The following is a 243290-nucleotide window of genomic DNA, read 5'->3' as shown; positions in this document are numbered from 1 at the left end:
TACCTCTTCCTCAGAATCAACCTGCCTAGACCCCTCTCCCTTAGAAAGCTCCCTCCTCACACCATTGCCACCTTCCACTGGGAGCCCTAGTGGTGCACACTCAGCCTAGCACTTCAAGAAATCTATTTTCTTTTCTCACCCAGGAGTCCCTTGTACTAGATTTCACTGCTTCTTCACTCTCTCTTCAGTGGGATGTGGAAGTAGGTGTAGCAAACTGGAGCAAATGGAGTAGACATAATTAGCCTCCTGGCAATCCAGTCTTTGGCGATACAACATATGATCCATACAAGCCCCTATGTTAGGCTGTAGCTAATTTGATGGTGCACTGCGACATAGTGGCTTCCTTCTCCCAAGAGCAGGAAAAAGACTGATGAGGAAGGTCCACCTTGGCTGTTACATACATTTTCAGTGCTGTTTAAACACTGTTTAAAGTTATAGAACTATATCACTCTTGGCAAGATGTAGTTAAGACAAATAATTTCATACAAATCTCTTTCCAAGTTATCAAAAACGTGTTATTGAAAATGTGTAGTGGGATCTGATAACAGGCTGCACAATGGCTATATTGTTGGTGATTGTACTGAGACCATCACAAAGCTGGTGGTAAAACGACTCTTACTACAAAGCAAATAGAGGAAATATATTAAGACACACTGTATGAAAACCGGCCAATGTAGCTGACTATAAGTGTTGGCACTGCATAATGTAAACACAATTTGACTTAATCAGATTGTAATCAGTTTGTTCTTAGTTGTACACAAAGAGGCTATGGAAAAGGGTCCCAGGAGTGTCAGATGTGCAGATACCCCTTTGCCTCTGAAATGGACGTAATGACTGTGCTGTCATTAAGGAAAGTACAGGGGGTTTCTGAAGAGGTGCCTCTAGAAAAATCCTGTCCTGTCATGTGGGGACAGGTGAAGATGGTCGGCGGGTAAAGGCCTATATGGCTGTTAGCAGAAATTATATGGATGCACTACTTTCCACGTGTAATGGGGTTATCAGAAAAACTTCATTAGGCACAATTCCTTCCTAAACTTGCCTGGATCTAGCGAGTGTGCAATGATCCCTTCTCAATGGGGTAATTTATGCTTAGCGTCATGGAAAAGTTCCTGCTAGCAGTTTCCTAACTCTCTAGATGACAGCTCCATCTTTCATTTCACTTCTAACCTCACAGCTGGTGCTTCTAGTAGCAGTGAAACATCATCTGTGACCCTTCATGAGGCTTCAATTCTTAACTTGGAACAATTGTTTAGGTAGAAACTTTATTATGAAACAGTGAAAAAGATAGTTATTGTTTAATATTGCTTATCATGAAACACCTTGTTCACATCAGATTTGTATTGTAGGATTTTGTCAAAGCAATGATAAACATACAGCTAATGCATACAGTCTTTCTGTATTGCAACAGATAAACAAAGATTATTTTCCTCAACTGTCTTCAAACACCCTTACACTGTATTACAAAGGCTAGAGAGCAGAAATATGTGTCTTCAAAGGCATTTGTCTTCTTACCATTAATAAGTCTCAGTGAAACCGTCCCAGTGAATACATGCAAACACTGTATCTAGTACCGCACTGTGGTACCTTCTAACATGCTCTGCTTCAATTTTTCCAAGGCTTGACAAAGTTGTGAGTGACTTGATCTGGTATAGGTGGTTGTCTCACTTTGCATGGAGGGTTGGATCAGGTGACTTCCAGAGGACCCTTCTGAACAACTCTTAGGGTTTTCTTTTTGTTTCTGATCATATAGTCTTTGATTACCGATTGGCATAATGGCAGCATTTGAGCAGAGAATGCAGTATTCCAAATAAACATACAGACAAACAGGAAAGTTTGGTCTCTGTTTAGATAAATAAAATGTGGATACAGTTGAGGCAGTGAGGAAGCTTGTTTTTAAATAAATGAGCCAATTCTGTGTGTAGATAAAGAAGGTTGGGATCCAAGCACTATTTACCTGTGTGATATTCCTACTAAATAAGTGAAATGATAAAAAATTACGCTAACTTCTGACAGCCACGTTCTTGATTGCTACATTTGTGATTGCTACATTTCTGTCACAGCTAGTAAAGCACTGTCAGGAGCTTTCTAAAATTATTGTACTGAGTGGTGCCAGCACTATTTCAATTATTGCAGTTGGGCCACAGCTGATTGAACTTTAAGAATTGAACTGCATCCATACCTTTGTGTAACAACTCTCCTCCCTTTGCACTGCAGGCCAGGAAATTTCAGAGTAGTCTAACTTCTTATCAACAAGAGAAACCAAATTATTCGTTACTGTAACCTCACTACAGTGAACCCAGGTTAAGTTTTCTGCTGAATCTAAGGGGGTGAAGGATGGCACTTACAGAATACTTATTGCTTTTTCTATGGCATTCATCTCTTGCATGTTCCAAACCTTCTGCCCAGCTGATAAATGCATTTTCTTTACCTGTTGTGTAATACACATCGGGTGGTATGTTTACATCCTTAGAGGTATGTGATGAGATAATCATCTTGGCGTGCTGACGGGTGATCTTTGACATAACTATGACTCCTGACTTGATTAAGAAATGCTTATAAAGGTGAAAGAAAGTAAAGCTTTCTTCTGAAAGCTTCATGTGTGCACTTCAGGTTTTTGGAAGCACTCTTCTAACAGTTCTTTGCATCAAGGATAAATGTAATTGTTCTTGTCTGTCCCTGGGCACTGATGTGTACGTTGTGTGGTGTTCACCATCAAGCATGAAAAAGTAGCAGCTCTGGTGTGTGTATACATAGATTTTCCACAACAGAACAGAATTTTGGTCCCTGTTGTAGGTTACCAGGGCAGAACAAATCTCCTTTGTGTGGGGAAGTAATGATGGTTCTCCAGAGGCAGCTCTGCTGCTGCTACACCACAGCTACATGGCCGTGTAGGATGGGGCTGAGAACAGAGCCCCCTTTTTTCCTCAGGAAAGGGAAAAACAGAGTTGGCCCTTTGACACAGAGGGCTTGATCTAATTGACTCTGGTCCTAGTGCAAGGTATGCAGCAAGAACCAAGAAAACAATGTAATGAGAGTCACAGAACAGTAGGGCAGGAAGACCTGTAGATGAGCCACCAGACCCCCAGAGAATCTGTAGCCTACTTGGACAGTCTCTCGCTGGAGCTTACCAACAGTATCACTGTAAGTTTATTTCTAATATCTGACTGAAGTTTCTCACTGTAGTACAAACACATTATTTCTTGTTCTTTCCAGAGACAAGAGATTATTTCCTTTTCTTCGCAAACCCACATTTTACATATTTGAAGACTGTTATGTTTCATCTCAGTGTCCTCTTCTTTAAGCCTAATGACCTCCATTTTTGCCAGGAAGGTCATATTCTTTGGAAATGTAAACATTTCCACCTCTTTTCTGAGTCCTTTCAGTTTGATGCTTTCTTTCCTGAAGTGCTGTGTCCAAAATCAAACAAAACATATAAGAATGTCAGCAAATCCTGTCTTTATTTTTGTTTGGAAAACAGCTTAAGATTCTTTTTCTCAGAACTTGCTGCAACAATAAACAGCCTGATGCCCAAACGTCACAGTCCAGGAGTGTGATATCAGGTTCTCATTATTATAATGCGATTCCTTCAGTGTAATAATGTAACACTAGAATCTCTTCTCAGTCTTGGTTTGTTAGTGATGCAGCTGCCAGATGTAAAACTATTCTGTAACTGAATGTGGCTCCCTTGGCCCATCTAGACTGCAGAAACTGAGTCTATGAAAAAAACCCAAACCTATAACATCCAGCAAATACACTGAGATACAGTGATTATTAATGAGGTTAATTTTGTAACTAGTGAGATCTACTTGGAGTATGAAGTTCTGGAGAACTGACCATTATTTCAATAGCCCTTTCTTGTCTCCTTCCCTTTTCCTATGGGTAATGACACTTGATGCAGATGGACATCCATATTACTCATTTATCTGAGCATCAGAGAGAACATTTGTTCTAATACTGACACACTTAACTGCTGCTTGTTCATATGCCCTGGTATACACAAGCTTAAGCATGTTTGCTGTACTTAAGTGCATTTTCCTGCCTTGTGTGAAGGTCATTCCTGTTACAGTGTTAAAGGTAAGATTTTACGTGACTAGAAGTTGTGTATGCTAATGAAGATTTCTATTAGCATGCTGTATCTTTGAATGTCCTGTGTCATAAAATTTAGGCATTGTGTATAACGTCAGTTAAACCATACTGTAATGATTTTTTCTTGACAGCTAAGACATTGCCTTTTTGCAACCTCAGATTTACATTTGAGAAAGCATTCCAGGTTTCACCAATGTCAAGGGTGCCATTGCAGAGCCATAAGTGGCCTCACTATTCCAAAGAAAATATAAAATTTCTAGATATTAGACTCTGAGTACAAAATATTTCCAGGATGATGGCCCACAGAGTGAACTCATGTAGAAAAAAAGTTGAGGAAAAATGTTGCTTCTTTAGATTGACCATCTCTGAAATTTATTCAAACTTTATTGCTTTATCAGCCTTTTAGTAGAAATGCCCAACTACTACTGAATAACATGGGCAGTTCCACAGAACAGTGATTTCTCCTGGGCATGTGGTTCGGCACTTGTAAACAAGAGAAACTGAGCAGAGCTCCATGTGCATCTGAAAGTCTTTCAGGTACATCGGAAAGATCTGTGCAAAGAACAGGCAACCAGAGATGGCCAGCCCCATACAGAATTAACAGACCATTGTGGGTTCTTTTACCACTTCAATAAATAATCCTGAGAAACAAAATAAAGGAATCCACAGAGTAAAATACATTAATGTAAAACACATCTCACTTTTCAACTAAGCCACTGAAAATATTACATTTTGAACCAAAGCAAAGTATTAAATTATTGCAAGACTACTTCAACAAAATTTAAAGGATTTCTGCACACATTGGTAGATGCTGGTGGAATTTAAGCAATCTGTGTGCTTCAAACTAAGTCAGGAGTCAGCAGTCAGGAGACTGCCTATAAAAATAAAACAGGTGCTCATTAATCACCAGTACTATTTGAACTGAGTGCGCGTAGAGAAACACTTCTGTATTGTGTTGCTTGTTCCCTGAGATTATTGTATCTTCGCTTTCTCATGTTTTATTTAGCTTGTTTTCTCAACTTGAAATTACTGACAACTAAATCTCAGCATTTGAACTGTAGCTTAAAGACAGTAAACTTGTCTTGAAATTTCTCTGTAGAAAGTCTTTCTTTAATCAGTAGGATGTTCCTTGTTCCTTGTTCCCATGAGAAAGAGTAAACAAATAAAGAATAGGTACTATTTGTCATTTAGAAATGTCAAAGTATAACTGAAATGTACAAAAAAGTATTGGAGTACACATATGTACACATAAATATGTATCTATAGTTAAAAACTACAGAAAAGTTACAGGAAGAAATGTATTTCTCCTTATTTGCAAGTAAACATGAAAAATGCATAACTGTTGAAAAAATGTTATAATATAAAACAAGTTTATTGAATGACCCCATGTGGAGTCTTACATCTCTTCTCTTTATAGAAAAAAGAATAAACTATAGAATTGATCAAGTTTCCTTAACTTGTAAGGATTTAATCAAGAACTTCTTGAAACTTATCATTCTTGGTCTTTTCTCTGAAACAAACCGTAGTGTAAGAGTAAGCTTATCTGATACTTCCTGCTATATGTTTGGCACAGTTTCTTGCTCTGCCTGTTTGATGGCCACCCTAAGATGTATGACTTCTTTCAATAATGAGATTTTTTGGATACTTACTTAAACTGAGAAATATTTCTTTAACACAATGTTGTAAAGAATATCCTAGAGGAACCTTAAATGTACCAGACTGCTATTTAGCTAGAAAGAGTTTCTCAAATGGATGTTGGAAAATATATATAAAGAAACATAAGCAAAGCAGAGTCACAGCTGCATAAATGATCATGATATAAATATCCAGAAAGGCAGAAACAAAATTTCTGTGTAAATTTCTGAAGTTCAGGATATAATTTTAGTAAGTTTGATATATTCAGGCTTGAACAAGATACATCTACATGCCAATTAACAACTACAGTTTATGTATAGGTAAACAAGCAAAATATTTCACAAATATTCTTTTGAAAGTCTGTGATGTTCAGCTGTTTCCATTGATTGCTGATATTGTTCTGGTCTCAGTCAACACACAGCAAAGGAGAAAATAGGCTGCAGAGATTGTAATTACCCCATATCCAGAAGGTTAATTCTTCCAAAGAAAGGGAACACTAGTTAGGAAAGATTTACTTATACCTGCCAAGACTGATGAATTTGATGCTGTTCACCTGCTAGTACTTGAAGATATGAAATGCTCTAAGATCATCAGACCTACCCTGTTCTGCCTCTTTCTTGGAGCTGTAAAGAAAAGGCCTTTTGTTCCTCTTTGGTAACATGTTCATATGTTTCAGCTTCTATTAAAGGAGACTAAATTCAAATTCCATGTAAGAAGAAATATCCCTAACTGCTGAAGTGTGTATGCCAATTCCTTTACTATTTGTACACAGGGAATGGCAGAACTTTGGGCATAGGGATATTCCTCCTAAGAGAATTCATCGGTAAGTTAACAAACACACCAAATTGTTTTGATGATCAATAAAACAGCAAATCAGAAAAGGAATCCTCTATGGTTATACTAAATAGTTCAAATGAGAAGAAAGATTCCATTATTTTTTCTTTTCAAGCCAGCCAAAACATTTTAATTGTTTGAGTGCAATTCTGGGGACTGCAGGCATTTTGCCTACATTAAAAATAAAGTTACAGTGAATTTTTTTTGAACAGTTGTAGTGCAGTCAAGGCTTTGGAGGATGATTTGACTTTTTTTGATGAGTGGAAACTGCTCACTTTTATCAAATAAGCCTTTGAAAAACTGCAGCTTGTTTATTAGTATGATCGTTAGATACTCACATCCTGGCATTTGAATTCTTTCACTGCTTGTGGAGAACAGGCCATGCCCAATACACTGCAGCTCTGGATTGCTTCAGATCATGTATTTTACAGGACTATCAGTTACTCTTCTAGCAGATATTGTACCCACATTAAAGAAGGGCCAGGAGTGGCAGTAAAACTGATCCGGGCTACAATAGGGCCATTAGTCTGACTCAACAGTGTGCAAAGCTTTAGAACAGATTTTAAAGGAAAGAGGTAATTAAGGCAGGACAATAACATGGAACATACATTTTTCCTAAGGTAGATCAAGCTGTACTGATCTGATATCTTTGATAAAAGAAATGATCTGCTTAAGAGAAATGTTGCTGATTTAATTTGCCTGGGCTTCGGGAGAACCTGATATATAATATCAGTTTGAAAATCTTGCAGCTGAGAGCTCTGTACTTCTGCTGAACACAGTAAAGACATACAGAATAAAGATAAAGTAAAGAAGTTATTGTGCAGTGTGATCAAAATCTGAGATGGAAAGGAGATGTAGAGAGTGGATGGGGCATGGCAGACTGTGGAATTTGTGGTTAAAGCAGAGTGAGACTGCCTTTAATAAGGCCTGAGAAGAGACAGTGCTAATAACTGATGTGTGAAGGGGAACAAGCTAATTATGAGGTGTATTTTTTTTGAGCCATATTAACTGAGGGACTGTGGAGGTTTCTCTGTGTAACTTCTTTTCCTTTTTATACTGCTTTTTCATGTGCAGCAAGTGTACATTTCTTTCCCTCCTTTCCCCTGTAAGGAGAGAAAATATATCTCTTCCTAATCCAGATCAGAGCGTCAACAGTTTTGTATGGTTTGGGTTTTTTTAAAGACTTTTGAAAGTATTTGATTATTAAATAACCAAAGCAAATGTCATTGGTTATTTAAATAATCAAATTTAAACTGGCAAATGAACCATCCTGATACTTATACAGAGAATGAAGTCCAACCGCTAATCCTGCTATCTGCTTCCAAAGCTCTTGCTGGCCTTTTATTAAATAACACCGTCACTTCAACTATTTGCCTCAGCACTCAAATGTATCAGTAACATGTACGGATCTTATTGCCATTTTAGTTTTTATGTGGAAAGTCTTATCCCCAGATCAAGTGGTGAAGATCACCTGTTTGATTGTGACCAAGATTTCTCCTTGCCAAATGTTTGTTTGAGATACACTTGCACTTACAATTTATCTCCAGGAGATTTAAATACATATCACCCATTTTTGTTAGTTTACTTGGGACAAATATTACACCAGTTTCCGTGTAACTGGTATTATTATGCTTCTGAACTGCCATGTGAGTATATATGTTCATGTTTATACAGATATGGAGGTAGAGGGTGCCATATGCAGATACTCCTACATTTAAAGTTGTAGAATTTTCTTTCCATTGTAAGAATTACTTACAATTTTCCCCAAATTTAGTTGTTCAGTTTCAAAATGTGCAAGTTTGATTTTTACTTGTTACTTTTTTTGCAATTAAAAATAGAGTTTATTTAATATTTCCAAAGCAAAGTCAATGTATTTTGTTTCAGATCACTGTTTTAGAAGATAAAAGATAAAAGAGAGTAATAACTAATGCCTACTACAGCCCATCATATGACCAGAGAGCATGAAGCCAGCCCTCTAGGCTCCTGTGTTATATTTTGAGAAAATACTGCGTTTCAAATGCTGACTTAACAAAGCTGAATGTTTTCTCTGCGTTACTGATAAGTGCTCTTTCCTGGCACCAGCTCTGTTACGTCTGTTTGTACTTTACAGACAATATTGAGGGTTGGGGAGGGTCATAAGAATAATGACAATACCTGAAATGTGTTTCTGATGAGTACATACCAAAGTCACCAGCTGCTCTTGGCTTCTTTTTATTCCTGTCTTTGTCTCACTTTGCAGTTCCCAACTAGATGGAAGAAGTATTTTCAGTCTGTCTGGAGAAATGTTTAATGAGATTCTGGGGCTGGTGACAGAGTTTAGGCAAATTCAGGCTAGGAAAAAGCTGAAATTTTTCATTAGGAAAGACACAAGTGGTGGTGAGTTAAGATAGAAGGACTGAGGTCAGCCTGACCTTGGTACCAGGAATGATTATGGAGTGGTTCACCTTCAGTTCGCTCACCAGGCATGTGCAGGTCAACCAGGGGATCAGCATGGGCTCATGAAAGGCAGGTCCTTCTTAACTAACCTGATCTCCTATGACCAGATGACCTGGCTAGTGGATGAGGGAAAGGCTGTGCATGTCACTTACTTGGACTTTAGTAACACCTTTGACACTGTCTCCCACAGCATTCTCCTAAACAAGCTAATGGCTCATGCCTTAGATAGGCATACTCTTCACTGGGTAAAAAACTGACTGCGTGGTTGAGCCTAGAGAGTTGTGGTGAATGGAGCTAAATCCAACTGGCAGCCAGTCACAAGTGGTGTTCTCACCACTTTCAGCGCTACAGACTGGGGGAAGAATGGCTGGAGAGCTGCACAGAAGAAAAGGACCTGGGGGTGCTGGTTGACAGCCGACTGAACATGAGCCAGCAGTGTGCCCAGGTGGCCAAGAAGGCCAATGGCATCTTGGCTTGTATCAGAAATGGTGTGACCAGCAGGTCCAGGGAGGTTATTCTCCCTCTGTACTCAGCACTGGTGAGACCGCACCTTGAATACTGTGTTCAGTTCTGGACCCCTCACCACAAGAAGGATGTTGAGGTTCTGGAGCGTGTCCAGAGAAGAGCAACAAAGCTGGGGAAGGGGCTGGAGAACAAGTCTTATGATGAGTGGCTGAGAGAGCTGGGGTTGTTTAGCCTGGAGAAGAGGAGGCTGAGGGGAGACCTTATTACTCTCTACAACTACCTGAAAGGAGGTTGTGGAGAGGAGGGAGCTGGCCTCTTCTCCCAAGTGACAGAGGACAGGACAAGAGGGAATGGCCTGAAGCTCCGTCAGGGGAGGTTCAGGTTGGATATCAGAAAAAAATTCTTCACAGTAAGAGTCATTGGGTACTGGAACAGGCTGCCCAGGGAGGTGGTCGAGTCACCTTCCCTGGAGGTGTTTAAGGAACAGGTGGATGAAGTGCTTAGGGACATGGTTTAGGGAGTGTTAGGAATGGTTGGACTCGGTGATCCAATGGGTCCTTTCCAACCTTGTGATTCTGTGATTCTGTGATTCTCAGGGCTCAGTGTTGCGGCCAATTTTGTTTAATATTTTTATCAGTGATGTGGATGAGGGAATTGAATGCACCCTCAGTACATTTGTAGATGACACCACATTGGGTGGAAATGTTGATCTGCTTGAGAGTATAAAGGCTCTGCAGAAGGATCAGGTCAGGCTGGATTGATGGGCTGAGGTCAGTTGTATGAGGTACAATAAGGCCAAATGCCAAATCTTGAACTTGGGCCACAACAACCCCATGCAATTCTACAGAACTGGGGGAAGAGTGGTTGGAAAGCTGCCTGGCAGAAAAGGATCTGGGAGTATTGGTCAATAGCCAGATGAATATGAGCCAGCAGTGTGCCCAGGTGGCCAAAAAAGCCAAAAGCATACTGGCTTGTATCACAAATAGTGTGGCCAGCAAGACTAGAGAAGTGATTGTACTTTGTACAATCCCTTGTACTTTGCACTGGAGAAGTAGCACCTTGAATCCTGTGTTCAGTTTTGGCCCTTCACTATAAGAAAGATGTTGAGGCTCTGGAGTGTGTCCAGAGAAGGGCAATGAAGCTGGTGAAGGGGCTGGAGAACAAGTTTTATGAGGAGCGGCTGAGAGAACTGGGGTTGTTCAATCTGGCAAAGAAGAGGCTGAGGGGAGACCTTATCATTCTATACAACTGCCTGAAAGGAGGTTGTAGCAAGCTGGGTGTTTGTCTCTTCGTCCAAATGACAAGTGATAGGATGAGAGGGAATGTCCTCAAGTTGCACCAGGGGAGGTTTAGATTGGATATTAGTAAAAATTTCTATACTGAAAGTGCTGAAGAGCTGGAACAGGTTGCTCAGGGATGTGATGGAGGTCTTCCAAAAACGTGTAGATGTGGCATTTAAGGACATGGTTTAAGAGGCATGGTGGTATCTGGCTGACGGTTGGACTTGATGATCTTAGAGTTCTTTTCCAACCTTAACGATTCTTTGATTCTAGGGTGGATTTCATATAATTAAAATCATTTTAATCAAGGTTTTGTGCTTTTTTTGAAAAGTGTTTTAGCTCAAACCTATGTATTAGTTTCAAGCTTAACTAAATCAGATACGAGTTCTGCAAGACGTACACCTAAATAACCAAGGTCTCTTTCCCTCTTAGATCTAGGACTTCTTTTCTCATACTAAAGCTCTCAGTCATTTCACTAAGAAGCTCTTCTGCTTCTGTGAAATAAACCAGGAAGGTATGAATGTTGTTCCAGAAACATAAATTTGTGAAAATATATCTATATTTGGATGCTTTATATTGCTCTGAATATGTACAGTCTCTTAAGTGTGGAAAATTTCAACTAATGTCTTCAAGAATTGTATGTATGGCAAGCAAGACTTCCCAGCTTTGCAGGAGCTGAGGGATGCTGTAATACGGGGCATCAGAATTGAAAACATGGGCACTTTTTTCGTTTGCTATACCTTTTCCTTTTTTCCACCACAGGTGGAAATGGAAGTGAATAAGAAAAGCTCTACCAGAGAAAACAGTTAATTTTTTTTCAAAGACTGAGTTTGAAAATTCTCTTCAGTTTGCAGCATGTTGTTCTGTAATGATATCAGCATTTGTTGATCTCTCTTACATCTGCAAACATATGGATGTTACATGTTAGCACCCTTTTATGATCTGCTTCTGCCTTTTCTGTACCATAAATATGTTTCTTCATGCTTTGAAAAAAATCATGAGAGTAAGATAAAGAAAATTAAGATAAGATGAAGATAAAGAAAATGGTATTTCTCTCATACCAAAGCCACTTATTATGATACTTTGGAGGCCTCTGTTTAGGTTCTCTAATAATGAACACATCGCATCAGGATCAGTTTGTTTTATCCTTTGTAATTCAGGCCTCCTGGATGTGGATTGTCTTTATGTGTTATATATGCAGATAAGAACAGCCTTTTGATTCTTCTCTAGGCATTGCTGTCTGAAATACAATCATAAGTGATGATTGTTGCCTGTAGGCCATACTGTTGTCACAGTTGTTTTTGTAAGCAGTTTAAGTTTTAAAGATTTATACATAATGCTTATTTTAGCTGATAAGGTGTTGCTCTGCCTAACAGCATGCAGTACAAAGATTATCTGGAAGTTATTCAATCTTAAAAGCTTATTAATCTGTGATGGGCAAAACTAGTCAATAACCATCTTTTATCCAGGAAGAATAAGACAGAGATCATAAAAATTTTATTGGGGAACAACTTCCAGTGAACTTTTTTTTGTTTAAGTGGACAGTGGTTAACATAGTACTATTCCTGCAGAAAGCATAAAATTAGCAACTTTATTAAGAAAACCACTTGCACTTTTGCATTTTTTAATAGAAACCATACCACTCTTAGGCTTTACAGGAATTGAATACATCAGGCTCATACTGCAGACTTCATTCTTAGGGTGGTGCTTTCGCATTGGACAGGTGAGTACTGGTGATATACATCTTTAGGCTGTCAATGTGGTCTAGTGATGTGGTCTGATTTTCATCTCCCAAACTAAATGTCTAACTCTATTGCAGAGTCTCAGTTTTGAGTTATGAGGGTGTGAAATGAACTGAAAGACAACCCTGGGCAGGGCTGCTGATGCAGAGCTGCAGGGTGCGACCATATCCAGAATCAGACCTAAAGCTTTCGTGAGCTTAACTTGCTGTTAATGTCCGCAGGTAACATCAGGCTTACAAAGCCCAGCTTTCCTGATACAACCCCTTTCCTGCTCCTGACAAAAGTGCAGTCATAGTACACAGGTTCCTATGGCAGGACAGGCCCATTTTCTATTTACTTATGAAAGAAAGTTGCTTGATGAATAAAATCATCAGTGAGATGCAAGAAATTTAAGGACAGATACTGGAAAAGGATTTCTAAATGCATAGTATTAAGGTATTAAATTCCTTTTTCTGTCTACATAATTCCTCTTTCCTTCTGTAAATGTGAATCTCAGGATGAATTCAACTCACACTCTTTCATACACATTCCCTTTGAATAGTTCAAATATGTACTTCTGTCTGTCCTTAGGGCATTAAACAGCTCTTGGCACCTGCAAGCTAGAAATGGTTGCAAACCACTCCAGAATAGGTAAAAATCAATGTATTTGACATCAGTGTCTGAAAAGTCTCAGAATTCTGCAAGCTTTGCATTGGACCTTTCTTTGAAGTAGAAGTTGACAGTCTGCATGGTGCAGGAATAGAGCATGGATGAAGGAAAATGTTTAAAATCGAAGGAAAAGCTAAAAATTAAGGTAAAGGCCACTCAGCTCAAATATTTTCTTCCATTTTTTTTCCTAGGGTCTGATATTGCTGAGAAAAAAATTCAAACTCTTGCTGAAGAAAGGTCACAATGAGTTGTGCTGTATGAATGGTATTCAAGGATACACCTTCTTTTTATTTGAGCAAAGGCATTAAGTAAACAGAAAGCTAACTGGAGCCAGAGTTGGGTAGAGCTGTATCCAGACAGGAGCTCCAGAAGAAGAAAATGCTGTAGAGGTACTTTCTCTTCATTTTTTTTTTCCATTTCTCTCAGAATGTTGGTATGTTTGGTTTTTTTTTTTTCTCCTAGGTGTTTTGCTAGGAAATCCAAACATTTGCATTCTCTGTTTCTGTTTTAGGAGATACGGAATTCTGACTTCAGGGTTAGTGATGTCAAAGGCAGATGGCTTTTCAACTGATCTCTTCAGATGCAAAAATAATTTTGCAGCTGTCCATGCCTTGATGTGGTTTGCTGTGTTTTTTTTTTTTTTTTAACATTACCTTAAATACAATTAAAAGAAAATAATAAATATACAAAATTTTGGCTAGATATCCAGTGACTAATTTCTATTACCTGAGAAATATTGTATGTAATGATCAGTGTAAAGGACATGCACAAATCAGATAAAATATTAAATCTCTTGTAGACAATAGATTTAAAGTACTAGTATGAAGAAGAAATGTTGATGTTTATAGACAATTTTAGCATTCTATGCTTTCTGTGTTTTTTCTCTGTCTGCTCTGATTAAAAGCCAGGACAGAAGCTTATTTAATACCTTCAGTTCGTTTCTGATATCTAAAACTTCTAGCTGCATAACCCTAGAAAATCCTCTTAAGGCACAAGTATTTTTGCCTTTTCACCTTGGAAATGTTTTTAGCTCTCAGTGTTATGTCATAATCGTATGAATATAATAGTGCACAGAGTCTTATTCATGAAAACATACAGAGGATACAAAAGTGTACACAAGTTTCTTCTTTTACTGTCATTTCATTATCAAGATTATTTCTAGAATACTCTTTTGTTTTGCAAAACCTGAAGCTGCTTTGTTAATCTTTCCATAACAAAACTTCTGAATTTTTGAGCACTTATTCCTGGAAGATCAGTCCTACAACCCTGTTTTGATAGTAGTAAGCTACCTTCATTTTTCAGCTCTTGCAGCATCTGAATGGGGATTCCCAGGGCTTATTGAGAATGCTAATTAATTACTAGCTTCTATTTGTATTTCAAATTCTGCTTTAATCTTTTTTTTAAATCTTAGCCTTTTGAAGGATATTAATAGTTCTAAATTTGAAACAGAAAATTGAAAAAAAATGTTGAGTTTTTCCTTTCAGTCTTCACATATACTAGGAGTGTTTCACTACTTAGAAATTCTTGTCAACTTTGTTGGCAGATTTTCTAAGTATGTCAATGTAAAACAAAGGCATGCTTTATACATTTAATCATCCCTGTATTCTATGGATGAAACAAGAGATACCTCTGATAGTGTCATTTAATCGTGACTGTACAAAGTGCTCCTCCCATCTTCCTTTCTCGTTTATACAGACTTTCTTCATTCTGCTGTGGTGAGTGAGCCCTGGGCATATGCATGGCTAGTCACATTTGTACAACCTGTGTTATGGCCATACAACATGATACCATGTCTTGTTTCTTAAATAACTGTGAAAGGGACCATTAAAAGCTGTATTTTCTTTGTATGACTATATTCAGGCTGAACTAGAATCTGTAGGGGGAAAACAAATAGTGAAGAGTCAATAATTTAAAAAGTCATGATCTTTCCAGAGGCTATCATTGCAGGGTTTCATGAAGATACACTTTTCCAAGGCTACATTAGTTATCCTAAACCCAGATGTTGCTATTGCATCTTTACTTTTTGGAGAAGTAGAAGTTGTGGGAAAGCTGTGATTTATCTTGTTAGTTAGTTTTAAATAGGCTTTCTACTAATTAAAATGGTTTAAATTAACATCTCTCATGTTTGCAACCTGATAAGAATACTGATATTGTATAAAACAATTCCACAGTGTCACAAAAATCCGTCTCATATCTATCTAGTGGGAGGTGTCCCTGCCCACCACAGGGGGGTTGGAACTAGGTGATCTTTAAGTCCCTTCCAACCCAAACTATTCTATGATTACGTATAAGCCTATTCCCTGTTTTTACAAAGTTTTTAAACTATGATGAACTAAATGAATGCTTTAGTTTTTGTTCTTTGAACAGCTTTTCTCTCAGCTGTATTCGAGGTGAAATACCAAGCCCCCGCCAAAAAGTTTTCTTCAGCCAAGTCTGAAGAGTTTACCCAGAGAAAAACTGTAGGATAGTGAATTTGTGAAACAATATTTGTTGTATCACTCTTCTAGTATTCTCTATTAGGTAAGCATGAATTTAATGCTATGTTGTATATTACCCCGACTTTAAAAAGTATGCCTCACAGAAACAGATTATCTTGTGTATTTTAGACGAATGCAGCATTCAATAGAAATCCAGAAGACCAGGAAGTAGCATCAAATGGATTTTTTCTGGTTCAAATAGTTTATAAAATGCAAAAAATGAAATTTTTCTGCAAGATCAAAATTGCTTTAAGGAGTGTTTTTCTATACAAAATCACCTGAACATATCTGCATAAGTCATTTGCAGAGGCAATACAGATGATGGCCAACACTGATACTTGCTGGCAATGGAGTCAAGTCTTGGGAACTCATGTAGGGTCTTAGTACAACAAACGTCCCTCTGCGAGACTTTCTTTCACCTAGTCATACATATGATAAAGTTTTTTTGCCAAGAATGTCCATGCATTGACAAAATGGGATCTTGGGTGGAAGGCACACAAAAGGATTTCAACCCTTCCTGCCCTGTGAGGATACTTCATTAAATTCGTATGAAGTTTGATTAATACAAAGAACAATCACATGAAAAAATTCTGAGATAAAGCAGATTCTGCAGCCCTCTAACAAAGTATGTCTCAGTATTTTCTGCCCTTATCTCACTTCACTTTGTTTAGTCCTCTCCCATCTCTTATCAAAATAAACGCTCCATGAGGCAAATGAATTTCATGTCTTGGCAATGCGTTGAGTAGCTCACCAAAAGGGCAAGCTTGGGAGATAAAAATGCTTCTCTAGTGGACTCCTTTAAGAATCCCCAGAAAAGAGACTGGCACATTTCTGACATTTGGCAATCAGTACACAACCATAAAATACCAGATATAGTAGTTTCTGGAAGATAGCATTCTTTTTACTACAACTATTCACATTTCTTCCGAGAGCTAAAATGATGTAGAGTAGAAAAGAAGTGGCATCATGCCAATCTGAGCAGTGGTAAGCTCTATAGTAGCTTCACTGGTTCAGAGTCACTATATTGAAACAACAACCTGACTTTGTATAATTTAGCATGAAAACTTTGATAAATGTAGTTTCTCTAGAGAGATAAGATTGGGCTTCTAAATTGTACAACTGGATCAAAACTAGATTTATCAGAAAAAAACTCTGACAAAGACCTCAAGATCTCAACTTCTGCATTCTGAAGTTCTGAGAAAATTAACTGTATATTGGAAATGAACAAAAAAAAATTATCTTTATTGTTAATAAGATTTCTTAAGACATAATGAACTTCAATGTCATAGTTTAAACCCATCACTTCATATCCACTGCAGATAAAAAAAAAAGATCCCTCCTTACCTCTTTACAGGTAACTTATGTAGATGATAATTTTTCCTGTGTTCATTTGGCCTTCTTTTCTTTACACTGAGCAACGCTGATTCTTTCAATCTTTCTTTCTTGTTTTTTTATTTTATTTTTTTTTCTCCCAGAAAACTGACCATTTCCTCTGCTCTTCTCTGGATTCTTTCTAGTTGGTCTGCCTTCTCTCTGAACAGTTTTGCTTGAACAGGACACAGTGCCACTGGTTGCTGTGCTAGGCAGAAATATAATTGAAGGTATTCCTTAATGTACTGTACAAGCAAAACAGTTGATCTTCCTAATATGCAGTTTGCATTCTTGTACCTATATGATGTAACACTACTTATTCATGTATAGCTTGTGACTGACTGCTACCCCTCTTAGCCCTTTTTGGCCGAATGGCTCCCTAATTGGTCATTGGCATCCGACATCTTTACAAACTATTATTCCCCCTTAGAGCCTCAGACTTGTGAACACAAGTGCATTGCAATGTGTTTTCTCCTACACATAATTTCTTTTATCTGTAAAGATAATTCTGAATTTAATGTATCGTGCAGTGTGTTTGCTCTTCATTTGCACTTACTGTCTACAAGGTTGAAGGATTGCTCCTTTATTCAAGTAGTTAATAACTTGGTCAATTACCTGGCCCAGAACAGACTCAGCTAGAATCTCACTGATTATATCTCTTGAGTTTGATAGCACATGAACAAAAACTAATATTGAAGCCTGTGGTTTGAGTTTTTTCCCTAGGCAGTTTTGGATTCTCCCTGAAGTAGTTTCACTTTAAATTACTTTTGAAATATTGAGTTAATGTTAATAACATTATTAAAATTAAAATACATTCCTTGACCTACTGCTTCTCTATTTATGAGTCTTGTTACCCTGTTACAGAAATTATATTGCTTAATGTTTTTCGCATGTTAACTTTTTAAGCTGTTTCTGACCTTTTAGGAATAATTTAGTTTTTCATTTATTCCAGTATTTTTCTAGAACTGGTCTCCTCTTTATGTCTTGACTTTTTAAAGGTGAGCACCCTGTTCACCTATTCACAGACTTCTTGCACAACTTCTGAGAGTTCTCAGAGGAAGCGAGCAGTTCTGAGCTTGCTTCGCTCCATTCTCACGGTATCTTCATGTGCACTTTCTTGGGCTCAGCTGTCACTATGAATAGGACTTATTTCACCTAACTTTAGCTGCCTAGAAAATATCTACCTATATCTGTGCAGAGGTGTAAGTTCCTATCACAGTCAAGGGAGACCTAGTACAGTCAACGACCAATAGAGAGCTCTTCTGTGCAGGCATACTTGAGAATGAGGTGAATTGCAGTATTTCCAAGTTATTCTCAGATCTATTCTTTCCCTTTTTTTGCTGGATTCTTTCTTCCTGAGTTTAGTTATTAGTCATATAATTATAGATTGCTCCTTTATGAAGAATAATGGAAAATGTAGTTCAGCCTTCTGCAAGTGAGCTATCACTACGTGTTTCTTTTTCTTCTAAATTTGTCTTCTTGCTATCCCTTACGTTCATTTCTTCTTGCAGTTAAATTTGTGCCTTTTGCTTTCTGACTTTGTTTCAACATCTTGTGCTATTCTTTCATGCTTGTTCTCAGGAGTTTGACCTGGTTTCCATTTTCTGTACATTTCCTTCTTGTGTTTCAGGTCATTGAAGACTGCATTGCTTAGCCAAGCTGATCTCTGACCATACTTCCTATCCTCCTACTGTGTGGGATTGTTTGTGTTTGTGCCCTAAACATCATTTCTTTAAGGAACTGCCAGCTCTACTGAATTCCTTCTGCTTTACCCATGTTTCCCATGAGAACTTACCTTCCAGTTCCCAGGGTTTATTGGAGTTTTCTTGTACAGAGTCCATTTGATTTGAATTGATCCTTCCTTTTATTCCTCATCTAAAAATAATATACACTATCACATTGCAGTTGCTTTCAACCAAATTACCTTTACCCTTATATTCCCAAACATCCTCCTTCTTGGTTGCTTACCAGGCAGCCTCTTGGCGGGCTGCTGTGGAAGCACTTGGCAGGCTCTTACAGCTGCTGTGGATCATAAGCAAGGAGTGGTTAAATGCTTCTCATTATACCCAGAGTCAGACATAGCACATTGCTTTTTTGTGAGCAATTGGAGATGCTCACCTAAACATTTGCAGGGAACCACTTGCATCTTTTAGCTGGGCATTCAATCAAAATAAAGATAAATACTACATATACAGAGTGTTTCAGATACTCTCCTGGGAAGGTATCTGTGTGGATGCAGAAATACTTTGCCTAGCCTTGAAGTTGAGGTAAGGAGAAGACAAAACCCTCTTCCCTATTTCCTTTGCAGATCTAGGCATAAAATTGAAGTAATGTGTCTCTTTGGACTGATCTTTCTCTGTCTGAGTCTTTGTTTTCTATTTACCATCACCCAGATAAGTGGGAAATCCCCACTGATGTTGTCTGATTGGTAAGTAAAATCAGATTGTTAGTAACTTTTCACATTATTCTGATTTTCATAGTGTAGTCAAATCTCCACAAAGATAGACTTGTCACAGAGTTGTTTCGGTTTGCTTTTTTTTTTTAAAATTTTTCATTTATATATGTAGAAATTGCCATCAAACTGAGGCATTATTTATCTTTTGAGATCACACCATGAGGAAGTGTATCTACAGAGGATTTTTTTGGCAGTCCGTTTTTCATTGCTATAACTCTCCTCAGCTAAGAACAGAAGAGTTTAATATACAGCTGAGAGTTGATGCTGCAAGGACTCTGGTGCCTGAAATGAAGAGACAGAGGCTTTCATTCACTTTTTGGCTTTGCTAAAGGTAACATGCATATTGACTTTTTTCATTTCAATACAGTTTGCAGCTGCATAGGATTTGTCAAATTTCAAGTGCTAGAGCAGAAATTTTCCATGCTAGATATCTGCCTCAGGATAACTTGTAAAAGCCTTCAACGAAAAACAGTTTATAGCTTTTTATGCAGGGTGTTTTGGAAACCATACTCTTTTTTCCTACCCTTATATAGTTCTGGTGACCTTCCCTCTAAGACGTTCAGGTTCTTTACAGACTTTGGAGAAAAAAGTTGAAAAATGAGGTTAAGGGGGTTCTTCCTGTATATTTTCAGTGAAACTTCTGCTGGACTGAGGGGACACAGGGAAGTAAATCACCGATTTTAAATAACAAGGCAAGCTTGAGCAAACTTTTTTGGGGGAAAGTGCTGGGGATCACTGGCAGAATAGATTCAAAGAATGAAATCAGCAGGAAGAAACAGCACATTTGATAAGCAGCATGAAAATTGATGTGGGAGGGCAAGGAAAATGTGTCAGTGTAGTTTGGAAGATACTAAAATAGATACAGAAGCTGAAGTGCGGAGCTGAGAGCAAGAAGCAGTGGGGCTGCGTGGGAGGCTTGGAAGAATAAGGAGAGAAGATCTGATGAGCTGGGCTCGGAAGTGTGGTTGGTGTGGGGGGCTGTGAGGCTGACTGAGGAGACTGAAGGAGGAGTTTGGCAGTGGGAGTCAGCAAAGAGCTGGCTTCTGCCTGAGGAGGATTGAACAGCAGAATCTGGGTGAGATCCGATGGGCATTTAGGAAGCTGGAAAACAGGATGTGCTGGGCAAGCTGACTGGGGACAGGGGATGGCTTTTGGAGGTGAGGATTTGCTGGAGACTGGGTTAAAATTTGCCTGAGGGGTGGAAGCAGCGACTGTAGAAGAAGGGGTCACACCTGGGGCAGAGTCTGAGGGAAAAACACTGGTGCCAATGCAAATATCTGTCCAGCGGGAGGGGAACTCAGTGTTGGAGACTTGCTGGGGAGTGGGGCGCAGTGAGGTGGATTTGGGGGTAGCTGGTGTGAAAGAATCGAGGCAGGCCTTGCTGATGGTGGGAGCAGGGGAAGCAGAGAAGCTGTGCTAGGGACTATTCCCCTCCAGTGCCAGGTATAGCATCCTGCATGCCCGAGTCTTGCCATTTTGTTGCTGTCAGCAGATAAGTCTGACAAACTTGGATCTTGTCATTATTGATGCTGGGTTTATTCAGAAATGGCAAACTGCTAGCACTACCAGTTATTCCGTTAGATTGAGTATCATAAGATTGGTCAAGGGAGCTAAATGATTCACTACCGACAATGATTTTTGTGCATGTTGTTATGATGCCACATGAATACATTTTTCACTAGTCTTTTGGAAGTTGTTTTTTAAAGAAACAAGATATTCTGCATAACTTGACACATTCAGTTCACAAGATGGATGGGCTCTTGAGATGCTCTAGGGCAGTGCAGTAGGGTCCCCAGTATCTACGTCAGATGAGGGAAACTGTGCAGTGAAACAGGCAAGAGGTTTTAGGATTAGAGTTTCGCTTCTTTGTCTGCCACAATAATTGCATGTGATGTGGGGTGCTCACCTGTTCAGAGACTCTCGTTGACTGTCCATTCCCCATTTTCTGGGTACTTGAGCAAGCTCTGGAAACCAGATTTGCAGATGTTTTGGGAAATCATACCTGTAACTAAATCAGCAAGACTGTTTTGAACTTAGAAGTGTACTGTAATGTTAAATATTCTGAAATGTCAGCTCTCTAGTTCCAATGCTGTGCTGCCAAAAGCCAGCAGGTAACTTCATCTTATGCTCTCTATGATTTAGCTCATGAACCACTTTAATCCTACTATTTCCTAACTTCTTAATATTTGATACTGCATGTGCCATAGTATCACATAAAAACATGTTTAGTAAACAGACTTTAAACATGACATTCCTGCTGAACAACTTGTCCTGCAATACAGATGAAACCAGAAAGTAATTGAATAGGCCTAGATTGATGCAGGAAGAGAGAACAATGCATACACCCAGTTTGACAGTTACTACCAGCATGTTTCAGATGAAGAGATCATTTCTGCAAAAGAGCAGGCACCAAAACAACAGTGTAAGGACTTGAACATGGTTCTTGTACTGGTTTCTTTGGAGGACTATAAAAAGAAAGATCTGGGGGGAATGAGCATAGAGATCTAGTTTTGGACAAAAGGGTATTGGATTCTGTAAATGAGGGTCAAAAGCTGAACTAGAGAGATAGAAGAAGCTGGAGGAGATGAGAGCAAAAAGGAAAACAGTTTAAGCAAAGACATTTTGTATGCACTGGAGTGTAAAAAGAGAAAGAGCATCATCAGTTGTGGCAGAGGTGTACTAGCTGAGGGAGTACAAAAAGGACATGACAAAGTGAACAGCAGCCAGGAGGTTGCCTTGGCGTCTGTGTGCCAAGCAATCAGGATGGTTAGAGACAGTTCTGGCTGTCCTATTTGGTGTGCAGTGGCAGGGATGAATGAAAGCAGTCTACACAGGGAGGTGAAAATAAGGATGGGACAGAGAAGGATCTAGGGTTGAGTCAAGGTGGGTAAACCTGAATGGCAAGGACAACATTGTTATTACCAACAGTATCTGAGAAGCAAAATATGAGGTAGAACTGTAAGACAGATGAAAAAGCTGGACATCTAGTTATCAATATAATGAGAAAAGCAGAAGGATTTTGTGAGGCTCTATCTCCCATGAAGCCATCAGGGAAGGACGTAATTCATTGCCACCATGTTCTAAGCTTTTTTCCATACTTCTCTTTCTCACTTTCTTCCTCCTTCCTAAGTTTCTTAGGCTCATCTAGACTCCCTAAAAGAAAGTGGTGACTATTGCTCTCCTATGACTGGTTTTGCAGTAGCGTTTGATGTGTGCATGAGATGTAGAATTAAGCATTTAGATAAGAAGGCTCCACAGCCCATTACTCGGCCACCAAGCAGAGGGCATGGACTTTGCTCTCATATTATCTGTCAGGCCCAAAGCACAACCAGAGCACTGACTGTCCCTGCCCAGTCAGTGCCCCCGTGGGGCCTCCCCCATGCTGCCCACAGCCCAGAGCCCCATGTCAGCCCCTGGGTCCATCAATCCCTGCCTCAGCAATGCTGCAGCAGGGCTAGTCTCCAGCTCCCCACAGCCCAGCCGAGCTGGGCCCACCCACAAGCCAATGTCACTCTGGCTCTGCCTGATGATCTGATCTCTTGGCTGAACCTGGCCACCATGTCCAGGTCTTCACCCTTCAGGGGTGGTAATGGATCCAGGCTGGTGAGGCCACTGCTGCACTGGCCGTGTGTTTAGTGCACTTGGCTCCCAGCTCCCCATCCTGAATGGAAGAATTGTCCTTCACTGCTCCCTGACAATACTGATGGGAAGTGGCCGTAATTACAAAATCAAACCCCATGGCTTTTCTGGTTACATCTACAGGGAGGAGAGCAGAGGCAAGGTTGATCACACAGTAAGGTTTAGGCTCCAGTGTGTGAGGGACCGCAGTGCATTTAATCTCACTCCTCTTTAAACATCTGTCACAATTTATTGCATAGTACTGCGTATTCCCTTCTATACTAATTTCCTTGAATTTGTTCTTCTCCATCTTTACTTCACTGAATTTTATTCTGCATCTTTTCCACTCCCATTCTCAACCTCTTTTTCCCACAGCACCATCTTTCTACTTCCCATGGTCCCAGCTCCACCACTTTTGCTCAGATTGCTGCTCCTTGCCTCTCTAGGAGTTTTTCTGTCAGACTTTGTGCAGCCTTTTCCCATATACCCATTTGTTTTTCTCTTCATTTTGGTTCTTTTCATCCCCAATTTGGCTCTTCCTTTTGCTTGCTCTTTTGTGGGCAGGTTAGTAACAGTTTTAGCACACTGGCAGTGTAACTGGTGTTGGCATTGCTGAAAAGAAGGATTCTAAGGAGTGATTTTAGGTGAAAAATGTAGTAGCTCTGTAGGTGCTTCAGAAACTTTTTCCAAGAAGTGGGGGGAACAGAGGAGAGAGCAGAAGCTATTTGCTTGTTAGCAGGGGCTAATGGTAGCAGAGGCGAGCAACATGACTGATTGGAAAGTAAAGCTGAGCTTTTAATACCGCATGAGAAATGACAGGTAAAAAAAAGCCTTGGAAGGCAAGACAGGGAGATGACATTGGATGAGAGAGAAAAGCAGAAACTAAAAGGCATAAGAAGGTGCTATAATGAGAATAACAAGCAGTTTAATGATGGCAATGAGGAAAGTAGCACTCAGCATTTACTGAGACCAGAAAGCAAGCTGATGCAGTAATGCAGAGCTGAGATGATCACTGTTGTGAAGCCTGGGACACTGCTGTCAGCCTCTTTCTCAGTCGTCTCCAGTCTAGCTCACATGTTGCCCCCATTCTGAGCTTGTACCCATTCTCACATAACACCTTTTAGCCATTGCTGCTGTAAGTGAGATGATGTCAGACCCTGGCTCTTGTCGGCAAAATGACCCAGATCAGATGGCTCCTCTAGCCTTCAGCTATCTGCAGCCTGTTACAGGTTCTAGTGCACTGGTGATTTTCCACTTCATGAAGCAGGCCAACCTGCCTACTGAGACTCCAGTTTTTGGGGTCTCCCTCACTCCTGCCCATCCATAGTGAGTGGTACAGGAACCAGGGGGATGCATATTTGGGTGAGCAAGGTGCAATTAATGCTGTTAGAACAGCACACTCAGAACTGATTCCAGCAAAGCTTGTTTTTCCTGTTCGTTTTTCAGTTATGGCTGTTCCTGGGGGTTTCTACACGTCATCCCCTCCTCACTTTCTATGTACCCAAATACATATCAGTATGCATGTATTTGCTGTTGTCTTTTTGAAGGGATTAACAGGGTTTAAGTACAGAACGGGGCTTAGCAACTGAGAATGTTATCTGTTTCTAGAGATTTTCCCCACCTTCCACTGAGCTGCCCTACTGGTACATTTTTATTTCTGGCTTCAAATGTATCAGGAACACAAATATGTATTGTTGTAATTCCATTCTTTTAATCTTGAGAGTCCCACTTATCATCAATTAGGGTGCAGAGGATCGCCCCATGCGCTCAGCTGTGACCCTGTGACCAAGGTCTGCCTTTGAGAAAAATTAGGTTGAGACATGCCTTTGTAAGTTTATCACAAGGAGACTTGAAATCCTTATCAACCTACTTAGTTTACTTGGAGCAAATAATATGCCAGGATAACTGATATTAATTTGTTTCGGAGCTACACGCATGTGTGTATATATATGCACACATGCATATAGTGGAGAAATATGTACACATACACACAGAGGACTGTGGGTACATGTATTTCCACCCTTGGGTAATATGTTTCATACATGAAGACTTAACATTATTTCACATTTCCAGGTATAGGACTTATAATTGTTTATAAAATTATCAAAATATTGGGGTTTTTCAGACTGTTTTTTTTTAATATTTCTTTAAAACACAGAGATTTTTCAATTGCAATGGTTCAGCAGTTCCAGAAGAAGGATTAGGGAATGCTATGTTATGAACTGTTGTTTTAGCAATTTGAGGACAGAATGATGTGCCAGCGATACCTGTTAAAAGCAATGCGGTCTCCTCCTTCAGTGCTAGAAATGAGCCTAAATGGCAGGAGGGAGAACTTAAATTTGAGTGTGATGTGCTAGGTCATGTACTTAGGTAACTTTATTATTGAATCATCTTTGGACTGCCTAAATATTTCCTAATTGAAAGAGGACTAGAGATTCTATTTCAGACCTTGTTTTGGTCAGGGAAAAAGGAACCCATTACAGAGCCAAAGTTGGTGGTTGGAGAAGCATGAGTGGTTGTGGTGTAGCTACATATGGTATGAACAGGTAAAGTCCAGACTGCTAACAGACATATGGAATGGTTGCAGAAGGTCTATTATCACAAAATAGAAATCAAATATGAGAAAAATGAACAAAGAGAAAGCATTTTAACAGAAAAAAACTATCAAAAAATTCAGGCATATGATAGTTTTCTGAGCACCCTGGAGAAGTACAATCACATCATTGAGGAAGAGAGTTTTACTGGTCAAAGGATCAAGTCTGACACACAGGAAATGCACAAGCAGGTGGCCAGCCACTCCTCCATACCCAGTATAGCCTATAGAAAAGGGGAATGGTGGAAGTAATTAAAAGCATTGAATTGTCATAAATCTCTTCAAGGAACAGAACATTTTATGATCAGCAAACAGAGAACAAAAATATAAACAATGTGATACACCTTTTTGAGGGGTTTTTATAAAGAGCATATATATTGGGAAGAAAAGAATCTTAACAATGCATTAGTACAGGGAGATGGTAGAATTACCAGTAATGCAAAGAAGGTTGGAATTCAATAAATTTTTCTCATTTTATGAGGGCTTCAGGCCTTTTTCTCATCTCATATGCATAAGATTGGCATTGCTTTCTCCAATAATCTGTTCCCCATTTCGTACCACTCTTGGCTTGGGCAATTGATCTGGTTGCTCGCTTACAGAAATGTTGTATTGTATTATAGTAATGGATCTGACCAAACTTGCTCACTATTTTTGTTTGGGCTTTGGTTTTTTTTAAGGTAATTGCCTTGATATAGTGGATTTAAACTGCATAAATCATTTGACTTGATACTGCAACATGTTTTGGCTAAGAAGCTAGAAAGCCATGAAATCAGCCAGACACGCATTCAAGGAATTAAACACTAGTTAACTGACAAGTTTCAAAAAAATTGCTTATCACCTTACAGAAATCCTTCTGAAAGGGTTCTGCAAGAAGGTTTCTATAAGAATCATTCCTCTTACTGCTGTTACAGGAAAAATCTCACCAGAACATCCAGACCACAGTCACATTCACTCCAGCAAGACTTGAACTGCTAGAACCAAGGTCCGTATACAGCAGGAAGCTCCAGTGAACTGATGGATGCCCCTTTTGACTCTCCTATCCACTCTGTCAAGGTTCTCCTGTTGGCTTGACCCCAGGTTTCCTGAGACAGAGTCTCTGACACAAGGTACTTAAGGCTAATTTATCAGTGGCACAGGACCAGGTTTCAACTTGACCTGGATGCCTCTGGACAGAGACCCTGAACAAAGAAATCCCTCACCAATCACCCTTACAATCTCAGTTCCCACCTCTCGTAACATTTGGTCCAATCGTGTTTTAGAGGATGGGGTCTTCTTGTTCTTCACCGAGTTCTTTCCTTGTCTCTAAGCAGGCCATTTCTTTTCTTATCTTCAAGGTTTGCTGCTGGTTATAATAAGCTTCCTTATTTTTTTGCTTGAACTAGTTAAGAGGCCTGGCTTTGTGTAGAAGTTCAACATAAATCCAATGTACGCAGATGAAAATTCACAGCTTGTGGCCTAAGGCTTCATAAATTCAGCTACTGATGCTAAGCAAGTTCTTGCAGATTTGAGAGGCTTATCTACAGTTCATTCTTACAGTCTAATGCTAAGCTTAGCTCTAAAAGGTTGGGTTGATTATATTTCAGACTAAAATGATTAATATTCTTGAACACTGCCTGGTCTACTGTTTCCTAATGTCCAAGGGAGTCATGAAATGATTGCTGAGGAAATCTGCAGAATCCAGTAAGACATGGAGAGTTGAAAATATTAAGCCATAGCTGCGTGTGATTGATCTATAATGATATTATCTGAAGAACAAGCAAAACCCAAAAGTGCAGTGGAAGGTTATTACCTAGAAGATTTTATGCTTCATTAGAAATAAAGAGAAAACAAACTAAAAAATCTACCAGACCTCCACAATTATGAGTAACAAGAACAAAACATATTAATGCCCTATATTTAGTTTTTAGTATTTTCTCCTTTATTTGGTTGCATGTGGTTCCAGAGAGACATTTGGATCTCTGACTCCTCCCTGTGTTACTTTTCACTAGAAGAAATTTCTGTCTTTTTTTGAGTCCTATGGTACTGTCTTTTCACCTTCCCCGTGGGATCCTATTCTGCTAACCTTTGTTTACAGCAGAACTAGACTATTTATTATGGAGTAGTTGTGTTAATAGATTCACCACACCTTGACTGTGGAATGCCTTATAGTTACCCAGTTACCTTAAATCACATTTAATTCAAGGTAGGATGAGGTAAAACACAAAGAGAAGTGTTAATTCATTACATCTGAAATACACAACACAATTACAAATATCTGGAAAAGACATGAGGGAAGAAATAGAAGAAAAAATTCACCTGATCTACTGTCATGAAATGTATCACAGAGGTGTTTTTTGATTTGGAGCTCCCCAACCCCCTTTCTTTTTTCCAGGTGATTTGTCCCTCTCCTGGAAAAATGGCTCTCCGATTTTTCTTTTTTCCTGTTTCTCAGGTTGCTCTTAGGTGATTTTCATTGTTGGAGACTTTGCATTACATAGAACTCCATAGTGGGATCTCCCATCAGAAAACGACTACAGAAGAAACCTTCAGACATCATCTTCAGGTACTTCTCTGAATTGTCATGTCAACCTCACTAGTTGATAGAAGGTTTTAGCTCTCACAGCCAATCTACACTTTGAATTTTTACTGAGGAGTCCAGGCAGTTTCCATTTGTTACCTTGGAGCTCATTCTATCCCTCCGGAACTCTCCTGAATTAAGGAATTCTTTTGCTTCCACAAATATGCACATTTTCTAGAAGAAGAGACTTATCTGTGTTTGACTATCTCATTAGCAGCTTCTTTCCCTCAAGGAGGTAAGTCTCTTCTATTTCCCTCTCTTGACTCCTTGACATGTTACAACATGAAATATGTCTTATGGCAGACTTTATGTTCTGTACCAGTAATTTAATTAAGAAATACATGCGATACAAGTATTTAAATAGAGTAAGTTAATCTAGTTCATTTTATGATTCCTGACACAGGTGTGATAACAATAACTACCCTGAGGTGACATCATTTCAGTTAAATGAAGTCCACCTTCTTTTACGTAACGTACTCTAACAAGGAGTCCCTCTATAGAATTATTTAGAATTAAATTTATTTTAATTTCTACACAGTGTGAAACTGTGTCTTCAAACCACTTCAGCAAAAGAATAAAAAGAGATCACTCAATTTTGGACCTCATGAGATCAATGAACAATTTGACCAACTTCAGCTGGCCTTGAAACCAACCTTTGATGCATTAGATGTCAGTAACCCGCACAGTGAGGGGAGAAATGACATGCAATGAAGAAAAGGTTAGAGGCCAAATTATCACTTAGTTTCCTTGTTTAAATATTTTGTGTAAGTTTCCTTATACCTTTTGAAGGCAAAGCAAATAGCAAAACATGGAGCGTCTTGCAGTGATGTGACTGATCGCTTCTCCAGAAGATCCAGGCAGTTCTTCTCCTGAAGCTGAAATGAGCAGGAGGAAGCTTGTGCTGGTGTTGTGGTGTTATAATTTTCATAAGAAAAACTCTTATTTACAGAATAACTTCTGCCCTGCTACTTGTACACCTTTGAAAATGATTTTTACCAAGCTGAAGTTTTTTGAAACCAAAGCAGTGGCTCATTTACTGTTGTGTAAACAGAGATCAGGTCACTGGTATTTCTGAAAGTTCCGCTCAGTTTGTAATAGCTTTTTTCTCATATTTTTACTTGTAGCATTTATAATGGTCTTGTGCAGCCAAGAAAACGCAAAAATATTTGCTAAATTCCATTGTGTCTATAAATATTGCATTCACTTATGTGATTATTTGAACAGTTTAACGTAAACACAAATGAATTGTTCATATATGTGACTGCGGATTTGTTCATAATGACGTTTAGAGGTCTGAAAGAGTGAACAGTTTTCCCTCTCCATTTCTCAGGTCATGCCTACACTGACAGAAATTTAATAATTAGTAATGCTTTTAACTATATTAGTTTGAAGGTATTCTGGTAAAGACATGATATAATACTCACTCATCAGCCTTGAAAGGAAGAAGCCTTATGTTCAAGTACATTTTCAGCAATTTAATTAGAGCTGCCTTTGCTGCTGTCTCACAGGAAACAAATTTCCATTATGGCATGGGCTGGGGCTGCCACAAGTAACTTTTGGAGTGATCCTGTTCTATCTTTGTCAAAACAAAGCAAAACAAATGGTTGAAGCTATATCCTCAGGAAATCTAGGCAAGGATGTTTTTATTGCCAGGTTCAGGGTGAAAAATCAAAAAGCTAAAAAACCAGTGTTGCTTGGCTTTTCTGATGGTGCAATCTTTACAGGACAGAAATAGAATGCCATGTATGTCACTAGTCATGATTTTGCACTTAATTTTGCTGCTTCAAATAAAAAGTGACGTAAAACACTGATGTAGAGCTTCCTATTGGGGGCAACAGAGTAGGATTGCACGGAGGACTTAGCTCTGTCTCCAGGAAGCACAAGGAAACAGAACAAGGAGAGGGAACACGTTGATTGTTGGACTGTATCAGCCTTCTCTTCTTTTGTCTGTGAACACAGACCATCTCCTTGATGCTGTTTCCTCTACTGCTAGAAGCTGCTGCCTGCCACAGTGAACCATTCTGGGGCTCTCGTGCTGCAGCAGGAATGGCAGCAAATGTATATACACTGCAGTGTCTTTGGGAGAGAGGAAATTAATCTGTGGTTAATAGTTAGGATTCTCTGCTGTAATATGGAAGAGTCTATCCTGCGCTGAATATTGATTTCTTTGTACAAAACTGAAAGCTTCAGCACAAGAGATGGGAAGAATCTCATTTTGAACATGTTATAGTCTTGCGGATAGGCCTGTTACAGGTTATAGAAAATTTAGTACTCCCAGACTCCAACAACTAAGGTTATTTAAGAAAAAAATACATCTTTGTGATCCTAAATAAGCTTATTGTTATACTGTGTGAAGGGATAGATGAGTTTGCTTGGCAGGAACACCAGATTTAAATGAGGAGATGAGAGGAATATTTGCTCATGCACATTTGATTGTTCTGAGAAGGGGGAATTCTGTAATACTTTGATATGGTCGTATTATTTGTCTGTTTGATTTAACAGTATAATTATGGTGAGTCTTTTTCATGGGAGAATTCTTACTTATTAGCAAGGCCTCTTTTTATAGGGCTTGAGAGGTTTCTCTGCTATAGTAAATTCTGAAAGAGACTACCATGTTACCTTTGTTGTCTCAGTCATAAAAAATCTAACTTGTAATATCTTTCCTTCTTGACAGAAAGGCAGGTTTCCACTTTAGAGATCACGTCATCCTCTTTCCCGTGAAAATACTATGAACCAGAAGGTGTTAGTTTTCCTTCTCCCAAATTTTATTTTTGGGATATTTCTTTTCGGATTTTTCTGTAAGAGACAAAAAAACCTCAGAGGTGAGTAAAAGATTTACCAACAGAAAGACTTAATATTTTCTAGACCCAGGGACACCTTTCTCAAAAGTGTTAGAAAGTAACAAAAGAGCCTAAGTCCTAAACAATGCTATGAAAATATCTGATGCCCTGTCACTGTGGTAGCTATCTTAGCAAAGTATGAGAGGAAGAGCTCTACAAAAAACAATTGACATTAGAAGTGTTAGAACACCCATCATGCTTAGAACAATGTTGCTAATATGTTGAAAGTTTTAATTTTAACAAGCTTCACTAAGCAAGATAGTTTATTGCATGTTTGCCATAGATGAGTCCAGTGACAATAACACAAATAATTGATTTTAGCATCTTCATTAATTTTTGTATGCAGGGATACAGATTGAGTGCTATGGTTGTAAGAAAAAAAAAAGATACTTATATAAATCTATTTTGCCATAGTAGGTTAAATTTATTCATTGGTTGCAGGTGCTTTTCCTGATCCCACTGAAGACTGGCTGGCAATTCAAAATGATCGCAAAAGCACACTGGCTTCTGTCTGCCTGAAGAACAATCTTCTTGAATCAAGAAGCAAATTGGATTCTCGTGTTGCAAAACAACTCTTTGTGGAGCACAAACATAAATTTATCTACTGTGAGGTGCCCAAGGTAGGCTGCTCCAACTGGAAGAGAACTATCTTTCTTCTGCAAGCAGACTTGAATGCCGAAGCTTCTGAAATTGAGCATGACCACATCCACCAAACCTCACTAATCAAAAAGGTGGCGACTTACCCTCCTGCCAAACAAAAGGAATTTCTGAACAATTACACCAAAGTAATGTTCACCAGGCATCCCTTGGAACGGCTAGTTTCAGCTTACAGAGACAAGCTTCTGCACTCTGAGCCATTCTACAGCATCACTGTTGCAAATGAGATTAGGGAAATGTTCAGGAAAAACAAAAATTCTTCTGAAAAAGTGAGTTTCCAGGAGTTTGTCAACTTCATTATATCAAAACCACCAAATACTCTTGACATTCACTGGAAACCAATGTTTCTGCTCTGTGATCCTTGCAACGTTCACTATGATATTCTGGGCAAGTATGAAACTCTTGGGTTAGATTCTGAGCATGTTCTGAAGGTCATTGGAGCACCAGAGAGCCTGCACTACCCCAGCTTGAAGAGGTATGGCTCAGAGAAACGAACTAATGGTGATATCACCTTGGAGTATCTCAGACAATTGAACTCAGAACAAATCAAGAAGATAAAAAAGTTGTATCAAATGGATTTTTTGTTGTTCAATTATACTATGAAATATGAGGATTATTTCTCACTGAATCACTAATGTAGGTTAAACAAAGAACAGTTCCTTTGTACAGAATGGTCTGAACTTGTCCTCACACATGCTTGATAGGTGGGTTGGTGACTGCTGCTGAGATTTTACTGGTGGTTAGAGGCACGGTTTATCACCCTAAGCATTCCTATAACAGATCGCTGCCATGATCTGTTGTATTGTATAGTATTTTATCTATATGAAATTATAGTCTTCCTGTTGATCGTTAATGGCATGTCTGTTTCATGAAGACTGTTTATAAATGATAGATTTTTGTCTGTTGTTAAAAGACGGGAAGGATAAAGTTGTTTTTCACAATGAATATTTTTAGAACACATTTTTTAATATAAATGATTTTAATTTTTTATTAGGATAAGACATACGAAGCAATAAATAATTTGCTTTAGAGTCAAACCGCTCTCTGTTTGCAAAAGCCTCAATCGTGAATCCTGTAGGAAAGGAGCAAATAACTTCAGACACTTGAAGGTACATTACACAAAATTTAATGCCTGATTACATACCCACCTGTCCCATTCCTCAGGCAGTATAGTTGGCAGCAATCTAGCCAGGGTTTCCCTTACATCTCTTAAAGAAATCTTCTGACGAGCAGGTCCAGTGTTCATGCTGACTTTGAAAACTCTTTTCACCACCTTTGTGAGCATTATGGTCTGATTTAAGAGTGAGGATATGAAAAGTGTATCTTTTTGAAGAGAAGCGGTTAGAAGTACCTTCTGAACCATACAGCTCGGGTGGCACAGGATCTAAAATCTCATTGCGACGGTGACTCATCTATTGTCAAAGAGCACTTACCACTCAGACTACTGACTGGACAGTCAACGTAGCTGGGACAATGTTTGGGTTTTCCCTATTCGTGCCTGCTGGAACTTGTGAGTTCTTGGGACTTACCTGAGCATTGCACTTAGGTGGAGCTGGGTAACCTCGGATAATACATTTGCTCTACCTGTTGCTTTCTCACCTCACGGGAGACTGACTGCAAATAAATTGTAGAGTTATGGTGAAGAGAGCAATGAAGCCTGTGGGAGAAGCAACTCAAACCATTATCCACTTCATATTCCTATGTGGTTTTGGTTTTAGATCACTGAGGGTTCTATAAATGCTATTATGTTAAGTATGAAACTTGCCCCATTTTTAAAAAAATTGCCTAGTCACATAGAAAATTAATTTGTGACCATATTAATTATAGCAAGTTTTAGAAACTTACTGTGAATATTGGCACCTCCTTTAGGTGTCAATCTCTCAGGAGCTAACTTGAAAAATCTCTCAAGAGCACTTGGCTTCTATCAGCTCTGTCTATAAATGTACAAAGGCTGGCAGGCTAGACTTGTATCCAAGGTTGGTTCACAGCTTCTCATTACATAGAAAAGGACAGGGACAAAATAACTTAATCACATTGCAGTCACCAATCTTTATAGTCATTGCTGCCAGCAGCATGGCCAAGGGAGGGGGAAAAGAGTGCTGGGAAAAATGGTTGTAATGAGAATTACGTGACGAGGGTTGTGAAGAGAGCTCCCAGTACAGGAATTGGGATGCAGGGTGGTCTGCCTCAGAGGAAAGATGCAGTAATATATTGGACATCAGCTGGAGACACTGATAATACCATGGTGACAGAAGGAGGCAGAAGAAGAAGCTCTGCATCTCTTCTTGATGGCAGATGGTACACAAGTCCTGGACTACCATTCAGTACATCTGGCATCTCTTGCGTGGCTGATTATTCCATAAATGGGTCAGCTTTGGCACAGCAAGAGATCCAAAGTGAGAAGACCAAGCAAGAACAGCAAATTTTTTTTTTTAAACATTTTTTTTTTAACTTTTTTTTTTTTTTGTGATCTTATGCCGATTGATTCATGGTTCTGGATCTTACCCTCACCAACATCATATTTGGTGTCCCTACAGTCCTACTATCCCCTGACAGTGGATTGCTCCTGTTGCACTGGCAACCTTGTAGTTCATGGATATATTTTTACTTTTAAACTGTGCCGAGGCAGAGGAAGCTGAAAATTACTGCCACCAAGGTTAAGGGTATGCAGACAGATGCAGTCTCTCTCTCCTGAATCAGAGCCATCTCCAGCTGTGTGCTTCTCCTGTTTTCTTTGCCAGACCATGCGAAGGAAGAGGGGAATAAGATTTGCTTCATAACTTGCTTGTGCATGATAGATCCCTCCAGAGCTATAAGGTTCAGCAAAGTTACTTTAATTTCCTGCCACCATCAGCCAGCCAAGAAAAACTCTGAAGAAATAATACTGACAGAGTTTGATAGGTGTCTCTGTTGTCAGCACTCTAGTATCAACATTCCCCTCCAGTTTATTGCTTTAGATATGAGTGGCTTTCTATTCTTATTTCCTCTCTCAAATAGGATCACATTTTCTTCCTACAGTGGTGACAGAAAATAGAAGGCTAATTCATTCATCACAAGCACTAATCACTAACAGAAGGCCATCTACTGATGCAAAAAAAAACTCTGTAACTATTCAGGATGGACTTTCAGATTTGACATTTGCCCATAGGAATCTGTAAGTAGCATATGGCCTGGAACCACTGGCTGCTGTAGTGCTGTTTAGCTGGTGTGGATCTCAACTAAAAAACTGCAGAGGACATGTGTATGCATGTGTGCACATATAACAACAATTTTAGGACGCTGTATCATACAAGAATGATGTAAGTTGTGCATTACCAGTGCTAACAAAATGTGAATAGTAGGTTGACACCTGTTGTAAAATAGAAAAAAGTGGACATTCTCTTATAAAGGATCTTGAAACATTTTCCTGCAGGTATCTTTTAATCCTCAACCCAATTGACTACATTTCCTTTTCTGTGAGCTTGAGAATACTCTCTAACAGCCTAACAGTGTTTTGTAGTTAATGAAAACAATGGAAACTTGCTAGGATGTTGTAAAAAGTTTTCACAGCTTACAAAGACTGGCATAGAAGTTTGGGCTGAGCTCAAAATATTCACCTACAGGAGAAATGGCAAGGTATTTGGTACCTGCATTGGGCTGGCTGTATTTTTCTAGTGATAGTTGTCAGGTGGCAACGCTTGCAGAAAAGTCTGGTCTATAATGTTTCCCAACGTGAGCACCTGCCCTTTGCCTGGAGCAGAGGGGGGCCTCTACCACCTTTTTTATTCCCCAGGTGGGGACCAAGGCTCATTCCACTGGACAGCATTGAAAATTTGCTGATAAAAGATCTTACTGTTATTTCATTCTTGATATTGCAATATAATAGAAATTGATGAAACCTCTGGACTTCATAACTGCAAGACACCTGCAAACTTTATGATGAAAATGATGACTGTGACTAACAATTATGTGCCTGTGGTATGACCATTGCTATGTTTCATTTCTAATTAATATAATAAACTTTAGTGAGTTACACATTATTCTATTTGTTCATCATTCTTAATAACACCTGTTTAAAAATAAAAACAAGACTCAGAGCTATTCCATAAAGTGATGGGCCACATGCTATCAGACAACAATAAATACAAAGCCATTTGGCTCTGCTTTGGTACATTAATATGAAGCTATTTCCCAGGACCTCTAAAGAATTGAAAAAATTACTAAATACTAATGAGTATTCCAGTTTGGAGAAAAGATGGATCTAGGTGGGGAAAAGAAGAGAAACAAAAAATCTTGCAAAGTCAAACTTGCAGCTTTCCTACAAATCTGTCTATCAGCAGTGAGGAAATAAGAGAGAATTTTCCCATTCTCCTGAATATCCATACACACATCCTTTCAGGACAAGTATCCATGAACCTGACATCATACTTTCTTTGTGAAAGTATAAGAGATCTGATAATTGATCAATGTGTGTCAGCACTGGAGACCACGTCACCAGTTTTTAACTTGAAGCAAATGTTTTTTCCACTTAAAAGCGATGATTCTTCCTTTAAGCAGTCCTAACTTTTCACACAAATTTGAATGTGTCTCTCAATAGGTAAACTGTGATTCATGGTTTCTTGTTCAGTGAACTTCCCAAAGAAGGGCAAGTGTAAACAGAATAAAAGTTGTCCCCAGAAGAAAAGCATGAACAGTGGAGCTAAGTGTTTGCTGCTCCACAGAAGTATCCTCTGACCAAGGGGAAGAAGAGGAAACACCACCTGTGCAAATCATTGCACATAAAACAAACTGCAGCCCTCATGGCTCACTGTCAGAAGGTGATTCTATTTCTGCATTCAGACTACCAGTAGTTGAAGAGCCTTTAGCTCAATGACCTCCAGTTTTCTTGGCTTGTCTGTCACAGAAGTAGAACAGGAAAAGGAAAAAGGAAAAAGAAACAGGAAAAGAAGAATACACTAAAGTTCCATGATTGTGGTGTAGGCCTAGCATAATTTCCCCCTGTCAAGGCACTTCTTATTTCCCTTCCTTCCAGAATTACATGCTGGGTCATGCTTTAGTAGAAAACAAGAACTCATCAAATTATATAACTTATATAAATTAACCTAAACAAAAAAAAATAATCAAAGCAGGCAGAAAATTTACTTGATTGAAGTGTCTGAAATTTCAGGAAGTCCTCTTGGAAGTCCTCTTTGACTGCATATCAAATGCACACAGGAGTGCAGTTACAATGCTGCTTCTAGCTAGTAAGAATTATTTTTAAATAAAAAGCTCAAGTGACCATAAATCTCAGTCAGTATTCTAAGACTTAAAGTGCAATGAATCAGCAGATCACAAATGAATGATATGGCACAGAATCATGTCTGTGAAAAGGAACCAGCTCAACACTGCTTCAGGACTATCCTTGTACACCTCACCTTCGCTCACAACTACTATACAACCTTCTGTATACCTCCAGGATCCTTCTATCTCAAAAAGTCCTATCATCCTAGTCTGTAGAGACATTGTTAGAGAGATTGTACATAATTTGTGGTCTTCCACCAAAGGTACAATGGTTGAGCCATTACTGGGGCTCAGAGCAGAACTTAGCATGGGTACTCAAAGCTAGGCAGGCGTGCTCTAGTTTATATTTCTGTCATTTAGCAGAAGTATGGAGAAAGCTTTTTTTTAACTACAGATGTATGATTGATATGCTGATTCCCACTTCATTTAATTACATTGTTCCCCCTTTTTTCCCAGATCTCTTCTTCAGCGTTCACCTGAACTGCATTTATGGACTCCTGCTGAGTTCCCACAGTTGGGGGCCACCAAGCAGGTGCTGCAGATGCTGACTTACTCAGGCACAGGTTGTTGCCAGGTGCGTGTTGCTGGATGTATTGCAACTATTGTAAGAAGTTTTGCATGAGAAAGCTGTTCAAGCACTTGCTCCGTGAGTGAGTTATTACTACAAGGTGAGATGTGACAGCACTGTAAGGAAAAGATCTACTTAAAAGGGGCCCATAAGTTGGACACACTCAACACTCTGCACTAACAACTAACATCTTTAAGGAGGAAGTGCCTACATTGACTATAATGATCTTGTGGTGTCTGAAAGGTAAAAATATATAAGCAAATCCATACATCAATGAGTATTCCCTGCTCTCTTCCTCAGGATAAAGCATAGCCAGTGTGTGTCTCTATCTGAAAACAAGGAAGGGATGTAAACTTCGGTTAATAGTACTATTTTACAGGTCTGTACTGCTCTGCTTCACATTCCTGTCTAACTATGGAGGCTTCCATGGGAAATTCCGTGGGTGGGTGACACATGAAAAGCATGGCAACACTTTTTGATACAGGTACGCATTAGTAAACTGATTTGGATGCCTACACAGCATTACAGCAACTTGTCAAAGGAGTGAACATGACCTATGCTACAGCTATATATGTGGAGTGCTTTCCACATTTGAATTAAGATGAAAGAAGACTCTAGATCAAAATTTTCACTTCTAGGCCTAATGCTCTAATCTGAAAAGAAAACTATTGTTTGGTTGATGTGGCTGTTGAGTTTTGGGAAAATCAGTCTTTTATCTGTGGGACAGATGTGTCCTATGCTCACTGACCAGCAAGAATTTTTCAAGGGCTGCAAACTTAGACTTGTCCAGCCTAGAGATTTCAAGTGGTCATAGGCTGAAGAGAAAACAGATCTTGGAAAGTACCACAGCAGTAATTCAAGAACCTATGAGAATATATTCATGAAATGCTTGGCTCCAACATCAGAAATAAGAGATTAAGAAGAACTGTGCTTTTGATCTCTAGTGCCTACCTACTAAGTATAACAAAGGTATTTCCCTTTCCTTGAGAAATGAAGAGGTAGTAGAAGTCTCCACAACACCTTCCACCTGGAAGAGGAGAACTGGGAAATCCAAGTTGAATCCTCATACTGAAGTGTGCAAGAAACTTTGGGACACCACTGAGGAACAAAAATGAAGTGTTTGGAACAAGAAGCCTGGGGACTGCAGTCCAACACTGCTGTACTTTGAAGGGGGGCTGATCACAATAAGCATCAATTCATGAAAGACCCGTCTCTTAAATTCTGCTCTGTAACTAAGCTTATATTCATCTGACCTACCCCTGTTAAAAGGCCTGGGATGCCAGATACACTGTACTCCACCTTTTCTAGGAAAGTTTTTGGTGGAATTCCTGCAGGTATTGAAATTAGCACGCAGTGCTTTTCCACTGAAATGTGTAATTGATAATTCCTTTGCAAAAAAGTCGCCTACACATCTTAGAAAATGAACCTGAAGGGGTCTTCAAGAGATTGTCTGTTCCAGGTCTTGTTACCTGTCATTTGCTGGCTCATGGCACCATAGCCATAGTTCCCTGCTAAACTTCCTGTTTTTAACTCAGGACTCTGCCCACAGTGCAGCTGTTGCCTGCAATTGGCCAACAGTGCTCTTCATCAAACAGCTTAGCAAGTAATCTTTTTCAGGCTTTGCGCACTGTTTATGTTTTGCAGAACTTTTGTTCATCTTCGGTGCTCTTCTCTGAATTCTCTCCAGGTCCAGGTAATCTCCACTTAAGCATGACGCCCAAAGCTGGGTGCAATCCTGCGACTTTACAAGGGCTGCATAGATTCGAAGCATGAGCTCAAGTGTATTACCTATTAAATTCCCATTTGAATTATGAATTCAATGTCACCCTTGTACTAGTGCATCACCTCTTGTTTTCTTAAGATTGAACCACGATACTGCATCCAAACATCCCAGGACTCAAGATGTGGTCCAAGCTTTTGAACCTGGAGCTGTTCAGACTCTCCAGGATCAGACAGCCAGACTTTTGGACGTTTCTTTCTTTTTTTTTTTTTTTTTTCTCTTGGCAGCTAACACCCTTGTAAATTAGACAGATTTAATTGCCATATGTCTTTGAAGCCAATCATTCATCCAAGTTCATATGGGGCCACCTGGTGGTGAAGTGCGAGCTAAGGAAGAGAAGAGAAGACTACCCGAAGAAAGGTAGTCCTTGATAATTGCCGTGTTTCAATTCTTTGACCTGAAGTCTTGCATCTCAAGACTCTCATGACTATTCTTCTTCTCCCTCTGCTTCTCTCCTTCTCTCCCTTTGATTATTTCCTCTCTTTCCAAGAGACTCCTAGAGTGCCTCGAAGACAATTTCTTAACTAAAGTAACAGACACCCTGAACTGAGGGAAAGCAATAGTGGACCTTACAGCCACCAATGCAAGTGAGCTCATCAGTGATGTCAAGATCAGAGGCAGCCTGGGCTGCAGTGATCATGCATTGGTGGAGTTCAAGGCCCTGAGGGATATGGGACGGGTGAGGAGTATAGTCAGGACCCTAAATTTCAGGAAAGTAAAATACCAGCTCTTCAAGGAGTGAGTCAGTAGGAACCCCTGGGATATGGTCCTCAGGGACAAGGGCAGAACAGAGCTGGAAAATATTTAAGGATGCTTTAAATAAAGCACAAGAGTGCTCAGTCCCCAAAATGTAGGAAATCATGTAGGGAAGGGAAGAGACCGGTGTGGTTGAGTCGAGACTTGCTGGTCAAACTGAAGAGCAAGAGGGAACTGCACAGGCAGAGCAAACGGGGACAGGGAACCTGGTAAGAGTACAGAGACTCTGCCTGGTTGTGAAGGGATGGGGTCAGGAAGGCCAATGCACAGCTGGAGCTCAGCTTGGCAAGGGAAGCAAAGACTGACAAGAAGGGCTTCTACCATAAAAGGAAGGTTAAAGAAAGCGTACCGCCACTGGTGGATGAAAACAGTGACCTCATATCAACAAACAAGGAGAAAGCTGAGGTACTCAACAACTATTTTGCCTCAGTCTTCATTGACAGCTGTTATCGTGCCCCATCCTGGGTCAATCGACAACAAGAAGGGGACCAAAGGGGTACAGCCCCTCCTACTGTAGCGATGTAATCCTTTGCAATCTGCTTTCTTGGAAAGATAAAGAGAGATGGAAACCAAAACTAATGATTTGCAATCCCAGTTTTATTACTGAAGAAAACTCTGTGCCTTCAGCAACAGTGGAAACACCAAAGACAGGTGCCAGATGTTAGCTCAGCACATGGATATGACAGCATTAACTTTTGCAGCAGGATCCTGCATAGTTTCTTTATGTACAGATTTTAAGAAACACATCGGAACAATAGTGTAGGAAATATGAGAATTTATCCACTAGGTTGAAGAAGATGATAAAGAAATTTACTTTCTGATCTGAGGAAAAAAAAAAGTGAAAAAGACAGATCCAGGGCCCTAGGGAAAGGAGATCTTCTTATGGTCCCCATCATCAATTTACTCCCATGGAAATTGGAAGTTTATATTTCTTTAATGTAAAAGTCAGAGATTCCATTCACTCTACCGCTACTGCCCATTTTACTTTCAAAATAATATGAAAAATAAGATAATTAAAACTACATGGACATTACCACAGACAAAACTTGGAAGAACTGGACCTGAAGCATATTTTTACATATTATTTTATTTACTTTTATACTGTTTTACTCTTGCAACATTTAATGCTATAGGCTGTCCATTGAGACTGATTACACAGCATCAATGGTTATCATAGAATCATAGAATTATAGCATAGTTTGGGTTGGAAGGGACCTCAAAGATCATTTAGTTCCAACCCCCGTGCGATGGGCACGTCCCACTAGATCAGGCTGCCCAAAGCCTGATCCAACCTGGCCTTTAAATCTTATCAGGCACCGTGTAGAGGCATTACTGTGAACGATAGTTTTGAGGACTTCTTGATGACGACAGAATACAGGTTCTCTGTTTTGAAGACAGAACCACTAATGCAAGTCAGTACAAACACTAAGCTTTGTTTTGGCTTTAACCATTGTTTCGGCACCGATATCCTTACAGTGAGCTGCACTACCAAAGCGAGTTGTCCATAGCTTGGACGGAAGCACAAAAGTTGGCTCAGCCAGAGAGAGGGGGACCGCGTGGCCGTGAGCTGTCCGCGGTACTGAAACGCGGCCCCGCGCTTTGCCCCGTCAGCCTGGGGGCGAGGCCACGGGCAACTCGCGTGGAGAGATGCGACCCTAAGGCACAGTCACAGAATCACAGAATCACCAGGTTGGAAAAGACCTCTTGGATCATCGAGTCCAATCGTTCCTATCTGCCACTAAACCATGTCCCTGAGCACGTGGTCTACCTGTCTTTTAAATACCTCCAGGGATGGGGACTCAACCACCTCCCTGGGCAGCCTCTGCCAGTGCCCGATGACCCTTTCTATGAAAAATCTTTTCCTGATGTCCAGTTCTGAACTTCCCCTGGGGTATCTTGAGGCCATTCCCCCTTGTCCTATCACCTGTCACTTAGGAGAAGTGGCCAGCACTCTCCTCTCTACAACCTCCTTTCAGGTAGTTGTAGAGAGCAATAAGGTCTCCCCTCAGCCTCCTCTTCTCCAGGCTAAGCAACCCCAGCTCTCTCAGCCGCTCCTTGTAAGACTTGTTCTCCAGCCCCTTCCCCAGTTTTGTTGCTTTTCTCTGGACACGTGCCAGAGCCTCAACATCCTTCTCGTGGTGAGGGGCCCAGAACTGAACACAATATTCGAGGTGCTGTCTCACCAGCACCAAGTATAGTGCAGAATAACCTCCCTGGACTTGCTGGTCACACCATTTCTGATACAAGACAAGATGCCATTGGCTTCCTTGGCCACCTGGGCACACTGCTGGCTTATGTTCAGAACGCTGTCAACCAAGACCCCCAGGTCCTTCTCCTCTGGGCAGCTTTGTAGCCACTCTTCCCCTAGCCTGTAGCATTGCATAGGGTTGTTGTGCCCCAAGTGCAGGACACAGCATTTGGCCTTGCTTAAGGCAGCAGTGAGGCTCAAAATGTTTGTCTCATGCTATATTTTATTTTGTGATTTTCATAGGTCATTCTTCCCTGACATGTTTATGAGCCACTGGAGGAAGTTGTTACATGATATGTGCCTCTGCAACACTCTCTGCTTCAAAATAGGCCAGACACAGGTAGTGAAACCCCTTTGAATCATCAAATCATGGAACCAGAAAGAAAAGACCTTTGAGATCATCAAGCCTAACCGTACCTGTCCACTACTAAATCATATCCCTAACCACTTCATCTACTCATCTTTTAAATACCTCCTGGGATAGTGACTCACTTGCCTCCCTGAGCAGCCTATTCCAGTGCCTGATAACCCTTTTGGTGAAGAAATTTTTCCTTATGTGCAATCCGAACCTCCTTTGGTGCAACTTGAGGCTATTCCTTCTCATCCTATCACCTATCATTTGGGAGAAGAGATCAACACCCACCTCTCTACAATCTCCTTTCAGATAGTTGTAGACAGTGATAAGGTCTCCACTCAGCCTCCTCTTCTCTAGTCTAAAAGAAGACAATAAGCATGAAGACAGTGGCAATAACCATATACTTATATTAGTGCTGAATTTGTTCCTATGACTTCAAGTAAAGAAAGCTTGTGTCAGAACTCACATGCAAATAAATAAAAAGCATGCAATTTTACATTTGAATTTTACAGCAGCCACAAAAAAACTAAGAGGAAATACTTCCTGAATATTTTTGCAAATTATTTTAATTTTTATTCTACCTTCTATTTCTATTTTTATTCTATATTCCAATTGATACACAGGACAAATAATCATCTCTGTGAATAAAAATGCCTGTTAGGTTCCTCATCCTACTGTGATCTGTCCTACAGATCTGGGCAAATATTTATGCCAACAGTATGCTGGGAATATACAGGAAAAAGTGAAAATTATTATAGACAGATTGGCACTAATTTGCAATTAGGTCATGCCAAAGAGCACCTATATATGCTAAAAAATGCTAAAAAAAATAGAAAGCATGAGTAATTTAGCATAAGCACAAACAAGATCTTTATATTAAAACACAGCTGCTTGCTCATTGCTTAGCAATTACTCCTGCTTAACTTTTCCTTAAAATACACTCATACAGCATCAGTAAAATCATTAGAGTGTATTTAGGACTTTTCAGGATGTATTTGATTTTTAGTTCAGCATTGTCAAACAATTTGGCAAAGCAAATTGTATGGACAAATTGATCTTTAATGTACTAAACTTCTCCCTCCCCCAGTTAATAAATTGCTCAATAAGAAGTTTTAATAGGTTTCCAGAAATTTCCCTCTTGAAAAGGGAAATAAAAGCCTGTAACAGTTGGGATATAAACTTTTGACAATATTTGTGTAGTAATATCCTTCATTAAAAGGGGTTATTTCAATTCAGCTTCACTGTTGTAATAAATACTGCTAGTGTGATGCTTTCCGTGGAAAAAATTTGAGTCTACTTTAATCTCTGTTAAAATCTAAACTAGTGATTTCAGATTTCCACTTTTCTCCATAATCTGGAGGGGTTTTTTTATGATTTATACTTTTCAAAGTGTTAAAAGCGGAACAGCCTCTTGCTGTGATGTCCTTTGATCAATTTTGATAGGGAAGAGCCTCGATTTGTTAAGCACACCCCTGGCTTACAGGCTAAACCAGTGAAATTAAATTTCTAGCCTGTATCCATGAGACATATCCTGCTCTTTTTTATTCTGTTATAAAACAGGAGCAAATTCACAGAATTTCATGTGAGCAGTACTGTAAGCACAGTCAAATATGTCCCAATGTTCTGAGGAGGCTGTAAACGGATAGCCAAAATAAAACAACTCTTCTTACTTAAAGTGTAAAGCTAATAAGTGGTATCACTAGAGTAATTATCTTTAAGCCAAATCATACTGAAACTCTCACAGTCAGCTTACGGGCAACTATGAGAAACATGGTTGTTAGGGTGAAATGCTACCTGTAATAAACTCAAACACATGACAACAAAACTTAGTCTTACTTTGTTACGACATTTCTCTGAATTTTCTGCTAACATGACAGTTGTGGAAGATGAATCTTTTATTTAAGCTGAGAACGGGTAAAACTCTAGCAGAAACCACGAGAGTGTCTCAGATGCTCTTCTGCAAATCTGCACCTACTTTGGGGAGGGAGCACATAATTCACAGGTCAAACGAATGAGTCTGCAGTCAGCGATGCTACTACCTGGCTGCTCCTTTCAACACATGCTCCCCATCATGGAGTAGCACATCCTGGACCTCTCGTCTTCCCCCATTTTCTTCGCTTTCCTGGATATGTTGGCCCCCAGGCCAGTAGTAAGAATGCTGGGGAGAAAAGTAGAGATGACAGGCTGAGAGGGAAGTGGGAAGGAAAGGCCTTACACTTCCCCTTTCATAAGGAAGACTAGCAACTGTCTGCAGCAAGAGATAGGGCAGATATGGGAGAAAATTGTTCTTCTTTCCAGGTGTTTTCCACTCACTTGTGACTTCCTCTTCCTTCACCTCCTGTGTAGCTCTTACTTTCCATAGTACTTCCTTACCCTTCCCTACGGAGTAACTCTGTGCTCTATATTTCAGCAGACCACTGTGAGTCATTTTGCTAGCGGGGTGCTGTGTACCCTCCTTCCTCCTACCAGCCTCACCCTTATGTCTTTTCTCAGTTTCATGGCTGTCACTGTACGATCTCAAACCCTTGCAACCCCTTTCCCCAGGGAGAATTGGCATTTGACTGTGCTTGAGGTATACTGCCTCCCCTACTGGTTCTCCGTCACACACACATATGCACAGACACACGCACAGGTGTCTGGGTGTGTGAGGGAGTTAAGTAGTTCCAGGTACTTTTGTTCAGTATAACTTGGAAATGTAATTTTAATTCCAGTCATGATGGGACCTTCATAGTTTATTGCCTCTTTCCTGCAGGTTCATCTGGTCCATACGCTGAGATCTATACAACCATTCTCACTTCCACCAACACACTACATATCCCTCCAGGCTGAGGTTCTGTTCAAATCCCAGTATCTTCTGCTAAGTCACCTCTCATATCCTTGGAATCTGCACTCAACTTTATTCCACTGCTTAAAGCCAACAGAATCTTTCCTGTGCTTACCTAGCAGCTTTGGATTCGTCTTTCAGGTCATGAGCTTTCTACAAACTCTGCAGTAATACTGCTCAGGAGCAGTGCTATAAGGTACAAGCAGCCGAGCTGACAGCAGGGCAGGGCTGGGAATACTAAAGGTGATTTCTATACTTGCTGACCCACAGATTCTGGGCCAGAGATGATCAAGAGCAGGGGAATTATTTTTTTAGTCATTTCATATCTTAATAATCCAGCCTCAGTATGATTTTAAAAACTGCTGGCTGAGCTACAGCTACTCTACTTCTTAGGTCAAAGCAGATTTCTAAATGCTTTTTCATACGGCACTCGTTGAGCAGGTGTCCAGAGTTTACATCAAAAGAGTAATAGAGGAATTTGGCAAATAGCCTACAAAAATTAATTTGAAAAATAAAGAGCTCCCATTTATTGCAGCAATTGCTTTCATGTCATATAACCTGGGTTTGGAGTCTCCTTCAGCTCTTGCATGCAGTGGCTATGCACATGGAACATTTGACCTGGTTCTGTTTGCATGACAAAGAGAGGGTGTTACTGTAACGTGCACTAACCTGCTCGCTTAGCCTAGTGAGCAGCAAAGGCAGCAACTAAAACACCCAGCTGGGGTCCCCAGCCTGTCAGTCAGTGGGTGACAAGCCGACAAAGCCATTCTGCCCTCACTGCCACTGCTACCCTCCCAGCTCCACCAGGCTTGACAGCCAGCCAGCCCAGAACCTGCTCTGCTCTCACTTTCTCTGCGCAGAAGAAAGTATGCAGGATCCTACTGCAAAAGTTAATGCTGCCATATCCATGTGCTGAGCTAATATCTGGCACTTGGTGTTTCCACCATTGCTAAAGGCACAAGGAGTTTTCTTCAATAACTAAACTGGGGTTGCAAATCATTAGATTTGCTTTCCATCTTAGTTTATCTATCCAAGAAAGCAGATTGCAAAGCAAAATAGGATTAAACCCTTGCAGTAGGAGGGGGTATACCCCGCTGGCCCCCTTCTTGTTGTCCATTGACCCTGGAGGAGGGAGGAGAACACCACTCCTGATGAGAAGTCAGCTCATCCGTCGCTTTCCTCCTTCGTTTTCCAGGTGGAGCTGTAATCTTCATTTCAGACACTGGGGGGAACCTTCGTCTTAGTCATGAAAGACCTGGGGGCGAGGTGGGAACTTCTCTGAGGCCCGACCAGCTTCCTGTACCTCCCTTAAAGTTCTGACAAAGAGCCTTCCTGGATGAAAAGTTACCCCTTTTTTTTTTTTACTTCTCCTGTTACATCCTGAAAGAGATATTATAACTTCTTACAAACGTTATCTTGCTTCTATCTGTTGCATTCAAGAGAGACATGCAAATCACAACTCTAAATTAGATTTCAGGTCTTCTTAGGTCATGCTCTGGTTGGAACTGAAGGACATGGTGTTTCTCAGCTGTCATGCTCCAAGCCCTCTGAGAAGTCTCATGTAGGCAATGAAGTATTTTATATGCGCTAAGCAGGCCAAGTTAAACCCAAGACTCCCCTCCAGACTCTTGTCCACGTTATACCTTTCAGATCTGTAGAAGTGTCCGTAGCATCTTTGCCTTTCTATTGTCAAGGCTTAGACACCCTTGGGGATGCAAACTGAAAGGAAGTAAAAATAAGCAATATATTAATGACAACTGTGTCTGGAAAGGGAGTTCATAGGAGAGAAATAGCCTTGTTTTTTTGCCAGTATAAATAAAGGCAGAAAGCTTTTTCTGTAACAGGAGTGTGTGAAATGTGAAACCCAGACAGTGAGAAGCAATACCAGTATGAATCAGAATGACTGTGATAAACAAAACTTCTTACCCCTGGAGGTGGGAACGTGATCTGGCGGTTACAGTGGCAGACAGCAAATCTGAAGTGCCTGTTTCTGCCCCTGACTCACTATATGTCTGTAGTCAACGCCTTTACTGTCTGTACATCGGTTTACCCATCAGTAAAACACGGATATGCATATCTGTATCTTATCGGATCTAGCTCTTGCCAAGCGGCATTAATGGATGCTGACAGCCCTTTGCTATCAGGAATGCAGAATTTCACATTTCACAATGACTTGGAAAGTACAAGTCATTCCCACTTCACCAGGTTGCTAGCTCCATTCCTCCTGTTAAAACACATGCACGCTTACAAGAAAACATGGTGATAATCGACTGACTGAAGAATTTCTTTATTCTCCAGCTAGTGTTGAAACACTTTGAGATGTTTTAAATAAGGTTTTCTAACCATAGACCACACGTAATCCTGTAATTGCAGAGGTGGCAGACAGAGCAACAGCAAAAAACCGAACTGTCCTTCTACGTGCAGCAAGGCTCCCAAAGGGTTCCTGTTTGGCCTGTGAAAGCTTGTACTTGACCTCTCCTTTGAATAAATGCTTTTCCTGTCTTGCTTGTCTACAGATGGAAGCTGCCACAGCTACATAAAATAAATTACTTAAATCACATAAACTGGGTCCAATCTGCATGTAATCTTGGATACTCATTTAAAACTGGCCCCTGCGTTTTGTGCTATTATCTATAAACTTATCATTGTGAGTTTTCTCATAAAGTCACCAATTAAAAAATCATGCCTTTGATGTAGCTGTTATGACTTTAGGTATGTATTAGGCCTAATCAGTCTTCATACTTTGAGACTGCCTTTCTGCACTATAAAATTTGAAACTAATTACAAAGTTAATAATAAAAGCAGTGATTCTGTATCTTCTTTCAGAAAGAACTTAAACTATTCCAGACTACCATGAAGGAATACCCACATACAGCGCTGTGGCTTTCTCTCTGTTGGTGAAAAACTGCACTGCCAACCTTCTTCTTTGGAACTTTATTGCTAGTATTTTTACATAATTTGGTGGTAGCTGTCACCCCTGCCTCACCCACCTCCGCTTACACACCTTGGCAGCTCCCTGAGAGAACTCCCACAACTGCTTCTACACAGAGAACTAAACCAACCACAAGACTCAGCCATTTAAGCTGGAAATTCAGATTGTCCAAATTCCTGGTTAGACACCGCCTAATCCTAGAAAAGCATCTGAAGATATCTGAACTTTTCCTTATGAAGTTTGCTGTGCTCCTGGGCATTTGCAAATTGTGGGTTTTGTGAGCTGCACGGCACTTGCCCCAGGAAAATGCACATTGTGTAGTGCCTGTTGAAACAGAGTTTTTCAAAGACTAACTGCGAGGTCAGGCAGGTAAACAGTCAGCTGCAACTGAATAACTGAAAGGAACGGAGACAGGTAAACAAATTATTTGCAGTATCGCAGGGCCCAGGAGCCCGTGCCATGGCCTGGGCTGTGTTGCTTACGTGTTGAGGGAGCACAGTCCCTTTTGCAAGGAGCTTGCAGCCCAAGCACCAGGCAAGACAGAACAGATGGCGAGAGACAGATGGTTGAGTACAAGGAAACAATGAGATAAATGAGCAAAAACTCAGTTGAGGACATTAGCATTTGGTTCCAAAATTATTAATTTCACTAATCATCTCAGCTGATGTAGCCCTACAGCAGGATGTCTTTCCTCCTCCAAAGGTCTTAATAGCAGCCCTGCGGAGAAGGACTTGGGGGTGCTGGTTGATGAGAAGCTCGACATGAGCCAGCAATGTGCGCTCGCAGCCCAGAAGGCCAACCGTATCCTGGGCTGCATTTAAAGAAGCGTGGCCAGCAGGTAGAGGGAAGGAATTCTGTCCCTCTATTCCTCTCTTGTGAGATGTCATCTGGAGTATTGTGTCCAGTTCTAGAATCCTCAACATAAGAAGGATATGGAGCTGTTGGAATGGGTCCAGAGGAGTGCTACAAAGATGACCAGAGGGCTGGAGCACCTCCCATACAAGGACAGGCTGAGAGAGTTGGCCTAGGAGCTCAGCCTGGAGAAGAGAAGGCTCAGAGGAGATCTTTTAGTGACCTTCTGGTACCTGAAGGGGCTACAGGAAAGCTGGGGAGGGACTTTTTACAAAGACTTGTAGTGATAGGACTAGGGGCAATGGGTATAAACTGGAGAGAGGCAGATTTAGACTAGACATAAGGAGGAATTTCTTCGCTGTGAGGGTGATGAGGCACTGCCCCATCCCTGGAGGTGTTCAAGGCCAGGTTGGATGGTCCCTTGGGCAGCCTGATCTGGTGGGAGGTGTCCCTGCCCATGGCAGGGGGGTTGGAACTAAATGATCTTTGAGTTCCCTTCCAACCCAAACTATTCTACCATTCTGTGGGTCTATGATTACACCACATGCCGCAGCCCAGCAGGGGTTACATTTTAGGTAAAGTGTGGGAGTTCAGAGGGAAAAAGTGCCGAGGTGGGGGTGTGATTTTGCTGAAAGCTCATTCAGCAAACGGGGGGGGGGATGGGGGCTGGGGTATCTCAGCAACCTGGGGCTTAAGCCAGCCCGATTAAGCATGCAGCTCAGCGAGCAAAGCGCTGACCCACGGCGAATTCAGGATGTGTAGGAGGGTGTAACACGCGAGACTCGAAGCATGGTGACTCGGGGGGGGATCCCCCTGCGCCCCGAAGAACTTGATTTTCGCGACGCCCGGTGCGTCTCGGGGGGTCGCCTCGCGGAATGTGTCACTCGCACCCAGTGACAACTCATCCCCCATCCTCCCCGCCCCCGCTCCGCTTCCCGGGGGCCACCTCGGGGAAAGCGAAAGCAAAAGGGAGGAGGAGGCAGCGGGGATGGGGCGGGCAGGGTCTCCCCGCTGCTCCCTTCGCTCCTCCCCTCCGCGTCCCGGCGGCGGCGGCGGGATGCGAGGCTGGAGATGAGCCTTTCCGCGGGGCTCCCAGCAGAAAAAAAGAAAAGTTCTTTTTCTACCCATTCTTCTTGGTCATGGAGCCCCGAACGGGGTTGCACGACAGCCCGGAGCTGCGCCGGGCCACGCGGCTGAGCGTGGTGGAGCTGCGATCGCTTTTCGAAGCTCGCTGCGCCGCCGTGGCCGCCGCCGCCGCCCGGCAGCTCCCGGACCCGGCTAAAAGGGGCTGCCGGCGTCCCAACGGGGTGCTGCCCCCCGTCATCCCCCGGCTCACCGTCACCGCCGAGGAGAGCGAAGAGGGGCAGGGCAGCGGCCAGGCGCGACCGCAGCAGCACCCGGAGGGCGGCTGGCTGAGGACGGACAGCTCGTTGCACCGCAGGCTTTCCACCTCCTCGCTCTCCTCCACGGGTTCCTCGTCCCTCTTGGAGGACTCGGAGGACGATGTGCTGAGCGACACGGAGGGCAGGAGCCAGGGCATCGTGCACCTGGAGCACGGCGAGGATACCAACCAGGTAAGGGGTGCCCCGGGGTCACCGAGCGCTCCCCTTGGAGCCAGGATTCCGGGACCCAGTCCCCGCAAACTCCGGGAAACTCCTGGCTCGGGATGCTGGCTATAAACCCGGCCAGGTGTGCTTGGTGCCTTTCTGCTGTGAAATTGTACTCGATGTCCCAAGAATATGGGGGGACCTCTTTTGATCGTGAGTTGGCTTGTCCTTTTTTCCTTTCTTTTTCCACCTCCACCGCCCCCCAGTCTCCTTTATCAAATCTCCAAACCAATTTTTTTTCTCCAGCCATTTACCAGCAGGGATTTTTTTGTGTCTTCCATCCTGGAGTCTGCGGTTGTCAGTTTTTGAGCTGCTTCTTGCTGTGAGCATGACAGGAGATGGGGAGGAGCTTGGAACGGGTAGAATGCACGCTTTTGTCCATTCTGGCAGTAACACATTCTTCTCTGTAAATCCCCTCTGTAATTTGGCAGCTTTCATCCATGAAGTGCACTTTTAAAGGCATATAGTTAGTTACTTTTTCGTGATAGTTAATGTTTATTTGTCTGACTCCTTATAATATGCTTCTTGGCTTTTCTTTTTACTGAAATGTATTGCTTTAGTGAATTCTCCCTCCTACCTTTGTTGAGACCGCAACTTAAATTGCTGTTCTACTGCCAGCTCATTGGCAGTGGATTGTTTACCAGCAGAACATATGTTTTAAAAAAAAATGTATAAGTGAGAAGTAATGCAACTTGTAGGTGATAGCTCCAGCTGGACTTTTCTCATGGTAATTGTGGGTTTACTGCTTTAGAGGACACTTAATATAGGAGTTAAAATGCTGTGCGCAGTGTTGGTTTTGTTTGCATCAACTTGTTGCCTAGTTTCGAGGAAAAAAAAAGAGTTTTTATTTTGTCATATTGCATATCAAAAGACTGATAATAATACCAGTTCATTCATACTTTTGATCCTGAGGTAGAACCTGGTGTGCAGGGGAAACAATTACTGCTATATTGCCTTTTGGCTTTCTTTTCTAAAATACATGCTGTGCTACTGGGGATTTTGTGAAAGCAGCAGAATAAAAATTAAAGGTGGAAAAGTGCTATTGGATCATTGGACTCAATATCCCTGCTATTTCAGTGTGCTGTGTGCATGATTAATAGGGAACAAGAAGTTAGTGCTAACACACAGTACTGAGAACTCTGAGACAGCATCGTGACATCTGGTTAACTTGTCTGTGAATACAAGCCGAAGAAAAAGTTATTCTTTAGGCATGAGGCCATGCTGCCTTTAAGGTTTTCTTCTGCGTCTCTGAAGTCATTGGTATTGTATGCAAAATTGAGTCTTAAATCATTCATTAGAACTGCATACTTTTAGAGATGTGCATCATATATGCATGTATCTAAACTATACAGCATAGGTGGATATGAGTGGTATTACTTTAATTTAAATGAAGTTTCTAGGTGCTGCAAAATTGGAAAAGACTTTAGGCACCTTTTAGTCACAAGAGAAGAAAATTTTAAAAGTGAAGGAGAAGGTCTTTAACAATGATTTATAGGCAAACTAAAAATAGCTGTATTATGAGTATTTTAAACTCTGAGAGAATGTCCTCGTTTTGATGTGTGGGAAATTGAGAACCTAAATAGTATGAGAATTCAGGTTTTGGGAAAAAAATTTTCCCGGTTTCCCAATTTTAGTGTGACTGCAGGATTTTTTAATGTCGCATTAATAAAGTAAATATTCACTCAACTGTAGAATATGTAATGTATTTGATAGCTGAGTTACTTTTCCACACCTGCACCGTAGGGGAAGTTGGAGCAAACTGTCCACCAAGAGCCTGCATGCCGAGTGATGTTCTCTATCTCTTCTGTGGCAGTTTGGCGAACCAGAGCTGGTGCCTAGGACTTTAAAACAGCTTTAAAACTATCACCAACTTTATGACACCACTTAATAAATTAAGTGGGATGAATCTTTTATCTGCTTAATGCACACTTATATAGTTCATCCTTGCTGCGTTACCCACAGAAAGCTTGAATTCAGGGAATCTGCTGTTTTCTGCTGTGGTCAGGTACAGTGCCCTTCATCTCGGTGGGTGCACTGTGGGCTTGCTCATACCTGGAGGTGTCCAGTACAGGCTTGTTCTTGTGTTTGGTGTCTTTCACTACCGGCCAACGCTGTGATATTAGCAATCCCTACACTCAGCTGCCCAGTCTTTACAGACACCATTTCTTTAGTGAAGCAGTGAGTACAAAGCATGCCAAATTAGAGGTCTCTGTTTTGAACCTCTGTGGGTTCAACTTTACAGGATGTGTCCTTTCTACTAATTAATCTTGAGGCAGGTTGAATTGTAACGGAAGGCTTTGCATTCAAGGCAGGCACATACATGTGAAAATGTCTAGGAAGTTTTAGGATAAGCCCAGAAATGGTTTTATATTTTGAAGATTCTGTTTAGGAGTAAATTAGCACATTTTGTTCATATTTATTGGTTTTAGTGTATGCATTTTAACAGATGAAAGCTTGATATCAGAATGGAACATGAAGAACAGACTTCAGAAAGAAACTGAAATTGGAAGTGGGCCAAACTTGGTGTTCCCCAGTTCCTGGGAAATTGTGAAGCTTTTTAATTTCCCTTGCTTTGGAATTTCCTTAGACTTTTCTTTGGAAAAGTTAAAAACTAATTTGGAGCCTTGCATCTTATGAGTAAGCTCAGCCCAGACTGCTGGGCTGTCAAACCTACCAGACTCCCCAGAGCCAACAGGGACCTTGGAAACTAGCCCAGGTCTTCAACTGCGGGAGGAGAAGTTCTGATAATATTCCCATTATCAGGGCTTCAAGGCTTCCATCTGCAGACCCAGGAACCTGAGACCTAAGCTGAAAAAAGCTCTCTGAGGTCTCTCAGCTGGAGGCTTCTGTACTACTGGCCTGGAAATCAAGACCCAGTTGGGTCTTTGAAATATTGTGGGCTCTCAAGCTTGAGAGATGGGAAACTCTGCAGCCTCCCTCTGTGTACAGGGCTTGCTATCCTGGAGTTGTTGAGTCTTAAATCCTAGGATGGCAAGGCTGGAAGTACTGCTTCCAACTGTGCTTCTTGGAAGACGATTCTCCCTGGCAGCTCGCAAGGCGAACAGAGAGTTCTCCAAGAGGATGAGTGATTCGGTTAGGCGTTTCACAGAGCGTTCTGGGTTGGATGAATTGGCAGATCATGACAGTGTTAAATTTTTGTTTCTTACTGAGCGCAGTATGTGGGCATTTCCCCAGAGCCTTAAGGCCCCTGTTGGGGATGATGAATACCTTGGGACTGGTGACTGATGACTACAGTGTGGTTCCAGCCTGGCTCAGCAGGGTCAAAATGGTGTTCGCGTTTAGGCAGGTCTATCTTCGAGAGAAGCTCGGTGGGTAAGCATTCCAATTCCTCGGCATGTGTTTTGCATTTCATTTTGCAGTAATCAACAGAAGCTTTGGAAATTGGACTGCCGTGGCTTTCCTGGCGGAAGACCCCTCTGGCAATGAAGAATTGGAAGTGCAAGATAAGCCATTCTTCTGCTGTCCTGTTAGTTGGTTCTGTAGAACCTGATACCACATAGCTGTGTTAACTGCATGCAATAGCTGGAACCTCAAAATTCTTGGCAATTAACTTGATAAAAAGTTATCAGTTGTTTCTTAAATAGCCAATTGACAGAATAGGTTTTACTCCTTGACAGCAGTTTACATTCCTGCCTTCCCTTGCATTTAAATGGGAAGTGTACTTTTCTACCCTTGCTTCATGCCATCTGGAAAGTGTATATACACAGTTGAATTTTGCAGTGAAAGCACCAGCGGTCCATTTATAGTAATGGAGAGGGTGCAAGAGTTATATATTTTTGTCTTCATTCTGTGAGTGAGCAATTTTAAGAAATACATAAATCTGGTTAGCAGCATCTTTGTTGGGACAGAGACTTTAAAAAGTGATTTTCATGGAGAATAGACACTGTGTTAATGCACAGCAGCCTCTTGTTCTCTTTTTTAGGAGAATGTTATTTACTAGATAGAAACATGCCAAATAAATCTACCCGTTCTCATAACTGTGACCTGTCATTCCAAATTCCTAGATCTGTAACCATGAGAACAGCTGACAGCTTGCTAGAGATAAAGCAGTTCAGTTCTTGCTTGCAGTGATACCAGTCCAGAAACTTTGCAGGGATAGCCGTTAGTTAAGCTTGTTTGGTTTCACTGATCTTCTTGCCGTTATTTTTAATAACACTAAGCACCTTAAAATGGACAAACATATAGAGAGGTGCACACGCTTAATAAATACAGACCAAAAGTTTCAGCTGCTTCAACTCAGGGGTGCGTTACATAAGCTAGTGCAGCAGAATAAAATTGTTATTTTTAAATGAAGAATGGGAGCAAAGGGATGACATAAGTAAGACTGTTAATGGATTTTTAGCCTACTTTCTAAAGGAAAGAAAGGTTGTGTAATCACTTTATCAATTCCATTTTAACAACTTTAGTAGCTTTCAGCCAGATTTGACAGTGGGATAGACATCTCAAAGCTTCTTCAGGAGCTCTTTGAAGTTCCACGAATATCAGCCGCTGGGTGAAGGAGAGGAAACCAAAATAAATGCATACTTTTTCCTTTCAGAATGAGTTGAACGGTATCTTCTGCTTTGCTTGCTAACTAGCAAATTGGCACATTTGTAGTGACCAGTCGGTCAGTGCTTACAATGCTTGAGCCAGGCGCAGCAGGTAGTGCCTTTTGTCATGAAGGTTAATAGGAGGAGGTATGGGAGGGAGCATACAGTGCACTGGGCTGATGAGGTTATAGAATGTGGAAGGCACTAGCTGAGGAACAGGGGAAGAATGTGAGGACATTGTGGAGGGGTGTGGAAATGTGAGAGGGGTTGGAGTGTTTTTGCTACAAGCTTTATGGAGGACAGTGACAAGCTGTAGTTACTCTGATAAGAATGCAGACCAGTAGACATCAGCTAAGGAGAAACTAGGCTTCATTAGTGTGCTGCTCGTGGAGCAACTACTTTTAATGGAATACATTTCATAGTTCTAAAAAAAAAATATGCTGATTTATAATGAACAGTCGTGTATACCGAAATCTTTCTATTGTATACTGAACAAATATGAGGTGAACAGCAGTATAGTGTGTTCCACATTTCCACATTGTGCAGTTATCGGGCCAAAACTCTGAATTGGGTGCCTTCTGTCTTCAGTTTGAGGATTGTTTCTTCTCCACTGTACACTCAATTGCTGGAGTGTTTCAAAATATCAGCATTGTGATGTGACTGTTCGTTAGTACTATGGGACTTTGTCTAGTAGAAATTGAGTTAGCTCTTACCAAATCAGTTGAGGGAGAGGCAATGGAATGTCTTACCGGGTAGGAGTTTCTGATCCTGAATATATCTGAAATGCTAACTTACAGGTTACAAGGTTCTTCTCTTTTGAACCAATTTCCTTCTGATAGTTTTCACTTTTCATATGATAAAGGATGTCTTGTTGCTTGTGTGTGCAGTTTAAAATTGAAAGAATTCTGTTATAATTTTTTTCTTATGGACCTATTGGATTAGGTATGTTATAGAATTTCCTCTGTATGTGCACTTGATAGTTCAAAGCTCCCTGTAATGCTTATTACATCTGAAATGGAGAAAGAAACAGTGTGTACTTCTTATCGGGTGTGCATTCATGTTTAAAGAGGGCATACCCTCTTTAAAAAAAATCTGCTTAGATTTTTCTGAGGCTGTCGTTGACTCAGCAGTGTTGAAGGTTTATTTGTGAAAACCAATGCCAGTCTGAAAAAGGATAAGGGTAGTGGCTGGGCTGGAGCAATAATTGGGAAATTTTGCATATCTGTGTATATTTTTGGGTTCTGACACTCTTGCCCTACTAGACTAGTTTGATGAGGGCGAACATCTTTTTAATTGAACATGTGGTAGTTAACATAGACAAAAATAACCTCTCAACTCACATCCGAGATTTATTATAAATGGAATGTGTTGAAGTGAATCAGTTTGATAAAATGCTCACAATGTGATGCAGTTTAATCCCACGAATATTTCTGCAAGCTGAGAATACACATTGTTATTTATGTGGTAGATAGCTGTTCTGGTTAGCAGTAACTGAGAGGAGAGCTAAGGATCACCATACAGCATTTTGTGGTGATTGTTTATAAAATGTGGTGACGAAAAAGGTAATATTATTCTTGCACATCTTGGAAGGAAGAAGTGATCGTCTCGTACAGTGCCAGTGCTATCTGTCTCTTATCTTCTCTGTCAGTGTAGTTTTTGCAGAGAAAGGGGGCTGAGGCAGAAAGAACTGGCTTGCCAGTCTGTGTTACTTCGGACCTTGAATAGAGTAGGTTTAGATTGCATTTTTAAGTTGTCTTCTCAACCTGCTTTACCAACACAGCTTCCTCTAAATAGCTCACAAGTTGGGCAAGATGGCATTGTCTGTCCATTGCATAGCTCACCTGGGGAAAAAGATCATTAAAAAAAGCAGGTTTTGGTCTCCATCAGCTCAGTCTGAGCAAAAGCAAAGGGAAGTGGGGAATGCTATCTGTTCATCCAGTGTCACACTAGCAAACATATTGGTATATTCTTTCCAGTACTTGACTGATCCATTCCTGTCACTAGTGGAGCATGCTTTCAGGAATAACATATCTAGCAGCATTTGGATGGGGTTTTGTATCAATAAACACTGAGCTTCCCACAAGGGATGAAATATTCCTTTCTATTCCAAAACATGGCAGAGTGAAACCAATGCTATAGCAACCTACCCGGAACTCACCAGGCCTAACTCCTGTTGCATGCTACCAAACCTTCTACTCCTTGGCAAACTCGAGGAGAAATTAGCCAAAGACCAGTTGGCAGCTCATTTGAAGCAATATCATAGACCTGGCACAATTCAGATTTAGAGCTTGGGACAGACTCTACGAGTCAGTTGGTGACTATAGCAAGTATGACACAGACGCTGCTTTGTGGGAGCTTGGCATTAACCCGGAATCCAGGAACACTCCTTGTCTGTAGGCTGAACTATCCAAGTAAGGTGGCACAGTGTATGCAAGCTCTTTGAACTGTTTACCCCAGCCCACTGACATAGCCTTTGTTTTCCTTACATTCAACTTTAATCAGCCATTCTTCATCAGCCTTCTGATCTCATTCATACTTGAGCTAAATTGATAACAGGTGTGGTTAACAGGTGATCGTTAATAGGTATTGATACATGTTACGTCTGCATGTAATTGGCACTGAAATGTGTATGATTCATCAGTCCACCAACTGACTACTTGTTTAACAGGAAGCTGGAATGTCATAGAACCGTGTGAGTAAGAAAGCTAGTGGCAATGGCACAGTTCACGTGATGTATCAGCGGAGAAAGCAAACTTCTGTAGCCTTCATACAACTTTCATATTATAAGAGTAATATCTCTTGGTCGATTACGTTGAACATGGCATGGTAAGAGATTGCATTTGTTTTCCAGTGATGATAAGAAATCATTGTTCACTGTCAATTTAACTCTTCCTCTACCCTGGTCTCTACCATGTCCTGACATAAAATGACCCAGTCTTAGCTGTAGCTGCCTTCACTACTCTGAGCTGCTACAGAGGACACAGATTTCTTTGTGTAAGATTTTTTCAAGCAGCTCTATATAGATGAGAACACTGCAGTGGTTATTCTCAGTGATGTTCACTGTGGACAGGACGCTATTTCTGTACCCTGCTTTCTTTGCTTCCTGTGGTGGAGCGCTGAGTCAAGTGTAGGTTTCTGCTTCTCACCTTTGAGGTGCTGGTAGTCCTCAAAGTCTATATGTAGTGCACACAGGGGATTGATGGAGCTCAGCTGTGAAGGGTGCGGTTGGCCATCCCACTCCTCAGACACAGGTGAGCTTGGGGAGGCTCAGCTGCGTGTGACACAGCTGTCACCCAGATTTTCCAAAATACAAGAGGACCATCTCCCACAGGGCCTGAAGAGCTTCTCCAAGCGCAGCACTCTTTCAGGTACGCTCTTTAGCACAGGCGTGTTAAACAGACCAGCCAGCTCCAGTTTACTCTGCAGCATGCGCTTTGGAAAGGAAAGGAGGATAAAACACTGTTTTCACATGTCAGCGCCTTCTACTGCCAGAAAGTGTTCAGATAGAGAATTACAGTTGCACTGGAGTTTTAATAATGTCTTAAATGCAAAATTCACCACTCAAAAGTCAAAAATCTTCAGAATTGAGGTTTTCTGTGCAAACTTAAGTTGTCCTCTTTATGTCAATGCTTACAGTCTTCTGCAGAGCTTATGACGCGGTCTTTAATTATATAATAACATATTGTAGTTTCTATTCATTCAGTGTAAACAAACAATTCCTGACTCTATAAAAAGCAGCTTTTTTTTTTTTTTAATTTTGTCCTCATTGGCTTTAACATTTTTAGTTCACTTACTGGGAGTCTACTGTAAACAAAGTTACTGTGGTAGTTTTAAGATAGTCATCGCTGCAGCAGTAGAGCACTTTCCAAATGTTAGTGACTCTGTTTCCATGGTCTCTGTTACACAAACTTTTTATTCATATCTTCTGGACAAAATACCAATGGAAAGACATGTTAATATGAAAGTACCCACTAATTTTGAAAACCCAAACTGATGTGTCAACTTTTGCTTTTCTTAATACCTAGTGTTATACAATATTGTAGAACAGCTCCCATTAACTTCAGCTGCAGGTACAGACATTCAGCATTTCTGCTAATAAGATCCATACCCTCAAGTCAGTCAAGAGGAGAATGAGAAAAATACAATTAGCAGCCATGGTGAAAGTCTGCCTAAATGCCTTGCGTAGGCTCTCCCATGCACACTGAGAAAGGAAAGCAGTTCTCTTTTTTGCACATTTGTTGCATACCTGTCTATGAACAGAGAGGGGTCCTGCAACACCTAGCATCAGTCACTATTTAGCTGTAACTTGCCCTTTGAGTTGATCCAAAATATAAAACAGTTGCTTATTGGTTGAGTTCTACATTAGAAGACTGTAGAATATTAATATACAGTTGTTTTAGTTCTGTTATTTCATATATTTTCAGTGCTTGACTGAATGATGATTTCATAATATAATTGTCTCATGTTCTCCTGATGTTGGTTTGGTTTTACTGGAGAAGGTATTTTCCTTGTTTTTTAGGGCAATAGTCTGCTAGCTCATTAAGTTTTCATCTTCTGTCTAGTCTTTCCCCCAGCATTTTCAGTGGTATTGCCAACCAGTCCCAGTCCCAGTTACTACCCTCCTGTTTGCCTATCCTGTACCTAACAGTCCTTTTATGCCCCTTGTCTCCAAAGTTTTGCTCTTGACTAGCCTGCATGAGAATCATGCAGCTTCTTGTTGTAATGTGTCTGATCATAAAACTGGTGATTTGAAAGCACAGGAGAAGACCACTACCAAGGATCTTCGAAGATTTTCAGCAGAGATGGTAATTTCACAGCATTTAAACACTGCCCAGTAGTGGAAGGCGCTGACATGTGACAACAGTGTTTTATCCTCTTTTCCCTTCCAAAGCGCATGCTGCAGAGTGAACTAGAGGTAGCTGGTCCGTTTAACATGCCTGTGCTAAAGAGGGCACTCAAAGGAGTGCAGTGCTTGGAAAGGCTCTTCAGGTCCTGTAGGAGATGGTCCTCTTGTATTTTGGAAAATCTGGGTGACAGCTGTGTCACACACAGCTGAGCCTCCCCAAGCTCTCCTGTGTCTGAGGAGTGGGATGGCCAACTGAACCCTTCACAGCTGAGCTCCATCAATCCTTTGTATATGCTGTACCCAGCAATCTCCACGGAAGTAAATTTCTAAGGACTAATGAGTGTCTGCTGTAAATGAACCTGAGGTTCTTAGAATTTGGCAAATTCTTGTCAGGTTAATTTCTGCTCTTCCTGTGGCCTGCTCCTTTTTTGATGGCTCTCCTCTTGCCAGATTTCAGGCTCCTTCCACAAAATTCAAGGTTAATGGAGTTAAGGTTAAGGAGCTTTCTTCAGAGGATTCATCAGAAAATTTGTAAATGGGATCAAGACGTCTCTTCTTCCTGCTTTGGAAACAGTTGGAGTTTCATTGGAATTGTTCTGTCTGTGGCAAACAGTTTTTGTGTTTCTTAGAGGTGATTAACTTCGAGCAGTTCTCAGAAGAACGAGACACACAGAAACAGCATTGGTACTTCATTGGGTCTACAGGAAATCTGGGTTTTGAGACCCTGATCTTCTGAAAGAGGCATGGCTAGAACAGGTCTTAAAGGGTGGCCTCTCTGTTTTTCTCCATCAATGTATGCTTATGTAATGCAGTGATTAGAAAGGATAAAAATCAGTGTGAACAGTGTTCGTGCACGCAGATTGACTGTTATCTTTTGTGGGGTTTAAGTGGGTTGTTGGCTAATTGCACTTGACCTGAATGTTCTAATCACGATAAGCTCTGCTTTCTGTGGGCTCCTTCCTCAACCATTCCCACTCATGCGCATTCTGTAGGAACAGCACCACCGGTTCCACAAAGGGTCAGCTTTGTTCAGAGGAGAATGTAGTCTGAAGAAACCTTCCTACGCTCCAGCTTTCACTTTTCATAGTGCAAAATGCTGAATGTCAGAATTTAGGGCTGATAATTGGATACAGTTTGCATTGTCTTGCTCTATGGAATTTAGATAAGGAACATTTTGCCTTCTTTGTACTAATACAGAAACAATTAAATCCTCGGGTGCACATTTCATTCTGTTATAAATCCTGTGAGAGGATTTTAAAGTGGAGATTCCTGACTTCCAGGTGCTTTTGCCTATCGCTTGTTCATGACATCATCATGATTCCCAAAGGCATTCAACAGAAAAAGTAACAAAGCCATATTTTAAATACTTTAGGAAGACTTGAGTCTCTGGAGTGCTCTCTGGCCTAATGATCTGCACGGATTTGGGCACTAATCAGGCCTCTGTATCAGTTTCATGACTTGTTTCCTAACGTTTATAGCAAACCCAATGACAATGTGACTGCCTTCAGCAACGAGACCAGGGAGAGAGGAAGTCCCATGCTTGTTAGCACAGTCCCTTGTGCTTGTTAATTAGTACGCCACCAGTCTCTAATGCTTTTTCCAGCAGCAGGACTCACTGCTGTCCTGAGCATGGTTTACCATTCCAACACTAAAACTGGAGTGATGGGAAGCTAATGATCTTTTTTTCATCTGTAGGGATTTTCTGCATTGTCTCAAGAAATAAGTCCTCTCCCATTGCCATGGCTGTGTGTCTTGATCCCAGTCTGCCTTTTCAGTCCTCTTACTGTATAGGCAGCAATCGTGTCTGGACAGGGGATGGCTAGAGGGTGGATGTATCCAAGTCACCAATTTTCTTTTTACATTGCATTCTTCAAGAAAAATTGTAGACAGTGCAGCAGAATCAGTCTTTGCTTGTGAAGTAACTTCTCTGCATGGCCTGTTCCCCTGTGTGCAGTGTAAGCCATATAGCACCTGTGAAGGACGTTTTGTGTCTTTCTTTTTTTCTGTGTGCTGAGCCCTGGTGTATTGATGTTGGTTGCTTTTGGCTTCTGCTATCTATGTCCAATCTTGCATAGAAGCTGCTGCTTGCTCCATATTTGAGGAGGCTGGTGTAGGTGGATGTGCAAGATATGGGAGTGTGGCTTGCAGTTCTGTTGCTAGGAATCAACAGTATGAAATTCTTTTAAGTTTTATGGATTTTTTTTTTTGTCTCTTTTACTATGAGAGAAAATTTTTGGTAGATAAATCATTTATGTATAATCTACACCCTGTTTATTTATTTATTTATTTTTAGGTGGGTTCGCATCTTCATAGTTGGCAATTGATGTTTTCGTTTCTAAAAAGGTGGGATCTCCCGGACCTTGATTATAAACACACTTGTATGCCTTCAGGGCAGAGGAAACATACTCTGTACAACACACTTACTATTGTTCAAACACCCACAATCCTTCAGGAAGGCAGATGCCTTGTTTCTGTTTCAGTCTTTCGTTTAGTCACTCCTGCTTATGTAAGGTCTGAATTTAACTCTTTAAGGCCACATTATGGAAATTAAAATCTTAAATAATCTCTTGTCTGCTGGGACTACCTGCTTCTGATATGGAGGAGGAACTCAACTTGCCTTTATTGGTTGTTCAGTTAACCGAAATTCTCTTCTAATCCTGTAGTTTTGCTCAAAGGGAGAAGTAATTTTTTTCTCTGGATTCCTTACATAGTTCCTAGTGTTGACTTTATGCAGGGAGAGTTTCTCTGATCTTCAGTTTTCTGCAAAGACAAACTACTACTGTGTGACCCAGAAGGCCCTCTCACTCCTAAGGGGGAAGGTGAAGAGTCCCCCATTTCCATGTAATTCTGGCTTTCTCTATCATTGCCTCTCTCATTGCCCTTCATGGGCTTCCATTCTGTCTGGGACATTGGCCTCACTTGTTCTGTTCTGATGCTAACCCGAGTGATTTGTTGTTTGTTTTGGTTTGATTTTTTTTTTTTTGTTTTGTTTTAACTCTTTTCAATACAGTGGTTTGGAATAATCTCACTGTTACTATGTTAAAGCTCAGAGGTTTTAAAGTGGTTGCTGAAGGATGTGGCTTTGCCCTAGGTAAATACCACACCCCACTAAATAACAGTGCCTATCGCATGTTGACGCTGGCATTCCTTTGCAAAGGGTGGGCCATATTTGAACAGTGGCATACGTGATAGGTAAAGCAGTAACTGCTTATGCCTCTTTGGAAGAAAATAGCGTTGTGAGTTTGGAGGAGACAAAGGAGGAGAGGAGTACTGGACTTTGTCTTTTGATAGATAGAAGAGCAGATGGCAAACTGCCACTGGTGTATGTCTGATTTGTTTTTTTGACATGACATATTTTTAGACTTTAATAATCCTTTTCACTTAACACTATATTGCTACTTATTTGGGTGTTTCAATGCCGTATTAGAGTTCCTCTAGTTTGGTTTACAAACAGTAATTACTTAAATTGTTCAACAGTGTTATGAAGTGGAGCTATTGCTGCCTGCAGTTGTGGGAACTGGAGCAGAGATGGGGCCCCTATCTAGACCTAGATCCTGTACCAAGGCACTGGAGTTTGCTCAGATATTTGCAAATGAGTGCCTAGTATTTTAGGATGCTAGAAGCTCGGTAGGGAAGAAAGTTATGTAAGTACATTTTAAAAATCAATACTTGTCAGTAGCATGTGTATGTGTGTATGTACAATGCATGCATACAAAAACTTAAATCCTGATCTGCAGACAAGTGTTGATGTGAGTGACTTTTTTTTTTAAGTGAATGTTTTAGTAGTTTTTAGGAAATTGGAATAAAGCACAGAAAGGGGTTATGTAACTGTCTTCGCTGTCCTGCAGGACATAAGTATCTTTCGACCATTGATGATGACGTGACTAGAACTTCTTTAAAAGCATTGCAACTCTTTGACACTGGGAGCAGCCCAGTTCTGACTTGGTGGCAGGTGTCCCCTGTAACTGAGTTGGGCCATGATTTTACAGGTATTTGTCAAGCTTGTTTGAAAACTCACAGATACCCACGGAAAGCCCTTTTCTGGTAATCACACCTGAATATTTTGGTTTGGTTGCAAGTTAAAGCTATTTGTTCTTGGCTTTCCCAGTGGACATGGAGAGCATTTGACTGTTCTACCAGTTACGAAAACTTCCTGCATGCTAGAAGGTAGTTGCCATGCTTGAGCTTCTCAGGATAAACAAAGAGAATTAATTCAGCCTCAGCAATATGATATTTGTTATTCATCCCTAAACTTTCCTCCAGTGTGTCAAAACTTACATGGATTATTGACCAAAATGTAGCACAATCATCACAGATAACCAGTAGGTTCTTAAAACAACATTCACTTTGTCTCTGTGTTTCCTACGCTTTCCTACAGGAAAAAATGAATTCTAGCACAATATTCTTCCACTGTTACAGTGTTTCATTCCTTTCAGGTGAAATCTCAAAGCTGTATGGGATAGGGTGTCTGGGGCCCTTACACAATAATGTGTTGAAAGCATAGTAAGCTTTCAACATGTGTTCACTACCCAAGCTGCTAGGGATAGGAAGAGTCTTTGACCAGTTAATAGAAGACAATTTTGCAATTTCTGTCTGATGGTAGTAGTGGCGAATGGGGAAGTGTAGCAAAGGATAAGCCTTAAAATTTCCTTCATTTCTTTTTATGTTTACACTGAGGATTCTCCTGTGGCTGCTTAATCACTGGGTTGTTAAACTGGTGGTGAGCCTGGACCTGAACTGCTGGGCAAGGAAAAGAGAGTTGTGTATCTAGGTAACAGCCTGCAACACCTTAGCAAATAAGACCAAGCGCATGCTCAGCTTCCTCCCCAAGTGCCTGGAGTTCACTCAGGGCGGATTAGCTTTTTGAAGTTATTTCCTGGCTTGTTGCCAGAACACAGTCTCTCTTGATGTTGTGCAGAAACCACACTTGATTTAAATGGATCGGCACCTCCTCTAGTATTTTTGGATTTGAGGTTATACGCAATTCACAAATGACATATCTGTGCCTTAACAAATTGTGCTTATGTTTTAGGCTGAACCTGTTTATTGGTCTATGTATAGAGAAGTGTGGATTTATTTTAAGTATTCCCAAGTACTCATCCTGTTTGGAACAGGGAATTCTGTACCCTGCCTAACAGGATGTTAGGCTAATTTTTTCTTATGTGGAGTGTTGTCATTAGGTGTCCCTTTCTCATGATTCATGGTGTCGATCAGTGACACATGACAAGTGGAGGATGGGCAGAGAATTCTCAAATTGCCAAACTATGGCATAGGAAGTTTCTGAAGACTTAAAATGCAGTTGTTTTGGAGGTTAAGAAGCATTTCTTTCCTTTTGCCACACCATCTGCTAAAGTGATGTTTTTGATTTACCACAGATTTTTTCTGGATGATGGACAGCCTGGATAAATCTCAAATGTCTGGGCTCTGAAAGTGAGTCAACTTTTCTGTAGTGAGGAACTTTCCATTTACTTCTTGGATAATAACATTTCAGTTTCCAGCAAGACTGATGTTCTGGCAGAAACCTGGTAGCGGCAGAACCTCTTTGGTTCAGTTATCCTGAGTTCAGTAGGGACAGAGGGCAGAGCTCCGTCCTGCTAGAGAACTGCTGTCTTTCAGAGCAAGGAACAAGCTTCACAGGTAGAGATAATGGCCATGTTTAATGCCTGCTACCAAAGGTAGGCATTTCAGTATCCCTTAAAACAGAAAATGTTGATTCTTATTAAAATAAAATCCGTGTTTTGGTCAACACTGTCGGCTTTTACAACATGTCTGTGAGAAAAGTGGAGGAAACCCTTGTGACAGTGCAGGTTTAAAGCCATCTAATTCCTCGACTATTTTGGCATTTGGCCTGGAAATGACATAGAGGTTGTAGAACTTTCACTTGATAATGATCAGAAACAAAATACCAACATTGATTACTGCAGGGTAGTCAGCACTCTGCGGCTCTTGATCCTGTTCGCATAAAGGCAAGGAATGCTTTTGATGAGCATCACTTTCACTTCTTCACACTTCATTTTCCTCTGATGGGGAGAGGAGATACTTCTGGAATTACAAGTAGAATCCAAGTGTGGAGTGGGACATGGGATTTTGCACTCCTAGTAATTCAGTCTGATACTGACCGTCGGTTTCTCATTCCTTCACTTCTTCCTTTAATCCAGACACAGTGAATATCCAGCAAACTTACCAAGTATCCTAAAGGGTAGCGAGCGTGAGGCGTGACAGAGGAGAAAACACAGGAACCTGAGGCTTCTGTCTTGCAGCGTTGTTTCTGCTTATTGCATTAAACGTTTCTCATGACTCCGAAGATTTAGCCCAGCCCATCTCGAGTGTGGCACAAACAGGAAATGAAAACCCTGCAGTCAGAGGATACACCTGCCAAACGCTGGTTGAGCAGCTGTGGCCTTCACCCATGGCTGAGTGCAAAACCGGAAGCATCAAGGACCGAGTACGGGCTAAGCACTGTTTCTCCCCAAAGATTTGGAGTCTGGATGGTGAAAGAGAGGGAGAGAGAGACAAAGGTGTGGTCACAGTTTGCCTGGCAATCTGATGAGGGATTCCAATCGGGAAGTTGCTTATGTGGCATGCAAACTGCCGTTCTTTAGGAGCGTGCTTTCTCCCTTGCTATTGATTATCAGTCTTGAAGGTCCAGCTGGCAGTGGTACACCATGGGAAGGTCAGCTGTGTGACAAAGCAGCAAGTATTAGTTCCTTTGGGGACTGAAGCAGATAAAAAGGTGATCAAGGCTCCCAAAGGGTCTGGGGGATGGAAATTGCTCAGTCATTTCCTTGATTAGGGATGTGGTTACATTGTTTATATTCCTTGAGGGACAGCTGACAACATTTGAAGTGGCACAGCCACCCTGGCAGAAGGGCAGTCGGGATTATTTGGACTAAGTATCAATTGGATTTGGTTGTGGTAGAGCTCTTAAGAGTCTGAAGGATGATGGTGGTGTGTATCTGGTCAGGGCACAGGCTTCTTAAAGCAATTGCTCAGCTCTCCAGACTCCAGGCTGGGCTGTCCGTTGGTGCAAGTTATTATAGAGCAACGTTTTGATTCTGACCCTAAATACCTTCTTGTCTTGCAATGAGCAGCACTGCTGTGCAGACGTTGTGTCCATCAGGACCCTGTTTACTGCCCAGTGACAAGAGAAGATGAAATGTGGTGATATTGTAATAGGGCTAAATCAGTTGCTGTAAGAACATCACTCTGTCTCAGAAGCTGAATCAAGTGTTGCACTCAGAAACTTAGTTTTAAAGGTTTTTGTGAGCATTTGCTCACATACTCCTGTTGGAACTTGCTTGAGGACCATTCTTCTTGTTGACTTGCTCTTTCACCTCCCACCCATTGAGATCTTTGTCTTGATTTGTGATTCATGTCTGATTCAGCCAAGTGGGTAGTAGACTTGGCAGCAAGAATCTCCTTAGTTTGAGGACTCCAGAACCCTTTAGTAAGGGGCAGAAACACAGAAACTGGCTGCTGAAAGTATAAAGTAAGTTCCTTATATGAAAAATTCAGGGAGGGGATTTTTTGATAATTTTTGGTTTAGATATGGGCAAATCTTGCACCTTGCTTCCCTGTTCAGAGCCTTTGTGTATGTTCTCAGTTAATGCTTCTCCCAGCAAATAAGGCAAAAATTGCATGTATGCCTCCCTTTCTGTATTGCAGTATGATGCTTTGTTAGGTCTTCTAAGTTTCTTCAAATACCAGATGCTCCCAAGCCTTGGACTTGTTACAGTCTGGACAATTAAAAAACCCAAAAGTCATGTGGTTTTGATTGACTGCAGTGAAAAGCTTTTGCTAGCTGCTTTATATATTTCAAAAGTGTGCATATATGTGTTTATATGTATCTCTGTATATATATAATTAGAAGAAAAAGCATGGATAATTATAATTTGTTCATATGGGGCATAAAAATGTCTGCTGCTCCAGGATTTGGGTCTGAGCAAGTCAACTGCCTGCCTCATTTGGGTTGCAAAGACAACTGTGCTAAGGGTCAAACTGAAAGAACTCAAACCAGAATCCCTCAGGCAAATTCTGTGACTGTAACTGGAAAGATACTATGTTGCTCAGCAACTTTCACTATCATTTAAATTTTTTCTTATATAACATTACTCAAATAAATCCTCAGATCTGTCCATGAGACGAAGCCATATGGTTGGCTGTCCCAGAGCTGCAGTCCCTTGAAAAAATGAAATCCCCAATAACCTTTGAAGCTGGCTGCTGTGAAGCTGCATCCATGGAAAACTCATTGATTTGGTGGAAATTACGCCATTAACAACTGTATTGGTAGAATGTTGTGATTTTTACAAAGCTGTAGATTCTTTATCAAAATTTTTGTGATTTTATTTTTTTAATAGATTGTAATAATAATACTGTAGTTACTGATTACATTCACACAGAAAGAGAAGCATATCTAATTAGGAGGTGATTAAATCAGGCTAGTAATTGTCTCTGGGATCTGCTTAGAATGAGTTCTTATGGCAGCTTTTTATGGTACTCACATGTAGTGGCTGTTTTGAGATAGCAAAGTTTTGTTCAGGCCAGGCTTAGTTCGTTAAAATAATATGGTTAGTAGCTTTGGATCTACATTTAAGTTCTCTGTCTGTGCAGGTCCAATATGTCAGGTCAAAGCCAATTCAAATAAAGTGACAAACAATACTGAAAATGGAGAACAAATCTGAATATGTTAATTTCATTTTCCAAATTAAATCAAGTAATGGAGTAAAATGGCATAAAGAATTAAGAAAAACTAGCTTTCAAGCTGATTGAGTTTAGTTTTAAAAACTAAGGTAAATAAAACAGTTAAGGATTTTGTAGATAAAATTAACTTATATGGTTTTAAAAACATTTTATTGTGTTAAGTAAATGTACATACTATAAAAAGTAAAACTGAAACAATAACTAAACCGTAAAACACACATTGTGTTTAGAAGGAACAAATATTAACAGAGAGCTATTTGCAGGACTAGACCCTGCCATCTGTTTACACTGATACTTGGAACAGCTCTTACATACCTCATGAGAATTTGTTGTATTACTTGGAGTAATATGGCGCGCTAGTGTGTCACCCAGGAAGGAAAAAAAAAATTGCCCCAGAAAGATGAGCCATTGGAGGATGACTAACACCGTGCGTGGATTAGTCATAAGTGATACCTGGCTTAGTAATGCTTAGTGTTAGCTTAGGACCTGCTCATAGAAAGCAGTTCCGGCTAAAGGTTTGATGGGTTCCCAGGAGTTACTTTTCTAGTCACTGTTATTAGGGTTACGGTGTCCCTGAAGAAGCCAGCATCCATCACCTTCTCGCATACTTGCTCATTCCCACTGCGCTGGCTGAGATTGCCAGTCAAGATGTTGCTCAGTTCTTTTGCATTTTGGGCACATGGCTCTTACAGAATTATTTTGAAACATGTGTAATAACTTTTTGGTAATTAAAGTTTTCTGTACTCCTTGCAAGTCCCTGTGGAGGAACCTTGTTCCTTCCAGGAGTTAGTGAGACATGGAGTAGGCAGTGGCAACCAGCATTACAGATCAGATTTCAGCCCCCATATCGCAGAGTGGCAGAATGTAGCCTAAATGATGTAAAAACTTTAAGAGAACAGTAGATTATGATGACTGACAATTAAGTACTTTCTTAAAGCCTTACAGGGGAAAAAAAAGTTTATAAAGAAATTTCTCAGTATCCTTTTGTTTCTTGATGTAATAATAGCTCTCTGTAGGCTTGCGTAGGCTTCGTACTAGTGCACAAAAAAAAGAAAACAGGATTGTGGATAAAGAAACTGCTGAAATTTTCCTGGGAAAAGAATTCAGGGGTCATTGTTTAGTATAGATTAGCAGAATTTTGCTGAAAATTTACCTGCTCGGGGAGGAAACTACTTGTCCACTCTACTGCTGATATAAAATGAACTTTTTTAGGGGTACTGTTGATTTATGTTATGGTGTACTTTTGTTCTTAACTCACTGTATTTTCAAGTAGCATGCTAGGATTATTAAAATGGATTGATTTTTTTTTTTTTCTGAAGAGAATGTTTTTCTTACCCCCTCCCTCTGCTGCAGCTTACTAATTTAGATGTGATTGGTGTTTTTAATTATTGCTTCACTTAGGACTCAATTCTGCAAATTCCTGTTTATGATATCTCAATGCAAGAGCTTGCCTGAGGGTAGTTACGTGTGTTTAAGGTGTGAACTTTGTTTTCAATTTACCTTTCAATAAGGGAGACATTTTATTTATTTTCCCCACAGAAAAGCAGAGGAAGTTTCAGGTCCCTATCCTCCGTTGCCCTTAAGAGTCTGAGTGGCTAACCTGACCCTGAGGGATTTAGGATATGCTCAGAGAGAGATTTAATTTGTTCTATACTACCTGTGAAACAACCACCACCAGAAACTCCCACACAATTCAGGGAGTCTGAATTAATCTATTTGGTGAGCTTGGCTATTAGGATGCTATCAGTATTGTCCTGAAATGGTGGGAGAGTTTCAGAAAAGCTGGTTAGATCCTGAGGATTAATTCTTGGGGACAGTGAGGCCTCAGCCAAAACCCTTTAAAGTGAATGAAACACCTCTCAGTGAGTTTAGGGGGTTTTGTTCAGCCAAATCCTACTGCTGTGTTTGATCAGGATCATTATGGCTGTGTTTCTGCTTGCTATTATAATAATGTGTGAAGTTGCGTTCTCCTCATAAGAAAAGGTCTGGAGAAAGCTGTACTCACAGGAGGCAGTGGCCCTCCGATGCTGCTCATCTTTGCTGTTATTTAATGGGATAGGCATGATGACAACAGCTGTCTGTGTCCAGGAGTGAATAGGTTGAGAATACCTCATCTGGCTCGCATCTTGCTCTGTGTTAGCGCTGGCGTATGCAGACAAGTGTGCCACATCTGCTGCATGGATGTGTGCTTCTCTTCAGTGCTCTGCTTCAAATCCAGAAGAGTAGTCCAGATACCACAGATCAGCATCAGATTCCAAGCCACAATCCTTTGCATGCATTGTTGGTGCACTGTGGGGATCAGTTCTCCCATTCTCTTCCCTGAATTTTTGTTCGTTTCATACAGTGGACGCTGTTCAAGTGGCACAGACTGACCCGTTGGCAGGAAACTAGCTTTTCCATTCTTTAGCATCCCACTCCTTTTATTGCTTAGGGCACATTCCACTCCTCGTATTGCTTAGGGCAATATATATATATATATAGTATGTCAGTTACAGTTCCCATTGAGAGACTTACATGCTGAATCTAAGGATGTTAATATTTCTTGTGTTTGCCTCTTGGCCCTTTTCTAATGGTTTCCTTTTTCCTGTTTGAAAAATCTTCAGTATATTGATCTCAAGGGACCTATAAAACAGCATTGAAGGTGAAGTGAAGGGCATCTGTTTTAGGTAGTCCTAATACAGATATATCTGAATTTTCCTTGAATAAATGTGAATAGCATAGACTGGCTAGCAATTCAGAAGAAATGAGGGCTTGACGAAACACAGGCAGAGCAAAAGATCAAGGAAGAATGAGCAGGAATGTAGAAGAAGTGGACTGAGGGACATAGGGACTTCCAAATCAGACGGGCAGTGGCAGTGGTCATCTTTGTCATTGCAGCATAAAGCAGTGATTTGAAAAGCACATAATACCATTGCTAACAAAGAGGGAGAGATCTTGCTTTAGAAATAGAAGTGAGAAAGATTCCTCCCACAGCAGGCACACAAAGTTTTCATCTTCCCACTCACACCATTGCTCCAACAACACCCGGCCCTGTTTGTATCCTGACAATTTGCATCCTGCATTAAACGAGTTGGGAAGAGTGGAAGCTATAGTAAGGGAAGGTATAGCTGCTGAACCCCTGCTGATGGCAGCACACCCCGTGGGATGGGTCTGGAAGCAATCCTCCTTCTACCTTGAGCCTCATGTTTTCAGTGTCTTGAGGAGGAAAAAGGTTTGTGAAGAGATTATTTAAAATAATTAAAAAAAAATTAAGAATTGCCAGTGTCTGCCTCATCCAAAGCAGCTGTAACCTAAGCAGCCAGAGTCCACTTGAGCTGGGGCTGAATTTGGCGCGCTGTCTCTCCTTCACACCCACTCTACAAATGAAAGCTGCAGCTACTTAGGGGTGAGTGGGAGGGAGGAGGTGGGAAAGCCACTGGCGTGTGGAGTGGCATTGACAGTTGATGTGCATTCCTTGAAAACCTGAGTTGCTCGTCACCTCTGGATGTAGCAGTATGGCAAGGCATTGGGACACAGAATGCAGTTCGTTACGAGTGGGGCATTATGATGAGTACAGGACTGTACAGGACAGTTACGGAGCAGTGCAGACTTCTGATTAAGGGATGAGGACAAAGCAGCCTTACCCAGAAAAGTGGGCTGGAATCTTGAAAAACTAAATCTTTGGCAGGAGTTATGTTCAAAGGGGTCATTTTAATTCAAAATCATGTTTCCCTTCAATTGTTCTTTAAGTAACTTTGTATCCCTCTGGAGATGAAACAGCAGAGGAGACTGAAGGGCTTCTGTGATCAGTTAAATTAGGCCAATAGACTAGAAAAGTAATTTATCTTTCCTACTTGAATGACAATATTTACATTGCATTTTCCTCCAGAAGGAGGCTATGGACGTTTATAAGTGGTGTACAAGAGTCTCTCTCATCCTCACTGGACAGCAGTTAGCTCTGTCATATAGACAAGTTGCTGTTTAGTTCAGCAAGATTCAGTTTGGAATAACTTAAGGCGAATAATACAGACTATGAAGAATATGATGGGGTCCTTTAAACCTGCAGGAGTTATTTGTGAAATTGGAATTTAGCTACAGCTAGTAACATCTGTGGAGTTGTACTTAAGCGCAGCAGAGTCTTCATTGTTCTCAGATATCCAGGATTTGCTTTGAATGCTTCCTCTCACTGGCATATTGTGTTTTCAGAAGTGTTACCACTGCATAGGGCACTTACATCAGACAGAGAGTGACTTCATTTCAGCTTGAACTGCATTCAAGACCGAAATAAGTTAAATAGGAAGAAGTGATCTTGTTTCAGAATAAGTATGTTGATACAATGATTATATTGTTAATGTCAGTATATATGCAGCATAACTTAACTTTCTTGTGAAAAAAAATCCTTAACTCTGCGAGTTCACACCCCCTTTTCATAGATTCTAAGATTCCGTCCCTCTTTTAGGTGATTCTGCCCCTCTATTCCTCTCCTGTGAGACCTCATCTGGAGTATTGTGTCCAGTTCTGGAATCCTCAACATAAGAAGGATATGGAGCTGTTGGAGCTGGTCCAGAGGAGGGCTACAAAGATGATCAGAGGGCTGGAGCACCTCTCGTATGAGGACAGGCTGAGAGAGTTGGGGTTGTTCAGACTGGAGAAGAGAAGGCTGTGAGGAGACCTTATAGCGACCTCCCAGTACCTGAAAGGGGCTACAAGAAAGCTGTAGAGGAGTTTTTTACAAAGGCTTGTAGTGATAGGATGAGGGGCAATGGCATTAAATTGGAGGGGGCAGATTTAGGCTAGATATAAGAAGGTATTTCTTCGCTGTGAGAGTGGTGAGGCACTGGAACAGGATGCCCAGGGAAGTTGTGGATGCCCCATCCTTGGAGGTGTTCAGGGCCAGGTTGGATGGGGCCTTGGGCAGCCTGATCTAGTGGGAGGTGTCCCTGCCCATTCCAGGGGAGTTGGAACTAAATGGTCTTTAAGGTCCCTTCCAACCTAAACTATTCTATGATTCTAAGATAGCCACAGGGATTTGCCGTCACACAGTGACCAACATTGCTAGAGGATACTTTATAAGAAATGTGGTACAGGTGAAGGAGTTTTGGGAAGGATGTCCAGGTTAGAGTGTGATATGGAGAATTACATTTTGCCTGTGTATCATTGCCTGCCGTTTCACTTTTTGTATTTTTCATTTCTGCAGAAGTGTAGTGTAGAAGACAATAATAATCAGGTATCTGAAGCACCTAAGTTGTCAGATCAATATCCCTGCTGCACAAGACATGGTTGTTTTGAAGGTGGATTTTTCAGGTGTTGAGCAATGATTTAAAAGTAGTTTTTTAGGGAAATCAACGCCTCCCATTGATTTTGGTGAATCCCAGTTAGGCTGTTGATAAATGCTTCTGTAAATGCAGCCTAATCCCCTCTATACTTGATCTCAGCTAAAAACTCTTGGCAGTAGATTGTCGTGCACAAGTATTGTGCGACTCCTTTTTTTTCTCCAGCAGGGTATCGTGTCCTGGTGGCAGAAGAAATGAGCCTGCCCCCGGTGTTTGTAAACACTTTGAGATTCCTCGGAGTGAACACCAGTGGGCTGTGGTTCTCTCCCATCTGGGTTTCGGTTCCAGAGCAGGATGCTTTTCATATTCTACTTCGTGTCACAGCATTCAGCTGCTGTTTGTGAGCAGCTGTTGTATTTCCCTGTCTGCCTACAGGCTGCAGCCAAAGGTGGCCAGAGCAATGCCCAGCTTTGTTAAACTGTAACAAAGACTGGGAAAGAGGGGAGGGAGCAGGAGAATCTGTGACCTGGAGGAAATTCTACAGCACGCTGTCAGTGGGTGCTGAGGGTCCATGTCTTCTGTGCATCTGTCACATTAACACTCATCTGCTGGCTCGGAGAAAGCCATTAATCATGAGGTGATGCTGAAGTTTTCTGGGAAAGGAAGCATTGCTGACAGTGGCAAACAGCTTATGTTCATGTCTCACGGAAACTTAAATGTGCATAAGTATATGCTCAGCGTCTGCTGCCTGCATACCACAAGTCTCAGACACGGAGAGGGTCAGGTGTGGCTATGAACAGACCCATGATGTGCAGTACAACATTTCCTTTAAATTATTTCTTGCAGGCAGCTTTCTTGTGGGTGGCAGGGCCTTATATTTAAGTATTTGTCCATCCTTGGTTTTGTGTATTTTTCCAATGATAATCATGGTGCCTGTTTTGTGGTTCCATCTTTGAGCACTTACAAATTAGTGAGGAACATTTCACTATGCATGAAGCTATGTGGTAGGTTTGTGGCATGTCAGGATTTCAGCCTTTGCCCAATTTAATATTTCTTTTCTTTGTATTCCAGAAAAAGGCATGGCATACAATTAAAACCATGGTTAACTTACCAGTCATCAGCCCCTTCAAGAAACGCTACTCGTGGGTGCAGCTAGCTGGGCATACAGGTGAGATGGATATCTTCAATGTGTTTGTCTCTGGAGTGGGGATAACAGCAGCAAGAAAAATAGTGTTTCAGAGTTTCTCTATTTCCTTCCTTCAGGTAAAAAGGAAGCAGGGAATGTCACATAGATCTGTGAACTAGATCATATTTCTTTCATTTGTGGCGGAGGTAGGGAAAGGGAGTGATATACACGAATAATGACATGAGCAAGGAAGCAATGGTCAGAGTCTGGGGAAGGGCAAGGATCCCAGTGTGTCCTTGTAAGGTGATATATGTAAAATGCATATTAATGGAAAATGAGGAACTGGGGGGTTGAAGTCCTAGTCCATCTGTTGCTGTTGGTTGTGGCATGGGATTGTCTTTCTCGACCAAGTAGCCAGTATGTTAGTTCCCTAGTGGGAAGGATTACTGTCTGTGCCTGTACATGTCTCAGCCCTAGCAAGGACAGTTTTTCCAATACCAACCCAAACCCTTCATCTGAAGGTGGGAAGCTTTTGGGTGGGAAACAAATCTGATGAAAGCTGACTTGCTGAGCAGCTCTTTGCATTGCAAGTCTGTCATTGTTCACTGCATGGGTGCAAGGAGCAGCTCAGTTGGCTGATTCTAACAAAGAGAATTCATCAGGTTTGCTTCTCTTGTGCTTCATTTACTTCCTATGCAGCCCTTGTTCCCAAAGTGCTAGTGGTGGGGTTTATTAGTACACATGTGGGCAGACACCTACTGCATCGTGCTGCATCGTGCTTTAATGCAGTACCTGAACCACCTCTTTATATGCTAATGCACTAATATGATGCACTTCAAAGCTGTACAGAGAAATTTATTTAGTCCTAGAAATGGAGTAGCTGCATTTCGCACAGTGGTGTTGGTAAGCCTGACTTGCATCATGCAGAGTGCCAGAATGACCCACTCTTATTGCAGTTTTTATCACAGTATGTATGGGGTTGACTTGATCTGTGTGGAGTGATGTATTGGTCGTGTAATGATAACTATAGACTTCTCTAGTGTCAGGGACGAGGAGTGTTAAGAGGCTGCTGGAAGGTGATGGGGAGAGATACTGTTCCAGTTTGTTTTACTTTTGTTTTCTGTGGCTTCATTTAGTCTATCCCTTTTGTAGCTGTTCTCTGATAGGACAAGTTCTTAAACTAAAACCAGGCCATCACCACCCTCACCCTTGTGCTGTGGCAATGCCAATTCTACAGTTTGTCACTGAAGAACCAGTTTGCAATGGCTGAAGGATCCTGCTGTGATAAAAGTTGAGTTTTAGCCCCAAGATTAATGAGGCTTCTACTTTGGCACCTACTGTATGTCTGGTAGATTAAGAAGTACTTTTGAATGAAACGTGTGCTTTCTTCAGATGTCATTGGCAGGTGGCAGGCCAGGAGAGCAACTTCTGTGTGTCTAATTACTGCCAATCTTGGCCTATGCAGACTGTTATTTGTACTGGATACCATCCAGAGACAGCATTGTAAAAAAACCAATTGCACTACAGGCGGTACCTCCAGGTTAGCATAGCTCCAGAGAAGAGGCAGTACCTGGAGGTACACACATGCGCAGTTCCTGCGTGTGTGTGTGTAGAAAGGGCAGTGCTTGGCTTCTGGCCAATTCCGGGCTGTTTAACAATCACTGATTGATCGTACTGCCTCAGTACGTACCCGCTCAGCAGGTGTGCCCTGTGTGAGGATTAAGGACAAAGCCAACACAGGCAGTGTTATGCAGCTTTAAAATAGCCTGTCAGAGGATTAATGAATTCTGGCTCGTGGCTTCTTCCTGTGCATTTCAATAAGTGTAGTAGTGTTTAATATCCTAACATAGGGTTTGGAAATAAAACCTGATGGCCTGGAGGAGCTGCACTCCTTAAAGCTATGCATTCTGTCATGGGAGTGTATCCAAACGGACTTTAACTGCCAATGCCTCTGTTTGTCCTTGGCATTTTATTTTTTACGAAACATGTGTTATCTTTTCAGTTCAGGGGGAATCTTTTAACTGGTGCAGTTAGAAGATTGGAACATGGAGCTGAGGTAGATGAAACTGGAGTGGTGGAGGAAGGTGTTTTTCTTTTTTGCATGTCAGTCTTGTCAGCATGTGTTTGATTTTCTTTTTTAGGAAGTTTCAAGGCAGCTGATAGTGGGAAGATTCTCAAGCGCTTCTCCGAGAATGAAAAGGAGTGTTTTGAACGATTGATGAAAGACCCGCTACGTTCCTGTGTCCCTTGCTTCCATGGTGTGGTGGAGAGAGATGGCGAGATCTACATTCAGCTGGATGACTTGCTAACTGATTTTGAAGGGCCTTCTGTGATGGACTGCAAAATGGGGATCAGGTAGGGTACACAAAAGGGAAAGTGCTTCCTAACCAAAATGCATTTGAAGGAAGTGAGGACAGAGAAGGGGTGTCGTCATGCTCTTTCTGGAGGAGTCTGATAACATTTTTGGAGCCTTGGGATTCAGTCCAGGCAACCTATTGTTGGTTTGGTAATGGTCTTGAACAACCTGAGGAGAATATGCTCCTTTGTTGCCTGATTTTACATGGATTCTGGAAACTAACTGATCTGTAGCCTCAAAAACTATCCACATCAAGAAGTTTTTAGGGATGATTTAAGACAAAGTTTCTCTGCAGTGGTCTGATAATAAATACAGGGAGAAAAAAAACCAAAACATGATTCATTCATGGCCAGTTCATTTAATCTTCGTGTATGCAGTCATTCAAAAAAAACTAACAAAAAGTATAATTCCCATCTCCGAATGTGAAAGACTGAATGGCAGTGTGAAAGCCCATTTCCAGTGTTTGAATGAGTCTTCACTAGTATTGATCTTTTCGGTTAAAAAAAAGATTTGACCACCTGCCCAGGACTGATGTCTGTTTTCCCTACTCTGACGTCTCCATGACGCTCGATCACCTTGTTCTCCAGATTCTCACTTCCTTTTTCTTGAAAACCTCAAAAATGTAATCCAAGTATAACAAAAAGATAAAAAGTCTGTTGAGAGCCTGAAGTAACAGTACAGACAGGTATAAACTGTCGTAGTAATCTTCTGGGTGCCAGCTCAGATGCTCAAGAGTCATTGTTATTAACGAGTTATTCAACTTACAGGAGTGCAGACCAGTCTTTTCAAATAGATGCAGAATCTTAAATGAATTGTCAGCTAAATCAGAGTAGAAGTGTGTAGTACTGGTATGCTTAGAAGAAAGAAGAGAAGGAATTGCAGCAGAACATATTTTATTCAAAATAGGTGACATTCTGGTAATGAGTGACAGCATCTCCTGAACACCAACCTGGTTTATTTACACTGATGAAGAAAGTACGCTCTAGGCGCTTGACAAAAAATGCAAGCTTTGTGGAGAGAGACAAGCTTTAGGAGTCCAGTGGAATGTTGAGAATGTGGATAGTGCCTTTCTAATGGTTATCAGAACAATGGGTTGCATGGTAACAGCAAAGTGTGGAAGGTTTGTCACTCCTCATCTTCCTGTTCTTAGTTGCCTCTTCTGGTTTGAAACTGCTCAGATAATTTGCTTTACTCTTTATATGAAGAGTGATTCTGTCTTTCACTGTCTTTCACTGCTAATGCATTAAGTAAAACCTTAATTGCTTTCTGAGCTGTGAAAAAAATGACGCCTAACTATTGTTAGGGTTTTTTTGAGGAAAGAGGAGATGGTAAGACTTAAGCAGCCCTATTTGCTTTTGATTTCATTTTAAGTGATCTCTTCTAACTGTGCTCTGAAAATACAGCTCTGTTTCATGGGATGGGAGGAATTTAGCTTTCTCCCATTCTCGTTCAGGACATGACAATAACATGTAACACTACGTAAAGGTGCAGTTAGAACAAGAAGTGAATGGCACAATTCCCAATTTTTATGACTGTCACTAAATACACCTGCACAGTCATTAGTCTGTGTTCTTTAGTTTGCCCACATGCAAAACTGGGGTAGATAACATGCACTTCCCTGGTTGATATTTCTTGAGGCCAGTTTGTAAGTTGTACAAAGAAATGTTTGAGGAGTCCTTATAGTTTTGTTGGGATGTAATGTTTTTGCAGGACATACCTGGAGGAAGAGTTGACTAAGGCCCGTGAGAAACCAAAGCTGCGTAAGGACATGTACAAGAAAATGATTGAAGTGGATCCTCTTGCTCCCACAGCTGAAGAGAATGCCCAGCGTGCTATCACCAAACCCCGATACATGCAGTGGAGGGAAACCATCAGCTCTAGTGCCAACCTGGGCTTCAGGATTGAAGGGATTAAGGTAATAGTTTCACTTCTGCCTGTTCTTGGACATGAAACTTTGTTTGTTTTGTTGATTAATCAAAAAGCTAGTGCACATCAGTAGCCAGGTTTTCCATAGGATTATGTGAAAATGCTCTAATCGAAACCCAAGTTTAGTGTATTGTGGTTTTAAAGCATCCACTGTAATTATAAGGGTAGTGTCAGTGATGTCAAGCATCAAATGCATACATCAGCATTCCCAGGTTACTACCGTACAGCCACAGGAGAACCTTGGCAGTTTTCTTTCCTACCTGTTAATTCTTTATAATTGCTGTCCCCTGTGGCGATGTCAGATGCCTATGGAGAAACCCATTAGGACCTTGTCATACAATATCAGCCACCTCACTCAATTACTTGCATGGTAACACTTGTGGAATCCAAAGGTGTGCTTTTTGCTTGCATAGGCCTGTCAGAGATAGGCTTAAACTAGTCTGCTTGGGTTTTGATGGTGGTGTATCTGTACCAGCACAGCGCATGGTGAGAGCTGCCCAAGCCCACCCGAGGCCTGGATGAGTACTTGTGACCTGAAGCCCTTGAAGGGACAGTTATTAAGAAGTTAGCATGACTTACCCTGTGTGATGTGAGGATGTTCCCAGAATGTATACATTTATGTATGTTATGACACTGTAAATGATAATCCGGATTAGTTTTGCTTCTGTTTTGTAGTTCAAGAACATAAGAAGAAGACGGGGACAGAAGAGGGTGGCGCTGAGAAGCAGAGGCTCTTTAAACATTTCTTTGTCCTCTGCTTCCCTGTGTTGTCTTTTCCCTTCCTCATTCACAGATTTTCCTGCTGTGATACAGGAACTAGGGCTTCCAGCTCATGCTATGCTGGCCCCACATATGCTGTGCCACCCACTCCTGGCCATTAGACACTGGCATCCTCACAAAGTAACTGTCTGGGTGGTAGATGATTGGGCTCCAGTTCAGCCGAAACACTTCCTGTCCTATCCTTAGCCACCAAATGATGTTATCAAGACACCTATTTTATTCTTAAGCCATTTAGGTCTTTGGTCTGTGTAATGGAATCAGAAACACAGATGATGATCTCGGAACCTTTCACTTGTGTCCTCGGAGAAATAGTTGGTCAGTGTAGAAGACTATTTACTGGTTTGTATTGAGTCCTGAAGAGTGACTGAGCTAAAGGAGCACAGGGGAGTTCCAGTAAAATCTCCTGGCTTGTTCTTTGTGTTTTGGCTGGCTACCAGCGGTGGTTAGGAGCAGTATGGCACACAGACTGTGTGATATTTCCCTTGAGATGATTCTGTAACTGCGCAAAACAGGATACAAGTATTTATTTTTTTATTAAGCACCGGAAATCCCTTGGAGTGCTCCAGTGCGTTGCTTTTTTCCTCTGTCTCCCTGTGCTGTTACGAGGGATGTAGGTATCATTCTCTTTTTTTTTTTTTTTTTTGTACGTGGAGAAACAATGACAGAAATGAGTTGTTCAAGCTGTACAACTAGTCAGTACTGCCGACACTGTTTCACTGTAGCTGAATTGTACATCCAGTTCTGTGTATTTGCAAAGGAGTGAAGCAGTGCTGCAGAGATCCCCATTTTGAGAGGAAAGTCTGAGAGAGTCAGTGGTGCCAGCTAGTGGTTGCTGGAAAACAGAGGTTTTCTTCCCTGAGTACACCAATAAACTCCTGGAGTTAGCTGAGTAGATGTGTTGGATTTGGTCATTCAGAAATATTCTTGCCCTGTGGCTGCTGGAGTAAGACGTAGACACAAAGAAACTGAAATGGTGGAAGCCCTTCTGTGAAGTGGCTGCCAATAAATGAGATCTGATTTTGATTTGTATGCATTCCCCTTCATCACTGGGGTGCCTTTTCTCTTTAGGTTGATCCATCTCTTTTCCTTGCTTTGCTTCTGTATTTCTGAAATCAAAACAGGTTCATTTGCAGGATTTTTCCCTCTTCCTCATATAAAAAATAGTTCGAACTGTTGGGTTTCCTTACCTGACACTCAATCTCCTGTGCCTGCCAGATTCAGAATGCAAATTTCCTTTCTGGAAGGAGTTGTCTGAAGGCTAGGCATCACAAACATTGTCTCTACAATGTTAACTTAATAGTTTTGCAGAGCAGAGATGCGTAAGGCCAAGGATCAGGATTTCTGCTTTCCTATTCTGTTACTGAATCTCTGTGCAATTTGGGAAATTACTTCTTTCTTTGGTGCCATTCCTATAGCTGTACATCAGTGATAGCCATTTTCCCAGAAGGACGTCAGATTTGATGCATAAATCTTTGTGAATCCACTTAGGTTGTGACCTTAACCCAGAGCTCTTTAAGGGAAGTCTGCAGAGGAATCTGAGCAAGACCACACAGGTTAAGATTGGTAGCAGTGTTTTATGGAGCTGCCAAACGTGCCCTCCTGCTAGCCATGTCATTGCCACATCTAATGAAAAGTGCTGAAAGTGGCTTGTTAGCTACACTGTGCTATGGACTGCTCTGCTGTGCACGGATGTATCTGGAGTCCCTGAAAAAGGTACGACTTCAACTTCGAGGAGTGAGTCAGGCATGCGCCTCCTGGGGATCAGGTACATCCAGAGTTGTTGCAAAGACCTGGTATAGAATTCAAATTCTGGATGTTATTTACAGCAAGTAAAGACAGGCAGCAGTTACATTTCCTGCCAAACACTGCAAAGAAACAATCATAGAACTGTTTCTAAATAACGGGGAAGCAAGCAACTTAGTCAGTCCAGACAGAAAAGGATGAGAAGTGAAAACACAGCAGCTATCCCAGACTTTCATTTGAGGCACAGAGAGAAATTACTTTCAAAATAATAAATAAATTAATTATTTCAAAATAATAAATTTCAAAAATGAAGAGATACGAAGCATGAGGCTAAATTCCAAATGTCTATGTGTACATCAGATCAGATGGCTCCTAACTTTTACTGCCTACCTTCTGAAGTTCTCTTGCATAACTTACACATCTGATCAGGCTGACATGCCACACTTCTATCTAGCCCACAGCCTTGGAATAAAGTTCTGTTTATTCTGCTGCTAGGAAGTCTGGTAGGTGGGAGGCTGTTCTGTATGGCCTTGCCATTCAGTCCGTTCATTGTCTTGCAGGATGGATCTGGAAATTTAGCATTATATGATTTAATTTGTGTGTATGTGTGTGTGTGTGTGTGCGCGCGCACCAAGTGCAATAATTGCTGTATTTTAAATGCATGTCTGAAATGCTCATATTTGTGTCTTTTGAAGAAACAGAGATGTTCTTGGAGAAATGCATATTCATATAGTCTATGTTGACATATATCTCCAATTCATGCACTGCTCTTGTTTACTTGTAGCTCCACAAGCACAAACTGGTCACTATCAGCACATAGAAAGACTTGTTTTTTCAGTACCACGATGTTTCTGTACTGAGCTTACTGCTAGCACAAAAATACTCTGCATTTCTCCGGGAACCAGTTGGATACAAGCATGCCTGTACTGTCCTTGTGGAATTTTGGCCTTTTGCAGCCAAAATTCACATACCTGCTTTGTCACTGCTAACATTTGTGTCACTGCTAGCATTGCAAATCACAGGTCATTCTTGTCTGCAACTATCTTTCAGTTTTGTGACTCTTGGGTCACGTTAATGTACAAAGGTACATTGGGAACGGAGTCTTAACTGTAATTCTTTGATTTCCCCATTGAAAAACAAAACCAAAATAAAGGAAACAAACAAAAAGGACTAGAAAAATCTGGTTTGAAAATGTCCCTTTACACCTACAGCCAGGATTTGACCACACCAAGCTAGATGAGAGGAGAACCAAAGAGGTCACTGTGGTTTGCCCAGTTGAACTTTGCACTGCTATAACTGACGTGAGAAAACGCTCCTGCAGGCTGGTAATATTATGAGTTGTTTTTTTCAACTGTGCACTCAACAGGAAATTGAGTGCTACATAGTGTTATCCAATCAGCTTTTGTGTCTTTTTTGTCCTCTACTTCTTCCTTGGTTTATCTGCTCTTTTCAACTACTCACTTTCATCTGGTTAGCAAGAGCTGAGCTGTTGATGGTTCAAGAGGATTAGCTGATGAGGAGAATGATATGTGTGTATTATAAATCATCTCTCTCATTGTGCATTTTTGTGCAGAAGGCGGATGGAACATGTAACACAAACTTCAAAACTACCAAGACACAGGAGCAAGTTCTACAGGTTTTTGTGGAATTCATTGAGGGCAACACAATTATTCTGGTGAGTCTGAACTCTTCAGCTTCACTGATCTTTGACCCAATTACCTTGTTTCGGGGCCGTGTATCCTCTGGCACAAGAAAAATTAATTAAACTACCAAAGAAGAAAATGGTTTTGACTTCCAGTCCCTCCCAGCAGATGGAGCAGAAATGGGGACTTGGTGGGCCGTGATAAGTAGTTGGCTGAGGCCAGTTCGGTCAGATCTTGCCTTAAGTTCATCCCACGTTCCCCACATGCTAGCAAAACATCAATCATACCAACTTATTGCTTGCCATCAGTTTAGATCCATGGATGTTAGATGCATAAGAGGGAAGATGATGTCTAAGAAAGGATTGTGCTGGCAGGAAAACTTGTGATTTAAGAATTCAGTCTGAAGTGGATAAAACTAGAGCATGGGGGCAGGAAGTGAGATTGCTGGCTGGCTGTGCTCCTGTGTGTGAGACTTGCCTTCAAGAGCAATTCCTGTATGCTACTTCACGGGTAGCACAGCAGGCATGTGGTAGATGGCATAACATGTCTCTTGTCTTTGGAACTTCAAAGGATGCAATAGTGTTTTGCTGCACTGTAGAAGCCATCATGAAGGCAGATAAGCTCTCCAGAGGGAGCATGCTCGGTAACACAGGACAGCATTAAAAATGTGTAGTAGAGTTTTTATGTATTAGGCCTTGGATTTTTTTATCTTTCTCCCATCCCATAATGCGCAAAGTCTCATTGCATCCAAAGCAAGACAGATAACTATGCTCGGTGTAACACATGCAGCAGAGGCACTTCAGTCTGTTTATTTACTATGAAAGCCTGTTGAAGTTTAGTTTCAGATTGACTTTCAAATGATGAACCTGTTGTTTTGAAGGATTTATAGTCTAAAATTAACATGACCTCTTCATTATAATGACCCTATAGTAAACAGAGTATCTTAGTTCATTATTTACTTAAATGTTTATGGGTTGGTTGTCTTTTTTTCTGCTTTTCCTCCAGAAAAAATACCTCAAGCGTCTGCAGGAAATTCATGTCATTCTTGAATCCTCAGACTTCTTCAAACGACATGAGGTGAGCAGGGAGTATAATGCTGTGGAAGTGCATTGCTGTTTCATTTGGTCCGATGTACTTCAGAATAGCTTTCTGTATTAGTAGAAAGGAGTTTGTAGTAGAGGAAAACTAACACATGTTAACAACACAGATAACAGAAGGCTTCCATCACAATGATACAGAAGATTAAACAAGTTGAGGGATAATAAATCTTCCCAATTTTAGAACACACCAGCACTTACAGCTTTGGACCATGGCAGGGAATGGTTTATTAGTAGCAGTTTCCCGTGGCTTCTCTAATCTTGATGTGTTTCAGTGGCAATCTGTATAGAAGAATGGCAGTGTGAAAGCTTGCATTTGATACAGTAGCATTCAGTTGTACTTTGACAATGAAGGCTTTATTAGTTATACTGGATTTTCATTAAAACACTGTATAATTTACTCTATGTGGTCTCCTTGTATGCTTTGCTGTGGAGAAGGCATTGTCAGCATTTTATGTACAAGATTTTGAGATCAGACATTTTATATTACTTAGTTGATTTCCTCTTATCACTAAAGGTGCTTTTGTTAATCATAGGCTATGGTCTTTCTTTGAAAGAAAGAAGTCACTGGCTTTTGATGAATTGCTGAATTTGAGACCTTTTGCCAAGTCAGCTGGAGAATCGCCGTTCTTCCATTTGTCGGGTCCCTTTTCCCATCTGCACAACCATTTATACATTACTGATTGATATGGTTATGCAGATGGGGCATGTAAATCATCAACATGTAAACGTAGACCAAAAGTCTCTTGAGTCACTGTGAGGAGGGCATTGTCTTAGTGGGAAGTGTTAAGTGATGGGGGATGCTAAAGATGTGTTTTTAACCGCATCATTTCAATTCATCTTCCAGGTTGTTGGAAGTTCACTACTTTTTGTACATGATGGCAGTGGGAACGCCAATGTGTGGCTAATTGATTTTGGAAAGACCACCCTTCTCCCTGATGGGCAGACACTGGATCACAGGATCCCCTGGCAAGAAGGCAACAGGGAGGATGGGTACTTGTTGGGTTTGGACAATTTGATTGGCATCTTGGAAAGCATAACTGAAAGATGAGTTGTGAATGGCACAAAACTTGCAGGGCTGCTCTGTAACTTTCTGCTCTACTGGGATTACTCAGTTAGAAGGAAACCTTTTAACTCTCTCCAAACTCCTGCGGTCATCAGTGCAGAGGGAGCTGCATCCAGAATGTAGCAGTTAGTGAGCAAAAGGACTTTGCATTATCCCTCTATGAATTTAAAGAACTCCAGATTGGTCTGTATTGCACCAGCCTACCTTGAGACTGGTCCTCAGAGGATGAAGATCTCCATACTCGGGAACCACACAAGCATGAGTGAAGAGGTCTTCATGGTAAACCAGAATGATTCTGATTTCTGGCAAATAGACGGGACTCCAGATTACCTCTTAGTGATCCAGAGCATGTGATTGGGGATTCAGGGTAGGAATAACAATTTTTCAGGAAACTCTGTAATTCTGAAACCAGCAAGAGTGATATTTTCCCCCCGCCCCAAATTCCAAGTCGTCTTGCTCCTGTGTATATTATTGGATGGACCAACAACTTCTGCTATGTTGTGCTACAGTGTGCACAAGGTAGAAATGGATAATCACAAGAAACCTGGAGCAAACGAAGACAGCAGTTTGTAGTGGCTGGATGTGCTAACTGCTGATGACCATTCCTGCTCCTCCCTACCCTTGCCTCGATTCAATCCAAGAACAGCCTTTGCTTTTTATGTAGCCTCTCAGGAGATTACAGATACTCTAGGGAGAGAATAGCAGTCTATTGTCTCCAAAAACATTTGACTTTCAGACTGGGTGGGCTGTTGGAAAAGTGCCTAACTTGGCAAGTTTGGTCTCTTGCAGCTGAACTGCAGTTCTGAAAATCTGTAATGACTCTTTCGCACACAGACCAGGGAACTAAGGGTTTTTTCAAGGCTTGTTTCTTTTTTAAAAATAAGATCCCTATACACGTGCACAAACATGCACTAGTAGCCAGCAACCAACGTGATCTCTTAAGACCATGGTTTGACTGTCTCCTAATGCACGTGGTTCCTGGCCATGTTCCTGTTCCCAAATGCAGCTGTCACTTAAGTGTATAGACTGGTGCAGCAACCGGGAAGGTAATGTTTCTGCATTCACAGCATTACACTAACAATGAGGTAATTCCCAGGCATCCTTCCTCCAAGGTATCAGTTGTTAACTCAGGGCAGTTTAGAGGAAGGAATGTCAATATATCACATCACATAGTCCCCAGTTGGAATCGCAGGGCCACCTGTGAGTCATTCTTTTTTTGCTGTGGCCCAGGCACATCCACAGCCACAGAAAATTCACAGTGTTTAGGTTTAAATCAGGAAAGACTGAAGGGATTTCTTGTAATGGCTTCACATAACTTCTGTGGGCTGCCTCTAGTCACTTGAACAGTTCTTTAAATACTAGCAGTATAAATACTAGCAGTATTCACATGTTCACTCACTTTCCAGGTTTTAACATTGATAACGTGATGATGCAAAATGATTTCAAAATGAGGACAAGTCTTATTACTATTTGATTGTTAATCCCCTTTCAACATCTAAAGATAGTAATGCATATGGATGAGAAATTGCTGTCTTGTGCTCAGGAGACATTCTGAGAACTGTGGGATATATGAAGGTGACTCCTTGCTTTGGCAAACTGCTATTTCAGTAATAATTGTGATCATGACCAAAAAGGCTGTAGAGTCCAGATCTAGAATGAAATATACTATAGCATTTGTAATTAGAATTGAAGAGCCTAAAATGATTTCTAAAAGGAGTTACTTTAGATAACACACTACTTTACTGACTTTTTAATCACCTCTTAACAGAACAGCAATACTAAAAATTCAAGCTCGGTTGTGACCTAAAAGTTAGAAAACATAGAGCGGGTATTCTATAGGAAGAAATGATGTAGAAACCTTTCATCTTAAAACAGAAATTGCTTGAAACTGGTAATTATTTTTACAGTACACTGCAAAGTCAGACTTCTGTGGTCTCACAGAGTCCTTCTGAGTTTTATTTTTATGGTAGTATATTAATGAGTTTTTGACTTGGATGTTTCAGAAGGTTTGCAATTTTTTAAGTGTCAGCAAGCCTTCAATGGAGAGAGATTATCATTCCAGATGCCTCCTAACTTTTGAACTGCTATGAGATGAGAAATTAATCTGTTGTGAATTTCATTCAATTTAAAACAAAGCAAAACAAAACACAACCCAATTCTTTTTCCTATTCTGCAGCCAACAGGTGAGCCATAGGTAAGGAGAATTGGAAGTAAATATGCCTCACAGGGGAAGCCTTGAATAAGACCTTTTCTATGAGACTGCAATTGCAAGCAGTTCTACCATAACAAAAAAAATTAGAAGAGTTAGAAATGAGACTGTTAAGGTGATAGAATTAATTAGTGGTTTGCCTAATTAATCTTCAGATTTAATTTTCTTTCTTCTCTTACTACATATGTGAATCTTTTGCACCAGTATAACTTATTTTCTAAAGGGAAGATTTAGGGGGTAAAAGTTGACGCTCAAATGTCAGTTGAGAGTTTGAGACAAACTTTTAGACTGACTGTCCAGGTCTAAAGGAGAAATAGAAGCAATGTGGTACCAGTAGCTTCATAAGATCCAACTAGCACCTGGACGGTTTGTAGTATGTGGTCTTGGGGGAGAACATGGATAATGATCCATTGTTCTGCAGGAGTTGACAAGGTCAGGGGAAAAATGATGAAAATCTCTGCTGCAGCAGACCCTGTCTGGAAACTCATTCTAGATGATAAATAGTTCTAGCAAATTAGTTTTGAAATGGCCCTTTGGCTTGCTAAGGGATTAGAAGGGAAGAAGCCACAATCTGCTGCTCTTATGGGAAAAAAAAAGAGGAGGCAGCTTTTCATTAGCAAACTGCAAGTGTAGGACTGCAACTGGGCACTGGAGCTCTAAGGGGCTGAGTCTCTGAGCTTGAGCAAACAAGTACAGAATTAAGTTAGCTACCTTAATTCACACTGGATAGCCCAGAGTGCTGGTCTCTCTACACTCACTTGCTAGTGTGAGGAAGCAGCATAACCTTCTTTCACTATGGGGTAAGTTAAGTTGCCTTGAATAAGCTTATATTTACCAAAGGGTCCACATGATGCCTTTGCACAGGCATGTAATGTAGAAGAGCTCACGATAACCAAGGCACTTGTACACATACAAGTCCGGAATGTAGTTCTTTAATGCCTCCACTGAGATATTGCCTCACTCAGGAAACACGGAGAGCTCGTGTTTCCACAGCGTATCTACGCTGGCTCAGAGGTACTTTGGTGCTGAACAGCTAACCTGTGACTTGTGCACCAAGGTCTTAACAATTTTCACTAGCTAGATGCAGCTGTAGCTGCTCTATTCTTATGTGACTCTAGCAGTATGACTTCTCTCCCTCAACTTTGTCAGTGACCTGTTTTTTTGGCCTTGGACAATTATCCTAGGCCTTGGTTTCATTCCCATTTTACAAATGGGAATAGTATCTACTTACCTCACAGGAATGGTGTGAGGCTGTCCTTCATTATTGCTTGCAAGATGCTGTGAGATTCTTTGAAGCAAGGTGCAATGTAGAAAGAAATGCATCAGCTAAGTTTAAAAATTACACATGTTGGGACCTCACAAAGATATGAATTTGGATGAAATTTAACCAAAGTGGTGAAAATTAAATCCCTCTTAATTTTACACTGGAGGGAAGTTCACTTAACATCTGATCCAATTCCTTTTGTAGGGAAAGATTTCAATGGGAGTTGGACCAACCCTTAAGTATCTCAGAGGGGTCTTGCTATTTTTTTTTATTGCTGTTGTTATTTGTTATTTTTAAGGTACTGAGATCAAATAGCCTGTATCATCCACAGCGCATCCGTTCTGAACACTACAATGCAATGCTGACCATGGTCACTTTTGACATTGACTGTATTGGTTGAGTGTTTGTTACTCTGAAGCGTGTATGCTACTAAATAAATGAGACTGAAGGAAAAAAAAAAAAAAAAGACATCCACTGTGATTTGGTCAGAGGATAGTAACTTCTTCAAGAATTTCTTTAGGGAAGGGACAATAACTGTTTATTTCAAAGTTTCTTGTGTTTGCAGCCTTTAGCATCTAATATTTCTTAAAAAAATATATATATATATATATATATAGTTCTAAGACATATAGAAGCTAACATTGGAGCTTAGTTCCAAATCCCACTAGTTATATTTTGCTTTAGAACCTGATCCACAACAAAGCTTCATGGATTCCTTCAAGATAAACTCTGTCTCAAAAACCTCAGTCAGTTCAGTCTCAATGTATCAAAAAAATTGTGCATCAAAAGGCACTTGGCAGACTCAGAGCAGTTAACTGTTCAATGGGGCAGTTTTGTGTGGCAGCAGAGAATAAGCAGTCGACCCTCCAGGACTGGCAACACTTCTCAGCAAGAAAGTGTGTCCTCTTCCTTGTGTGAAAAGAGTATTTAGCAGAAAGGTAAACAAATGGTCATCATTACTGTCTCTTTATTTTGTGTTGCAAGTATAAACACATACACTTGTCCAGCTTTAAATTGCATAGAAGCAGGCCGTGTCATCTATTTATGGACGGTAGTCACCCAGAAAGGTAAGTTGGCAAGAAGTTCTGCCATGGTCAGAGGTAATGACAAATCAAAACCAATACAACTAAATGAAAAAGTCATGTGATGAGACAGGAAGATGTAAGTGATGTCACGCCTAAGTTCTCTGCATCACACTGAAAAGGGTAGGCATCCAGGAGGAAAGTGAGCAAAGCCACGCCTACAGGAGAAAGTCTCTGGCAGAGCTCTGCTGCTTGGGGGTCTGAGGAAGTGTGGTCCCTGGCTGACACAGCTGTGGAGATGCAAACACATTGGGGAAAATGATACTCCCAGCAGCAGCATTTTCTTTCCTTTCAGGTAAGTATTAGAAGTGGAATAAGTTACATTTGCAAAAGCCCATAACTATTTCATTAGACTTGCATGCTCTTAGTACACACCTGCGAGCTGGCAGATTAGTGGAGAACTTACCTCAGGAAGAGGGTTGATATAAGGGGGACACCTTACATCTGTACACTTAAAAGTTCTGTTTCTTTATAGGGAAGATGAAGACACAAAATGCAAGTTGAAGAGAGAATAGATAACAAATAAGAAGCAAGATTATCAACAAATGTGAAAGAAAGCAGAGAGGGACAAATTTAACTTTGGATTATAATTTCATCTTTTGTTATTTAGTCCCCTCTTTAAAATGTAGGTATAAGGTTGTATGAAGCAACATAAAGTACTAATACTAAGCACAGAAGAAAAAAACAACTCTATTCACGTAAATCTAAAAACAAATTGGTAACATGTTAAAAGACAGACACCCATCACAAAGAACAATTTATAATAATCCTACAAATTCAGTGGGGAAATGTTGGAAGACTTTTCCCATGGACTACAGGACTGAATTAATTCCAGATCTCCAGCTTGTGTCATTCCCTTAGGAAACAAAATTGGCTTTTGGCTTTCAGTTGCTCAAGTAATCTAATTTTCACTCTACGTGTTCAACTTATTGATTATGCACTAAAAGTGTCTCCTTAAAGTTTCCAGCAAGTTACATTTTGAAATGGTAGCAATTGAGCGCTATGAAATCTCTGACTGTATAAATGGAAAGTTTCAGCCTCAGAATTTTAGGACTGAAAGTTCTACTGTATATCATCACAGCTGTTATTTTTCTTTGAGATAATATGGTTTGGACAGCATGTAGCATCTCAGCAATATTAGCATTATTTCCTCTGGGATATTAATTGAAAGTATCTTATCTGTAAGGGGTTTTTAAAAAGCAGCTAAGAGATCGGATATGCCCAGAAAAGCTTGGTAGTCAAAAAGATTCATGGCAACTGTGCTGACAAAAACTGTTTACATTTAGTGGACTGTTCCATTTGAATGAGTTGAGAGTTTATATAAAAGTTAGGTTGCTAATGCAGATTCTTTTAAAATTCCTGGCTTTCTCTTTGAGTGCCCATTTGGTATGTGCAGCTCCAATTCTGTTTTGTAAGAAAGACACTGCATCTGTCTCAGTACATCCCTGAGCTACATGCTGTTGTAAACCAGCAATGTGTTCACTCTACTCTTACAGTTGCCCTTTCCACACCCCACTGCTGGTCACTCTTAGAGATAAGGTATTGGGAAGGATGGAGCTTTATTCTGGCTGCATGCAGTCTCGTCTGTGCTCTTCCTGTAAATAAGCACCTTGATACAGCTATTCAGCAGAAAACAGGTATTTGTCCAAAGTTCTAGAACTTCCATTTTAGTTATATAATGAAGGCATAGGTGCAGCCAAGGCTGCCTGTGGCATTGTGATGGAATGAACTGTGCTCTTCTCTCATTTCACTTTTGAATGGCTGATGTAGTTTTATCACTGCTGGCCTTTCTGCATTCATGAATTAAGTTGAGGCAATTGCTGTGGATGGTGAAAAAAAGTGGTAGTTCAAGTAGAGTAACTATATGGACAGCAGGGATCCTACCCTGGATTCCTTCTCACTGGAATATTAGAGTATTGTATAGTCATTTCCATGTGAAAAAATGAAGAACGGCCTTGAGCCTGCTACTTTACGGAAAGTCTGCAGGAAGAAAAAGCCATATACTTAATTTCCCATGGCTTCTGAAAGAGCCAGTATTTCACTCACTACCACCAATTTCTCACCTCTGCAGATGGCTAAAGAGAACTGAGAGCAGAGACCTACAAAAGCATGGTCATGACCACCACTGCTTTGCTCAGGATAGAGCCTGTTACCAATAATGGTTGGAAAGCAATCTGGAGTCGTGTCCACTGGAGCTGAATTAGGATCACTACCCGGCTGCAGCCTTACCGCATATGGAGGGAGGAAGGGGCTGATTTGCTGATGCCCAGTCATAGCTATTGGAGAACTTGACAGCTCACTTTTGAGGAAACACTACTAATGCATAAACCACAGAACTAACATAATCTGAAAGGTAAGGATCAGTTTAAGAGTAGATGTGTTCATTCTTCAGTAGCATGTTCCAGAGGTGGCCAGCCTGAAACATGACCGAAAAATGTTAGCCTCTGCAAGAGGAAAGAATGAGAAAATGAGGTTCTAACTGTGCTTTCCAGCCTTGTTTAACTGAGCTGTGGCAGCTCCTGGACATAAGATAGGACAAGACAATGAGCTAAACTTGAGAGAAGTCAGAGAGTGAAAGTAAAGGTGATATGGAAAGAAGGACATGAAGCACAGGCAACAGCCTCACTTGTCACTCACCCCATCAGTCCGCACACTACTCCTGGAATTCTCCCATGCACAGAGGAACCCCTCTGTTCTGACCTGTTATTTCCCAACACAGATTTGGGATTATTTCCCTAACATACGTGTTATTGCTGAAAGGTAGGCATCGTCAACCACTCAAGTCTGGAAATGATTATATATAAAAATATCTGTTCTAAAGCCAAAGGCCTAAAACTCTAGGAAGCTTGGAACAGATACAAAGTCAGACCAACAAAGCATAAACCTGGGTTGAAGATGCATTTCACTCAAGATGGATTCAGACTCTTCACTCTGCGTTTCTGTACCACCTCTCAGTAGTGTCCATCCCAGCATGACACAGGACAAGAAGTCTGTGTGGCCAAAGCAAACCCTTTCCCGCCAACACACATCGTCAGACTGTACATGCAGCTGGTTGCTAGGCATTAAGCTTGTACCAGAGCACAACTTCCCTCAGAAAGGAACCAGGCAGAGTCTATGGCTGACATCTCACCATGCAACATGAAGGCAGCATGTAACTATCCACCACAGGTTGGCAGTGCAACATTCAGGAGTGGGACAAAACCAAAGTGCTTCCAAGACTGTTCAAGCTTAGTCCAAATTATTTACTTTTCAGTCTCCTTATTTTGCAAGCTTTATCCAGTAAACACCAGTTTAGACCCTAAGCAACAGAAAAAAAGCCTTAGAAATGAGCTGTCTTCAAGACAAACACCACCCTTATCAGTAAGTCTCTCTGCGTGGAAGGGAAGAAATGACAACTGGATTAAATGTGTGAAGTCAGGTCATGATTTTAGCTTTCTCAAATGGTTAAGCTATTCTACCTTCCTTTGTAAAGGGCACTGTAAGATACTGTTTGTATTAGGTTCCTCTTCACTCTTCCCCTTCCTTGCATTACTTTGTCTACCTCAGAAGAGCAGGTAATAAAACCAAGTACAGCTCCAGTGTACTTGGTACAAATGCTAGATAGTTACTCGAGAACCTCAGCTTAATGCTTACCAGCATCACACAGGAAATTATAATTGAATGTCAAAGTACTTACAAAAATGAAGTTCATCCCAAGTAAAGTCCATTAAAAGATAAAGACGGTCCATTTTCGCACCACCCCATGCAGCTCGCCCTTTCTTGGAAAAAAAACACATGACCCTTCCTTGCCAGGAGCTATGAAGAAAACAACAATGTGAGGCAAAAGTATCTTTCCCTCCTATTCAAAGGGATACTATCAGCTCCAACAACTATTTTTTCTCAACAGTAAATTTTGTTTTCTCCTTCCTTGCTTCTTTTCAAAGCACATGCTCAGAGGAGCATGGGAGGCTGAGGGTTTTTTTGTTTTGATTTGTTGTGGTTTTTTTAATCCTTTCTACTGCTTCCAATTTGAACAGTAGCTTCATTTTCATGTTTATCCACAGGGTCTACTAATAGAACAGGTTCAAAAGTGGCTGCTATTTATTTACTTCCCTTACAGTGCTTGAGCATTATTAGCAAGTCATCAGGAATGTAAAAAGCTCTCAGGAATACAGCAGCCTTTACAAATTGGTTGCTGCTGGCACAGCATGTGTCTTTGGTTTCGTAGGTCAGAAAGAAACGCAAACATTGTTGGTTATTTTGGAAATCCATCCAAATGCTGCAGCTGGATGGTAGGTCCATTTCTTTTCACCTGAGCAGATTAAGAAGGAGTCCTTTCATTAAGTATTGTATGCTGAATCAGGACAGCTATGCCAATGTTCTCTACTGCTAAGCTGGTTCGGTGGAACACATTTGATGGACAGAGATAGAAATGCAACTGTTTTTAATGATCTGGGGATCTGGCAGCTAGAAGAAGGAAGCAGAACGTTACTGATGTTCAAACATCACCCAATCACCTATCTGAAGGAACTTCAATGGAGAAAGTAAGTGAAATAGGAAGCAGTCCTTCCAGACACACACATTCCCTGATCTTTGAAAGAACCATTTCTGTTATACTGGAGTAACACTCAGGTCATCTGACAAAGACAGACCAGAGTCTCTCTCTCTTAATGTTTTCTCTGTTTTATGAAAAGGCTCTTCTTCTCTATGCAGGCTGGAGCTCCTTAGCACAGCTGCTCTGACCTCTCCCAAAGCTGATGGCTGGTGGTCAGTGCTATAACACAGGTCATCATAAGCATAATTTACATTTCCGCAAGGGAAAGACTGGAGTTTCACCAGTTCAATACCACCAATATCCAGGTGAGGGCAGTTATTTCTACTTGGAGATGCTGGAGATGCCCGAGAGCTTGGAGAAGAACTGTAATTCCCATCAAAGCCTGAATCTTCCCGCTCTGGAGTTGCTTTAAGCTTGGAACTGGGGCTGAAGTGACAGATGTTCTCTAGCACCCACGATCCATAGGTTGGGTTCCAGAGATTTTTTGTTTTGTTTTTAAGTCTGTGGGTTAGCGGGTTGCTGAGCTCCAGCTTCTGGTTTGAAGTCTGCTGGAACCAGGACCCACTGTTGAAATCGCTGAGGCATGGCAGGCTGGGCCCTTGAGCAGTCCGGTTACTCAGGTTCTCCACCAGCAACTCTTGTGGACATTGTGCAAGTTTGTGCCCAGCATGGTGGGAGTCCATTGTTTTAGGCACCATCTGAGGTGCGAGAGAAGGGCTTACCAACAGGGGCATTATCCCACTGGAAATATTTGGGCGCATGACTGTACTTCCTTCATCCTCTGGTGTGGGGCCACACTCCACGGGCAGCTCAGTGTTGATCACATCAGGGTCCTGAAAAGAAAGACAAGAATCTGTCACAGCTGCATTTTAAGATAAATAGCTAGAGAAAAAAGCTTTTGGCAGAACCTGACATCGGGTTTGGGCATTAGTCCTGCATGTTGCACAAGATGCTATGTGCCATCTGGATATTGCATGCTGTTAGGACTTGCACAAATGCTTTCTCATTTCTGTGCTTCCTTTGAGCAGTGCCTATGCTTTATTGAGATCAGTGGCTAAGCTGGGGGCAACTAGTACATGATTCCTCCCTTAGAAGTTTGGATCCAGGCCTGTAGTGGTAAAATGCTACCAGATGGTGAACTTGCTATACTATCCCATTTCCCACCTTCCCCACTCCATACCAGTTGAGTTGAGGCTTTGGAGCAACATTAGGCAAGGTCAGAATATGGACCTTGAAAGAGAATCTAAATACCTTTCCATCACAAAATGAAGGACGTACTGTTACTGAACAGGCTGAGAGCGTCCATATGCACAGGAACAGCATAATCTCCTTTTGGTTTGGCTGAAGACGGGAGAGTGAGAATGCATACTAGAAAACCCAAATCAATCTAATTATTTTCCCAATTGTGGCAGAGTAGTTGAGCCAACAGCACTGCCACAATTGGGAAAATAATTAGATTGATCTTTCAGGACTTCACACTTGTTTTACTCTCTAAAGCTACTGCCCTTGGGTTGTTGTCATTCCATAGATTATCATCCACATGGATACCAAAAACATGCACAAATACCTGAGTGCAATACTTTATTCTTTCCAGGATGGTGGAGAAGTTTGGCCGATACTCTGGGCTGTGCTGCCAGCACTGTGTCATGATCCGGTACCTTAAAATAATTTTTAAAGAGAAGTATCAATCAAGAAAAAGAATTATGTAAAATGTGTTTCAGTATGAAGTGATCATGGGTTTAGAGGAACTGCACTCAGTACATGGCCTGAAGGAGGAGAGACAAAACTTCTGCATTCTTGGATCCTGAGCCATTAGAGCACTATAGGATTTGCTTTAAGAAGTAGTCCTCTAAGCAAGAGGCAGTGGCTCTAGGGACATTCGGTAAGACCCACCTAACACTGGTGGCAATCGCCATGCCCTGACTAAAAGCGTCAAGTTGCCTTTGTCTAACCTGTTTGATACTCACCATCCCTTGGCTCGTGCGAGTACGGAAATACTTACACTGGCCCTGGACAATTTTTTGGTGGATCCATTCTTCCTCCACTGGTGACAAATTCCAGCACTTCCTGATTAGTTTTGCAAGGGTAGGGCATGTAACCTAGAGAGAAAATCTCCCAAAGCAGCACACCAAAGGACCTGTGTCAGAAACCAGCCAACAATACCAATTAGGTTTCATTTGCGCTCCACAAACCTGACACAAAACTGTGCAGGTAACACCACAGCAGTAACCTTTCAGAACTGAAGGCCAACCACAGTGATGTGCAACTGGCATGATTATGAGTCAACTTTGATAAAACAAAACAAAAGCTTTGCTCAAGCTCCAAAACTAGCTTTACAGTGGTTTCAAAATATTTTTATAACTCCAAAGTAGTGCTCTCTGCTGCATTTGTTATTTGTAGAACAGGAAATGCTAGATCACCCTTTGCTGCATATGGTCTAAATGAAAAGAACTGTTAGATCTGGCATGGAGATTCCTACCTTACCTGGGAAGACTGGAGATGTTTGCATCACTGTTTGGGAACAGGATGCTCAAGAATTAAATTAAGTAAGAGACATCCAGTGAAACTGAAAGGCACCAGCATTTATTCTTTTGTCATGGTAAAATTGCTCTCATTTTTTACATCCACGGGTTGAGGTAGGCAGGAAATAATGTATGATTTAGACCCAGGGGAGTCAAAAGAGTTCTGCCAGGATTTAAGCAGGGTCAGAATTTGAAGAGTTACTATTAGCTGCAAAGGTGGAAGAAATTTCCGGTACACATGTTACTTATAATAGCCTCTTACAGGAACTGCAGCACATTCCTTCAAAATATTTAGTACTGGCTGCTCACAGTCAGGCACTGATAAGCAACCCCTTGTCTTCCGGCATCACTAGCGACTTCAGGAAGCTGGGTCAGTTTGGCATTTAAGGGAATGTCTTGATACTGTATATTGAAGAATCTACTGTACTGGGAGAGAGGCATTCTTAAACAACTGGAAAGCTTCCATTCCCCATCATCTATGTATGAATGTGCTACTGTTGAGGATGTGCTTATTTTAAAGTTAGATTGAGGAATAAATATATAAACATCGTTTCCTCAGCAACCAGCACGGGTTTCCAATTAAACCTGATGTAATTTTATGGACAGCAGAAAAAATTATACAAGAAGAGTAATCCCGAGTGGTACAGACAGAGTCATTTACAAGATACATAAGCAGGCCTTGTCACTGATAGAAACTGAGTGGCGATACTGAGGGGTGAGGGAAATGTCTGGTGCTATTTCTCTGGATTTTTAACCAAGACTTCTTCAGAATCTAAACTGCTTTCTCTTTTCACTTCTCGATTGCTTTTATGTGATACTCTATATTTTAGAGATTTTTTGTTACCTCAATTTTCATTAGATTTTAAAATTCTTACTGAGAATTCTTTAGCTGTGCTTCTACTGCATGCAGATGGAAGACTTCTAACATTATTTCTGGGAAATTCTGACATTTTTTTAAGGTTCCTGCTAAGCAGATAAATAGTACATTTCTTGACCCTTATCATTGAGTAGCAGAAGTGATTAAAAGACATTTGTTACCAGGTATCAGTCTTGGAGGTGAAAATGCCCTCTAGAAAAGCTTCTGGTGGCATCCACTTGACAGGAAGCATGGCTCTCCCTCCCTTGCGGTAGTAACTTGCTCTGGGAAAGATAAAATGCATGGAGAACATCACGCAGTCTGAAAGGTCTCAGATAATAGTAAAGATCTTATCACCACAGCAACAGCAGCCGGGGATTGAATGCAGCAATGGGGGCCAAATGAGGAAAAGGAAAAGTCATCAACACAAATAATGCATTCAAGCAATATTTTATACCCTCTTTGCAACTGGGATGGAAACAGAGGATGTTGTAGGTGAACATCTGAAGACATCAGACTTGCTGATGCTTTGCTCAGGGTGCTAATGCAGCAAGTCTTCTTGACATAATAAAAGAAGAATTATGTTGTTGGGGGCTTTTTTAAATTTAAAACCATTTATGGTCAACTAGCTAACAAATTTGCCTATGTTTGGTTTAGTGTCCACACATGTTTGCAGTGTTCCCTGGGATCCAGTCTGGATTAAACACTAGTGTACAGTCTGTTTATTCCAGCCAGTTCATTGGTAGGCAAATTCAGACATGTAATGTATGGTTCCACTACTTCAGATTCCATAACACAGTTCAAATCAGTCAAAATTACACAGATTACAGAGTTGTTCACAGGACTCAAATACCTTTCACTTACCTGTAAATATCCCTGGCCATCCCAAAGTCACCAATTTTGGCTATTCGTCCTGCTCCAGTGCAAGTCAAAAGGCAATTCCTTGCAGCTATATCTCTTAATAAAATAAAAAGAAAATATATTCTAACTCTAAACTCTTAAGTAGCTAAAGAAATAAATAATGAATATTAGACTCAGTGCTGCAAGTCTTGGTTGAGTCATCTTTACATAGATGAGAAGAGTCTTATTAAAAAATAATGCCACCTACATTATGATTTTTATCAACCACAATTCTTAAACTGCAATTACATTATATTTTCTAACCAGTGTTTTCCAAGCACTCCCTCCTCCTATCTCCTTTCACTAAGGCAGAAAACGGGGTCAATGTTAGACTAGGGACAGATCCAACCCCTTTTTCTTCAGACACATTATGAGATTTGTCTTGCTTTACTTTATTTTTAAAGAGTGGCATCTCAGCAGCATCCCCATCAGTTACAGTTGTGATACTATTGGGTAGTCTCAGTAAACTGCTTGAAAAGTCAACATAGGACCAGATTTGTTAAACTGTTGCTTCTGGATATTCCCAGTGGAACCAAGCAAAGCTGCATAGAGGAGCAGCCTTTTGCTGGGTGCAGGTTTAGATTGTGACAAATGGCAGTGATGACTGCTTGGCCAAGACTGAAGGCTTTGTGTTCATTTTAAATAAACGTTCCGAAAAGGAACTAATTAAAAATCCTAGCATTGGGGCGGGAGGGGCCCTGTTGACTGCCAAGAAAAACGAGCTCCTCTAACAACTCATATGTTTCTTCCCACTGCCAGCCTTAAAAAAATACCCCAGGATTTGGATGTCAAGCTCAGCTTTCTCTTCCATCATCAGCTGTGACTCCTAGATGAAAAGATCTGCCCTTCTTTTCTCTCTATGTACCTGCTGGACTCGATGGTTGAACTCGATGATCCAGCAGGTCCTTTCCAACCTGGTGATCCTGTGATTCTTTGATTCTGTGATTCTGTTATATTTAATGATAAACTTTTTCCCTTTCCTATTAACTCTAAGTAATACTGACATCGGTAACAAATATTAATACAGAATCTGAATGAAATTCTTTCTATACTGATGTGCTGAATTGTTGGCTAAAATGAGTCCATTCCTAGGTTGCTTATCCTAGAGATCTAGGCAAACAGTGCAAAAACTGACCCAGAGAGGTTTTTAAAAGTGATGTGCTGCTGTTGAAAGAGTCAGGCACTATTTTCTTCCATTTCTCTCCTGAAATGGAAATTGGCCTTGAAGAATAACAGCTGGACTGTCAGTTTGTTGACATAAATGTTAGAAGCTTTATGTGATAGCTGCTGGGCTCAGTGACGTACGCTAAGAAAAACAGCGAACATCCACCTGTTATAAAAGACTTGGAGAGAAAATTTCTGTTGTGGTTCTAATGGATTTCTTGCAGCACAAACAACAATTGGATAGATCAGGGTAGGTGGAGGCTGATGAAGGCTATTACTATTACCGTAAGGATTTTAAAAAAAATAATGCTGTAGCAATTAACTCTGAAGTTTCCAATTAGAATACTGATCCTCTCATATACTTAAAAGATTCAAAAGCCCAAACTTGCTGTGCACTCCTACTGTTCTTTTTTAATGACAGAAAATTCTAAACCCTTTTTCAAAGGAATTTATTTATTGTTTCAATATAAAGGAGACTGAAAATTGTCTCAGATGCTTTAATCATAAAGCCATAAAATATCCCAATATTACATCTCAATCTCATGGCTTTTTGCTTTGCTTGCTCTTTGCTTCTCTCTGTTTCTCCAGTCTCCACCCACTCTTGCCTAGCTTTGCCTCTTTTGCTCTGTGCAATGTCATGTGTACGGACCCGTGCTTGTGCATGTGGGTGCATCAGTTGTCTACTTGCATAATTCCAGGCTGCACATAGCTTTAGTTAGAGCATGTGTGACCCTCCTGTGTGCAGGCCTCTTCTTTCCTTTACACAAAAGGGCTGAACTCAGCATGGAATTCATACTTGGGAAGGAATTCAGTCGCATGCTATGCCTGGGAACAGTATGAGCTGAAACAGCTCTGAATCAGAAACATAGGAATCCAATATCCAACTAGGGATTTTGAAAGGCTGCCTATAATAACCTTTACCTCTTCTATAATATTCTATTCTTATTTGAAGCTTGCCATATCAACTTTTTTTTCCCTTTACAAAAGAGGAAAAAAGTGTGAACAAACAATAGGCTCCCCAAGACCGCATTGCACGTCAGCTGCTGAGCTGGGAAGAAAGCTTTAGAGGTGTGTTTTTTCTTGTTAGCCCTGTTCTCCCATTCTCAAGGCAGTGGCTCAAATGTTATGGGTTGTCCTCTGCTGATGAGATAGGGAAAACATTAAGTCAAGATAGGGAGATCAGAAAAGAGAGAAATGATACCTTATTGTCTTACAAGCTAACAGAGTGACACTACCATCTAGTGGACTACAGGGCTAATCTCAAATGTGTCTACGCTGAAGGCACTTGAAAATCAACACTTGAAAACATTCACTGCGAACAGAAGATTCCCTTCTCCCCAGCAGTGCAAAGAGCACTGCAGAGCCTAACTCATACCAAAACCAGTAAGACCAGCCAGGACATTTAAGGACAGGCCTGTACTGGTAGAGGAAATCTCTGTTTTCCCCCTGGAGATTAGTGTTGTCTAATACATTGCAAATATAAACTGTGTGAGCTTCATGCAGCTTGATACAGATCAAAAGGAACTGTTTCTCCTCACCTGTGGATGAAATGATTCTCTTCAAGGTATTTACAGCCGCAGGCAATATCCCTAGCTATGTTCAGCAGGTCCTGCATTGTTAGCATGGATGGTTGATTCTGGAGAAGGACACAGAAAATGGTTAAGGGAAGAAGTGGAGTAGGACTATGTAGTTCAGGCAGGGGATAATCAGAGAGGCAGAAGAAGGGAAAGGGAGAGACACACAAACGGGGTGCAGCAGATCAGAGTAAAGAGTCGGAAAATGAGTAAACTCTTGTTAAAGCCAAAAAACTTACAGAAGATTTCACTTCTCCTGAGCACAGTGCATGAGTGCAAGCTGCAAGAGATTTATGGCTGGTCTGAATAGCCTAGTAAAGGGAGTGAGAGAGAACTATTTCCTACTGGTGTTGGACTTTGTGAAATCAAAAGGCAAGCAGATATAAAAGGTGAAGTGGGAGACAAAAAAATCCCCACCTATTAAAGAGTGAATTAATAAATTATCAACTGAAATAAGCACATTAATTCAGACAGAGAACAAAGATGCACATCTCTGCACCAGCAGTCAGCATTCATCAACTTATCCGTTCTTGTGGAAGGACAGATATTACCCTCAGGAGCAGTATGCAAACAAAGGATCCTTTACAACAGGACTCTGGGACTGGTATTAGCCCTTCACTATCCACACTTCCCTAACTGAGAACAACGAAGAAGTCTTTCTCCAGCAGTCCTGCTTATTTTCATCCCATCATTTATCTCCCCATATGGAAATTTCCTTGGTGTTTCTCCAGGAACTTCTGTATTGTTTTTGGGAAGGGCAGGCAGCAATTACTACACTGCTTAATAAAAGTCTGGGAGATACCAAGTAAATTATTCTTTTTAAGGCTGATTTTGTTTCTGGATGCTGTTATCACTGTAATTTCTCATGCTCAAACCATGTAACACACTAAAGCTATTAAGCACTATTTTTATTGGCTAGGCAAATTACTGTAAAAATGCTCTTTGACATTTGCAAGGGAGAATTATTATACTTAAAAGTAGGCATTTCTGAAGAGGAAATGAAGAGCAAGGAACCACAGACTTCCAGACTTTATCCCTGCTCTGGGATCCCTCTGTCAGAACACTGTGATGAGAGGGCAGGCAGAGAGAGCTGAGGTTGTTTAGCCTAGGGAAGAGAAGGCTCCAGGGAGACCTTATAGCAGCCTTCCAGTACTTAAAAGGGGGCCTACAGAAAAGACAGGGAGGGGCTCTATCAGGGAGTGCAGGGCAGGGATGAGGGGTAGTGGCTTTGAGCCGAAAGAGGGAAGATTTAGACTATATATTAGGAAGAATTTTTTTTTACTGTGAGGTAGTGAGGCACTGGAACAGACTGTCAAGAGAAAATGTGGATGCCTCATCCCTGGAGGTGTTCAAGGTCAGGCTTATTGGAGCTTTGAGCAAGTCGACTCAGTGGAAGGTGTCCCTGCCCATGGCATAGGGGTTGGAAATAGATGATTGTTTAAGTCCCTTCCAACCCAAACATTCTATGATTCTATGCATTTTCTCTGCAGCCAAGGAAACTTGTTGTGAAATACATTAACAATGGGGCTGGGACTGTTTTCAGAAATGGTGTATGTGGACATTTTCTTTAACACTAAGGGGACTTCAACTATTGCATTTGCGATCTGTTAGCTTACCAGTTAACATAGCAGCAGGTTTGTTTCCACATGATATTTAGAAAATATCTGTTTTTTACATTACAATTATACATACTATTAAAATAAGATTATTTATTATTCTCTGCTGCCCACAAACTTTATCTACTCACAGAAATTGTACCGATGCCAAAAATACGAGAAAGAGGTTAAACTTGATCTTTTAACAACATGTTAATACCAGCATAGGAGTATACACACACATGAAGCTGTATTATCGTAAGTATTTGTGGGGGTGGGGAGGAGAAGCTGTGCCAACTACATCACGTAGTGTAGGAGTACAGGAGGCAGCAGTCAACCTTGTCCTGCGCCATATGCTGCCAGTACAGGCACCTCAATACAACAAGAAAGATCATAGAATCATGCCTAACTCTTCTTTGTATTTAAGTCCTTGCCACAGTGCTACATGCAGGCTCGTCTCTTCAACAATAAATTTGTGCATTTCCATATGGTACTGATGCACATCTGCTGAGGACCTAGTCCTACAAATTCCTATGACTGAATATCAGTATTATAACTTCATCTCTTCACATACCATCACAGTGCACAGAAAACAAGGCAGATGTTGAGGAAAGAAAGCCCTTTAATCTGCAGCCCACTTGATAGAGAACTCTGGAATGGTGGGACAGGATTTTACTCTTTCCTCCTCAGTCACTAATAGACTACAGTTCTTGCACTGTTTTCATTTTCTCTCACTGACATCTGCTTACACCAAGGAAGCATACTTATGTATCCACAAGTGAGTAGGAGCCATATACACAGCCCTGCTTGGCTTCAGTGACTTTATCCAATTCATAAAAAAATAACAAAAGCAGTTGTACTAAAATCAACCACAAGCCTAGCAGGGAAGTTAACTCACCACCCTGGGTCGATTCTGCCGAAGAAAGCTCTTCATATCTCCTCCAGCCATGAGCTCAAGCAGAATGAAGCGAGGCAGCCTCTGCAGGCTAACACCAATGCACTGCACAATGTTTTGGTGATTGAACTTGCTGAAAGAAAAGATCACAGCAACATGGAAGAGAAAGACTGCGTTAGTATCTGGCCAACATCCATCACACCCACTGTGCCTTGCGCTTTGGCAAGCTGGATTGAAGCTAATCCTGATGCAGTGCAAGTGACCAAACAAATTCCTACTCCAGCCATTTCAAAATGCCTCTTTGATTATGACACTCCCAAGAACAGGGTTATGCTTGGCTTTGCATGTGAAAAGCTTTCAACAGAAGGTATGAAAAGCTGAAAGTAAAGCAGAGCCTTCTGTTTGTGAAAAGAGAATTTAATCAACACACTGACTGAAAGATGGGAGTAACATGAGAGGGAAAAGAGAGCTAAATACTTAAACAATGCAAATATTATTGGAATTTGTGAAACAAAATCCTGACTGGTGGGGATTTATCTTCAGCATTGGTTATTTTAAATAAACTGCTGTTTGATGGACTCTGTTCAGTATCTAGTCTGATAAAGACACTCAGCTAATAGCTACTGAAGCAGCTGCTTGTGTGATGGCTTTCTGCCTCTTACAAAAGAAAGCTGAGATTGTCAAGAAGCTCATTAAGACTCAGTCATTAGAAAGCAGCATCTTCCCTTGGATAGTGATTACCTGGATAACACAGGAACTAAAAATGGAAATGAAGCTGGGGAAGAGAAAAAGTCATATTTTACTAAGTTGAACAAAGCACCTTGTAATTGATTGAAATTGCTCTTTAAAAACATATATCAAGTGTTACCACCTGTTCAGCTGCCAAATGCAGCTTGCAGACTTTAAGAAGTGGCACTATGTCATGAATTTCATGCTTTAATAGCAGAAAAACAACACCTAGGTATGAGCCAGGCCAGACAATAAGAAGAAGAACTTCACATTGCAGAAATTAAAAATGCATAAATTCTGATCACTTACAATAAACCCTGATTATACTTTTTTTTTAAAGTAATCCTTGACTTTACTATTGTTTTTAAGTTATGGGTTAGGCTTAATGAAGTAAATTCCAAGCCTAGAACACTTAAAAATACAACTGGTAATAGGAATGGCTGGCTGTTATCTTTTCCTGGCAGGTTTCATAGATCTCACGGTCCCTGTCAGAAGGTCACGAAGATGAGACATTATAAGGGTTCTGTCAAGCCTGCAAAGACATCAAAAGCCAGAACACATCTAAAGGAAGTGGCCACACTGGGAGAAAGGCTGTGTTCCTTTTGCAAAACCTACACACAAACAGACCATGTTCACTACCTTGTCCCTGCATAGGCTTCAGTGTCTCATTCATTTTTGTGCAAAGGAAGTGTAAAATCCCAGGACCTTTGCTGCAAAGAGCACTTATAGCAAACAGTTCTACAGACAGAAAAAGCAAAAAGGCTGTATGCATCCCTAGCTACTGACTGAAAGCCACAATTCTCTTCCCCATCCCACTGCTGTGTGGGGCTGAGTTGCCTACTGGCATTAAATCACAACAGATGTGCAACAAAAGAACCTCAGTTACCTTGTTTGAGATGAAGAAGTAGCTAAAACCAATCCTTTGCTACTTAAAATGCCATCTGGTGAAAAATAAGGCTGGATTTCTTTTCCAAACCCAAGCAAGTGGATTAATAATTCTTATTACCTGCATTACTCTTCTTCCACCTGCCCACCATCAGCATAAAAATCTGAAATGATACCTGATAATCAAAGCTTCCATCAGAAAATCCATCTCATCCTGCTCAGAGCAGACTTCTGGCAGCGTCTGTGGAGAAGTAAAGACAGTGAAGACCATCCCACCAAAGAACTGAGAACATTTAGGTGACCACCAAAGGAAAAAAGATCCAACCAAAACAAAGCAAGAAAATAATGAGCATATAAATGTGGATGAATTTAGGAATCTACCAGGAGGGGCTCATTTTTTTCAGTGCCCAGTTTATTGGACTGCATATGACCCACTTGGTAGTGAAAGTTAGACCAAGAAACCAGTGAACTACTTGGAGATTTTTGGTACATCTTTAACTATACACAGTGTTCTGCAGCAAAATTGCTTCAGATACACATCAAGAAAGGCATTAGGTGCGGATTTACAGACCTAGTAAGCACTTTAAAGTGACAGGTGGGACACATACAGTCACATGATTTAAATAATAATGTCATGTGGTCTTATAGCTTTCTCCTCTTGCCAAGAGATTTGGACAGCATCTACCACTTACAAACATGAACTGAGGGTGCAGATAGCAGTAGGAACAGAGTCTGTTACCGTGCCCACTGTTTTAACATTATGGGATGGTATGGCTACAGCTGTGTGTAATGCCTGCTGCCAAACTGTCTGCAGAGAGGTGGGACATTCACTGCTCAGTGGTTGAGGCTGGCATGGAAACAGGTCTTGTCATCACTAGTATGGGCTACAGAAGACAGGGTTGCATTTTGCTATATCAGATAAGCAATTGCTTCATGCAGGACAGTGCAGACAATCTACTAAATTGGTGGAATACCCACCAGCAATACATGAAGTATGTTGCATATAAGATTGTGTAATTTGTCCCAAGTGTGCACCTGCTTCTTCTGCAAAGTCAGATCAGGGCTGATATGCCCTATCATGAAACAAGCTGAGCGTGGTCATAGCTTGGGCCCCATGGCTACTCTACCAGTTTCAAGCCATGGAGAAGAGCACCTTTTTGGTGATGCTCAGGGTGTCACTTTACAGCAAACTGGATGAACAAGTGGGCAGGTGGGCAGACAGAGCCCTAAAAAGCAGACATAATTGCTGAGACTTTCAAAACTTGTGACATCAATCATCACAACTGAACAACATGCCAACCTACTTCTGTTTGCCACTGTGCTGTAGTGTTTCCTCCAGTCTGGACAGTGAAACTGTGTTCAGCAGTTATAACTGTATTAACACACATCTGTTCAGTGGCAAAGGGAAGTTCACAACAAAATGTCATAACACATGATTCTGTCATGTTTTTTTTCTTTTAAAGAGGGTTTTGAAAGACTGGATGAATAACAATAGAACTTATTTTTATTAATGGAATCTACGTTTTGAGTTGAACTCATAGAAGTAGATTTGGTTCATTGAGTCACAAGCTTATAACAGAACAAAAGCAGATTATGAGCATTCTTAACTTCAGGGCTGAGTAACTTACAAATCCTGAGGCAACAGCAGTAATTTCACAGAAAACTAGCTGTTATCTCTTGCCATTAATAAGACAGAAATCAGCATGATATCACCATATACATTCAGAGCAGAATATTTAACTGCGTAATACTAAAAGACTACCTGAAAGTTTCACATATGGTAGACAAACACTACTGTCTGTATAAAGGAACTGTGACTGAGAAACGACACAAATTTTGAAGTAAGGTAATGTCATGTAAAAAACTAAGAAAGCACTCAAAAGCCACTGGAATGTTGAAGTAATAATATATACACATTACTATAAACACTTAGTGCTTGCAGTCACATAAATGCTTCATACTAATATTTTCCAAGGCTTTCTTTTCTTTACAAAAGATTTATAAATCTTCTTCTAGTCCACAATGCCCCCAAAATGTCTGTTTGTTGCTCTCTTTTTCCCTTAAGTTTCTTTTTTTGTTGGCTACTCAGATCTATAAATCATTGAGGCAGAAAAGCCATTGTAGCATATTCTCCACTGGGGTGAACTGATAGTTTTGTGTCAATTTCAAGGGAGATATATTCATTTATGTTGACAGGGATTTGCTATTTTGTTTTTATCTAGTTGTATTATGCAGTTTCCAGGTGACTAATTCACACAACCTCCCATCTAAGGGCAATGTTTCTATCTCCCTTACCATCAGGAGAGGAGCCCACAAAAGAGACTGATTACCCTTTTTATTTGCTTGATTCTCCTCCTGCCTAGATCACAACTTACAGCCATCAGGCAAGCAGCAAACAAGACAGATGCTTTAATTTCAACCTGCTGCTACTGCCACACAGCTCAAAAATCAAAGTTTATAATTCCTGGATGCAGCACTGTGTGGGAACCTGCATTGCACACATCACATTATGCATGCGATAAACATGAATCTCCAATTGGAACAGTAGTAAGATAATATGGCTCTTCTGGGTAATTATTGTTGTATAAGGAATTTGTGGGTACTGACCTTGATAGCCACTTGAAAAGGGCTGGGATCCCCTGCAATGCCGACCACAGTTCCTTCATAAACCTCACCAAATGCACCATGTCCTAGGGCCCTGGAAGAAAAAAAGGGAGAACAGATGTTACTATGCCCCTGAATCCAGCATTGGCTGAGCTCTTCATCCAGCCCTAGAATAGTAATAAAACCTTCTGTAAGAAATAAAATCAACAACAGTTTTATTTTCATCCCAAAGCTCCTGAAAATAACTTCCCAGTATTTTCTGTCATGTTGCTAAAGCAGGGAGGTTTGATCCTTAATGGTTCTGAATAAAGAAAGCAGTCTGCTCAATCCTAGGGCCCTATCACCAATGGCAAATCAACAATATGCAAGTACGGCAATAGCAGGGCAAGAAAGAACCGGAAAATAACAGAATAAGGTAGCTGCAACATGATGTCTTCAGCAGATGGTGTAAGACAGCACGTGAGAATGATCAACTTTTTCCTTCTAGAGTTTACATAATTTTGATCAATACCATCTGGATGATATGGAGCCAAAGAGCAACCTAGCGTGTATTTCCTCGTGACAGGAAATTTCCTTGTGACAGGGAATGCTGAAGAAGAAATAGTGCTATAGATTTTTCAGGTGGCAAGAGTAATCCAGGACATCATATAAATACCCTAAGTTCTGTGTCGGAACATGGGACAGGAGACTTATGAACTTATACGTCTGCTTGATAACTTTATAAAATCAAAATATATTAGAAAACATAATAGGTGTCACATTTGTCGTATTTTGTCTGGCTTGGACTAGGTGCTTTCTAGTTAGTCAGGCAGATGTCCCTCATTTTCTTGTCCTTCACACCTGATAATGAGTAAAACAAACACGTGAGCCCTACCTCTGCCTTTGCCTCAGGCTGCCTTTCCTCTCCTGTGCCAGAGAGCAATTCCTGCAGCAAGTCTTACCGAAGCAGAGAGATGTTCTTCCGTGGGATCTCCTTCAGCTCACTCAGAGCAGCAGCCTTCCCTGCAAAGCAGTAGTTGGGGTTGTAATCTGTCATGATGGCTGATGTGCGGATTTTGCTCAGTTTATATTCTGGGCTCTGCAGTCGTGCTCTGGCTCCTTCCAGCTGCTGCTTCTTAAGGTGATAAACTAGGGGTGGGGAGACAAATAAAAATGCCCAAACAAGATGAACACCTAGAGAGAAAAGACAATGCTAGCCACATAGAACAGAAAGAAACCTTAAGTTAAGTGCTCAAGAAGTACCACCCCGGGATCAGGCTTTTCTCTGTGCTTTCTATCAAGACTGGATATGCAAGCAGTCTTATTCCTGCAGAGTCTTAAATCACACGGCAGCAGCTTAGGTTTCCTCTGCTGCTTTGTACATCAGCTGAGGAAAAGGCTGCTCCACAAGACACCTTGCTGGCATTGAGTTCCAAAAAGCAAACCATCTCCTTGAATTAAGTATATGTTTGAGCACAGACTGACTTCAGCCTACATAGCAGTGGCTGCTGAAGAAATGCCTACTAACAGAGTTTCCCAAGCTCCCAAGCGCTTTCCACTGTAGCAAATACCAGGACAGAGCAGTCCTCATTCATCAGGACTACACTTGTGCCTAACTGGGGGAGGGGAGAAGTTAATCACAGAATTGTTTAGGGTGGAAAAGACCTTTAAGATCATTGAGTCCAACCATAAATCATTACATCATTTCTTTCTCCCTGTCCCTCTGATTCACTTGGGATACCACAACACTCTGGCTCCAAGTATTAAAAGCAGTAGGCATGTAGTTGAGTGGTCTCCTTTTGTCTAATTTAACTGGGAAAAGCCAAGTGCAATGGGGATAAGGACTGTTTCTTACTGATAGATAGGCTGCCACAAGTAAGGATCATTCCAAGCACCACAATCACAGCCACCACAGCTAGGAGGAGTGGAAGAGGCAGGTGTCCCTCTGGGATAGGACCCTGGAGCACTGGTAAAGAAAAATAGAGGTGTATTAATCGGGAAACAACCAGAACTGTTGTAAAGCATCCCTCAGAATGTTGCTCGTGTTTCAGAAAAAATACAGAGATTATGGCCAGATCATTTTATAAAATGACAGCAAATCCCTCTATGGCTCTGGAGGTTGAAAAAAAATTCCTATATCATTTTAAAAACATAGTGAAGATAAAAAACTAACTGATAAAAGACAGGTTTCTTATCCATTCTTCTGTTTTTTATAAATGGGTAACATCACTGCTCATAAGTTGAAACTCTCTACAGTCTTGATGCTTTGCAGTTACAGGAGACTGTGTCAGGAAATAACAGTGAATACCAGGCATCAGCTGAACAGGTACAGCAGGAAACTGCTGTGGAAGGAAGTAATTTGTGGCTTAAATAAGTCAGCAGTAGGTAGTATGTTGTACCGGAGAGGTATTTATGCTTAAATACCAGATACACTGTGCCCCTTCAGGAAATTTACAGTGTCTCTTTACAGATATTTTACCTTCTACTTAACCCAGACCCGAATGTGGGAGATGGTGACAGAGATGCAGCTCAGCGTGTAAGGAAAGCACATCAGGAATTTTCAGTCAGATGTTTGACTGATACTTCTCTTAACACCGTGTTCGCTGGAGCCACTAGCTGTAACTTGGGGAACTAACCATCAAAAAAGAGAGGAGGAGAGAAAATACAAAGAATACAGAGGCCATCCAATGAGGCTAAAACTTCCCATCTTACCAGTGCAGGTGACATTGTCATTGGCTAGCACAGCCCCCATCTCACACTGGCAGACTGGTAAGTTGGTATCAGGGTCCCTCTTACAGTTGTCCGAGTGGCAGTGGCTGCAGTTAAGATAGATCTGAATCTCCACCTCACCATGACTCTCCATCGCTGAACAAGAAATTAGACACAATAGGTGGGCTTAGTTCAGTTTTTCCTATCTTGTTCCTGCAAGGAAATAAAAGCCCAAAACCCAGGAGGCACCTACAACTTCTCTCCTCTGCAGGACAGCAGACAGTCCAACACAGTGTAGACATGCCAGAAACCTGATGGGAACCAGGAGGGAAGAAGGTATTGGGTCCCTCAAGGAAACAGAGAGGTCTTGAAGTGAATTGACCTGGAACTGTCCGGGACTGAGGATATGCAGTTGAACATGGTGACTTGTTGTCTGTTCTGGCTTAGAGACTGAGAGGAAAAGGTCCCAGACCACTACAGAAATATTTAAACAAATTACCACAGCTAAAGATCTGGCCTGCAGAATGAAACATCCCTGAATGAAAAGCATAAAAAGCAAATACTGGAGGAGAGGGACCAGGAAAAAGGAAAAAAGAGAGGAAGAAGGAATAAGGAACAAGAAAAGAACTAAGAGGCATAAGGATTATATTGTACCTGCCAGGGGATGCAAGAAGATCTCTCCAATGGGGTTCACAAAGGAGATGCCATCTTGCCCATCAGCTGTGATATCATCATTATCAGAGGCATGCCCCCCTGCAGAAAGAAGACTATGGTTAGCCGATCCATGCAGCAAAAAAACATGATGCCTCTGAAACATTGCACTCACTTCTGGTTCTTTTCACCTGTGGTCACTCTGTGATGTCTCCAGTGACATTCATATGTATAATGTCCTTAATGCATAAATGCTAACTTAACCCAACAAGTTCCAAGTTTACTGAAGTGATTGATTCCAATCTAGGTTTCTTAGTTCAGCAAGGTAAAAATATATTTGTTTTAAACAAACAAAAGAAACAGAACATTTTTCCTGGGCAACTTGGGAATGAAGAGGTGATTCAGCATACCTTCTGAATACTAAATCACGTAGGAACACTTCTATAACCTTGATCTCCTCAATTAAAGAGAGATGGTGGAGAGCAGGGTGGGTTTCATTCTGCTCAGCTTGACGTATCTGTAAATCACCTTCTGCAGCAGTGTACCTCTGCAATAAGAGCTCTGGCCCTCAACTGCAGGTGCTCTGAAGGTAAAAAATTAGACACCATGACTATTCCTCCAGCAGACTTACCTCTGTAGCCTCCACCTCCTCCACCAGAAGTACAAGCTCCTCCTCCCCCACCGAAGCCACCGGAGGTGGACCACTGTAACTTGACTAGTGCCTGGGGACAAGCTTGACCGCCTTCCCCACCTTCCATAAGGGACTTCCCAGCCTGAGGAAGCACACTCTTATCTTGCCAGCCACCACCTCCACCTTCAGTCAGAGAGGGAGAGAACAAAATATGAACAGGTGAGGGAAGCACAAGCAAATGAATGTAGGAGAGTTACTGTAGAGAGACAGAGATTGTCCCTTATCAATTTCTCAAGTGCTTGGATTCAAGTTAGCTCGTTCTTTAAGGTTAAGAGAACATACAGACAAGCTCCTTGCTACCATGGATAACGTCAAATCTAATGCACAGCCTGTGGTACGTGCTCTGCATAACCTGCATGTTAACACCTATTTCTAGTGGGATTAGGGAATTAAGAAGCCCACCACTTCCCTTTCAGATAACAGGTTAGAGCTTTAAGCCATGTGAGATGCTGCGTTCTGTGGGAAAATTAAAAAAAAAAATTGGACTTCCTTATCTCCCCCTAGTGGTCCCTCTGTGAGAATATCACAGGAGCAGATGGAAAATCATACGGCTTTCTGTCTCTTAGGAATGGATTCTAGGCACAGCTGTTATAAGATTATAAATAAGCTTCCATTTATGGTGCAACTCCCATAATATAATTCTTGTTGTTAGGGCTTCAGAGGAGTAACAGTAAAACAGTGGTCTCTTCAAAGGCTATTGTTACAGTGTGGAGGAGTGGGCTCCATCCCCAGAAAATCATTTTCACTCAGTCCACTAAGTCTCACTTCATAGAAGAGAAAAGTCCTCCTATGGAGGACACTACTGGAGCACTCATCATCTGCCCTATGTATTCTTTGTTATCTGGTGACACACCACACAAGAAGAAATCCTTTATAGTTGTTTCTAACAACTACTGCCACCAACAAAATCCAAGAGATCAAAAAGAGCCCCTCACTTCATACCTACAGGATAATGCATGTAATTCAGCCAGCTGATTCAGACCTTGTGTGGTTCTAGTGTCTCACCTGCTGCCCCAGTCCTTCCACTGACTCCAGGTACTGCAGTGCTGTTCTCAAACTGCTCCAAGGGTACATCATCCAGGGAGCTGTCCTGAGCCTTTAGGTAGGCTTTTCCTCCTCCTCCTGCTGCGATGAGCAAAGGTTCGAAAATCCCATCCTTCTGCTGGAAAACCCCCCATCAAACATCAGAAAAACTTCACATCCCTTAGATATGTAAACTCACAATAAATTCATTGCAAAGTATGAAAACATCCCAAAGAAGAGTAGCCTGAGGCCAGGGAAATGCTACTAATTGATTCCTAACTGCATTACAAAAATGTTTTACACAGTATTTCTGTGTACCAAAAATAACTGTTTAACCGAACACTAGGGTTTTCTTTTATTGGTAGGACTGCTGCCAGTATTAAAGAGGGATCCTGGTATGATTCCCAGACCTCGTCTGTCAAGAACTGAGGAACCAGTGCAGCTAGCTTAGTGACAGTGACAAGTATGATCAAGGATATAAACAGAGATGAAGAATTTAAATTAAAAAGACAAAAAAAAAAGAAAGAGACAAAAGGATAGTGAGGGAGACAGAGAGGGAGGGAGGGAAGGAGAGGAAAGGGACACTTGTTTTTCATCACCTTTTCGTAAGAACTATCGTAAGCCATGATTGACAGTGAAAGCTAGTTGCTCTGCTGGATACTGCTCAGGCAGGATGCAAAGAGGAAAAGCTTACTCTAAAGATGTACGTTGCACCTCCTCCACCGCCACCTCCTCCAGCACAGTCCTTTAGGTCCTTTTTTTTTTTGTAGTCTTCTTCAATGAGAGATGACTCCCCTAAGCAGACCTTCTGGGTTTCAGGATTGCCCTGAAAGGAGACAAGAGAGGCACTCAGACACCAGCAAAGTTCAGCTCTTTGGACCTCAATATAACAACATTGTGTTTTTTGTGATGTATATCAGGCATATATAAATCAGCATATACATTAACTTTGTGGAAAGTGAACTTCTAATTGGGCCTAGTGTTAGAGGACACATATAAAAGCATTTGTGTCATCAGTTTCTATTCTGAGTGGGTTTTTTCATCACAAATGCCTATTCCAAAGGCCACTGCAGTCAGTGGGAAGTTTCCCACTGGTTTTGATAGGCTTTGGATTCTGACCAGGTCTCTAAGCATACAGATTAAAGCAGTGCAGCCTCACAACTGCTGGATGCTGCCATAAATAACAGTGAATCATCTGAAATCCTAGCAGACAGAAAGAATCCTAGGCTGTGGAAAAAGAGAGGGAGCACTGTTGCCTACAAGCTCCCTGCCTAAAATAAGCAGACGAAGGCTGATAAAGAATTTGTTTTTAACACCAGGAGCTTAAAGCAAAGTTCCCAAGGGCATCATATTTTTTTTTTGCGTTTTTGGATTGTTTTTCTTTTCAGAGTTCTTTAGATTTATTTTTGAGATTCTTTCTAACTTGATTTATTGGTTCTTCCCAATCTCCTGACTAGATTTCATTGCTGGATCCTGAGATTTCTATCTTTCACCTCCAAACCCCAAGCTACCCACTGAATCTCACTGAATCATAACTGCAAAGTCTCTGCCCACATGTTCTTGTGCAGCCCTCACCCCAGGGCAGGCATCCTCCCCCTGCTGCCCTACTAAGATGTACAGCAGCTCATCCTTCTCCAGCTGGAAGGTGGCCGAGATGAAGACTCCATGTGACCTCTTATTGTGGTTTTTGGCTCCCTTCCCTCCAGCTGCCCCATAGGCAGAAATCCTGGAAGAAGAAGGGAACAATTAAAGAGACAAATCTCACACTTCTCATCCCCAAAGCAATTCCTTCTGCAAGCTCTCCCCAGCCTGTGTGCCCAAATAGACATTGCTTCAGAACAGGCTTCCCTGCTGCAGCATCTCATGGTTATTTACTTGTCTGAGACCCTTGTAGATAAGGCTGCTCATCGTGCTGCAGCACTGGAGACAGAGAATTCAGAAGCAAACAACATGAGCTGGTATAGCCAAATATAGAAGACGAAGGCTTTGGGACTGAAATGATGGCAACACTTGAGTGCATATCCACAGTCACTCCAGTTCTGATCTCTTCTAAGCCACCAACCCACCCTTCCAAGCTTTGCAGTAGATCAGACAGATCCTTAAAGCTACCACTCCTATTTCTCTCTCACTTCACTGCCCCCTCCACTCACTCACTACAGACAATCCCACACTTACACTTGCTGAAACTCCACAAACAAAAAGTAATTAAAGGTGGCTGTCTCCAGCACACACTAATACTCACCTGTACTGATTTGTAGCTGGTACTCTCCAGACTTGCACTCCCCGGAGCCTGCCTTCCCTCTCCACAGTCACTGACACATTGGTGTTCTTATAGGCACTGTCACATTGAGCTTGAGTTGGCCCATGTGGACCACTGGCACCACATGTTGTGAACCACCAGAGAACAACAGATGTGTCCCCTGTGACCAAACCAGCAAGAGTTGGAGAAGATGTGACCTTTTTTTCCTCAGGCATGTGCAATAACTCACAGAACTATATAACCAAAGAGCAAGTATCACTGAAACAAACAACTGTTCCCATTGATAGCTTTCCTTAATGACCCTTTGATGACAAAATTCACATTATCATTATTCACAAAGAACACCACTGATCTTTATATGAAAATGCGATCAAGAGAAAGACCATGTTGTGGCTGTATATACTATCTACAGGGATGTAAAACTCAATATGTTGATTTGCTCACATCATCGTTATAATCATACAAAAAATACTTAAACTGGCATTTACAACGTTGAAGACTTGAAAGCCAGTACACGCTGAAGTTTTATTTATCTGCTCAACTTTAATGCAACTCACTCTGTATTACAATACAATTGACTGAGCTATCACCCTTAATTATATGACTGCAGAGTACTTATATTATCCCAACTTTATTCTAGCCACAGCACAATGACTGGTCTGTATAGAGTCACTATCTGCCTTTTTCTCCTCTCAGTTTATTTTGTGCACACTATTTAATAAATCATGGACTGCAGATAAACCCCATCGATTTGAGGGGGAAGGAGGAAGACTTCTGAGGAGAGGTTTATCCAAGTGTCTCACAGACATTATCAATGACAGTATGAAGCAAAGAAATATTATTGAACTTTCCAGATGAGAACTGAAGCATATACACAGAAATAAAGGTTGAGAACATCTGCCGTTACAAGTAATGACCATCTATGAAACGTGGTGAAAGTTCTAAGTGACCTGTCTCAGCCTTGCACAAGAACGTTGTGGCAGCAGGAACAGTAGTGAGGACATCCTCTTGCTGCTTTCAGTAGGGACCCTTTTCTCTAGGCAAATTTCTTCCTGTCTTTCATTAAGCATTACTCTTTTTTTCTACTACAATGCAGTACATAACCGTATCCTCTATTTCACAAGGCTTGTTCAAGGCCCAAACATATCCATCACGTCCAGGCAACGAGATGAGACCTAAGAATAAAACTACTCAACAATGTACAATGTAGTGCATGCACAAGGGCCAGAGTCAGGAGTAGAACTGCTTAAGAGTTGAACGACTAAAATTGCAGTAAAAATCACAAACCTTAAAAGAAAAAAAAAGCTAATTTTGTTTAAAGGAGAAGGCAAGCAAAACTATCCCCAACAGATGTCATCCCATGAACATGCAGATGGATCACTGGGGTAAGAGTGCTAGTAGCAATATCACAGAATCTCTGCCCCTTGAGCTAACAGGGACTGACAGCAGTATAGATTGTCACATTTCAGGTGGACACACTCTCTAGGAGGTGGGGCAGTCACACACAGGTATTTGTTGGCAGCAAAGCAGCCTCAGGCACAACCCTCCCCTCCTCAGGCCTTCCTTTAGGCAGTTCTTCTCACCCACACAGTTGTTATCTGCCCTCCAGAGTGACAATGGCTATTGCTATCAGTAAACTGGTCTCAGTGTCCTTCATTCTCCTAATTTTCATTCAGTATTTCTCAGTACTGTGTTTCCAGATCCTCAATTACATCCCTTCCACGGGTCTTCATCTTTACACCACTTTTCTCCACCCACTACGTTCAGCTTCACTGCTCCCAGTAAATCTCTGTCTATCCCCAGTATCTTTACTTAAAGAATCTGCTTTTTAATTGTGCTATTTGAGAACTGTTGAGTTGGGCTCCAGCAAACTGCTGCCCTATAGCCAAACAAAGACATGGTCTCCACATCTTTGGGATGGATTTAGATGTCCAGTTGCCATAGGGTAGGCAGATTGCACACAGGAGAAGGGAAGGGAGCCACCTTTTATAGCCAAGAGACATGCTTTCAGTACTGAATCATGTACCTGGGAGGGAAGGCTCTTCCAGGGGGTTCAGAAGATGTTCATCCAGGATACTTATCTCCTGAGGATACTGGCGCTTCCCACCAAAATAATTAGGTTGTCTTCCTGTAATAGTTTGTAGAATGAATGAGACAGATTAGAGGATGGTAGAAAAGAAAGATGGAAGAATTAAAGACCACATGAATGAACCAAGTGCAATTATTTGGTTAAAATAAGTAACTCTAACCTCAGATAGAAAAGGAATTTTAAATAATCACAATTTTTTATTATTCTTTTGGGTCCATGTCTTGGGTTACCTACTTGTATCTGTACTGAAATCGGTGGGTCTTGCACACAAACTCTTCATGTTATCCCATGCAGGCTCACCTGCAGGATAAACACCTTGGCCAGCAAATTGCACTGCCTGTGATTATAAAAGACTTTAGGAAAAGCATAGTGTGGGAGAACAGATACCAGGCATTGCTGGTCAAAGAGGCAGGTGACATTTCTGGACAGGAAAATGAATGGAGGTGTAAAGCAAAAATTGTTAATTTTGGTTCTGAATGGTGTCATGGTAAGTAAACCAGTCTAATAGATCGCTCCTCTCTTAGCAACCAACTCTGAGCATCTCAGCCCTTGCTTAGGGAATAAAACACTAAATAAAATTACATGTCTCACTAACATACACAGTTAAGAAACAGTAGCATATCCTTGACACAAGCTGTAAATCTTTGGACAAACCTTTTTGAAAAACACAGAACGAAACACTTCATTTCTGACAAGTGAAACAAGGCTCAGCCCTTTCTCAGAGAGGAGGGAATTCAAAGCAATTGCTGATCCAAGGCATCTGAACACATTGAGAACACTACATAACCAATGCTACCTTGCAACAGGAAAAAGTAATAACTGAAGGGTGTCTTATAATCCTCAAGCATTCTGTTTCAATAGTTGAATTACCCATTTTAATGCAGATCTTCGACTGGAAAAATCTCTAAGTAAAAGGAGACACTTTCTTTCATCTTATGACCCCCCAGTTAACTTAATACTGAATATTTTTCATTAGGTGAAAAACATTACAAATATTTCAACTTGTTCCGGTTGTGAGAATCTAACAGCTGTTTGATACTTTGTTCAAAAGAGACTCACTCAGTTCCAGCTGGACAATTATCTCTGTCGCAAAGCCACTGTTCTGAAGAGTAATAATTAACACCCTTGTTAGCTGTGTCAGAAAGGCCAAATAACTGATTGAAGCGTGGAGACCTTGCTGAGCTTTTCTTCTTGAGAATATTCCCCCCAGGTCTGCCTGAAAGCACATTGATGGATGGAAGTAAAAGGGAGCTTTGTACTGACACACTCTGTTCATACTGAGATAGAGAACTTCAATGGATGGAGTCGTCAAGCAAGCAAAAAAATGAAATTAGCCCAAAACAAATTATCTGGATCAAAGGCAAGAAGGAAAAGCAAATGAAGAAGACAATGCACACTCAGAAAAGATGCTTGGTGTCCCAAGGCCTGCACTGAATTATGAATCCCAAAGGTCACAACAGTTTCATATACTTAAGAGACGTACAAGAAATCTAGTTATGTTTGCCAGAGAGAAGGAATGTAAATCAATCTCTGAAACACTGAGTCAGACTGTGTGTCTGCATGGATATTTTTGCAGCATCTCAACTGAGCATCCTAAGGCAATGAATTGCTTACTATCTTCCCTCCTTCTCCAAATAGCACAAAACATTCAATGCACCGGAAGAAACCTTCTGTCTCCTCTGTGCTCAGCAGCAGACAAGCTGTAAGACAGGCTGAGCATCACCTTTTCCACATGTGTTAACTCTTAGAAAGCTGATATTTTATGCACTGTCAGACATGAATTTGTAAAGCGGTGTGTAGCCCTGAGATCCAGGGGCTGATGCTCCAGTCTATTTCAGCTTCTACATCCTCCTCTGACAGCCAACATGTTGCCTGTAATTGAAGGGAAGGGAACAAGACTTAATTCATACTAAGATGTACCTATATCAGAAAAATATGAAGAGTACAGGACTCCTTTCTCCAAGATTTAGCTAATGCTGTTGATTTCCACCCTGAAAAGGGACAGAGGGAAGTGTAAAGGAGAAACACAGGGCATATGCTGCAGGCAAAGAGCCTGACTCACTCCTGGTTCTCTGTCTGTGGGACTGTAATGCAAAAAGATATAATGGTCCTGGGACCAGGATTAATCAGAGTAAGGTGCCCCATAGGATCCTTGGGTGTGCATGGTCTCCTCATTACTGATGCAGTTTTGAGTATTTCTGGAAGCCTCTCCTGCTTCCTGCTTCCCCTTCCCCCTCCCTTTGGTTGATCTATTGCATTTCTAGCTGACACCTTCTGAAATCAGTGAAATGAGGCAATAATTAGGGCTTGAACCACTCCCCATCATTCATCTCAAGCAACTAGACTGGCAGGTCAACAGAACCAGACTTGGCTGAGTCAGGGACCTCGAAGTAAAGAACTAGAGATATGCTATACAAAAGCTCTCTTTTGACATTCTTGCAATTTCTAAACCAGTCTTCTGGGAAACCGTAAATGATGCACAGAACAAAATGTAATCACTACATCAGGGCACTTTTGATAGATCACCGACCTGTGATCTTAATTGGAACAATATAATTCTTGGAGCACCAAAAGGTAATAGTAAAGGCAGTGACCACATAAGCACCAAGGAGGGCAACAATAATGCAGACATGATGCTCTATTTGCTATGCCAGCCCACATTTTCGTATTTATATACTCAAAATTCAGGCTCCTCCCTAGGAAAACACCCGTGAGCTAAAACAAAAAAAACACCTTTATGCCTGTCCCTTGCAGTTCTCACAACAAACTAGACACATTATCTGGTGTAGGACACCATTTCACACAAGGTGACTGTATTAACCAGAGGGTGGTTCCACCTCACCTTTCACAGGGAAAACATCTATCGCTGCCCAGGAGCTGCCATCCAAAGAATGATCTGATTAGATTTTTTCCATATTGATGTTCCTTGCGCTGCTCTCACTACCCGTTTGTTTTCTTCCTAAGTCTTCAAGAATTTTTCCTCTTGATTTTGAGGTATAGGGAAAACATATATACTTTCTTTCCCAGCTAGCACACAACCAGTGCTTTCAAAATCTGCACTGAGTTTGGTAAAGTAATTGAACAGGAGTGAAATAGATGGAAAAATGATATTTACACCCAAGCAAGCATCGAATTCTTCCTTCCTGCCATACATCCTTCCTGCTGCCGTCATACAAAGAATTCACTGCTTGGATCTTAATTGGCTCCATCTCTGACATCTGAAACCTCTCCTTGCCAGAGAGAAATAATTTCATTACTGAAAACACAGCAGAGCTGCTGGGCTTCTCTGCAACCTAACTGAATTAAAGTCATGAAAAGATAAATGCAAGAGGGTTGCTTTTAGAGGCGAGAAAACGTCAATTTGCAAAAAGGATTCAAGGAACAGCAGCAAGTGCATAGCTTCCAAGAAAACATATTTCCTTTGTGATGTCTTTCTTCTGCATGAGTCACACATCTCTGGGTCACACCTTCGGATGGGCTAAGTGCCAGCTGCTCCTGGACATCAGTGCAATTTATACTAATTGAAATTAGGAGTAGCTTGGGTGGTCTAATGAACAAGCTCTGATAACATTGCTGCCATTTACACCCCGCCAAAGGATACATCCCTACACTAGAGCCAGTGAAATGTCTATAGGTAAACTGGAGGCTCTGTTTGCTCTTAGGAGGGCAGTAAACTCCAACAGTTTGGTTCACATCAGCTGGTACAAGAGCATCTAGAATGACTCCCTTCGGTATCCTCAAAAGATTTCAAACCAAAGTGTCAGCATGGAGGTCTCAAGGGGTTTGGGAACCAGGGCTGTTAAGGAGCTGCAGTGAACAAATAACATTACCATTAAGGAACATCACTTCCTCTTAATTTCAAATGAAAATATGCATGTTCAGCATTGTCTAGAAGGGTAGTTTCAGTGCCCACAGAACAAAGGGTCAGACAACAAGAGATTGAATCAAAGTTGGGAGGGAAAAGGAGTTTTTCCTGGTGAGGAACTTTTAACAAGTCTGTTTTGATATTAGCCTTCCCACATGTTATGTTAGGCTACAGGTAGCCTCTGCAGGGACACATTATTACCCTAAATCTTGACATACTGGGTTTGGCGACACGTGAAGGGTAGCACAGGAGCACTGATGCACATTTTTTTTCTGCAACAGAAGTCACAATTCAAGTGCTGTATATTCTCCAGTTCCTCTACAACAGAGCATATAGATCTTTTCTTCAGGGACAAAAAGAAGTTGGTTTCTAATTTTTGCAAGTGATTCAAGTATTCAGATTCTTTCCACTTGTCTGCGATGCAAATCCAACTCTTCCAAATGTGCTCCAGAGGGTAAACGCCTCAATTATTCAGTGGAATAGATTGTGGTCAGTTGCAGTTGTAGTAAGGAAGCAAAGGAAAACACACCTATTATGTATCTGGCAGTGACAGTTGAGGTACCTCTTTGCAGGGTAAAACAAACTTGCTTCAAAATCTAAACTTTACTGTCAGAGAGTCACTTTATTCCTTCATTTTCTTCCTTTACTCCCATTTGATTTCAACAAATTTCCTTCAGCTATCAATTGTCAGGGTGCATAGGTCAGCAGAGACTGCTGAAGAACAGTGCAATGCAATCCTTCCACTTAGGGACTAAGGAATAAGTCTAGTGTTTCTTGCCAAGACACACAGACAGGTCTCAAATACATGATACAGAATATCTCAGATTAGAGAAAAAGAGAGCACTAGGAGCCTCTGGCATAGTGTAAAATCACCTCTACTTGCCATCTTTTATAGGTGTGAGATAAAATGGCCCTGTGCTGTAAAAGCTAACATAAATGATCCGTGTACTCTCTGTGGGGGAAAACAGAGCATGTGTATCCCAGATCTGTGGGATACTGATTACACCACCGAGATTCTTCAAGGGATTCTGCAACATTTGTGGCTCACCGTCAGTGAAGCAGTCCCGTCCAAATGTAATATTGTCAACAGCAATGTCTGCTTGGGAATTCCAGCCCCAGGTTGCCAGGAGTTGCAGCTGAAACCTTTGCAATAAGACAGAAGTTTTAGAGAAGACAAAGGGGCAGGGGGAAAAAACCCTAAAAATACAGTGGTCCCTTATCGAATCACGATCATCACCGTTTAGAATTTTTCCTCCAGACAAGCCTTGCTGAGCAGCCAACAGGGCTTTCTAGAAATCTTATGCACACACGAACAGTTAGTAAGGACCAACTAACATTGATTGTAATGTCACATTTCACAGGGAACAAGAATAAGAGCTTTATTTCCCCTGCAGATTTCAGGAGAAATCACAAGCTATTGTCCTTCACTAATAGTTATACTCAGATAACTGCCCCTGTTCCATTTCTATAAAGTGTCAGGGAATTAGACATGCGCAAAAGGGAAGTGAAAAAAGAATCTTTCCATTGCCAAAGAGACAGCCAGGATAAAAACTGAACAGAGCAACGATATCCAAATAGACAGGTTTCTTGGGCCATATTCTCAACTACGTAACTCAACAAGATGACATGAGTTTATTTCAGCTGAAGGTCAGGACATATTAAATTTCAGTCATAACTCCCTGAAGTGCTTGCTTTCTGGGCTGTCTCATCATCTTCCACCATGCCAACTGTTTAGCTACTTATCTAGGAGGCCTGTCGTGTCCTAACTGCACTGTGACATTCTGAATTTGCAAGAAGGAAAGAAAATGGGCTGAAGAATCTCTTTCTAATGGATAGGACTGAATTGTTTTTCATTAAGTCTCAGAAATAAACAAATGCCTAATGTCCAGTCCATTTAGAGCTTATTAAAAGCATAAGCAGAGGACCTCTACTGGTGTCACTGGTGAAGCTCAAAGAAGGTTTATAAAGAGATCAAGCCTAATATTAATCATTCAGCCTAGGAAGACACTTTTCCCAACTCAGTGGCAATAAAGTATGTGTGCATATTCCTCCCACCAGTCAAATGTTGGTCCATAACCACAGTTAATATAAAGTTGCATAGCTGCATCAAAATCTTTGTGGATAAACTGCTTTTACCCCAACTCAAGAACAGCCTCTTGTGTTTAAATGAGAGCATTCATGCCTACAGGATCTGAGTGTTCTGTGAGGAAATGTTGGTGCAGCAAATGCAAGGGTCTTTTGAATGACCACTCTCTTAGCTACGGGGTTACCAGGAGAATTTGCCATTCCTACAGAAAAATGCCTCTTTATTAGCAGGTTTAGCAATACTTTGGCATTTTCAGACTTTGTATACAAGTCCACTGACAGAGGACAATATTGCCCCAGCTATTTGATGGAAAAGAAAGTCATAGCATTGAGCCAAGGACTAGGACACTTGTACGACCCACAGCCATAGATGAAGCACCACAGCCTACTTCTTACTTAAGGCAACCACATGGCAGTGTAACCTTGGTTGGGTCAGTTTGCTGCACCTGGTCCATGGAGTTGGAGCAGGAGAGGGTCCACGGCATTGTACTACAAGGCAGATTTTTGCTTCAGCTGAGTACAAATGGGAGCTTGAGGAATGACATTCCCATCCTCCCACCCCCTAGTGCATGAGACATCTCATAAGCTCTGGGCTCTGTATGCCTCCTCTTCCTCATAATTTCAGAAAAAGAGGAGGAATTTGCCTTTTGAAGTCTACACTTTGTTAGCCAGAGGCGTTTCCAGTGTTCCTGCTCATTGAACTCATTTTGCTGACTCTAGTATACTACACTCTCCATGGTCTTTGATGTCTGGTCTTTTGTGTGTCTCATTTTCTTCTGATAGCAGACTTTCTTTCCCCATGTGTGTGAACCAAGTGAGTGAATTTGCCAGCTGGCTACCAGAAGCAAGATGCCCACCTGGCAGCCTGATCAGTTAACTATATAGCTTGTCTTCCTTCTCTCCTAAGGAACAAATTCACTTGAGGAAACTGTTGCTAAAACCTACTTATTTAACCCCTCCATAGCCAATTCCTTCTATCTGCTAAGGCTGCTGTCCAATGAAGCCATTCATGTCTTGCTACAGCAGCTCTCTGTTATAATTCGCATCTACCCCCTCTCCTTGTGTGATCTGTTCCCTCCCACTCACTTTGCTATTGGCTATCATCCCTCAAGGAACCAGGGAAAAATGTAGCCCTTTCATACGGCAAGAGAAGGATGGGATTTCCTTAAGATTCAGGATACAGGAAAATTACACACCAGCCCAAACACTGTACAAAAGAATTCCCTAAGCACAGTATTGTTGGAGTTTGCATTACCAAGGAAAGCTGCCAGCACGTAAAAATATACGGAAAAGACATGCATGGAAATTTATACCAAACTGCACTAAGACTGTACAGCAATGTTCATCATATGGCTCTGTTTACAAGTGCCATTTCACTAACTTAGGCTGAACTTTACTATTTTGGGTGTTTTGGTACGACTTGCCTAGCAGCCTATATGTTTTACCAGTGTTGAGGATGAGGCAGTGCAGGGATTCATCATTTTGACCACGCTCAAAAATGCTGACAACTTTTTAAGTGCTCTGTGCTACCACATATTGGAAGTGTGATCTGAAATTTGACTGGAAGAAAGTAACATGGCAAGGACAAGCTTTTCCCCGTTTGAATGAGAATACATTCAAATTTTAGTGAAATGTCCTGAAATTTAAAATCCCCAACACTTTCACAACTGGTAGAATATTTTTAATCCTGGATATCTTCACGTCTAGGGCTAAATGGTACTTTCTATGGCAGTGCTTCTATTAACTGTGTCAGGTCTTCCTTCAGCTACCTGACATGAAAACTTCCCTTCCAAAGTAATGAATACACTTCTTCTTCCCCAGCCCTTCTCTCTTTTGCTGATCTTGGTCAAACAGAATAAAAAAGCTGCCTAAACATCTTTTGAACAAGATGACATCTTGGAGAGGCTGAGGAGCTTCCTGCGAGCTTTACAGCAGGGGAGTTTGGACTTGGGGTAGAGGGGTAGGATCTGGGCACAAGATCTACAGAGAGATACAAGTAGCCAGTCAAACAGGAAGACTAGGAATAAACTTTTACTGTAGGTCTGGAATCATCAAAATAAAAGTGCACAAGTGGTAAGGAGGAGGAGGAGAAGGGAATGGAAGTGCAGAGAAGGGAGTCAGACTTACTTAAAAAAAAACCCAAACAACTCGCAGAGATAGAGGAGAGAGAAACAAGAAGCAGGGAGTCGTTCAGAGAGGGATATTATGACTGGAAGCATGAGACAGATAAAACGAGTTCTTGAAGGAGAAGGAAGACAGACCAAGTATACGAAAACAAGGAAGAAATGCACTGACAGCTCACAGAAGCAGGCAAGACAGGGCAGAAGGAGCAGAGCATGGAAAGATTAAGGCAAGGAGGCCTGAGATGGACCTTGTGCCCTGGGAGCACAAAGACCAGGGTTTCCTCACCTGGGGCAAATACCTGCAGCACCTTCCAGCAAAGTGTGCGCTGCTTCTGTTTCTGTTACAGATCAGCACAGCAAATGACAACTTATTACTTCCGATAGTCACTTGGTTGGCTCAGGTAGCACTTGGCTTGCCAGACTGAACCATTCCAGCCTCACCCACAGTGATTGTCACTGTTGTGCCACATCGGTTTAAAATTGGTTTGAAAATGGCATACAGAAAGGTTACATGAAGTGAAACAAGATAAAGCTACTTCAATCAGACTGTCATAATACATGCATGACTTACCTACTTTTTTTCATTTTTGTCTAAGTGCTGAACTCGTTCACACATTACGGTATACACATATCAAGCTTTTTTCATGCAGTGCTAGCTAGTGCTTCCTAAAGTCTCTTGCTAGTCCATTCCCTCCAGCCACAGAAGACTCATATCCCTTTAGAACTTAGGGCTGATGCAGAAATTGGAGGCTTCCAGGGACAAGCAAAAGGGACCTTGCATCAGAGGAGGCAGAAGGTTTTAAATACCTCTGAAACACCTAGGACTCTGCAATGACTAGGTCCACATGAGAGTGCCTGGGGAAAAGAGCTATTCTGGACAAATTTACTGGTTATAATTCAAATATGCAGAACTAAACAGATGCTAGTCAATAGGGCTCCGGACTGTGTCAGACAAGAATATTAAATACACTGCCAGCATGAAGACCTACCCTATCCTAAAAGAACAATCCATGGCAAAGTTGCATATGGTGAACACATAATAATGCTGAGACCAAACGTAGTCTGAAATTAAACTAGAAATAGGAGGGAGAGTGTTGTTCCACCCAAGTTTTACTGCTTCTTGGGTCTGAATTGCTATCACTTTCAGACCCAAATCCTTTTGCCTTTTACACAAAGATGCGGAGAATATTTGAAGTTAAAAGGAATCTTGTCACGCTTTCTAATCCATGACGTTTTGAGATATTATTTACTACCAATATTAGGCAGACATTTTTCCATTAACAATATTCACTGCAGAGACTTTAAGATTATTTATTTATCTTAAGTGTCTTGTAAAACAGGCTGTGCTTAAGATGATGCAAAAAACCAGACTGAAGCAATTTAAAACTCACTTGTGTTGTGCAAAATAACCAGCTTTCAACACCAGCTACATGGCTCGAGACTGAATGACACTGGATGAGGTAGGAGAAATATCTGATGAAAATTAGATTGGGTTGAAATTCTCTGTATTTCCAATATTTAACTTCACTTGAAAAACAACATCATTATGTACTTTCACATCTAAAACTGAAAACTTTAGTACAAGGCTGATTTAGGCAAGTCTTTTATTGAGATTGTTGCATCAGTGATGCGTCAATGAATGATCTCCATTTGCCTAGGCTGCACTGATAACGATTCTAGACTAGATAGCTGTATTGGCTGAACTGTGGGTTTACCACTCATTTGACTCATGTGGCTGTTTTTGCTGTGGGAGTACAAAATGCAGCTACACTACTATAGCTGTTGCCTTGCTGGGAGCACTTTGCCACTGGCTTTCTCAGATTGGTGAAGTGTTTCTAGTACAGACATTTGCTTTTCCCAACACTCAGGCACTGTTTGAGGCTGCATGGAAGTGCAGACACACAGCATGGGCTTGTGCTGAGCTAAGCTGTGTATGTGCACAAAGACAGGCATGTAAGACAGAATACTTCCTCAGTAAGCAGAACTGCACCACTCATGTAATTTTTTTCAGTAGAAACAGCCCTGGAAGAAGGCAAGAATGAAAGCGATGCTTCACAACAGACACAGTAACAATTTATCAGATCTCTAGGGACAACCCTGGATGCTGCCTGTGGAGCTCTTACCGATTCTGAAGCACTGGCATTGGTAAGGTGATAAGAAACCAATGGTCACTCCAGCTCCCTGCCCTTTCCCACAATGGCATGGTGATTTGATCTCCTTTTATCTCTTCCCTAACAGAGAAGGAGACGGTACCATTGTAGCTGCCAAAAACATGCATTGAGAATTGGATCTGTAATAGAGGAAGAGAAAAAAAAAAAAAAGATATCCTGCAAAAGCGAAAGGTACTCACTTCTCCCCTCCCTGGGGATTTGAGACACCGAACCTTTGACCCTGAGTCAAACTGTTTAATCACACACCCCACTAAGGCCCCCACTGCTTTTGTGTGACTCATCACTTCCTAACACAAAATTTTCCTGGTGGAGACCATGACTGACACTCCCGTTCGGCAGCTGTTCTCCAGTCACTGATGACAATATCCATGGCCTCACACACCATCTCAGTGAGACAGCACTGGTTTCCTCATTATCTCCTTCAGGAACAAAAAGAATTAGAGGAACACAGGCTTATACTCAAGAAATGCTTTAGCGTTGAAAGCTTCCACTAGATTTAGGTTACTGCAGAAAAACCATCCTAACTTCATTCCTCTTCACTGTTCTCACCAGCTTAAAAATTTCTGTTCAAACCACAATTTAAAAGGATTCCCATTGTTGGTTAATAAAAGCAGCCTAAGGGGAGAGCTGCCCTGCTCTAAACACCCTTGAAATGAGGAATTAGGCTGTCTCTAGAGGTAGGAAACCTCAATCCATGTACTTGTTCCAAGTCGCGGGCTCCATCTGGACTGTAGCACCCATGTGACCAGTGAGCAACCTGATCACCTGGCTCAAGAATATTTTGAAGCAGAACTCGTTCCTCTTTCTTCAGACAAACCACTTCTACTTTGCCACAGAGCAAGAGAGAACTGCTACTTCCACCACTGATTTGAGTGCTCAGCTGCTCTTTATTTACAGGGAACACCAGCAGCAGCAGAAAGGGAGCATGCACATGTATGCACTGCAAAGAACAACCACAGGAAGTTCATCGCTCCTGAAATGTGTGTTTGAACCCTTGCCAATGAAGGAGAGATTGGGTCCAGATCTTCTGTGACCTGTACACCATAACCGACAGTTACTGCTGCTTCTCCTCGTTTTGTGAAGGTAGCTTCAAGTACATTTTATTTTGTTGTAACTACCCAGCAAACTTGACCTGGATTTATAAGTAAATATAAATGCTGAAGTTAATTTTTTGGCACCCACACTATATTTCTTTTGCCAGCTCTAATTAGCAAGCATCAAAGCTTTCTGTTTCCCTCCAGCAGCGCTGGATTCCAGCTCAAACTTGCCGCTTAATTTTCCTAAGTGTTATGAGTACAATATTATTTAATATTTCTAATTCCAGCATCTCAGAACTCCTCCTATTCTCTGTAGATATTTGGGCTGAAGGCAGTTTAGCCATGCGAGGTTGCCCTCGCCTTTTGAAATTCCTGAATAAAGTGAGCAGTAGTTTATTACCATCATTTATTACCAGTAATGCCTACTAACTTTATACCTCTGTTCTTAGCGAAACTGTCGAGTTTATCAATTCCTATGAAAGTATTGCAGATTTATGAAGAGATGCCTCAGCAGCCTGAGAATGGCTCAACAGCCCAGCCAGCCAGCTTCCTTTCCTACAAATCAAGGCTACCCCATACAGTTCAGGTTCTGGGAATACTCCGTACAGTTAGGCTGGGGATTTTACAATACTGAGGAGCTGACTTGGGGCTCCTGCTTTTACCTCACACCACCTTTCCAGTTTTCAACAAGTAGCTGTCTACACAGTACAGCCAACTCTTCTGCCTTCCAGTGTTTCATAGAGCGTGCAGAGGCAAAGGAGAGTGGGCTAATTGTGCAAACACTGTCTACAGCTTCATGTTGAACCCCACAAAGTTGCTAAGACCGAGCAATATACCTGGTAGTCTTCAGTGGCAATACTAGCTGGCAAGCTGATACTGTAAGCCTTGGCCATACCACATGTCTCATTGCTGTCTGCCCGCAGGTAGAGGAAATGTCCTGTGAACAGAAAAGTGGATCAGAAAATACAAGGTGGTGGTTTGGTTTTTATATGCTCTCCTGAAATAATTCAACATCATTGTGCTGAAGCACACAGTAAGATGACAAGCATGGCTTGAGAGCAGATCTATTTGTGAGGATCTAATAAGCACTCTGGGAGATTTCAGCAGCATGGAAGTCAACTTCCCAAACCCCTTCCTGGAACACGAGTGCATAAACCTCAGACACCATTCAAATATCCCATACAGAGGCTCCCAAAATTCCCATACGGTGAACTCCTGATCAGCCCTAATTCTCATACCAATGACGCCTGCTGAGACAAATACTGGGCTCGAAGAGCTTTTCTGTAGTCTTTGCTCCCAGGGACAGCTGACACAACATCTCAAGAGACAAACACAACACATCTATGGACACCTTGCACTCTGACAGGGAACTGCAAAGCAAGACTCATATGTGCTAACACTTCTGATTTCCAACCCAAGCTGACAGTTCTGGGCAATATCTGACCTTTTTTTTTTTTTTTTTTAATCGTGGTATTCTATGTTTGTGATCACTTCGTCTTGGCACATCCTTACATACGATGCTCTTCTTAACTCATTGGGGGAGTCTGGCAAGGTTGTCCAAAGGATTTGGTTCTACAAGCTGTCTAGTTTTGTTAGACAATTTTTACTTTGTAATCCAGCAGCTATCATGTTGCTGCTGAAGTACTCTGCAATTGCATAGCTCATAAGAGGAAGAAGGAAGGAAGAAGTATACATAAAGAGAATTCATTATGTATTTTTTTAAAGTGAATGAGAATCCCAGAATCTGATATGTTAACTTCGTTGCAGAACTTGTTTTACATAAGGTTTTGAATCATGTTCATAAGCTAATTTTAGCTATATTTAAAGTTATTATAGATAATACTGACACTAAATTTCATTTGGCAATGATGCCAAAAATTTTAAACCAGTTTGAAAACCTAGAGATCGTTGCTATCACATATATACATACACACATACAAATAGAGAGAGAACTACAAGGAACCTACCACTAGTGGCTCGCAAGGCAGACCCTACAAAGGAGTCACCTTGATTCATTTCAGTAAAGCTCCGAACAGACCAAGGAGATGCTGCAGTTTCATTCAGTATCCAGCCACATGGACCCTCTTCGAAAGAGCAATGTGAGCCTTCTGGGAGACTGTCTACAATGGAGAATAAGAAAAAGCAGGAAAATGTTACATGGAGAACCAGGAACAGCAGTAAAAATCAAAACTCATGGTTGTCTGAGCTACTCAACCTATGCTACACAGTTTTTCAGTGTCAAAATATGAATAGGTTTCATTTGTTTATTTTGAGAGCCAACACCAGAAGGCAATAATTTGCTTCTGGAGATATTTGAGACTTTGCAGTTCTGTCCTGCTCTAGACACTGTGCAAAATTACAGCTCCCACAATCTCAAGAATAGGAAATTAGTGCCATGTGTTCATAAAGGCTTTGCTGGATCTGAAATTGCAGATATCACAAAGCTTTCTGTGTGCACTTAAAGGAAGGCCAATCAGATTATTTTAGAATTCTGCCACTGTACTTACAACAAAGCTAAATGATGCTTAGCACCAAACATACTGAGTCGGGGGATTTCTCTGTCATGATGTGCAAGAACAACTCTGAACTGGGATCTTGGAGAGACAGATTTAAGACCATGTTGGTTCCCAACACTAGAAAGATCATCAGCACCTTCCGCTGAAGGGAGGTTCAGACCTTGGGTCCAGAAGGGCTTTCACAAACAGCTGCAGACATGTAAATAAGGTTTTGCCTTTCTCTAAAGTAGCAGCAACCATGAAAGGCAGGTCATTGAACTCCTTACTGCAATATTAGGAAAAAAACAACCAAACCCAACCCCTAAATTAATTTTATCCTATATAGGGTAAATTTTCAGAGAGAATCTTGGTATCCAATTAATGTAAATAAGATAAATTAAGTCAGGAGGCAAAATACAGAATTAGTCTAGAAACTGAATAAATCTAACTTATTTTTCATTCTAAATTATTTCTTCTAATGGGATGAAGGTTCCCACTAAGTGCCATGCCACATACTCACCACACCTCACTCCTTCCTGTTCTTTCGCAGGGCAATCACTGATGAATTCACAGATTTGTAGATGGCTGACACAGCCTCCATGAAGGCAGGGGAAGGTAGAGCCTTTGTCATATATATAAAGGTCTTGGTTTTCTTTATCTAAAGGAAAAAGAGAAAGAAACCCAGAGAGGAGTTGTTGGAATGTGTATGACCTTTCATGTGTATCAACCTTCACACGGAGGGCCTCAGAAAGTGTCTTCTGGGTAACAAATGACACTAACCTCTGCTTTTTACCATGTAGGTTTCGATTCAGCCTGAGATTCCTGCAGATCACCTCAGGTCTCATGGAGACCAAATTTATTGCTCCTTTCTCTCTAATGCACATAATCATTTTTTTTTTTTTTTTAATGAAAGACCTTGCAGTTTCCTCGGTTCTGCACACATGACTGTGCACCTGACAGTCAGCTATGGTGTGCTGCACAACACTCCGCTGTTTAAGGCATACTCTTAGCTTTGGTCCTGACACACACATTGCTATGCCCTAATGAGAGTCACGCTTAACTGACACTCCTGCTGCTCACATACTTCCATGACAGCTCTGTGGCATCCAGGCTGTGAAGAGAGCTGCTTCCCCAGCAATTTAGCTCACTGTGCAGGCACTTTACTCCTGCACCCTAGGTAGTTTAATCAGATATACTCCAGAAGCATTTGACTGACTGCACAGGTACCCACGACCAGGCTGAACACGCTTTTTAAGTCTTTTATTTCCCCAAAGCATGACTCTTAATGCATCCAGCCTGTCCTGTGGATGTGTTTGTGCACAGGTCTGTTACAGACCTGGAGGTTTGTGTTGGTCTCTTCTGGACCTGCTCCCTTTTAGCAGAGAAAATTCCACAAAGAAATTCCACTGGGATTGTTGCTGCTCTGAAAAAAATGCAAAAGTTAGGAAGCCAATTCCAGAAGTGAGAGAAAAGGACACTTCTGCAGCAATTCAGGTACAAAGCCTGGAACAGTTTTTCTTCATGGCACTGTGTTGTGCTGGGTACGTGCCATTAGCTTACTTATGGACTGTTTGGGGGTGTTTAGCATAGTGTTTCAGGCTGTATGCATCCCCTCAAAATTCCATGATTGTCAAAAAAACTATTGTGTTACAAACATAATGTTTGTTAAATTAAAAGATTACTGACGGCAATACAATTAAATCACTTACATGCTAAAAACCAGCCTCATGATACATTATGAAACAGCTCTGTGAAATCAGGGTTCTTTTTTCACATTTGAAGCTTTTCAGATATACATTCAAAGCTATTTCTACAGTGTCTGCAAAGTACAGGCAATAGCATTATACTAATGCATGAACCCAGGAAGTGAAGATGATTGTGTCTCCAACCTGCAGGCTGCCTGTGCCGACAGACTCTTGTACTTCCAAGAAGCCTAAATGACATTAGCAAGATTCTGCACAGCTACTGAGGATCACATCAAAGGCATCCACAACAGGACTGTATGTGCCAAGTAAAACTGAGGATTTCTGACCTGAGCATTCAGTATTTTGGAAGCAATAATCACATTCCAGTTATTTTCATTTTAGGCAGAAGTTCTCAGTCTGGCAGTAGCAAAGAGACCCCATGGGTGCAGATCAATGTTTCCTTTCTTTATGGATTTGGAAAATGGAGCCCTAGTATGGGAAAGGCTTTCGTGACACAGGGTAGTCTTTTGTTCTTGATTATTTAAGAAAGAAAAATATTAAATGCTAAAATAATCTAAGCAAAGACTTTTTCCCATCCCTGTTGCTGGATGCAACATAAACCCTATTGTTTTCTCATAAAAAGGTCAAGCAAAGCAAATTTGCAAAGCGGAGAGTATTACTTAAATCAGGTCTATAATTCTAAGCTCCTACCCTTCCTTCAGAGCACACATGTACAGATGTTTGCACACACAAAAAACACATGCAAATGTGACCTTTGACAATTAAGCACTGACAGAAATCCCAGAGGAAACTCAGCTTTCATTTACCTCCCATATGACCGACTCCCTGATCACATTCACCAATTTTGGTGAGGATGCTGCTCTCTTTCCTGACTGCATTTGGTTGTTCAAAACCTGACTGTATTGTAACATACCATGAAAGCAGTTTCTGAGCTGCAAGGAACCCACTGCCAGTAGTCCAGCCTTGTGTGCTTCACAGTTTGAATACAGCAAAGTGATTTTAAAAGGTCTTTCTATTCGGCCAATTTGGGCCATCAGGGATTTCCATTTCATCCTAGAAGACAACAAACAGTTATCAAACATACACACAGCACACTGGAATCCATGGATTCTCTAGTATGAAAATTCTGCACTGTGTCAAACAGAACTAATAGTATTCACACAGGGAATAGACTGATGATTGTAAACTCCAACATAACAAACAGGTGCTGTTCAAGTAATGTTGAGCCTAACAAGCTCATGTTTGGTTATCTTTGCTGCAGATTCCACTACTAATGAAGAAAAGATTCAACCGTTCCCAATTATGCTTAAGTTAAAATAGGGCTTAAATTATCATCAGTTTTGGTCATCCCCCTCCCCTCCTAAAATGCTTTCCACATATATGGTTGTATTGTGTTTGTTCTTGCAAGTGCAGAGCAACCAAGTAGCTGCACAAGTCTCTGTGTCCCCTCAAGCTAACACTGACATTGTATGTTCTGGAAGTAAATGCCTAGCCCTGAATGGTTTTTGGTCTCATCAAGTGTGGAAATCTTTTTCTGTGCATTCTCCATCTAATATCCCAGCTTAACAAGCTAGAGTGCACCCACAAAGCAAGGAGAAGAAAAAGTGTTCCAGAAAATGCAGAATGTTCTGGCAATTTGCACTTCACCACAGGACAAATGTTATAGTCCTAGACAGCAAAGGTTTCTCAAGTGTGCAGCACTAGTGGTGGTTCAGAGCATGGAAGATGGCCTCACACACCCTACTTTTAAAGATGGTTGTTAGGCATTGAAAGCTTGAGATAGATACAAAATGGGAATTTTCTAAGTACCTCACTCAAATCAGTCTCATGGAAGTCAGCTATGCTATGAAATGACTTTCATTTGGGAAATGCCTTCAGCTGCCATGAAGTGATCATCTTCATCCAGCCTTTGTTCTGCACCAGAAACACAATAGAAGACAACTGCTGGACAAACACACCTTCACCGAACACAGCGTGAAAATCACAGACCAACTAATTTGCCACTTGCAAAAAACCCCAGAGCAACTTTAATTGTTTACGACCCTCTCTGCTTTTGCTTGCTACTGATTAGTTACCTAGCCCATTCTTCCCTCCAGAAGCCAACTATACACCTTTTCCTGATGAGAGTTTCTTACTACCTCTTGTAAGGCATCCCTTCTCTATTTGCAAGACCTTCTCTATTCGCAAACAGCAGGTCTAGGAAGGCACCCTCCCTTGTTGGTTCACTAACCAGTTGTGCGAGGAAGTTGTCTTCCATGCACTCCAGGAACCTCCTAGACTGTTTCCTTTCTGCTGTATTGTACTCCCAGCAGACATCCGGAAAATTAAAGTCACCCACAAGGACAAGAGGCAGAGATTTAGAGACTATCCCCTTTTTCGGCGACATCCAGCGGCAGGACGGTGAGTACTGCGGTGGGGCGGCCATCTGAGGTGGTGGGGCATTTCCCTGAGACGAGAAAAGCCTAGGAAAACCTAAGCGGGAGCGGGACGGGCGGCGCTCGGCTCCTGACACGCGGCAGCGGACGGTCCCGCGCGGTGCCTGACGGGAGGGGGCGGTCCCGGCGGATACCGCGGGAGATTTAAACGGTCTCTTGGGAGCACGGCGACTGGGAGCGCGGCACGTTATTACACAAGGGGCAGTTTGAGAGGAGCGAGGCAAAGAGGTGCGGGGCACGTTATTACAAAGGGGCAGTTTGAGCGGCAGTTCGAGCGGTCAGGGTGAGCAGGAAGGGCTCAGGGAGAGGCTGGTGGCGGATCAGACGGGGCAGCGGACCATGGTGGCTACCAGGCAGAAGATTAAAACTGCTCCGGGAGCAGCAGCGAACAGGATGGATGTTGCCACCCAGACAGAGCCTCAGTGGGTCCATGCAGCCACGCAGACCCTGGGTTGTAGGCAGTGCCCCCCTCCTACACCAGCCCGTGCCTCTGGCACCCGGCTACGCTTGTGGGAGCTGTGCGCGAGTCACAGAACTCCTTCACATGGTGGCAGAGCTGAGGGAGGAGGTGAACAGATTAAGGACTATCAGGGAATGTGAGAGGGACATAGATCTTTGGAGCAGTGCCCTCGCACAAACCCAGCAGGCTGCTGGAGCCAGTGCGGTGGAGCAGCTCGATCCAACAATCCGTGAGGCAGGGGGAACAGGAGATGGGGGATGGCAGCAAGTTCCTGTCCGGCGCAGGAAACCTGCTCCCCCCACCCGGACAACTAACCCCCAGATAGCCCTCAGAAATAAATATGAAACGCTGCAGGAGGAACCTATTCCCCAGGAAGAAGAAGATGGTCCCCACAGCCTAGAAACATTCCCTAGGCTCCAGCGTCCTCAGAAGGCCCTAAAAACATCCTCTGTCAAGAAAAAGAGGAGAGTGATCGTCTTAGGGGATTCCCTTCTAAAAGGAGTGGAGGGACCCATCTGCATACCGGACCCGCTCCACAGGGAGGTCTGCTGCTTACCGGGGGCATCAGTGAGGGACATCAATAGAAAACTCCCTTCCTTGGTGAAGGAAACAGATTACTATCCCCTGCTAGTATTTCAAATAGGCAATGATGACTTACAGCGCAGAAAGCTGAAAGCCATCAAAAGACTTCAGGGCTTTAGAGAGGATGATAGAGGGCTCTGGAGCACAAGTGGTGTTTAGTTTTATCCCAGTACTAAAGAATATGGAACAGGAGGTCAGGGACAAACAACTGATTAATGCCTGGCTCCGAGCCTGGTGTGAGAAGAGAGGCTTCGGATTCTTTGATCATGGGGTGACACACCCACCCCCAGGTCTTCTTACTAGGGATGGGTCATGCTTGTCTCCAAGGGGGACTAAAGTTATCTCTAAAAATCTAGTTAGGCTCTTAAATAAAGCTTCAAACTAGATGTGAAGGGGGAAGGGGAGGAGACCAGGCTAGTTGGGAATGAGCCTGGAAGTGGGACACTGGCGACTAAGAAATGGTGTGCTGGAGAAGACCACCAGTACACCACAACAGGGAAAGTGAGGGCGAGTACAAGTGGGGACAGTAAGGATGAAACTGGGTCTGTGGAATTAGTTATTCCAAGGACCAGTCAATCGAGAATGAACTCTCTTCCCTTTATGAGGGCTGAAGGTTCATCAGCCCAGCTGAAGTGCATATACACCAATGCACGCAGCATGGGCAATAAGAAGGATGAGCTGGAAGCTGTTGTAGGGCAAGGTGACTACGATGTCATTGCCATCACAGAAACGTGGTGGGATGACTCACATAACTGGAGTACAGCTATGTTGGGATATAAACTCTTCAGGCGGGACAGGAAGGGTAGGAAAGGAGGCGGGGTAGCACTCTATGTTAAAGAGTGTTTTGATACTCTTGAATTGGATTACGGTGAGGATGGGACCAAATGCCTATGGGTTAAAATCAGAGGAGCCCACAAGAAGGCGGACTTTGTGACAGGAGTCTGTTACAGACCACCCAGCCAAGAAGAAGCAACTGATGAGCTCTTCTATAAACAGCTGGGGATAGTCTCTAAATCTCTGCCTCTTGTCCTTGTGGGTGACTTTAATTTTCCGGATGTCTGCTGGGAGTACAATACAGCAGAAAGGAAACAGTCTAGAGGTTCCTGGAGTGCATGGAAGACAACTTCCTTGCACAACTGGTTAGTGAACCAACAAGGGAGGGTGCCTTCCTAGACCTGCTGTTTGCGAATAGAGAAGGTCTTGTTGGGGATTTGATGGTTGGAGGACGCCTGGGACTAAGCAATCATAAGATGATAGGGTTTTCAGTTCTAGGTGGGATAAAGAAGGGGACTAGCAAAACTATCACATTAAACTTCCAGAGGGCAGACTTTGGCCTGTTCAGAAGGTTGGTTAGCAAAGTCCCATGGGAAACAGTCCTTCAGGGCAAGGGAGCCCACGAGGGCTGGGCGCTCTTGAAAAATGAAATCCTAGCAGCTCAAGAGCAAGCCATCCCTGTGTTCCGGAAAAGGAGCTGGCGGGGGGAAAAGCCAGCTTGGTGGAGCAGGGAGATCTCACGATGTGTCAATAATAAGAAGAAGCTCTATGTGCTTTGGAGGAAAGGACAGGCATCTTGGGTGGACTACAGGGAGGAAGTGAGATCGTGCAGGGAAAAAATCAGGAGGGCCAAGGCCCAACTAGAAATCAAATTGGCTAAGTCTGTGAAAGACAACAAAAAGTCTTTCTACAAATACATTAACAGGAAAAGGAGGACGAGGGAGAATATCCAGTCTCTATTGGATGCAGAAGGAATAACAGTGACAGGGGATAAGGACAAGGCTGAGGTACTTAATGCCTGCTTCGCCTCAGTCTTTAATAACAAAGAAAGTTGTTCCTTCTGTTTACAAACTCAAGAGTTAGAGGAGCAGAATGAGGCTCCCGTGATCCAAGAGGAGGCGGTGAGAGACTTGCTTGCCCAGCTAGACTCCCACAAGTCTATGGGGCCGGATGGGATCCACCCAAGAGTATTGAAGGAGCTGGCGGATGTCCTTTCCAAACCCCTATCCATCATCTTCCAGCGGTCCTGGCTGACTGGGGAAGTTCCACTGTACTGGAGGCTGGCTAATGTGCCCATCTAAAAGAAGGGTTGCAGAGAGGATCCGGGGAACTACAAGCCTGTCAGTCTCACCTCAGTGCCGGGGAAAGTCATGGAACAGGTAATCTTGAGTGCTATCATGAAGCATATGCAAGAGAACCGGGTGATCAGGCCCAGTCAACATGGGTTTACAAAAGGCAGATCTTGCCAAACTAACCTGATCACCTTCTATGACAAAATTACTCGAGTACTGGATGGGGGAAAGGCTGTGGATGTAGTTTTCTTGGACTTCAGTAAAGCCTTTGACACAGTTTCTCACAGCATTCTGCTTCAGAAACTGTCAGCCTCTGGCCTGGACAGGCGCACACTCTCCTGGGTTGAAAACTTGTTGGATGGCCGGGCCCAGAGAGTGGTGGTCAATGGAGTTAACTCCAGCTGGAGGCCAGTTACAAGTGGGGTTCCCCAGGGCTCAGTACCGGGTCCAGCTCTGTTCAATGTCTTTATCAATGACCTGGATGAAGGCATTGAGTGCACCCTCAGCAAGTTTGCAGATGACACTAAACTGGGAGGAAGTGTGGATCTGCTGGAGGGTAGGGAGGCTCTGCAGAGGGATCTGAACAGGCTGGACTGCTGGGCCGAGACCAATGGCATGAGGTTTAACAAGGCCAAATGCTGGGTCCTGCACTTGGGGCACAACAACCCTATGCAGTGCTACAGACTGGGGGAAGAGTGGCTTGAGAGCTGCACGAAAGAGAAGGACCTGGGGGTGCTGGTTGACAGGCGACTGAACATGAGCCAGCAGTGTACCCAGGTGGCCAAGAAGGCCAATGGAATCTTGGCTTGTATCAGAAATGGGGTCACCAGCAGGTCCAGGGAGGTTATTCTCCCTCTGTACTCAGCACTGGTGAGACCGCACCTCGAATACTGTGTTCAGTTCTGGACCCCTCACCACAAGAAGGATGTTGAGGCTCTGGAGTGTGTCCAGAGAAGAGCAACGAAACTGGTGAAGGGGCCGGAGAACAAGTCTTACGAGGAGCGGCTGAGAGAGCTGGGGTTGTTTAGCCTGGAGAAGAGGAGGCTGAGGGGAGACCTTATTACTCTCTACAACTACCTAAAAAGAGGTTGTGGAGAGGAGGGAGCTGGCCTCTTCTCCCAAGTGACAGGGGACAGGACAAGAGGGAATGGCCTGAAGCTCCGCCAGGGGAGGTTCAGGTTGGATATCAGAAAAAAATTCTTCACAGAAAGAGTCATTGGGCACTGGAACAGGCTCCCAGGGAGGTGGTTGAGTCGCCTTCCCTGGAGGTGTTTAAGGAACGGGTGGATGAAGTGCTTAGGGACATGGTTTAGGGAGTGTTAGGAATGGTTGGACTCGATGATCCAGTGGGTCCTTTCCAACCTGGTGATTCTGTGATTTAAGTCAATAAACCAACCTCTGAAATGTCACACATGAGAAAGACACACTGTCCATTTTGCCATCTCTGCTGGGAGAACTGTGGCATCTATAGAAGAGCAAGGCCACTATTTTAAACCCCTACTTGTGTGAACTGGCAGCTCTTCTGAGTCATAGCCCAAAGGTCCCACGAAATATTGCAGTTTTGCACCAGAATATCCCAGCACTGAAATTTGACTTCATTTATAACACCACAGGAAAAGCTGGCAAGTATTCAGAGACTGCAAAACTGATAAGTAGCTTTGTATCATCCAGAATAGTTCTGTGTTTGTAGTCTCATCATCATCAAGGTACTCCCTTGCAAAGAAAGTCTCCACCCCAAGATCCAGTTGCAGCAAGATTCCTAATGCTATAAATAATTACACCCTTTTTGCTTGGTCCCAGTATCCAAACAGGGGCTAGTTGGTGCCAATTTAATTTTCTTAATGGAATCAGGAACAAAGCCCATTGTCAATCTAGCAGAAGACAGATCATTACAGCAGGCTTCCAGTTAAGCCAAGCTTGGCAATATCTTTACCATTGATTTTATGTCAAACCAGATCTCAAGTAATGAGGTAATATTACTCTTCTTCTAAATAGAGATGTTACAGTTGATCCATATTTATGGAAGAGCTATCAGTCTGACACCATTTTGAGAAATTTGCATGGATAGAGTTTGGAATTGCAAGCAATCTGAAGCTCACAGCAAGAAAATTCAAGATTCACTCTGTAAACTTATAATTTCAACTTTTGATTTTTACTTTCACTTTCTGATTTTCATTAGCCTCTCAACCTCCTTTGCCGAGCAAAAGTCTTCCTCCTTAACAATCCTTTCTACACTTTGCCTTTCCATATCTAACAAAGGTAACTAATAATGAATTTTAAGAAATATTATTTTAATACTAAGAACAATAATTTCTTCATTAAGAAGTGAAAAATTAAACAAAGCAGAACAGGAAAGTTGAAAGCTTGTCTGAAGTAGGGAGATTCACTGCATAGGCTAGTGCACAAAAATATGTATGCTAAATGCTTCTAGGCTCAGTCAATGGACATACAAATTAAAAGATTTACTTTTCTACATACAGGAATCTGTTGTCTGCAAGTCTTTGCAAACATCCAGTTCTAGCCATTGTACTTAAAAGGAAATAGATGAGAGAGAAGGACACATGACTACCTCTTGTTTTCACCAACCAGTTAAGAGGGTTCTTCAAAGAATGGCTTGCGTCGGAAGGGACCTTAAAGACCATCTACACACCCCCTTATTTGACCCAGTATATTTTTGGGTGCAATTTCAACAGAAGCATGAGGAGCAAGAAACCATACTCCCAGCTTAGAGTTCAAAAATCACAGTCCTCCATAACAGCTGCACAGCCTCTCCCTTTCTACCTGCATTTTTAATCTAAATGGCTGTGCTCGTTGTTGACAGTACACATTAGGCATTCTCTGAGGACACTTACCAGACTACCTTCTTTCAAAGGCTTCTATAGTCAGACACATAATTTTATGAAACTCAAGTGACCACAAGTATTTCTAGATGTTCAGATTAGGTACATGGCGATGTTTCCATGTACAACAGTAGAAGTTAAATAACTTTTGTGAGTAAAACTGTTTTAGTAGAACAGAAGTGTCAAAGACTAAGTTTCTATAAGTTTCAGAAACTGGCAGGGTATTTTAGCACCACCACCATCCCCCCAAAAGGAGGAAAATGAAAAAATCTAAGCAATAATTGTTTTGTGATGTTGGCTAACAGAAACCCCATGTATGCAAACAGCAGTGAACTTCTTTGCTTTTTGGCCAATGAAGACTATCATGGTTAGTGCCTTATATTTCAGTAAGAAAACAGAACAAAATCAACTTGGCTTATTGACCATGGAAAGAAAAATGATTATCCCTGACCCAAGTGATGCTTCAACTCACTTGAAACAAACTAGCTCTTTACTGATGACAACACTGAAATAATTGTAGTCAACAACAAACATAAGCATGTGAAACCACTCAGAACCAAAGCACATAGGACTCTAAAAAATTTTCAGGTATGATTTCTTCTGAGTTTGTGTGGTAAAGAGGGAAAAAGTGAGTTAAGCAAAACAGTACAAAGACATTAGATGTGACCTGAACAAGCACTGTTAACTGTAACCCTGAGAAAATGTGGATAGCTTTTTGAGGCAAGTTCCAGACGAAGTCCGTGGAAAGTGGGAACCCTTTAGGATGGTCTCTCCTCTTAACAACCAATATTGTTAAAATCTTAACCATAAGGAGAATGTTAATTTCAGACTACCTGCCTAGTAAGGCAGTTCAATCACTGTGTTAGAAATAATTTTTGTCTTGGCTGCATGCTTAAATTTTCCTGGAATTGTGCAGACATTTTTAAAAGTTTGCCTCTAAAGAGAGGGGAAAGGAAGGGTATCTGACCTAAACATGGTTACTAACTATGTTTTGCCTCTGTTACTTCCCCTCCTTTCTGCTTTAAATTAAAACAGGACTCAGTCACCTATGATCTTTAAAACCTTAAAAGTAAACATTCTGAGCTTACCAGGTCTTTATTTCATTGACTAAGAAAAAGTAATATCAGTGTCTATGTCTACTTCCAGTGAAGCTGCTTAAATTATAATAAATCCAAATGCCATCACTTTTAGAGAGATGATAATATTGATTTCATGGAGAATTGTTTTGCAGTGCTTAAATACGCTCAACATGTATGATCCATTTCAGGGACACTGTAGCTACTGTGATAAAAGCCTGATCTGGGCAGCTAGGTATATCAAAAGGGTATTTTACCAGTTTATATCGGGGAATGGAGCTCTGGCTGCAGTTGCAGAGGCTTTTTAAATATTCACAGAATCACTAGGTTGGAAAAGACCTCTAGGATCATTGAGTCCAACCATTCCTATCAACCACTAAACCATGCCCCTGAGTATCTCATCCACCTGTCTTTTAAATAAATACCTCCAGGGATGGTGACTCAACCACCTCCCTGGGCAGCCTGTTCCAGCGCCCAATGACCCTTTCTGTGAATTTTTTTTTCCTGATGTCCAGCCTGAACCTCCCCTGGTGGAGCTTGAGGCCATTTCCCCCTTATCCTGTCCCCTGTCACTTGGGAGAAGAGGCCAGCTCCCTCCTCTCTACAACCTCCTTTCAGGTAGTTGTGGAGAGCAATGAGGACTCCTCTCAGCCTCCTCTTTTCAAGCCTAAACAACTCCAGTTCCCTCAGCTGTTCCTCGTAAAACTTGTTCTCCAGCCTCTTCCCCAGTTTCGTTGCTCTTCTCTGGACATGCTCAAGAGCCTCAACATCCTTCTTGTGGTGAGGGGCCCAGAACTGAACACAATATTCAAGGTGTGGTCTCACCAGCACCGAGTACAGAGGGAGAATAACCTCCCTGGACTTGCTGGTCACACCATTTCTGATACAAGCCAAGATGCCATTGGCTTCCTTGGCCACCTGAGCACACTGCTGGCTCATACTGCTGGCTCATGTTCAGAACGCTGTCAACCAGGACCCACAGGTCCTTCTCCTCTGGGCATCTTTGTAGACACTCTTCCCCTAGTCTGTAGCACCGCATAGGGTTGTTGTGCACCAAGTGCAGGACTCGGCATTTGGCCTTGTTAAACCACATATCACTGGTTTCAGCCCAGCGGTCCAGCCTGTTCAGATCCCTTTGAAGAGCCTCCCTACCCTCCAGCAGATCAACACTTCCACCCAGCTTAGTGTCATCTGCAAACTTACTTAGGGTGCATTCAATCCCCTCATCCAGGTCATTGATAAAGACATTGAACAGGACTGGACACAGCACTGAGACCTGGGGGCACCACTTGTGACTGGCCTCCAGCTGGAGGTAACTCCATCTACCACAACTCTTTGGGCCCGGCCATCCAACCAGTTTTCCACCCAGGAGAGTGTGCACCTGTCCAGGCCAGAGGCACACAGTTTCCTAAGCAAAATGCTATGAGAAACTGTTGCAAAGGCTTTACTGAAGTACAAGAAGACTACATCCAGAGCCTTTCCCTTATCCAGTAGGCGGGTCACTTTGTCATAGAAGTTAGTTTGGCAAGACCTGCCTTTCGTGAATCCATGTTGACTGGGCCTGATCACCTGGTTCTCTTACATATGCTTTATGATAGCACTCAAGATCACCTGTTCCATGACTGAGGTCAGACTGACAGGCCTTTAGTTTCCTGGATCCTTCCTCTGACCCTTCTTGTAGATGGGTATAACATCAGCCAGACTCCAGTCAAGTGGAACTTCCCCAGTCAGCCAGGACTGCTGGAAGATGATAAAAAGGGTTTTGGAAAGTACGTCTGCCAGCTTCCTCAATACTCCTGGATAGATCCCACCTGGCCCCATAGACTTCTGAGTGTCTAATTGGGCAAGTAAGTCTCTAACCACCTCTTCTTGGAACATGGGAGCTTTGTTCTGCTCCTCTAACTCCCGGGTATGTACACACAGGGAAACCAACAAGGTTGGTTTCAAACCAACAAGGGCAGTTACAGGTAAAAGAGGGCATTAGAAACTGATCCCTGGAAATGCAACAGATTTTTTGCGAAATTGGCAGGAAGAAGGAGAAGGACTAGCCAGGAAGGAAGTGAGCAATAGCTAAAAGCAGGAGAGAGAGAGTGTGATCTGAGAGAAAATAAATAAGTTTTTTTAATCAAACTCTGCTGTCTTTGGCTGACCAGAATTCTTGGCTACAGATCTCCGTTGAAGCCTGGGGAGTGCCAAAGAATTCAAAGAAAACAAGAAATAGGACCTATTGCTTAAGTTCTCCACAGGAGTCAGTCAGGTGATGGAAACAAAAAGCTCTGTTGTGTGCCTGACCCAGGTTCTTACAAGGCAGACTGCAGCAAAGTGAAAACAAGTACATGGAAAATGGCGAAATCAGATGACATGTGGACTTTTCTCCTTCTTTTCCTATTGTGATTCATTCCCTTTGCCCATTTCTCCTCCTTACTGCATTCTGTCACACACAGGAATGGAAAAAGTAAAACACTATAAAGATCAAAGAGAAGACAATAGAGGGCAAGATCCAGGGTTGCTGCACTTTCTTTTTTGCTTCACCTCTTCTCACCTCTAGCCTGTTTGTCCTTTCTCTGAACTCTACAAATGAAGCAAATAGGATGGTCCTGAATTTAGCAGACAGAAATTACAAAAGAGGTAAGGTTAACTGTACCTCAAAATGAAAAATGCGCCTCTTGTAACGACAACAGGACCCCTTGAATACTTAGGGGTATCAGTCATGTTGCCAAGGCAGTCTTTGAACTGAGTGCATTTTACAGCTATAGCCTTAGCATAAGTGAGAAAGTCAACCACCAACCAACCACCTTCCAAATGTGAGGGAAGAAAACTGAATACTAAGAAATTGTACTTTTTGCAAAGGGGACAAAAAAAAATGGGTCTGTTACAGACACACAGTCAGGAAGTCACGTGCTTCAGTCCTAACAGTTCTACCTTCATCTTCTGCTGTAACAGCAGCAATGATCTCAATAATGGTGAAGATACACGTAAACAGTGCCCTGGAGGGACACCACCCTGCCCTGCAATTCGAAGTCTAAACAGCTGTGAATTTATTGTCTTACCTAGCATCTTCCTCATGGCCAACTCTCAGAGAAATTACTACATTTCTGTTTGTCTCCACATATCTGATTTCAACTGTGAACCTCTGGAGGAGAGGAATAGCATCCTGTGAATATATGGCCAGTTCCAGCAAACAAGAGTCCAAGCTCCCAGGCAGGATGGGGCTGTGCAGGCTGAACTCGCATCTATCTGGGAGTCTACTGGTGTTCAGGAGGAAAATATCCCCTGTGAGGAAAAAAAAAACAAACAAAACCAAGAGACATACAGTGCAGATGGAAGAGAGATAATAAGAGGAAAATGGAAAAGGAGTTTGAAGACGGCAATCATGAAAAGAGAAGAGCAGAGTGCACACAAAACCCCAAACCAGCAGAGAAAGGAGAATAAAATAAAAATGAGGGAAATAAGTAAAGAAGTGGCAAAAGGAATGAGAAGTGAAGAAACTAAACAAAGCAAAATGTTCAACAAAAGCCAAAGACTTGGCAAGTCAGACAGCAGACACATGGAGCCAGCTCTGGCTTGTAAAAGATGGAGTTTCCTAAGAAAAATCCAGTCTCTGTAAGCTTATCCTAAAACAGGGAGATACAATAGGAGTATATAAAGGGGCTGGCTGCATACAGGGTACATATGTACACAGCTTAGGCAGTACACATACATTTTATGGCTCTTAGTGACTCTTGTGCACAACTCCTAAGTGCGCTGTCAGTGGCCCAGAACCAGTATATGGCCATACTTCTAGTGACATATGCCTGAAACCTCAGCCTGCTGGCTCCTTTTGCTGCCACTTACAGCTGCTACCAGTGCCGGGAGAAAGAAGATGTCCATTCAAGGCAAACTGTTATTCTACCTACCTTCAACATCCCCTCGGGAGGAACTGTTTTCCAGAAGCATCTGCTGCCTTTCCTGAGACACCAGGACACCAATTGAAGATAACACCCAGTCTGGTTTTCCAAAATTGTCTGTAGACGTCATCCATGAACAGCTTGAGCCCATGATACAAGAGGTTTCTGTTATGAGAAACCAAAAGTTTCATTAATGCTTTCCCTAGTTCAGCAGGCAGGGGCCATGCAGGCACATGAATTAGCAGATCTGCAGTGTATGGGGACTGTTCCCCCAAACTGGAAGAGTTGAAGGAAAAAAGAAAGTCTGTATTCTGCAATAACAACACAGTCTCTGCATGGTGGGTGCAGAAACATGTCATAAAGTAGAACAACCCTGCAAGTTCTTGGCAGGTGTAGATCACCATCCTCCCACCAGTACCAAGACTGAGTTTACAGCAGTGGAAGGTCTAGCCCACATGTACATAAAATCCAGAATGAGAATAATACCTAGTGCAGCAAGAATATTGAAACTGTATGGATTTAGTGTTTCGGCAGAGAGGAACAAATGAAACTCTAAGGTCACCCTTCTCACAGCAACAGAAAGACAAAGTCTCAAGCAAAATAGCTCAGCAACACAAGCTTTACATATTTTTATTTGTTTAAACCATTTTGCTTTCCTTTAGCGGAAAGGACAAGATGGACAAGAACACCCTCTTAACAAACTCCAGAGTCCATTTGCAGCATAAGAACAATAGATCATCCTGGCCAGAATTTTTCATAATCAGCATATTATAAACCAGACAAGAAGTAATTCACTGTTCTCTCATCAATCTAACATAAACTCCCTGAAGGGATGTTAGCTGCACAAAGCTCTCCCACGCAGAGTGGGGCTAAATAGATATGGTGAGCTGATATTAACTTGCGAGATATTTATTTTCAGTAGTAATAATAATATTAGAGTAATAACTGGAGGACCCCCAGGCCATATAAGAAATAATAAGAGACTACACATATGTATATGGGATCCTGATGTTCAGTGGGGATTCAGAGCTTGCAAACATGAATTACATAATGTTATCCCTTTGGCAGTGCTATTCCTTCGGAGAAGAAAAGACTAATATAAAGAACAGAATTAAGGTTAGAGGTATAAAGAGGATAGGTGGTTGCACAGGCAACACAGGTGGGTTAGAAATAAAAAAAAACATAAGTGTCTTTTGCAGATTATACACTTTCATTAAACTTCCAGAAAAAAAGAAGAAAAGGAATAAGTATTTTTTGAGTACAACAGCAAAAGTAGACAAGTCTTCCTAATACTTAAAGTTAATTGTAACTACATTTTCATATAACAGCAGCCAGTGTGTAGGGGTGAGAGAAAGACAGATGTCAACAGTGCTGCACACCACTGTGGCTTGGGACAGCTTGTGAACCCCCACCTGAACACACATCCTCCCTAGCCCTGTCTGGCCTGTTGTCCACTGGAGGTTACTGCCTCTCTCAATCTACCAGTTGGGCCAACCACCTGAAGAGCTTCTCAGCTCACCTCATTAAATCCATACAGTTTAGAAAAGGTCTACTGCATTGTTCAGCCCAGCATTTTTAAACAGAAGACACAAGCAGATGAACTGCCAAATTATGCATGTACATATGCAATGCCACCTTCCAGCAGGGCACAGGAAGGAGTATATCAGCCACTCTCTTGGCTCTGCTGGATCTAGGAACAGAAATCTGTGCACAGCTTCAGGCTACGGTTTGATGTTTATGTAATACAGCTTTAGAGATCTCAATAGCTCAGAAACTCCACAGCTGTGTGAGACAAGGAAGGGTGCTGATCCAGAGCTGTTGTGCTGTTTCAAATTTATTGAAGTTTGAGAGGTTAACACAGTACCCACAGAATTACTGTCAGTAGTAGCAATATTTTTACTAGGTAAAAGTCTAGTAGGTTATACAACTTTTATTTCGAGAACTCCCAAAATCAGATCTGGTGTGCTGATGGAGATGATATTTTTTATTTTTCTGGTTTGGGTTTTGGCTTGTTTTGTTTTTTTTTTTGTTGTTTTGTTTTTGGTTTTTTTTTTTTGCTCTTTGGGTTTTGTTGTTGCTTTATGAGGAAATAAGGGACTCCCTTAAGGTTACACCAGCCTTTCTGAGTCATTGCTCCATTTCCAGTTGGAAAGCTAGCAGCACAGCTTTCTGGTAAAAAGTACTTGTGACTGCCAACATCTACGTTGCACCTAGATTCTGAAGAACAAATAAGGAGAATGTAAGGAAGAGGACTTGCAGTACCTGGTTTAGAAGGCTCATGCAATGACATCATCCTATTTTTTATCAGTGAGAGCTTCTGAGGTGGATTTGGTGAAGAGTTTTCTTCATGCGATTCAGAACAGGAGACAACAACTATAACAAAACAAAAAGAACCAGGGATGAGCTTGGTGTTCCTATTCAAGACTATGCCCCAGTACTGTTAAAAATGAACACACAATCACTACAGACCTGTTATATTACACCACCCTCATGACAGTGTACTGGTGTGGTATTGTCCTGATGATGTTTCAAAATAGCCCTACCACTTCCCAGAAATGTAACTACAACAAAATACTTTACATACTAATGTGTTCTTCACCATTCTTTATCCATTCCCATTTTCAACAGCATATAGCCTCTAAAGACACCGTACATTACAGTATTGCCCACGTTGCAGCGACTGTACATCTAGCTGCCTGCCAACAACTACACCTCTAAAGCATTCATGCTGGATGGGGCTATGAGCATCCTGGTCTAGTAAAAGATGTCCCATTGGACTAGATGATCTTTAAAGGTCCTATCTGACCCACACCATTCCATGATTCTATGCTTACAAGAGTTCAGCTGTAAAATATATCTTAGCTATATAATACATGACATAGATTTATCAGCAATCTTCTGAGAGGACCTGCACAAGTGCTTCCACCTTCACAACGTAAGAACAATGTTTCATCTGAATAACACTAATGAAACCTTTGCATCACTACACACATTCAGAAAATAGCTTTCCTTCTTATTGTCAGGAATGAAGTACAGATTTTCAAAGGAATCAGGTAATTTCCTTGTGTCTGATATCTAGGAATATGTCCTCTCTCCACTGCTCTATCTCATTAATCACTTTGTCATATATCTATAAAAACCTTCTTTGCTAAGTGACATTTGATTGTAATTGTGACATAAATAATAAGCATTTGTGCATGAGTGCTGATGTAAAGATTGGTTGTGCTGGAAAAAACAGCAAAATCCCAGAAGATATAAAAGGCCAAAGAAATTATTTTCTACTTCACCAATATGAATATTAAATCCAGCATGCCAAAATTAGCTGTTTTTTAATGCAGGTGTTGTTCTGGATCAAATTTTCGGTATTCAAAGCAAAACAAATTAACCAAAATTGTTATTCATTGTAATATTTCTGACAATCAATATTCAGTACTTTACTACTTGTTTTTGGAACAACTCACACCAACGTTTTTTTTATTTCTTTAACCTGTGCATGTGAAAACACACAAGTAGCAAACTAAGAGTGCAGTAATCTTTATTTAGGATTCTCCCTGTTTTTTTCTTTTCTAAGAATTGTAAATAAGTTGGTCAAAAGAACGTATTTGATTTCTAAAGGTGTACAAAGACAGAGAGGTACCAAATGGGTCGTTTTCAAGCCTCAGCCATGTGGGTTATGAATTTAGCAATATAAAAATATGAAATCATGTCAGTGGAGACAGGGGGCCTATTCACATGAACTGCAGCTGAGAAAAAGATGTATATACATGCCATTCATAACAGCTAAGGTATTTTTAACAGAATTTATTTGAACAGTGATATTTTGAAAACATACAGAAGGATGTAGAAAAACAAAAAATCCCCAAACATATGTTCATCTTTTTCAAACATACCACTGCTTTTAGATTTTCAGCAATATCTGGTCCAATTTTAAACTGCACAAAATGTATTTCTCATTTTAATATATATGGAAGGGTGCATCACACAGCGACTAAAATGTTGTGAAATGACTCATAGCATGACAATATTGTATCCTGCCATCTTTTATTGTAGTATGCAAGACATCCAGCAGTCTTCATGGGTTTCCAAGGAATGGACAACTGTAGAACAGAACAGGATCATGCTACAGTAAATGCATACTGTACTGATGACAGACCTGTGGTCTCCACAGACAAGATGTCAAACACTACATTTTTCCTACCTCTGTGTTCAGATATGTAGGGACATTAATGTTTGAAAAGCACTGTATATAAGACACCAATACTGGTCTGCTAAGTAAAGTATTTTCAATAACAGGATGAAATCCTCAAAAAGAATGTGAATTCTTGTTTAGCCAGCCTGTGAATTCTTGTTTGGCCAGGAAAGGATTGCCTTTCTTGGCTTGCCTTATGAAAAATAATAGGGGTATCTCTTCATAAAACAACTCAGGGAAAGATCCATGCTAAAAATCAATCACATACTGCAAAAAAAATCTATTTTGCCATATTATAAGAAATCCTGCTGTGGAAAAAAACCAAATCTTTTAACAACTTCAGTCTACTCCTCCCAACTTATGTCCTGTGTCTGTTAAGACGTCATTCTGGGCTGCGAGCGCACATTGCCGGCTCATGTCAAGCTTCTCATCGACCAGCACCCCGAAGTCCTTCTCTGCAGGGCTGCTCTCAAGCACATCATCCCCCATCGTGTACTGAAAATGGGGATTGCCCTGACCCAGGTGCAGGACCTTACACTCGGCCTTGTTGAACCTCATGAGGTTCTCACAGGCCCACTTCTCCAGCCTGTCCAGGTCCCTCTGGATGACATCCTGTCCTTCTGGTGTGGCAACTACACCACTCAACTTGGCGTCATCCGCATACTTGCTGAGGGTGCACTCAATCTATCAATATCATCAATAAAGATACTGAATCGCTTCAGTCTCAGTACGGACCCCTGAGGGACACCACGCGCCATGGATCTCCATCTGGACTTTGGTTGGATTGTCATATTCAAAGTGTAGTGGTCGATGGCTCAGTTTCTCATCCACCGAACTGTCCACCCATCAAATCCATATCTCTCCAATTTAGAGAGAAGGCTGTTGTGGGGGACCGTGTCAAAGGCTTCACAGAAGCCTAGATAGATCACATCCGTCAGTTTACCTGTGTCCACTGCCACGGTTATCCCATCATAGAAAGCCACTAAGTTAGTCATACAGGATTTGCCGTTGGTGAAGCCATGCTGGCTGCCATTAATCACCTCCTTGACCTCCACATGCTTTAGCATAGCTTCCAGGAGGATCTGTTCCAAGCACAGTTTCCAGTGGCAAACTACCATGAATAGAGACCTAAGCTATTTGAAGCATGAATTGACTGCTTTACTATAAAATAAAAAAATCCATTGCTATTGGTGATGGTCAAGACAAACAATGTACAAAAGTGTTTTGTACCATTGAGACAAGCATCTATGAAGTTTGCTGGTCTGATATTAAGGAATCTTAAAACTTAACTATCGGTTTCTCATAAAGACAACAGTATGAAGCTTGATCTGCTGATCACATTATCCACTGTACAGATTGTCAGCAACAGTCTATTAGATTATGGCAAAAAGCCAAGTGGGTTCATTCAAATGCTTGGCAACAGCCCTATTCACCTACCCTGATAAGATGCCACTAACTGAACTGGGCATATGAGAGGAAGGAAAGGCAATCATTACAGCTGAATTCACTGAGAGACAAAATACGTTTAAACAGAAGACCCTAGACTCAGTGACAGCCAAGGAACTTGTTATTATGCACCCCCATAAATACATCCTCATTCATTATTTCCTCATAGCAAAGAATTTCTGGCTATGACTGAGCAGAAGAGGACTCACAGTATGATGAATCCATGCATAATATAGTGGGTTTTAACAGTTCAACACAGCCTACACTCTTACTTTACATCTTAATTACTTTTTTTGTTGCTCACCAATTCAACCTCTCTGATTGAGCTGAAAATCTAGTCCACACAGTCACTAAAAGAAACTCTTCAAGTTCTATTGAAATTGGGGAATCTAGAGATCTTTCCAATAAGTGTACATCATATCCTCTCATACATGCTTTTAAGTAACACTTGTATGACAAGAATTTCAGCATTAAATGAGTAATAAAGATTATCTCTTACCAATTACACCATTTCTCTCACTTGACCAGCAAAAGGCAATGATTTAAGTGAAAAGAAATAAAATATGGAGAGAAAGGAGATCTGTGATTTTAAGTTAAAACAATCAGGAAGAAACAGTAAACGTAGCAATATTCAACTGTCACAGCAAAAATATGGGATCTTTTAACAGCACAGCACAAATCCAACGCTTTTTCTGTAATCAACCACAGCAAAAATCAGAAGCCTCCAGCATTCTGAAGGTAATTCAATTTCTTTCAGTGTCTTACAGAAAAAAGCATTCAGACCACTGCAGAGCTAAAGCTTTCCCTGAATCCTGATGTTACTTTGCAGAAAATTACAGAAAATACTTACAGAACTCATGATGGGAAATCAATTCTAAGTCAGCCAAGCCATCTTCCTGCCAAAATAGGAATTTCCCTTAGATAATTTCTAATGTTTTTCCCCATCTAAAATCAAAATAGCAACTCAACATTTCTCACAGCTTCTCTGAAAAGGTAAACTAATACACAAACTAAAAGATCTGACTGTCAGGAAGTCAGACTTAATAAAAAAAGAGACTTTGTCCACTACCTATCCTAGTATTTGCAATTACTCTGAAACCTTCACTTTCAGCTCAATAAATAGTCTCTTTCCTTCACTAGTATTTACAACTTTACGTTATTAACCTTTCACCTTGAAAATGTCATTGTGGTCTCCTGCTGCTTGCTTTTAAAATGTTTTATTTTTGTCTCATTAGCTGGTTGGTCACCGTGTCCCTTGCTTACTTTATCACAGTTCTTGTACTCTGTCCAAATAGATTGCAGCTAATTATCACAAAAAGGAGCGATACGACAAAATTCAGCTCTGCCAAAGCTTATACTTTAAGATCTTCTTAGAGCCCTCTCCAGTTTTTCAGGATCCTTGCTGAAAGGCAGACATCAATGCACACAATGCCATCCTGCGCACAGAATGGCCATTCTGCTCCCTTATGAGATCTCCCTGTTTATCCATACAACAATCTCATCAGTCATTTTGGACAAAATAAATCCTTTTAATCACCCACCATGACATCATCTATCTCTGGCATATTTCCTTCCTGAACAGGTATACCAGCCCTCTACATCTGTATCATTTCCTTTGATACCTGGTTTTATTGCATTGGTGAGTTGGACTCTGACCTATTTTTTGCTATCTTAATATTTATGTTATCATCAGCAGATCATTAGTGCAGTTTGTACATTATCTTCTGAAGTACTGCTAAAACTGTTAAAAAGTGCATAACCCAGAACTTACCCTTACAGAAAACTTACAGGCAGAGTTAACTCATAAAAATTCCTATTTACACTTTTATGCTGAACCTACATGTGACAGTGATTTGTACCAGCCCAGGATGCACCAAAGTACATATTAAGAGCTATAAATTTAAGGATGTGACTGAAGTCAGAATGTCGTACATCCACTATGACTTTTGTCAAACTTGTAAACTCATTAAAAAAATGACACTGCAACAAGAAGTCTTTCCAAATAAGCCCTTTAGATTGACAAGTATTTATAAATGTCTTCTAGTTCTTTGACCCTATATCAAGTCTTCTGATATTTTTACTCAGACTGATACTAAGGCAGCAATCTTTGTATTATCAAATAGTCTTATTCACATGAATAGAGAGCATATCAGCACATGCAATTAAATACAGCCAACCAGCATATTTCATTTACTCTTTTTAAATACTAACCCAACATTAAATTCCTTTAGATTCTCCAGAATTTCTTCAGTATCTCAATATGTACTGAAAAATTAAATGTGTCTTCTAAAAGCTCCTTAGCTTTCAAAATTGATGAACACAAGCTATCGTGACCAGTTGTTTTACAAATCTGGCATTTTATCAACTGCTTTTTCTCAACATCTTTGTGTTATGAGAACTATTGCATTATTTCTATGTGACAGTGAGGCATCAAGTGTTGGGTTTTTTTTCCTAGAAGTATTTATTGAACTCTTTGTCTCTGTGATTGACAAACCTACCACATAGATCTATGACAAATTAATATCATCATTAAGGTATTTTTTGCTACTAATGCACTTAGAAAACTTCCTTAGACTTCCTAACTCTGCTGGTGGTTCCTTCTTAATTTGTTTTGCTTTCTTAATGTACTGCAAACTTTTGACTTTTCAACTTCATTTTACTGCAAGCAATGTACTTTTTTTCCCCTTTATTTTTTTTATACCAGCATAGCCTCCCCTTTCAGGTATAGGTTTGTGGCTCTCTAGCTGTTTACACATAACCCAATTATCTGCATTTTTTTGTGCAAAGCCTTTCTTTCAACAATGTTTTAAACTTTGGGAGATTCACTTGTTCTGGAAGTACAAAGATACAGCACTTGAGATGATATTGAGCCAATGAAGTCCATTTATTTGAATATCTAGGCTGAAGTACATATCCAATCACTTCAGATTTTATGCGGTTTCAAAGCCATAATCACTTCCACTTGTATAACATCTGGGTTTATAACATCTGAGCTCAGGCCTTACTTCAATCCTTTATTTGCTGAAAATAGATCTAAGACAATATCCTAATATAATATGAGGATTTGCATTCATATACTGTCATCTACTCAACATTTGCAAAGATGCTCTCATGCTGGCAGAATGACACCTCCAATATGCCACTTGAATTAAAGGCTTCACATACACACAGAAAAAAAGCTTTTTTTTTCTCGCCTTAGACAAAACAGGCTAATTAGTATTTCATCCAGATCTTTGGTTGGATTTGACAGTCTATAGCCGTTATCAGCAAGCATATCAACATTTATTCTTGGTATCAATTTATCTTTTGCCCTTCAAGATAATTTGCTTCAATGGCTGGGGAAACAGGAAATGTCATTTTTCCTACGAGATTCTTTTCCCAACCTACTTCTGTCCTTTGATTCCAATTACAGGAATCTTCCTCCTACTATGAGAAATTCCACCTTATCAGCATTTAGGTTCAGAAATTATTAATTCCATTTCATTGTCATTTGTTTATTAACAAGCCTCATCATGTTGGCAGTAGGCAATTAAGGAACTTCTCTTTCAGCCCTTGTGCCTTGCTTAATTTTATTCTCGAAGTCTTGATTATGTGCTAAACAAATGATTTTTATTCCTCACTTCTCTATCATTCCCCCTCGTTGCTAATCTAATCTCATCTGAATAAGTGTGTTCTAACAAGTCTAGAAAGTTGCTTCCCCTCCAGTGAGCTGAAGGCCAGCCAAATCATACAGCCTCTTTTCCCCAGAGAATTTGGACAGGCATGTCATTGACCCAAGTCTTATACAACATATCTGGCTAGCAGAACAGTACAGAACTTTTTTTTTGATTTTTTTTTTTTTTAAAACACTTTCTGTATTACTTTATCTGCAGAACATGAATGGTATCTAAATACATACCTTGTATGTCCTTCTTTGGCACCATCAGAAGACTTCTAAAAATTAGTTATGTTCTGTGAAACAACATCCAATCATTTATGTCAGTATGGACTATCGTTGGTGACTCCTTTATTATTTACTTCAGAGAACCTACTCAGCTGCTGCCATCCCTGAAGTGCTTAGGGACATGGTTTAGGGAGTGTTAGGAATCGTTGGACTCGATGATCCAGTGGGTCCTTTCCAACCTGGTGATTCTGTGATTCTGTGATCTTATCTGGTGTCCCATCCACATGAGACAGAACCTCCTTGCCCATCTGCTGACAAAAAATATCTTTCTCAAAGGGTGTTAAGGGGATCAGTCTGAAAGGCTTTTCACAACCAGACACTGAGCAACTCCCTGTTATGATATGCACTTAGACGGCCAAAAATCACCTGCAGTGTTCATGACACATAGAATGACTAGACATTTACAGTTGTACAAAATTCCTACAGTTCTCTTTCCCACTGCTCACAGCATGCCTCCTTCCTGTCTGCCTCTAGTTACATAAAATGCTGCTTTGTCTCATTTCCTCACCTTCTCTATTTCGTCACTCAGTAGCCAGTTCCTTCCCTGGATAGTGAAGTTTCCTGAATCATGTGGTCCAACACTCATTATCCTGTCCAATGCTTTGTAAGGTGTGTACTCATCCTTTCAAGCCTCAAATCTTTGTTTCTAATAAAATCACTATGCTGCACTTAAAAAACAACGACCCTTTAAGCTTCAGCACCAAATCTGGTGCATTGCAGGTTTCCACCACTGTGCTACAGCTATTGGACAGAATTCACCCAGAGAAAGTTTTGCCCATGCCATCTATATTTTTCTTACAAAACTCACCTACTAGATAAGACACAAGACTGAATTCTTCGGTCCTCCTCTTGATGCTACTTCCCTAACCTGGCATATTGTCTTTGAATACCAGCTTGCTAATTATAACTTCTGATTCAGTTTTCAGTGTAGACCTACTGAAATAGATCTGAATGACTATTTTAATTACAGTTAAAAAACAGCATGCCAAAACCACTTCTTGATATCAAAAAATGTACAAAAATATGCCACCTACCTTGTCCTCCAAATTTACTACTGTGTAGTGTATACATGCAATACTCATGTGGGCACATATTGTCACATTAACTTGGAAAGATTTCTCTTTTTATAGTGCAACTGCTGATTACTCGTACATCTGGTTTTATAATACTGTTTTTATATACTAACTACTCATTACTCACTGATAATAAGGGCTAGGTTTTGCATTGTGTGCCTCACCTCTATTAAAGCTGCCAGGAATCAATCATACGGTACCCAACAGTCTGAAGGCTTGCCAAGGACCTTTGAGACGCACTGCTCAGGGAAACTCTGTCCTGCTCTCCTTACTTTCCTCTTCTCCGTTCAGGCTAGGGTAATTGCTAGCAGAGGAGGCATCTACTCCATTTCTGCTAGCTATGTACATCCATGATACAGACAGCTAACACGGGTTGTACCAGCAGTGGTACTAAAGAAGAGGGATTTGTCCATATGACCTAAAGCTTCACTGGGAATCAATTTATTTTTTCTTGGTAGAATTTCACTGGTCTAAGGTACAATCTCGCATTTGAAAATTCACCATTCCTAGGGTGATGGTATGTATAAAACATATTTGCTGTTTACCTCATATTTGCATTGGAGATGGCAGAATTCCAAATCCTCAACTATTAATCTGGTACACTTTCTTCCTTTACTCCTCCATACACATTAATGAGGAGAGAAACATTTAAAACAAATTGAGAGAGGCGTAACTGGGTTTTTCTCACAGGGAATATAGATCTCCTAGGGTTTGTAAAAACTGGTAAAAACAGAGGCAGAAAAAAAGAAGAAAAATATGCAGAAGTGTTCAATGAACCAAAAGGTGTTAAAACCCCCAATTTTTGATTCTTGAAACCTTTTATTCCCCTTTTCAAATCTTAAAATGCTTTTTCATTTTTCTGCAATGAAAACCACTGTCCATTCTTAAGGAAAATTTTCCGTTCTCATTGGTTAAATATTTTAGGTTAACCCTTCAGTATTTTCAATCTAATTGACAATGGATCCACACAAGCAGTTGCATTGGCAAAACCAGAAGAATTACAAGCTTGGGGGAGCGGAAGGACACAAGCCTTTCAAGCTGGCTTTGTCATTAGAATAAAAGAATGTGAAATTGCACCCTCAGATGCTGTTTTAAAACAAACTGTCAAAGAACCATCATCACAGAGTGAGCATAGCTTGGATGACTGCCTTCCATTACTTGTATAACTTTGAGATGAATAACATTAACGGGCATGTGCTGAACCCTTAATAGAGGTTTTCAAGCAGCTCCAAAGAAGAACCAAGAAGGAATACAAGATGGAAATCTATTTTGCCTTCCAAGAGAACAGCACTTCAAAACTGTTGTGCTCCTGTGCATAAATTTAGAAGAAGAAATACGATTGTTTTATTCCTTCAGAACAGCACTCATTATAGTGTTTTTCAATTGCAGCTTGAAAGGAGATATATATGTGCGAATTCACACATATAGATGCGACAGGCATAATTAGTCACAGGGGAAGGTGAAGGAAGATGTAAAGCCCGTAGATGCAGAGAGTATTAGAAAGCAGCATAGAAGGGCTCCTTAGCCTCACTCTCTGCTAATAATGACAAAATGCTGATCAGTGATTATTTTTTCATGGCATGTTTCATATGAAAATGCCAGTTCCATTACCTAATGGGAAATAATATCTTCCAAATATTCACGTGGAATCTATCACAGCAGTTTGTTAAGGTTGAAAAATATCTGCTCTGAGCTCAGTTTGTAACACTAATACAGCAAAGCAGTGTAATACCTAACTGAAGGAAAGTACGTAAACGCTTTCAAAACAGTTTGCCATACTGAATGACTCATTTAGATTGTTCCATAAATTTGGAACAATTTTGTTGGTGAAAATGTTCAGATGGAGTCTTCATCATGATTTTGATATGATGAAAACAAAATTTCCAAAATCAGTTTCCCATGAGAAAGAACATTCAATTTTCAACAAACTCATATGCTGAGAGGCGAAAAAGCCTTTCTGTGCCCTGAGCCGATCAATAAAATTAGGCAAAAGGGAAATGGGAGACATAATTGCTAGACAGCTGCCCACTAAGAGATGTTCAGATACCACCTTCCGGATGCCTCTGCGTTTTGTAGCCTGTGGCAGGAGCTCTGTGTCCCTGCCCTTCAGCTTCCATAGCATGGCAGTGCAACAGGTTGCAGCAAAAGACAAACTGTGTGCCAGCAAGAAACTGAAAGAAATATGATTTTCACATACAGGCTTTGATTGAATTATTACAATGAAGGTGGAATTGATCAGACTTCAATTTAGTAAAAAGAAAATTATTTTCCATTACTCGATTTCACACAACATAACTTAAATAGAGAGGACAAAAGTGACTTCAAGCTGTCCTTGAGCTCCCTGATCTTCGAGGTTACTTAATGTTCCTTTTCCGTGCTCTAAACCTCCAAGAATCCCCCAGGGGCTGCTCTTCTCACAGAGGCTATCCAAGCACAAAGGCATATTTCCTGCACTCTTTTTCCTTCTACTTTTGACACAGGGATGACTGCCAGTGGCTCTTCATTATCTAAGGATTTCCCTTTGAGAATTTAACCCTTGCATACCAGCTTAAGTCAGCCATAAGGACGTTCCATTCAACGTTAAAAGCAGTTACATTAGATACACATATTTCTCTGCATTGTGCCTAGCAGAGACACTACCCACGATGTTTCATATTAGAAACAATATAATCTCCCAGCCCCATTAAAATGAACCAAAACCCATTCTCTCGTGAAAAGCACATGACCACCAGTGAATTCTGCAACAGAGAATATCGGCAGAAGAGAAATGCCTAAAAACTTGCACACTCCCAGTTTCAATGCTAATCCTCAAAGCCCTGTGCTCTAACTGCAAGCAAAGATCTCAATACAGTTTTGCCTTGACGATAGCATGCACACTTGTGCACTATGCCCCCCCTCACAAATGTAATATCCACACACACAAAGCCATTTGCACAACAGCCTGCCCAGCAATGAAACAGGAAAACTATTTCACTGCATCTATTTTTAATAATGAAATAACACTCAGATAATAACTTAAATAGGGGATATATATACTAACCAGCTCAATATATCCAGTTGTTTCCAAGATGTGGCAGCGACAAGTGTAGCAGGAAAAAATGAAAACGCCACTTTGCAAAAGCACCAGATGCCATGTTTAAGCTGAAAGTATTCATGTTTAATCAAAAAGGGACAGTCTAATATGCATAGTGTCATCTGCAAGAGTAACTGCCCATTTCATTTGACCATACCAATCTTTAAGCACATTGTTTGCTATTTCCTCCTATTGGTCATACTGTATTTTCTCTTCTAAATGACAAAATCCTGCTCGTGGAATCACTGGTAAATATACATAAAACACTATGAGCCTCCTCTAGCTTGCCTTCTTTCAACACCCTCGCTAATGATTGACTGCTTTATTAAGATCAGGCTATCCTTGCCTTTACCTAGTGTCTTTAAAAAAGGCCCAGCCTCCTTTTAATGAAAAACAGAGGGAAGGAGTTACACCACCACTATAGAAAGACAAAAGGCCGAAAGAGCCTGCTAGTTAATTGCTTCAACTACAAGAGTCTCTATTTGTCCTCCTTCTGAGAGTGCTCCAGAGATGACGTTCACCTCAACCTAAGGAGGAGCAGGGGATTAGGAAAAGTCTAAATAAGTCTATTAAAAAGAAAACTCTTTGTGTTGCAAATTCATTCCCAAATAAATAAATAATTAAACCAAACCCAAGAAACCACCCGTCCCCCAAAACCATCTCGTTTTTCCTTCCTTTTTTCTTTAAGAAAAGAAACAACCCACCCAGGTACAACTTGAGCAGTGTGATTAATGGGGGAAATATGCAGAAGTACGAGCTATTTGAATTTTAAAGAGCCCCTGTAACTAAGACAAAAATTCTTACAGGAGGAAAAGCTCCCAGTTATTGTCTTCCTAGTATTAAAATGCAGTCTTGTATCATAAGCACGATGTGTGATTTAAAGTACAGCTCTGAGTATGAAAGTGTGTTTAAGAACAAGGCTCAAATCTCTTGTTCTAATACAGCACAAATAATCCCACTGGAAAAAAAAGAATCCAGAGGAGTCATCATCAGCAGGTACCAGTCTCTTGCATCTAATAGGCTTGCTGTCTAGGCCCAGGACAGAATTGGCCTTTTCTCAGCTCTTTCATTAAATTTCTCTTTTATCTCAGCTAGATTCACTGGCAAGATTCCTATTCTCTATTGCAAGAGCATCAACAAGAGTTTAAAAACAATACAGCTTCAAATGCCTCACAAAGGTACAGCAGCAATGTTAGCCTTTTTTGTCAATATGCAGAAACACACCAGAAAGGTAACATATCCCCGACAACTAATAAAGAATAAAGGGCATTAAAGTTCAGGAAAAGAAAAAGACTGGGTACTAAGAGCCCTGTTATCCAAACATGTGTGTTTCTATAACCAGGAGAGGAATGCGAAAAACAACCAGTGTTTCTTTTTTATTTACTTTTTTCCTACTTGATCACCCTCATGTGAAAATCACTCTGGGCTTTATGACTTCACAGGATAATATCTTGTACACCAGGAAAGATACCTTCACCATTTGACTTGTAATTCAATAGTATGATAATGTTTTCTTTTAATGAAAGAGTGGAGAGTGTTTATTTGAAAGTTGGCTGCTGGCCACCTCTTCTTAAGCTATAGGAGGCTGTGGTTTCTTACAGCTGTGTGAAACATCTTTTATGAAACTCAGGAGAAGTCCCCAAGACCTGAAGAAATGAGTCCCATTATCATCTCTCCTGTTGATTATTAACACTTTAGGGACAGGCAGAAGCTCTGATCAATAATACTTTCCACATAGATAATATTTTCAGGCAAGAGACAACAATAAAATGTCACAGCAAATAAAGATGCACAGAGGTAAGAGGAATAAACACATATGCCAGGAGAGAAGCGATAGACACAACTGAATTGCACTCAAATATTAAAATGTGGCTTGGCTTTTTTTTTTTTTTTTTGAGTTTTTTTGGCTGCTTTTTTTCCCTATAAACTTGGTGAAATAAGCCATCAACCTTAGGTAGTGCCATTGTTTTAGGAATACATTACTGGGCTCCCGAAGTAAGTACTTAGCTGCCAGGAGCTGTGCTGTCAATTCCTGCTTTGCTGAGCAGACACCTAGATATGGTACCTCCAGGAAACTACAGTACATAACATGATTTTTAGTGGTAAAGTATACTTAACAATACTTAAAACTACTTCTTTAGATCCTTATTTGCAAGCAGCCAAAGGCTGCAGCTAGATCTTGGAGTAACCATGTAATGGAGTAGAAGACATACACCTTTTAGAGGAGCAGCACTTGTGTTTTGCCATAAAATAGTGATTTCGCTCAGAAGCCTCACCCACCACCCCTTATTAAAACCACTGATAAGGGAAAAATAGATCATAATTATGAAGAGCTTCATACAGAAGTCAATATCTGAGTATATAATGATATTTAGAGTTCACACATTACTATAGCTTTTATGTAGAGGTATCACAGAACATGAATGTGAATATGCATATATGTGTGCCTGCATATACTAGTGACTGAGACTTGATAACATTTGCTGAGTGCAGAAGAGAAAATCATGAAAATGTGTAGTTATGCAGAGACTAATCTTAGTCATGTGATCAATTCTACCTACCTGGTAAAACTGACTTTTCTCATGTCAATGCAGTGGTTTCTTTTTTAGAGTTAGGAAAGCCTTACTGATAATTTTTGAAAACTCCAAAAGGCATTTTTATGGTGAGAAGCTTAGAACTTGAAATGTGTCACTACAACTTAAGTTGCATTGGGAGTTCAGGTAACAGCTTCAGATCCCCTCTGCCATTTTCATAACACCCTTGCACTACCCCCACACATCCTGGCTGGCTGTTCTAACTGCCAAGCGGCCCAAAGGTCCCTAATAGGCAGACTGTTGAATCGACAAAGAAAAAAGCTTACTTCTGTGAGGAAAATAAGCAAAGGCAGAAAAAAAGCAGGCCAAAAGTCTAAGTAGAAGTGGCAACTGGTAATCAAAGGACTGCATTCCAGAAAGTCTGTATCGTTATGGGTGAAATATGTTTTTATATTGCAAAATCACATTTTAGAAGTCATAAACACACAAAGGGAAGAGAATAACTCTTTCTCTACTGCATATTCTCTTTATCTCTTGCTTTTGTCTGCTCCAATGAACTTGCTATTCTCAAAAGGTCAGAGACTGCAACGCCTCCTTATGTGAAGTATGTCCCCTGGGAAAAGCATCTTTAGCAAAGGCTTGCCGAGATACTGCTAAATGTAAGAAATGATACAGGAATATGAATAGCACAGTACAGAAGAACTGTGCAGGAGGAAAGAGGGCATAGGTGTTTTAACAGTGATACAAACTTCTGAAGTGTGAGAGATTTGCTCTTGCCTGGGATACTTTATCCTAGTTTTGAGAAAAGGATATATCATTACCAGGAATCTTAGGAAAAATCATCTGCATGCAAAGTATAGCAGTCCTGGGTACAAATCACTTTTCTTTTCTTGACTGAAATCATGACCAAACACATTCAGAATCTGCACAAAACTCTGTACTGAAAATGCTCCCCTAGGAATACAAAAGGTGAAGAAATATACAGGATATATCCCCTAGATAACGTGAGAAAACATCTCCCAGTCTTATGTCTAGCTGTGAAAGTTTGGTTTAGCCCGTAAATAGAAACAAACACTAAAGCCACTTTACTTGGTTGATCTCTTGAAGGAAAAACACAGGGTATACATTTTTATCTCCTTCTTCAATAGACAATTAGATTCTTTCTTCAGGGCACTGTCTGTAATTCCTGCTGCTAATGTCCATCACATTTCTGACTGGCAGAGAAGCTCCCTTAGTCTCCTGAAGGCTAATCCTTGTTCTGCCCATATGTCCTAAGGCCATAATGCTTTTAATTGACCAGTTTTCTCTCTTTCTTTTCATAAGCATCTTTTTAAAGTCACTCTACACACACTAAATAACCACTTTAGTTACCTTTCCCAATGTGTGTGTGAAAACCCATTGGTTTATGTCTTAGGCTCAAAAACCCTTAAGCAAGCTAGGAAGACATTAGAAGCTTTATTTCTCTATTAGTTGGGCTTTTGCCAGAAGACAGAGAAAGGTAGCAGGAGTTGCAAAAGAAAGGGATGAAAAATATAATCATAGAATCACCAGGTTGGAAAAGACCTCTTGGCTCATCGAGTCCAATCAAGATTCTTATCTACCACCTCCCTGGGCAGCCACTCCAGTGCCTGAGGACCCTTTGGGTGATGAACTCATGCCCCTCTCCCCGCAGCCCTCGGCGTGGGGAATGTTGGATCCCCACCGCCACAGCCTCCCTACACCAACCGGGTGAATCAATCCTGTATCTTCTCAAATTGTCTTCTCTCGCTTAGTCTGTGAGCTCTGTTATTGTGAATTAGGAGAGCACAGACAGCAATGACCATAAAAAAAAGTTCCTGGAGCCCTTGATTGAGAGCTTTCTGCATGCCTGCTTCAATCATGAGTTGCACACCAATGTTAGATGAACTAGGGACAGTAGAAGACCCTGCCTTAAGACAAAACAGCCAAAGCCACAATCTGTTGGTGTCTGTAACATTTTGTGGAAAATTACTTGTCTTGATGGGTTTTGCATTCAACATGTAAGCCAAGACTGAACAAAGTGTTTTCTGCCCATGCTGATTCTGACATTCCCAGTAATGTGGCTATTTGAGACTGAAAGAGTCAGATGAGTGAACATCCAATTGAACTTGCAGCTCTTATGACGGGGATCAGAAATACATTAAAAGCACGTATTACCTTTTCACTGAGTTATGCCAGCAGCAGAGATATCCATGGGAAACATAGTTATTGGTGCTAGAACCTAACTGCTCTTACTTTAGAAATCAGTCTCATAACTGAGTTACAAAGGAGTAAGGAAAGATGATTCCAATTTCTTTATTACCTTGAAAAATCAGAGCAGCAAGCATGCTGAACAGTTAGTACTTACTTTCCTTAGTGGTATGGCCAGTACATAGGACAGTTTGCTTGGAAAATTTTAAATCAGCATTCTAGACATTAAGACAAGTGATTTATTTTCAGCATATACCATTAAACAGGAAGAATCTAATCATGCAAGGCGCTTTTATTTAAAACATCCAAAATGGATTTCAGATATTTAGAAAGATCCAGCTAGTGAAAAAGGATTTATACTATTACTATTACTTTTTCTGCTCCCACAAGCATTAGACAGAGCACATGTTCAGTTACCCACTTTAGTTTCATACTTCTAGACTGCAGCTATCTTTACGATAACAGTCAAGCCATCATTTAATGAGGCAATTATCATTTTCAGATGGAATGATGCAACTGGCACACAGTAAAGAGATCAGACTTAATCCTTGGCTTCTACACTTGGCCTGGATGAGAAAACCTGTAAAACAGCTCTATCCCATTGCTGCAAATTTGAGAGTTTAGCATCACAGTCAGCTCTTGCTTTTTGGCATTTCCAGCATTCCTGGTACAGGGTGAATGTTTTGTGGTCTTTTCTCATCTAAATTTCCATGACAGGGCTGACTGGGACTGTCACAGGCTGTACTCAACCAAAGGGACCCCATTAGTTCTATAGTCCTTTTTTTGCAGCACACTTGGCTGCTCCAGTGACTCCACTGTCAGTAAGTCACACAACTGACTCCTTCTTGCCTTGATAGGTTACACAACCATTATGTAAGACCAAGTAGTCTGATGTGAACATCAAACTAGGCAAAAAGCTATGAAGAAATTGGGCTGTAAGGCTGCTTTAGCATCAGAGACACAGAAGTGTTTTTCAAATGTGTTCTGGATATTCTCAAGCCATAGAGTTAAGGTGTCCTCCTGGCTGTGTTTAGGTATTTTACATATTTCTGCTTCCTGCAGAACAGCCCTTCACCTGTAGGAGCCTTTCACCTTTCTACTGAAATGCAGTCTTGATTCCCACTCATAGTCTGACATTAATTGTAACTTTCCCCCTGTAGTCCCTCAGCACACTGTACTCACTTGCAAGCATTAATTGACTTTCACTGAAGAAGCCTGTTAAATATAAAAGCTTTTGACCTCCAACCAGGTGTCTCCATATGTGAATTTGGTGAGTAATTTTCAATGATACTATGATATTTCAGTGGAGCAAAATGCTGGGGTTTTAGATGTATTTTTTGATGCTATTTATATGGATATCTCTGCTAAAGCAGTTCACAGTAAAATGAAGACCTAGTTTTACGCATGTGGACTGATGTATTGAAGACATTTGCCAAAATGAGTGACTAGCAGCTTGTGGATAATTACCTGTTATTAGTTAACTTTGGATCTTACAATAAGCAAATCACAACTTACAGGGTATTATTTCACTGTTGCCTGAAATATTGTACAATATGCAGGAACAAAGGATTTAATTTAATGAGAGACAAATATCCACCAAATGCTAAAGCTAAATTACATTTTTTTCCTCAAGACTTCTGGGTTTCAAGAAGAAAGAATACACAAAACATAGCTCCATGCACTCTGTATAGACTTTCTATCTAAAAACTACCAAGGAATTACCATATTAAGAACAAACCAGCGTATCAAAAGGCCAAAACTGGTTTAAAATCTCACTATAGCCAAGTCTAGGTCACAAAGATTTTGGATCAATAAATCAAATGGGTTAATGGCAATGTCTTGAATAATCAAATTCTCAAATCATCAATTGAATTAACCAGCTAATCAAATCTAGTCATAAGGTTAACACAGACAGAATTGCTTTTCATCAATCCTCTACCAAGAGATTGAAAGTGATGCATGTTTTCCTTTGATCTGAAGCTACCCCTCAGTTCCAGTCTAGCCCAGTGGTCTTGGTACAGCTGTTGTGGGACCTGACGCTCTAGGCTGACCTTAAACAAGTTTTAAGAAAGTGAAGCAAGCTTCTTTTTATATCATATTGTTGTTATACAAACTGTTATTTTTCTGCTAATCTTACTTCTGATTTTGCATACAACCCCTCCAAACATCTAACAAAAGCCATTATTGAAACAGATAGGTAACTTGCAATAGCAGCTCTAAATAACATTTCTTCACCTGTTTACTAGTTTTAAAAAGTCCTATCCAGTTCTCATTTGTGTGCAGGTAACTATTAAAAGCATTATTTCCCACCATTTCAAACATAACTATGCCCACACTCTGCACATTCTGTAGAGTAATAAACAAGGAAGTGTCCTTCCTTTGAGCTTAAAGGAAGAGAGAATGAGACTTTAGGTTTGGTTGTGGGGTTTTCTTGGTTGGTCTCTTTTTTTTTTGCTTTGCCATCTTGTAAGCTTTGATGCAGATGACTGCAATTACTGGCTCCAAAAGTGCAGTAGCTTGGTAAGAAAACAAAAAATAGTAGTAACATAAGATTACCCTTCTTTTAATGGTGAAGTGTTCAAATGATGTGGTTTGTCTAGGGTCTCCTCATAGACATAGGGAAAAGAAAAGTACCTCTAGACAGAAGTTCATTGCATGTCTGCCAGTCATGGATTTTTGACAAAGTTGTATCTTCTCCAGACAGCCTAGGTGGGATGAATCCCAGCATTTCAGGACTGAACTGTTACACTGATATAGCCAAGGACAAGTGTCTTCACTTCCCAGCCACTCAAAAGTGAACTGGAGATATTTTTCTGCTCTACAGGACCAGTGAATCATGAGAAGGAGAACCTCTTTCTAAATAGCAATATTTTTTCTTTTAAAAATTAAAAGAAATTAAAAATGTCAGGAGTAGGATGGCCTTCCACGCAGTCTGGGATTGAGGGACCCTGTTACATCAGAAATACAGGGACAGTTAAGTAAGTTCTGCATCCTACAAACAGCCAGTGAGGTCTAACTCTTTTGTAAGACACATGCTTTTGGCTACCTTAGCCGGAGTTTTTAAATACTTTTGAAAACAATAAAAACACAGTACTTTAGCACTTGCCTTTCAAAATTTAGCCTCTGTCACCATGGAGAACCACAATGACAATGGCACTTTTTAAAGAGAGTCTATGGTGCAACCAGCAGCACTGAATGTTACAAAACCATTACTCAGCTGTGGTGAACAGCAGACAACATCAGAGAAGCTTCTTTCCTCCCTTCTTTGGGTTAATGTTTGGACAGTGCAGTCAGTATGAACTCCATTTAAAAGGATCCCAGAATCTTCATAGCTATAACTCACAGCTGAGCCATTGTATGAGTTTCGATGAGGAATGGAAAGCAATCTACTAACACCTCTGAAAATAATAAAAAAATACCCAAGCAGCAAAAACCCATATGCATGCTCACAAACCTCTGTAACCACTGTCCTATCACTGCATCCCAAGAAAATGTGGAGAAAGCCTCATCCAAATTATGTGAGAATAGATTTTGCCCTCAACTTTTTCAGTGCAAGTGTCATTTAATTTATAAACATTAAAGTTTATCCAGATGCATTTGGATAGGATTTATTCCAATTCAGTTGCAAATAAACTGGAATAACACCTAATAAAAGGAAATATTTCCTGTTTATTTCAAGCAGACTTAACACTCACTATGGGCTAACACTCCTAGGAATTTAATGTAGTTTCCTGAATTGGCTACATATTTCTTAACCTTGATATTTACTTATAATAGCAACAGCTACACTGACAAAAGTTCAAAATTTCTGTCTTTTTCTCAGTGATAAGTTGGGCACTGAATCCGAGATATGGGATTTCTGATCATATGCTAGATTATGTTTTGACACAAACATATACATACTGTCATTAAATATTCAGTAGTATTTAATAGTGCATATTACATTTTTATGCTTGGAAGTTTGGCCAGTTGCACAAAATACTCTCTTAGGTATATATATTAGATCAGTTTGTGTTTCTCATGGTGCTATTTTCTCCAGAAATGGGTACTGCTGGAAATAGCCTTATTTCCCAGTCTTCTATTTAAAGTCATGGTTTCCACCATTCAGTCACATATTTACTTTGGGAGGAGGCAGGTCTGGAGGTGGAGAAGGAGAGGATGAGGCACTCCTCGTTACACGATGCTGTTGGAGCATGCCTCTAAGAAAACTTATGAACTATTCTCAGTCAGTACTTTTGCAACATTAGGTTCATTTTCTTAACTGTAGATGCTGCTACAATATCTGTAATGCAGGTTTTGAGTGTTTACTGCTATATGATTCTACCTATAAAAAAACTCCTATCAATTAGTCTATAAAGTTTTCTTTCCTAAGTCTGGTCACAATCTTATTTTGTTTTTGTCAATGCTTAAAGAATACATGCTCATGAAGAAGTAGAGAGTTCATACCATATCATCCATTCAATGTTTTCCATTAATTTCAACCCCATTCTGCAAGTTTTATGAAAAATAATTTAAAAAATCACTTAATTTTTTTTATTTACAGCCACATCAAAGCCTTCCTGTGCTGTCTGAACTGCTTTATGGTGTTGCTGACTCTATGACCGTTGCTGGCACAATTGAAAGGATACTCAGAAACCATCGACAGGATGATAAAGCACTGCCAGACTTTTGAAGGTCTAACTATAACTATTGGACAGTTGTCAGAATTTTATATACAAGGACCAGTGGGAAAAAATTGTCTTGACTGTAATAATCCATGTTGCGCCGCTTGGGTAGCTTTAAATTGCGGGGGGTTGTGGTAAGATTTTCTGGATAGAACAATCTTTTGTACGGGCTTTATGGTGTAATAGATGTGAATTTAATCATAACTTTAATAGCTGGCAGAGAGAACTACAGAAACAAACAGGATTAGCAACGACCGCAGCCTTAGCACTATTTGAAGCACCTGAGCAGAAAATATTGGCTTACCACCGTTGGGAATTGAAAAACATTGTTAAATGAATTACAATTCAGAGCAGATCATGTATTATCTCAAAAAGATGTAAAAAGGTGCTGCCCGTAACACAGCATTCTGTGGTGGGACCCGTTAGAGGGGATCCTGACAAAGAATTGGACCAGTGTTTAAGCAAACTGCAAAAGTTGAAACTGCAAAACTTGGAACAGTAAGAGTTAAGAGGAGTAAGAGGAGAAAGAGAAAATAAAATGAGGCTTAATTGTGTTGCATTGCTTAGTAGTATTATAGCCAGCATAGTGGGAATCACATGCTTTAATCAGCCAAGAGATAACATTTGGGTAACATTAGCAAGCCAAACTAACCAATCGTCGCTTTGCCTTAGCTTAGGAGGGGTTACTAATCCTTTTCGAACTTGCTTGGTAGGTCTGCCTGTCTGGAATCCCAAGGAATTCTGTGGTTTAGTAGACGATGATACGCTATGCCAAAATCTATCCGCTGTAAAAATAATGGGGGGGAGAGTTAAAGTAGACCCATTCCGAGAGGATGCTTATCAACAGTGTCAACTGATACTGTCCCTTAACACCACTTTGCACTCTCCTCCTGAAGAACTGGACCTTTTCGGGAGGGCTAATGCCAGTCTGTCTAACAAATCCCTGGGTGGCTGGGTCGGTTTCACTCCTGTCAAGCCTGTAGACCCAAGCATTATCATAGAGACCAGAAGATCTTGGGCCACCCTAGATTCTCGTTTAAAATGGACTGATGTGATCACACAAATGTATACCGGTTATAATGCCAGCAGCATTACTACCCCAAGAAAACTGCCCACAGGACATATTGGATATGCTTACAACGGGTGTGCAAAGCGTAAATCACGCAGTTCTGCAAAATAGAGCTGCTATAGATTTCTTGCTCTTAGCACAAGGACATGGGTGTGAGGAATTTGAAGGTATGTGTTACATGAACCTGTCCGACCACTCCACATCCATCCATGCTAAAATAAAGGAACTACAACAAGGTCTTCACCAACTTGCACAAGAGAAAGGATGGGGAATAGACAGTTGGCTACAGTCTATCTTTGGGTCCCTTTCCCCCTGGCTTTTATCAGTAATCAAAGAAGCTTTGCCCTGGTTTGGACTCATATTATTGCTTGTAGTTGTATGTAAAATAGGTTACAATTGTATTATGCTCAATATCATGAAAAATCAGAATGCATTGCTTGCTCAAAAAGAAAAAGGGGGAAATGTTGGAGAATGGATGCAGGAATGGTTAAACGAGCAAGGCCATGGATCTATGGAGAAGCTGTGTGAGACTCGTATAACACAGAGGCCACTTGACATAAGTGGAGATCTACCAGCTGCAATGGGAATGTACCAGGGGAGTATTGAAACATGCTGATAAGGGAGTAGGTAATGGTCAAGCTGACCTAGAAAGGATGCAGGATGAGCATAACGTAAGGAAGCAGGAATGTACCGTGGGCCCGCAGCTGCAACTGCAAGCAGGAGGGAATAAGATTAAATGAATGCAATAGTAACCAATGATTGTTTTACAAATGTATAACCAAACCAATCAAGTTTAGGGAATGACTAAGTAGAATGTAGTGAAAGATATATAAACTGCAACTGTAAACAATAAAGTCGAAGTATGCTTATCACTCATATTGGGTTGGCTGCATTTCTTCCTCCGCATGCGGGTTACCAAACTGTAAACCATCTTAACATTATGGAATTTTTATTATGGTAACCCAAGAATGAACATGTTTAGATATGTCAATTTGCCCTACACTGTTGTCTCTTCCTTTTAAGGTCTTTCTGCTAATTCAGCTCCTTCCACATAAACTCTATATTTTTTTACAACATTACTGCCACAAAGTATAGCAGGTACTGTCTAACCATTCCCAGTCACTTTAAAACTTTTTTGTTGACATTCTACAGAGCAGAATAAAATATTCATCTCTTTCACATCAGTCAAGAATCAACATTCATTTCCATGTCACACAGCCTGCAGTGATCGGACTCCTCATGTTCTGGTGCACCTCAGTGGCTGACAATTCCAAAGTCTATTTGATCATATATCTAACAGCTGTAAGCACTGTCAAATCTACCAACATTTTTTAATTAACCCCTCGCCCTTTTCTTTGCTGATGCATGCACAAAACTTCCTCGAGTGCTTTTAAGAAGTCATGGCTGACGATTTTATTCTCATATGACAGTGATATATATCAGATAACCACAAGGGTATAGATGAACAATAAAATACCTACAGTACAGAAATAAAAGAGGTGAACCACGTTGTCTAATACAGAGAAGAAAGAGAACCTGAGGTCATTCGTCCAGGTTAGAAGTATCGAATTTTTAACAGATATCCAGTGAACCAGCAACTAGTGTACGTGTCTCTGTAATTAGCTTCTAGCTACACACCTTTCCAGAAGCCTTGAGGTATGAGGGAGGTTGCCCTGAGATTATAAACCCACTTAGGAAGCCTAGGTTGCATAAGAGAAAAGAAGAGATGAATCAGTAACATGCTATATTACACCACTGTTACCTCAGTCCTGCAAGATTTGAATGTACGTGGCTTAATATTGGGTATCACATAGAGCAAGAGAAAATAAAGACATGGCCATTTACTAAGTAGAAATCATAGAGTTCTCAATAATGATGTTGGAGGTAAATTGCTCCATTAATAGCAGATTCTGTATTTATGGGGGGAACCTCCACAGTACATGTACACCATATAAGAATGTAAGAGCACTACCTCTTCAGGCATAAAGAATTTAAAAATCAAGCACTTCGGACAGCTTGAACCCAAAAGTCCTTAACAAACTGGCTCGTGGTACCTCTGCCATAACACTCATTTTAGAAAGACAGAACACTGTCACTCAGAATACTGAAAGCATCTCAGTATGAAAAGAAAGTGAGCATTTTCTTGATGTTCAAAGAAGGTAAAAGGGGAACCAGATGATATGCTGGATTCTAATTACAAACTTGAACAAAATAATGAAAAAATTATATTAAGTTTAGTTAATTAACAATAAGAATACAGTTAAAAGGACAATGTTTAATGGAATAAAAGGTTGTCTTAAACCCACCTTATTCTTTAGAGATTATAACAGCATTATCCACTAGACCATCCCCCAACAGCTCGTGAATTCTTTTTCAGTCTTTGAACACCCTAAGTTACAATAAATTTACCAATTTAAAACCACACCTGCAGCTAGTTATTTCCTGATGGCAAGGATGTGCTCCATCAGCTTTCCAAAACATGGCAGAAAATTACTTCAGAGATCTTTTTGGCTAAATTTGTATGAAAATGCATTCTTCCTTCCTTCCTTCGTGGATTTTTCTTTTTAATGGCATTCATTAGTTTATTTGTTGGTAATTGCATTCTTCATGATCCACCGTGTGGTATGGATATTAAAGAATATGCTAGTCTCCAGAGAATAGATCAGGAAGCATTAGGGCAACAAACTCCTGACTTCCACAATCAGCTGCTTTTCGTGTAACAGAAAAGAATAATAAGCTGATGTACTTTGACAGGGACAATCTAGGTCTGTTCATAGACAGCAGGTTTCTGAGGCATACAAGTCTTGCATTTTGTTTCTTTTTTGCAAGGACCCTTTGCCATCATATTTGCAACATTCTTATCTGATCACTGACACATACTCTTGTTTACAGTCTGTGTACCAGGCACTGATTATTAATAGGTGTGCCACTGATTCTAGTATCAGAGAAATGCAGCTCACGCAGATCTAAAAAACAGCTAACTTTCCTTCTAGTGCCCAGCCTATTTTTCACAGTAACTTGCTTCATTCTACTTATCACTTACACCACAAGTATTTCAACTTTTATTTACCTTTCCAGTTAACAGATCAGATTTACGCAGTTGTATCAGAACTTGTGGTCTTGTGGTTTTCCTTTTTCAGAAACCGACAGCTTCCTCAAACTGTATTTTCATAGGAGACTGATGCCATGAAAAGCCAGACTCAATAATCAATGCCAATTTGATTATTAAGTAAGGTATTCTTTAATGTGATGTCAGGCATGCAGGGGATAGATCCACCTAATGTGTGTGCAACTATTGAGGCTGAATATTATTTTATACTGGTCAAATATACATACTTATGTAGATCCCAGGAAACACGTTACATATTCATTATGCTTCCTGGAATAGGTGCATCTATTATAATCAGTTCTTAGAATTTATTTACACAAATTTCCTCCCCTCAGCGCATGCGCTCTGCCCTCTGGGGGTCTTCTTCAGGGGTCTCTGGATGAAAGCCATAGGTCTCCCTCACAGCTGAACTTTTCAAGTCCCCTTCTTGCACATGCTCCTAGACTCCTCGATCACCTCCTCAAGGCTGCATCTAGTCCTAGACAGTTCTTTCTCTTATCACTGTGCTAGTCCCTGTTATCTGGCTTAATTAGATACAGTCACATTCTTTCACATTCTTTCTAACTGCAGGCTTGCTAAAATTCCTTATTTAAGCATAAGTATCCAGGCACAGGCTAGCTAAAAGTTATCATTCAAGCTAATCCTACATTTTAGTTCTAAAATCACAACATCTAAACATAATATTCAAATATATAATAGGTTAGCAACGTATAACAAATCATTTCTTCCTTCAAGACAATGAATACAGAATTTTTTTGCTAAACTTCATGTAGCAACCTACCATGAGCACCCTGGCAGCAGCTATATGGGGCAGCATAGAAGACTCCATCCTCTATAATTTCTCTTCAATACTGCCAGGAAAATATGGAAGTACTGCCACAAATCTCCTCTCAGCATCTGCCAAATTCCTTTCCAGGAGAGATTCCAATAGCTTCAAGCCATACTTTAGCTTTCATAGGCATAAGTTGTGAAAAGGTAGGATACACAAAAGTTCTGTTAAGAGATTAAACTCTTTCTTACCATGAATCGTCTGGTAAATACATAAGAGTGGGATTTATGACTTCAGCCATCTAGTCCATAGGTGTTAAATTTAAACTAGTTAACAGAGAGAGGAAATTACAGAAAGAGTCTAGAAGACCAGCTTAAACTGCTTACCTACTAAATGGCTCAATTTAACCAAATGGAATACTATTGTAAGTGCCACACAGTGAACTGGTTTGTCACAAGTTCACTTTGTGCCTCTTAAAATGTGCTAAAAATCTCTGACATGGCCATAAAAGACTGTTGTGCGCATTAGCCATTCAGTGGCTAAACCAGGTTGGAGAAAGGTACAAGACTAAAAACTGAACCTTCAGGCAGTAGCCCCTGGAATAAATCCCAGGTGCATTACCGACACACTGTGTTATCTGGAGTTTGTTCTGTTAGGTGTCCAGGCTGCCATCTGTAAAAAGAGGGTAAAAGAACTTTTTGTCTTGCTTGTTCTTTTGAGCAGGACACAGTTATTTGGTGTCTCCTGTAAGTTCTTGAGGGTCACATGCTATTCTTTTTCTCTATGCCATCTCCACTCCCACCAAAAAAAAAAAAAATCAGGACATGGAAAAGGGAGAGGATGTTTATAGTATGTTGTGTGGAACTTTGGCATCAACTAGTAACTTTGAAGAATAATTCTGAAGATGAGAAAGATGCAGATGAAGGCCCAGACACTGGTCCAGCAGTCTCATGGCATAAAAAGAATGTTTTCCAAGGAAATGTATGCCTAGGAAGTAATTTGAAGTTAAAAAAGATTTCTACATGCAGCCCTGGAAAACGCAGGTTTTATCAGCATTGGCACAGCATCCAGTGAAGGAATTAGCAAAACTAGAAGAAAAAGTGCTCACATAACATCCATTGAACTATGAGTAGGTAGATCACTAGGTTAACTGCAGTGAGAAGTGTTTCCAGCTAACCTGCAGTGACCTTTAACCACCTAATGCCCAGGACACTCCTGTTTACTGAATGAAGAGAAGGGTATGGAAATTATGTAAAGGAAGAGCCAAACTGGGATGATGAAACCTAGTCATGACTTAACAGAGACATACATGAAGGTACATACATGAAAATTAGAATAGAGACTTCCTAGACCAGAGACTGATTGATTTCTGAAGGAATCCTGTAAGGTACGCTATGATTAAACCAAAATATGTGCATTAAGAAGAGGGATGGCAAGAAAGGATGAAAGAGGAGAGAGAGAACATGTTTGAAGTTTGATAAGAATGACTAATTTTCCAAGTCTCTCTGTGTGTATATATAAAGGCACACGTGTATTTAATTAAAGATACAAATGGAACAATGTAACACATGCAAATAATGAAATGTTAGCACCATGTGCTGTTCCAGTCTAGAAGTAGACATGTTTATGTGAATTATAACTAAGAAATTGGAGGAATATTTTGCACGGTCTAGCACAACTGACCACAAATAAATTACAGACCACGCCACATTAGTCCTAAATAACACAGGTTTAACTGCAAGGGAAAACTAGAGAAAGATACTCCAAAAGCAATAGATCACTAGAGAGAAAAGAAACCAATGACCAAATGGCAAAAAGATACATGAGGATCAGGAGGACCTACTAGTTGGTAGTTTTGCATCATCACAATACACCCCTTTAGAAGCAAAGAGCAGAAATCAGTGGACCCAAAGTACTGAGCCTGTTCCTCGTGGATGTGGTATGCAGCAGCCCAGAGAGAAAAAAAGATGGACCCAGGAGACTTTAAAAGAGCAATGTGCCAGGGCACACAAGCTACCCGAAGCCATGCTGCCATGGCCTGATGGACCCAAGTAGATTGTGAGCAAGTCTGTGCACAGCTACAAAACAGGCTACAGAAAGCAGTGGTGAGAAGCAGCAGTTAGGGGAGCACCAAGTTACAGGGTAACCTCAGACTCCAAACAGCAATGCAGACAAAACTGAAAACGACAACAGTGTTGGAGCTGGCAGGAACCATTTTCAGACTAAGGAGGTAAAAAAATAATGAAGGTAAAGAAAAGGTCTTAGCCAGAGGGAAGAACATCTCATCAAAGGAGGACAGCAGCAACCAAGAGGAAGTCCCATCTCAATAGTAAAAGGACAAGCAAAAAGTGGGAGACTGGTTTAGAGATCACAGTTGATATCCTTTGTCAATGAGGCCTGACAGGGCACAGTGGCAGGGCAAGAAAGGCATTTTCTAGTGTATAGTATGTCTGAGGTTTGCAAAAGCTCTGTTAGAAACTAGAACTGCAAACCATCAGGGACCTTGAGAGAAAAAAAAAGAGATTTGGAGTAGTCATCAGGAAATAAATCTGTGCAGACAGGGCTAGGATGCTAACTCGAATCACAGCACCAACATAAACAGTCTTCTTAATAATGAGACAATTTAATAAGTATGGAGCCCTGCTGGTATGCTGAACACTAAAGAGAGTGATGTTTTCATTTCTTACTGCTTCAGAGCAGCATGACAGCCAGGCCTTTGGAGGAAGGTAAGTCTGAGCAGTCTCCTAGGATCTGCACGTTTCTCTTATAGAAAGGATTAGGACTAAGCTTGTTCACACTGTTAGAAATATTTGCCACCTGAGGGATGACTCTCCAGTATGAATACCTTAACTCACAGCCAGCACAATGTAAGAGGTGTAGAATCTTTCTTCAAATGGCAACAGGGATTACTGTTGTGAGCAATGAACCTTGTGTAACAGATTCTCTTTAGATGGGAGAGCACTGGTATTCAGGACTTCCTGAAAGGACTACAAGTCAGGGATGGCTTAGACTACCTATGGCTGTTTGGCAAATTGTTTCTTTTTTTCAAAGACACTTCTGTCATTCGGCCAAGATCTGAACCTTATTTTTCGATCCTAAAAAATCACCTTCGTGTTGAAAAAAACATGCTAGATTTTGCTCATAGCCTAGAACAACATAACCACGATTTATGAATTATACCAGTTTGCTTCTGGTGGGAAACTGATTTTGCAAACAGAAGTCATCACCTGTATTTCAGTCTATTCACTTGTTTTCCCCTTAAGTAAAGAAACATAAAAGAAAGTGGGGATGATAGCCAAATGATCCCACTGTTCTCACAACACATAAACCAGAAGAAAGTAAGTCATGTTGTAAAGAATGACTATGACTATGACACTTCTTTATCTTGGCTTTTAATTTTGTTTTATTTTTGGCTTTCAAGAAAGTAAGGTGTGGTTTAGAGAATGACATGGTTTAGAGAGGAGATATTTAGGTTACTACCCCACATTCACCTACTGGAAAACAGCGAAGGGGAGATATTGCATATGAGGGCTTTTATTTTACTTCTGACAGGAAGTCCTTAAATGTAATGAAACCTCTCTTTTCAGTAAAGGGACACTTCAGGATCAGTGCCAGAATAGAAATGGTGAAATATGGAATTTCTTTCCTCCCAAGGAAGATAGCCTCAGAATACTGTCTTTTATTACTGTAAGAATGAGCTTCAGGGTCTGGCAACTTTGTGAATTACTCTAGCACATTGGCATAGCCAACGCTATCATGGCTATTCTGATATTCTTAACACCCCCAAACTGTGCTTTAAAAATATCCCCAGCTACCCAGATAGCTTTATGGAAGGGAATGAACAGGAGAAAAACCAAATGTCTGATAGCTAGACCATACTAGCACTAATATGATCAGTTTTCAGATAGGGGGTTCTCTCTCTTTTCAAAGATGCTTTCAGCCTGTCTTAAGCTTCATGCAGAAGATGAGAATGTCACCCCATTACAGTGTGAAATCAGTGCAAGTGTGAAATCAGTGCAAGGACATTAAAGCAGAAGAAACCAGAATGAGTGTCTGCAAAGAAACAAAGATTCTTGGGAAAATTTCTGACTTCCTTTCTGACCATGGATAAATTGATTAAGCACTAATGAACAAAGTAGTGCGTGAAAGAAAATGACTGGGGACAGTCCCTCTCATCATTCCTGAGCTATTTCATTTGTAGGCAGTATGAAAACAAAACTGAATGCATTTCTGGATATAGCTGGCAAGTGTCTATATACATGAGAAACAAGCACGCAAAAAACCCACTGGATGCAAGCAAACAGAATGCATGAATGTTGGAATCTCTGGATATCTCAACTCAAGCTCTTATATTTGTTCAAGAGAAAATTAAACCACCTGCAATTAGAGTGATTTAATGGAACACTGTGTTTTCTGGAGTCCAGTACTAAGTTCGTTTGGAATCATGAGAAGGGCACTCTCTCTATGGAAGGGATCGGTGGCAAAGTGGTATGAGACCAACAGCTCCTTTCAATAATTACTCACTTTCCTTTATCATAGAATTGTGAAAGAGACTACGTATCCCAGTAGAGTCTCCCTAAACGTCAACTATGTAAATTAGGGCCATCCTAGAGCTGGTGGCAAAGGGGAGTCGAACCTGCTGGGTGGAGCAGACATGGTGACCCAAACATCACCAACAAAGCATTCCTGCCATACATGTCATACTCAGTATAAAAGCTTAGGAATCACAAGGGCCAGCCCCTCTTCTTTGATGGTCAACATTCAGGGAGGACCTCACCTGTCTGTCTGCCCCTGAACCCATACCTGAATCCAGTTCCTGGATCCAGGTCCCACCTGCCACCAAGTCCAGTCCTGGACCTTCTCTGTGCCTGCCCCGCAGCATCAGTGGTGACACGTAGTTATCAGGGGACTTTCAATTGGGTTTGTATATTAGTATTTTGCATATTACTTTCTTATTATCTTTTTATTGTTATTGTTTCATTAAAGCTGGTTTTAGTGTTAGTTTCCAACATGCAAGTCCCTCTAATTTCCCTTTTCCCTGTCCCGTGTCCATGGGCAAATTGGGACTAAAAGCTGCCCAGTTTTAGCTACTGGCCTGGCTGGGGGGTGTGTGTGCTACGCCAGGTCACTGTTATTTCTATATATGATTGGAGTTCCTACTGCCCACCTGATACTCCACTATGTATCTTCCCAGTGGAGGAAAGAGTAATGCAAAATAATGCTTGATGTCATTTCAGTCTCTAATCAGTGCTCAACAGAGCTTCTTTCAGAGCCCTCACAGTATCATACATCTCAAAACAGCCTTTCTGTGACAGTTTCCCCTGAAGAATCCTCTGTATCTGGAAGTTGTGAACAACACTAAATACCAGGAGCATCCCAAAGAGTTCCAAGACTCCCTATCACCACAACATCCAGCTCCTAGGTCAATAAAAGCCACTGCAGAGGATGAACTCTGTTTTATCTGCAATGAAGAGAAAGTGTAACAAAGGGTGCACAACGTATGTGCTCTGAGGGAGCTGCACAAACAATAGTAGATAGTATATTCTTTTGGAAGCAGATATTGATGCATTTGTATTGCCTTCCACCTAGGAAAGGTTTTAATAAGGAGTAATTTCATATTGTGTTGAGAAGAGAGCCATGTAACCTGCCATACTGCCATAACCACATCTGAAGTATCCAAGCTAGAATCCATTACTGTATCCTTCTATATCACAATATTTTGGGAGGGCTAAGTAGCAAGTAGTTGCCTGCTGGGGCACTGAATTCCTACTTTACTGTCTTCTACTCTGAGCAAGATTAGGTTTTAAAGTTACTCTGAGGCATGATGCTCCCAGAATGCTAGTAAGACAGGCTTCATTGACAGAGTCCGCAGTGTGCCAGGCACAGAGAAGCCTGCACTGGGCTTTGAAGGCAGTTGTGGCCGCTGCTGTACCTCCACATCAACACACCAAGGGCACACAGTGCAGTGCCTAGGCCTGTGTCTCTGAAGAGATGTGGTTACTATGCCAGTGAAGGTGGACAAATGCCTACTACCCTACTATCATCTCCCCAGCAGAGCCCTGTTAGCTGTAGGCAAGAGTTAAGCACCTTTCAAACATATTTCTCACAGCCTCAGCAAGAAATTGCTGCCAGCTTCCAAGGTAGGGACCACAACTTTGCCAGCAAGTACTCCAGCAGTACGTGGAATATGCCATTGCCAGCTGAGACTCCTAAATGGGCTTCCTAACAGCTGAGCCTCTCAAAGCCAGCTGGACTCCAGAAGAGGAACACAGTCAAATAAACACTCAGGAGGCTAAGAAGGTGGAATGTGAGACTGAAAACAAATTTCAGCACAGCATTTAACAGTTTGGCAGCTGCTACTTAAAATTTGTTCCTTGCACCATGGCTAGTGTTTTATGCTGCTGTAAGCAATGCTTGCCTCCAAAGGACCCTCACCCCGAGTAAAGTGTACTTTGTTCTTTGCATACACTTTTTCCTCTATGCATCTGAGAATATGGACTTTAAAACTAAAGATATAGAGACAACAACTGATTGCTTTGCATTCTTTAAAAGCACATGCTAGACATGAGTAAGCAGAGAAACAAGGTAAGTACTTCTTACAAGACCTAAAGATACCAGGGTTCATCCTTCACTGAGCTCAACCTGCCAGGTGCTCCCCACTCACTGTGTGTAAGGGACACCAAGCCACAGGAGAAAGAGCAAGAAGCGAATAGGGCTGACAAGGTGCAGGGGATCAGGAGTGGCTTTGCACAGCAGGCAAAATAGTCAGAAAAGTTCCAAGACCCATAAACCGAAATTTGACTTACTAAAGCTGATACTGTTCAGCATACAGCTTTGTCAAAAAGATGGGGGAGACAGAGAAAGGGAAGCTGATTACTGCACTTTAGTTAGCATTTGCAAAACATTACTTTCAAATAGCACCAGCATTTGGTTGCACCTAAAACCCAACACCAGCAATTATAGCTACATTCTCTCCTCTCTTTCTTCCCAAGATGAAACTATGCTCTGAAAATTGATTCAGTGTCACAAATGGCTGAGAAGAATATCAGTCACATCACCAGAAAAACAAGAGGGAATTTTACATCTATTGTTCGGTTGCTGTACCTTCTCAAGAGCAGATAAGGATACATTATGGAAAAGCATACAAATGCACACCTTTAAGGAGAACACTTTTGTTTCCTCCACCAATGGAAAAGCTAGTGCTGTCAGAAAGCTCTTATCAATAACCCAACATTCAATGTGAAAGAATAACTGTACTTATCTTTTTCCTCCCCCCAAGCCATACATTTAAATTTCCAGATAAACTGAGTTATAGTCTCCTTAATTACTTTTCATTTAAAAAGTAAAAAAAAAGATATAATAATTGTGCACTGGATCTATTTCAAGGAACTTTAAAAAATGTTTTACATCTCACCATCTGAATACGAGAGATAAAATAGGACAAGGCTTAAGGCGCCAACACTAAGTAGCCTTCCCTAAGTCATACAGAGGGCTTGTGGCAGAACTGGAAATGAGCCGTAGGAAATCTGACTCCCCTAATCATGTTGTAAAAGAGCTAGATAACAGAAATTTCCAGTTTTGCCTAACTTAAATTTAAGTAAAAGGAAAAATACATTTATCCTGTACATTTACTTTTAGTAATATGCTAGGACAATTGAAAGAATGACAAATGTCTCCAGTGCCAACAGTGCTTATGGAATGCAGACATCAGTAAGCTAGACAACAGTGTATTCAGATAGTACAAGTATCTAAACTTACAGGTTAGTTTCACAAGATGCATTTCAATGACTGGGAAGAGAGATTCAGAAAAAAACCAAACAGTTTAAGAGTTTCCCCAAACACTTTCCCCTTCCCTGCCTCTGGCCCCATTGGGGGACTGAATCCCTTCTGTCCTTGCCTAGCGATTACCATCTCCTCAGCTTTAGCTCTATAAGGTCATGCTGTAACCAGACTATTAATATGATTTACAAAAAAAAGGAAGCTAGCTTTTAAGCTATGTTTTCAAAGCATCCTTACAGTCTGACTGACACAGCTAAGATGAGACCATGCTGCTGCATGGGGTTGGCAGAAGAGGTCGAGATGGGCATGAATGCTGGACAGCTAAGCTAAACATCACCTGAACATTGACCTTCTTCATCATGTTCACTCAGTCTTGAGAGTCCTAAGAAACCTGGCAGAAGAATCAGTGCTTCTATGTTGGAAATTCTACGTTTGCTTGACGTAAAGCATCCCCCACCACTCTCAGTGGAAGAATGTCAGTAATGTTATTAATTGGGCTGCTGCTTCTAGTCCAGCCTCCTCCTTGCAACCACAAAGTAGTTTCCACCAGCACTAACTACCAGTTTCTACCAGAAATAACTTCTTTAGCTTATTCTACATATATGCTGGACTGCAGTGAATATAAATTCTACTGAAGCTTAATTAAAAAATAACCGTTAGCTAGATTTGCAATAGCTGATAGCCTGCACAGACACATGCCACATAAGCACCTGCAAAACAGTAATCTATATATTAAAAATATACTTAAATATTATCACCAACAGTCATGAACAACCCCTGAGTACCGTACAGTTTTGGAAACTGTACCCACTGAGGAAAGCATGGAAGACAGTTTGTTTAAGGCAAAGGTTTTTTCCCCATATCTATTCAGGTCCTGCAATAAATTAAAAAAAAAAATGTCCATCAGGAAAGCAACCCCCACAGCTTTTCTCCTTTCATTACTTTTCATGCATGTATATGCAGGAAGGCCCACAATAGAGGAAATAAATGTTGGGGGATGACAGTGTGGAGGAAAGAAATGAAAAAAAGCTATGCCCTATCCAAAACTTATCACAAAATAGAAAATGAAAATAGCTTTTAGAAGGGAGGCTAAATGCTGGTGCCTAATCAGACCAATCTAGCACAGGTCTAGATGAGAAGAGCTGGATATACATGTCTTTCATTTTTCTATCCACCTGCATAGCCACAATACAAGCCCTTTTGAAATGGCTAAATTAAAGGCAGCTTGGTTTATTCACCTCGTTTTGCTTATAATTCTTTCACAAGGTTATCTTTTATAAATTTTACTGACTTTCAAATTTCTTCTCTAGAATTGCAAAACAGACTGACAAACACAATTTGTCAAACTCTGGGAAAGTTTAAATTCTTCTAAGAACCTGGTAGATTTTGAAGGGCCAGGCACGTGTCCTCAGAAAAGTTGAAAAAAAACACGATAGCAAGAATTCTGCAATGACTGTGTTATCAAGACTTACAAGATTAAGAAAGTCCAGTGTCTCATTAAGGTATAGGCTAAACTGTTGGCCTTCATGGGGTTAAAGAAAGCTTATTTCAGAGGTTTTAAATACTATTCAGGCTCCCATAGTGACTGTAAACACAGAAAATGCTCCCATTGTGAATTACGCGCTTTAAAAGTATTACTCATGTAAAGAGACCTGGACTCCAGTGCAAATGCCATAGAACAAACTCTAAAAACATATTAAAGACCAAGGAAATTTCAAGCAGTCATGCTTTTTTTGATTCTGTTTGCATAAGTCAAAGTAGCAAATATGTATTAATCACTCAGAGCTAAGTAGGAAAATAATTATAAATAGCAGATACTTGGGAAATTAAAAGTTCAGTTAAATATAACAACAGAAAAAAAATCCAAGAAGATCAAGACATCTCACATATTAGAAGTGTGTGAACATAATTGTCCATGCTCCTTACATTGTCTAAAATATTAGTCAAGACACTAGAGTCTGCATAACTGCTACATGAACTATCCAGTCAAGCAAACTTGCTTTTCAGTTCAGTTCCAGAGTGATTTCAGCTTTGCCTGATGTTGCTCAATGCTCAGGCTGACCGCTGCTAACCCTTTATTTTGGTAATCCCAAACCATAATAGCTGGTCTTATGGTCTCAACTGGAAGAGGTTTCCTCTGGTCCTGTGCCTGGCTCTGGCCATCTCCTGTCCTTCTCCACAAAAGTGGAGAAGTTGTGAAGCAAAGCTACGAAGGGGAATGCAGAATTACTGCACGATAGTAGAGTAGCAGGAGAGAGGAGTTAAACTCCTCTAGCTTCTCCTGCTCCCTCTGGCATACACGGCAGAAGCAGGGCTGCAAGTGCAACCACTGAAAGGCAGCTCAGGAAAGGCCCAGCAGGCACTTATAGAGCACCTTTGGGATAGCTCGAATCCAAAACTCCACTCACCCCCCCTCGCCCAAGCACTCAGATGTCACCCTCAGCATGTAGATAAAGGTCTTGATCACAGCTGCACAGCCACTCAAACCAACTCTGCTTGGAAGCAGGCACTTGTGAGCGTCTCATGCGGAGGTGGAAAGTGGATGTGAAACTTGTGAAACTGCTCAGAAGCCCACCGTGGTTCAAGGTTGCTCCCATGCCAACGGCATCTCTGCTATGGGAAGCAAGATTGCAGTGAATTGTGACTCTGAAAAAGTAACCTGTCTGGTTCAGTTCTCATTGAGGTTCCAATTAGACTATTATTATAGGGTTGGGTCTGATTCAAGGTGGGGAAAAAATTCCAGTTTGGGTTTCATTTGGCCTCTGGATAGCACAAAAACTCTTCACCATGACAATGCAGGAACAGACACTTCTTGCCTCCTGCACTTTATGCTGCGCACCAAAACACCACCACATCCCTCTATGCCACTTTATAGTGTGGCTCTTACTCAGTTACTCAATCACTTCTATGTTTTTAACATATAAATATGTATCTCCATAAACATAGACAAAGCAGAGTCTATAGGTGCTTCAAACCCAGAAGTCTGCCTATGCCCTGTAACACATGCTATGGTACTGACTGGGGGAAAAAAAAAAAACAAACTAAGTGAACAACTGAAATGCATAAATAAATCCATAGTTTTTGTCTGATATGTCAAAGCTTATGGGATTTCAAATACCAATTAGCTGAAAATCTGTGATGTCTTAGTAACATGCATGGCTCTCCCATCACACAGGGTGAAAGTTAAGCTGTGTTGCAAGGATAGATCTGTGCTTTTTGGAAAAACTTCAGCTTTTATTTCTATACTTCAGTCTCATTCTTGACTACCTTTAACTCTAATAAGCCTGCTGTGTCAATAGGCATCTCTTCTGGTTTTTTAAACTTAGCCAGTGCCATTCTCAGAAGTTTCTTTCCTTCATATAGGATGGAATAGAATTAGGAAGGGACCTACAATGATCATGTAGTCCAACTGCCTTAAATAAATATAAAACCAGTGAGAAATCTTAACAAGTTCATACAAAAAAAAAAAAAAAGTCATACAGAATTGTGTAAAGTTTCATGTTCTTCCAGCCAGTTTTATGTTAAGGAGCACACTGAGAAAACCAACCTGAAATTCTCCTAAAAAGAAAAAGCCTGGCCTGCGGGCAAGTATCTTACTGAAATTCTGAGTTCTTTATTTCCTCAGTACACAGGGCCAAGTTGCTTTTTGTAGGTGGGGAAGGCTGGAAGGTCATCTCTGTTTAATTTTAAGTATTTTTTTCTGTCTTCCTTTTTCTTCGTGGGCCCAGTTGTGCTGGCATGATACACACTGGAAGAAGCTGCAGTGTGGAGGTACACCACCTTCAGGAAAGCTCTTAGAAACTGCACACCTGAAGGAGGGAAAATGCACCAGTGACACCCTGCCACTTGCTTAGGAAGCGCAGTCCTTTAGGCAGTGTAAAGACCAGGGGTGGTCCTGACAACTACATCTGCTCAGTAGTAAAGGTCCTACACCTTGAGCTCCCCTTCTGTACATTGGGCATAAAAAGGCAGGAAACTGGCATTCCCCACGCATAGCCCCACTGGTGCTGAACCAGTTACAATTTGAACAAATGGCTCTACACATTCCTCTTACGCGCACACATAACCCACTGGTGCGATCCGTCACCACTCTCACAAGAGATCTTTTTTCCCTGTTCACATGTGTACATCTGTCAGACCAACTGCAAGTCACCATTAATCAACCACCTCAACTAGATGATCTTTCCAACCCTAACTATTCTAACCACCTCAACTTCCCACTCTTCCAAGCTGGCCTGCTATCCTACTCGCCACAAGTCTCCTCTTTGTGCACACCCTACCCTCCTGATGGCAGGCCACATCAAAGCACTGGGTTTGTTACATGCCAGGAGAGAAAAAATGTGGGGATGCAATTATAATGCAATGGGAGGAAGAGGAATTGTAAGAGGAAGGACTGATGCTGAGAGACAGGAAAAGACTATAAGCCTGATCCAATTAATTAACATAATTAATGTCATTATTTTCCTCCTCCGATTTAAGCATTCAATACAGAAATCATGCTTACTCATAAGAGTCTCAGATAAAAGTCTCCAGATACAGAAGGCAAGATGTTGCGCTGCTGTAACTGTACTACCATAGAGATCCATCAATTCGCATTAACTAAGAACCCCATGGATTTCTTCCTCTCCATTTATTTCTGGAAAGAGCTCACCTGCCTCTCCACTCAGCAGCTGCCTTGTGCTTCTGCTTTTACTACAGGCTTGCAAAAAGTTGAAGCTATCTTTGTTTCCTTTATTTCTGAGGACTTCAGTCCAGTACCAAGACACAAACAACAGTATCAGCTGCTGTGTATATGTGCAGTAATGAACATCAGGCTGGGGACAACTACCTGCGTACATAAATCCAGGTACAAATCACTATGTGATATCACAAGATAACTGAGCAGCCTTAATAGAGGATTTTCCAAGTTACTGGCAAGCCCAAAAGAAATGAAAGAAAAAAACAAACACCAAATGCAAACAACAAACCAACAAACTGACACAGAACAGATCAATGTGACAATTTTTCAGAAGTTCTATAAAATTGCAAAGACACATTGCAAGGAGTATCAGACTATAATATTTCATGACAAAACTAAAGATTTGATATTAAATCATGTTTTCAGATTTTAAAGATTTAATATTTTTGAATAAAAGACCTCTCTAAGCAACAGTTTGAGTTAAAAAAAAACCAAACCACATTAAAACAGCTAGACCTATTTGAGGGTTTCAGTATGAACTGGTACACACACAAAACAAACCCCCATACATAACAATTGAAAACCTAGACAGCTTTATAAAGCATTTTAGTGTCACCACATCAGCGTTTTTCATTAAAACTAATTCAAGATGAGAATTTCTCTCAAGCCTAGTCACAGACATCACAGATGCACTTCCATACCCCAGCACAGCCAGCATGCACTCAATCACACCTATAAGCAGGCTGAAGACAGGGACCCTCCTGTGTGTCCGTTCAGACTGGGTAGGGGAAAGGGAGGGAGGGCAAAGCTTTTGAAACACCACTGCGGCAGGGCATCTTTTTCTCCAACTTTGATCTTATGGACCAATTAGAAACTGTAAAACTATGCAAGACTGACAGAAGGACGGATTTCTCCTACGGCTGATTACAAGACATTGTCTTCAGCTCTAAAGTAACAGTACACATTGCTCATTACCCCGCGACTTCCTTCTCAACCTTAGTCCTCTCTCTTGATGTAGCTCACAAATCCCCAGTGTTTATTTGTATGTCCTGCCTTACTGTGGGATTCCCATGTATCTATCCTATCCTTTTCCACTGTATTTCAAAGGATCTTTACTCTGTAATGTCTGTGACTTGAAAGAACTGTCTTTTTTTTTAATTTGAAGGCATCCTCCCAGTGTTTGACTTTCAGTGATACTCATAGTGCCTTGAATTACATATCTGGACTGGGCACAGTATCTACAGATAAGCTGCCATTTGTGCAGTAAAGGACTGTGGACTCAACTCCTGAGACAAATTTCAAGGATCATTTGGTGCTGTCCTAGTTGGAACTATTTAAGTGAAAATACTGAAACCACTATTTTACCTGTATGCTACGTTAACTGAGTGAAGATAGGCACAAGAAGAGGAAAATAAGAAAGAAGCTCTTCAATGAAGAGGCCAAAGAGAATGTAGGGCCCCATCCCTTCCACTCCTGGCATGTTCTTCTCTGGACAGACAAAGGGATACATGAAGCAGTAAACGTTTGTCTAAATGAGATAGACATACTGGTTTATTTCAAGTCGGCTTACAACAAAATGAAGTGCTCCTATCTAAGCATCTTCATGCACACGTAGACTGATTAAACTGAAACCAGCATACAGTCTCTCTACAGAACATGCTAGCTCAATTCTGAGAGGCAGAAAACCTTCCAGGCTTCTGAAAGCAGTTTGTTACACAAATAGAAGGAGGAAGTAATCCAGGAATTGGACATTCACCATTGCCATGCTGATATACCACTGCAAAAACAAACAAACAAAAAGCTGGCTGTCTTACTCCTAAACCTGCCATTAACCTGACTGTGCCTCTTCTGACTTAGGAAGCATTCAATGAAACCCCAAACCATAACTATTCTTCTGAAATTAAACATAAGATATAGTATTCTGTGACAACTCTACAAGTATTGGAAAGGGCTGTGAAGAAAGATTTGACACAATGCCTCTACTAATATTATCTCAAGAACGGTGGTTACAGCCAATAGCTAAACTCTGAGCAATGACATAAGCATGACTGCACTTTTGGAAAGGTATTTGAGGTTTGTCTGGGATATATGTTGTGTTAGAATTTTATAGACTTTACCCTCCACACCCAGAGGCAAAAGCACAACAACCAGCCAAGCACAACCCTGTTTCTTATAGAGGAGAAAAGAACTAGCCTACCCCCTCCACCAAGCTCAAGTAATCAAAGGAAAATCATCCCATATTACTCAAAGTAATATGCTCAAGTTACTCAAAGTAATGCTGGTGCTTAAAATAAAAAGAAAATTCTCCCACACATTCATTTGGTGGCTGTTTTCACCTTCTTCCTAGCCACCTCCTGAGACCTGAGGCTAGTGCGCAGCCTCAGCCTCTGAATGACTGTGAAATTGCTTTGATACTGAACAATGCACATTTGTGCACTAAGTCCTTTCCTGGTTGTTCGAGGGGTTCTTTTTCTGAGTTTTTTTTCCTGCTGTTGTTCTCTACAACTTTCTGAATATTCTCATAGAGTCTTAACTTTTGCACCAAAAGGAGTTCTGACCTCCTACAGTGTTTTGCTGTGCCAAAAAATTTCAATGGATGAGAAGTCTGAAGTTACCTTTTTAGGAATTAAAAAGTAAGTGCCAGCCAGTAACACAAAAGAGATAAAAGTGGACCTGTAAATTCCCTCATCACCAAGACCTTGGGCTTTCCAAAGAGAGAAGGAGATGGAGAGCCAGTCTGAGAATATGCTCCAGAAAAACCTTCTCAGAGGAAACACAAGTGTTTTTTAAAATAATTGACTGCAGATTCCAAGAGCTGCCTATAGTGACCCAGTGAGAGAAGCGAGCCCCATGTGAAACTGTGACAGCAGCTACACAGTTAAATGCTCATGTGTCCAAGTCTCTCCCTGTGTGCCTGAGATTATTTTTGGCAGAAGACTGGACAGAGATTGTAAAATGTACGTTTGTTTTCATTTAGCTCTTTACTCACTCTCTCTGAAACACACCTTTTTTTATCTCTGTCCTAATACAGTCATACTTCAAAATACAGACTTGGAGACTCAGCAGATATAATGACTCTTCCTTACACTAACCTTACATCCATGTTGAAAGTCACTCCAGCAAAAACATCGGGATACTTAGCAGCCCTTGCTGAGGGCACATGCCATGAGAACTGAGGCTGTGGGGTCACACAGATCTGCTTGCGTCGGGTACACTTGCCCTGGGACCCTTTGACAGTAAAACAACCTTCTCCTAATAAGAATAACAGGCCAGGGGGAAAAAAAAAACCCTGAGCAATGCCTTGCCATTCAATTGTAAATAGAACTAAATCATGAAACCTACTTAAAATCTCCTGTCCCAGTGTGTCTTCATATAAAATAAAATATATACAGGTTCAGCATTTAGCCAGAGAATTTCTCTGCACTAGAAAGAGCAAGCTGTGGCACACAACAACCTGTTTGCCTTAGGTCCTTCCCTGCCTGAAAGTAATATGATTTGTTACGCTGAGAAATACAGAAGTGTCTCCTGATCCTTGTCTAAGGGCTAAGATGATGTCCCCATCTCTGCACAAGGGTCACTATTGTAACTTCAGCTTTGAAAGTTCAGCATGTCCTGATAAGAGGGTTTTTTCCTCCTAATTTTCAGAAAGTTTTCTTGCCACTGTGTACATGCAGTACATGTGTCCCACCTTCTCCCGACGCATCTTGTGGGCATCCTGCTGCTTCCCAACTTCTCTCTCTGCAGCTTCCCTCCTAACATCTCCCTCTTTCTCTCCTACTATTATTTAATTCCTCTTGCTGCATTCCAGAACCAAAGCTGACAATAACGAGTGGCACAAGGACTCCGTTCAAAACTCAGCCTGAGCACCACTCTCTAGGTGGGAGCTTGTAACTCCTTTCTTCATAGTCCCGGTACTTTCTCCTTTTATCTGCCTCCCTCATCTCTCTCCTTAGACAAAGCATCTCACCTAAACCACAACCTTCCCTACCCCTGAAGCATTACTTTCTCCCACCTCTCCCATTCAGTTCAGAGAAAGCACTCCAGTAATCAGAGAAGCAAAACGGTCCTGGGGTATAGCTCTTAATTTCCCCTCCTGCAATGACAGCGCCTGCTCCCAGCCAGCAGCAGCCTTTCTAAAACTGTACCTATTCATTTCACTGAACAAAATTAACTTAGAATTAATAACCAACAAGATAGATCATCCTGTGTGTCGCGCAGCTTACATATAATGTTTCATGCCAGTACCTTCCCCCCCCTTCTTTTTCCCGTTTTGAATATAAATCTTTCCTAGCTTTAAAGGTGAAAGGGGACAGGCAATGAAATAAGTGAGTCCTTGGGCATAAGAGGGAGTTTGCACGTTAAGGAGATGGAGGGAAGAGAGAGAGGTTCCTTACCCGCCGTGGTGACCCACAGCACAAGCCGTGGGAGCTGCCTCATAGCTGTGCGGGGCGCGCGCAGGTCCCAGCTCCGCAGGGGACGCGACCGGCTCTTCCTGCGGGCTCCGCAGGAGCTCTGAAGCTCGGCTCCAGCTCCAGCTGCCTCGGAGAATTCCCACCCCCTGCTCAGGCAAGCTCGCATGGGTCCTAGAGTCACTCGCCCTGCCTTCCTTCCCTCCTCCTCCCTTTTTGCATATCGCTCCGGCACCATCAGCAAACCCACTAAGCAGTTGCTTCAAACATGAACGCATCCAAGCTATAAATTTTTCACACATTAGTAGTCGCTAGGAAAAGCTGAATTCAGCATCTTACTGAGTTGTTCCCCCTTCTCAGTCTTCCCTTGCAGCTGCCGCGATGATACACACAAGACAGGCTCTGCCTGGACCTAACTCTGTTCCTATTTAAGATGACAATTCCCTTGGCCTGGAAGCCCTTTCACAGACTGCCCTGAAAGAGAAATCAGACCTGCTTGCACAGCCTACGTACCTTTCTTTAACTTCGCTTATAACCACTTAGTTCCAGAGCAAAGTAGTCTCAGTTGGTAAGACAGATAGAGTAAGATGTACGTGCTCTGCCTGCAAGCTTGTTCATTCACTCTTTTATCACTTGTTAAACTCCTTTCTCTTCTGATCCATCATAATTTCAATTTTAATAATTTACTCTGCTTTAAATTCATTTGTATGTGGTTTTTTTCCTTCACCAGGAGTTTATTTTAAAACAGCTAATCCTTCTTTTTTTGTAATTAGAATACATTATTTCTGAGTAATTCTCCAGACATTCTCTGGATTAGAAGTGCTTTAGTCCAAATTAGCATAATTTATTGTGGCTGTGGGCTACAATAATTCAGCTTGGAAACTTGTGAATTTAACAGGTAGTACCCAAGTCTTGAGTAAAATACCATTCATGCTGTAGGCACTGGAGAAATTTGGAGCTGACATGAATTGAAGCCCTGATAGGTCTTGGTACTTTCAAGTCAGAGGCCTGCATTCCATTTTCAATTGTGATTCACATATTGTACTAAAAATCTAGTGAATTTAACCTGTGAATCTTCCTACTGATGTCTATGCAAAGTATGCACTGCTGAAAGGTAGAATTTCCTTTTGTACCATAACGATATATTTGGATCTCTGAATTTGCTCTTTGTTCAGCAACATATTGCCATTTTCAGTAGATTTACAGAGGCATATTTCTGAACACAACCTGAATGATTTGGAAGAGAACAGCATTCTGAGCCTTTTCTCTACAGCTCCATCAATTATAAAAGTGCTTATTAACTAAGTTTATATAAACTGTCCCCCAAGCAAAGTCATAGACCAAGAATAGTGTGTGTGAAAAACAGAATGTGAAGGTTGCCAGCTTTCCATCTCTTCATAAATAACTTTCTTGGATGAGGCTCTGATACTGCAAAGCAGGTATTTTTTTTTACACCAAATAGGTAAAAATGTAGAGGTACCTCAGAAATTTCTACACTTACCTAAACCTTCCTATAAACAGAAATGTAACAAAACTGTATCTGCAAGGAACTACTAACAGCAGCAGAGACAGACAAAACTACAGTTTCTGACAATACTTGGTTTTAAAGCAGTTCATATTTTTCATGGTTTTCAGTTAGTTTGGCCAAGACAGATGAATTCTGAGGCTCATTACAGAAATGTGAGCATTCTATGAAAATTAAATAGGTGTATGTGATGCTTTTAAGCAAAGAGTAAAAGCAGAGAGGGTGACTAATCTCTGACCAACTGGCTCATTACCCAGTTTTGAGTTTTCCTGGCTCAGAAAAGTAAACCTTGGTCTACTGGAAGGTCCACAGTTAATCCTCAGTGAGGTAATCTACATCTGTCAAGCATAGGAAGTCACCCAATCCAGAAAAACCTGATAAAAACCTGAAATAAAAATTTGAAAGATGAAGGACAGGACATGGATAAACAAATGCTTCACAATGAAAAACACAAGAAGATACGCCTAGTGTGAAAACAATGGAAGTCAGAACAATGCCCAGCATTTGGAATAGGTGCATGAACTACAAGCAAATGTCACTTAACAATAGTTTGCAAGTGCTGCCAGAGCATGGACAGCAAGAGACAAATCCAACAACAATAAGAGAAGGCAGCAACACCACTAATTCAGAGGAAGTCTCTGTAGAAATAATTAGCAGCAATGGACAATGCTGCATCAGCAGAACTGAACTGTCAGTCTGGAAGCAACTGTGACAATTATATGCTTTTAAATTGGGCACTGATACACAAGCTAGGGCAGTGCCAGAATCTGGATATCACCGATTGTAAAAACCCACTTGTCTTAAATAATTATACCATCTCTGGCTCAGAAACTCAGGAATAACCTTCTGCAGCTCAGGAGAGAGAAGCAGATATGCTTATCCTATTCTTACATTCTACTCATTACTGTCCACTGTTGCAAACACAACACAGACAGAAGCACAGAACTTTGATCTTATTTGCTAACACCCTCAAAAACATTCAGAAGAGGGTTGCAAGACAAGTTCCCATCATGCTACCAAGAAAATTCCTCAGAACTGAAGTGAGATGAGTTGGGATCACTTACCTGCAAAGCAAGCAGAGCTCCAGCAGTAGGGTTCTAGTCACTGTTAGAAAAAAAAGATGGAGATTTCACTTACAGATGCACTCTCAGGAAACAAAAATTTTAAACAGAGGAAAATATTCCCCATACAGAAGAATTGGAGAAGTGATTGATACCAAATGCATTTCTACGTGGGACACAAAGCAAGGCAAATGTTCACCTAGCTTCAACACTTTCTTCAGGAGATAGTGTACCATTTGGGCTGTGCACTTCACAGTACACTTCTGATAGCATATACAGTAAAATTCTGTTCCATGACATTTTTTTCCGAGAAAAAATATGAGAAAACTGCAGTCAGAGACTTCATAAACCTTGCATGGAAAACAAGCTGTAGGGCAAAAGCTAAACAAATACCACGTAAATCCCCTGTGGTGGAAATAATACCCAGCAGAGCAAGGTGAATGTGGCAAGATGATACAAGCTGGCCACATGAAGACAAAGGAGTTCAAATTAATTTGAAACATGAAGTATGTAAAGAAATGTGTGCTCAGTCAACCTGCCTCAGCATCCTCAATGGTGCTCTACAAAGCTGTTTAACAAACATAGGATTTAAGTATTACAAAAGCATGTGGAAATCTCAAGGCATTAACCAAAAATGGCCTCGTTTAGAGACATAGCATCTCAGTGCAAAATTAACTCATCCTTGGATTCTTCTGCTGAGCATATTGGTAATTTTTTTGAAGTTGTATAGTCAGACTTGGAGAGCGGTCACTTATCCATAAAAGAAATTGAGTGTTAGTGTACATAAATAAAGAAAGAAGATTTGGCTTTACTCCATAGCCATTAAAGCTTCACATCTTCATGCATGGAAGAACTGTGTGAGCTAAAGCTGATCATAAAACTTTTTACAGCCTAAGGGACCTGGCAATTCTCAGCCTAACCTTTCCCACAAGCAAAAAGACTACAGAAGTATTTTGGTTTCAAATATATGATTTCAGTGTTGCGTAAAACCTAAGCAAGATGTGATGATGGTTAGACACATGGTCTGTGGAGTACTTGACAAAAGAACCATGGAGCAAAAATATCCTGAGCTAGATTTTATATCTGTTACACACACAAGCTCTTTAAAAAAAAAAATCTATCTGGTGTCAGACAAAATGTTTACTTCAATTGCTGCAGACATTGCTGAGGGCAAACCCCTGCAGAAATTAATTGTGGGCAGTGCCACAAATAACACTAATTGCTCCAAATGGTGCATAATTGCTAATAGAGTGGCTTTACCCCTTAAAATTAAAATAGGTAATGAAGGGTTAAAAGACTGTTTCAATGCACATGAAAACCTCAGATATCAAAGAAAAGTGTTCAAAAAGGACATGTGCAGAATTTTCTAGGGATTTAAAATCTAAAAGTAGGACCAATGATGTTTTATACCAGCTCAGATAAGCAGCAAGTTTGAGGAAATTGTTGTTACACTTGTTGCACAGGCCAGGAGAGGTAAAGAGGCAGGTGCTGTAAGGGGTTGGAAAATATGTACTCCCCCAAAGCAAAGTAGGCATAGATCTGTCACTGCTGGCTGGGAGAAAACCAGCTTATGAATGTCTCAGGCTATAAAATTCATTGCCACATAGAAGAAAATACATCTAAGGAGTCATTTGTGTACATTGGTACTATCCTTGCTGTATTTTGGAGTACGCGTTAGTAATTCCAGACAATAGGACATCTTTAATGAACATGAATTTTAGCAGTTTGCAGTGAAGTACATACAAGGCATGTCACTATACGTCCCTGTTATTTCCGGTACAACAGGTCGGTAGAAAGTAGTGTCAAAATAATAAAGCACCTACTAATGAAAAATAGTAGAGGCCATAATCCCCACTGTTAAATCAGAGCATGGCACCAGCAAAACATGGCTTGTTATGTGCTGACATTTCATTCAATGGAAAATTGAGAACTGGAGTGCCGGGGCTACTAGAAATGGATGTCAAGAGCCCTTGGGGACCTGTATATATCTTAGGAGATAAATAAGGAAAACAGCAGTCCAAAACTGACTCGGAGTACCTAGAGCTCCTGCTGTTTGCCCAAGACAGAGAGCTCATTATTGTGAAGGTAGAACAGCAGGATGGCAGCTGAGGCAGTTCAACAGTCACAGGAGTGCGTTACACAACAAAACCAATGAAGAAAAAGGCCACCCTGTGAGTCAGTTGCTGTGTAACAATCCCAGGAAGTTGTGCTTTCTGAAGTGACTGATTTGGACAGTTGGAATTAGTAAGCCTATCTGACAACATATATGACCACAATTTACTAACACCCTGTGGGTACAGAAGCACTCTTCTTTCAATAGCACGTTAAGCTCTCAAACCACCTGAATGACACAAAATTTCTCATTGAGATCCTGGGTTTAAATCACAAGACATCTCCCACAGCAGTGGCTGTACCATCTGCTCTTACAGCAACATCATAAGAATGACCTTGGTATTCCCTCTAAGGGCCCAGTATCACATAGCACAGGAACCAGCTGTGAGTGGTGGCCAGAGTTCAGTGATGTACTAAAGCCTGACCACAGACCAACTGTTCATTGAGCTGTAAAAGGATTAGAATAGTGGCATGGGAATCAATATTTACCCTTGTCTTAAACCAGGACACCATTTCACCTGTTGCTTTCCCTGCTTGCTTCTCTTCCTCTCCTCAGTGATCTATTTCAGGTGCTCCATTTATGCTTGTGTCCTACCAAGTCTTTGCTTCCAGCTGCTGTTTCTGACTCTCCAGGTGAAGGCTGAGAAACTGAATCATTTCAATGTAGCAACAGCCACAAACAGGCCCGATTTATACTCTATTCTTTATTAATCCTTTCTATAAAGCCAGTTAAGAAAATGTTTCTATGTTCACCCCATTACTGTCTTTCACTGTACTTATTTTTACTGCACTTTTTGGAAGCATTGTTTTAGAAGATGGGAAACTCCTGTTATGTCTGCATGGAGCTTTCTGCCTTTCGGTATTAGACACTGGCTATCCTTTAGAAGCAACAGGAAACTGTAGTTCCACCACTGTGAGACGGATGCTTTAAACGGATTCATTTCTCAATGTGACATTTCCCCCAAAAAAGTCTAAAATCTTGAACTTCTACCAGAGACTTCAACCTTTTAAGAGTTGTATGACAATTTGATACAACAGTCTCTTCCAAACAAGACGGAGCTAAATTAGATCAAGGTCATTATACACATACCAACTTCATCAATAACCATGAGGAAACATAAACTGCATTTTCATTCCTGAACATCCTTCTCCTTCCCTGCACAGGGCAGCAGAGTTCTTTTCCAGAGTCCATATATCTCACTTATTTTTCTCAAATTTATGTTGTTTTTCGCAGGATACCCTCTCACATGGCTACCAGCTGACTTATGATGGCATCCAGTCTATGAGGTAACTCCAGCTGTAAATTAGATTGCTATTTATGCCACCTAGACAAGCCTGTAGGACCAAACTCAATCTGTTAGTGCCCTACTCTAAGGGAGAAATAAATTCAAAATGAGTATGCAGAGGAGCTGGGCAACTGTCTAGATTCTAAGCCAGGTGGAAAGAAATAGACTTCCAAACTGGAAGCCTCTGATAAGGGCAGAGACTGGATGATGCCTAAGAAGCTTCATTTGAAAAAAATACGCAATCAAGCCTGAGAAGTGATGGCTGCAAAATGGTATTTACTAAGAAGCTGGGGAAGTGTGAAATGTGGACTTCATTGGGGGTCTTGCTTGACAGCCGTCTGAATATGAGCCAGCAGTGTACCCATGTGGCCAAAGAAGGCCAATGGCATCTTGGCTTGTATCAGAAACAGTGTGACCAGCAGGTCCAGGGAGGTTATTCTCCCCCTGTACTCAGCACTGGTGAGACCGCACCTCAAATACTGTATTCAGTTCTGGGCCTCTCGCTACAAGAAGGATGTTGAGGCTCTGGAGTGTGTCCAGAGAAGAGCAATGAAGCTGGTGAAGGGGCTGGAGAACAAGTCTTATGAGGAGCGGCTGAGAGAGCTGGGGTTGTTTAGCCTGGAGAAGAGGAGACTGAGGGGAGACCTTATTGCTGTCTACTACTACCTGAAAGGAGGTTGTAAGAGAAGAGGGTACTGGCCTGTTCTCCCAAGTGACTGGGGACAAAATAAGGGGGAATGGCCTCAAGCTCCACCAGGGGAGGTTCAGGCTCGACATCAGAAAAAAAATTTTCACAAAATGGGTCATCGGGCACTGGCAGAAGCTGCCCAGGGAGGTGGTTGAGTCACCATCCCTGGAGGTATTTAAAAGACGGTTAGACAAGGTGCTCAGGGACATGGTTTAGTGATTGATAGGAGTGGTTGGACTCAATGATCCTAGAGGTCTTTTCCAACCTAGTGATTCTGTGATTCTGTGATTGTAATTCAGAAAGTGACTAAAACCAACCAGACTAAGAAAAAAAGCCTGAAGGAAAGGCACTGGATAGCTGTGTGGAGATGAGAAGAAATTTCTTAAGGAATCTTTTAATTTTCATCAAATACATCTGAGTTTTCTGTCTCAAAACCATCTTTTCCTAGTTGATATATGAATATAACTGTGTAGTGTGAAAGCCCTTCTCATGTTTACCATATGGTAAAGAAAAGAGGCAGGAGGATCCATCTCAAAAAAAGTTCCACCTCAAAGTCCTGTTACCGAGGAATGTACTTATTATGTAAATACAATAACCAAGTCTATAATTCCATTGCAAATATCTCTATCACTGTGTTACAAGCAGGATAAAGGAGGAAGCAGAATTCTATGCTGATTGTTCACTCATTTCTTATTTTAAGAATTGTATCATAAATAAAAGAAAAGTTAAATCAAGTAAACAAACCTTTGTGAAACAAAACTAGGCAGTGGTAAAGGGCTGTTTCAGTATTTTTAAATAGGACTCAGCCTGAGGAACTCCAGTTGGTTAGGAAAGATGAAGCACAAAGCTCAAAAAATGTTTTCTTTCCTGATACTCTGAGGCTGAATTGCACACCCAAGTAGAAATCATGATTGTGAAGTTCATGTTTGAGACTCTGCCTATTGCAATGTAATTTTTGGTGTATGCAGTGAGTATGGACTTTCTCAGTAGGATTCTAAATAACAGGATTTCAGGTACCTGCAATTTCATTTCTCTAAACCTCCTCATGTGACACCACCCAAACAAAACCAGTATATTTATATATGTCTTTAAACCAAAGGATCCTAACTTTCTCTACAAACCTTACATATAGATGATGCTAGTTACCAGTGCAATGTTATCAGTCAAAGTTCTAGAATACCTGCAGGTTATTGCAAGTACTTCATACTTCATACACCCCACCGTTTAAAGACATAGTCACAAGGATGTGAACACTAGCTGTGAGCAGCACAGTTTTGGGGATCTGTGGCCCAACATATAAGAATTACAGATAAGACAGACCTCAATTGTAGCTGAAAGTTGAGTCTAAGTATTATATTTACAATCTTAGCCAATTTATGCTTATCAATTTATGACAGTATCTCAGTGCACCGTTCAGTTATACTGAGCAAAAACAAGGGTAAGATTTGACATTTTCTGGCAAGAGTGGTGAAATGAAGATAGCAACAAATATCCTAAGTCCTATCATAGTCCACACGAAAACAACTTTTTACTTGCTCTTATTGGATTGTCTGATGAAAGACAGGATACAAAGTGGGTCATAACAGTAACTCCTGCACAGCTGCAAAGCAAAGATTTCCTGAAGTTTTTTTTGGTAGCCGCTTCAAAGTAAAGGAGGTTTACCATAAAATCATTTATATTCATTCATATAGATTATTGTAGTGGGAAATTATGTATGTTTTCCCCCGAGGTTCATCAATAACAAAAATTATACACCCAATAGACCAAAATCTTCAAATATTAAAGACAATGGATTGACTCCTCTTTCTGTTGTTAATTAAACAGCTAAAGAATTTGTGTTAAGTATTTTTCTCTTAAGCCTCTGATTTCTCAAGGGACAAAGTATCAAAATATTTCTGCTAATTGTTTTGTCAGCACACAGCTGAAATAGAATGTACCACTATTTCCTTTTGTGTTCTCAAAACAGCAACAGGACTGCATTAAGAATGCATGGAAATGTAAAGAATATGCTTAAATAAATTGCTATTGATGTCTTCAATGAATTAGTGCTTATACTAATAAATGTTAATTCTGTCTGTGGATGATTCAACACCATCTACAAATTAATGGAAAATGGGAATGAGTAATTACTTTCAGCTTAGTGCCTCAGACCTATATGCAAAGCAAGAACAGGTAAGCCATCATTTTATCCTGAAGGTTGTGCAGCAAGATATTATGTCGTATTTCTTCATTTACCAAAAGACTGTCAGTTAGAGATTTCAGTTCATCAGCCTTACATACACTAAGAAGTTGATGTATGGCCCCGAAGATGGTAATCTTTATGCCCAGCACTTTAAAAGATTCTGAAATACTTCTCAGCAATTAAGATGTATTTTCTTCCTGTTAGGTGAATGTAGCTTAGTTGCAACCCTTAAGCTGTTTGAGAACAATGAAAGTGAGTAACAATGGAGAGACTTTTCCCTTGATAAATGCTAAATGCTAGTGCTTCCTTTAAAAAAAATAAAAATAGGAAGTGTTAAGACCTGCTATAAAACCATTTAAATAAGCAGACAGTGACGATAAACAAAATGGCCATTTTATTAGCAACATTGGCCAAGTGGTTTTATTGACTGACACTGTGGATTAGGCAGGTTAAATGAGTGCAAAGAGAATTCATATTACATCTTTTTTCTCTATTATAGAGTCACAAAATTTCTTGCATATTCAGTCAGTCATTTCTATAACCAGCTATATTACTGTTTAGAGTGGTTAACGTACATCTTTGACAGCTTCAGATGATGTGGTGCCATCACCCTCTTATGTTAATAATTTAATGAGCTTTTATGCATATTTCCAACATGTCAGCAGACTTATCTATTGTTCCAGCTTTGGGTATTCTTGAAATGATGCCATAAGTTACAACTTAAGCAGGTAAGTGTCATTACTTTCCACTAAATTCTGGGCTGGTAAATGCTAACATTGTGCCGACTTAAACGTTGTATTTTTCTTTCATGGTATTCTAAAATAAAAAAAAAAAAAACCCAACTTTTTAAAGGTAATCCTAAAATAAGAGAAAAGGATATTGTACACAGTGAAATTTATGACATAATGCATTCTTAGACACATAAGTTAAACAAAATATTAATGGCAAATTTGTTTTTATTTTTTAAAATAGTTTAATAGTCTCCTTTCAAATTCTAGTTGTGTTAAATTTCAGTAATTAGTTTTTGAATTGAGATATAATAAAACCTATTCAAGCTGATATTTACCAGTTTAAATAATAAATTTAAGACAATGTTTGAATTTGTACTTTAAATACTTATACCTGAAGGCAATAAAAATAAAACACCTGAAAAATAAATGCTGTTCTAGAAAAATTATTTCCTTTAAATATTCTTCAAAGTATAGCACCGTGTTTTCTTTATTGCTCATTATTTCCACCAAAAAATCGTATCAGTCCCTGATCCTTCTGTTAACTCAGACTTTAAGCCCTTTAAATGTCTTATTAAAGCCCACAGTTTTATTCCTTTAGGTCTAACAAAATATATGAGATTCAGCTTCTATACTGAAAAGCCCACAAAATTCTGCTTGTTCACAACTGAATAGCAGTAAAAAAGCCTATTAGCTGATCAAGATAATCTTTCCAGTTAGACTTTGTCAGTGAGAATATTGATAGCAATGTATCAGTAGTAATGCAGACATATAGTAGCTGTGTGCCTGGGTTCATGGCACCGTGGAAGGCTGAGGTCCTAAGGGTATACAAGCTCAGCTTGAAGGCAGACAACAGAAAGTCTTTACTTTCCCTCTTGACTACGAGTTCACCTACCTGTCTGCCTCTTGTGACTGAAAAATACAACTATGAGTGTGCCTAATGCTTACACACTATGGTCTAAGGAAAAGGTGTTCTCTCTCTCACTTCTGGTGATAAGGGATGAAAAGACAGAAAAGTAGTTTACAATGATGGTAGTGAAAAGGGGAGGAAAAAGAGAGGATTTCACAAATGCTATTTTGAACTGGCCATGTGGCTAAGTGGCTTGTAGTTGCATACTATTCTAAGAAACCACAGCTGATACCGATGTTTTCTTAAAGAATAGCTATTAACCTCTGTCATGTCTGAATTCCTCCAGAAATTCTTCTAGAGTTTCATTTCTGGGCTCTGAGAGGACAACTAGCCACTTCATCCTTACCTCTGTAGCTCAATATTTGTAATTGAGTCATTAGCACTCAAAGTGTTGCAATGTCATTATGTGCATGGTTGTGCCAGGAAACAGATGTAGCAGACAATCAGTATTCACAGCTGGCTTTGCTGAGGATTAACATGAAGCCCAGTAGAAAGCAATGAGGGCAATAACTAGTTACACCATTGTGAGCTCTTTGTCACTCCTACCTCTTCAGCTAAAGCAAAAGCAAAATGTCTAGCAGTGATGCCTGCTTGTTGCTGTTGAGATTTTCAAGGCTGCCTTTGAGGTGGCTCTTGGAGGTCTTTAGAAAATCTTGCCTCAAACAGGTTGTTTCAGCAGCTTTGGTAATATATACATGCCCCTCACAGCCCTTACAACCTTTTTGCTCTAGAATTCGCTAATGCACCTGTTACTACATTAAGCACCCATCATAACAACAGCTTCTACTCATTAGTCACATCCAGATGACATCACAGAGCCCACTCTCTGCATAAACATAAACCAAATCATTTTTAAAGATGTAATTTCTGGGTAGTTTCCTTTAAAATCTTTTATTTTGCCCTTCATTTCTTTTGCTCCTCATTCCACCAATACGAATAAATATTCATTATCCTCTTTACTGTTTTAATGTGTGGTAGGAAAGCGCTGATTGTTCTTTCTTACCTTTTAGAAGAAAGAATAACTGGAAGCACAGGGAGATGAACAAACAAGTTTTAAAGCATTTAGACACCTAGGCAAACAGATGACTGTGCATAGAAGTGGTCCTATTAATAAGAGTTAGCTCTTAGAAAAGGCGAGCAATGAAAATAGACCCTTCAGATGTTGCTACTGTCAGTTGATAGAAGGACTCCTTAGATTTCTTCCAGTATTGGTAGCCCAGAAGAGAACAGCTACATACATGATGCTAGGACTGGAAAAGGATTTAACCTGCTAGACACGCTTGAACAACACTAGCGTCTTACAGCTTGTTGACTCTTGTGATAAGGCACACAGTTAGAGTGACTGGCAGGGTAAGTCTGTAGGTCTATCCAAATGCTGGCCTCTCTGCCTACTCCATAAATCTCTAGTCTTTTGTAATACTGTGTTGGTTCAGCCTGGGACAGACTTAATTTTCCCTGTAGTAGCTAGTATGGGGCTGTGCTTTGGCTCTGTGCTGGAAACAGTGTTGATGATACAGCGATGTTTTTGTTCCTGTTGAGCAGGGCTCACACAGCGTCAAGACCTCTTCTGCTCTTCACACCACCTCACCAGGGAGTAGGCCTAAGAATTTGGGAGAGGAACACAGTCAGGACAGCTGACCCTAGCTGACCAAAGGGATATTCTGTACCATATGGCATCATGGTCAGCAGTGTAAGGCTGGGGGAAGAAGGAGGAAAGGGGGACATTGTAGCGATGGCATTTGTCTTCCCAAGTAATTTGTACACGTGATGGAGCCCTTCTTTCGTGGAGATGACTGAACACCTGTCTGCTGATGGGAAGTAGTGAATTAATTCCTTCTTTTATTTTTTTTGTTCATACAGCTTTTTTTATAACCTGTTAAACTGTCTTTATCTCAACCCATGAGTATTCTCACTTTCAACCTTTCCATTATCTCCCCCATCCCACCAACGGGTAGTGAGCAAGCAGCTGCTTTGCTGCCAGATGAGATTAAAGCATGACAAATACATGGGTTGTAACTGTGTTTTTTTATCAATCATAGATACATTTAATAGTTTTCATTTTAAATGCAAGGCACAGCTCTGCAACCTGAACTTAAACCTAGGGAAATATACCCCATTCCTAAATATGCATAGGCTCTGGTCCAGCCATGCCATTACATGACGTGTCCTGTTCATTTCCTGGGGCAGGATAAAAAATGGAAAAATGTGCATCTGTTTGCATTAAGCACACATCAGATGTCAATGGATTTCAGTCACTCTTCAAGTAAGTTCAAAGCAATCTTCTATATTAATCCTTTAAGCTGTTTGCATTCCCTCTGTGGGAAGAATTAGATATATGTATACACATACAGACACACACACACAAGTACAGAGAACACACCTCATCTCTTAGAGAATTTTCTTATAATAAGACTAGACACACAGCTGTTTTAGCAGGCTATGAGTGCAGTGTTACCTTTAAAACAACTGATTTGTACCAGTATACTCTCTTGCCTGTCTCTTGCAGTGCTGAGTTTCCTTTTGGTTCCTGACATGTCTGCTTTAACTACAACAATCACATGGAGCTTTAGACGGGCTGTAGATGTTTTTGGTGACTTTCATAGCTTGGTATGGTTATGAAGATGCTCTCATCTACGCTGAGAATTAATCCCTTGCAGAGATGGTCTTGGATCTTGCTTGTCTGTGGTCTTCATGAGACCTCCTTGGGCTCAGCTAAGTATTTGGGCTATGTGAGCAGGTAAGCAACAATGAATAAAATGCAATTACAGTATAAGAAAGTTGCTTTACATTTCTAATTGAAAGAAACACTAAATCTCAAAATATCACGGGACAAGAAAAATCCGAATACAATAAATGTAAGCAAAACTGATCTTATCCTGTTGAAATGTCAAGTACTTCATTTTTAGGAATGCATAGGAAAGGCAATCCTGATACTAATTTTGGAAAAACAAAACCAAAAAAAAACCCAGAAAAAAAGCAACCCAAGAGGGAGAAATTTGCTAAGGATTTATCTGTTCCAATCTTTTCTATTTCATTTTACATGTTTTTAGTTAATTAGCTCAGAAAGTCTAGTGATCTAATGGAAATTATTGAACCGGTCAGCATGAAATGATCTGGAAATTGTCTACACCGCAAAAAAAGGGAATCCTACTTTTTCTGTGCCTTGTTTATTTTTGTTTTCACAGTGCCTTTTCTGGTTGTTTTTCCCTTCTTCCTGGATTTTATTATTTATCTTGTCATAGTGTCATAAACTGATGTCATTGAGTATACATTGTCAGTCTTTGCCCCTGACTTTGGAGTGTCCCAATTTTTAGCACTGAAAATGTTGCCACATTAAGTATCTTCTAATATAGTCAGAACTAACTTCCACATTCTTTCTAAATCCAGGAGCTGATGCTTGGAGTACATTTGTTCTTCTCTTTCAGCTAGGGGTCCATGGCCCAGATAGAGCAATGTCTTATGAATTCCTTCTTGGAGTTTTACAATTAAAAGTATGCCTACTTAGCTTCACCTCACGACTAGACAGGTCAAAGGCAATCACAAAAATGCACAAAATAACTGTAGAAGGCCAATAATGTTTTATACAGATTGACTTCTTTTCAAGAGAGTGCACAATAGCAGGACTCAAAACAACAAATAATTTGTGCTACAGAGGCCTGTCTATGCATAGGCTTGTATCCTGGCTGGATATAAAGGTGACCAGGATGATAACAAATGGAGAGATATATCTTTCCCATAACCATTGTTAAAGTTGTAAAAATATGGATTCTATTTGCAGTAAAACATATTTTCAGTGCTTTCCATCATCTTGAGTTTGGGACTGAATTAAAGGCTACCTGCACAATCTCTAGATTTTCTGCACTCAAAAGTCCTCTTAATCAAACTAAAAAAAAAAATTATGTTGAGCTGATTTGCACAGCAAATAATAGATTACCTGCTCAGTTCATTTCCCTATATATTTTTTTTTTGTCTAGTGTTCCCTTCCCTTGCCTTTTCTAACTTGCAGTTTCTCTCCCACGTATTTTTCCTCTTGTTTTTTTTTTACCACAGTGTTGAGAAGCCCTAGGCTTCTGCTATGTTTTCTGCCACACAGCAAGCTTTTTCCTACCTATTTTCTTTTGGCATTTTTTGTATAGCTTTATATCTTCTAGTTCTTCTAGAGCTTTTCTTATTGATTCTGTCTGCTATGTGTTTCCTAATCTCTTCCAGATTCCTTCCCTTTTCTTTGGAAATGTTTTGAACAAATTCTTACATTATTATAAACTAAGGAACCTTCTATTGTCTTGGTTTGGGTGCATTCCACTGACAGAGCCCAAAACACTTGACAAGCATGAATCCATTCATCTTCTCAAGTCTCTCCTGTTTGGCACAGGAGAAAATTTATTCAAAACCCCTGCTCTTTCCATACTGGCCTAAGAGGATTTAGGCACTAAAACGTTCCTACTGGTCTTTATTTTGAGTAGAACACCTAATTTCTAGCTAGAGACAGTCTGGGAGACAGTTCTGCATTTTCATCATGACATCTTTCCTTTCTCACAGATGACTAGTCGTTATTTTTCACCAAAGAAAGCCCATTCTGGAATAAGCATTTCAGAGAACATAGTCTAATGTCTTCAGCTGGTTCTAACTGACATTGTTGCACCAAGAAGCATCACAATGATTTACACCAAGGCTTTGATGATCCCATCCCAACATAGTGGTACCTGCAGCCCTGCTTAGGCTTGAGAAAAAAACCTAGACAGAATATTTTGGGTTAGAAGTGTAAGAACAACAGAAGAAAACCCATGACACAGAGAGATTTCCCTATATTGAAAGCTGCCCTATACCAGCATAAAAGTGCGCATAGAGAAACAGATGAAAGAAACAATCTACAGAATAAAATTATGCAGGGCAGCATGACAAATTCAGTCTAAGGAAGGCAGCCAAAAGCAATAACAGCTACTGCCATTCCATCTGTCCATATTCTATAGAGTACACAGGTAAGATGAAACAGTGTGGTTTATAGATATAAAAGTGGCGAGGCAGCCACCAAGCAATGCTGTGCTAAACTGGGGAGGGGGAAATCTAGACTATGTAAACAAAAACCAGGAGCATCTACCACAGATGTGGCGCCTTGTCATGTAATGCCTTCACTAGACCAGGTTGCAACAGATTTCTGGTGGTTGGTTGTTACAGAGCTGTCAATGTTTCATTAACATTATACTGAACAACATAGAACTTCAGCTTTTTTCATGGCTGCTGAGGACACTTATTTTCCCTTTGATGGGGAACATTATAGCAGCAACTTCTATATACGTAGCTAGTTAACTACAGGCTGAATCCCTACTATGCTACAGGCTATATCATATGACTCTATGCTAAATATGCTGTTCAGAAAGAGCAAGGTACTCAGTTTCAAGACTGGAATCCTAAATCTTTTCACAGGAGGTCCTTATTTTGGTGTTGTCAAAGCTCTCCCAAAGCTTTATGCTGTGTTAGAGACCTCCTCGTGGCCCTGTAACTCTGCTTGGGAGAAACTGCCCTATGTGAGCAGACATTCTCCGTGGAACCTGATTCTTGAGTTCACGTGTGCACAACACAAGATAGGCTTTTGGAAAATAAATATAAAAATAAAGATTAGAATGTAATATAAGTGACTAACAGTTGATGTGTCTGTATTTGTTTACACACACAATTGATCCAGTAGAAACTTTAAGGGAGCCACCTTCTTTTCCATTATCATTCTGTACTGCAGCAACTTTCCATTTTGTTAAAGCCTAATTGCCAGCATTCTTCTGACTATGTTGTCCTCCACTGTAGGCCTCGAGTTTTCAGAGATAATGACATTGTCTGTATAGCTCTCCTAAGCCTGTGGAGAAATCTGAAAATGCATGGAAAATTGGCTTAGTGTACGTTATTTTAACGTATTCTTATTGTAAATCATTACAAAAAACCTGGCATCTGAATTACATGAGGCACTAGAAATTATTTTTATATTCCATGTGGTTGGTATATATGACATATGCTTATATTTTACATGCTTATTTTCCAAAATGAGATGCTTAAGCTCATTAAATAAATCTAGAATTTTCTATTATGCCAGGAAAAGACTTAAGTGACAAAAAGAAAACGTAGCTGGCCATAAGACCAGCTTCTGTTGTAACTTCTGTTTTACCATGATTTTCTATTCAACTTCATTTTCAGATATATTGTTGAAAATATGTGTTAAGTCTGGTTTGTACTTTGCACAGAATAACCAGCCACAGTCTTTTTCAAAAGCTGTGAATATAAAGCAAGAAATCATTTGGCCAAGAGTCAAATACTCAACAGGTCTATCTCCTCAGGGAGCAAGATGCTTTGCACAAGACATGCTTTGGCATAGATTCCAGCTATAGCCAACAAAAATTATTTTTCAAATTTGCATAATCCTGGTTTTATAGTAGAGTTACTGTGTGTTCTCTTTCAGGGACCAGAGGACTGCAGGTCCACACACCACCACTTCACCTCGCCTCCTTTGAATTCTGTCATAAAGCAAAGTCTGCTCCTACTACGTCTTTTTAAAAGCAACTTTCTGCATACCTGCAGACATTACATGGGCCTGTATTCCAAGCTTGGTTTCACTGAATTAGGCACTAACAGTACTTGCTACAGGTGATCATTTGATTAGAAGGAAGCAACAGCTCATAAGTCATACAGAGGAACCACAAGCAATAACTTTACCTCAAAAAACTGTCTGTTGTAGGTAAGTCAGGTGGGGAAGTATGTGCATTAAAAAACAAATATGGTGCTGTCCTTTAAGTCTTCAAATGCCAGGAAAGGCAGAAACGGCAGGGAAATGTCCTGAGAAGCTCTATTTACCTGCTTAAATAATATTTCCTCTAGATGTATTTCCTTAAATGCCTGGGATTACAACTTCTTCAGGATTCCCATCACAGATACCATACACCCACACCCTATAACTTCTTGATGACCTTGCCATGTGCAAATGGCAGTGGCTTTAGGTACAGTATAGGTACTAACATTAGAAGATACTTAAGTACACTGTATTACAGGCCAGTTAAGAAAATAATTATTCAGCACCACTTAAGCAATCACTTACAAAGGCTGAACCCTCCTGATGCCTTAGTTTGTCCAGAAGACACTGCTCCAGAGCAGCAGTGGCTGACAAGAAACATAGACAAAATACCCCAGGAAGTGTTTTCTACAGAAGGAACATCTGTGGCCATGGCACCTGAGCATGTAGCAAATAGACACACCTCTGAAAATATGCCAAATGATTTCCTGCATACCCAGCTTCAAGTTAAAGCTACAAAAGACTGAAAGGTCGTGTCAGCTGCTGCTTGTGGACATACGCCATTGAAGACCATCTCCCAAATCAACTCTGAGGAAGAAAGCTGCAGCAACGTACTAGCACAGAATGAGCTCAGTCAATCAGCTTATTTTTCCTCTTGTGACTGGGTATTGTGGGAAGTAAAGGGAAGCAATTGACTGTGAGTTGTTTTGTTTCATATCAGTACAGGTAGAAGGGAAGAAATTTTCTTGCAGGAGGACACCAAATAACCCATATAGCTACAATGCATTATAAATATATTCTTTGCAAATTATTAAACTTCACACTTAAAGAAGCTTTGCATTATAAGGTGGGTACAGAGTTTTAATGCATTTATATAGACAGGCACAAAATCACACAGAGGTCATAAACAACTTCTCTTAGCTCAAATGACAGTTCATAAAAGCACAGTGAAGAGAACACAGAAATAGAGACTTCTCAAATTCGCTTCTAAATTGGTTTGGGCGTGGGGCTCTAGCACACCATTACTACCATGCAAAAAGCAACAACAACAGGAAAGACAGGAAAGCTCCTGTCAGATATTTAGTCTTCCATAATTTTCTAATAGGGAGTAAAACATGCTTAAGGAAATATTTTGGCAGTTGAAGATTTATTATTAGGGGTGCAAAGTTTATAAATGTAGTTTTTAGGTGAGAAAGGTGGTCTGATCATTTATTTCTTGGTCATTTTCCGCTTAATATCAAAACTATTGCCACATGTTCTCAATGTTTCGCATATGACAGATTGTTCTATGTTAGCTGAATCCAACCGAAGTCTTATCCAGTAACGAATTAAAAATTACTGGGTTTTGAGTTTGTGTTTTTTTTACCTCTCCACTGTCTCCAGCTTTCTCTTAATTTCTCATTATTGAACAAGAGGAACACAATAACTTCCCCAAGGTTCACTGTTTACTGTTTTAGAAATGGTTAGCTGTATTAAGAACCTAAACTGTTCAATCACAAATTCTAAATGAAACATTTGTAGCAGTTTTGATATGTTCCTTTAACCTTTGCACATAATCTAATTTTGTTTTCATGTGCTTTTGCACTTGGAAGCAAAAATGCCAAAATACTGTGAGAAATGTTTTACTCATGATATTTCCCGGTTTACCTGCATCAAGTAGTGAATAACTTCCTGGAAAACCTGGTTTTAAGATCAGGCCAGACAACATTACATCTAAGACACTCACCTGTGACAGATATGCTTCCAGTACCACTGGAGACTAACAAGCTAGTGGTGTGTAAAAGAGCTTTCTTGGCAGAGATTATCTCTCTTGCAACTGGATTCTCAGGTGTAGCAACCCACAAACACACCCTCTGGCAGACCAGGACTTTTCATTGCTACAGAATGCAGATGCAGCTATCTGCATTTTCCCAGACTGCAGGTGTATCTGGGTTTGGTGCCTGTGGCTGGCCATCCAGAAGGAAGGACTCCAGCTTTGAGGTTCCAGTCTAATACCAAGCTCTCCCAGATATTGCAGGGGATCAAAACTTGAGCTCCAACAGAGTCCCAAAAGTTAGTGGGGTGCAGTAATATAGACATACACGGGATGATGGTTCTAAGGATGCATCATAGCAAATTAACTTTATTCAAAAGAATATCCCTCCTCACTTCCTGTCAAAGAAAACATTGGTCTGGATAGTACCGAACTTCAGCATGTTTTGTTTTATGAAGAATAAAGCATTTTGTACAACTAGTTCCCAGAGTGTTTTACTTTGATTTGGGGAGTCCCTTAACTCTTTTTCTACTTCGTGTTATCCTCGCCAACAACCGAACCTGTAAAGGCAACAAGAGAAGACTATGTCCTCCCAAAAACATTATCAGAGAAACAATGAGGGAAACAAAGTCAAATATTATGTAGCATGGTTGTCACAATGCTCCTGTGGGAGGTGTAGAGTTACACTTTCGAAAGCTAATGCAGGATTTGAACTCAGGTCTTTAGTATCTCAAAAGCTGGGAAACACAATACTATTACCTCCAGCATCTCTTTCTTCTCCTAGACTGTCTGGGAGAAACCTATGTTTTTTAATCTTTCTTTATAGACCAAAAGTAATTAGTGAGTTGAGCTGAAATTTATGGAAACCCAAGTTGTATTCCCTGTTGAATAAGATATTTGCTGAAAGATAAAATCACTCCAACTAACGAAAAAAAGAGGAAATTAACTAGAGGTATTTAAAAATTGGGGGAGGAGGGGGACAGGCCTGAGAAAGGATATGGAAAACTTTCGTCCTTATGCAATACCTTAATAATCAGCATAATTAAAAAGTAGTTAATATGCAAGTGCATAGATACAAAAAAAAGTCTTGTATGTTTTTTTAGTCCGCAAAGTGAAATGTGTGATAGTGCAGATACTGTCAAGAAATTTCACTAAGGAATCAACATGAGTCTATAGTGTATTAAGAAATAAAAAATAAATTTAAAAAAGCTTTTAAATTCTTCACACTAAATGTACAATGTTTCTTCTTGAGGAAGGTAAAGACATTCTGAGTGGGTTGATGTTAAAGCCAATCAATGCTGCTGGGAATGGTCCCTTGACAACATTCGCTTTTTCCCCTTTCAGATTCCCCATTGGGAAAATTCAGAGGAATGGAATTGTGCCTCAGTCCAATAGAAAGCATTTATCACTTTTAATTGCACTCAAAAGAGGCATAAAAGAATGCAGTAGCCTAATGGGAAAAACTGGGGAAATCTGTTTAGAGATCTTAAACTTGTTTGTTTTCTCAAGCCTCAGACCTGAAAATACACCTGCTTCCAAAGAGAGCTGCACTAACAGCTTTGACTTGGTGCTACACAGGCGTTGGAGCTTCTACTTCCTACAGTCCAGGGGTAATTCCCAGACCACAGAGTTTGGTTTAGGACCATTTATTTTAATGAAATACTGTGGGAAATGTAAGGCAAGCAAGTACAGCTATCTAATGCTACAGTGAGATAACAGTAATGATCTCAAAGAAGGTTGTGAAAAAGAGGACCGTGGTTACTATAGGTGATGAAGGATTCATCGGATCACTTCAGCATCAACAGGCACTGAAAATAAACACAAAATAGTTTTCCATAAATACATGGGCTTAAAATGCATCACTTTGTGTATGTAGGAAATGTCATCAATCCTTCAGCTGGTTTCCTACCTCATAGTTTCAAATCAAAGCTCACATATGAAGTCAAGTTCCTGGAATGTGGGCTCTCAAACCTGAAGTATAGAGCAGAATCCCTGAAGGCTTTGTGCCTTGGCTCAAATAAGCAGCTTCCAGACTTCTGGCTACTAAAACCAAGGAAAAACTGAAAAAAAAGCTCAAAAAAAGTAAGGTCCTGAGTCCACAGGAAGGGGCTGATAAACCTGCAGCAGGCAAATGTTTGTGAGTCGGACATACTGGAAGCTGTAGTGTTCCCTAAGTCAAAGCTTGCTGGTTTGCCTGAGAAACTGAGAATGATTTAACAGAGTTATGGTCACTGAAAGCCCAAGCTCCCTAGCAGCCTATCAAGAAACTCAACACACCTGACCTATGATGTGACTTGTCAATGGGCAAAGACAATGTGAGGAATGAGACACAGAGCGTGCTGGAGCTGGGCAGGCTTACCAGTGTGGGCTCCACACAGACACAGATGAAGCCCAAGAGAAGAGTCTGAAGTGACAGCAGCACTACATTGATCACCTCTGGGAGACAAAAAACACAGTCATGGATATTTTGTGTGCTGCTGGCATGGTGGCAAACACTGTGGTAGCAGCCCTAGGTGGCAGTGGTCTAAGGGATGGTATGAGGGAAGACTGCTTGGGCCAAAGGCTGTAGACTATGCTATGCACTGTACACAAGAAGTCGTTTAAGCTTCTGGGAACAGGCAGAGTTGCCAGGTACCACAGGTAACTCATTTGCCTCCCTCTGCCACGTGCATGTGCAGAACCAGTACCAGGTTTTGGGGAGACAAGGAGATAAAGTAAACGAGCATGACTTGTGACAAGAAACCACTGGAGCCCTCACTGGCTGGGAAACCCATATTAAGATCATATATACTAGAGGACTATAAAACTTAGGCTTTTATATCAACCTGTGCAATCAAGGTTTGAAGATTTGGCTTCATCTTGCCTGCAGCTTCAGGTATCTCTTTCCTTTAACTATCTAAATGCTTTACAGAGATGCGGACGTCTGCAGGTTAAAAGCACAGGACAAGCATTGTCATTCTCAGTAACTAGGAGATAGTCTGGAAATTTAATCATTCTAAACAATCCTCTCACCTTTTTCATTTAATGCATACCTTTTCTAGTGACTTTTGCTCCATCGTAGTATTTGCATATGAAGTGTGCAGTTAGGAGCTCAGAAGAGACAACTGAAACCATCTACCAACTTTATGAAAATTACTTGAAAATGTAGCTCTCAAAAATATGTGGTTGTTAGTATAAGGTACATCCTGATTGTTGAATACCATTATACAGTGGTTTCCTTCACTGAACATTATCCTTTTTTAAAGGCTGTTAAATGGCAAAGAATTCATGCAATTGATATTAATGCTATTCCATTGATGCTCATTTTACTGGGAATTGGTCTCTAAAGCAGGAATGATGCAGATTCATTCCTCTTGTTGATCTGAAGAAATTTAATGGATCTTGAACAATACTGACATGATATTTCATGCTAGAAGTCCTTTTTAACCTAGTATTGGTCTGCATTAAATGGTAGTTCCTAAAACTTCATCCATGAATCATATAAGTTGTTAATAGGTTTGCACAACAAATCTCCCAGAGGCAGTTGTTATTGCACCGTTTCATGTGTGACTTTTTCAGAATCTGTGAATGTTCAACATCAAACTAAATTACAAACTAAGTTTGTGAGCTGAAAAACAATGTTTCTACCTGAGGACACTTTCTCAGCCACAGATACCTTACCTACTGACAAAAGCATTGCTAATGAAATCAGATCCTTTCATTGGAACAACTGCAGGGAATTAGGACTTCAAAATCTCTTTAATTTAAAATCTATTGTTATCTTCAGGACAACTGTTAACACTGGACCACATGTTCACCTAGTGAAAGTACTAAAATCAGTAAGACCTATTCTGACGGCTGGCATTTAAAAATTCAGCTAACCACATCTAATCAAAGTGAAATGCACACTATTATTCTGTCTTTACTGAAATATGGCCATCGAATTTTGAAACGGTGCCATTGTTTCTGTTTCCTTAGGAAACACTTGCGATCAGAGTTAATTAATTTTAAATGCTATGTTTGTATCAATATTTTATAAAAGATGCATTAAAAAGAGAAGTTCTTCATATCCAAGTGGATAAAGGAAAAAAGCTACATAGAATATACAAAATCTAAGGCTTTCCACAAGCCACCAGCTTCCAACGTCAAGTGCAGTTATAGCAGTTATTAAAAAACAGCTTTTCTGTTACACTACAGAGCAGTGAGCACTGTGGCTGCTATTCCAATCCCAGAAACCAGTTATCATTCAAAGTACATATAAGTAGGGGAGAGGGGTTTACTAAATTATTTTCTAATAATATTCGTGTCTGTGGAAGCAGCTGAAATACCAGGCAGTTCAATAGCTTACAGACATTAAATAAGGCACATCACACAAATTGAACAAATACAACAACCAGTCTTCAAAAAAAAAACTCTCAGCCCTTAGGGTGTTTCAGCAGTGGAGGGCTACGTGCGGAAAGCTACCCTTTAACTTGGATTTGCCCCATGCTCAATAATATCAACTTCTGAATTGGAAGTCAGAGTGCTTTATCTGGTACAAAATGAAGTTCAACCGAGAGCAATGTGCATGTTCAGTCACCGCAGTTTCACATTTGTCCCAAAAGCACACACTAAATTGTTGACCAGCACACAAACAAAACTAGGTCTACCATCTTCTAAGCTGCTGCACAGTCTATCATGTTGATATATACGAGTAGACACCTAAAATCAGTCAATCACAGGATTCTCATCTGCTCATCTAAACCACGTTTTTTCAGACAGCTACTTTTTAAGCTTCTTCTCATGCTGACTACTGCATCTTGTGCACATTTTAAATACAGGGCAGTACTATGGGCCTTTGAAAAAATATGCCAGAAGTACTTGTTTTATACAGCAGAGATTGGCCATGAGGGGTGGATATCTCAAATGCACTTCCAGAAAGGAATATTTTTCCACCTCTACATTAAATAAAGAGGAATTTTTCAGTCTGTGACCTGTTTAGTGTTTTGAGACTGAAACAGTTAGCTCTAAGTGCTCCTGCTGCAGTGCTGGCTAAAACTGATACATTGCTTTGTACACTGAGTATCATGCCTGGTATGACAGTGGAGCTGTACACATAAAAAAGACAAAATCTGTTATGGAAGACAGGTTCTTCCTAAACCAGTATTTCTAAGATGATGCTGTGCTTAATTAGCTTGTTACCTGAAAGGTTATGTGTGCTGTGATTTTAGCTCTTAATAATAAAAGCCTATCTCCTGTGGGCTTGAAATGTCAACTCCTCCTAGCAAATATCAAAATATTATTTCTGTCATATAATCATTTAAGAGTTACTCTTTAGCAATGTTTAAAATTAACTAGTTACTGCAATTAAAACTGTGTTCAGAGAGACACATTCTCATAGGCATGTGTATGACTTCACCCTTTAGAAGATTTTTCTCCTATTTGCCCAAATACCTAAAGACAAATGCCCAAATACTTCAAGACAAATGGACATGACATTTCTCAGTGGGCTTATTCAATTATAAAAAATGGAGACGTTCCTAGCATGAGTGTTATTTAAGATTGGCTGTATCAATTGTTAAATTCTTAATGGAGATCTTGAACTCATTAGGTAAAAGCCGAAAATGCACATAAATAACCAAACGGTTTTACCTACCCAGGCATAACCCAGCTTCCTTTATTCTCATTGCAACTGACCACTTCTAGGAAACTGTAATGAGGAAAATTGAGAAACTAACAATTCTTGGCTCAGCATACCTACTAACCATTTTTCTGTCCATATAGACCCCTCTTCAAAAAGAAATTAAGCTAAAATTAGGCTTGAAAACACTCAAAGAACCAGAGCGGAGCTTAGCGAGTTAGAAGGAAATCCCAGCATCCAATGACCCTTCAAAAATCAAATTAAATGAAAATTAAAATTGATGTAACATTTATTATATTTTAAATCAGAGAACATTTCTGATGATCACATGAAAGGGACGTTGATTCTAAAGTCAGTGTTTGTACCACCTGTAGGCTTTAGCTTTTATCCCATACTTTAAGAAGATCAGTGCTTGATGCAATTGTTCAATTGCAGTGCAATGCAACTAAGGCAGGTATGCTTTCCAAATATTCATCCAATGCTACCAATTACAAAGTTAGGCAGGACAATTAGCAGCAAGAATTCTAAGTGCTAACAAATCAGAACAGACTCCATCCAGTTCTTGGATGGAAGACACAAATTATCTTCTCAGCCCAAACTTGTCCTCAGTGACATCAGAGAGACAGCTCCTTCTGTCTGTAAGATGAAGAGGGACTATAGTGATATATACAACTGCTCCACCAACAAAACAGACCCAGGGCAGAAAAGAAACAGCTGACAGCACCATTGCTGCAATCAGCTGAGCTCGGTGGAAAATTCTGTGGGCTATTTTCTATACAGATGTGTAGAGAGCTGTTGTCCTCAGTCCTTTCCCTGAGATAACTGTATCCAGGAAACAAAAGATCGAGTAGTTTCCACTCTCCCTTCTACTATTTCTGCATTTGTGTTATTAGGCAGAACGATATCTTGTGAAGAGCAAGAACTGGCCATGAGTCACACGAGCACCACAAGCATCACTTATAGAGCAAGAGTCCCAGTGAATGGGAGAGAATAGACATGTTGTCGAGGTAAATTTTTAACACCTAATCCAAGCTATACCAACACCTGGCAGTGAAGCTGGGGGCAGCAGCTGAGGCACATAGCTCTGCCTTACATGTGCTGTGTCATTTCTCACATTCCCTTGGCTTGAGAAATTAACCCAGACCCAAAGTTAATGGGGATTTAAATTAGCCACGCCTATAGGAAGCTACTCTTCATGATGTTGTCCTACCTGCAGAATACCATCCTGTTTTGTCTTGCTTTCCCTGCCATGCACGCAAAAACATCTGTGTTGGAAAGTCTTATAAAAAATACTCTGAAAACAAGTTATCAGGATCTGTAGCATCAATCTTTGAATTTAATAAATTATAACTTCCTGGCCTAAATTGAGATGGCTGGTCACGTGCTGCCTCCTTTGAATTTAATGAATTATAACTTCCTGGCCTAAATTGAGATGGCTGGTCACATGCTGCCTCCTATATATGTGTATAAGAACTATAATCTTGCCTGATCAACTTTTGCTGTTAGCATCAATGGGAGCGAGACCTGGTTTATTGTTGCGCTTTGTGGGCACAGTAGCCTGTGGGAAGACATGGCCAACAAGCCAAGGACTCTGACCTCCTTGAGGGTCCTTCTCGTTTCCAGGAAGTACAGAATTGCTCAGGCGTGCAGTTTGCACATCATCTTGCAATTCATCCACACAGCCACCTCAATGCTAGCAATAAATCAAATGGCATGCTTAGCCACAGCTTGTAGTTTCATGGACTTTATTACTTTACAATGGTGACACCAGAGCAGAATTTAAAACGCTGCATGTCCACAAGAAGCTCAAAGCCTAGCTGCATTTTTTGGTGTACCATAAAGCAGAAGTGTTCAAATGCTTAAATACAGGTGCTAGCTCTCTGCGGAGGTCTGAATAAATGCTTTCCCACCTAAATTACATTTTGCCATCATCTGGAAGATGATAATGGTACAGCTAAAGAGGCTAAAGAGGAGTTTATAAATTTTTTTTCCTTATTTTTTTGGGTGCTAAAACTGATCTGTCATTTTCCAGTGAGAGCTGAAAGCATGGCCACACATTTTCGTGCACTTGGGAGTGGATACACTGTTTTCAGCCATCAGTCTGAATATTTTAAGAGGCTGAGGAAGACTATAGGTAAAAATAAATCTTGTTGTCAGCTAAAGATTTCTCTCCCTGTTCTCATCAGAACTTTCTCCGCTTATCACAGAAAGGAATCAAGCTTGGTGGATATTTAATGTCTTCTCATCCTCATACACCACAGAGGAGGAGCATTAAAAAAAAAGAAGTCATCTCAAAATTCAGTGGCATATTTCAAGAGCCTTATTACTCTCCAGATAAATGGATCACTAATAAATAAAGCATGGGAAACCCAGAAGACTGGGTTTGAATCAAGTCTCTATCATGCTAAAATTTAAAGATAACTGTTATCAATTGGGACATTTTCCACACACTACTGTTCTAGAGGATACTGAGGCTCAAGATAATATGTCCTGCATAAGCAGAAAAGCATGGCAACATTCAGGCCAGTTCCCCAAGTCTTCAGGATACATTGCCTGCTTCATTCTCTCTTGGCTCTTCATGAAGCACCAAGAAAGAACGAAAGAAGAGGGGCAACATGGAGCATACAGAGCAGCCAGCCTGACTGTCTCACTCTCTATCTCATTCCTGCTGCTTCCACTCTGTTTATCATTCTTTCCTTCCTGTAATTTGTGTGTGTGTGAAGAGCCCTCTCTTCTGCATTTTCAGCTATAGGAAATAGACTTTTTTCATATCCATACTTCATGACAATTGGCCCATTCACTAGTAAGGCCCATTGACTAGTAATCACAGTGGGAAATGGCTCTCTTCCATTCCTAACTTCTTTTTATAATTTGAAGCCTTTATCTAAATCTGAAACTATTACTAATTTAAATAATCCAATTGATGCAAATGAAACTGCCTGGCTGTAGATAACTCCTGAAAACTGAAGGAAATTTCCTAATCATTTAATATTTATGTTAACACATTCTATGATTTTCCTCTCTTTTGGAATGCATCAAATAGAAAGAAAATACAAAGACAAGTGAACCACCTCTAACAAACTCTAAATTAAAATCACTGTTAAGCTGTTGGAGAACAAGCTGGAAGTAGTTCCGGTAAGGTACACCCTTTCACAAGTATCTCTAGGACTCAAGCAAGGTTTTCCACACCTTAGTTCACCAGCAGTCGAAGACAATAAATAAGAATAACCTGATTTAAAGAAAATAATATTGCTAAGTTTCAGGCCACTGTGAGAATCCTGAAGAAGATTTTGCTTTGGAATACAGAACAGTTTCTTCTACAGCTGGGTCACAAGGTATCATTAAGTTAGAATGGCCAAAAAGATGTCTGAGGGATCTACACCAGCTCCAACTCAGCTTCAACCCATGTTTGTCTCAATACCAGTGCCAGTCCACAGCATCCATACAGTCCTGGTGTGCTCTATTAGGTTCTTGGAATTAGTAAAATAATTTAATTCCAGGACTTGTGCTCTCTCTAGAAAGTGTTTTTTTGTGCTAACGGGAAGAAATGTGAAATTGTTATTTATAAAAATTAGTACAGCCAAAAGACCCCAACAGAAAGCAGCAGGCTTTGTGTTTGGATAGACTGCTTGTAGGCTGTCCCATGCCAAGCACCTGGGAAAAAGAGCTAATGGTAACAGTAATAATAAAGGAAGGCAGCCTTGAGAAAAAAAAACTTATTTCCAAGCCCTACTCTCTTGAGAATATTTTCCCAATATTCCAGACCATTCATATAAGAGAAGTGAAGATTCATTTTGTCATGAGGAGTATAAAGTAGAAATGGTGCATGCTATGACAGAAGTTTTAGTTAGTTCCAGGCTGATCACAACAAGGTGTATTAAATAGTTTTCAGTTCTTTAACACCAACCCTTAATTAAAGACTTCAGGCTGTAACTATTTATTCTACATCATTAATATCTTGCAATCTTTATTGAGGTTATCTTCAAAACATCTCTACAAGGCAGCCAGAGGAATAGAGCTTATAATGAAGTAAGGAACTGAGCTCGAAGTTTCCGAAATCCAGAACAGCTGCATCTTTAAATCACCTGTGCCCTTCGATTACTATATCTATCAAGTCACTAGCCTGTATAATGCTCCTGAGAAACATGTGCCCTCTCCATGTACTTAAAAGTGGACATGATCAGAGAAAGTTTTTTTGCTTCATGTTAAATTACCTCAGTCCTCAACAGGGGAAAGAACTGCGGAAACTGAGGTGAAGGACTCTGTGTACAAGGCCCTTTCAGCCCACAGCATTAGTGCTGAAGCTAACTATGAGAATGCCAATCAGTGGAAACTATGGTCTTAGAGCTCCCTGGACACATGATCACCACAAAGTTAAACTAAATTTTCAGGGAAGGAAGTTTTATTAGCTTGCTCTCCTGCTGTACACTTTTTCTGCCTGCTTCCTTGATCAATACATAGCTTCCCTCTTGCCTTGAAAGGAACTGCTTCTTAAAAATTAACCTCATACAGATGCATAAAAAAAGATATAATCTCATTCTACCATAGATCAGTGGAATTCTGCTTTTCATTTTTGTTTAAGCTACCTCTCTTTTGTCTGTCTGCAGAAACCCACCAGTTGAACTTTGTCCTCTTCTTAGCTCCTAGCTCCACGTTCAGTACTGCAAACACTAGCTACTCTCATCTGATTGCACATCTTGGGTTTATTTATTCTGTTTTTTCCAGACCTTTAATGCAACACTGATGCATAATCACTCAGCTTTTTGTGTTTGCTGCAGTTTTGACTCTGTTGGGGGGTGTAACAAAGCAGGAGAAAACCCAATGATTGACTGAAGAGAAGAATCATCACTTCAATATAATTTTCACACTTTACCACCCATACAGCTGAAATTTTGTCCTTCAGTTTCAGTGAATGACCCTAAGAAAGGGAAGCCACTACTACTTGGCCAGGACAAGTGAATTGCTCTTGATAAGGGCACTTACAGCAGCACCTCTACCTTAAATATCCTCTTTTGCTTGATGCCTGTGTGGCAGGAGGTGAATATACTTCATGTGAAAGCAGAAAACAAGAGCAACGTTTCATTATTTTGTTGCTGTAATTTGAACAGTATCATTGAGTTTTGTTGCTATACTTGGCAGATGTAATGATGGGGCGGACCGGATGGTGAGGGCTTAAGTGCAGATGACATCTCCATTAAAATGACTCACGTTATCATGAGATTAGGTCACAGTAATAGGTCTGCAAATGCCACAGTACTTGTAAGAACCCTCTTTTTTCCTCTGCTCCCTCTGAGTGGTGCCAGTGACAAATATAAGACTTGTTCTGTGATAATCCCAAGTGTTTAAGGACTTGAAAATGACACATAGAATAAATGGACATCTCAAGGGATCATTAACAGGCTATTATGCTTTCACTTTTCATTTTGAGTTGACATCCAGAATGGGTCGATGACAATCATGAAACTTTTCTATCTGGCCTTGAGGGAACAGGTGGGTTACCCAAAGTACAAGAAGCCACAACACAAAAAGGCACTCTAAATGGGAAATCTAGTAAAATCCAAACCCTAAATAAGCCATCTTATGCACCAGACATTCAGTTGTGAAAATCTTTGTCATGTGTTTTAGATTGCCAGTAGTAGGGAATTCTTAGAGAGACTGAGGGTTACAATTCATAGTCATAGCATCATAGACAGGTTTGGGTTGGAAGGGAACTTAAAGATCATCCAGTTCCAACTTCCTGCCATGGTCAGAGACACCTTCCACTAGATCATATTGCTCAAATCCCCATCCAGCCTAGCCTTAAATACCTCCAGGAATGGGGCATCCACATCTCTGGGCAACCTGTTCCAGTGCCTCACCACCTCACAGAAAAGAAGTTCTTTCCAATATTTAATCTGAATCTTCCCTCTTTCAGCTTAACACTATTCCCCTCATCCTATCCCTGCACTCCATGACAAAGAGCCCCTCCATCTTTCCTGTAGGCTCCCTTTAAGTACTGGTAGGCTGCTGGAGCCATGTCTTCTCTAGGCTAAACAAGTTCAATTCTCTCAGCCTGTCCTCATATAGGAGGTACTCCAGACCTATGAGCATCTTTGTGGCCTTCCTCCAGACTCACTCTAAAAGATCCACACCCTTCCCCTGCTGAAGACTCCAGAACTGAACACAGTACTCCAGGTGAACTCTAATGGGAGCAGAGTAGAGTGCTATAATCACCTCCCTCTACCTGCTGGTCATTCTTCTTTTGATGCAGCCCAGGATACAATTGGTTGGCTCTCTGGGCTGCTATCACACACTGCTGGCTCATGTTGAGCTTCTCATCCACCTACACCCCCAAGTCCTTCTCTTCAGAGCTACTCTCAATCCATTCTCTGTCCAGCCTGTATTTGTGCTAGGGATTGCCCTATCCCAGGAACAGGACCTTGCACTTTTCCTGGATGAACTTCATAAGGTTTACACAGGCTCACCTCTCAAGTCTGTCCAGGTGTCTCCTCATGGCTCCTCTACCCTAAAGTGTGTCGACTGCACCACACAGCTTGGTGTCATTGGCAAACTTGCTAAGGGTGCCCTCAATTCCACTGTCTATCTCTGCGACAAAGATATTAAACAACACCAGTCACAGTATTAACCCCTGCAGAATGCCTCTCGTCACCAGTCTCCATTTGGAGGAGTATCACTCACCAAATGAGATCAAATATCTTGGTCCTGCCTTACCCTGATTCATCCCTCGCATGTACTGTCCTAGATACTCTCCAGCTCATATAGAAAGGAAGTACTGCTCCCTGAGGAGGGAAAGGAGGTTCAGTCACAGCCCAAAAGGCCAACTATATCCTGGGCTGCATCAAAAGAAGCGTGGTCGGCAGGTCAAGGAAGAGGATTCTGCCCCTCTATTACTCTATTGTGAGATCCCTCCTGGAGTATTGTGTTCAGTTCTGGAGTGCTCAGCATAAGAAGAATATGGAACTGTTGGAATGGTCAGAGGGCTGACCATGATGATCAGAGGGCTGGAGCACCTCCCATGTGAGGATGGGCAGAGAGAGTTGGGGTTGTTCAGCCTAGAGAAGAGAAAGCTCAAGGGACACTTATAGTGACCTTCTAGTACTTGAAGGGGGCCCACAGGAAAGCTGGCGAGGGACTTTTTGCAAAGGCTTGTAGTGATAGGATGAGGTGAAATGGCTTTAAGTTGGAGAGGTGAAAGATTTAGACTAGATATAAGGAGAAAATTCTTCACAATGAGGGTGGTGAGGCACTGGAACAGGTTGCCCAGGGAAGTTTGGCTGCCCCATCCCTGGAGGTGTTCAAGGCCAGGTTGGATGAGGCCTTAAGCAGCCTGATCTAGTGGGAGATGTCCCATGGCAGGGGGTCGGAACTGGATCTTCTTTAAGGTCCCTTCCAACTCAAGCCATTCTATAATTCTAATAATGCCTCTATAGGCTCGTTCAGCCCATGGTGCAGACGTATAGGTTCTTAGTTTGCATCTGCTACATGATGAATTATTATAGGTAAAGACACGAAAGAAGCCTTCAGAGATACCCTTTGTTTTTCCACCATCATGATAGTATCATTCGAAAACTGCCCTTGCACAGCTCTAGCATGAATGTAAATAACTTCAAAGGAACATAAATGAAAGTGAGAAAGAAGCACATAAGTACGCTTTTTTTGTCACTTTCCTCATGCCCATATGCCTTGGAAGAAGAACACTTCTTTTGCTACCTTTGCCGCAGTAGTTGCACTGCCTTCCTTTACTAAATCTATGAATCATTTTGAGTAATTCTTAAAATGAGGTATACGTAGCACCATGAATTTACACAGTGGATTATAAATGCAGGCATATTTTCTACCTTGAATAAGATTACAGACTGAAAACAAACACTTCAAGCAAACACAACATAAATCCAAAGTAAAGCCATAAAATATACTAATCAATAGATTAAGACAAAATTATTTGGGATAGAGTTCATTTTTGAGTTAAAATCAGTGTAGAAGAGCAGATAGGTGAGCAGAAAGAATGAGCACCTTTCAAGAGCAGAGAAAACAATGATGAGAGATTAAACTGATGGGAGACTGTGCGAAACAGAAGTAGGTATAGAAGACTACAAGGTGAGATGAGAGGTCAAGTGGGGGACTACTGCAGAAATTACATGAAAAAGAAAAAACTGAAGCAAAGCTGGGTATAAGAAACAAGCAAGCATCCACTTCTCTGCAGATAGACACCAGTGTACTTGCAAGTGGTACAGAATGATGTGTATACACATAGCAAAACCAACTCAGGGAACTCAAAACCAACTTGCAAAGCCAGAACTCTTGTTAATGTACTCTTGTATGTGTCCCACAAGAAAGGAAAAGAAAAAAAAAAAAGGAGGGACTCTGGTTTTAGAATGTAATGATAGCCCTCAAAATCATACACAGAATAACAAGGACAGGAAAGAAGAGCACACACCAGACAGCCACATAAATCAAGCAATCAAAACATAACCTGGAAAAGAAAGAATCAGTAAACTCATCTCATGAGGATGAAGCTACTTGATCTCTTTCTCAGTGACCTGCAGGAGAAGCTGATATTACATCTCCATAATATGAGCTGCCAGTGGCAAGGTCAAGCATCAATAATTCAGCCAGTTTGCCCACAAGAAGAAGATGAAAATCATTACATGACAGCTTTGTCCTGCTAGCATCTCTCTTGTGAGGTACATGGTAACATGAGCTTGACCACATACCAGCCCTGTAACTGGCCTAGGGAAGTTAGTTCTATCATTCAAATACTCTCTGCAAATACCTGTATTTACATATGTAGTTATACATCCTGTGCACAATTTTTTATGTATAGGAATCTCCATAATCCATCTAAAGGTTTAATCCCTTGTGCACAGTTTCTGGAAATTGTTAGTTATTCTAGTGATGCTAGAGGCAGTTGTGGAGCTTCCCTCCTGAGACAGGAAAGTTTCCTTGTTTCTTGTTCAATCATTTCAAGTACTTGATATTTGGTATCACAGTACTTGTCAAGGTAACTGATCCCCAACTAGATCTGCTGGAAACGCACTAAGGCAGCAACAGGAGGTGGCAAGGTAAGAAGAAAAGGTGTAATAAGAGAAGGCAAACCTTCTTGCAGGATTTTGTCTTTTACCTTAGATGTTCCTGAAGTCCAAAAGAATATGAAGCAGACAGGGCTAAATCAAGAGACTGCAGAGGAAGCAGGGTGATAAGCAGATCTTGGAGGAACTGCAGTGAGGCTGCTTGGGAAGACTGTTAGTTTTTTGAATTAGATTAACAACTGCAGGGTATTCCATCACTCTTCCTCAGTCACTTTACATTAACATTCCTCTGATTTTAACTTTGCTGAATTCACTGGGGAAAATGTTCCTGACTGGCTGATATATAACGAAGAGGGAAAAAAGCACACAAGCAAGGCAGAGTACCATGGCTTTAAACAGTAATTAGGATGGGGCAGTAAGTGTCTCCACAGCACAGATCACTTTTGAATAAGAGATTCACAAAAAAAGTTTTGAAATACAGCAACAGTAACTTGGAGGAACACAGTACTGGAGAGAAAAGAAGAGGGGAAGGGAATATGATTTTGAGTCCAGGTCTCCTTGATCCAGAAGACCAAGCTGAACCTCTCTCTCTTATTCTGGGAAAACACCTGAACATCAGATGTGAAATAACCTGATATCAGGCAATTCTATGATATACAAAGTCTACATTTCACTGGCTTTTACTGTAATTATCTGAGAATAAAAATATTTGGTGGTATATGAAACATTACATTGAAACCAAATGAGCATTTTTCTGTTTCTAATTGTGGGGAGTGGGGGGAATTAAAAATAAAAATTACTTCAATCCAGTGTTTGGCTTCATGAGAGTTAAGATTTGAAAACAGTACTAATCATTAGGCAAATTTGTGTACATCTCTTCTTAGAATCTACAGGTTTGTAAACTGTTATCAATGAAGCAGCACAGACATCCCACTGCCACTATACAAATGATAAGCAGACTATGATGTTTTGGCCTATGACACATAACTGCCAAGTTACATAGGCACCACCTAACAGAAGCCAACTAAATGATAAGAAGTAACATAGGAAGAAAAAGACATTAAGTCTAGAATTTCTTCTGATACTGCTCTAACTAGGCATTTTCAGTGCACAGGTCAGCTTCAGTCAGATTGCATATTCAATGCCACTTATGAATAACTTGCTTATTATCTATGCACCAGCTGACAGCTATACAGGTAGGTAGCTAATGCTGACCACACGTGCTGGAAGAAGCCAAGGAGCAGATATTACTGAGTGCTAACTTAGTCTTGGCTCCTGACAGCGGCATCACTAAAACTTCTAAAAACCTCTGACAGATAAGCTGGGAAGACTAGAAGTTCCTAGGTGAGATGCTCTGGTCACAGATACCAAATGCTCTACTGTAAGAGCAGATGGCAGCATCCTGCTGTAGCACAATCAAGGACTTGATTTGACTGCATACAGGTGTCCATTCTCACCCCGTGGTCCACAAAAGGCAGAGCAATTCAAATTGGTGTGAAAGAGCCCTTAGGCCATTTTCAGTTATTTCAAGATGAACTATCCACCAACTTGGTGTTGTTTCTGGTCCTAGTAAAAATACAATGAGAGGGTAAAAAGGAGGAAGCATGAAGGCTTAGGAACATGCTGGTCTTTGGCATGAGCAGGACTTGGCTTCCACTCTGCTGCCACCTGGAATGAAGAGAAATTGCTTCCACTTCACCTCAGAATTTTCCATAAACAAGACACAATTATATATGTAACAGCCTAGAAAAAAACAAAGGCAGCACTAATGGGGCTTTAAAAGTGTTGTTAAAGTGGAGAGAATGAGCTGAGCTGTTAATGGCAAAGCCACTGGAAACAATATGTCAGCAGATTCAGACCTGTCATTTGCCCTCCCACCCCATCTCCCCTCTAGCCCTGATCCTGGGGAGGCACAGTGTCAGCAAAACTCACACAGGCACTGTGCTTAATTCACTCAGGCAGCTGGGACCATACACTTCCACAAGTCCTTCTCTCTCTGCCATTTTCTCCACCGAGCAATGATGCTTGCTGGTGAATGACATACACTTCCGCAGGAGAAAAGCTCTTCTCTACTTGCTCTCCCAGCGCGAAGAGGAGAGTCTGAACAGTGAGAGCTGTCAGATCCTATCTTTCTTTGCCACTCAGCTTATTTCCTGATTCCTAAAATGAAGCTGCAGCTGCACTGGATGGATGTGCTTAAATGTAAGCCTCCAGAGAAGGGGAAGTGCTGACTGGTGAATTGCCTTCTTTCACCTTGTTCTTATGCCATCCTCTACACTCTCAACTTTTCTGCTGCCCTCCTCCTCCTCAAAGGGGAATCAGCATCCTGTTTACATTTAAATCTTTGTACAAGTTGTCGCTGGTGAATGCTGCCCAATATGCTTCTCCAAAATGGCATCTACTCCAGCTTCCTTGAGCTTTAGGGATCTGGAAGTCCAAGAATTAGGGCCCTGCATGTATGGAGTTCACTCTTCCTGTCATTCCCATCCCACACCAAAAAAACACATCCTAATTGTTTCATGTTCTCTGTTCCCTGAAGGAATTATCTTGCATTCCCTAAGGTAGCACTTATACCGTAGCCATCATCCTTCGGGGGACCAGCCTTGACACCAGAGCCTGGTTGTTATATTGAGTTCCCAAGTACTCTCTAAAGTAGTAGACATTTCCAGTCTGACATCACTCCTTCCAAGTGATTTGACTTACATCTTTATCTGTAGTTTTACAATCATGCAGCAAAGAAATAATATTGATTTTTAAACATAACCTGAACATTTTTCAAGAACTGATAAAAAAAGAAGAAACTACGAAAAGGAGGACAAAAATAATTAATATGATTTTTTAAAATATAATTTTTAGAACTTAAGAGGAAGAAAGAGGAATTTGATTGAATCTACAGTCTTTAAATGAAACCATATAATAGCTTGGGGTTTTACATCACCACCTCTCCTGTCACTTTCCTGCATGATTAAAATCTAACATTTAAACAATCTGCTCTTCCCTCTTCTCTTCCCTCCACCAGAAGATATAATTTAAAGACTCAACTTCTAGCTGTCCAAACAAAATGTTGCACAGCAACAGCCCCTACTGCTGTCACTGTATCAAAAATATTTTGGGCCACGAAATATCAAATTCGAGGTTTTGTCTCTTTTCACATAGTATGGGTGAGAAATTCAGAGTCCCCAGCTTACCACAGCATTTCAGACAGACACAGTACTAATGTGGGAAAAGTGAGCCCAGTGATTTCTTGACTTTAGTAACAACTCAGTTTGTTCCATGTGCTACACCTTAGATGTCTGAAAGGTCTATATGGTCTCCAGTAAGAAGCATCCTTGTCAAAATATAAATTCCCCATCCTTATTCAATACACGCTCCAAATAAAAATTTAAGTTTGCCAGTCCTAGAACCAGTTCAGCCTCCAAAAAAATCAAGTGCTGCTCTAGTTCCAGCACTGAGTTATCCTAGCCTGAAGAAACAGTGAGGCTATCCCACTACGAAGCCAACAACAGCAGCCAACAAAACGATTAATGCAGCTAATGAACATGCTTGTGAGCAAGCAACACCCTGGACCTCCCATGCTGCTTCCTAAGTCTGAAACCAAAGGCCTTACTGAACCTGGCCCCTCTCCAGTCAGCTGTGAGCTGGGTGTCACTGGACCAGGCTAGTCACAGTAACCTGTCAAACGCACCATGAATTCATTGTCTGATCAGCCTTTTGCCTTAGAGCTGTGGGGCGCCAGTCTCTTTTCTTTAGAGCACCTAGAAGCACATTAATTTTGTGAGTCATGCTAGTAAATTTATGGAATCCTAAGTTCAAGAATGAAAGGTTAATTACACATAAAAACAAGAAATAAGTGGATGATAGAAAAAAAGATGACAGTAAAATGAAGCCTGGCAGTCAGAAAGCAGCGCTGGGATAGAATGGGGATTCCTAGTGTTACGTAGAATAGTAGAATCATAGAATAGTTTGGGTTGGAAGGGACCTTAAAGATCATCCAGTTCCAACGCCCCTGCCACGGGCAGGGACACCTCCCACTAGATCAGACTGCCCAAGGCCCATCCTGGCCCTGAACACCTCCAGGGATGGGGCATGCACAGCTTCCCCTGGCAACCTGTGCCAGTGCCTCATCACCCTCATTGTGAAGAATTTTCTCCTTAGATCTAGTCTAAATCTTCCCCTCTCCAATTTAAAGCTATTTCACTTCATCCTATCACTACAAGCCTTTGCAAAAAGTCCTTCCCCAGCTTTCCTGTGGGCCCCCTTCAGCTACTGGAAGGTAGGTATAAGTGTCCCTTGAGCTTTTTCTTCTCCACACTGAACAACCCCAGCTCTCAGCCCATCCTCACATGGGAGGTGCTCCAGCCCTCTGATCATCCTTGTAGCCCTCCTCTGCACCCATTCCAACAGTTGCATATCCTTTTTATGTTGAGGATTCCAGAACTGGACACTGTACTCCAGGTGGGGTCTCACAATAATGGAATAGAGGGGCAGAATCACCTTCCTTGATCTGCTGGCCATGCTTCTCTGGATGCAGCCCAGGAAACGGTTGGCCTTTTGGGCTGTGAGCATGCCTTGCTGGCCCATGTCAAGCTTCTCATCAGTCAGCACCCCCAAGTCCTCCTTCACAGGGCTGCTTTCATGCTGGGAACTGTTTGGCTACTCAAGGTATGATTCCCTGGCACCTCTATGTCCTTGCTCAATGACTTTGAAGGTGTAAAACCCTCTCAGAAACATCCCAGAATCTCCTGTACTCCCACTCATAGCTGAAAGCTCCCATTCTGCCCCTCGCCAGATCAACCCCTTTGCATACATACACACATCCATGACCTATGGCTCCTACACAGCTTTCCTCACTTGTATGAGTTTAAGGCCAGCACAAGCCCATAATGTAAAGTGTACTGTGGAAGGGTAAAACAGTCTGGCTTTCCTCTTTTACTACCCACCTTTAGAACTGTAAGATTATACCAGGATTTTCAAAATAATTCAAAAAATCTTTTTACTCTCAGTGTAAATCCGAAAATTTGAAAAAACTTTATTTTAATTTTCACATTAAAATAGAAAAACAATTATGAAAAAATGCAAAGCCATAATCAGTGAAATTTTCTTGTTTTGGTTCACTTTATAATGAAACTGAAGAGTCTGGCTTGACAAAAATAACACAAGTAGGAGAACTAAAGCATAAGAAACAAAAAAGCCTTACAGATTTGAAATTCCTATGTATTCTCAACAGAAGGTGGTATAAGAGCTAGAGCAGCTGATAAATAATGTGTCCTAAGTAGCCTTCTATGAGAGAGGCTACTGTACCCCATCCTTAGATATGTGCACCAAATCAGGGTAAACCAAAATGCTTCAGGAATCAAGTCTTCATTAAGGCTTGGTTGCATTAACTGAACCCAAATGCCTGTAAAGCCTCTTTGAAGTTAGTATGCCACTAGCAAAAGTACATGATTGTGGCGACAAGTTCAAATTCATAATTTTTTCCTCCAACTCATGTGCAAGCCAGTACTAACCACACTGTAGTAACACCAAATGGAGATCTGAAAAAAACATTATGTAGAGAAGTACACAGCTATTTTCAAGAAAATTACCAGAAAAATATATTTGATTGCTACCGGTACCACTCAAACTTCTCAGAATTTCCACTCAGTACACAAAAACATTGAAAGAAAATACTGAAGTGTCCAACTCTTGTAATTATGATCAGACTCCTCATAAAACAGATACTCCATGTTCATATACTCAACCATCAACACAAAAGTAGAGTTCACAGCCAAAGGTCAAAGCTCAGGAATTCTGATGAATGAAAAACAACTAATATGTTCAAAATCAAGAAGAAAGCTGCTCTCAAAGTGTTTTGGGGAGCCCTTAATCTAGTCTGTGAAGAAAATGCTAGGTTGAAGCTAAATTGATTGAAAACGAACACTGGATTCAAACTCTAGTAAAAAAAAAGAGGAGGCAGTGTTTTCTCAAAAAAAAAAAAAAAATCAAAAAATTGTTCTTTGGTCAATCAGAGCAAACATTTGACAAAGCAAAAACCCATAGAAACCAGTACTGAAGGTAACTAGGACTGAAAGGAGTTTTAGAGTGTAAATTGAGTTGTCATTCCATGCTGATATTGGCAGAATTTAAAACTCATTTCCTGCCCAGAGAAAACTGAAGATGTATGAGAAGCTGTCATTCTACACAGGACTGATTTTGTATTTTAGGAGACAGTAGTGGTGAAAAAAAGGCAGATACTGTAAACAGAAGTGCAGATCATTTGACTTAAAAGACCTGAGTCTGACCAAAGCAGGCCAACCTGGTACGCACACCATGCATTATCAGTAGGAAATTCTCTGAATCTCATTTCCGAGGCCTTTCTCACAGAAAGTCATTAAGGTCTAATTAACGGCTCTGTGAGGTGGAGGCATCCGCTTGGGCATCCATTAGGATGGAGGCTGAAATGTCAGACCTGCAATGGCATTAGGCAGGCTCTGGCATTTTGCCCAATGCAGGATCAGCATTGACGCGTTCAGCATCGTTAGAAATCTTTAGCCCTGTAAGAAAACCTGCAGGTTTTCTCTCTGCCTGTGTAATGGATAAAAACTCTAAGTGATCTGCTGGTCTGTTGCCAGACACCAATTCTCCATCCCAACTGAGCAGGAAGAGAGAGACAGTTGCACGGTCGCTCTCCAAAACACAGGAAAAAGAAAAAAGCCACAACATGGACCCTGGAGATGCCACAGGCCTGGACAGAAAAAGGCCTTTGTGGGAAGCATTCCTCAAAGTTTGGGAGCTGACTAAGAAAGAAATAGAGGAGGAGAGACCTAAAGACCTAAAGAAGTTAGGAAGCACCTGCCTGCAGATGAAGTAGGGAAGCACACAGGGACCACAACTCCCCTTGTACTCCAGTTGGAGGCAAGCAGGGTGTTTTGAAGGCAGTGGCTACGAATCACCAATTTGACGTTTATTTTCCCTGAAACCTGCCAGCGTGATAGAAAACACACTTAGGTGAGGTACTAAGCCAGAGACCAGCATGCTGATGGCCTGGCCTCTTCCACACCAGTCGTGTTCCCTCACTCCCTAGTTGCCTTGGCCTCTAGCTCCCACGACCCATCATTTTTCCTAATTTGTAGAGTTTCATTATTAAATTCACTGACTTTTAACAAGAAAGCCCGTTCAGACTTCTGCATTGGACTAACCTAGGGAAAAGACACCAAGCTACCTGTCTACTTCTGCTCTCTTGAGAAGCAATGTAATAGTGACGTTAAATGTATTTTCCCCTACAACTGAGATACGTCACTAGGAGTTGGTCAAAATAACCTTTGTAACCTCTGTCCAATCATGTGTTGACCCTGGGTCTGCCTGTCCCACTCCCACACCCACAAAAATCCAGGTCTGCTGAAGTCCATTTAAGTACATTTAAGTCCTGGAGAGAGAGGAAGGAAAGATGCTGAAACCTCGTACTGCTGATCCAGCTGGATTGTCATTAACTAAACCCCAATGGGAGTTCAGGCCACCCTCCTGAGGCCGTGATAAAACAAAACCCAACCTTTGTGAAAGCTAAAATACACAGCTTTGCATCTCTCTCCCTTCAACAATCTGAAAGTATTTCCCAAAAACAATTGCAAAGCAACTCTGAAACACCATAGAAATGTGTAGTAACATGCCAGTTTTCTGCATCGAAACGAGACATAGGATGAGTGAGATGTCTCTTCTCCAGATAAAGGATGCGAGTGTTTTTTCCAATGCAAGTTCTAGATAGAGTTGCATGTAACCCATTTTTCAACAAAGAATGGTCAAAACAGGAGCAGAACTCTTATCTCCTGACCCTATGTCTGGTATTTGAAGTCCTAAACTTCCTTCAGGGCTGCAAAACCCCCAACATTATTAGTTTAAAATTCATGACAACAGAAACATCTGAGAGTTTGGGAGTTTTACTTGCTTTCGGGTTTCTGATTTAATTTCAGGTCATGGTCATCATTTGATCTTCTAAAGAAAACTTTCTTTGTCCCTTTCTTTTCTCACCTGTAAAATATACATTATAGTATCTCCCCTGTGCTTCAAAGGACAGTTAAAAGAAAACAGCATCTTTATTCAAATATGAGGGGTCACTAAAGAAAGAAGGCAAAGGCGATATGTACAGCTATCACCCTCTTCTAAACTAGCTTTTTCCCTGGGGAAGCTAAACACTCAGCTTGCCTAATCATGACACAAAATTAGATGAATTGAAGGACTCACTGACAGCAGGGAATAAACATTTTTTTTCCCCACCAACAGGGGAAAGCATTAGAGGACTGCACGGACACTTTGAAACGCAGTACAGTCGGTCTCACAATCTTTCTCAGTCCGTTGATTCCACGCAATACTTATGGACCTAGCAAGAAAGGAAAAAAGAAAAACACCATTAAAAAAGTAAGATGATGTTTTCCCCACTGTTCATGCTATCTGTCACCACACGGGCCTCTTCCTTGCAAATGGAGACCCTCTGAACTTACGAAACAATTTTATACCTGCAAATAGCACACTGCCAGCAGCCAAAATGAGGAGGGACAACCAGCCTTTTTTAGATCCAGATGGAGCTACAATCAGTGTGACAGTGATGGGGAAACACCAACCACCTTTGTCACCTGACACACAGTAAATCTCTTCCACACCAGAAAACACCAAACCAAATCAAGATATGAAAATATCTGCATGTGTTCCAAGCTAGAGGACAGCTATAAACCCAGACCAAACCACTTGAGAACTGTTCTTTAAAAACAGAGGTACACCGGCTTGAGGTAAAAGGAGACTTACACTGAAACACCAGACAAAATTCAAGTCACAGCTATGCAAAGGTCCGGCAGAGTTTGGCTTTATGTGGTAGAAGTAGTAACCTCAGGGTCAAAAGCAGAATGGAGCTACACCTCAGTCCAGGCATTCTGGGGGCTTGTTTTGGTCCTGTGTATTTTAAATCCCTTTTTCATGCCTCTTCTTCATGCCAGTGCCTGGAAACTGGTGCAGAAAGAGGCTGATAAATTTAATTGTTGAAAAGTTTCCATGATGTTTTGTGAAACAAAATATAAGCAGAGAAGTACAGAAGAATTCTATTATCTAGCTGGATTTTTTAAAATATGCTTGCTATTAGTTTGAGCTGACATTGACTTGTGATACTATGTGTGTGTCAACATGTAGAACTGGAAAGCAAATGAATAATCAACAGTGGTGAGACATAAATAAAGGAAGAACACAAGAAGTTGAATCGAATTTAAAAAAACTTAAAATGCAGACAATTGGCACATGGAAACAGTAACTCCAGTGCACAGCTTTACGAAGGAGTTGTAACGAGTTTATGTGATGTACCAGAGATTGCACAGCCAGCAGCAAGGCTGAAAACTCAGGTATCTGCAGCCACAGAATTTTTACAGTATATCACCTCACCATGCCGTGCATTTTTTCCCCTTTCCCAGCTAAACTGAGTCTCAAACTTAGAGGCAAATGCAAGAGAAGCTGTGTTGGGAACTGGTGCTCTCAAGTTTGTCCTGCTATGCAAGGGCAGCGTTACAACTTTTCACCTTCAGTAGGCATAAAGACAAGAGGAAAAACCCATTCCCTGTTTTAGTGGAGTTCCAATTAGAGCCCTTTAAAATGCATATCCTGACCTAGTCTTTGAGAGACAAGCACCATTTTTCTGCAAAGCTGCAATGTCAGCACTGAATGCAGTCTGTGTTACAACTGTTGGAGACGAAGACACACATTCTGTATTGTACAGACAGTTCGTGAACTGAAGCTTCCCACATGCCTGAGGCTGTGTAGTAAGACAACAGACTTTTAGGCCTTGTTTATGAATGTAAAATGCACTGAATTAGCAAATCCAACAGTGGGTTCAGTTTTGTGCAGTGAATGCCTGTACATCAGCCTGAAGCCATTACAAACAAGCCTTTAAGCAAGTAATCCTAAAGATTCTGGTACACAAGAAAATTGTGCTAGCTTTAAGCTAGCATATGGCTTGGATTCACAAACTCACATTCATCTAGCTGTGGTGATAAAGGACAGTGGTCCCCAGTTTGCTACCATACCTCCCTACCTTTGGTTACCTTCCCCACAGCAGATTGCACAGAATGTTTAGCTTATCCCTCTTCTAATCCCTGCAGTTTCCAGGGAAACTGGCCAGTCAGTGAAGGCCCCATTTTACCACAGGCAAACAGAAGCAATGGTAACTGGGAGACAGAAGCTCTGCAAACTTACTGTCAGGTGGTAGATTGCAGGATGGATGGTCAATGTCCTTCTCATAACCTTGAGCTCCTAAGCTGGGGCAAACCCCTGTTTTTCAGTCCCAATGGTTTATTTTTGTCTTGATGTTGGATATTGTGCATAATACTCATGAAATCAATAGAGAAGTGCTTGTAGCTGCTTGCAAAAGCAATACAAAGAGGCTGCCTGTAATTTCAAGTCACAGTCTGGATTGATTAACAGTGCTAATGCCCATGTGAGATGCATCAGCACGTCAGGATGAAGGAAGCTTTGCAAGTTTCTGAGCAGCATACCAAGTAAATACACAGTCCTCTCTTCTTTTTATAAATGTTGAACTTCTTCAGTGTACATTGTACATGTGTGTTGCACAGTCCACTTTTAACAGAGCAGCACAACTGAAGGACAGTGAAGATTGTCTTCCAGGCTAGCCATGCGTGCAAGAAAATGAAGGATCTTTGCATTGCTTTCCTTGCTACAGCTTAATAAAGCTTCCACGGAGCACTGGGTCAGGAAATATCAAACTGAGGCAGAGAATTGTGCAGGCAGGGAAAAATATTGCTTGAGCAGAAGACATGTAGGGAGGTTGCCTTCAGTTTCCCTTCTAAAAATGCATAATAAAGAAAAATCAGTCATATCCTGCTTGAAAAAGCCTCCATGGACCTACAATTTGCCTTGAAGGACAAAAAATGAGGGCGGGGAGAGGAAACCAGCAAGTGGTTGCATATGAGTAGATGAACATAGCTTTCCAGTGTTCCTGTGGGCCATATTCTTTCTACCTCACAGTCTGCCTTGCTTTCCCAACCACACTGTTCTTTCATGTTGTGTTGTCTACCAGCATGCAGAAACTGTAACTCCTTTCCTTGGTGACAACACGATTCATCAAGTCACTCATTTGCCTGTGGTTAAGAGGCTGTACACATGGATGTGTAGCCCACTAACTGATGTGTTCATTCTGTTCTTCACAAAGATCAGGGATGGTATCTAATATCTGAACTTCCCCAGGTAACTAAAACGGAGATTCTACAATGGAAGCTGCAATGGCAGAGATGAGCAGAAGGCTATTCTGTGCCACAGGACAATTAATTACTTGTCTATTCATCATTCAAATTTCAAAATCTTATGCTTCTGGATCAACATGCTAACAAACCTCTAATTGCTGTGCATTGGTAAGAAGGAACCAGAGTGTCATGGAAGTCTAGGGGCTATCCAGAAAATCAGCCAGTTGCTGTAGCAGAGGATCCTTCTACAAGTTGGTGGATGATTGTAAGAATGCACAGCACACACATCACCAGGCAACTCAATTTTCCCTTTGAAGCAATGAGCAAATATATAGTATTACAGGTTCAAAGAGCTCCATTAAATAGTTTTTTAGAAATAAAAGCAATTTTCACAAATGTTTCAAGCTTCTCCAGCTATAAGCTAAGCATGAAGATTATCCATCCATTCACACATTTATGCTTTCTCTTGACCTTCAATCTATTGATGCATTGTCTCACTCTGACTCATAGCAGTGTAGTGTGCCACATCCTGTTATAAATTTAATCTCTGTATTTACGTTTGGGGGGGAGACAGTTGTCCACCAATGCAGCAATTTCAATGCTCTTGTTTTGGGACCGGCTTCAAGTCATTAAATGGAAAAAGTTGGTCACAAAGTATAATACAATAAGTTTCATATAGTTGTTATAACTGACACTGCCTAATCTGCTGCAGACCTGCCTAAGTGAATGCCATGATATTTCTTATAACTGCAAGTAACCATGCTTTCTGCATGCTTACACTGCCATGTTCTCTCTATGTGGGCAAAGCTACCAAATATTTTAAATATTTTTTAATTTATTTGAACGTGCCCATTTTTATGCAAATATTGTACACAGCTTCCGCTGATGATATTCAAAGAATATTTGTTAGGCTTTCCTAATTCAATTAGTTACGTTTTAAAATAGATTGATGTGGTATACTAAATGCAAAGGATATATACATTTGGCATCAAATTATCTGTCTTTTGCTGTTCTAGCAACCTGAAGCATGATCCTTTTTCAGAAGTTGTTATCTGTTTGTCAGTAGAAACTGACAGATTTTTTTCCTCATAGCTTTGGCAGCAAGAGCTTTGATATATCTTCGGCCACCCAGAACAGATTCACAGAACAACTGAGGATGAAAGAGACTTCTGGAGTCAACCAGAGCAAGAAAGCAGAAATAACACTGAAACTAAACAGGATTGCTCAGGGTCTTGCTCAAATACTTTGGAAACCACAGGCACAAGACAGCCTCCTGTGAGGAACAGAACGAAAGAAAAGGTGAGACTACATACACTACAGGACAACAAGACAGAAACTTCAATTTTTTTTTCACATTAATTCCTGCATGCTCATATCTCTTTACATCCCTGCCTAGTGTAGATTCATTTAAGAACTTCCATGTAAGCCATCCCCTCACATGAGGCAGGATTGGAGTGCAAAAATCACCATAGACAGATGTTCATCTTGCTGCTACTTATAAATGTCAGATTTCATAACCTCCCAAGGTAGCTCTTCTTCTAGTGCTATCTTCATAACTGTACGAACAACTTTCCCTTGAAATCCAATCCAAATCTCTCCTTGCAAATACAAATTATGGCATTCTTTCCTTGCTAGATACTGAGGATATCTGATCAGTATCTCCATTGCAACTACCTGGCATGTATCAATATATTTTAAATCATATTCCTTTCTTTTCCACCCTCTCTCTTCCATCTTTCTACATACGTTATATTTTCTAGAACTCTGATCTCTCTCCTGTTTGTCTATCACTCTCAAATCATGGTCCCCAAACTGTGTATTTTGCACCTGTATATTTGATTTTCCCCTTTTCTAACCACTAGTCTTTACTGAATGCCATCTTATTGGATTTAGTTTAATTTCTTCAATTTATCAAGATCATTACAAATTCTAATTTTGTCCTCCAAAAGTCTCACAGTCCTTTCTGGCGTGGTATTTTCTGCAAATCTTATAAGCATGCTTGTTCTCCCATTGTCAAAATAACAAATGAAAATATTGGATAGTACTGGACCCAAGACAGATTTCTGATGCCCACACTTGAACGTTCTCTCAGCTTGAGGAAGAACCATTGATAGTTTACTCAGTCTATTTTTTTCCACTGGTTGTGCCAATGTTATGTGGATTTTGCTTCTTGAGTTTGCGTACAAGAGTGCCATGAAGCACTGTGCCAAGATGACAAGTATGAATTTGAACATCATTTTAGAAGTTGATTAGGACTGGTTATTCATAAAGGCACACATGGGTGCAGCCACTCATCATCAGGTACTACTACATTTCTGCTAAAATCTTCTAGGCACAGGGTGAAGATTCCTGCATCAGATTCCTTTGCCCACACCCCCATACTGGGCACTCGCCAGGTTTGGGGGAACCTTTGTGTTGCATCCCACCCACTCCAATTTGCTGGTAATGGGCAAAGTCTAGATTCCCAGCGCTTCCCACTTCAAAGCATGAGAGTTCGGAGCTGGGTGCCCATGAAGCCTGTTTAGCAGGCAAAATCATTAAGGGGTTTTGTTATTTGTGCGAGTTCATTTTTCTTAAATGAATTCTGTTGTGTTTCTTGTGTCTTCACACTTCCATTTTCTGAGTTGTTGTGCAAGTCTGTTTGGTCTTGCTATGATTACTCTCTCCTCTTTCTTCTATCACTTGTTGTTCTTCCAACAATGAGCTTACTTCTCAGCCTCTGAGTCAAACATCTCCCACCTGTGATGGCTCTGTCCCTTCCTTTATTCTGCACAGCACTTTCCTGCTCCAAACCCCACCAAAACTCCTGTCCCCAGCACACCAGCTCACTTCCATGGCCTTCTGGCAGTTCCTTCACTCTTTTCCCAGTGACCATTAGAAACACATGAGATATTGCAACAGGCACCATCTATAGCTTTGGGACTTTAAGAGTGATCGTCAGTGCAGAATAAATGATACATCCTGAGACAGGAAGTGAAACGCTGTGATTAAAATTCTTAAGTTCTCAAGTGTGTCCTATCTCCCTTTAAAGTTGCCACAGTGACTGCCACATGCTAACTGAAAGTGTAGACTCTCCCATCTGAAGTTTAATTCTTTAGAGAAACAGAACAGCAAAAGCAAACAGATAGAGACTTAAAAAGAAAGTTTTTTTAAATTCAGTTGCCATTTGCTTAAGGGACAAAGGAAAGATAATGCATAGATAATGCATCTTACAGCCACTTTCACAGCAAAAGCTGAGGGAAAGGTAGAACAGCTTCTGGCTCAGCTAACCATGGACCCTGTGAGGCAACAACCTTGTGGCTCTTCCCCTGAATTGCCGATTTGCTGCAGGAGACAGCCTGTAGTTTAGGGTGGCCCAGCTTCAGTGGGAAGAGCACCAAACTTCACTAGCTCTGTTGTATGTTGCTAGCACAACTTGGATGCACTGTCCAACACAAGAAGAATAAAGAATGAAAGAGAAGGCAAAGAAATACAGTATTTAAATTGAGTCAGGTAGTCAACATGCACACAACTAAAAGAACCCAACACCAAGCAGAAGTAAACAAAGAACAGAAGTAAACAGATACAGGTAGATTCCCAAGCTGGTGCAAGCTGATATGAATGCTCTAGAGTCAGTGAATATCTGCAGTGCAGGTGTAATTTCAATAAAGATTCACAGCACTCTACAAAGGGGAGCAGCTGAAACAAAAAATAATTAAGAGGCTAACAAACCAGAGTTTCCACAAATGCATACTCCCACTTAAAATAAAAACAACTAAGGAAAATTCCTTCCACATTCTATCCTGCACTTCAGCGTGGAATAAACATATAAGCATTATGTTAAAAGCATAGCCTTAAATCTCACTTTCACATGTACATTCTATTCACCCACATCACAGATATATGAGGCACCAAGTACTGCTAAACAAAACTTCAGTGATTTCTAAATACAAGTCGTATGCTCAACGTTTCTCATCTCTGGCAGATTCTGCCTGGTTTATGCTTCAAATTCATATGTGGATAGTATTTCCATGGAAATTATGGTACAACATCCTAAAATGGGACTGCATTGAAAACGGGTCTAGGGCCCTCCAGAGATGGCTTAAATTTAAGCGAACATTCAGATGCACTTTACAGATGGTCTGACAAAATAGCAAGTGTCTTTAACATATGAAATAATATTTGCAGTTAAATGCCCTCAGTATCTGCTTTATTTATGCTATTTCCTATTGCAATTCTGCAAACACAGCAGTAACCTGACATTTTTGTACTTGAAACTGGGAAGTTACACTGGTGGGCAATTTGATTTGTAACAAAATACAAAGCCAGCTGAACTGGTTCTGAGTTCACATTTCCCTGTAAATATTGCATGTGTCTGGTTGTTGCTTAAACTGTGATGGGGGGACAGTCACGTGGCATCACCTGCTCATTGTCACGAGCACAAGTTCGCTTGTCTGGTGCATTTCAAAACAGAAAAGAAAACGCAGAAAAAAATACAAGAGGACAGATTGACATTCAGGCCATTATGTACTTGGATATCTTCTTAACCTTAAATGTGGTAAATGGTAGTGATGGCATAGTTTTGAAAGAAATCAAAGATCTAACATAATAAGTGGTTTAAGCTAGCTGGAGCTTACCTAACAATCATTGCCCTAGGATATACTTTGGAAAAGAGATTTGCTGACACTGTAAAGTGATTAATCCTTGGAAAAGCAAGTTGTGGAGATCATGTATTCATACTCTTGTCTAGATGTTTAAGTACTAAAACCAGATTCCTAATACTCACATTGGGACCAAAACTGAACACTAATCCAAAGCCACTAGTACAGTGACTAAAAATACAATTTTTAAATACAGGCATTAGTTGGGCTGTTGGAAAGCCTCTCAGAAGAAAAATTCTAGGACATTAAAATGCCTAGAAAGAGCACCTGAGACTGAAATAAAGAAGCACACACTGATGCCAGTAAATACAGCTACCCTATTTCGCCCAAAAAATTTGGTCACGCTTTAGCCCTTTTCCATCCTAAGCTGTTCAGGAACCACCTTGCTCTCCAGGCATTGCGCTGCCACATGCAAGAGCTTCCCCCATCCTGACTCTTTCCAAGCTTCTTGCCTTAAGCCCCCTTTAAGCCACCTCTCGCTCTCACCTTTCCATGCACCCCTTCTAGAAAGGCACCACCTCTTAAGGAGTCCTACCCAGACATACCTACTTCCTTTCACCTATTGGAACTTTCCAACCTATCCGAACAAATGCTTCTTAAAACTATCTCACATCTCAGTACTTCTCTACCCCTGTCCCCCACCAGGGGGGTTGTTCAGTTTTCTCTCTGCATAGACAAGACTGCTACCCTCATGTCGAACCCATCCCTTTCCTCCTGACAAGCTCCTACATGCCACTGGCAGTTGGTGTTGCTTTCCTCTGCCTACAACAGCCATTCAAGCTCTCCTCATCCTTGGTTCTCCTGCTGGCTCCTGCCTGGAAAAGGTTGCACTTTCTCATATGGGTTGCACTCCCGGAAAATAGACACACACCCCTGACCACCTCAAAAGACAGGAAAACCACAATTAAAAGATAGACATAGGAAATATTTAAAACAAGCCTTAAAAAGATTTGCTGTATATGGAAATCACAAAGCATCTATTAAATACGGGAAAGAAAGGCTCCTCCTGCCTGTCTTGAGGTGGGATGGGGACAGACCTTTCCCCCATTTGCAGCTTTTAAATATTCTGCTGATTGCAGACCCAGTGTGACATTTCCACTCTCTATAAACTCCCGTGAAAATGTTGCTATTCAGCCTAACCACGCTTCCTCTTCACTCTTGATCTTCAGCTGCTGCTATGCATGGCAACTAATGAGATAACTGGCCAGATTTCCTATGTCTGTTTTTTTACAAAGGAAAGATTAAGCACCTAAAGCAACACATACAGATGCTCTGTCAGAGTAAAGCATCTTCAAATGGCTCAGAGGCACCTGAGCGGACGCTGTGATTGTCTATCTGTGTGTCTGAGGGACCCAAATGCTAGCTTCTATTTGGATACATGGGGAAGAGTGCTGTGTGTTTTTTCTACTTTGTTTTGCTACTTCCATTTGCCATCCCAAACCCTCTTCTCTAAACTTGCACAGGTCAGGGTATAATAAAGAGCGTGTTACTGGCAGAGGACTTCAAGCACACATCTAATACACAGCAGGCTTAAGGGCTTGTGGCAAGTCAGCTACACAGTTGGTGAAATAAGGGTTCTTCATATCTAAAAGCCTTGCCTCTTCCTGGTAGGCAGAGACCAGGCAGGAAGGTGGATGAAGCTCTCTGAAACTGCTGGAAAGCAAGCAGGGAAGAACAGCAGAATTTTTGCTTGTTATTGCTCTAAATCTCCTTTTGCAGTTCCAGGAAGAATCCTTGGGAGATTGCTTCATGGATATGACCGTGTTTGTTTGAAAACTCTCCCAGTGAGAGAAAATTGTTTCCACAGCCTGATAAAGGCAATGTAAATTAATCAGGCATATGACTACTT

General features: G+C 40.9%; 3 protein-coding genes across 20 annotated transcripts; 2 read left to right on the top strand and 1 right to left on the bottom strand.

Annotated features, from left to right (window-relative positions):
* The first annotated feature begins 19102 nt into the window (after nt 1–19102).
* Nucleotides 19103–35635, top strand: LOC104067276 (carbohydrate sulfotransferase 9). Of its 15 annotated transcripts, none has more exons than XM_054069142.1 (5): nt 19103–19241; nt 26552–26622; nt 28012–28182; nt 30872–31019; nt 31479–35635. In XM_054069142.1, exons 4-5 carry the CDS (start codon nt 30926–30928, stop codon nt 32327–32329), a joined length of 945 nt encoding a protein of 314 aa, XP_053925117.1. In that variant the 5' UTR covers nt 19103–19241; nt 26552–26622; nt 28012–28182; nt 30872–30925; the 3' UTR covers nt 32330–35635. The 15 variants fall into 15 exon arrangements, with proteins under 15 accessions (XP_053925117.1, XP_053925108.1, XP_053925118.1 ...); XM_054069133.1 differs by having other exon boundaries at nt 26552–26746; nt 28072–28182; XM_054069134.1 differs by lacking the exon at nt 19103–19241 and adding an exon at nt 19674–19760 and having other exon boundaries at nt 26552–26746; nt 28072–28182.
* Nucleotides 35636–50254: 14619 nt separating this feature from the next.
* On the top strand, nt 50255–89876 carry ITPKA (inositol-trisphosphate 3-kinase A). Its single transcript, XM_054068712.1, has 7 exons — nt 50255–50842; nt 75295–75391; nt 77491–77704; nt 79416–79620; nt 83728–83829; nt 84803–84874; nt 85742–89876. The coding sequence occupies exons 1-7, from the start codon at nt 50408–50410 to the stop codon at nt 85943–85945; spliced, it is 1329 nt and encodes a 442-aa protein (XP_053924687.1). The 5' UTR covers nt 50255–50407; the 3' UTR covers nt 85946–89876.
* A 263-nt stretch (nt 89877–90139) lies between these two features.
* LTK (leukocyte receptor tyrosine kinase) lies at nt 90140–192060 on the bottom strand. 4 transcript variants are annotated; one of them, XM_054068793.1, is made up of 29 exons: nt 191932–192060; nt 149266–149376; nt 147013–147168; nt 146167–146389; nt 134571–134710; nt 132472–132609; nt 131424–131576; nt 130293–130393; nt 128372–128538; nt 123089–123183; nt 118113–118214; nt 116069–116246; nt 115402–115552; nt 114521–114652; nt 113809–113965; nt 112744–112926; nt 112116–112214; nt 111465–111617; nt 110608–110718; nt 109715–109901; nt 108777–108867; nt 106346–106410; nt 104559–104688; nt 102030–102127; nt 99292–99384; nt 98610–98711; nt 97052–97186; nt 96617–96707; nt 90140–95882 (listed from the first exon to the last, which is right to left on the bottom strand). In XM_054068793.1, the coding sequence occupies exons 1-29, from the start codon at nt 191972–191974 to the stop codon at nt 95106–95108; spliced, it is 4362 nt and encodes a 1453-aa protein (XP_053924768.1). In that variant the 5' UTR covers nt 191975–192060; the 3' UTR covers nt 90140–95105. The 4 variants fall into 4 exon arrangements, with proteins under 4 accessions (XP_053924768.1, XP_053924770.1, XP_053924771.1 ...); XM_054068795.1 differs by lacking the exons at nt 146167–146389; nt 147013–147168; nt 149266–149376; nt 191932–192060 and adding exons at nt 135467–135571; nt 135888–136172 and having other exon boundaries at nt 90142–95882; XM_054068796.1 differs by lacking the exons at nt 146167–146389; nt 149266–149376; nt 191932–192060 and having other exon boundaries at nt 90142–95882; nt 147013–147150.
* Nucleotides 192061–243290: the final 51230 nt, after the last annotated feature.

Source organism: Cuculus canorus, chromosome 5 (assembly GCF_017976375.1).
Source record: "Cuculus canorus isolate bCucCan1 chromosome 5, bCucCan1.pri, whole genome shotgun sequence".
NCBI classification, from domain to species: Eukaryota; Metazoa; Chordata; class Aves; order Cuculiformes; family Cuculidae; genus Cuculus; species Cuculus canorus.
The sequence above is the reverse complement of the archived record's forward strand: the minus strand, read 5'-3'. Positions and strand labels throughout refer to the sequence as shown.

Coding starts and splice junctions, on each gene's coding strand:
- ITPKA (XM_054068712.1), top strand. CDS start 50,408: ATGGAGCCCCGAACGGGGTTGCACGACAGCCCGGAGCTGCGCCGGGCC. Junction 77,705..79,415: donor GACTGCAAAATGGGGATCAG/GTAGGGTACACA, acceptor ATGTTTTTGCAG/GACATACCTGGAGGAAGAGT. Junction 79,621..83,727: donor TCAGGATTGAAGGGATTAAG/GTAATAGTTTCA, acceptor ATTTTTGTGCAG/AAGGCGGATGGAACATGTAA.
- LTK (XM_054068793.1), bottom strand. CDS start 191,974: ATGAGGCAGCTCCCACGGCTTGTGCTGTGGGTCACCACGGCGG. Junction 110,719..111,464: donor TGACAATGTCACCTGCACTG/GTAAGATGGGAA, acceptor TTTCTTTACCAG/TGCTCCAGGGTCCTATCCCA. Junction 109,902..110,607: donor TTGTGGCAGCCTATCTATCA/GTAAGAAACAGT, acceptor CCCCACCCCTAG/TTTATCACCTTAAGAAGCAG.
- LOC104067276 (XM_054069142.1), top strand. CDS start 30,926: ATGAACCAGAAGGTGTTAGTTTTCCTTCTCCCAAATTTTATTTTTGGG. Junction 31,020..31,478: donor GAGACAAAAAAACCTCAGAG/GTGAGTAAAAGA, acceptor CATTGGTTGCAG/GTGCTTTTCCTGATCCCACT.